The sequence below is a fragment of the Notechis scutatus genome, unplaced genomic scaffold (assembly GCF_049901735.1).
Source record: "Notechis scutatus isolate UNSWTSFEM ecotype Mainland unplaced genomic scaffold, rNotScu1.2 NSCUCTG29, whole genome shotgun sequence".
NCBI classification, from domain to species: Eukaryota; Metazoa; Chordata; class Lepidosauria; order Squamata; family Elapidae; genus Notechis; species Notechis scutatus.
This window is the reverse complement of record NW_028263112.1, coordinates 15,001-272,500: the sequence shown is the minus strand read 5'-3', so window position 1 is coordinate 272,500 and position 257,500 is coordinate 15,001. Positions and strand designations below refer to the sequence as shown.

The 257,500-nt window shown below is 59.5% G+C and overlaps 28 protein-coding genes across 29 annotated transcripts; 14 read left to right on the top strand and 14 right to left on the bottom strand.

The window, feature by feature from the left end:
* The first annotated feature begins 326 nt into the window (after positions 1-326).
* Positions 327-5,489, top strand: NAT16 (N-acetyltransferase 16 (putative)). Of its 2 annotated transcripts, none has more exons than XM_026690787.2 (4): positions 327-465; positions 1,839-2,045; positions 3,021-3,245; positions 3,985-5,489. In XM_026690787.2, exons 2-4 carry the CDS (start codon positions 1,860-1,862, stop codon positions 4,531-4,533), a joined length of 960 nt encoding a protein of 319 aa, XP_026546572.1. In that variant the 5' UTR covers positions 327-465; positions 1,839-1,859; the 3' UTR covers positions 4,534-5,489. The 2 variants fall into 2 exon arrangements, with proteins under 2 accessions (XP_026546572.1, XP_087804738.1); XM_087948612.1 differs by lacking the exon at positions 327-465 and adding an exon at positions 856-1,101.
* A 12,425-nt stretch (positions 5,490-17,914) lies between these two features.
* On the top strand, positions 17,915-21,191 carry VGF (VGF nerve growth factor inducible). Its single transcript, XM_026690784.2, is given in 4 exon segments — positions 17,915-17,994; positions 19,547-20,912; positions 20,915-20,962; positions 20,965-21,191. Coding segments are annotated over 3 exon segments (1,494 nt in total). The 5' UTR covers positions 17,915-17,994; positions 19,547-19,567; the 3' UTR covers positions 21,066-21,191.
* Positions 21,192-23,977: 2,786 nt separating this feature from the next.
* On the bottom strand, positions 23,978-26,658 carry AP1S1 (adaptor related protein complex 1 subunit sigma 1). Its single transcript, XM_087948626.1, has 5 exons — positions 26,526-26,658; positions 25,943-26,121; positions 25,125-25,233; positions 24,800-24,937; positions 23,978-24,497 (listed from the first exon to the last, which is right to left on the bottom strand). The coding sequence occupies exons 1-5, from the start codon at positions 26,526-26,528 to the stop codon at positions 24,450-24,452; spliced, it is 477 nt and encodes a 158-aa protein (XP_087804752.1). The 5' UTR covers positions 26,529-26,658; the 3' UTR covers positions 23,978-24,449.
* Positions 26,659-26,869: 211 nt separating this feature from the next.
* Positions 26,870-31,207, bottom strand: SERPINE1 (serpin family E member 1). Its single transcript, XM_087948620.1, is given in 11 exon segments — positions 26,870-27,265; positions 27,577-27,645; positions 27,648-27,659; positions 27,923-28,009; positions 28,992-29,092; positions 29,174-29,372; positions 29,530-29,622; positions 29,625-29,723; positions 29,906-30,139; positions 30,481-30,768; positions 31,002-31,207. Coding segments are annotated over 10 exon segments (1,002 nt in total). The 5' UTR covers positions 30,551-30,768; positions 31,002-31,207; the 3' UTR covers positions 26,870-27,227.
* Positions 31,208-38,659: 7,452 nt separating this feature from the next.
* On the bottom strand, positions 38,660-40,967 carry TRIM56 (tripartite motif containing 56). The gene is given in 3 exon segments (XM_026693460.2): positions 38,660-39,801; positions 39,804-40,037; positions 40,040-40,967. Coding segments are annotated over 3 exon segments (2,019 nt in total). The 5' UTR covers positions 40,881-40,967; the 3' UTR covers positions 38,660-38,857.
* Positions 40,968-52,450: 11,483 nt separating this feature from the next.
* On the bottom strand, positions 52,451-59,123 carry LOC113429449 (mucin-3A-like). Its single transcript, XM_087948632.1, has 10 exons — positions 58,991-59,123; positions 57,170-57,285; positions 56,557-56,615; positions 56,263-56,396; positions 55,739-55,798; positions 55,260-55,437; positions 54,064-54,234; positions 53,465-53,577; positions 53,248-53,342; positions 52,451-52,901 (listed from the first exon to the last, which is right to left on the bottom strand). The coding sequence occupies exons 2-10, from the start codon at positions 57,281-57,283 to the stop codon at positions 52,866-52,868; spliced, it is 960 nt and encodes a 319-aa protein (XP_087804758.1). The 5' UTR covers positions 57,284-57,285; positions 58,991-59,123; the 3' UTR covers positions 52,451-52,865.
* Positions 59,124-65,675: 6,552 nt separating this feature from the next.
* Positions 65,676-74,146, bottom strand: LOC148128665 (uncharacterized). The gene is made up of 3 exons (XM_087948648.1): positions 73,792-74,146; positions 68,469-69,016; positions 65,676-66,541 (listed from the first exon to the last, which is right to left on the bottom strand). The coding sequence occupies exons 1-3, from the start codon at positions 74,034-74,036 to the stop codon at positions 65,799-65,801; spliced, it is 1,536 nt and encodes a 511-aa protein (XP_087804774.1). The 5' UTR covers positions 74,037-74,146; the 3' UTR covers positions 65,676-65,798.
* A 22,285-nt stretch (positions 74,147-96,431) lies between these two features.
* On the top strand, positions 96,432-103,838 carry ACHE (acetylcholinesterase (Yt blood group)). The gene is made up of 5 exons (XM_087948619.1): positions 96,432-96,450; positions 97,884-97,987; positions 99,353-100,883; positions 101,519-101,685; positions 103,197-103,838. The coding sequence occupies exons 3-5, from the start codon at positions 99,946-99,948 to the stop codon at positions 103,316-103,318; spliced, it is 1,227 nt and encodes a 408-aa protein (XP_087804745.1). The 5' UTR covers positions 96,432-96,450; positions 97,884-97,987; positions 99,353-99,945; the 3' UTR covers positions 103,319-103,838.
* A 6,098-nt stretch (positions 103,839-109,936) lies between these two features.
* BACC1 (BPTF associated chromatin complex component 1) lies at positions 109,937-111,095 on the bottom strand. Its single transcript, XM_087948625.1, is given in 6 exon segments — positions 109,937-110,143; positions 110,251-110,387; positions 110,389-110,517; positions 110,601-110,702; positions 110,779-110,873; positions 110,957-111,095. Coding segments are annotated over 6 exon segments (555 nt in total). The 5' UTR covers positions 110,978-111,095; the 3' UTR covers positions 109,937-110,072.
* A 223-nt stretch (positions 111,096-111,318) lies between these two features.
* RNASEK (ribonuclease K) lies at positions 111,319-113,030 on the bottom strand. The gene is given in 4 exon segments (XM_087948628.1): positions 111,319-112,308; positions 112,469-112,545; positions 112,721-112,731; positions 112,734-113,030. Coding segments are annotated over 4 exon segments (294 nt in total). The 5' UTR covers positions 112,798-113,030; the 3' UTR covers positions 111,319-112,166.
* A 656-nt stretch (positions 113,031-113,686) lies between these two features.
* PELP1 (proline, glutamate and leucine rich protein 1) lies at positions 113,687-122,007 on the bottom strand. Its single transcript, XM_087948629.1, is given in 32 exon segments — positions 113,687-113,721; positions 113,724-113,775; positions 114,239-114,286; positions 114,289-114,392; positions 114,395-114,905; positions 115,043-115,106; positions 115,108-115,246; positions 115,249-115,530; positions 115,533-115,740; positions 115,742-115,852; positions 116,107-116,180; positions 116,183-116,222; positions 116,224-116,300; positions 116,453-116,521; positions 116,664-116,802; positions 116,887-116,909; positions 116,912-117,036; positions 117,118-117,145; positions 117,148-117,207; positions 117,210-117,231; positions 117,339-117,402; positions 117,404-117,429; positions 117,765-117,841; positions 117,943-118,080; positions 118,309-118,459; positions 119,604-119,663; positions 119,763-119,782; positions 119,785-119,833; positions 119,939-120,088; positions 120,191-120,296; positions 121,490-121,557; positions 121,694-122,007. Coding segments are annotated over 31 exon segments (3,072 nt in total). The 5' UTR covers positions 121,510-121,557; positions 121,694-122,007.
* Positions 122,008-122,521: 514 nt separating this feature from the next.
* Positions 122,522-130,244, top strand: ARRB2 (arrestin beta 2). The gene is given in 16 exon segments (XM_087948647.1): positions 122,522-122,884; positions 122,981-123,010; positions 123,923-123,983; positions 124,412-124,456; positions 124,871-125,064; positions 125,187-125,246; positions 125,368-125,435; positions 125,666-125,801; positions 126,244-126,328; positions 126,611-126,683; positions 128,383-128,520; positions 128,662-128,745; positions 128,831-128,910; positions 128,997-129,051; positions 129,620-129,639; positions 129,642-130,244. Coding segments are annotated over 16 exon segments (1,563 nt in total). The 3' UTR covers positions 129,713-130,244.
* LOC148128662 (uncharacterized) lies at positions 130,238-134,085 on the bottom strand (the record flags this gene model as incomplete). Its single annotated transcript, XM_087948627.1, has 6 exons — positions 130,238-130,571; positions 131,501-131,601; positions 132,019-132,084; positions 133,241-133,471; positions 133,652-133,801; positions 133,928-134,085. Coding segments are annotated over 6 exons (1,026 nt in total), but the record flags the coding sequence as incomplete, so codon positions are not given.
* Positions 134,086-134,125: 40 nt separating this feature from the next.
* On the top strand, positions 134,126-135,427 carry MED11 (mediator complex subunit 11). Its single transcript, XM_087948646.1, is given in 5 exon segments — positions 134,126-134,150; positions 134,313-134,438; positions 134,549-134,679; positions 135,200-135,244; positions 135,246-135,427. Coding segments are annotated over 5 exon segments (420 nt in total). The 3' UTR covers positions 135,339-135,427.
* A 3,782-nt stretch (positions 135,428-139,209) lies between these two features.
* LOC113432565 (serine protease 55-like) lies at positions 139,210-142,154 on the top strand. Its single transcript, XM_087948645.1, is given in 6 exon segments — positions 139,210-139,276; positions 139,625-139,850; positions 140,085-140,338; positions 141,235-141,508; positions 141,743-141,843; positions 141,846-142,154. Coding segments are annotated over 6 exon segments (1,197 nt in total). The 3' UTR covers positions 142,121-142,154.
* A 1,210-nt stretch (positions 142,155-143,364) lies between these two features.
* Positions 143,365-149,724, top strand: ZMYND15 (zinc finger MYND-type containing 15). Its single transcript, XM_087948631.1, is given in 17 exon segments — positions 143,365-143,661; positions 143,700-143,739; positions 144,281-144,367; positions 144,370-144,444; positions 144,447-144,498; positions 144,590-144,748; positions 145,559-145,719; positions 145,811-145,969; positions 146,848-146,908; positions 146,910-146,932; positions 147,035-147,148; positions 147,399-147,487; positions 148,387-148,488; positions 148,722-148,851; positions 148,952-149,010; positions 149,120-149,280; positions 149,507-149,724. Coding segments are annotated over 17 exon segments (1,950 nt in total). The 3' UTR covers positions 149,688-149,724.
* Positions 149,725-151,315: 1,591 nt separating this feature from the next.
* Positions 151,316-153,834, top strand: TM4SF5 (transmembrane 4 L six family member 5). Its single transcript, XM_087948624.1, is given in 7 exon segments — positions 151,316-151,619; positions 151,622-151,650; positions 152,142-152,222; positions 152,984-153,123; positions 153,279-153,316; positions 153,319-153,470; positions 153,637-153,834. Coding segments are annotated over 7 exon segments (597 nt in total). The 5' UTR covers positions 151,316-151,477; the 3' UTR covers positions 153,652-153,834.
* Positions 153,835-154,282: 448 nt separating this feature from the next.
* VMO1 (vitelline membrane outer layer 1 homolog) lies at positions 154,283-155,471 on the bottom strand. Its single transcript, XM_087948622.1, is given in 4 exon segments — positions 154,283-154,627; positions 154,840-154,961; positions 155,235-155,308; positions 155,311-155,471. Coding segments are annotated over 4 exon segments (603 nt in total). The 5' UTR covers positions 155,414-155,471; the 3' UTR covers positions 154,283-154,323.
* Positions 155,472-155,844: 373 nt separating this feature from the next.
* GLTPD2 (glycolipid transfer protein domain containing 2) lies at positions 155,845-162,117 on the top strand. Its single transcript, XM_087948644.1, is given in 5 exon segments — positions 155,845-155,859; positions 158,418-158,705; positions 159,035-159,204; positions 160,434-160,519; positions 160,522-162,117. Coding segments are annotated over 5 exon segments (996 nt in total). The 3' UTR covers positions 160,959-162,117.
* A 6,546-nt stretch (positions 162,118-168,663) lies between these two features.
* On the top strand, positions 168,664-171,087 carry PSMB6 (proteasome 20S subunit beta 6). Its single transcript, XM_087948621.1, is given in 9 exon segments — positions 168,664-168,778; positions 168,892-168,934; positions 168,937-168,958; positions 169,834-169,965; positions 170,181-170,310; positions 170,563-170,575; positions 170,578-170,706; positions 170,830-170,862; positions 170,865-171,087. Coding segments are annotated over 9 exon segments (714 nt in total). The 5' UTR covers positions 168,664-168,691; the 3' UTR covers positions 170,990-171,087.
* A 697-nt stretch (positions 171,088-171,784) lies between these two features.
* CUNH17orf114 (chromosome unknown C17orf114 homolog) lies at positions 171,785-172,268 on the bottom strand. The gene is given in 3 exon segments (XM_087948633.1): positions 171,785-171,932; positions 171,935-172,034; positions 172,112-172,268. Coding segments are annotated over 3 exon segments (270 nt in total). The 5' UTR covers positions 172,193-172,268; the 3' UTR covers positions 171,785-171,843.
* Positions 172,269-172,779: 511 nt separating this feature from the next.
* Positions 172,780-192,299, top strand: PLD2 (phospholipase D2). Its single transcript, XM_087948630.1, is given in 34 exon segments — positions 172,780-173,120; positions 174,139-174,212; positions 174,305-174,435; positions 177,794-177,936; positions 180,565-180,581; positions 180,584-180,657; positions 181,865-181,930; positions 182,017-182,075; positions 182,174-182,266; positions 182,350-182,502; positions 182,703-182,852; positions 182,980-183,016; positions 183,019-183,065; positions 183,301-183,320; positions 183,323-183,378; positions 183,469-183,579; positions 183,777-183,868; positions 183,870-183,901; positions 183,904-183,953; positions 185,245-185,371; positions 185,818-185,864; positions 185,866-185,937; positions 187,489-187,602; positions 187,784-187,888; positions 188,006-188,094; positions 189,618-189,731; positions 189,845-189,897; positions 190,012-190,146; positions 190,223-190,243; positions 190,246-190,339; positions 190,341-190,373; positions 190,561-190,637; positions 190,640-190,677; positions 191,989-192,299. Coding segments are annotated over 33 exon segments (2,730 nt in total). The 5' UTR covers positions 172,780-173,120; positions 174,139-174,157; the 3' UTR covers positions 192,214-192,299.
* Positions 192,300-193,396: 1,097 nt separating this feature from the next.
* MINK1 (misshapen like kinase 1) lies at positions 193,397-217,407 on the top strand. Its single transcript, XM_087948618.1, is given in 41 exon segments — positions 193,397-193,534; positions 198,585-198,650; positions 199,791-199,847; positions 200,021-200,146; positions 200,250-200,360; positions 200,473-200,563; positions 200,887-200,982; positions 200,985-201,016; positions 201,199-201,253; positions 201,364-201,442; positions 202,624-202,799; positions 202,916-202,985; positions 203,094-203,301; positions 206,081-206,197; positions 206,370-206,456; positions 206,551-206,719; positions 206,722-206,735; positions 206,824-206,994; positions 207,286-207,444; positions 207,447-207,569; positions 207,854-207,910; positions 207,913-207,956; positions 209,450-209,581; positions 209,764-209,876; positions 210,612-210,700; positions 211,064-211,087; positions 211,348-211,532; positions 211,674-211,788; positions 212,183-212,326; positions 212,934-213,045; positions 213,281-213,439; positions 213,545-213,688; positions 213,792-213,926; positions 214,060-214,160; positions 214,292-214,441; positions 214,551-214,689; positions 214,692-214,709; positions 215,976-216,019; positions 216,021-216,099; positions 216,102-216,115; positions 216,260-217,407. Coding segments are annotated over 41 exon segments (4,146 nt in total). The 5' UTR covers positions 193,397-193,477; the 3' UTR covers positions 216,344-217,407.
* A 1,490-nt stretch (positions 217,408-218,897) lies between these two features.
* On the bottom strand, positions 218,898-228,551 carry GP1BA (glycoprotein Ib platelet subunit alpha). Its single transcript, XM_087948616.1, has 2 exons — positions 228,309-228,551; positions 218,898-221,830 (listed from the first exon to the last, which is right to left on the bottom strand). Exon 2 carries the CDS (start codon positions 221,828-221,830, stop codon positions 220,157-220,159), a length of 1,674 nt encoding a protein of 557 aa, XP_087804742.1. The 5' UTR covers positions 228,309-228,551; the 3' UTR covers positions 218,898-220,156.
* A 3,080-nt stretch (positions 228,552-231,631) lies between these two features.
* CHRNE (cholinergic receptor nicotinic epsilon subunit) lies at positions 231,632-236,785 on the top strand. The gene is given in 13 exon segments (XM_087948617.1): positions 231,632-231,709; positions 231,795-231,934; positions 232,754-232,798; positions 233,143-233,246; positions 233,344-233,499; positions 233,658-233,761; positions 233,872-234,072; positions 234,174-234,288; positions 234,395-234,509; positions 235,719-235,917; positions 236,395-236,525; positions 236,615-236,696; positions 236,699-236,785. Coding segments are annotated over 13 exon segments (1,524 nt in total). The 5' UTR covers positions 231,632-231,639; the 3' UTR covers positions 236,761-236,785.
* Positions 236,786-237,748: 963 nt separating this feature from the next.
* Positions 237,749-245,316, bottom strand: SLC25A11 (solute carrier family 25 member 11). The gene is given in 11 exon segments (XM_087948615.1): positions 237,749-237,787; positions 237,789-237,908; positions 237,910-237,927; positions 240,865-240,916; positions 241,061-241,160; positions 241,727-241,814; positions 242,009-242,083; positions 242,128-242,135; positions 242,181-242,389; positions 244,782-244,934; positions 245,023-245,316. Coding segments are annotated over 11 exon segments (954 nt in total). The 5' UTR covers positions 245,130-245,316; the 3' UTR covers positions 237,749-237,763.
* A 4,136-nt stretch (positions 245,317-249,452) lies between these two features.
* Positions 249,453-253,238, top strand: RNF167 (ring finger protein 167). The gene is given in 10 exon segments (XM_087948613.1): positions 249,453-249,574; positions 249,838-249,917; positions 250,012-250,128; positions 250,757-250,844; positions 250,937-251,027; positions 251,294-251,399; positions 251,681-251,774; positions 252,617-252,697; positions 252,855-253,097; positions 253,100-253,238. Coding segments are annotated over 10 exon segments (1,095 nt in total). The 5' UTR covers positions 249,453-249,480; the 3' UTR covers positions 253,201-253,238.
* A 1,336-nt stretch (positions 253,239-254,574) lies between these two features.
* Positions 254,575-257,084, bottom strand: PFN1 (profilin 1). The gene is made up of 3 exons (XM_087948614.1): positions 256,740-257,084; positions 255,218-255,410; positions 254,575-254,782 (listed from the first exon to the last, which is right to left on the bottom strand). Exons 1-3 carry the CDS (start codon positions 256,869-256,871, stop codon positions 254,685-254,687), a joined length of 423 nt encoding a protein of 140 aa, XP_087804740.1. The 5' UTR covers positions 256,872-257,084; the 3' UTR covers positions 254,575-254,684.
* Between the last annotated feature and the right edge of the window lie 416 nt (positions 257,085-257,500).

Below are 257,500 nucleotides of genomic sequence, written 5' to 3'. Positions count from 1 at the left end.
AGAGCCCCTTCTCCTCGCTTCCTCCAGCCTTGGACACCCCTTAAAGTGACTTCCGGCTCCTCCAGGGCCGGGAAGGGGGGAGGCTCCCTAGAGCCGGGCGGGTGTCATCGGGCTCTGCCAGAGTGGGAGCTGCTGCCTGCGGCGGCCGCCCTGGCGCTTTGAACGCAGCCGGTGCCCGGCACCTGCCGGCGGGGAGGGAAGCATCTGCCTGGCCGGGCCTCCCACGCTCTCCTCGGGTGCCCTCTCCTGCCCCCAACACTGACGTAAAAGCGCGTGAGAGTGTGGGGGGAGCAGGCGCCCCCGGCCGTTCGTGGGCGGGGCCAAGGGAGGGGTGGGGGGAGCTTATCTCCATCCTTCCTGGGAGGCGAGAAGGACCGGCCGGCCACCCGAGACCGCAACGGCCAGAGGTTCCTGGCAGGTGCGCCATCGGCTCACGACTCTCCCGGCCCTTCTGCGCTTCCGCAGGTATGGCGACGCTTCCTGCATCGGCCTGTCGGCATCCGCGGGTGGCGAGGGGGGGGAGGGAGAGGGGCTGCTCGGGGATTCGCGGCTCGCGTCCCGCTCCCTCCTTTCTGCCGCCGAGGCCGGAGGGGAAGTTGGCTGCGGCCGGCAGCTCCTCCAACCGAGAAAGCCTCGGCGGCGGCGAGAGGGCGCGAGTTGGCTCTCTCCTGGCCTCCCGTTCGCTCCCCGGGAGCTTTCCGTGGAAAGGGAAGGTCTCCTCCGGCCCCGATCCCGCGGGGCTCTTCTTTCCCCTGAGAAGGGCGGAGCAGAAGATTTGGCCAGGGGAGGATGGCTGGCTGGAGGGGGTCTGGTCGGGGGAGCTCCTCGACTCCCAGCTCCGCCCTGCAGGTTTTCCCAAGGAAGGGGGACTGCTGCGCTCCCGCTTCGTGCCTTTTCTGTTTCTAGGGCTCATCACCTGACCAGCAAGAACGAGGTGCCCCCTCTCTCTCTCCCCCTCCCTCCCTCCCTCCCCCTCTCTCAGAGAAAATGCAGGGCAATGGGAGAGGGGGAAGCAATGTATGCCCCTCCCCAGGGCGATTTTGTCAGGCAAGCTTTGTGGGCCGGTTCAGGTGCCAGGGAACCGAACCTGCACTGAGGGAGGTGAGGCTGAACTTCCATTCCGCTCTTCAGACTGTTTGGCCTGAGGGGGCTCCCGCCACCAGGGGGAGAAAATGGAGGGGAAACAAAAGGGCAGAGGTCGCATCAAGGGCATTGGGCTGACAGCCTCTGCCCGACCCTGGGATGGGAAGAGGGGACTTTGGTCGCGTCCATCTTTGGCCAAGCAGTTCCTTCCGGGCCACCAGGTGGGTCTCTGTGTTCCCCACTGGCATTTGGCTCAGCCTGCCCTTGGTCCTTGCCCTCCCTCACTCCGAGGTGGTGGCTGCACGGTTAACCAAAAAGGGCTTTGGGCTGAAGCTTTGACTGCCACCCATTGCCTGGACTTGGACTCGATGCGAGAGGGCGGATATACTTGCTCCATCCAGATCCCGAGGCTGCATTTTCCCCAAAGGCACAACCTGTCCTGGGACAACGTGCCCCCCTCCCCCCCCGCCCCCCCGGTTGTAGGGTGCCAAGGGGGGCTTCTGCTGAAATCTACGGGAAGCAGGAAGGACCAGCTAGGCAGAGATGACCAAATGGCTCGCACGGATCATGGGGCCACCTTCTCTTGCTGGGCTTAGCTCCTCCTCTTCTCCTTGCCCACCCTCATCCTCCGTCCCTCCCAAGGGGGGCCTGTCACAAGCCCATGCGCCCTGCGCCCTACTGGAGGCCAGCTGGGCTGCTTGGGGAGGGCTGGGGGGGGCTTCCCGGGGTCTTTATGGATGTCTGTGTCCCTGCAGCCGCAGCTGCTTGTGCGAGCCATGAAACTGGAAAGTGCAGCCGACTCGCAGCTGGAGTTCACCATTGCCACGGAAAGAGACTTCGAGGAGATCCTGGCCATCTCCAAGGGGATCTACGGAGGCCTCGACTACCTCCCAAGCCGCTACCATGCCTGGATCCATGAGCCGAACCGCACCGTTGTGCTGGCCAAGAAGAATGGCCTAGTGGTAGGAGCCTGGGCAGAGCTGCCTCTCTTCCCCAACCCTTCAGCTTCAATGGAAGCCGGGCAGCGAGACCCTCCGTCATGGGCGGGGGAGGGGGAGGAGGAGGACACGGGGCCTTTGGCTGCCCAGTGACCGCCTCCCCAAGGGGACGACCCCAGGAGCCTGGCCTCCCAATGTCCAGGGGGCACCGCTGCATCCTTCTGTTTTCAAGAGAGGCTGAGTTATGGCAGCATTCTGGGTTTGCCCATGGCTCTCAAGAGGGGCGCCTCCCTCCCCATAGTGGAGGGTCCAGCCAAGCTTACCGTCCAGACTCCAGACAAACCACTTGGCCCTACATTGGCAACAGGCAACATGGGGAGAAGCCCCCCAAGGAAGAGGGGGGACCCGGCCTCGCCTGTTCTTAGGCACACGGATTGCGCCCCAATGACTTCTCTTGTCAGGTTGTGAAGGGAACAGCCGGAATTTGACAAATAGTTTCTAAACATGCATTGCCCCGCCAAAGCCCTTGGCTGGGGGCCAGGTTGGGTTAGCCGTGCGGTCCCTTTTGTGGTCTTCAAAGCGGAAGAAGAGACACCCCTGAACCAGAAATCCAGAATTCTTCCAAAGGGTCTTTCACTTTGCTGAACAGGCCACACTTGGGACATCTCCCCCCCCCCCACCCAGAACCTTTGGGAAGGAATCCTCAGGCCAAGCACTGCTTGGATGCTCCCCCCCCCCCGCAAGTTTCATCAATTGGAGAAGAAGGGCCCCCAAGGAAAACCCCCACCCCTCCCCTTCAGAGCAAGCCGTAGTTTCCTGGTCCCTGGGTTGTTCCTCTGGGCGTCAGGTGGGGCTCTGGTCCCCATCAAGGAACCTGGGGGGCTTCCTTGGTGGGGTGCGGTGGGGCTGATGGAGTTTGCCAGGACCCCTCCCGTGCTTGCTCCATCCATCGGACCCCTTGAGAGTTAACTCTCGGCTCCCGCCGCCATCTGCCCCCAGATAGGGCTCCAGTCGGTCTACATCATTGACGCGGGAGAGACGGCCCTGGTGGAGGGGCTGCGCGTTGCACCCTGGGAGCGTGGCAAAGGCGTGGCTGGGGACTTGCAGCGATTCTGCTCTGCCATGGTGAAGGAGAAGCATCCAGAAGTGAAAGTGTCCCGCCTGACCCGGGACGACAAGCTGGGGGCCAAAGACTTGAGGAAGTATCGCGTCATTGCAAAACAGGTGAATGGACCCCGCTCTGGAGCCACCTGTCCCTTCTGGGGGGAGGCAGAGGAGGCGGGCGGGACCAAGTGGACCAAGGGGCTGGGTGAGAGGTGGACGCAGGGCCAACTGCCGCCTCCGGTTGGGAGTGCAAACCAGGGCTCAAGGTTGTGGGCAGCCCGGCAAGCTGAGGCTGAGGACTCAGTCCTTCAGCCAGGCTGGGGGCACTGCCAGAAGGCACAGTCCCCAGCCCTTGGGATTGCATGCCCGGGCCTGCCTCCCGATGCTGCGGTCCCCTCGGCTCTTTGGGGAGGAGGCTGAGGTCCCCGTTGGGCCCGGACGAGGAGGAGACCCCTAGAGCAGAAGGGCCTCTGACCACGGAGATTACAGCGGATTGTTCCCAGCCTGGCTCCTTCTGGACCCCAGAGTCCGAGGGAGGGGAGGTGGCCAGCTGCTCAGCCCAAGGCCCCTCCCAGGCACAGGAGGGGATGGCACAGCTGCTGGCCAAGCCCAGCCTCTCAGTCCCCCCTCCTGCCAGGGAGTCTCGTGGCTGGGCCCACTTCCCTTCGCCCCCTTCTTTCCACTCCTCTTGGGAAAGGCCCCCAGGGTCCACTTGGGGCCCATCTACCGTGGCCAGAGGAAGCGGGGCCGGCCCCAAGAGGCCAGCAGGCAGAGGGAGTCAGCCCCGCAGCAGTCCATGGCTCGGTTGCTGCCCCGCCAGGCTCTTCTCCCCCCTTGACAAAGACCCCTCCCCTCCCAGGGGATCCTTCTGCTGCGCTTCCAGGCCCAGGAGCTGCTCTCCCGCTTGGACGCTGTGGTGCTGGCTCGGGGGGGCTTCCGCCTGGAGCCTTCGGAGCTGCTCCTGGAGAGAGAGGTGCCGGAGGTCGTGCTGAGGGAGGCTTTCCGGAGCGAAGTCCTGCCGAACCAGACCATCATCCAGGACTGGCAGCCCTTCAAGGCCACCCGGAGCAACCTGGGCCTCCTGCAGAAGAAGAGCCTGCGCTGGGTGGTTGACCGGAAGGCCCGACCGACCGTGGCTACCCTGAGCACCCAGCCCTTCGCCATCCCGCTGGGCAAGGACTGGCAGTACCTGAACATCGACGCCTTTGGCCGCAACCTGGCCCAGCTCAAGAGCCAGCTGGTCCACCACCTGCGCCTCCAGGTGCCCGGCCTGCAGGGCGGCGTCATGTGCCAGCTGTTCCTGGAGCCCCAGCTGTGGCTGGAGATGGCCGCCTTCTGCCAGGAGGCCCTGGGCCTGGAGCTGGCGAAGGACTACACCGAGCAGTACCTGCTGGAGGCTGACATCTGAAGGGGCCCCGAGAAAGCCTCCTCCCTCCCCGAGCCCCCTTGCCCACCAGGGGTCTCCCTGCCTCTCCGACAAGCCCAGCCTGCCCTCTTGGGGGTGGGGACGCCCAGGCCATCCCGGTGCAGAAGAGGCGAGCCCCACCCCACCCCTTGTTGGCTCCTGCACCAGGGCCTGCAGCCCCAGCCCTTCCCGAGGGAGCAGCCCACGGGAAGGGGAGGACGGGTGGCCTCTCCAGAGGGCTGGGCCCCAACCTGTGTCCCGGGCACGAAAGCCCCCTCAGCCTAGATGCTCTCGCTCTCGGCCTCCCTCCCTCTGCTCAGTGCTTTGGCTGTTGGCCGTCTCTCCCTCACAGTCATCCTGCTTATGCCCCACTGCTGCCCCACAGGAGCCTTGGCATCCAGCATTCAGACATGGTGGAAATCTCAGTCCAGTGAAAAGCCTTCGACCTCTGAGTGAACCTCAGTCCTCCACGCTCCAGGGGGCGCTGAAGCCGGAGCTCCCCATCCAGCGGGAGGCCCTTCCGCAGGGCCAGGGCAGAAAAGCAGCGACTCTGCCCCCCAGCGCACATCCACACCCTGGTCTTCCAAGTGGGGAAGGCCAACCGCTGCTCTTCCAGCCAGGCTGAGCGAGGGAAGGGCCGATTCTAGGGGACAAAGGCCCTCCAGACAGGAGCCTCCGGAAGGACGGAGGGAGCTGCCCCTGGGAGGCCACGGGCGCAAGGTGGCCCCGTGGGCAGCCCTTAGCCTGTGGGGCCAGCTGAGGTCCTCTGTGGCGGCAGACCCTTCAGCGGCGCTGGGTGCCTTCGTGCCCAGAGTCCCCGCGGCCAGGCCCCTTGCCCCACAGAGGCCCACAGCTGGGCATTGGTCAAGCGTTCCAGCCATGGTCCCCACTGTGGGGCCTCCGCCAAGAGCTGCTCCTGGGGGACGAGGCGTAGCTCCTCTCTGCTCCAGGTCTCCCCCGCCCAGACCCTGGAATGGGCCCCTCCAGGGCAGACCGAGGCAGAGCTGGGGATACCCTCAGCACACCGACGGGGCCGAGCCCCAAATTGCCCTATGACTGTCTCACCCAGTGGCTTCACACAGAGGTCAAGCTGGTTTTAGGCTGCCCTGCCCCTCCTCCTCCTCTCACCCTGGCCAGACCAGCCTCCAAGTCCCTCTGGATGCCCTCTGGATGGCCCTGGAAGCTGCCGAGAGGCCGGAAAGGAGCCGGACCGGGGTGCTCTCTACCCCCCTCCCCAGATTCCAAGAAGGGATCTTGCCCAACAGGGCAACCAAAGCTGATTCCATCCCGTGTCCAAGTCCGAATCCTGACAAGGTTCACCTGAAGACGGGGCTTTGCCCCCAACTCAACCCCCCAGTCAGAAAGGACAACCGAGGCACAGCTGTGCAGCACCACTGGAGGCAGGGAGGGGGGGAGCCTCCCCCGCCCCAGGTTCCTTCAGGCCACCGGAAATGGCCGTCTTTCTGCCAGGAGGCAAGAGGGAGCGGAAGCCACAAGGGCCCCAGCGGCAGGCAGAGAGCGCCCTGCCCCCTTCCTGAGGGGGAGCCAGCCCAGAGGAGCCCCGATTGCTGGCAAGTCAAGGGGAGTCGAGAGGTGGCTGAGAGGGAGGGGCCCCCCAAGAAGCCCTTGCAATAGGATTAGCCACCCCAGGAAAGGCCACGGGAGAGGAGAGTGGCCCACGGAGGAGGCAGCGGGCGAGGACGACAAGCGCTCGGCCAGTGTGGGGGCTGCCACCCAGCAGGGCTCAACTGCCAGGTTCGTCCCCAGGTACAGGGCAGACGGGAGGCATCCAGGTGGTGCCAGGGCCCAATCTAACACAAAGTCACGCACTCACACACTCCGTTCCTCTGGCCCGGGTTACCCAGATACCCCGACCCTCCCTCTCCCTCCCAGGCGGCACCCCAAGGCCAGCTCCTGGTCCACCCCAGCAGGCAGCAGAGCTGGGTCCAAGGCTCCATCCAGGCTGAGGGGGCAGCCCCAAGGGACGCAGCTGCTTCTGCTGCCCTCCCTGGCAACAGCCACCCGGCTGCAGCGAGGGAGCCTGGCAACGGGGCTGCTCTGACGTAGGCGCTGCTCCTGGCAACAGTCAATGTGGCCATGTGGGGAGGGAGGGTGGCACAAGGTCGCCAAGTCCTGTTGCTGGGCCCTCGGCCAAGTTTCCCCAAGGCTCACGTTCCAAGTGAGCTGGAGCATTAGAGGGAGAAGCCCCTCAATGCAAATTCTTTCGCTCCTCCCCCTGACCCACAACAGCCTTTTCTTCCTATCCTCGCCCCTCCTTTTGACCCCGGGGGTGTGTGTGTGCAAGCCACCCTTGCAACTCCGTCCTCCTGGGAGGTGGGGAGGGCACACCCTCCCTCCCTCCCTCCCTCGTAACTGACGAGCCCCCCTCCATTCTCTGGAGAGAATGGCCATTTAGAAAGGGGAGGGGCCGCATGCAAACCCAGTTTCCCTTCCAGCACAGCTGCAGCGCCTCTGTCTAGTTCCCTGGGGTGGCCTTTTCGGGGCCATAGGGCGAGTTCTCTTCCAGAGGTGGGGCAGGGCAGCCAGGGGGCAAAAAGGAAGCAGCACCTGTGGAGCTAGAATGGCAGACCGTTGGCTTGTCCTTCCGCTTTCCCTGGGACGGACACTGGGAGGAAAGTGGCCGGAAGCTCCTCCCTCAAAGGCCTCACCAGGACGAAAGGGTTGCGGGCCCCTTTGATCGACAGCCCGTCACTTTTGAGGGATGGGGCAGAAAAGGCCGGAGAAGAAACAGCTGGGCGAATGAAAGGCCCAGGAACACGGGGAGCCCCCATAGCCCAGCCTGGTTGAGCCGGTTCTTCCCTCAAGGACCCTGCTGGTTTCGGGCAGATCCACAATTCCCAGTTCCTCTCCTGTCCTTTAAATGCCCCTCTCCTCCTCCTCCTCCTCCTCTCTGGCTGGTTGCCTTGGGACCCTCCTGGCCAGAGAGGCCCGGTCTCACAGGAGGGCCCCCTCCCCCACGGCGCTTGTCCTGGTGCCCCAAAATAATAGTGGGCAGAAGCAGCCTTGGAGCCCCCTGGACTTTCTTAGTGTCCTGCCTGTATGGTCTTTGATGAATAGCCCAGAGTAGAGAGTGCACACAGCGCTCCTTCCTTCCTCCTCCATTCCCCCACAGCAACCACCACCCTGGGAGGTGGTTTGGACTGAAAGAAAGGGATGGCCCCAAAGTCAGGCAGCCGGCTTCTGTCTTTCATTTCAGGTCTAGAAACCAGGAGCACCTGAAGTTATACACTTGTTCCTTGCAATCAGCCCCCAACTACTTGGCTATCAGCATTTGCTACCCTTATTTTTTTTCCCCTTGGACATCTTGAGTGAGCATTCTGCCAAAGTCAACTATCTTTGTGCTAGGTTTTCATTGAAGTAGGAGCCACGATTATTTGTTCAGCTTGAATGCAACTGCCTCGGTCTTTGGTAGGCTGGCATTTTTCAATACAACCAGGACAGCAGATCATTCAGGTTCTCTGCCCACCGCACATTAACATCTGGAGCAGAACATCTGCCTCAGAATTAATGGATGTCCTTTCTGGGGGAGTTTTAAGGGAGGCTGGGGCGGCCTCTGTTCCTGCCTGGCATGGAGCCAGGCTAGGTGACCCCCAACCCGCCAGTTCCAACCTTCTGTGGCTCCGTGCCCCGCATGCAAAGCTTCCAGCACACCTGCATCCCCCCCACGCAGCCCAAACCTCCCCACAGCGGCTCCTTCTACAGAGATCATCAACGTATTATGTTAAGAAGAAAAATAATCTCTCCTGGCCTTTTATTGTTGGCCCTTTCTCAAAACATTCCCTTAGTGAACTGTTTATTCTCAGGCACGTTCCATCAGTTCCAAAAATGCGGTTTTGTTTGCGTTCACTGTTGTTACCTTTTGCTTTTGGTAAAAGAACAAGGAATGTCCTTTATAGTGGCAGCCTTTGCAGAGTCGTGTTGACCGAGTCATGCAGCCACATGCAATCCACCTCCTGATTTTAACATTTCTCCAGTTACACTGCAGGCCTAACCATTCTCAGTATTTTCGCAGTATTTAGGTTTTCGTTTTCATTATTCCTTTTCTGGAAACTAACATTAATAATATTAAAAATACTGAATGCCAGCTCTTTGTTTGTTTGTTTGTGTAACATTAATCCAAGTCCACTCTTCCTTTGCTAACCTCTGAAATAGTCCTGCCCTTACTTTCATTTGAATCCAACTTTCATCAGCTTGATGTTCATTCAGTTTAGTAGGTTCCTTGTTCAGTCCCCTGCACTCACTTCCAAACAGGTGCAGCTTTTATTTCTGACCGCCTCCACTTCTTCTGCCTTTCAGGTTCCTTGCCATTTTCGGGGGCCTCCTCTGCTCCCCTTAACTGCCTCTTGGCTGCATTGAGTCTCGTGGATGTTCTCACCTAGTTCTGTACGGAAGGCTGAATCCCATAGGTGCTCGGATGGCTTTTGCTGCCTCTGGCACCGTCACAATAAACGCTTCAAAGGAATTGGGTGCCGATCCCCATTTCAAAAAAACTCTTGAGGAAATTGTGGAGAGTAATGCCAAGGGCAACCTTCTGTCTCCCAAGCAGGCAGCCCCCAGCTTTGCTGCATAAAGGCTGCCTGGCATCACGGACGCTCCCAGCTCTCCGTGTCTGCTCCTCCGGGGGCTCAGAGGATAGGCTGGGTTTTGTCCAAACCAGCTAAACTTTCTCATCTGGCTACCTTGGCTGAGCCCCCTTTTGGGGTTGTCTGACTGAAAACAGAGATTGCAGGCGGAACCCCTTCATCCCTGCACCCCAAATTCTCCCAGGCTTATATGAGAAGCGGCACAGCCTGAAACCTGAACCTTTGCTCAAGATGCCTTCGCTTGGGGGGCTTCAGCAGACAAGGCCCCGCTGCAGGCCCTGGGACCTCCACCCACCCCCACCCCCTCTGTGCTTCGTGGGCCAAGGCAGTTGGTCCTAGGCATGGGAGCCATGGGAGAAGGACCCGCCTCCCTTGCTCAGAGTGGGAGGAGGGGGTCTCCCCTGCTGTTCCGGGAGGAAGCCCCCTCTCCCAGCTTCTCTTTGGAAAGGAGGCAGGGTGGACAGCTCAGGCGATGATCTGGTGAGACAATTGGGACCAACCCCTTGATTGGCTGCCAGAACTCGGGCCTCCCTCCTCCTGGCCCCATTTGAGGCTGCGGGAGGGGCTCAGCGCAGTTATTCCACACTGGAGTCAAAACTAAGAGCACCCACTGCCCCCTTCTCCCTGCCCCCTCCTCAGAAGGAAGGATGAAAAGACGTGGGGGTCAGGGGGACGCAGCAGAGCTCCAGAACCTTCCAGAAGGAACTTTGGAGAAGTTGGAGGGAGAGTCTCACCAGAGCAGGGCAGGAGACCAAACTCTGGGGGAGGAGTGGCCTCAGACGTTTGTTCTTGGACCTTCCCTTGCATTAGCTCCCCCACCACAAAGTTCTCTCCAGACTTGGAGAGCGTTGGAGAGTGCAAACCTCCCTCCTTAGTGCTCAGCCTTGGAAGAGGAGGAGGAGGAGGAGGAGGAGGAGGAGGAGGCCCCTGCAGAAGCTCCTGGCTTAACCTCGACCACCCCCCCAAGCTTCCCCCCCATAAACGCCTCCTGGAACCTCTGCCAAGATTACCCCCAGGGTGAGGAAGGGGCGGGAGAAAGGCTGTTTGGGGCAAGAAGGGCTGGGATGGACTCCACCCCTCCCCCATCTTTGAAGGAATCGTGAGGGATGCAATTGGGAGGGGCTTCTGCCCAGTCAGGGTGGAAGGGCTTACTTACCAAGGCGGGGGAGAGATAGACATACAGCGCTTTCCATAAGGGGAAATTCAAGGCAAACAAGGAGAAGCTCTCCCTTACCCGGCGGCACCACCTGTAAACATGGAGCTGGTTGCCTGGACGGCCTTTAAGGCAACGTGCTCAGAACCACAGCGCTCTCCTTCCCTCGCTCGCTCGCTCCACCTGTTTCCCGAGCTGGGAAATTGTGTTAAGAACGAGCTGATTTCCCCGGGCTAAGGCGGTTGTAAAACAGGCTGCTACTTAAGTGTGGCAGCGATGGCTGAAGATGTTGGGGAATTGGGGAAATTGGGGATGGGTGTGGAGGCGGAGTAAGCCCGTCTGCCTAACGCCTCAAAAGACAGAGGGGACAAAACTGGATTCCCACTGCCAAGTCAGGCCAAGGACCTTCAAGAACTAGGATCGAAACTGGTCCAGCTTAACCACTGTACAAGTAGATCCCTTCACTGACTTGGCTGTGCGTGTCTTGGGAACTTCAAAGGACCGTGTTCAGACGGGAAACGGATGGACGCCCCCCCCCCCTCAGTGATCTCCTCATCTGACGATCCATAGAAGCCCTGGCAGAATCTTTCGGATCCACCCACTCAGTGGTCGCTTTTGAAGAAGCGTTGCTGACCTGTCCTTCTGCCCACCGCCCCACAGTGGCTTGGCTGTATCTCTATGCTGGACGCTCCTTTAAAGCCCCTCTCCGCCGGTCTGTTGCACTAAATTTAGCACGGCGGGTCTTCGCCGCGCTCTGCGAGCTCCGTGACTCATTCTCTGCAGCCGTTTACTGCGTCAGCGGATCCAGGAGGAGGAGGAGGAGGAGGAGGAGGAGGCGACCACGAATGTGATGACCGGAGGCAGAGAGTGGGCGGCCACCAGCTACCACGCAGCCACACACTGCGATGGGTGGGGTGGAAGAAGGCCAGACCCACCCTGTGGCCTCCAGAGCAAAAAAATCGGGGGGGGGGAGCTGTATGCACGGGGAGGACCGTGAGCAGCGGAGTGGGGTAGAGAAGCTCTGGCACCTGCTTCTGGTGGCCTTTTGAGCGGCCTTCCAAACTTTGGGTCCTCTTAGCCTCTTAGCTCAGAGACGGTTCCCTTCCTGGCACGCGCTCTAGGGGTGGGGGGCGGGGGGCAGACGCCCAAGACTGTGCCGGAAAAAACATCATCTTCTCCTTTGCGAACCTTCATTATCCGTGACTCATCCCGTTTCCTCTTCCAGCCGCCGCCCCCACCCAGGACCGGCAGTGAGCTGGGAACGCGTGGCGGGGGAGGGCGCCCCATACCTGATTTGGGGATTGGAGCTGCTCGCCCCTTGCAGTGGGATTTGTCCCCCCGCCCGCCCGCCCCGAGTGGCGGGAGGATGGGCGGCTGATCACAGCTGAGGCGCGCAAGGCGGGGTGGGTGGGTTATGATTCACCGCTTCCTAGAGGAGGAAAACATGAGGAGCTGCCTGGTGCAATGGCGAGGGGGGGGATACTGAGCCAACTTTTCCCTCTCACTTCATCCGGTCTAAATTTCCACCCTTATATACCGCTATTGCCTCTCGCCGGTGTCTTTCCTCTCTCATCTCCGTACCGTTCCGGCCTCGCAGCATTTGGCCGCTCTTGGCCGACCGCGGGAAGCTACATAGGAGCGGCTTAGTCCGCGTTAAGCGGGGAGGCAACGAAGAGCCCCGGGAAGAGCAGAGCAGGGCACCCGGGCGATGGCAGAGAAAACGCGCGGCTCTTTCCACGAAGCCGGCGGAACCCTGGGCCCCTCCTGCTCTGGAGGAATCCCCCAGGGCTCTCTTTGCGCAGGTTGGCGGCCGTGGCTCCTCGGGGTACTGGAGCCCTGGCCCAAAGCGGAGCCAAAGCTGGGCTGGAGCTAAGGGAGGCGGCTCCTCCCCAAGGAAAGGCCAGGGCAGGCGGGGAGGGCTGGCCGAGAGCAAAGCCGGAGGGAGGGGAGCTCTCCGAGGTGCTGAAAGGAGGGGCCGCCGGTCCCAGCGGCCAAGCCGGCCGCCCTTCTGCAGGCTCGGATTGCAGGTTTCCGGAAGTTCCCCAAACGCGGGAATGACCCCAGACCGAGGCTTGGTCCAAGAGCAAACAGCCAGAGGACCGAGATGGCCCGCAGCTCCTGACCGCGCTAAGGGAGTGTGTGTGGGGGGGGGGGGCGTTTCCTGCCAGCTGGGCCCTGGATCCGAATCAGACCGGCCTTTTCGTGCCGAAAGAACCATTTAACCAAGGGTGGCATTGAAACGGCTGCGTGGCTGCGTGGTAGCTGGTGGCCGCCCAGGAGACGTGGCTCTCCTAGCCCTTGAAAACACACCAGGGGCACCTTGATGAGATCCAGCGCCTCCCCCCCCCCAATATGACTCCCTAGGACCAGCGCTGTTGTAAAGCCCCCCACTCTGAGGGTGCACCAGCCCTGCCTCAGACATGCAAGCTGGCCCAGGGGCCCCGTTGTGAGATCCTGAGCAACACCAGATCCCGGGGTGGAGGGGTGTCAAACTGTTAGCCGGCCTGGCTGTGAGCTGTGCGTGAGATAGAGCCCCGATGGAGGACACTGTCCACAGCCGCCAAACTCACCAGGGCTTCTGCGGTCACCTTCACACACACACACACACACACACACACAACCTTCAGTCTCACCATCCTGTCAGCCCAGATGGCAGAATAAGTGGCAGGTGCACAAAGGACTGACCAATCCTGGAGCCCAGCTGGCGGTTAGCCACTCCGGGGGTCATTGCTTATTGATTCAGTTTCTATAGCCACCCATCTTAATCAGTAACTCTGGGCAGCTGACAGTTCAAGAAATATATGAAAACACTAAAACGTTTTTAAAACAATAAAAAAAAAAAACAATGGGAAATCCCCCCAAATGATAACTAAGCAACCAATGTTCTTGGCCAGTTAGCACTAAAGGAACGGGACCCTTGACGCATCCAGCAGGGAAGGGTCAGGAACATAGGCTGGTCTTCAGGGCCTTAGGAAAGGCTGACAGGGTTGGGGCAGAGTAGCCGAATTGGAAAGGAACTTGGAGGTCTTCTAGTCCAGCCCCCTCTCCCATTTCTAATCTCCGAAGGGAGGGTGGGGCCACTGCAGAGAAGAGCCAGCCTACAGCTAACAGGGTGACCTCAGAGTCAACCCGCCCCTCCCTCTCCTTTATTGCCAGTGGTTCTCAGGGCCTTCCCTTTCTCCCTTGCCCACCTTCCGGTGGTGTTAGTGGCCATTCGTCCACCCCAACAGGCTGCCTCATGACAGACTCCCCCTTGGCCCGAAGTAAGCCTGGGGGAAGAGGCTGTTCGCCTGCTTGCCTGACCCCTCCAGGCAGACGTGCCCCGAGGAGCCCTGGAAAGGCAGCCCCTGGAGACCAGAGCCCCTGTTCTCGGCCCGCTTTCCCTTACGGCCTGAGCCTGGACACACCTGCCCTGGCTTCCTTGCCCCCACCCACTGCCCCCCCCATGCTACCCAGCCCCTCCTGAGGAGGAACACTGAAGGCTACTTTGTCATCTCCTCAGTTGCTTGGCTCCTCCACAGCCTACTTGTGAGTCACACCACCCCCGTACAGTAGCACTGCTCAGGCCCACCAGCAGCAACAGTCATTTGGTGGCGAGGCTGGAAGGGGGTGGGGTGAACATCCTCCTCTCTTGGAACAGAGGAGCCCAATGAGGCTCCAGCTGCTGAAGGACGGGGGGCTATCAGCACCCATTTCTCCCTACTTCTCCAGCCATTAGGAAGGCTCCTATCAAAGGGGTCATTAGTCAGAGGCCTCCAACTATCCTCCAGGGGCATTAGATGACTTCCCTCGGCCAGAGATAGGCCAGGAATCTGGAGGAGCCGAGGAACTGTGGCCCTTCCTTGCCACATCCCAGCAGCTCCAGGATTTGGGGCACAAGAACTGCTTGGTCCACCTGGATGCAGGTCTCACCAGGTGATCCCTTCAGAAGGGCCCCGCAGGCCAAGCCCTGCTCTGGGCAGGCTTGGACGGATGCTGAGGGTGGGCTTCTCCCCCCCCATCTTCCTTCAGGGACACCCAATGCAAGCGGCCCCTCAGGCGGCCCCGTTTAGCCCCTGGGGGTGGTGGAAAGAAGGTCTCCACCAATCCTTCCCAGTCCCAGATACTGAGAGGAGTTACTGGCTGGAAGTGAGGCTGGACCCCTTCTCGTCTGGCCTTGGGGACCACACCACAGCCAGGCCCAGGAAGTGGAGTCTACCCAACACCCAAGCCAGATGGGCATGGAGGAAGAGAGGTGGAAGGAAGGGGGCCAAAGGGATGTGAAAAGTGCAGCGGGGGGGGGGGCAGATGAAAGCAGGGAGCAGGGAAGGAGTCTTTGGCGCAGGAAGGAAAGGAGGCTTCAAGCTGGCAGGTTGGCCCTGGAAGCAGGAGTGGTGCCGTTCTGGCCACAGCAGTAGGGGGAACGGGACCCACGTCGAATGGAAGTGGCAAGCCCTGGGGGCTGGAGGGGGCTCATCGGCCCTGGGGAAGACCCACCTGTGACCGGGGTGAGTCCAGGCCCTGCATCTTCCCAACAACGCCCTGCTGCCCGGTCTCTTTCTTGGGCCTGTTTGAAAAGAGCAGGGGTTGGTGGAGAATTGCACACTGCTTCATGCCCGTTGCTGTACAATCCCAGCCCCTCCTGCTTAAGGTGACAGGGGAGGGGCACAAAAGCCACTCTTGTTCCACACCTGGGAAAATGTCCTGTTTGCAGCTGCAGGTCCACCGTGGCCAGCAACACCAGGGCCTCCCTGGTGGTCTCCTCCTATCCCTGGTGGCGACTGAGGGCCATTAGGCAAGATTTAGGCGAGCAGGAAGCCACAAGTCATCCACGACCCTCCACCCCGCCATCTATACCCACTCCAGCGCACCCCCAGCTTTCTGCCTGCCTTCTCCCACCCTCCTTCCTTAGTCAGGGCTGGGGTCTCACTCCCCACTGGAGTTGGTGGGTTTCTGGAGTGCAGCAGTTGATGCCAGACAGGAGGAGTCCAGCCCTTTTGATTCATTCACACAATCAGTGCCTTCTGCTGCAGGAGTGACTCACTCTCCAGGCATCAATCTAAACTCTGACAGGCCGGAAATCCGGCATCAGCCCTGGGAGGCAGCAGCTCATTCACTCGGGGAAGGACGGACGGGAAATGGCCCCCAGGAGGAATTCCAGCCCCCCCCCCCCACCCGTGGCAGGTCCCCGTCCTTCCAGTCTGCAAGTCTCCCATGCATGCTGACTGCGGGCAGGGGGTGGGTGGGGGGGTGGGTGGGGAAGGAGAGGGAGGATTAATGCCCCCACAGAGCTGCTACCACGGAGGGTGTGGCCGGACACGTGAAAGACCCGAGCTGGCCAAAAGAGCTACCTGGAGGGAGAAGCCTCCCCCCCTCCCGCCACCCCCCCACCACCTGCTTCCTTGGCTTCCCACAGCTCCACCTGGCCGAGCAGACCTTCCTTCCTGTTGCTGTTCCTTCTTGGCTGGGAACTTTTTCTTGCCGCTGGATGCTCTTTCGACATCCAGATGCAGTGGAAGAAGTGCTTCCCCCCTACAAGGGCGGCAGAAGAGTCCTCTGGGGGGCCCTGCACTCAGTTCAGGACCCCCGGGATGCCTCCCTTTCACGGGGAGGGTGGGGGGAGCAGAACTGTGGGGCGTCTGAGGGACTGAAGGGGCTCTGCAACTGAAAGACTTCACTTCAGCCTCTCCTTCTTTGCAGCTACTATCAGTTTTCTCGTTCCGTTGGGAAGTTTTCTCCAGAATTGATCCAGTGGATCCACCTTCCCGTCACCTAGATCGTGGCTCTGTTCTTCATTCTGGAGTTACAAGAATTAGTCTTCTTTTTTCTCTAGGCGTCATTCTTTCAAGGCTTGAAGATGGTTTATCGTATCTCTTCTTAGCCGTTTTCCCTCAAGGCTAAAACTTTTTCCTTCCTTCCATCTTCCTTCCCAAGATCCCCTGAACAACCACTTCCTCCCCCTCCCCCTCCCTTAAGCTGTTTTATAGATGGTCAGAATTCCTCTTAAATTTGGGGGTCTCCTTGGTGCCTGGACTTGTTGGCTGGGGATGTGCAGTGCTGGGTGGGCAAAGGAAGCGGGAGAGCCATGACTGAATTGCTCTCCTCCAGCTGGGTGGGGCTTCAGTCTTCATAACCTTCAGCCAGCTTGTCCTCTGCCTGCAGCCCCCCCAGTTGGGAAGACTGGGCTAGATGGGCAGCACCTTTTCCTGTTGTATCTGACAATGTTTGGAAACCCTGGTTTCCTAATCCCAACTGGCCATACTTGGCGTTTCCTTTTCAGACCCTAGAAGAAGACCACCCTTGGGAGGACGCTTCCATCCCCAGGGCCGCAGAGAGACCCCCCCCTCCCTCCTTCCCTCCCTCCCTCGAAAGGAGCACCCAACAAGCCTTTGGTGTTCCGTGCCCGGGTCCAGATCCTGGCATGTGAACAGATGGCTGCAGGAGTTGACGTTGCCCCAAGTGGAAGAAGCCAGGACACAAGCCACCATGGGTCCCCCCTGTTCCCGCAAGCACACTCTTATACTGGTAACTCACTAAGGGGGAGACGTGGGAAAGAGGAGGGAGCCCGCGTGCTTTGATTCGAGCACCGTAGACCCCGGTTTGCTCATCCCCTCCATCGTAGTTCCCAGGTGAGGGGTGGTCAATGCAGAAGGCAGCGCAGCTTTCTGCACCCCCAAGGACACGGAAGGGGGAAGGGAGAGCCGCCGGGACTGCAGGGGAGGGGAGGTGACTCACCCTCTCCTGAAACCTCGCACGGATCCAAAAGGAGTCGCGCCTGAGAGGACAGGGCAGAGAGGAGGGAGAGGGAGAAGAACGGAGCGAGGCGCGGAGCTGGAGGTAAGCACGGGTGGGCCGGAGGGAGGGTTCTGCGGCGGCCGGTAGGCGCGGCAGGGCACGGCGGCCAAGGCTCTGCTCGGGGCGCTGGCAGAAGGACCGCTGCGCCGATCTGGGGTCCCCGTGTTTATCCCCTGCGCGCTCCGGAGAGACCTCCCGATCCCGCGCTTGGCACGCGGAACACGGAGTGCACGCAGAGGCGTCTCAGCGCGCGTGCCCCCAGTTCCGCCCCGCCCGCGCATGGCCGCCGAAGATGCTCCCCCGGGCCGCCGCCAGCTTTCTGGGAAGGCACCGCCGACGCGATTCGGGAAGAAACCGCGGCTCCGTTTCTTGGCTCGGGCAACGGGGAAGCCCCTGCGAAGCTGTGGAGCGATTCCTCGGGGGCTCCCTGGACCTGGGCCCCTCCCACCCTTCCCTCCGAGTGTCTCATTCATTCACCAAATCCACGCCTCTCCTCCTCCTCCTCCTCCTCTCCTGCGGCTTTCTCCTCCTCGGCTGCTCCCGTTCTCGTGCTTCATTCATCCCCTCCGCTCTCATTCATTCAGCCACAGGCAGCCATTCACTCGTTCACTCGACGGGCTGGGTGGCCATTTCGCGCAGGCGCGGAACTCCCCTCCAATCCTGCTCGAATTTTATGAATGAACATTGACGTCAATCGAGGCCCCCACGTGGGCCTGGCTGGAAGTACAAAAGCAGCAGCCGCCCAGCCCCGCCGCTGTTCAAGGTGCTGAAAGGCGACCCGGCAGAGAGCGACGCCCGAGAAAAGGCAGGCGGCGGCGGCGGCGGCGGCGGCGGCGAACGGGCGGACCGGGGAAAGGGTGGAGTCCCCGGCGGCGCAGCTACACCCGAGCCGATAACGCGCTCCTCCTCCCTCCCGGGCCGAGAGAAACGTCGGTGAGCGCTGGCGGGGTGGGCGGGAGCGCCTCCCTCTCCCGAGAAGAAGGGGAGGAGGACACCCCCCCGACCTCGCCCATCCACGGAGGGGGGATTTGCTGGGAACGAGAGGCGAGCGAGCCACGCGATCCGGTGCCAGGAGAAAGCCGGTCGGCGAGGGATCCCCGTCGTAGGGGCCTTGGTGGGAGAGCCCGGGCTGCGGGCGACGAAGCCAGATCGCCGAGCCTCCGGGAGGTGGACACGGCCGGGGCAAGGGGAAAAACTTGCGTCACTCCGGCATCCAAGCGGGAGGGACCCAAATGCCTCAACCTGGCTGAGTCGGGCTCGCGGGAGAAGCGGGAGGGAGACCTGGCTCCCGTCGTTGTTTTCTGGAGGAGGAGTGGCGAGGCTCCCGGAGGGTCTCCAAGGAGAACGGGGAGGCGTCGTAAACACTGCGGAAATCGCCCAGGCTCTTTCGAAGAGATTCCGGAGAGGCGGAATCGATCGGCAGGAAAGGATCTGGGGCGCGGCTGAGGGGTCGAGAGGCCGAAGGAGACCCTAGAGGCGGACGGGCGAAAGGAAGCAGGGTCTCCGGAGGGAATCTGGAGGGGAGGGGGCCGGGGTTGCGCTTCCTCAGCACTCCCTGCCGGCAGGGGCGGCGGGTGTGGGGGACTGCAGAGCGGTCTGCTGCTGCTGCTGCTCTGCCGGGGAAGGAACGGAAGGCTGCTCCTTTCCCTCCTCCACAGGACCATCTGCACCAGTGACTGGGGCGCGGGGGGAGCTGGTTGGCTGGCTGAGGGGGGCGGCGATAATTGAGCCAAGGGAAGCAGGAGCCGCTCCTTCCAAAATCGGAAGGGAGCAGAGACAGAAGCATCACATGCCATCACCGCCCCACCCCCACCCGAACCAGGTGAGGCACACGAGAAGCCCATTCTATGAAAAGAGGGTTTCGTTATGGGGGAGGGGGGGACAAGTCCACTCCCAGAGGATTGGGCTGAACAAGTGAGCGATTGGGGTGAGTTGGCAAGGAGCATCAATGGTAGTAATTCGTTTCAAAGGAGGACCCACCCCCGTCCCCGAAGATGCTCTGTGGAGAAGGCAGGAGGTGTGAGTGCAGACTCGCAGGGGGTGGGGGTGGGGGGGGTGATGGTGGAGGCAATGTCCCTCCGTGGCGCAGGGAGGGTGAAGACTGTGGCTCTCTCCAGAGGCAGCTGCTCTGGGATCGTTCTTGAGGGTCCCCTTGGAGCCCTCCTGCCCCAGCCAGGGGGCCCACCAGGACGCCTTCAGGCCAAAGGAGCCCAGGGAGAGTGCTGGTCAGCGGGCCCATCTGCAAGGAGCAGATCCACCCACCCCGAGTCACTTTGCGACCCATGTGCTGGGCAGTTGGCCAAGAATTCCCCCTCCCAAAACAGTCCAGCAGCTAACGGGGGATTTCGCCTCCCCCCCAGCCAGCTCCTTCTGCCAAACGGTTCTGGAGGTCGTACGTGTTTCCATTGCTCCTGGGACGCTCAAGCTCTGACCTTGACCCTTTGTCTCTCTCTCTCTCTCTCTCTCTCTCTCTCTCTCCCCCCAGATCGTTCAGGGGTGCATCATAATGCTTTGGGCCCAGCCTCTCCACAGAGGGATGTGGATCCTTCTTCTCTGCCTCTTGGTGCAGTGCCATCTCCACCTGGCTGCCCCTCTTCCTCCCGGGTTGGAGGGCCAGTGGGATGAAGCTCCAGAAGAGTCCAACCAAGAATGGCCGGGCGCTGGGAAGCAGAAGGGCAGCAGGGAGGAACTCTTCCAAGACGTGGACCCCAAGGCCCTGGCCGCTGTCCTCCTGCAAGCACTGCAGATTGCACCCCAGGACTCCAAGGAGTCACCCCTAAGCCCCGAGCCCGGTGCCAACGAGGAACGAGTCCAGAGTGAGGCCAGGAGCTCCGATGTAGAGCCAGAGAGCATGCCGGGTTGGCCACCCAAGAAGGACGGAGACCAACCGCCACAAGAGGAGTTGGCACAGGAAAGGATGGTTGACCAGCCGGAGATGGACAACCTGAAGTCCATGCTGAAGGAGCTGCAACACTACAGCCCCACCAACAAGCGAGAGGAACCTTCCTACAGGTACCAAATGCCCCCTACCGAACCTCCCCAAGGCCCCCACCCCGATGACGTGCTCAAGGAACTGGAAGAGTACCAGCAACTCAAGTTCAACATTAAGCGCAAGGCGCCTCCCGCCCAGGAGTCCTGGGACGGAGCCCGGAAGCTGAGGCAGCAGCAGCATCTGGAACACCAGCTCTTGCAGCGCCGCTACGAGGAGCTGGCCGAGAGCCGGAGGCAGGCAGAGGAGGCCCGCCGGGCTGCCGCCGAGGAAGAGCGCCTGGCAGACATGGCCTCCGATCTGCTCCTTCAGTACTTGCTGAAGGATGGCGAAGAAGACGCCGACGCGGACCAGGGGCAGCGAGGGGCGGCTGCCCAGGAGGAGTCCGAAGGAGGAGCGGGCAAGGCGGCCTCCCTCCTCTTTGGAGACGGGGAGGACAATGTGGCCGAAGACAAGCGGTCCAACGAGACCCCGGAGGAGGAGGAGGAAGAGGAGGAGGAGGAAGACATCGACCCGAACACCATTGACCGCCTGATCGAGCTGTCCAGCAAGCTGCACCTGCCTGCCGATGACGTCATTGATATCATTAACCACGTGGAGAAGAAGAAGGAGCCGGAGCCCAGCCCAGGGAGGGGCAAGCTGCCCGTGGCCCCGCCCCACAGCAAACCCTCCAAGAAGGCCCCCTCACCCCAGCGCTCGCCAAGAGGCCCGCCCCATGCCCAGGGCCTTCCCGCCGTACCGCCACCTGCCCCCAAGCAGGAGGAGGCCGCCTGGAACGAAGTGTGGGACGGGAAGGCGTTCCCGCTGCCCAAGCGGTACCAGGCCAAGGACAGAAGCGCCAAGCTCTCCAACCACATCGACCCCGGACTTTCCAAACCCCCGTCTACCACCACTACCACCACCTGCCGGGCCCCTGGGGCCACGGGATGGCTACTACGACCTCCGAGCCCGCGACGAGGACCTGGAGAATTACCTGGAGAACCTGCTGATCATGAAGCACCCCAAAGTTTTCTAGTGAAGGCGGCGGCAACCGCTTCCCCCCCCCCCCCCAAAAGAAACTTGGCCACTCGGTGTTTCTGACATAAATCTGGGTTCTTGCATGATTCAGGAGCAGTCAATCTCCCCCACCTGGTGAACGGTCCCACGGTTCGGTGCTTGGGGGCAGCCAGCCCCCTTCCTTTTCAGACCGCTGCCCCCACTGGGGGAAAGGGAACTCCCTTTCCCGACCCCCAGTCTGAAGGAGCCCCTCTGAGCAACGCGTGACCCCATTCCCCCCCAGGCCCTTTAGGAGTCCCGAAGGAAGTGAGGCAAGAGGCCTTCGCAAGAGCAGGGCAGGGCAGAGCCACGAGCCCTCCGGTCCCAGGGCGGCAGCTTCCGGTGAAAGTGCCGGTTGCATCGCGACTCCTTGGGAGCTCTGGGTCCCCCTCCCACCCTGTTTGGCAGGACTCTTGAGAAGAAGCCCCCGTGTTTCATAGCACTGGCAGAAAGAAGCTGCCAAAAAGAATTAGGGGAGAGACCAGAAGTTGGGTGTGGCAACCAAGACCCACCCCCTCAATAATCCCTATTCCCTCGCCCTCCCACGTCTCTCGTGTCAGGCTTCCCGGCGGGGCGGAGAGGGTGCCTCCAGTTCTGCCCTTGAATCAGGCCGGCCCCATAGGAGAGGGAATCTGCCTCCCATTGTGGTGGTGGTGGGAAAAACCCGCTTCCTAACTGGGAGGGCAGCCCAGGGAAGGTGGGGTGGACCGTGGGAAGCCAGGGGAAGGGAGAGGTGGGCAGACACATCCCCACATCCCCTGGCCTCTCGCCAGCTCCCGAGACCCTTTTTCCTCCTGGCTACCCTGACCCCCGTTGCTCAAAGGGGACCACCTGGGACAGAGAGGACGCACGCTCGCCCTCCACTTCTGGGCAGGTGGTTGGCCCCAGGGAGTCCCGTGAACATCACCCGCACCCAGAGCCCAGGGACCCTCCAAGGGGTGGGTGGGGGGTTGGCCTTCAGCATGTTTCAGTAGACCTGCTTGTGACCATTCATGACCATCCAGAGCTGCCTGCCAGAGGGGTCGACCTGGGGGAGCACCAGAGGCTGACGGGGCAGTTTGCACGCGTGAGAATTTTCCACTGACATCAGTTCTAGAGTGTGCAAGTTTCTTCAATTTGTGATGTCCAGTCCTGTACAAACAAGCAGCAGAAGTTGTTTTTTTGATGTCTGGTCCATTTTGTTGCACTTGAAATAAAAACACATTTGCCCTGTTGTAAATAGCATGTCGAATTACTAGTTTTGCTAAGAAATAAAAGCAACTATTTTATTATGAGTTACTCTCATTATTTGCACATTGGTGGGCTACAGGCCAGGCGGGCCTCTGCCCCCAATACAAGAACTGGAAAACCTTCAATCCTCCCCAGAACTAGCCCAGGGAAGGGCTGCAGCGGAGGAGTTTCCCAAAGGAGCTTCCGAGCACACGTGCAGAGTGGCAAGGGCCAGCCCCCCCTCACCTGGCTGACAGACCCTCCACGCCAAGCAGAGCAGAGAAGCCGGCCTTGGGCCCCTCCACAGCTCCCCACGGAGGTCCCTGGAAGCGGCACCAGCCGGGGAAGCCTCGCTTGCCACATCCGTGAAGGCGAGGCAGGCCAGCAGCTGACCTGGGGAGGGCTTCCAGTTCGCCTCGTTGCCCAGGATCTCCCCTGAGGAGTGGAGGCGCCTCTGCCAGGAGAAAGCAACGGGGAAGGCAGCCAGGCAGGAACCGTGGGGATGGGCTCCATGGGGGAGAGCCCAGCCTAGGGGCCAGTGCTGGCAGGGGGGAAGGCTCAGGAGGGGCCTTCCTGGGAGGGCCGTGAAAGAGGGATGCGCAGAGCCCTGTGGCTGCTCCTGGGCTCAGCCTCAGCAGCCCCCAAACGGCCGGAGGAAGGTTGGCAGACAAGAGGCCGGTTCAGCTGCCTGGGCCAGCTCAGTAGCAACCCCTGGAGACCGGCTTTTGGACCTCTGGGTGGCTCTTGCACAGTGCTTCTAGTGCCCCCCGGCCTAATACCAGAGGCTGCATTCTGTCCCCTGGCTGAAGCTGGGAGCCCCCCCTTCTGGGGAGCAGCGCCTGCCGGCCAAGCAGCCTTCCTGGACGTCCGGACGGCTCCGGCCCTTCCACCTTCCTTAAGGAAGCCTCTTTAACAGGCTGGAGGTGGAGGGGAGTTAGTGCTTTTTTTTCCCCTCCCCGCCTCCATATGCCGCCAAATCCGTTGTGAGCACCAGGTGCCAGGTGAGTCGTGGGGGGGGAGGGGACGCTCCACCCAGGACGTCCGAATGACTCCAGCGCTCAGGGCCTCTCTCAGGTGTGTCTCTCAGGCCCTCTGGGAGGAAACCATCCTGCCAAGCGGGAAGACGCTGGCCTTCCAGCACTGAGCGCCCCCCGTTAAGGCCAGGGAGGGCAAGGGGCCTGATTGAAGGGGACTCCTCAGGCCAACCCAGCCCTTGTGCCCCCCCACCCCCCAAGGCTGGAAGCAGGAGGCCACTAGGCCAGGCCCTGCCTGCCTCTCGGCTAAGCGGGAGGAGAACCCCATTGGGCCCCCTGGGGAGAGAGGGGAAGGGGCCCAAACGGCCACTCTCCCTGCACCCCCAGCCTCGCCAGACACCTCCAGCCCCCCACGTGCCCTGAGGCCAGGCAAGAAGTTGGGGTGGCAGGAGGGATCTAGCGGCAGCCAGCCAGCCCTTCCCCTTCCCTCCCCCTCCCGAGGCTACCTTGGCCCCCCGTCCTTCCCGCCCTGCTTTGAAGGTCTCCAGGGCCAGCAGCAGGTGCGCCCGGGCTCCCTCCCCTCCCCAGGGGCAAAGCAATAGCTGGGACCCTCCCCCAAGGACACAAGAGGGTTGGCAGCGCCTGCCGCTTCCAGGTTGGCTGTTCGTGAGGGGACCCTGCTGGGCATAAAAACACCACCAGGCCAGACTCTTCCAGACACCTTTTATTCCAGGGAACCCGGGGGAGGCCTCCCCCTCCCCTTCCTTGTGCCGGCAGGGTCCGAGGGCAGGCAACCCCCTCCCCCAAACATCCAGGGAGCAGCCTTCGGGTGCCAGGAGGTGGCTCTTCTACGGTGGCCGTGGAGCCCCCGAGGTGGCTACCCCTGGGGGGAGGGAGAGAGAAGGCAGGCGCCCTGGGCCCGCTCAGAGGTCACTCGGAGGCAGCAGGTGGACGCTGTGGGGGTGGAAGGGGGTGGGAACGGGCCCTTCACCACCAGCGGCAGCACCCGGGACCACGACAGAAACTGCCCCGGATCCTGTGCAAGTCGGGGCCCGCAGAGCCCAGCTGCCCCCCTGCCGGAGTCTCACGAGGAGCCCTGGGTCTCCGCAGCGCTTGTGGGGCGTGGGGGGAGGAGGAGGGGCGGGGAAGGGAGGCGGCCTGAGATCCTGAAGGGGGCCAAGCTACGCCAGTCCCATCTCCTCCAACACGCTCCGAGGGGACTCGTCCTCCTGCAGGATGGAAGGGGGGGGTGTCAAGCGAGAGAACCAGCTCCCAGAAGGCGCTCTGCACATGCTCCGCCAGCCGGGGAAATCCCCCCCAGCAAGGCAGCCGTTCCAGGTGGCTCCATTCCAGGCCTGGGTCCTCCCTCCCTGCTGTTGGCATTACGGCTGCCCCCTTGCGGTGACTCAGGGCAGGCAGCAGCAGCAGCGGCGAAGGAGCTGGGGGGCTCTTTCTCCTCCTCGCCCCCAGCCATTGGCAGTGGGTGCAGCAGAGCGGCCTGCCCTCCCCCACGCCCCCCGGCAGCCCCCACCTCCTGCAAGAGATCGGCCTGCTCGATGGCTTTCAAGACACTCTTCTTGGAGGTGTCCTGCACTTCGCCCCCCATGAGGAACTCGTCCAGGATGAAGTAGGCCTTCTCGAAGTTGAAGATGATGTCCAGTTCACACACCTGGGGAGGAGCAGGGGCACAAGGCAGCTAGCGGTCTGTGGGGAAAGAGAAGTGCCCCCCGCCCAATTCCGGGCTTGGAGGCAATGCAGGCCCAGCAACGGCCACGGGTCCAGAGGCTACAAAGGGGAGGGGCACCAGGGGGCTGGGAGCAAGAAGGGGGCTGCCACAACCCCAGCTGTGGACTCACGCTGCCAAAATATTTGTCCAGCAGCTCCACGTATCGGTGGATGAGTTCCAGCGTGATCAGCTCGTTGTCCTGCCCCTCGATGGCACAGCAGAAGTACAAGCTGGCATACCTGGGCCAGAGAGAGAGGAAGGAGGGGCCCTGAGTCCCTTGCCCCACGGCAGGCACTCCCCCTCCTGGGGAAACATCAAACCCCTTAGGGAGGGGGGAGGGATGGAGGACCACCAAGAAAGCCCTGCGCTCTCATTAGCCGGAGCTGCTTAGGCACTTCAACGTCTTCTCCTCTCCAGACCGGTTGACCTTTGGGGGTGCAGCCCACCCCCAACGGAGCGGAGCAGAGAAACTGGCCCGTCCAGAGCAGCCCGGAAAGACCAGGAGGAGACTGGGCTGGGGAAGCCGGGCCGCCCCTTGCCCCTTCAGCCCAGCCGCTGTGGGGGGACACGGGAGGCCCAAGGCAAGAGCCCTGGCTGCCCCGAGACCCCCAATGGGAGGGGAGCAGGTAGGGCTCGGCCCTCGGGGAGGGAAGGAGCAAGGAGGCACGGGATGTGGCAAGGTGTCCCTTGGCTCCCTCCGGCAAGGGGGCCTGCTGGCCCGGGAGGGGGGAGAGGCCTTCCGGGGGAACGCCCCTGTTCCCCCAAGAACCAGGCTGCTTCTGGCTCAAGGCCCAGGCGAGGAGCAGGAGGAGGCCCCCTTGGGAGCTCTTCCTGCCCCCTCCTCCTCCCCGGAAAGGAGGCCAGGGGTGCAGAGGCAGCCAAGGAGCGGCCGGCCGTCCCCCCAGAGGAGGGGGCGCAGGGGAGGGGCGCAGGGGGAGGCGGTCACACCTCTTGTAGACCACCTTCAGGTCCCGCCACTCCAGGAAGCTGCACATCTTGGGCTTGCGGCCCAGCACCACCTGCATCAGCTCCCGGACCGTCTTCTTCTTGTCCTTGTCCGAGGTGGCCAGGTACCACTTCTGCAGGCGGAGCTTCCCTTGCCGGCTGAAGAGCAGCATGAAGCGCATCTGCGGGGCACACCGGGGAGGGGCGGCGGCTGAGCGGGGACGGAGCCAGGGCGCCCCTCTCCGTGCCCGGCAACGGCCCAGGGAGGCCGGGCAGCGGGGGACGGGGCGCGGGGAGGAACCGGGCCGGGCGGCCGCGGGAGACGAGCAGAAACGCCGCCACCGAGGCCCCCGCCGGCCCCCCGCGCTGCTGCTGCTGCTGCTGCGCCGCCTCCACGCCGGGCGCGGTTCTCGGGGGGTTGGGGGCGGGGATCCTGCCCGCCAGAGCCCGCGCTGCCTCGGCCTTCCCCGGGGCCGCCTCGCCTCGCCCTGCCGCCCAGAGTCCCCGCCCGCCCGGAGAAGCCACGCGGGCCTCCCCGGGCCGCTCCTGCCCCGGCGGCGCGCCCGATCCCCGGGGCCCTGCTCACCATGGCGGCGGCGGCGGCGGCGGCGGGGCGTCCCAGGCGGGCCCGGCAGCCGCTTCCTCTCCGCCCTTAACCTGCCCAGGTGCCTCCGGCCGCGCATGCTCGCGGCGGGCACTTCCGGGACCCGGGCGGTTGCCAGGAGACGCGGAGACGCCCTGCCGTGACGTCAACGGGATCCCCCTTCCTGGCCGCCCCGCCCCAGAGCCCGGGAGAGGCGGGGCCCGGCCTGGCCCCTCCCCCGCCTCCCGCCCGCCCCCCGTCGCTCCCAAGGGCCGCAAAGAAGCAGGCGAGTCGGTCGGGTGGCCGTCGCAGCGCCTTTTATGTGCAAAAATAAGACCAAAGATCTGTTTTTATGTGCAAAAATGCATTTTATGTGCAAAAATAAGACCAAATCTCTGCATATATTAAGTTTCTCTCCTTAGTCCCAAAGTGCTTAGTTCAGACTCCTCTTCCGGGAGGGGCAGAGGGGCAGGACTGGCCCCCCGCTCTCCTCCTGGGTCCAGGCCTTCCTTGGGAGACCCCCCTGCTGCCTGGAGCTCCTTTGGCCCAGGTGTGGCGACTCGCCGGGTGCCCTCGGTGCCAGGGGTGACGTGGGGTGGCAGGCAAGGGACCAGGCCCAGCAGCAGCTTCCACGAAGGGACCGGTGGGCGTTGATCCCGCTGGCACACGGAGGCTCCCTGGGCCCCCTTGGCTCCAGAGGGGCCCTCAGGGCTCCATCACCTGCCCCATGAAGAGGATGGTACCTGTGGGGAGGAAGGAAGTGGCTACAGGAGGGTGGGGCAAAGCCGAGCCGCCCCCGTCCCTTCCTCGGTCGCCTCCAGCTCGTGGGGCACTTGGACCGAACCAAGAACGGAGTTTCCTCCTCGGCATTGGGAACTCTGGCTGGCACACTGGCAGCCAAGCCAGGCCTGGCACTGGGGAGGGGGGCAGTCCTGCTCCAAGTGAAGGCCCCTTTATTTGCAGGGGGAGTGGATTTTTCCCTGGGCTCCTGCACCCCCTTTGGGGCAGCCTGCCGAGCCTTTGGCGGGAGGAAGGGTTCCTTGGTGGGCCTTACCGGTTGGGTTGTGCCGCACAACAAACAGGAAAGGCCGGTCCAGCACGATCTCCAAGGGCGCCATGCGGAATAGACGATGGCAGCTGGAAGGGGGGAGGGGGGAGGGAGGGGGGCTCATTCAGCAGCCGATTTGACTGGCTCAGTGAGCAGCAGCCCCCCACAGCCTGCCGTCCCCGGCCCTCACCTCCTCCTGAGGGGGTGACCCACTTCGGAGCAAAACCAACCCCGGTGCATGTTAGGAAGCTGCAAAGTGTGTGTGTGTGTGTGTGTGTGTGTGTGTAGGTGTGTGTTTGCTGGCAAGACCTGCAGAGAGAGAAGGGCCGCTGCAGTGACCCAGGGCACCCACCTGTGGCAGAAGAGGCCTCGGTGCCACTCTCACTCACGTCAATCTTCACTTTCTGCAGCGCCCGAGACACAAAGAGGGCATCCCGCACTGCAAAGAGAGGGCGGATGGGTGAGCGGGATGGCCGTCCCCCCACAACAAGCCCCTCGCATGGGCAGCCCCTCTCCCTTGCGCAGCTCCGCTCTGCCGGAAGGTGCCAGCTGAGCCACAGCAGCGTACAGAGTGCCTGCCTGCTTCGGCCTCTCTCCCGCCAGAGCTGATGGGCTCCAGGAAAAGCACTCTGCACACTCCCAGAGACCTCCTCCTCCTCCTCTCCTAAACCCCGCTCCTTCCAGCACTGATAACTCCGTCTGGGAAACCAACCAAGCTCAGAGGGCACCTCCCCAGCTCCTCCTCCTCCACCCTCCTCTTCCTCCTCCCTCCTCCTCCTCTTCCTCCTCCTCCTCTTCCTCCTCCTCCCCTCCTCCTCCTCCTCCTCTCCCTAAACCCCTCCCTTCCAGCACTGATAACGTTCCCTAGTTGGGTGATAAAACGTCTGCCAGGAAACCAACCAAGCTCAGAGGGCACCTAAGACCCCACAGTCTTTCTCCTCCTCCTCCTCCTCCTCCTCTTCCTCCTCTCCTCCTCCTCCTCCTCCTCTCCCTAAACCCCCTCCCTTCCAGCACTGATAACGTTCCCTAGTTGGGTGACAAAACGTCTGCCAGGAAACCAACCAAGCTCAGAGGGCACCTAAGACCCCACATTCTTCCTCTTCCTCCTCCTCCTCCTCCTATTCCTCCTCCTCTTCCTCCTCCTCCTCTCCCTAAACTCCCTCCCTCCAGCACTGATAACGCCCTAGTTGGGTGATAAAACGTCTGCCAGGAAACCAACCAAGCTCAGAGGGCACCTAAGACCCCACAGTCTTTCTCCTCCTCCTCCTCCTCCTCCTCCTCCTCCTCCTCCTCCTCCTCCTCCTCCCTCCTCCTGGGCTTGGGCCTCAGCCTCGCCAGGCTTCCCGCAGCCAGCCAGCACGCAGCCGGTGCCCAGCCTGGGGGATGACAAGCCAAGGGTGGCATAGAGGGGAGACGCCAACCTGAGAGGCGGCTGAAGTTGGCCTTGTGGCAGTCAAACATGTCCGTCATGCCCAGGGCCTCCAGTGGCCCACGGAGGTCGACTTCGCTCTCCAGGGAAAACCTGCAGGGAAGGAAGGGTCAGCAACGGGCCGAAGGGCCTCCGTGGGCTTGGTGCCTCGAGCCAGTCCCGAGCGACGCCTACTTGGGCAAGACGAGGAGCCGGGTCACGGCGGACATGTTGCCCTTCCACTCTGCGATGAGATGGGGACCGATAGCCGCTGCCAGGGCCGAGAGGGGGGTGTCCAGCTGGAAGGGGCTGGCAATGAGCATGCTCAGTGTCGCCCCCTGGTAGGGCAGTTCGATGACGTCGTATTCCCCCAGCTCCGGGGTGGAGAATTCGCCTGGAAGAGAAGGGGGGGGCTTGAGACCCTGTGCGCCCGGACCCCAGATGCGACCAGAGGCGCGCTCTGCACATGCTCAGAGAAGCTCCCTCGGCCTGGCTCAGGCCCAAGAGCCCAAACTGCCCCACCCCCACCCCTCCACAGAGGGGCTTCTCACCGTAGTGGAATTCGGCCGTCTGCTCCATCATGGGGACGGCGACGGTGCTGCCACCCAGCTTGTGGAAGATCCGCTGGCGAGTGGCGGCCTCCGAAAGGGAAGTTGCCAGAGGCCTTTGAAGTGGATGGCGTTAACCAGCACCAGGCGCGTCATGGCATCCAGTGCGCCCTCCGGCAGGAAGCCCTGGATCATCCCTGCGGAAGCAGAGCCGGTCAGTGGGGAGACCGGGGGGGGGGGGGCAACTTCTGCTTCCAGGGTTCGAGACCCGTCAGCGGAAGTCCAGGCCTGAACCCCGCACCCCGCCTGCCTTTGCCAGCCTGGGGACCCAGGGCAGAGCCTGCCTCCTTTCGCGAGGCTCCTCCCGGCTGCCCCTCACCGTTGGTGTGCTGCTCCACCCAGGCGTTGACGATGCCGCGTGCCCGGCTGCTCTCGGTGAAGTCCACCTGCTTGACCGTCTGGTGAAACAGGCGTCGGAAGCGCCGCAGAAAGGTGGGCACCAGGGGCAGGTCCCGCTGCACAAAAAGGGCCTCCGCCACCCGCACCACGTCCTTGCCCTGGGGGTCGCTCAGGGTCTTCTGCAGCAGCCGCAGGGCTCCAGGGATGCCCCGTTCTGGAGGGGGGGAGGGGAGAGCATGCTCAGCTCTGCTGCAGCCCACAGCCAGGCCCTCCCCTCCCCCACCAGGGACCCTCCAGGAGGGCAGAGCTGGCCTGCAGGAGGGCGAGGCGGGGCCTTTCCTGCCCAGAGTCTGCCCTGGCCCTTCCCTTCCAACAGCCCCGCAGCCTTCCTGGGCTCTTCACGGTTGGACCCACCTGGGCCTGCCCAGGCTAAGGGGTCAGGCGCCCAACTAGGCTGCCCTCCCCCCCCCTTTCCCCAAAGAGCAGAGCCAGAAGAGAGTGAAGGGCCAGCCCCTCCCCTCCCCCAAGCAGGGGGTCTCCACGCCCCTCCCTCACCTTTCAGGCTGAAGCCCAGGGCCTCCTGGATCTGCCGCCGGGTGCTTCCCTCCGAGGCCACCTGCAGCATGGCCACCACCGACGCCGCGCCGTGCGGGGAGAAGGCCAGGTTCTGCTCTTTGGACGCCTTGGACACTTCCCGGAACAGCCGGAGCCCGAAGTCCGCGGTGAGCTGGGCCACCCGGGCCACTGGGCGGCCAGAAGGGGCCGCCGGCGGCGGCGGCGGCTTGCGAAAGCGCCAGGAGGCACAGGTGGGACCACACGCACAGGTGAGACCACAGCTCCATCCTGCCGAGAGAGGAAGAAGGTGAAGCGGCTCCATCGGTCCCGGCCGGGCAAGCTGTTCGCGGGGCGCCTCTTCTCCCCAGCCCGCCTGCCGAGACCCCCCCCCCACCCAGCCCCGTCCTCTGAGCAGGAGGAGCGGCCCCTCCGCCGCCTGGTCTGACCGACCGACCGGCCGGCCGGCCGTTGGGCTGGCAAAGGCGGGGAGCCCCTCCGCTGGCGCGCCCCCAGTTGCTTACTCGGCTCCCTTGGCGGCTCCTGGGCTCGGGGCCGGTGCGGTCCCGGCCGCCCCGCGCTTGGCTTTATAGGCGCTGCGCCCGCCTGCCAGGAAGCCGGGATGAAGTCAGCGGCGGGCACCGCCCCTCCTGCCGCCCCCGCCGGGCTAAGCGCCGGCCGAGCGAGGCCGCCCCCTCCGCGAGGCCGCCACCCCGAGCATCCCAGCCTCCGCCGCCCTCGGGGGCCTTCTTAGCGGAAGGTGGTGGGGGGCTTCCGTGGGGCCCCTGCAGCCTTCTCCCGGGGAAGGAAGTTCCCGGGGCTTGCGCGGCCGAAATGGCTTGGCACGCAGCCTGGTCGGGCGCAGCGGGACGGGCAGGGAGGGCCCGGGAGGGATCTGGCCGCTGCAGCTACCGGAACGGCCGAGGCGATCCTGGGCTGCCTCTTCACGGGGCGCTAAGGCTGGCCCGGTCCCCTCTGGGCTGCGCCCACCGGGAGGCAGCTGGAGCGCCCGCTTCGAGTCGCTCCAAGCCGAGAAGGACGGGAGGAGGGCAACGGGGGGGGGGGGGAGATTTGCAGGAGCTTGGAACGAAATCTCGGAAGACAAGAACCGGAGGTGGGGGGCCTGAAGAAGAAGACAGCCTCTTGAGGGGAGGCGGGAAAACGGCCTCCTGGGGTGGGGGGCAGCCCAGAGAAGGCCCAAGCTCGAAATAAGGGCGGTCTTCCTGACCCCGGGAGCTGTTAGGCGGCAGGACAGCCTGTCAAGTGGGGGAGCTCTATTGCAGGCGGTGGGGCAGCCTTGCCTGGCGCCTGGCCCGAAGTGGACTCTTGTCCGGGTGGGTGTCAGAGGACCCGGTCCGAGGCTTCTTCCCCGGGCTGCAAGGAATTTAGAATTTGGAAGAACTTTATTGTCATTGGACAAGTACAACGAAACTCTGGATGCACCCCAGCAACTGTTCGCAATACAGTAAAACCAAAATCACTTCAAAATGAAGATTAAAAAAAAATAGAGTACCCACATCTCCATTTGCAATTTGAGAGGACAATATCTACGAATATACACAAAATATACCTCCAACACTGACTGTGATGCTTGGCCGAGTGTCGTACACAAGGGATGGATTGTACTGTAATATGTTATTACACATCTGAATGGGCTATGGAGATTTCACATCTTTTCACATCTTCATAAAGGAGGGACTTTGTGCTTGTTTGCGGTTCGGATGGCCCAGGGAAAGGATCTATTTGTTAGTCTAGTGGTGGGGGGTTTTATTGACCTAAAGCGCCCGTCCAGACGGCAGCAGGTCAAAAAGATCATTGCCAGGGTGGGAGGGGGCTTCTAGGATGGCCTTGATTCTGCTTTGGCAGCGAGACCTGGCGAGGGCAGAGGGCAACCAGTGAGCTTTTGGGCTGTGTTTATCACCCTCTGTACAGGTTTCCTGTCCTCAGCTGTGGGGCCCGCATACCACACACCCAGACAGTATGTCAGAGTCCTCTCCACGGAGGCTTTAGAGGGCAGGAAGACCCCCAAGCCTGCGGGTTTCCTCCTGGGCCCGAGGATTCAGGGAAGGTCCCCCCCCCCCCGCCTGTTTTGCAATCTCCTTTGGGCACCATTTCAAGCCCTGCTGCCAATCAGCCGACTTGGGATGATGCAGCCTGAAGTGGCGGCTGCTGCTGCTGCGGGGGCGGATTTCCCCCTGCTGGGCTGGGATGAACCCAGTCTCCTCTTGGCCGCGGTCGTCGTCATCGTTCCTGAACGCTTGGAATCTCCCAAACCCGGGGCGGGAAGGGGAACGCGGGCCAGTAAGCGGGGAAGCCCCCCGCTGGCCCAGGCAAGGCAGGGTCAGGAACAGGGCACTACCGGGAGCCCTCCGTGTGCGCTGCTCTGCGTTGCTGGCACCGTGCCCGCCCCAGAGAGGAGTCCGGGCATCTGGGCACCCTGGGGCGATGGCAGGCGGGAGCGGAAGGGGGCAGCCTGGAGGCACCGTTTCCACCCAGAGCCCCCGCGTGGTCAGCACGTAGCTCCTTTGAGCGAGGGGGGGGGGCAGGGGCGAGTGGCCAGCGAGAGGACATTCCAAGCTAAGTGGTCACCAGTCCCAGCCGACAGTGAGCCATCCAGCGACCGCCGGGTTCCCAGGCCCATCTGGGAACAGGAGGACAGGAGGAAATGTGGGGGAGAAGGCAAATTCCCAGCAGAACAGGGTCCAGCTGCTGCTGCTTCTCCCCCTCCCCGCCCTCCCTGGAGGGGGAGGAAACTGCAGTTTGGGGCACCAGCCCTGGGAGACCCCCTTGGCCTTGGCCTGGCCTCCTGAGCTCCTCTCTTCATAGCCCCCCCCCAACCCACCTCGGCCTCCTTTCCGCCAGCTCTAGCGGAGTCCCTTTGAGGTTCTTCATATTGCACACACACCCAGGGTCACGGGTGGGCCTTTATTGTCTAATAAATAAAAGAAGAGAGGACTCCGTGGGCTGAGCCAATCCAGGAAAAGGTGGCTGTGCCTGGGCTTGAATGGAGTTTCCACCAGGCCGCCCCAGCGGATCCCGTCTGGGGGGCGGGAGCACCATGACTCACTCGGGGCCGTCTGGGAATGGCCTCCAGCTGCCCCCTGCCTGGCTCCGTCCTCTGCCGTTCTTCCTGTGGGCTCCCTTCTCCTGCCGAGGCCCTGGGTGCCAGGGGCTTCCTCTCCTGGGGCTCTTGGCCGGAGGGCTCCAGGGGAAGGGGGGCGCATGTCAACCCTGAATGCTCTTCGGCTGCTTCTCGCTGGCTGTCTCTGTGGATCTTTTGGGAGACCTTCTGGGCTCCCTGGCATTGCGCCCTGCAGACATCTGCCAGGGTGCCCTGGCCAGCAGGGAGCAGCCCCGGGCAGAGGGAGGGGCCAGCCGACAACCCCCGCATCACCCACAAAGGCTGGGCCCTGTCTGTCCTGGGGGTGAGGCTCTGTCACTCACAAGCCCCCTGCTTTGCCTCCCCCCACCTGACCTCTCCCCCTCCCCGTCCTCAGCCCAGCCATCTCAGTAGGAGGGAGGTCATTCCACCCCCCCCCCGCATTTGTAACCGTAGGGCTGGGCCCAGACAGGTGGGCCCCCTTCCCCCAAGGCAGCCCCGTGGAGCCAGACCGCCCCTCCCTCCCAGCAGACTCACAGGGCCGCAGGGGCTGCTCCTGACACCAGGAGTTCAACGGGAGGGGAGGGGAGGGGGGAGGCAGGGGAGGGCACTCCTGAGTCATGCCTGCGGAGGGAGAGGCTGCGGCCCAGAAAGGCAACACGGAAGCAGCCTGGAGTCCCGCGCAGACCAGCCTCCGCTCCTGCCCACCGGAGGCCCTGTTCCCTGGGAGCGCCGGCTTCAGAGATCCCACCAGAGGGTGGTGGTGGGGCCCTCGTGGGGGCCTCTCTGCTGCTGCAACCGGGAGGCTGGCTGGATTGGCACAGGGTGGCCCTCTCGGCCTGTCTCCCCATCAGGCATGAACCCCCAGCACCCTTCTGGGCTGGCCACTTCCTGGCAAAAGGGGAGCAGAGCCTCCAACCTGGCAGGGTCTGAGCATAAAAAGGACCACCCTAATGGATTTTGGGTGGGGGTACAAACACCCCCCCACCCCAAGTGCGTTAATAACCCCCCACCCAAATACTTCCAACTCTCCCCTTCAGACAAGGCCCACCGAATGGAGAGCTGTGGTGGCGCCGTGCTTAGAAGGCCGAATTGCACAGGCTAATTCTGCTGGTTGTCGGCTACCGGCAGTTCGAACGTCACCTGGCTCAAGGTTGACTCAGCCTTCCGTCCTTCCGAGATGGGTCAAATGAGGACCCAGATGGTTGGGGGCAAGAGGCTGACTCTGTCAACTGCTTGGGAGGGCTGCGAAGCACTGGGAGGCGGTCCCCAAGCCTAGGGGCTGTGGCTATGGCCAAACTGCAGGAGAGGCCTGTGTTCAGAAGGCCAGGGAGGAGACAGAGCACCCACAACCACTGGGGGGTCACCAGAGTCTAAGGGCTGCCAAAAGGCAGGGGGGGCCTTGGGGGGCTCACAGCCTGCAGGCTTTGCAGCTCCCACCTGCCCCGGTCCACACCTGCCCCAGAGCCCCTGTGTGATTTGGGGTCTCAGGAGTGGGCGGCCGTTTGCCTTCACCCCTCAGGGCCGGTGGCCCTGCCAGCTCTGCCTCCAGATGGGGTGTCCATGCAATGGGCAGAAGGGACATCAATTGCCCCCCACCCCCACCCCCGTTGGCTCCCCAAGAGCCTGGGAGGCTGCTCGCCCGGCTGCAACGGCACGTAGGAATTCAAAGGTTATGCAACAGGTTGGGTAACTTGCGGCTGGCTTGATGTGCGCACACGCCACCGTGTGTCACCCAACGCAGGGCGTGGTTCCTGTTTCGGATTCAGGAGAATTTGCTGATGAAAAGCCTCCCGAGGAAGATTGTGAATCGTGTTTCCAACGCCAGCTCAGCACTTCAAAGAGATCGTGGGGGAGGGGGGGCTGGATCTTCCCCTGCCGGGGGCTGCCCCTTCCCTGGGTGGCGGGAAACCCCAGCGGGTCCCCTGGCTAAAAGCAGCAGGGCAGGGAGCAGGTGGGACGAACCAAACCGGGCTGTAAGTCAGCAGTGCTGCTGCTGCGGGGGAGGGAGGGAGGGAGGGAGGGAGGGGTTCCCCTGGTTGGTGCCCAACTTCCCCTCCCCTCCTTTGAGCACCCTGGCAATGTCCCTCCTTGCTCCTCTTGGGCCACTCTGCCTGTGCTGACCCTCGTTCGGGGGCAGTGGGATCCCGGGTGAGGGGCAAGTCCTTTGTGGAAGAGCTCAGGCCCTGGGCACCTGCAGGGCCACCACCACCCCGGTCAGCCCCACAAGGCAGAGCTGGAAACCCCCAGGGAGGCAGGGGAGGCATCTTGCCCGCCTGCCTCTAATCCAGTGGCCCCCAACCTTTTTTGTACCACGGCCCGGTACAAAATGTACAAAATGATCCACGGACCGGTACTGGCACCAGCACGCACCACCAAGGCAAGGCGAGCCGAGCGACCAGCCAACCGGCCGTCCCCCGCTTCTCCCCGCCACCTTCAACATCCTCCTTTGTACCTTCTTCGCGGTCGATGGGCTTTTCGGGCTCTTTCTTAATCTCCTCCTGAGTCACGCGAGACTCCACCGCCATCAGGACGGCTCTTCGTTCGAAGCCGTTTCCCCCACTTTGACGAAACTACGGCGCGAGGAGGATTCCTTCAGCACCCAAACGCCGCTTTCAACCGACGACCGACAAGCTCACCCGGAAGCACTTTCTCAAGCGCCACAAAACAAGATGGCGGCGCCCAAGCAAAATAGGCGGCCCGGTACAAAATGATCCATGGACCGGTCCCGGTCCGGGGCCCGGTGGTTGGGGACCCCTGCTCTAATCCCCCCACCTGACCTGCTTTGTCGCTTGGAGAGTTCGATCCCTTTTCCCCGGAGGAGCCCCTCTGCCTGACTCCCTAGGTAGGGCGGGGGAGGAAGGGCCTGCGGTGGTCCCGGCCCCTCCCCAGAGCCCTTTGGGGCATGTCCCAGATAGGGGGAGAGGGCGTGAGGAGGAGGAGGCGCCGGCCTGGGCAAGGAGGGCTTGGCTGGCTCCAGGCCAGGCGCAGGAAGGGCCCCCGGACTGGACTGGCGGATCATTCAGCGCCGGAGTGAATGAAGGAAGCAGCCGGAACGACGTCTTGCAAATTGCCTTGGTAAACAATTTCTTCTAGCGTAGCCGTGATTCTAGCAAAGGACGGATGGATGATTTTAAAGTAGCTCAAACAACCATCCAATTCCCACACGGGCCACTCCAGCCAGCTTACAACATTCAACACCCACAACCTAAACTTGGGCCCTTGTTGGCTTGCTGGGATGACCTTTGGCTACCCCTCCCCCTTCTTCCCTGCAACATGTCAGCAACCTAGGGTCCCCTGCTTGGGCGAGGGAGGGAGGGAGCGGGGTTGGCCTAGATGACCTACAAGGTCCCTTCCAACTCTGTTCATCTCTCACCAGATCTGTATGTCGGCGACATGACTTGTCCCAAACTGGTGGGGCCAAAGTGACTCTCCTTTGCTGCTGGGACCCCCCTGCCTGTCCCCTGAAAAGTCGGCTCGGAAACAGAAGCCCAGCCTGACCTTCGACCCAGAGCTTCAGGGGATCCCAAAGTGAAGAGGAGGAGGAGGAGGAGGAGGAGGAAGACTGTGGGGGCTTAGGTGTCAGTCGGTGCTCCATTCAAAATCCAAGAAAGAAATACTTAGACTCCATAGATTAGAGAAAAGAATTCTTTTACTGAAAAATGAAGTGGTAGCATCAAATAGGATTCCGAATCTGAGAAATTAGGCGCGCAGATCACATATACAAAGTGATGAAATTGTTCCCACCCCCCATAGTTCAAAAGATTCTTCCCATGAAAAGTTCGGAATATGATCCTGTGGGCATCTTCAGGTGGTGAGGAGGCCTCTGTCCGTTGACCTTGGCATATTTTGAGAAAAGTTTGCAGCTGCGCAGAGAAAGGAAAGCTAAGCGAGAAATAGAAACCTAAAAGCAGGAATCTATACTCCCCCCCACTCCTCATTTACACAACACAAGAATGTAACACCTCCAGCTCAATTCCCAGACAACATCCCCCTCCTCCCCGTTACTTATGGCAGCCAAAAGATGCAAAGCAGTAATAGAAGATCTTGAAGGCTGACATTAGGTGCTGTCTGAGCTTGGTTGGTTTCTTGGCAGAAGTTTTATCACCCAACTGGGGAATGTTATCAGTGCTGGAAGGGAGGGGAGTTTAGGGAGAGGAGGAGGAGGAGAGGAGGAGGAGGAGGAGGAGGAGGAGGAGGAGGAAGAAGACTTTGGGATCTTAGGTGCCCTTTGAGCTTGGTTGGTTTCCTGGCAGAAGTTTTATCACCCAACTAGGGAACGTTATCAGTGCTGGAAGGGAGGAGGGTTGAGGGAGAGGAGGAGGAGGAGGAGGAGGAGAAGGAGGAGGAGGGTGCCCTCTGGTGGCTACTGGAGGAGCTGCTCACGCAGCCAAGCCACAGCCACTGCCAAGACCCTTCTTGCCCTTTGCCCGCATCTCTCTGCTGCCAGCTCCCGCGTTGCAGCGTTGCCAACCAATCATTTCACGTGACAATATTTGCTCTCGGAAACTTCCCAGCCCGTGTTTCCACAGCCTTTCTGCGCTGAGTAAGGGCTGAGTAAAGGCTAACAGAAGTGACAGTTCAAAGGCAAATCAAGTCTATTTCCCCAAACGTTTGGAAGAGGAACCTGCCCAGATTTTTCCAAACACACCAGGCGGCACAACCTGAAATCCCTTCAGAGCCAGGTGGGGTTGCCATTGTTTACCATATTGGGCTGTTGGCCGCGTCCCTCACCGGGCGCGGCGGAGGCCGGGATTGCTTTGCGTGTGTACAAAGGGGGGAGGGGAGCACCGGGCAAGCAGCCCTGGCTATTTCTGCATCCTATGCTGGTCAGTTAGTGCCAAGTTGACTACGATGGAGAGAAACAAGTTTGGGGAAGGTCTTTGCCTTTATTGTTCTGACGGCGGTAGCGGAACCTAACCAACCGGAGAAGGAGGCGAAGGTGCCTTTGCCGGGAGCGCCCAGCCTTCTTCCAACCAGGCAGCCTTGTGGTTGCTGCGGCATCTCGCCACCTCCTGCCCATAGAAGACACCGCCCCCCTCGCCCCCTCCCTCCCTCCCTCCTCCCTCCCTCCCTCCCTCGGGCCAGCTGGCCTCTGCAAGAGCAGAATTCTCGGCCCCCTTTTCTGTCCTAGGCAGGACTGAGGCGGTGGGGGGAGGCCCAGGCCTTCTGGAGAAACAGCCCTTCGCACAATGAGGGGCTCCATGGGGGCCTGAACCCCACCCACCCACATCTCACCGCCCGAGAGTTTCTGCTCCCACCGGAGGCCGAGCTCCCCGCTCACTTGCCCTGGTACTTGACCTTAAAGACGTGGACGGTGCCGTTGCTGAGAGCGACCACAAAATGCCCCTCCCCGGCAACGGCGGCCACGCGTGGCTGGAAGATGCTGTTCTTTGCGGTGAGGAAAGGTCCCAGCTCCTCCCCGGCCTCCGAAAAGGCCACCACCTGGTTCAGCTCCTGAAGCACCACGTAGACGATGCCGGGGGCATCAACGCAGACGCTGCCCGGCGGAGAGTCCCTCAGCTGCCCTTCCTGGTATTCGGCCACCAGCTCCCCGCCCCGGGAGAGCAGCACCACACTGCGCTGGTACCCGTCGGAGGCCACGAAGCCCTCTTTCCACCTGCCCAGGAAGGCCAGGGAGCGGTCATGGGAGCCCTCCGGCACGATCCTCTCCAGGAACTGCCCTTTCAGGTTGAAGACCTCCAGGTGTCCTGCCACAGACACCGCCACGCAGTCCCTGTCACAGGTGGTCAGGGCGTGGCTGGCCTGGCCCTCCTTGAGGGCCTTTTGCCACACCACTCCCCCAGTTTCGTTTAAGGCGTAGAGCTGAGCTCCAGCGGTGAAGACCACCTTGTTGCCCACGGCAGCCACGCTGAAGGGGGCCACGTTTTTGGGCACCGGGACCGTGCCCTTGAACTCGCCCTGCAGGGAGAAGCGCTTCAGTTTCTTGTTCTGCTCGTCGGCCAGGAGGATTTCGCTGGAGCCAAGCGGGCACAAGCCCGTGACTTGCGGCTGCTTCTTGTCCGCTGGGACTTTTGCGCAGAAGCTGCAGAAAAAGGTCGGCTTTGGGACCAAGCGGGGGGGCACCTCTGGCCCATTTGGGGCCCTTCCCTGCCTGGAGGCCTCCCCCCCTTCCCCTCCCACGGGCTTCGGCCTTGCTTTCTTCTTCTTCGCCAGTTTGGCGGCGGTCCCCATGTTGCCCTCTGGGGGTGCCGCCTCGGGTGGAACTCCAGGTGGAAGAGGTTGGAGCCGCAAAGGAGCTCTGGCTGGATGCGGAGCTTGGGGACCGGCAGCGCGAGGGTCTCCCAGGAGGAGCCCTGGAGCTGCCTCAGCCTCTCCGAGATCATCTGCTCCAAGGAGACGATCTCCTCCTCTTGGCCCAGGCTCAGCACCTTCTGGACGAAGGCCACCGTGCCGCAGGCCACCTGCTCCTGGGAGCCCAGCTCCGAAAGCAGCCGCCCGAGGCCTCCTTCCGCTCCTCCAGGTAGCCGGAGAGCTGGTCCAGGACCGTTGCCTTGTGGCTGAGCAGCTGCTCCACAGCCTTGGCACACATCTGCTCCGCCACGCGCCGGATGTTCCTGTTGTACACCTCCATCTCCTTCACCTCCTCCGCTAGCTCGACTTTTCCCTTGGCGATGAGCTGCAGCTTCTCCTCCACCCCAGCCAAGAGGCCGGTGATGACGGGACGGCGGGCTTGGGCGGCCTCCGACAGGGGCAGGCACAGGTGCTCTAGGTGAGGGCCCAGGCGGCACTCCCGGCAGAGGGCAGCGGCGCAGGGGAGGCAGAAATACTGCAGGGCCTCGTCCCGGTGCTCTCTGCAGCGGGAAGCCTGGCGCTTCCGGACCTCCTCATTGTACCTCCCAGAGCAGTACGCCTCCAGGTCTACCACCAGGTGGCCGTGGGTAAGCCGGGAGCAACGGTGCCCACGGGCACAGGCCTGGCACAGGTGGTCGGCACAATCGATGCAGTGAGACACAGCGACGGAGCTGGCATCTTGGCCAATGAGCGGGCAGAGGCTGCAGGTGGCCCTGGACTTCTCCCCCGGAGGCACCAAGTCCAGGAGGCCGTTGAGGAAGAAGTTGGTCTTCAAACCTTCCACGCCGGCTGGGAGAGGCACCAGCTCGCGGCATTCCGGGCACCGCAACTCCCGCTTGGAGCCCCTGAGCAGCTTCTTCAGACAGGCCTGGCAGTAGCTGTGGAGGCAGGGCAAGATCTTGGGCTGGCAATAGTGCTCCAGGCAAAGGGTGCAAGTGAGGAAGCTGCTGGAAAGGGCGTCCCGGAGGGCGGATTCTTTGGCAGCCATCTGGCCACCTTCTGTCCAGAGAAGCAGGGAAGAAGGCCGAGCCCACCTCTGGCCTGCACCTGGAAGGGAAGGAGAGAGTGGTGGAACCAGGTCCCAACAGACACACACACACACACACACACAGAGAGACAGCCTGCTCAAGCGGTGGCTGCGGGAGGGACCCATGGGGGCCATGGCTGACTCAGGCGAGGAGTCCACGCTTCCCTGCCCCCACAGAATACCAGCCTTGGAAGGGACCTTCTGACCCACAGGAGACCCTAAACCAAGAGGGCCCCGGTGCACTGGCAGGGCAGGGAGAAGGCGTCTCTGCCAGGCCCCTGGCCAGCCGGTCTCTGAGGCCCCAAAGCCGCCTCCCCTGTGGCAGAAGACAAAGAGCCGGCCAGGGCTGCCAAGTCCCCACCTGGGCTGGAGGGCTTTTCTTCTTCCTCCTCCTCCTCCTCCCCCTCCTCCTCTTCTCCTCCTCCCTCCTCCCTCCTCTTCTCCTCCTCCTCCTCTTCCTCCCCTCCCTCCTCCTCTTCCTCTCTCCTCTTCTTCTCCTCCTCCTCCTCTTCTTCTCCTCCTCCTCCTCCTCTTCCTCCTCTTCTCCTTCTCCTCCTTCTCCTCTTCCTCTTCTTCCTCCTCCTCCTCCTCCTCCCCTCCTCCTCTTCTCCTCCTCCCCTCCTCTTCCTCCTCTTCTCCTTCTCCTCCTCCTCCTCTTCCTCCTCTTCCTCTCTCTCCTTCTCCTCCTCCTCCTCCCTCTTCTTCCTCCTCCTTCTTCTCCTCCTCCTCTTCTTCTTCCTCCTCCTCCTCCTCCTCCTCTTCTCCTCCTCCCCCTCCTCTTCCTCCTCCTCCTCCTCCTCTCCTTCTCCTCCTCCTCCCCCTCCTCTTCCTCCTCCTCCTCCTCCTCTCCTTCTCCTCCTCCTTCTTCTTTTCCTCCTCCTCCTCCTCTTCTTCTTCTTCTTCCTCCTCCTCCTCCCCTCCCCTCCTCCTCTTCTCCTCCTCCCCTCCTCTTCCTCCTCTTCTCCTTCTCCTCCTCCTCCTCTTTCTCCTCTTCTCCTTCTCCTCCTTCTCCTCTTCCTCTTCCTCCTCTTCCTCCTCCTCCTCCTCTTCTCCTCCTCCTCCTCTCTCCTCTTCTTCTCCTCCTCCTCCTCTTCTTCTTCTCCTCCTCTTCCTCCTCTTCTCCTTCTCCTCCTTCTCCTCCTTCTCCTCTTTCTCCTCTTCTCCTTCTCCTCTTCCTCCTCCTCCTCCCCTCCCCTCCTCCTCTTCTCCTCCTCCCCTCCTCTTCCTCCTCTTCTCCTTCTCCTCCTCTTCCTCCTCTTCCTTCTCTTCTCCTTCTCCTCCTCCCTCCCCTCCTCCTCTTCCTCTCTCTTCTTCTCCTCCTCTTCTTCTTCTTCTCCTCCTCCTCTTCCTCCTCTTCTCCTTCTCCTCCTTCTCCTCTTCCTCTTCCTCCTCCTCCTCCTCCCCCTCCTCCTCTTCTCCTCCTCCCCTCCTCTTCCTCCTCTTCTCCTTCTCCTCCTCCTCCTCTTCCTCCTCTTCCTCTCTTCTCTTCTCCTCCTCCTCCTCTTCCTCTTCTTCCTCCTCCTCTTCTTCTCCTCCTCCTCTTCTTCTTCTCCTCCTCCTCCTCCTCCCCTCCTCCTCCTCTTCTCCTCCTCCCCCTCCTCCTCCTCCTCCTCTCCTTCTCCTCCTCCTTCTTCTTTTCCTCCTCCTCCTCCTCCTCTTCTTCCTCCTCCTCCTCTCCTCCTCCTCCTCCTCCTCTTCTTCTTCTTCCTCCTCCTCCTCCCCCTCCCCTCTTCTCCTCCTCCCCCTCTTCCTCCTCTTCTCCTTCTCCTCCTCCTCCTCTTCCTCCTCTTCCTTCTCTTCTCCTTCTCCTCCTCCTCCTCCCCCTCCCCTCCCCTCCTCCTCTTCTCTTCCTCTTCTTCTCCTCCTCTCCTCTTCCTCCTCTTCTCCTCCTCCTCCTCTTCCTCTTCCTCCTCTTCTCCTTCTCCTCCTCCTCCTTCCTCCTCCTCTTCTCCTCCTCCTCCTCTCTCCTCTTCTTCTCCTCCTCCTCTTCTTCTTCTCCTCCTCCTCCTCCTCCTCTTCTCCTTCTCCTCTTCTCCTCTTCCTCTTCCTCCTCCTCTCTTCTCCTCCTCCTCTCCTCCTCCTCCTCCTCCTTTTCCTCCTCTCCTTCTCCTCCTCCTCCTCCTCTTCTTCTTTTCCTCCTCCTCCTCTCCTCCTCCTCGTCCTCTTCTTCTTCTTCCTCCTCTCATCCTCCTCCTCTTCCTCCTCCTCCTCTCCTCCTCCTCCTCCTCCTCCTTCTCTTCCTCCTCTTCTCCTCCTCCTCCTCCTTCTCTTCCTCCTCTTCTCCTCCTCCTCTTCTCCTCCTGTTCTCTTTCTCCTCTTCCTCCTCTCTCCTCCTCCTCCTCCTCTTCTTTTCTCCTCCTCTTCCTCCTCTTCTTCTTCTTCTTCTTCCTCCTCCTCCTCTTCTCCTCCTCCTCCTTCTCTTCCTCCTCTTCTCCTCCTCCTCCTCCTCTCACCTTGTGGAAACCAGTGGGTTAACCGGGAGAGCTGCCACCGCGCTGCCACTGTCACCACCACGGACTTTGTGGTCAGGCGCTGGCTGGAAGCAGAAACGAAAGCGAAGGAAGGTGCCCTGGGGCTCTGGGAGACACGCAAAAGCCGGAAGGGAACAGGGCCCACGGCTGCGGTTCTCCCCTCTCCGCCCCCCCTCAGTGGCCCAGAGTTTTCCCCAAGCCATCCGGGTCCCAGCTCCCCCCCCCCCGCAGCCTTTCCCCAGAGCCAAGCCAGGTCGAGGGTCTTGGGGGTTGCGGAGGCCCTTCCTGCCCGGGCTGCTGATTGGGGACAGGGCAGAGGAGGGAGCCAAGGGCTGTTTCCAGGGAGGGGGGTCTTTGAGGCTCAAGTCCCAAAATCTTTGAGGAGGTGGGGGGGCACTTTGGGGCCATGAGAAAAGACTCAGCGTGGACTCCTTCCGTCTCATCCACTCCGGCTTTTACCACCAATCCAGGCTCTCTTCGGTGCCAGAGCCTGGCCCTTTGGGGAGGCAGCCTTGAGAATCAGAGCAGCTGCGGCCCCCCAAAACGACCAGTGGACTTGGCCCTCCAGAGAGAAGGGACGACTGAGTCAAAAGTCCACCCATGGCCCCTGCCAGGAAGGGAGGACTCTGGTTCCCCCCCACAGATTAACTGTTCCCCGTGCAGCTGGGGAGGCCGTGCAATCTCCCCCGGGGAGTCTGGGGGCCCCTTTTTCCCCACCAGCCCCTTTTATCCCAGGGCAGCCATGGCTCGCCAGCAGCACTCGGTCCACATGGAAAAGCAAAAGGAGAAACGGAGGTTAGGGAAGGGGGACCTTGGTCAGGATACCCCCCACAAGAATTAACCCAGCCCTTCTAGGCCTGCATCTCTGCCCCCCCCCCCACCCAAAGGGCCAGGCTCTGGCACGGAAGAGAGCCTGGGCTGGTGTAAAAGCCGGAGTGGGTGAGATGGAAGGAGGCCCCGGTTGAGTTTCAAGAGTGGGCTGTTTTTTTTCCTCATGGCCCCAAAGCAAGCAGACCCTGTTAGAGTTAGCAGCAGGAATTCAGGTCCAGAAAACACACAGAGGACTGAGTCAGCAGGATGCATTCAACTTCCTTTTCTATAAAATAAGGAAACGTGCAATACCAGCACCGTAGTTTCTTCCAAGGTAGAAAGTTCAGAGCAGAATTCTAGTTTCAGTTTCCATTCTCAGCAAAGCTCACAGAGCCAAACCCCCACCAGGCTGTCAGCTCCCATTGGCTGGTCGGCTGCCATGCTTACTCACTTGCTGACTTTGTTAACCATGTCCCTGCCAGTTAATGACTATACCCGGACACTCCTCTCTTCGTAACTGGAAGAGACATAAATCTATCTATCTATCTATCTATCTATCTATCTATCTATCTATCTATCTATCTATCTATCTATCATCTATCTATCTATCTATCTATCTATCTATCTATCTATCTATCCTATCCATCTATCATCTATCTATCCATCATTCATCCATCCTCTATCTATCTATCTATCTATCTATCTATCTATCTATCTATCTATCTATCTATCTATCTATCTATCTATCTATCTATCTGCATCTATGCATCTATTTATCTATCTATCTATCTATCTATCTATCTATCTATCTATCTATCTATCTATCCATCTATCTATCTATCTATCTATCCATCTATCTATCTATCTATCTATCTATCTATCTATCTATCTATCCATCTATCTATCTATCTATCTATCTATCTATCTATCAAATAGATAGATAGATAGATAGATCTATCAAATCAGTACCTGTCAATAGTGGTGTCCCCCAAGGCAGTGTTCTAGGACCAACTCTCTTCATAATCTACATAAACGACCTTTGTGATCATATCAAGAGCAATTGCGTTCTCTTCGCTGATGATGTAAAGCTGTTCAATACCACAGACAATACTACTACCCTACAAAAAGATCTAGACTATGTATCTGAATGGTCTAACATATGGCAACTCCAAATCTCAACAAATAAATTGGCAAAAAAATCAGAAAATAAAATACAAGCTGAATAGTCAAGATCTTGTTGATGACCCAAGCTCTGTAAAGGACCTGGGAATACTCACCTCTAATGATCTAAGTGCTAGAGCTCACTGCAACTACATAGCCAAAAAGGCATTAAGAGTTGTTAACCTAATCCTACGTTGCTTTTTCTCTGGTAATATCTCACTACTAACCAGAGCATACAAAACATTGCTAGACCAATACTCGAATACAGTTCATCAGTCTGGAATCCTTATCACGTATGTGATATTAACACAATTGAAAAGTCCAGAAGTATTTCACAAGAAGAGTTCTCCACTCTTCTACCCGTTGTAGAATACCTTATGCCACCAGACTCAAATTCTAAAACTAGAAAACCTCGAATTACGCCGTCTTCGGTCCGACTTAAGCATGGTATATAAAATCATACATTGCAATGTCCTACCTGTCAATGAATACTTCAGCTTTAACCATAACAACACAGAGCACACAACAGATACAAACTCAAAGTAAACCGCACCAAACTTGATTGCAGGAAATACGACTTCAGCAATAGAGTGGTCAATGTCTGGAATACTCTACCCGACTCTGTAGTCTCTTCCCCAAACCCCAAAAACTTTAACCTTAGACTGTCTACTATTGACCTCACCCCTTTCCTAAGAGGTCTGTAGGGGCGTGCATAAGAGCACCAACGTGCCTACCGTCCCTGTCCTATTGTTTCTCTTATTCTTTTATTTTTCTTATATGTACCCATTTCATATATTCACAACTATGTATACACTTGTACTTATTATCTTGTAAACAATTGACAAATCAAATAAATAAATAAATAAATAAAATAAATATCTATCTATCTATCTATCTATCTATCTATCTATCTATCTATCTATCTATCTATCTATCCATCCATCCATCCATCTATCTATCTATCTATCTATCTATCTATCTATCTATCTATCTATCTATCTATCTATCATTTATCTATCTATTTATTTATTTAGTCAAGCCATTATAAGATAACAGGTATAAGTATAAAATCCAATTAACTTTACATTCTTCCCATGGTGTACTCTACCCAATGGCTTGGTCATTATGTCAGCCAAATTGTCTTCTGACGTAGAGTGAAGCAAGCTAATCCGTTTATCTTTGATGGCTTCTCTTATATTACAATATTTAATGTCCACATGCTTGCTTCTATTTTTGATTCTGCCACCGGTTGCCATTTTAATGCAGGCAGCGTTGCCCTCATAGACTAATACTGGTTCAGTTACCTTTACATTGAAATCCTGTGACGGTTCTGCATATCAGGTTACCTCTGAACGGAGTTCAGACAAAGCAATAAATTCTGCCTCCCCAGTAGAAATGGCTACAGTGGTTTGCTTTCTGGACTTCCAATCAAGTAAAGCCCCTCCAAACAATATCACAATCCCAGAATTGGACTTTCTGGTTGTTACATCATTTGCATCATCACTATCAACATAGCATTTCCATTTAAATTCTTCAGAGACCTCTGTTTGAAGACGCAAATTCACACTTCCCTTCAAATACCCGAGAATCCTTTTGACACCCGTCCAATGCAGTTGTGTTGCTGCAGCAGTAAAGCGACTCCAAATGCTTCCTGCACAAACTATGTCTGGTCTGGACCACTGTGACCGATACAACAGGCTCCCTATCGCTGACTGATATGTCTCCTGATCGCAGGCTTCACTTTCGTCCTCACCCAAACTGTTATGAAAATCTGTACTCGTAGGCGTTAGAGCAATATGACTATCTTTCATATTATATCTCTCCAACCGTTTTTCTTTTTTGACTGAGAATATAGCCACCTTTCTCAGCTCTTTGTATCTCCACACCGAGATAATTCTTTATTTCTCCCAAATTCTTCAGTTCAAATTTCTTCTCCAATTTATTCATTTACCTGTGATTCATCCTTTGCAATGAAGCAAAGATCATCCACAAAAGGCTAATAGTTGACAATCCCCACCTTGTAACTTTCCAGTGTATATGCAACCGTCAGCCTTGCAACTTTTGAACCCAAGACCTTTCAATGCCTTATCGAGACATCTATTCCAATTCCTGGCTGATTGCTTCAGCCCATAAATGGCCTTGTTCAATGTATACAAACCATGTAAATTTCTTCCTCCAATTCTGCACTGAGGAATGTCAAAAGTTTATGGCCATGTGCTGCTGCCAACGCCAGGGCCAGCCTGATGCTCTCAACCTTTTACAGTTGGCGCGAATACCTCATCATAGTGCACAGTTTTCATCTGTGAAAACCCCTATGCCACTAACCTTGCTTTATATTGTACTTCCTTATTGAGTAGTACCTTTTTCTTTTCTTTTTCTTTTTGTAAATTTTATTTGAGTTTTCACAAAAAGAAGAAACACAATGAAAACATCTTTTTTGAAAGCAGCACAATCCTGGGTTACATTTCTTCGTGCAGACACAATTTCAGGTTCATGCTCATTTTTATATTCTATTCCATATCTTATTATGATTTTACATTTTCTACATAGCCTCTCCCCTCTTTTCATTTCCTCCGTTTTATTATATTTATTTCATCTCATCTTTTGTTTAATGAGAAAAGATAAATAGACAATTGAAACAGGACGGACAAAAAATAGAAATATAATGATTTGGTAGTACCTTTTTCTTGTATACCCACTTGCATCCTACAGCTTTGCTACCCTGTGGCAAAGACAGATGGGAACACTTCGTGGTCTCCCATGGATTTCATTTCCTTGTCCATGGCTTCTTTCCATTTTACTTGTTCAATTTTAGGTCAGGCCAAAACTTCCTTAGAGTTCCTTGGCTCACACCATACATTACCTACTTGAACTTTACTAGCAGAATACCTGTCAGGTGGAATCCCCTTGTTCCATCGCTCTGACCCGCGTGGCATTGACTGCTCCCGTAGTTCAACTTTCCAACTTGTCTGGAACACTATTGCCAGCCCAAAATCTTACTCCACAGCTACTGCCAGGACTGTCTGAAGAAGCTGCTGGGTGGGTCAAAGCAGGAGCTGTGGTGGCCGGAACGCCACAAGCCTCTCCCAGCTGGCGTTGAAGGTGTGAAGACGTTTTGAAAAAGCAGCTTTGAGACAACCATGGCCTGGAGGACGGAGACCCTCCCTAGACATCCATTGTATGCCTTATCCAGCCCCCTAATCTTCTTTGTTGCTCTTCTCTGCACTCTTCCCAGAGTCTCAGCGTCCTTTATGGATCAGGATGACCCAAAAATGTGTCAGCAGGTGCAGACTTGGCTTGGCCGAAGGGAAGGGGATCCCCTGGGCATCCTCCTCGCCCGGAGTGGAGGCTGCTGAGTCCACAAGCCCAGAGACTGAACGGTCCCGTGATGCTGTCCGGTGCTTCTGTCCGTGATGCTGTCCGGTGCTGTCCACTGGCAGCTCTGGGTTCCCTTCCTTTACCCTGAAAGTATCCGCTATTGACCTCACCCCTTTCCTAAGAGGTCTGGAAGGGCACCATCGTGCCTCCCGTCCCTGTCCTATTGTCCCCATTCATCCGTCCCCATTTCCTGTATACTTACTCGTGTTTATTCTTATACCTATGATCTTGTAAGCGATTGACAAATCAAAGAAATAAAATAAAAGTTAAAAGAAGGAAGGAAGGAAGGAAGGAGAGAGAAGAATGGAGGAGGGAAGGAGCAGGAAGAAGGAAGGAAGGAGGGACAGAAAGGGAGAGAATACCCTTTCCTAAGAGTTGTGTAAGGGGCTGGCATAAGTGCTCAATTGTGCCTCCGTCCTATTGTCCCCATTTATCCGTACCCATTTCTTACTCATGTTTATACTGTTACCTATTATCTTGTAAGCGATTGACCAATCAAAGAAATAAAATAAAAGTTAAAAAGAAGGAAGGAAGGAAGGAAGGAAGAAGGAAGGAAGAAGGAAGGAAGGGAGGAGAGAAGGAAGGAGGAGAGAAAGAGGAGGGAGAAGGAAGGAAGAAGGAAGGAAGGAGGACAGAAAGGGAGAGAATACCCTTTCCTAAGAGTTGTGTAAGGGGCTGGCATAAGTGCCCAATTGTGCCTCCCGTCCTATTGTCCCCATTTATCCGTACCCATTTCTTACTCATGTTTATACTGTTACCTATTATCTTGTAAGCGATTGACCAATCAAATCCAATAAATAAAAAACAAAATAAAAATAATGGGGGCAAGGGCTGGCGGGAGGCCATATTGAGACAGGAAAGGCTAGAAACGTGTCCTGCAAATGGGGGCAGCAAAGCAGCAATTGGGGGGGTAGGAGGGCCGCCTTCCGGTATCTTGATGGAGAATCTCGGCCTCCTCTCCGTTCGTGGCCCTTATGGGGGCTTCAGCGTCTGAAGAGCTGCCTCGGATTTCAGCCCTTGAGGATTTTAACCACAGGCAGACAATCACCGGACGGGGGTCTCCGCAGGTGGAGCAACTCCTCCTGCCCTCGCCGGTCATTTCAAGGGGCGAGATGAGGGAGAAGGAGACCCGAAGGGGGTTTGCGCCATGCCGTTCGCCGGGTTTCAGTCCTGCCCACGGCTGCCCAATTCCCTTCCCTCTGACCCAACGGCACCAGCAACTGCCCTTGTTGGCACGCTGCCTTGCACCCTCCCTTCGCTTGACCGCCCTCTTCCTCCCAACCAGCAGCATTGAACACACCCTCTTCCTCTTCCTCTTCCTCTCCTCCTCCTCTTCCTCTTCCTCTTCCTCCTCCTCTTCCTCTTCTCCTCCTCTTCCTCTACTTCTCTCTCCCTTCTCCTCTTCTTCTCCTCCTCTCCTCCTCTTCCTCCTCCTCCTCCTCTTTCTTCTTCCTTCCTCCCTCCTCCTCCTTCCCCCTCCTCCTCCTCCTCCTCCTCCAGTCTTCTCCTTCTCCTCCTCCTCCTCCTCCTCCTCCCCCCTCCTCCTCCTCCTCCAAGTGCTGCTTCTCCTTCTCCCCCTCCTCCTCCTCCTCCTTCCCCCTCCTCCTCCTCCTCCTCCTCCTCAGTGCTGCTTCTCCTTCTCCTTCCCTTCTCCTCCTCCTCCTCCTCCTCCTCCTCGTGCTGCTTCTAAGGGCCCCCTGGAAGAGCCAAAGCTTATCAGACCCCTGGCAAAAAGCTGCATTTCGCTCGCCCAGTTTTGCTGAGGGCCGCCAGCAGGGGGCGCTGAGCTCCCTCCTTCGACTGGAGGCCTATGTAGAGCGGCCAGCCAAGGGCAGCTTTCTCCAAGGGGCCCTGGGAGCTGAGAGTGGCTGAAGGCCTACTCGGCCAAGACATACGTCTGTGTGTGTGTGTGTGTGTGTGTGTGTGTGTTGTGTGTTTGTGTGTGTGCGCGCTCCACTGCCCCGTTCCCCTTGCAACACATACATAGATCCTTTAGCGCGTCCAACTGTGGCCATTTTCAGACCTGCAGACTTCAAACCCCGCCCCCCCCCGGATCAGTGGTGAGATTCTTCCGGTTCGGCCCAGTTTTGCCGGTCGCAGCCATGAGCAGCGGAGACGGGACCATCTCTCTCTGCCGCTCTGCTGTCGGGCCCACCCTCCTCCCGGGGCTCCTATACTCACTTTCCCCGAACCAACCGGCAGAGGGCAGGCTGGCAGGAGGTGAATTGGAACGCCTCGACGCCTGCGCAAAGGGTGTCCTTGGCGTGCGAGTGCACGCAAAGCGTATGCATGCACACAAAGCGTTCCCGCCAAGCCACGCCCACCAAACCAGTGGTAAAAGTTGTTAGGAGTGATAGTCACCTAACAGTTGGGTCGGCAATATATAAACCAGGATAGTTATTTCATACTGTTGTATCTTTAAGAGAATGCTGTAATTGTGGTTGGCTGAGGTTCCTCCGACGGCCATAAAATGGAGCCTGAAACCTGGTTTGTTCTGCTTGCATTTCCCTTGTTGCCTTTTGCCTGATCGTCGTTCTGCTGGAATTGCTGTGAGTCTTGCAACTGCTCGCAAACTCCATTTACTTAACTTTGCTTTATGATACTGGTAAAGAAAAGAACTTCGTTTTTTGGATTATCCCAGGACTGATTGTTTTGAATACTAACTGCTTTAACCGCGTATGATTTGGACTGTTTGTTGGACTTTGTTTACCCATTTACAGGAAGTAAAACCTACATTTTACTATTCAGTGTATCTGTGTGCTGGTTGTGTGTTATTCCTCACCACTCTCGCTACGTTTCCCTGAGTGCGCTCATTCTCCTAATGGGGGATACCTCAACAAAAGTTTTTGAATCCCACCACTGCCCCGGAGACTCCCGCCAGCCAGCCGTGCATGAAATCGGGGAGTCGAAGCACTCAGGTCTGAAAGTGACCATGGTTGGACGCCGCTGCTTAGAGTCTCCTCTCTTCAGGACGCTGATTGATCGACGTAGCTTGTGCTGTCCAGACAGTTTAGAGTTCATGGGATTTGAGATAGTTTGTAAGGAATTGGGAGCTGTCCCCTTAAGGGAATGCATCATGGGAAATGTAGTTAAGGTGTCCTGGGAAATGTAGTCCATGTCATGTGGCCACATCTGTAACCCTGATTGGTCCTTGGTGGGTTGGGGGAGGTTTCTTCCCTTTTGCCTGAACACACAGCCTCATGGTAGCATCTGCACCCCCTGATTCTACTACTATGGGATGAAATAGGGGATAGAAAGATTACTATCATTTTACACTACGATTTCAACTGTGCAAAGAATGGGACATTCGATGCATCTCGACATAACGGTGAGTTACCTTGAGGATACCTAATATAATCCAATAAAAGAAACTTTGTTCTTCTATCTGTCTTTATAGGCAGCAAGCGAATCGTAAGACAGAATAGAGCTCTCCACTCAGTTCCTCCTGAGCGCATAAGACCCTCCCCCCCACACACCCCGATCAGCCCAAGCGCCCGGAGACTCCGCCCTGAGAGCAGTGACCCGCCTGGGGAATCCCCCAGCTCCGCAAGGGCAGCCGCCTCCCCTCTCTCCCAGCCGCCCCCTCCCCCCACACAGGCCGGGAGGACACCCCACAGATACGGGGAGGGGAAGAGAACAGGCTGCAGAGGGACCCCCCACTTTGGAGGGGCCAAAGAAGAGCTGCTGCCCCCCAAGAGACCGAGACCAGGCTGTTGGGTTCAGTGCTTTTATTACCCAAAGCGGCCCTGCCCCCATCATCAGCCCCCTTGGCACCTTTGCCAACTTGTAAGGCCTCGGGGTCACTGTCCCTGCCTGCAGCGACAGCGGGCGAGTCACGGGTGAGTGGGCAGCGCTGGCAGCGGCCTCTGGCCCCTGTGGCCCCACATCTGTGCAAACTCCAACTAGGAGGAGGGCAAGGGGGGGGGGCTGCCAGCCCAAGCGCCCCAAGTACACTTCGTCATCCAGGCGTAGCAGACGTCCCACGAGTGCCACCGAGGCTCCTTGTCCTCCCACGGCCTCAGGAGCCGCTCCAAGGCGCCCAGCTCAGGGCTGGCAGGGCCCAGGGAGCCCCACCGCAGATCGGGACAGCTGCTCCGGTCCAACCTGGGCTCCTGAGGCGGCTTCTTCAGAGACGGGTTATCCTGGGCCGAGTGATCTGTGCCTGCAGGAGGAGGAGGAGGAGGAGGGTCAAAGGCAAGGGGGGAAGGGGGCTGGCTTCGGAGCATCAGGAGGGCAAGCCAGCTCTCCCCCCACAGGGAAGGGGAGAGGGCAGGGAAACCCTGTAGGAGGAGCCCTGCCTAACGGTCCTGGTGCCTGCAGCCCCATCCCTCCCCCTCCAATCATGCCCCTGTCCTTACTGGTGTTCACTGCCACCCCCTTTGCAACCCCCCAGCCACTTTGCTCTGGGTTCCCTGGGAAGGTGGCTGCTCCTCCCGCCTCCCTCCCTGTCCTGGGTTGTGTCTCCCAGGGAGGGTCACCACCCACACGCCCCTCCCCCTTTTCTGGACCTGGAGGGAAGTGTCCACTTGGTCGAGCCGAGGCTGGAATCTGCCCTGGGTGGGCGTGGGGCTGGTGTCCTCCTGGCTGGTGCTGGCAGAGGGGCCTGCAGGGAGAGAGCGGGGGGGGAGGGGGCGCAATGAGCCGTCCAGCCGTGGGGCGCATCCTCGCCCCTCCTCAGATAGGAAGCTGGCTCCCTCTTCCAGAGGGGCTTCTGGCAGGACCTACCTGGCTGCTGTTGCTGGGCTGGGGGGCTCTGTGGGGGGAGGCCCTGAGGCCTGGCCCCCCAGTCCGGCTCATTCTCGTACCACTTCTCCTCGCTGGGGTTCAAATCCAAGCGCCTGCGGGAAGCAGGAAAGGCGGTCAGGGAGACCCAAGCTCTGTCCCTGACTGGCCGGCAGGAGGACTCCCGACTGAGCCCGCCCCTCCAGCGGATGTCCCCCCAGGAAAGACGGGCTCCCCCACCCCTACATTCGAACCCGGAACCTCAAACTCAGCACAGCCTGAGGAAGAGGTCCCTGTTCTACAGGGGGGGGGGGAAACCTTTGGGCTAGTTTCATGCCTGTGCTTTGACCTTCCCATTGTTTGCTGTTTCTGTTTGGACTGCAAGTTTGAAGCGCTTGGCAAATTGCCCCGTGGAAACGGTCGACTCCGGGAACCTGCCCAGAGCAAACACGCCACTCGCAAGCCAGGCAGGCACGGGGCGGAAGGCTCGCCAGGCGGCTGGGAGAGGCCCCAGGAGGCCTTCCCGAGCTCGGGCCAGGAATTGCCCCTCCAGGCCTGGCTGGGGGGCAGCAGCCGCTGCCCAGGAGGTCCTGCCAACGTACCTGGGGTCCTTCCTTGAGCGTCGGCGCTGCCAGCAGAGGAGGGCGGCCAGGAGCAGGATGACCAGCAGCAGGAACGCCAGGCCCAGGGCCACCCCCACGGCCACCCCCACCTTGCTGATGCTCTGGTCACAGTGGCGGCCGGTGTACCAGTAGGCGTCCGACTGCTGGCAGCTGGAAGAGAAGGGCAGAGTGGGAGGGCTGGGGGAGGATGCCCGGGGTGGGGACAGCCTTTCTCCAACTGGGAGGGGGGCCCCACAGATGCCCTGCAGCCCTCAAGGCCATGAGACCGAGGGTCCTGCCTCACTCCTGGGGCACCCTGGAACCCACATTACGTATCGGATATAAACACAGTGGAGAAAGTCCAGAAATATTTCACGAGAAGAGTTCTCCACTCCTCTACTCGTTGCAGAAGACCTTATGCCACCAGACTTGAAATTCTAGACCTAGAAAACCTAGAACTACGCTGCCTTCGGTCCGATCTAAGTATAGTACATAAAATCATACATTGCAATGTCCTCCCTGTCAATGAATATTTCAGCTTCAACCATAACAACACAAGAGCACACAATAGATACACACTCAAGGTTAATCGCACCAAACTTGATGGCAGGAAATACAACTTCAGCAACCGAGTGGTCAATGTCTGGAATCCTCTACCTGACTCTGTGGTTCCTTCCCCAAACCCCCAAAACTTTAGACTATCTACTATTGACCTCACCCCTTTCCTAAGAGGTCTGTAGGGGGCGTGCATAAGCGCACCAATGTGCCCACTGTCGCTGTCCTTTTGTTTCTTTTTATTTTTCTTATATATCCATTTCATGTATTCATGGTTATGTACTTATACCTGTTACCTTGTAAGCGATTGACAAATCAAATCAAATCAAATCAAATCAAATCAAATCAAATCAAATCAAATCAATAAACAAACAAACAAACAGGCTGGGGGCAGTTCTGCTTTGGCCCCAGATGCTCCAGAGCCTTCAAGGTCTCATGGGCGGCTCCATCTCCATCTCCCCCTGCCCCGACCAGCCCCCCTCCCAGGCCCTCCCCCTCCCAAGCCCAGGCAGGGTCCGAGGGCGAGGGATGGGCTTTCCAAAGGAAGCTCCATCGGTGGGGCTAGTGACTGAGCGGAGGGGCCCGGGCCCGCCTGCCTCCGGCCCACCCGCTCTTCCGCCCCCCCCTCCCGCCACACTCACTAGCAGTTCGGCCCGTTGGTCTGGATGTGGCAGTTTCCCTTGTCACAGCGGAAGGGATCCGGGTGGAAGAAGCTGCAGTTGGAGACGCACTGTAGCTGGTTGCTGATGTTTCGGGCCAGGTAGAACGGCTGCAGCTCTTGCTGGATCACCGAGTTATTCCTGCAGGTGTTGAACAGGTCTAGCCGGCAGGAAGAGAGGAGCCGAGTCAGGCACACCCACATCGCAGCCCCTGGGGACCCCAGGCTCTGCCGCTGCTTTGGGCCCAGAAAGGCCACGCGGCCCCTCCCCCACGGATCCAACGTGCCCACTGAGACCTCCAGCCGAGGGGCCTGCCTGCCTTCCCTTCGGCTGCTTCTCCCTCTGTGCCCAAGAAGGGTTACCTGTGCAGCAGGTGTTACCCCCCCCCACCCACCCCCACACACTCTCTCTCTCTCACACACACACACGCAGACACAAGCAACCCACGCTCCCGCTCTCACCTTCAGGGCTGAGAGGCACCTGCGTCACCCGAGAGTCGCTCGCGTTGAAGCACAGCTTCTCTGAAAGAGACCGGTTATCCCACCATGAAAAGCTCCGACGGGCGTTGGAAAACGGGCCCGATCCAGGCCGAGGGCCCGCAGGAGAACGGAAGAGAGGGAGGGGCTTTTCCCAGGCCTGGGGTATTGCACACCCCCACCGGCCCCCAGTAACCCCTCCCCTCCGCCCTCCCCTTCCTCCCCCAGGAAACTCGGCTGGGAAGGAGAGCAAAGGGGGAGCGGAGGCAGAAAGCCCCCCTCCTGCTCCCCACTCCCCTGGCAGCAGGGGGCAGCCAGAACCGCCCCCTTGGGCCCTGTTTTCCAGCCAACCTCCTCCCCTCCCAAGTCAGACTCCCCTCCCCCTCCCCAGAAGCCCAGACCTCTTGGCGAGGGACTGGCCGATGGCTGCCCAGCCGGCCCCGCGTAAGCCCCTCACGCCCAGGGCTGCTGCTGTGCTGGGGGGCTGAGCCAACCGAGGAGCCCCTAACCTGTGGACTTGGAAGTGCAGTCCTTGCTGTGCAGCTGGGCCTGGATCTCCTCCACGGCTGCCTCGTAGGAGGCCTGGTACTTGGAGAAGGGAACCCGCAGGACCACCTGGTGCTCCACGTTGATGCTGCCTTGGCTGGTGGGAAGAGAGGGGGAGGAAGAGGAAGAGCTTTACTGGGCCCCTGGGAGGAGGGGGGGGGGTGCCTGCTTCCCTGGGCGGGGCCTTTGCGTAAGGACAGGTGGAGGTGGGCGACCAGCAACAGCCTCCCCCCAAACAGGGTTCCCACATAGCTTACCTCAGACGTATCACGACGATTTTCTGGTACCCAGAGATGTTGGCATAGAAAATATCCATCTGGGGAGAGAAAGAGAGAGAGGGACTTACAAAAAGTGGGGAGGGGCCATTGCAATGGAAGCATCTTTGTTGCCCACCCCAAGTGCGCCGCCATTTCACCCCAGACTTGCGGGGGGCAAATGGAGGCTCAAGCAGGCACCAGTCCTTCCAACGTTGCCCCTAAGAGGCTGCAGGCAGAAGTCGAGGCCTCCCCCTCCCCCCCCCCAATGAAGAAGCCCCTTCAGCCTGACCAGCGTCAGGTCCCAATGAGAGCAAGTCTGCCAGCCTCCGGCCTCTACAGAGCTACAAAGGCGGACCTGGAAGAAGCCTGCCTGGTCAACAGCCAGAATAAGACCAAGGGGACTTCAGGGGAGAGCCGGCTGCCTCTCCCAGCCCACCATGGCCAGGGAGAGGGGAGCTGGGACACCCGGCGGCCAGCTCTTCTTTGGAAGCCCTGAGCCCATGGTCAACCCTCTCCCTCCCTCCCCAGCCAGCCACCCCTGGCTCTCAGCTCCTGGGACCCTGGGGGTGGACAGAAGGTCCCCTCCTCCCATCACCGCAGCCGCCCACTTCACCTGCTGCTTAAAACGGGCCACAAAAGACCGGAAAGCAGGGGAGCCAATGATAGCCATCCCCGACGTGAAATTCCCTTCCACCTTGACGAAGACGTTGACGGTTGCCGTAATCATCACTGCCAAAAAGCGAGAGGAAGAGAGTGAAAAACCTCCGGGGGTGTCTCTGAGCCAGGGACCTCCAGGCCTCCCCCACCACCACTCAGGCGGCAGCCGAGTGGGCTTATTCACTTCTCCGGCTACGACTCGCCCAAAGCCTGCATTAAGAAGCCCAAGGATTGCTATAAGTCATCGAAGGAGGAATCCAGCTAACGCACTGGGGCCTTGGCTACCCGTGCAACCACCTGGAGAACAAGCCCATAAACACAAGGTGCCCTTGGGCCTTCGGTGCCCACACGCCCTTGAACAGCAGCACTTTCACGGCCAAGGCTGGGAGCGGTCCCTTCCCTGAAAAGGCGGGGCCAAGCTGCCCTCCTTCCCTTCTTAGCTCGCTTGGGGTGGCGGCTCCCGCTTCCAATGGCTCCTGGAAACCTGCAGAATTGGGTGCCAGCCCTGAGCTCCCAGACCCTCCCTTCTGGGCCAGGTGGGCTTCCAACGCAGGCCCTTCTACCGGGCACCGAAGACGTCCAGGCAAGCGGGGCCGAAGGCCTCTCTACCCAGGCAGCACCATAGGTGTGTTGCGCCAGCCAAAGCTGGCAAGGAACCCTCCACAGTGGTAGTAGTGGAAGACCCCTGAACTCCTCCCTGGGCAGTGCCACCTCCTGAAGAGACAGCGTGGGCCTGCCTGACCGAGAACTGAGATGGACAAGCCACTCCACCTGGGCCGGGTCCACCTTCGGCTCCCACCCAGATCCTTAAGGCCACGGGGGAGGGCGCAAACTCATCCCCTCACGTTGCCATCCCATGACGTTTCGTGATGTTTCCCCCCTTGCAAGAGCTGGGGTGGGCGAGTTCCCCTCGCGGCGGCACAGGCCAACGGGCTGGGTGGTTTTCTTCCAGACCTTTCTATGGCCCAACTAAGTAATATCAGGAATGCAACCGTCATCGGTGAATGCCATTTGGCACTGATGCCATTTCCAGGGGTGGGATTCAAAATTTTGAACAACCAGTTCTGTGGCGCGTGGCTTAGTTGGTGGGCATGGCTTGGCGGTCATGTGACTGGCCGGGTGTGGCCAACTCAACATCCCTCACATCGAGGCACACATCTCCTCGCCTGGCCTCTTGTGACTGTGGGGATGCTGCAACCATCGTAAGTGTGAAAAACGGTCATAAGTCACTTTTTTCAATGGTCGCTCCACACAAGCAAAGTACCAGCAAAGGAGGGGGGAAGAAACCTCCAGAGAAATTTCAGGGACAGGAAGTCTAGTCTTGCCGAGAATGTAATAAAGGTTAACGGAGAGGCAGTTTCTGTAAGCAACACCAGAATGTTTCCTTCCTGCCTTCCTTACAGGATTAGCCCTGTAATTTCTTCTAACCACCGGTTCTCCGGACTGCTTAGAAAGTTTACAACTGGTTCTAGCCAATAGGTACGAACTGGTAGAATCCCACCCCTGGCAGTTTCCCAGTTGGGTCATAAAACGCCTGCAAGAAAACCAGCCAGCTCAGAGAGCACCCAAGACAACCACCAGTGGATGGGGTTCAAATATTTTTACCACTGGTTTGGTGGACATGGCTTGGTGGGCGCGCTAAAGGCAGCCGCTGTCCATGGCATCAGGAAAGAGGAGCCCCAGCTGGGCCTGCAGAGGCTGCCATGAATTCCACATGAAAACTCAACACTCGTCCTCACCTTTGTGGGGACCGGGAGGCACGCAGAAGAGGACTCACCCACAGTGACTTCATTCCTTGCCTCCTTGCAAAATGGCTCCACGTAAGGCGATAGACATTCACAGCGATCCCTGACAGGAAACCCCCCATTCCAACATTTGGGGGGCAGAAGGTCCGTTGCGGAGGCTTCACAGAACCAGGCGACAGAATTAGTCAAAACAAAGCAGACAAATGTCTAGAAATCATTTAAAGCGTCACCGATGAAGGGTTTCCAAAACAAAAGACATAAAACGGGGGTCTTGGGATTGTTTCCTTGCAGGCATTCCGTTACAAAAGCAGATAACGCCTTCCGTGCTAGTAGGGACACAGAGAGCCTCCCCCATCTAAGAACCAATGGATTCGTCGGAAAGTCCTGAATTACATCACTTTCCAAACTGAGCAAATGCTCACATACACAGGATGACAATGGGACAATCCTGACCTCTTCTAAAAACCAGAGGGATCACCTGGCTTCAACGGTGAGCAACGGGGGCCTCCTGGTACTGGGGTAATAATACTACAGATGTCGCGGGATGCGATGTCTCCTGGCTCAGCGTTGGGATATGACTGGGAGACAAACTTGAGGAGAAGACACCACTGTACTTTGGGACGTTTCCAAGGTCGGAGCTGGAGAAAGAGATGAGACTTGTGAGTGAGTGGAAGTCGCCTCTGTTGTGCTGGGAGTGGATGAAGGTACGCCAGTTGTCCTTCTGGTCGTGTGGCTTTCAGAGGTGGATAAGGTGGAGGGCAAGCTGGTCTCAGGCCTTGCTGTGCTGGAAGGAGGCTACTCTGCACGACTCTTGCTGTCTCCACGGTGTGACGCAGAGTGGTGGAATGCAACGTTTGCTCCTGCGATGTGCTCGTTTTCAAAGATAGGGGAGCAGATGAAACGTGGGTGGTGCTCTGGTGCTCACTAGTCGGAGAAGGAGGACTAGTTGACATGGGTGTGCCAGAAGAGACCCCTTGAGGACTAGGAGCTGCTGAGGAAGCGATGGACACCGTAGTTGTCTTCAGAGTGTGTGGTGCAGAAGAACTAGAGATAGCAGATGTCGCGGGATGCGATGTCTCCTGGCTCAGCGTTGGGATATGACTGGGAGACAAACTTGAGGAGAAGACACCACTGTACTTTGGGACGTTTCCAAGGTCGGAGCTGGAGAAAGAGATGAGACTTGTGAGTGAGTGGAAGTCGCCTCTGTTGTGCTGGGAGTGGATGAAGGTACGCCAGTTGTCCTTCTGGTCGTGTGGCTTTCAGAGGTGGATAAGGTGGAGGGCAAGCTGGTCTCAGGCCTTGCTGTGCTGGAAGGAGGCTACTCTGCACGACTCTTGCTGTCTCCACGGTGTGACGCAGAGTGGTGGAATGCAACGTTTGCTCCTGCGATGTGCTCGTTTTCAAAGATAGGGGAGCAGATGAAACGTGGGTGGTGCTCTGGTGCTCACTAGTCGGAGAAGGAGGACTAGTTGACATGGGTGTGCCAGAAGAGACCCCTTGAGGACTAGGAGCTGCTGAGGAAGCGATGGACACCGTAGTTGTCTTCAGAGTGTGTGGTGCAGAAGAACTAGAGATAGCAGATGTCGCGGGATGCGATGTCTCCTGGCTCAGCGTTGGGATATGACTGGGAGACAAACTTGAGGGAGAAGACACCACTGTACTTTGGGACGTTTCCAAGGTCGGAGCTGGAGAAAGAGATGAGACTTGTGAGTGAGTGGAAGTCGCCTCTGTTGTGCTGGGAGTGGATGAAGGTACGCCAGTTGTCCTTCTGGTCGTGTGGCTTTCAGAGGTGGATAAGGTGGAGGGCAAGCTGGTCTCAGGCCTTGCTGTGCTGGAAGGGAGGCTACTCTGCACGACTCTTGCTGTCTCACGGTGTGACGCAGAGTGGTGGAATGCAACGTTTGCTCCTGCGATGTGCTCGTTTTCAAAGATAGGGGAGCAGATGAAACGTGGGTGGTGCTCTGGTGCTCACTAGTCGGAGAAGGAGGACTAGTTGACATGGGTGTGCCAGAAGAGACCCCTTGAGGACTAGGAGCTGCTGAGGAAGCGATGGACACCGTAGTTGTCTTCAGAGTGTGTGGTGCAGAAGAACTAGAGATAGCAGATGTCGCGGGATGCGATGTCTCCTGGCTCAGCGTTGGGATATGACTGGGAGACAAACTTGAGGGAGAAGACACCACTGTACTTTGGGACGTTTCCAAGGTCGGAGCTGGAGAAAGAGATGAGACTTGTGAGTGAGTGGAAGTCGCCTCTGTTGTGCTGGGAGTGGATGAAGGTACGCCAGTTGTCCTTCTGGTCGTGTGGCTTTCAGAGGTGGATAAGGTGGAGGGCAAGCTGGTCTCAGGCCTTGCTGTGCTGGAAGGGAGGCTACTCTGCACGACTCTTGCTGTCTCCACGGTGTGACGCAGAGTGGTGGAATGCAACGTTTGCTCCTGCGATGTGCTCGTTTTCAAAGATAGGGGAGCAGATGAAACGTGGGTGGTGCTCTGGTGCTCACTAGTCGGAGAAGGAGGACTAGTTGACATGGGTGTGCCAGAAGAGACCCCTTGAGGACTAGGAGCTGCTGAGGAAGCGATGGACACCGTAGTTGTCTTCAGAGTGTGTGGTGCAGAAGAACTAGAGATAGCAGATGTCGCGGGATGCGATGTCTCCTGGCTCAGCGTTGGGATATGACTGGGAGACAAACTTGAGGGAGAAGACACCACTGTACTTTGGGACGTTTCCAAGGTCGGAGCTGGAGAAAGAGATGAGACTTGTGAGTGAGTGGAAGTCGCCTCTGTTGTGCTGGGAGTGGATGAAGGTACGCCAGTTGTCCTTCTGGTCGTGTGGCTTTCAGAGGTGGATAAGGTGGAGGGCAAGCTGGTCTCAGGCCTTGCTGTGCTGGAAGGAGGCTACTCTGCACGACTCTTGCTGTCTCCACGGTGTGACGCAGAGTGGTGGAATGCAACGTTTGCTCCTGCGATGTGCTCGTTTTCAAAGATAGGGAGCAGATGAAACGTGGGTGGTGCTCTGGTGCTCACTAGTCGGAGAAGGAGGACTAGTTGACATGGGTGTGCCAGAAGAGACCCCTTGAGGACTAGGAGCTGCTGAGGAAGCGATGGACACCGTAGTTGTCTTCAGAGTGTGTGGTGCAGAAGAACTAGAGATAGCAGATGTCGCGGGATGCGATGTCTCCTGGCTCAGCGTTGGGATATGACTGGGAGACAAACTTGAGGGAGAAGACACCACTGTACTTTGGGACGTTTCCAAGGTCGGAGCTGGAGAAAGAGATGAGACTTGTGAGTGAGTGGAAGTCGCCTCTGTTGTGCTGGGAGTGGATGAAGGTACGCCAGTTGTCCTTCTGGTCGTGTGGCTTTCAGAGGTGGATAAGGTGGAGGGCAAGCTGGTCTCAGGCCTTGCTGTGCTGGAAGGAGGCTACTCTGCACGACTCTTGCTGTCTCACGGTGTGACGCAGAGTGGTGGAATGCAACGTTTGCTCCTGCGATGTGCTCGTTTTCAAAGATAGGGAGCAGATGAAACGTGGGTGGTGCTCTGGTGCTCACTAGTCGGAGAAGGAGGACTAGTTGACATGGGTGTGCCAGAAGAGACCCCTTGAGGACTAGGAGCTGCTGAGGAAGCGATGGACACCGTAGTTGTCTTCAGAGTGTGTGGTGCAGAAGAACTAGAGATAGCAGATGTCGCGGGATGCGATGTCTCCTGGCTCAGCGTTGGGATATGACTGGGAGACAAACTTGAGGAGAGAAGACACCACTGTACTTTGGGACGTTTCCAAGGTCGGAGCTGGAGAAAGAGATGAGACTTGTGAGTGAGTGGAAGTCGCCTCTGTTGTGCTGGGAGTGGATGAAGGTACGCCAGTTGTCCTTCTGGTCGTGTGGCTTTCAGAGGTGGATAAGGTGGAGGGCAAGCTGGTCTCAGGCCTTGCTGTGCTGGAAGGAGGCTACTCTGCACGACTCTTGCTGTCTCCACGGTGTGACGCAGAGTGGTGGAATGCAACGTTTGCTCCTGCGATGTGCTCGTTTTCAAAGATAGGGGAGCAGATGAAACGTGGGTGGTGCTCTGGTGCTCACTAGTCGGAGAAGGAGGACTAGTTGACATGGGTGTGCCAGAAGAGACCCCTTGAGGACTAGGAGCTGCTGAGGAAGCGATGGACACCGTAGTTGTCTTCAGAGTGTGTGGTGCAGAAGAACTAGAGATAGCAGATGTCGCGGGATGCGATGTCTCCTGGCTCAGCGTTGGGATATGACTGGGAGACAAACTTGAGGAGAAGACACCACTGTACTTTGGGACGTTTCCAAGGTCGGAGCTGGAGAAAGAGATGAGACTTGTGAGTGAGTGGAAGTCGCCTCTGTTGTGCTGGGAGTGGATGAAGGTACGCCAGTTGTCCTTCTGGTCGTGTGGCTTTCAGAGGTGGATAAGGTGGAGGGCAAGCTGGTCTCAGGCCTTGCTGTGCTGGAAGGAGGCTACTCTGCACGACTCTTGCTGTCTCCACGGTGTGACGCAGAGTGGTGGAATGCAACGTTTGCTCCTGCGATGTGCTCGTTTTCAAAGATAGGGGAGCAGATGAAACGTGGGTGGTGCTCTGGTGCTCACTAGTCGGAGAAGGAGGACTAGTTGACATGGGTGTGCCAGAAGAGACCCCTTGAGGACTAGGAGCTGCTGAGGAAGCGATGGACACCGTAGTTGTCTTCAGAGTGTGTGGTGCAGAAGAACTAGAGATAGCAGATGTCGCGGGATGCGATGTCTCCTGGCTCAGCGTTGGGATATGACTGGGAGACAAACTTGAGGGAGAAGACACCACTGTACTTTGGGACGTTTCCAAGGTCGGAGCTGGAGAAAGAGATGAGACTTGTGAGTGAGTGGAAGTCGCCTCTGTTGTGCTGGGAGTGGATGAAGGTACGCCAGTTGTCCTTCTGGTCGTGTGGCTTTCAGAGGTGGATAAGGTGGAGGGCAAGCTGGTCTCAGGCCTTGCTGTGCTGGAAGGAGGCTACTCTGCACGACTCTTGCTGTCTCCACGGTGTGACGCAGAGTGGTGGAATGCAACGTTTGCTCCTGCGATGTGCTCGTTTTCAAAGATAGGGAGCAGATGAAACGTGGGTGGTGCTCTGGTGCTCACTAGTCGGAGAAGGAGGACTAGTTGACATGGGTGTGCCAGAAGAGACCCCTTGAGGACTAGGAGCTGCTGAGGAAGCGATGGACACCGTAGTTGTCTTCAGAGTGTGTGGTGCAGAAGAACTAGAGATAGCAGATGTCGCGGGATGCGATGTCTCCTGGCTCAGCGTTGGGATATGACTGGGAGACAAACTTGAGGAGAAGACACCACTGTACTTTGGGACGTTTCCAAGGTCGGAGCTGGAGAAAGAGATGAGACTTGTGAGTGAGTGGAAGTCGCCTCTGTTGTGCTGGGAGTGGATGAAGGTACGCCAGTTGTCCTTCTGGTCGTGTGGCTTTCAGAGGTGGATAAGGTGGAGGGCAAGCTGGTCTCAGGCCTTGCTGTGCTGGAAGGAGGCTACTCTGCACGACTCTTGCTGTCTCCACGGTGTGACGCAGAGTGGTGGAATGCAACGTTTGCTCCTGCGATGTGCTCGTTTTCAAAGATAGGGAGCAGATGAAACGTGGGTGGTGCTCTGGTGCTCACTAGTCGGAGAAGGAGGACTAGTTGACATGGGTGTGCCAGAAGAGACCCCTTGAGGACTAGGAGCTGCTGAGGAAGCGATGGACACCGTAGTTGTCTTCAGAGTGTGTGGTGCAGAAGAACTAGAGATAGCAGATGTCGCGGGATGCGATGTCTCCTGGCTCAGCGTTGGGATATGACTGGGAGACAAACTTGAGGGAGAAGACACCACTGTACTTTGGGACGTTTCCAAGGTCGGAGCTGGAGAAAGAGATGAGACTTGTGAGTGAGTGGAAGTCGCCTCTGTTGTGCTGGGAGTGGATGAAGGTACGCCAGTTGTCCTTCTGGTCGTGTGGCTTTCAGAGGTGGATAAGGTGGAGGGCAAGCTGGTCTCAGGCCTTGCTGTGCTGGAAGGGAGGCTACTCTGCACGACTCTTGCTGTCTCCACGGTGTGACGCAGAGTGGTGGAATGCAACGTTTGCTCCTGCGATGTGCTCGTTTTCAAAGATAGGGAGCAGATGAAACGTGGGTGGTGCTCTGGTGCTCACTAGTCGGAGAAGGAGGACTAGTTGACATGGGTGTGCCAGAAGAGACCCCTTGAGGACTAGGAGCTGCTGAGGAAGCGATGGACACCGTAGTTGTCTTCAGAGTGTGTGGTGCAGAAGAACTAGAGATAGCAGATGTCGCGGGATGCGATGTCTCCTGGCTCAGCGTTGGGATATGACTGGGAGACAAACTTGAGGAGAAGACACCACTGTACTTTGGGACGTTTCCAAGGTCGGAGCTGGAGAAAGAGATGAGACTTGTGAGTGAGTGGAAGTCGCCTTGTTGTGCTGGGAGTGGATGAAGGTACGCCAGTTGTCCTTCTGGTCGTGTGGCTTTCAGAGGTGGATAAGGTGGAGGGCAAGCTGGTCTCAGGCCTTGCTGTGCTGGAAGGAGGCTACTCTGCACGACTCTTGCTGTCTCCACGGTGTGGCGCAGAGTGGTGGAATGCAACGTTTGCTCCTGCGGTGTGCTCGTTTTCACAGATAGGGGAGCAGATGAAACGTGGGTGGTGCTCTGGTGCTCACTAGTCGGAGAAGGAGGACTAGTTGACATGGGTGTGCCAGAAGAGACCCCTTGAGGACTAGGAGCTGCTGAGGAAGCGATGGACACCGTAGTTGTCTTCAGAGTGTGTGGTGCAGAAGAACTAGAGATAGCAGATGTCGCGGGATGCGATGTCTCCTGGCTCAGCGTTGGGATATGACTGGGAGACAAACTTGAGGGAGAAGACACCACTGTACTTTGGGACGTTTCCAAGGTCGGAGCTGGAGAAAGAGATGAGACTTGTGAGTGAGTGGAAGTCGCCTCTGTTGTGCTGGGAGTGGATGAAGGTACGCCAGTTGTCCTTCTGGTCGTGTGGCTTTCAGAGGTGGATAAGGTGGAGGGCAAGCTGGTCTCAGGCCTTGCTGTGCTGGAAGGGAGGCTACTCTGCACGACTCTTGCTGTCTCACGGTGTGACGCAGAGTGGTGGAATGCAACGTTTGCTCCTGCGATGTGCTCGTTTTCAAAGATAGGGGAGCAGATGAAACGTGGGTGGTGCTCTGGTGCTCACTAGTCGGAGAAGGAGGACTAGTTGACATGGGTGTGCCAGAAGAGACCCCTTGAGGACTAGGAGCTGCTGAGGAAGCGATGGACACCGTAGTTGTCTTCAGAGTGTGTGGTGCAGAAGAACTAGAGATAGCAGATGTCGCGGGATGCGATGTCTCCTGGCTCAGCGTTGGGATATGACTGGGAGACAAACTTGAGGGAGAAGACACCACTGTACTTTGGGACGTTTCCAAGGTCGGAGCTGGAGAAAGAGATGAGACTTGTGAGTGAGTGGAAGTCGCCTCTGTTGTGCTGGGAGTGGATGAAGGTACGCCAGTTGTCCTTCTGGTCGTGTGGCTTTCAGAGGTGGATAAGGTGGAGGGCAAGCTGGTCTCAGGCCTTGCTGTGCTGGAAGGAGGCTACTCTGCACGACTCTTGCTGTCTCCACGGTGTGACGCAGAGTGGTGGAATGCAACGTTTGCTCCTGCGATGTGCTCGTTTTCAAAGATAGGGGAGCAGATGAAACGTGGGTGGTGCTCTGGTGCTCACTAGTCGGAGAAGGAGGACTAGTTGACATGGGTGTGCCAGAAGAGACCCCTTGAGGACTAGGAGCTGCTGAGGAAGCGATGGACACCGTAGTTGTCTTCAGAGTGTGTGGTGCAGAAGAACTAGAGATAGCAGATGTCGCGGGATGCGATGTCTCCTGGCTCAGCGTTGGGATATGACTGGGAGACAAACTTGAGGAGAAGACACCACTGTACTTTGGGACGTTTCCAAGGTCGGAGCTGGAGAAAGAGATGAGACTTGTGAGTGAGTGGAAGTCGCCTCTGTTGTGCTGGGAGTGGATGAAGGTACGCCAGTTGTCCTTCTGGTCGTGTGGCTTTCAGAGGTGGATAAGGTGGAGGGCAAGCTGGTCTCAGGCCTTGCTGTGCTGGAAGGGAGGCTACTCTGCACGACTCTTGCTGTCTCACGGTGTGACGCAGAGTGGTGGAATGCAACGTTTGCTCCTGCGATGTGCTCGTTTTCAAAGATAGGGAGCAGATGAAACGTGGGTGGTGCTCTGGTGCTCACTAGTCGGAGAAGGAGGACTAGTTGACATGGGTGTGCCAGAAGAGACCCCTTGAGGACTAGGAGCTGCTGAGGAAGCGATGGACACCGTAGTTGTCTTCAGAGTGTGTGGTGCAGAAGAACTAGAGATAGCAGATGTCGCGGGATGCGATGTCTCCTGGCTCAGCGTTGGGATATGACTGGGAGACAAACTTGAGGGAGAAGACACCACTGTACTTTGGGACGTTTCCAAGGTCGGAGCTGGAGAAAGAGATGAGACTTGTGAGTGAGTGGAAGTCGCCTCTGTTGTGCTGGGAGTGGATGAAGGTACGCCAGTTGTCCTTCTGGTCGTGTGGCTTTCAGAGGTGGATAAGGTGGAGGGCAAGCTGGTCTCAGGCCTTGCTGTGCTGGAAGGAGGCTACTCTGCACGACTCTTGCTGTCTCCACGGTGTGACGCAGAGTGGTGGAATGCAACGTTTGCTCCTGCGATGTGCTCGTTTTCAAAGATAGGGGAGCAGATGAAACGTGGGTGGTGCTCTGGTGCTCACTAGTCGGAGAAGGAGGACTAGTTGACATGGGTGTGCCAGAAGAGACCCCTTGAGGACTAGGAGCTGCTGAGGAAGCGATGGACACCGTAGTTGTCTTCAGAGTGTGTGGTGCAGAAGAACTAGAGATAGCAGATGTCGCGGGATGCGATGTCTCCTGGCTCAGCGTTGGGATATGACTGGGAGACAAACTTGAGGAGAAGACACCACTGTACTTTGGGACGTTTCCAAGGTCGGAGCTGGAGAAAGAGATGAGACTTGTGAGTGAGTGGAAGTCGCCTCTGTTGTGCTGGGAGTGGATGAAGGTACGCCAGTTGTCCTTCTGGTCGTGTGGCTTTCAGAGGTGGATAAGGTGGAGGGCAAGCTGGTCTCAGGCCTTGCTGTGCTGGAAGGAGAGCTACTCTGCACGACTCTTGCTGTCTCCACGGTGTGACGCAGAGTGGTGGAATGCAACGTTTGCTCCTGCGATGTGCTCGTTTTCAAAGATAGGGAGCAGATGAAACGTGGGTGGTGCTCTGGTGCTCACTAGTCGGAGAAGGAGGACTAGTTGACATGGGTGTGCCAGAAGAGACCCCTTGAGGACTAGGAGCTGCTGAGGAAGCGATGGACACCGTAGTTGTCTTCAGAGTGTGTGGTGCAGAAGAACTAGAGATAGCAGATGTCGCGGGATGCGATGTCTCCTGGCTCAGCGTTGGGATATGACTGGGAGACAAACTTGAGGAGAAGACACCACTGTACTTTGGGACGTTTCCAAGGTCGGAGCTGGAGAAAGAGATGAGACTTGTGAGTGAGTGGAAGTCGCCTCTGTTGTGCTGGGAGTGGATGAAGGTACGCCAGTTGTCCTTCTGGTCGTGTGGCTTTCAGAGGTGGATAAGGTGGAGGGCAAGCTGGTCTCAGGCCTTGCTGTGCTGGAAGGGAGGCTACTCTGCACGACTCTTGCTGTCTCCACGGTGTGACGCAGAGTGGTGGAATGCAACGTTTGCTCCTGCGATGTGCTCGTTTTCAAAGATAGGGGAGCAGATGAAACGTGGGTGGTGCTCTGGTGCTCACTAGTCGGAGAAGGAGGACTAGTTGACATGGGTGTGCCAGAAGAGACCCCTTGAGGACTAGGAGCTGCTGAGGAAGCGATGGACACCGTAGTTGTCTTCAGAGTGTGTGGTGCAGAAGAACTAGAGATAGCAGATGTCGCGGGATGCGATGTCTCCTGGCTCAGCGTTGGGATATGACTGGGAGACAAACTTGAGGAGAAGACACCACTGTACTTTGGGACGTTTCCAAGGTCGGAGCTGGAGAAAGAGATGAGACTTGTGAGTGAGTGGAAGTCGCCTCTGTTGTGCTGGGAGTGGATGAAGGTACGCCAGTTGTCCTTCTGGTCGTGTGGCTTTCAGAGGTGGATAAGGTGGAGGGCAAGCTGGTCTCAGGCCTTGCTGTGCTGGAAGGAGGCTACTCTGCACGACTCTTGCTGTCTCCACGGTGTGACGCAGAGTGGTGGAATGCAACGTTTGCTCCTGCGATGTGCTCGTTTTCAAAGATAGGGGAGCAGATGAAACGTGGGTGGTGCTCTGGTGCTCACTAGTCGGAGAAGGAGGACTAGTTGACATGGGTGTGCCAGAAGAGACCCCTTGAGGACTAGGAGCTGCTGAGGAAGCGATGGACACCGTAGTTGTCTTCAGAGTGTGTGGTGCAGAAGAACTAGAGATAGCAGATGTCGCGGGATGCGATGTCTCCTGGCTCAGCGTTGGGATATGACTGGGAGACAAACTTGAGGAGAAGACACCACTGTACTTTGGGACGTTTCCAAGGTCGGAGCTGGAGAAAGAGATGAGACTTGTGAGTGAGTGGAAGTCGCCTCTGTTGTGCTGGGAGTGGATGAAGGTACGCCAGTTGTCCTTCTGGTCGTGTGGCTTTCAGAGGTGGATAAGGTGGAGGGCAAGCTGGTCTCAGGCCTTGCTGTGCTGGAAGGAGGCTACTCTGCACGACTCTTGCTGTCTCACGGTGTGACGCAGAGTGGTGGAATGCAACGTTTGCTCCTGCGATGTGCTCGTTTTCAAAGATAGGGAGCAGATGAAACGTGGGTGGTGCTCTGGTGCTCACTAGTCGGAGAAGGAGGACTAGTTGACATGGGTGTGCCAGAAGAGACCCCTTGAGGACTAGGAGCTGCTGAGGAAGCGATGGACACCGTAGTTGTCTTCAGAGTGTGTGGTGCAGAAGAACTAGAGATAGCAGATGTCGCGGGATGCGATGTCTCCTGGCTCAGCGTTGGGATATGACTGGGAGACAAACTTGAGGAGAAGACACCACTGTACTTTGGGACGTTTCCAAGGTCGGAGCTGGAGAAAGAGATGAGACTTGTGAGTGAGTGGAAGTCGCCTCTGTTGTGCTGGGAGTGGATGAAGGTACGCCAGTTGTCCTTCTGGTCGTGTGGCTTTCAGAGGTGGATAAGGTGGAGGGCAAGCTGGTCTCAGGCCTTGCTGTGCTGGAAGGAGGCTACTCTGCACGACTCTTGCTGTCTCACGGTGTGACGCAGAGTGGTGGAATGCAACGTTTGCTCCTGCGATGTGCTCGTTTTCAAAGATAGGGGAGCAGATGAAACGTGGGTGGTGCTCTGGTGCTCACTAGTCGGAGAAGGAGGACTAGTTGACATGGGTGTGCCAGAAGAGACCCCTTGAGGACTAGGAGCTGCTGAGGAAGCGATGGACACCGTAGTTGTCTTCAGAGTGTGTGGTGCAGAAGAACTAGAGATAGCAGATGTCGCGGGATGCGATGTCTCCTGGCTCAGCGTTGGGATATGACTGGGAGACAAACTTGAGGGAGAAGACACCACTGTACTTTGGGACGTTTCCAAGGTCGGAGCTGGAGAAAGAGATGAGACTTGTGAGTGAGTGGAAGTCGCCTCTGTTGTGCTGGGAGTGGATGAAGGTCGCCAGTTGTCCTTCTGGTCGTGTGTGGCTTTCAGAGGTGGATAAGGTGGAGGGCAAGCTGGTCTCAGGCCTTGCTGTGCTGGAAGGAGGCTACTCTGCACGACTCTTGCTGTCTCACGGTGTGACGCAGAGTGGTGGAATGCAACGTTTGCTCCTGCGATGTGCTCGTTTTCAAAGATAGGGGAGCAGATGAAACGTGGGTGGTGCTCTGGTGCTCACTAGTCGGAGAAGGAGGACTAGTTGACATGGGTGTGCCAGAAGAGACCCCTTGAGGACTAGGAGCTGCTGAGGAAGCGATGGACACCGTAGTTGTCTTCAGAGTGTGTGGTGCAGAAGAACTAGAGATAGCAGATGTCGCGGGATGCGATGTCTCCTGGCTCAGCGTTGGGATATGACTGGGAGACAAACTTGAGGAGAAGACACCACTGTACTTTGGGACGTTTCCAAGGTCGGAGCTGGAGAAAGAGATGAGACTTGTGAGTGAGTGGAAGTCGCCTCTGTTGTGCTGGGAGTGGATGAAGGTACGCCAGTTGTCCTTCTGGTCGTGTGGCTTTCAGAGGTGGATAAGGTGGAGGGCAAGCTGGTCTCAGGCCTTGCTGTGCTGGAAGGAGGCTACTCTGCACGACTCTTGCTGTCTCCACGGTGTGACGCAGAGTGGTGGAATGCAACGTTTGCTCCTGCGATGTGCTCGTTTTCAAAGATAGGGGAGCAGATGAAACGTGGGTGGTGCTCTGGTGCTCACTAGTCGGAGAAGGAGGACTAGTTGACATGGGTGTGCCAGAAGAGACCCCTTGAGGACTAGGAGCTGCTGAGGAAGCGATGGACACCGTAGTTGTCTTCAGAGTGTGTGGTGCAGAAGAACTAGAGATAGCAGATGTCGCGGGATGCGATGTCTCCTGGCTCAGCGTTGGGATATGACTGGGAGACAAACTTGAGGAGAAGACACCACTGTACTTTGGGACGTTTCCAAGGTCGGAGCTGGAGAAAGAGATGAGACTTGTGAGTGAGTGGAAGTCGCCTCTGTTGTGCTGGGAGTGGATGAAGGTACGCCAGTTGTCCTTCTGGTCGTGTGGCTTTCAGAGGTGGATAAGGTGGAGGGCAAGCTGGTCTCAGGCCTTGCTGTGCTGGAAGGAGGCTACTCTGCACGACTCTTGCTGTCTCCACGGTGTGACGCAGAGTGGTGGAATGCAACGTTTGCTCCTGCGATGTGCTCGTTTTCAAAGATAGGGAGCAGATGAAACGTGGGTGGTGCTCTGGTGCTCACTAGTCGGAGAAGGAGGACTAGTTGACATGGGTGTGCCAGAAGAGACCCCTTGAGGACTAGGAGCTGCTGAGGAAGCGATGGACACCGTAGTTGTCTTCAGAGTGTGTGGTGCAGAAGAACTAGAGATAGCAGATGTCGCGGGATGCGATGTCTCCTGGCTCAGCGTTGGGATATGACTGGGAGACAAACTTGAGGAGAAGACACCACTGTACTTTGGGACGTTTCCAAGGTCGGAGCTGGAGAAAGAGATGAGACTTGTGAGTGAGTGGAAGTCGCCTCTGTTGTGCTGGGAGTGGATGAAGGTACGCCAGTTGTCCTTCTGGTCGTGTGGCTTTCAGAGGTGGATAAGGTGGAGGGCAAGCTGGTCTCAGGCCTTGCTGTGCTGGAAGGGAGGCTACTCTGCACGACTCTTGCTGTCTCCACGGTGTGACGCAGAGTGGTGGAATGCAACGTTTGCTCCTGCGATGTGCTCGTTTTCAAAGATAGGGAGCAGATGAAACGTGGGTGGTGCTCTGGTGCTCACTAGTCGGAGAAGGAGGACTAGTTGACATGGGTGTGCCAGAAGAGACCCCTTGAGGACTAGGAGCTGCTGAGGAAGCGATGGACACCGTAGTTGTCTTCAGAGTGTGTGGTGCAGAAGAACTAGAGATAGCAGATGTCGCGGGATGCGATGTCTCCTGGCTCAGCGTTGGGATATGACTGGGAGACAAACTTGAGGAGAAGACACCACTGTACTTTGGGGCGTTTCCAAGGTCGGAGCTGGAGAAAGAGATGAGACTTGTGAGTGAGTGGAAGTCGCCTCTGTTGTGCTGGGAGTGGATGAAGGTCGCCAGTTGTCCTTCTGGTCGTGTGGCTTTCAGAGGTGGATAAGGTGGAGGGCAAGCTGGTCTCAGGCCTTGCTGTGCTGGAAGGAGGCTACTCTGCACGACTCTTGCTGTCTCCACGGTGTGACGCAGAGTGGTGGAATGCAACGTTTGCTCCTGCGATGTGCTCGTTTTCAAAGATAGGGGAGCAGATGAAACGTGGGTGGTGCTCTGGTGCTCACTAGTCGGAGAAGGAGGACTAGTTGACATGGGTGTGCCAGAAGAGACCCCTTGAGGACTAGGAGCTGCTGAGGAAGCGATGGACACCGTAGTTGTCTTCAGAGTGTGTGGTGCAGAAGAACTAGAGATAGCAGATGTCGCGGGATGCGATGTCTCCTGGCTCAGCGTTGGGATATGACTGGGAGACAAACTTGAGGAGAAGACACCACTGTACTTTGGGACGTTTCCAAGGTCGGAGCTGGAGAAAGAGATGAGACTTGTGAGTGAGTGGAAGTCGCCTCTGTTGTGCTGGGAGTGGATGAAGGTACGCCAGTTGTCCTTCTGGTCGTGTGGCTTTCAGAGGTGGATAAGGTGGAGGGCAAGCTGGTCTCAGGCCTTGCTGTGCTGGAAGGAGGCTACTCTGCACGACTCTTGCTGTCTCCACGGTGTGACGCAGAGTGGTGGAATGCAACGTTTGCTCCTGCGATGTGCTCGTTTTCAAAGATAGGGAGCAGATGAAACGTGGGTGGTGCTCTGGTGCTCACTAGTCGGAGAAGGAGGACTAGTTGACATGGGTGTGCCAGAAGAGACCCCTTGAGGACTAGGAGCTGCTGAGGAAGCGATGGACACCGTAGTTGTCTTCAGAGTGTGTGGTGCAGAAGAACTAGAGATAGCAGATGTCGCGGGATGCGATGTCTCTCCTGGCTCAGCGTTGGGATATGACTGGGAGACAAACTTGAGGGAGAAGACACCACTGTACTTTGGGACGTTTCCAAGGTCGGAGCTGGAGAAAGAGATGAGACTTGTGAGTGAGTGGAAGTCGCCTCTGTTGTGCTGGGAGTGGATGAAGGTACGCCAGTTGTCCTTCTGGTCGTGTGGCTTTCAGAGGTGGATAAGGTGGAGGGCAAGCTGGTCTCAGGCCTTGCTGTGCTGGAAGGAGGCTACTCTGCACGACTCTTGCTGTCTCCACGGTGTGACGCAGAGTGGTGGAATGCAACGTTTGCTCCTGCGATGTGCTCGTTTTCAAAGATAGGGGAGCAGATGAAACGTGGGTGGTGCTCTGGTGCTCACTAGTCGGAGAAGGAGGACTAGTTGACATGGGTGTGCCAGAAGAGACCCCTTGAGGACTAGGAGCTGCTGAGGAAGCGATGGACACCGTAGTTGTCTTCAGAGTGTGTGGTGCAGAAGAACTAGAGATAGCAGATGTCGCGGGATGCGATGTCTCCTGGCTCAGCGTTGGGATATGACTGGGAGACAAACTTGAGGAGAAGACACCACTGTACTTTGGGACGTTTCCAAGGTCGGAGCTGGAGAAAGAGATGAGACTTGTGAGTGAGTGGAAGTCGCCTCTGTTGTGCTGGGAGTGGATGAAGGTACGCCAGTTGTCCTTCTGGTCGTGTGGCTTTCAGAGGTGGATAAGGTGGAGGGCAAGCTGGTCTCAGGCCTTGCTGTGCTGGAAGGAGGCTACTCTGCACGACTCTTGCTGTCTCCACGGTGTGACGCAGAGTGGTGGAATGCAACGTTTGCTCCTGCGATGTGCTCGTTTTCAAAGATAGGGGAGCAGATGAAACGTGGGTGGTGCTCTGGTGCTCACTAGTCGGAGAAGGAGGACTAGTTGACATGGGTGTGCCAGAAGAGACCCCTTGAGGACTAGGAGCTGCTGAGAAGCGATGGACACCGTAGTTGTCTTCAGAGTGTGTGGTGCAGAAGAACTAGAGATAGCAGATGTCGCGGGATGCGATGTCTCCTGGCTCAGCGTTGGGATATGACTGGGAGACAAACTTGAGGAGAAGACACCACTGTACTTTGGGGCGTTTCCAAGGTCGGAGCTGGAGAAAGAGATGAGACTTGTGAGTGAGTGGAAGTCGCCTCTGTTGTGCTGGGAGTGGATGAAGGTACGCCAGTTGTCCTTCTGGTCGTGTGGCTTTCAGAGGTGGATAAGGTGGAGGGCAAGCTGGTCTCAGGCCTTGCTGTGCTGGAAGGAGGCTACTCTGCACGACTCTTGCTGTCTCACGGTGTGACGCAGAGTGGTGGAATGCAACGTTTGCTCCTGCGATGTGCTCGTTTTCAAAGATAGGGAGCAGATGAAACGTGGGTGGTGCTCTGGTGCTCACTAGTCGGAGAAGGAGGACTAGTTGACATGGGTGTGCCAGAAGAGACCCCTTGAGGACTAGGAGCTGCTGAGGAAGCGATGGACACCGTAGTTGTCTTCAGAGTGTGTGGTGCAGAAGAACTAGAGATAGCAGATGTCGCGGGATGCGATGTCTCCTGGCTCAGCGTTGGGATATGACTGGGAGACAAACTTGAGGGAGAAGACACCACTGTACTTTGGGACGTTTCCAAGGTCGGAGCTGGAGAAAGAGATGAGACTTGTGAGTGAGTGGAAGTCGCCTCTGTTGTGCTGGGAGTGGATGAAGGTACGCCAGTTGTCCTTCTGGTCGTGTGGCTTTCAGAGGTGGATAAGGTGGAGGGCAAGCTGGTCTCAGGCCTTGCTGTGCTGGAAGGAGGCTACTCTGCACGACTCTTGCTGTCTCCACGGTGTGACGCAGAGTGGTGGAATGCAACGTTTGCTCCTGCGATGTGCTCGTTTTCAAAGATAGGGAGCAGATGAAACGTGGGTGGTGCTCTGGTGCTCACTAGTCGGAGAAGGAGGACTAGTTGACATGGGTGTGCCAGAAGAGACCCCTTGAGGACTAGGAGCTGCTGAGGAAGCGATGGACACCGTAGTTGTCTTCAGAGTGTGTGGTGCAGAAGAACTAGAGATAGCAGATGTCGCGGGATGCGATGTCTCCTGGCTCAGCGTTGGGATATGACTGGGAGACAAACTTGAGGGAGAAGACACCACTGTACTTTGGGACGTTTCCAAGGTCGGAGCTGGAGAAAGAGATGAGACTTGTGAGTGAGTGGAAGTCGCCTCTGTTGTGCTGGGAGTGGATGAAGGTACGCCAGTTGTCCTTCTGGTCGTGTGGCTTTCAGAGGTGGATAAGGTGGAGGGCAAGCTGGTCTCAGGCCTTGCTGTGCTGGAAGGAGGCTACTCTGCACGACTCTTGCTGTCTCCACGGTGTGACGCAGAGTGGTGGAATGCAACGTTTGCTCCTGCGATGTGCTCATTGTCAAAGCAACAGGAGGAGATGAAACGTGGGTGGTTCTTTGGTGCTCAGTAGTCGGAGAAGGAGGACTAGTTGACCTTGGTGTGCCAGGTGACACCCCTTGAGGGCCATGGTCTGCTGAGGAAGTGATGGACACTGTAGTTGTCTTCAGAGGTTGTGGTGCAGAAGAACTAGAGACGCTCGATGTCACAGGACGCGATGTCTCCTGGCTCTGGCTTTGGATGCGAGTGGAAGATATAGACAATGTTGAGGGAGAAGACACCACGGTGCTTTGGGACGTTTCCGAAGTCGGAGCTGGAGAACGAGGTGAGACTTGTGAGTGAGTCGAAGTCACCTCTAGTGTCGTTGGAGTGGATGCAGTTCTTCCAGTTGTCGTCCCGTTACTTTTGCTTTCGGAGGTGGCTAAAGTCTCAGGAGTTGTGCTTTCTGTAGTATCAATCTCTGTAATTAATGTAAGTCATGTGTATGTGTGAAAGATAGAGCAGCATCAGGACTTTAAATGCACAATAAAAGTTTTTTTAAAAAACTACCCTGTTAAATATTTTCTGTAATGCTACGAATATCCGATTTGTCAAGGCTTTTTTGCAATTTTGTGATATGGAGGTTTGCTGAACAGGGATTTTCTCTTTTTCCAGCCTGGAAACAGAGCAATCAAGACAAGTGTTTCGGGACAGGCAGAATGCCAGTTGAAACTCTTGCTCAGATACCTCTGGCATGGTGCCCACAGAAGCCCCTCAAGAGGGCCCTGCAATGCCCAGTTCACCCATCTTGGGCCTGAGACAGTCCTTAGCCCTGGTTCCTCGCTCCAGCCAGACTGGGAAATTGCACCATCGCTGGCTCTATGCTTTCCCACCTTTCATGAAGGACGGTGATGGTGGGAGCAGTTCTCAAGTGTTGTGGTAGTTAATACAGAAGAAAGCAGGGTAACAACCTTTTACATCCATACATTTTTGCTTTAAAAGGTGCGGGGGAGGGGGGGAATTAAATGCCAAGATACCCTGGCCTTGGGACTCTGACCTCCAATAACAGTCTTGAACTGTGCAGCCCTTTAGGCCTGGATCCCTGGGTCGATTAGGAGAGTAACTGAATGGTGAGATCAGCCCAGGACCCCCAGATGCTGAGACTCCTGCCGCAGATCCGTTAAAAGGGGGGAGGGGGACAGGACAGGGAGGTGTTTGGCTGGATTCCATGTCCCCGGGGCCCCTTTCCCTCTCAGTGAACCCCTCGACACAGGGCAAGATAGACGTGCTCCACGGGGTCCCATCTGCTGCTCCAGCCATGAGCCCAAAGGAGGAGCTGCCCTCTCTTGAAGCTGAGCCCCTCCCTCACGCTTTCCCGGAAGCCCATGGAACCCCCTCCCCGCTTCAGTGTGCCTTGGTCCACCCAGTGGTGGGCAGGGTTGCCATCTGGCTGTTTTTCCGGCCAAATTTGAGAAATCTGGCCGTATTTCTATCTGCTTGGCTGTGAAAAAAATGATGTCTCCGGCCAAATTTATTTGGCCGGAAATTTGGCTGTACGAAAGTTGCTTGGCCGTGAAATCAGCCAGATGGCAACCCAGCCGCTCTCCTTCCCTCGCGCGTGCACGTCACCGTGAGCAAAAGGAGGACAAGCACGTCCTCTCAGTTGTCCGACACGCCCGCTTCCTCTGAACTCCCGTCACACACCCCTTCGGGACCTTGGCGCCCGGCCACGCCCCCTTCCCGCCTGTGACCCGAGCAGGGCGGCTCCTCCTCCATCAACACCACACCCATTCCTGTGCGGCTCGTTCCAACGCCACGCCCCTCGGCTTCCCCACCCATCCCGAGCTCTCCTTCCCTCGCGCATGCGCGTCACCATGAGCAAAAAATAATTTGGCCGAATTTGGACGTATTTTGACTTGAGTTTGGCCGCAGAGCCAAACTGCGATCTGGCAACCCTGGTGGTGGGATTCAAAGAGTTTAACAACCGGTCCTCCGACCTCGTGATTTCTTCCACAACAAGTTCACCAAACTGCTCGGAAATGTTAACAACCGGTTCTCGCAAACCAGTGCAAACCGGATGAATCCCACCACTGCATCCACCTCAAGGGAGACCTGCATTTTTTGACTTTCTTCCTGGAGGAGTTTCACGGGCAATGCAGGGGTGTGTTACTGAACAGCATCAGTTTCACCTCAAAATTCACCGGCAAAAGGGCCCCTGGGCTCCTTCTTGGAAAGAAGCTGAAATAGCGGGGGGGGAACGGCAAGCTCCTGACTACTTTCTCTGCCAAACATAAGCCTTGAATGAACATTGGTGGTGGTGGGGTCTTTTTTGAAAAAAGTTTTTTTTTTGTTAACAACCAATAAAACCACCTTTCAATTTTACAGTGTGTCGGTTGGGTACACATATCTTGTGCGCTTAATCATATTATTGTACATTTCTGACTTCATTATATTTATAAACCGTTCCAATCATCATTTTATAGCATAGTGTTCAATTATTATATTATCATTAACATTCTCATTTGTATCTTTTAAAAACAGATCTCATTCTTGCTAAGTTATATCCATTCTTTTACTCATTTGAAATTAATTAATTATAATATATTATGACTGTTGGGGGGTATCTTGATGATGGGGAGCAATGCCAGAACATGTGGCATCGCCTCCCACAGGACCACCAGCATCCCCAAAGGTGGCAGTAGGCAGAGTTTTCCATATTGAGCCAAAATCAAGGAAAAAACTAGCAGGAAGGAAGTTCAAAACTCATGTCAGAACAGATGACTTCACAGAAGGGAGGTGTGGAGGCTTGGACCCAACTTCCAGCGGGAAGAGAGAGTGGGTCGATCATCCGTAACTGCGTTTGAAACCCATGCTTGGGACAAAGACATGTTCTATCGTCCCACAAAAATTGAAAAAAATAAAATAAAGAAATCCATAGAATCACAGAAAAATAATATACGAATACAAAAGAAAACAAAAACATACCCAAAAACTCAAAACGAATGAACTGGGCCCTTCCTAACAAAGGGATGCCAAGGGCTGGCAGACATGGCTGCTTTCCCGGAGGTGCCCGTTCCTTGCGCCAGGGGTGAGGGGCCCTTCTTGGGCAGTTTGGATGCCGGGGCAGGGAAGGGTCTTCCCAAGGCATGGGATCCCCTTCCGTCTCCTGCTCCTCGGGGCAGGAGAGCCAGGCTGGGGGCACATTTTCCAGGGAAAAGTTTGCGTTCCAAGGACAAAGTTCTCCAAGTCCGAGGGAGAGGCAGAAGGTGCTGATTGGGGCACCTGCCTTGAAAAACTTCTTCCTCCCAGGCACTTGGCTCCTTTTCCGGTCCTTTGCCAAAGATGCCCTTCCCTGGGACAGCCGGCGTGGAGCGCCCGGTTCAGGGCGGAGGCTTTTTCCCTGGACGTCAGTGGGAAGCAAGGCTGGCATGCTGCCCAGAAGTGCCACCAAGCTGGCCAGCCAGGTTTCCTATGGAACGCCAGGGAAAGGGCCTCCACGCTGACCGGCTGGTCTTGCCCTCCCAGGGATGTTTGGCAACGCACCGGAAGGGAACGGGAGCACCGAGAGAGAGGGAGGGAGAGAGAGACAGGGAGGGAGGGAGAGAGAAAAGGACCCGCTATTTCCATCCTTGCAAGCAGCAAGTAGCTGACCTCCCTGATGTGGCCTGTGCAAGAAACCCCTCAGCCGGACCCCAGAAGGGTTGCCTGGCAGGGGGGTCAGCAGGACCCCCCTGGGCTCCTCCCGAGAACCAGCAAACTAGTCCTCCCCCCCCTTCCCCCAAATCCTTACTCGCAGTGATGATCAGGAGTAGGGCCGCCCAGAAGCAGAAGACGGCAGGATGCGCCCCCATTCTCCTGGCATTGGTCCGTCCGGGCGGAGGGCCGCGGGGGAGAAGGCAGCGCCAGGCACTTGATGGCCGAGGAACGAGCGCGGCCTCTCGTGCTGCTCAGCACCTGGGCAGGATTGAAGCTTGGAAGGCCAAACAAAGATTGACGGAGGGAGTGGTGGCACTTGGCAAATGCCACCCCAGCCTCAGGGAGGATGCTGAAGGAGGTGAGGCTTGGCACGCCCGGAAGGCAGCCTCGATGCCAGCCCGGCCATACAGGGCGACCCTGGCGGACGGTGGGCAGGCCTGGGAAATAAAGTCACGGGGCAAAGGCGGAGGGTCAGTTCCTCCTTATAAGTAGGTGCCAAGAAGTAGCCCGCCCAGGGTAAATAATCTCAATAAAGACGCTGGGCAAATATTTGCAGGTAAACCTGTGAGCCCAGCTGGGCACTCCCAGAAACCTGGGAGAAGCAGAGAGGGGACAAGGAAGACGTGGGGACAGGGGTTACGGGAGAGCAAAAGGCGCAGAGAAGAGCAACCAGGAGGATGAGAGGACTGGGGGCTCAAACATACGACGAACGGTTGCAGGAACTGGCCTTGGCTAGTCTGGGGAAGAGAAGGACCAGGGGGGACAGGATAGTGGTCTTCCAATATTTGAGGGGCTGCCACAGAGAGGAGGAGGAAGGGGTCAAGCTATTTTCTAAAGCACCCGAAGGCCACACAAGGAATAATAATGGATGGAAACTGAACAAGGAGAGATTTAACCTAGAAATAAGGAGAAACTTTCTGACAGGGAGAACAATCAACCCCATGGAAGAGAAGTGGCCTTCAGAATTTGTGGCAGCTTCATCCCTGGAGGGTTTTTCAAGAAGAGATTGGACTCCCACCTGTCAGGAATGGTGTAGGGTCTCCCGCTTGGGCGGGGGTGGTGGTCTAGATGACCTCCAAGGTCCCTTCCCACTCTGACGATCTGTTTATCTGTTTTATCAAAGCAGGCCTCTTGGGCCATCCCCACCAGCCAAAGACCTGCGCCCAGCCCAACCCCCTTGGGAGGGCACCCCAGCCAGGGTCCTTCGCAGGGGCGGGTACCTTAGAGGTCTTCTAGTCCAACCCCTGCTGGAGCACCATGCCAGACAAGCCCTTCTTCCAGGGATGGAGCACCCACAGGTGCTGGAGGTTGCACTGGCCCGCTCTTTCTCACGGTTGGGCAAACGGGGCACCTCGGCCTCCCCTTGCTGGCCCTGGGGGAAAAGGCAGAGCAAGGCCAAGGAACTGCGGGCCCCTGGCAAGAGCAGCGGCCGGTTCAGCCCGCCGGCCCCGCAGCTCCCTTCGCGCCCCCCCAGCCCCCCAAATTCATCTCCAGTGCGCCACTGAGAAGGAGGAAGGGGAGCCGCGGGGATGCCGCGCTGCTCTCGGCCGCCTCGGGAGGCTCCGACCTGCCAGGCGAGGGGGGCTCATGGCCGGACCGGGCTGGGCCCCCAAGCGCTGCAAACTAGGGCAGCCCAGGTCGGGGTCGAAATACCCTGGCCCCCTCCCCAGCCCCTTCTTCCCCAGGGGGAGAGGCCCCGGGGAACCCCGCCGGATGGATCCTTCGCCCTCTCCTTGTCTTTGGGGGCCCCCACAAAATGGCTTCCCGCAAATGGGCTCCCAGAGGTTTTCATTTCAGCCTGATGTTTTTGCCCTGCCACCCCAAATCCACCAGATTCCCCCCCACCCCCCACCCCCGAAGCCATTTTTTGCACGTCTAAAGTTTGGATTTTTGACCATCGGAGACTCCTCATGCCCACTGCCTCCCTCCCGGCCATTTTGCAGGCATTAAAATCCTGGGCCTCCGTGGGCACCTTCAGATACTTCTCCCCATGACCCGGAGCAGCCATTTTTGGGCTCAGATCGGGGGGGGGTGGGGAGAATGTCCATTTTCTGTCTGCAGACCTGAGTCCTGGCAAGAGGAGCCCGGGTGGGCGCTGCCTTGGCTGAGGCCCCCTACCCAGAAGCCCACCACAGCAGAGAGGGGCAACCCAACCCCCACACCCTAACCCTAACCCTAACCCCAACCCCAACCCCAACCCTAACCCCTAACCCCTAACCCTAACCCTAACCCCTAACCCCTAACCCTAACCCTAACCCTAACCCCTAACCCTAACCCTAACCCTAACCCTAACCCCGCTTGGTGCACAGAGAGAGCCATCCAAACCCCAAATCAAAGCAGAAATGGGTGTGTGTGTGTGTGTGAAGGAATGTGGGCAAAGAAAAGAGAAGGTCCACCTATATACTCCAAAACACCCAAAGAATCAAGGTGAGAAGCAATCCAAAACTAAGGAGACATTTCCTGTTTTAAAAAAAGTTTTTTATTTTTTTTTAAAGACAAACACTAAGAAACACAAACATAAAACATCAACATAAAACCATCTTCCAAAATACAGCGTATCGGTTGGTACATTTCTTTTGTGCAATGTCTCAATTCTTCCCCTTCCAAACATACATTCATATTACATAAGTCAACTATACATATTGCGTTATATTGTTTTATTCTTGTATCGTTGTTAGACCCAACTCAAAATGTATATACTTCTTATCGAGCCAATCTCTATTTGGTCTTCCCCTTCCAAACATACATTCATATTACATAAGTCCACTATACATATTGTGTGATCTTGTGTTATTCTTGTATCGTTGTTAGACCCAACTCAAAATGTATATCTTTCTTATCGAGCCAATCTCTATTTTAACAAACCTGGGATCATACCATTCATTTCCTTATATTCAATTATATAACATCATTACATCCTATTATCTTACCTCTTATACTATTCCTTTCCATAACATAGTTTACTTCTCTATTTTCTGACCTAGCCATTGATAAAATAAATCCCAAATTTTATAATATTCTTTTATCTTCTGGCTCTCTGATTGCTAATGTCAATTAACTCATTTCTGCATTTTCTTAATCACCTCTTTCTCTATTGGAATTTTTTTCCGCTCTTTCAATTTCTAGCAAATACACTTCTAGCCGCCGTTAACACATTTATCATCAAATACGTCAATTCTCTACTGTATCCTTCAGCCAAGATACCCAATAAAAATAGCTCTGGGTTCAAGTCTATATGCTGTTTTATCATTTTTTCCGAGCCCCTGTGTGAATCTTCATCCAGTATCTCTTAGCTTCCACACATGTCCACCACATAGGATAATGTGATCCGGGTATCTGATGACACTTCCAACTTCTCTCTGCTTTGTTCTTAATCACCCTAGCTATTTGTGCTGGGGTAAATGCCACCTGTAAAACATCAAGGTTGACTCGGCCTTCCATCTTTCCGAGGTGGGTAAAATGAGGACCCAAATTGTTGGGGGGGCAAGAGGCTGACTCTGTAAACCACTTAGAGAAGGCTGGGAAGCACTATAAAGTGGTATATAAGTCTAAGTGCTATTGCTATCATATAAATTCTCTTTATACGCTACCGACTTTGTCAATTTATAATTTCGAGACCATAGTTTTTTGCCATTTCTCTAAATCTATCCCATGTCCAAAATTCCTCCCCCAGGCAATCATTGTTTCTTTAACTTGTTCTTCCTCCAAGTAAGTAACCGTACAATTTTGTAATCATTTTTCTCATCAGTACCTGTTAAAATTTCATCCACTTCTGTAAAGTTCATGATAAAATCCCTCCGTTTTACAATCTTTGTCATACCTAGAATGGATTTGCATATGCAAATCTTAATTGCTTCCTTAAGGAGACATTTCCTGATCGTGGGAACAATTCGCCAGGGGAACAGAAGTTGCCTCCAAAACACTGGAGATTGCAAAGAAGAGATTAGACAACCCTTGGTCTAAAATGGTCTAGGATTTCCTGTTTGAGCAAGGGGGTTGGACTAGAAGACCTCCAAGGACCCTCCCAACTCTGTTATTTGGTTGATGAGTGCCGCTGGGTACTCGTCAACTGTCCCACCCAACATAAAATTGCAAACAGGTTTGGCTGGATTCCACACGGCTGACCAACGGGCCCAGCTTGGAGATGAAGAGGCCACAACAAACACACCTGAACAAGGAAAGGAATCGAGGTGTGCTGGAGCCCTGGGTGCCAGGGCAGCCATGGGCATTGACATGTGTCGTGGTGGTACATGCCGTGACCGAAGTCCTGGCTCCCTTGCCAAGCCAAAGCACACAAAGAAAGGGCGTCGTTGTGAGTCTCCTTTGGGCGTCGTTGTGGTTTCTGCAGGTGGCCCAGATGGGATGGGTGGAAAATGAAAGTGAAAGGTGGCTGACCCGTCTCTCAAAGGTTACACCCAGGGGGGTGTTGGATCGAAGCTAGAGATCACAGCCCCCCCAGAAAGCCCCCCCGGGGCTTCGGGCTGCGGTGTGTCCCATGAAGTCCCCTGGGACCGAAGGAGGGGATTGGCACCTCACAGGCCGCCTCACAGGCCGCCTTCTGCTCGGGGGGCGCCTGTGCCAGGGCTGGGCCCCAGAAGGTGCCAGATTGAGGAGAACGCTGCTTACAAGGGAGTTGGGGAGGCTGCAAGGGGGCCAACCGGACTCCTGGCTCTGTTGCTGCTCTTGACCTCTGGAGTGAGTGTGTGTGTGTGTGTGTGTGAACGCTTTATTGGGTTTTTCTGTTTATACATAATACCATTACTAATTGAACAATACTGTGACACTATATAGATAGAATAGAACAGAAATTGGAATAGAATAGAATAGAACAGAACAGAACAGAACAGAACAGAAAGAGAATAGAATAGAATAGAATAGAATAGAATAGAACAGAATAGAACAGAATTGAATAGAATAGAATAGAACAGAACAGAATAGAATAGAACAGAATAGAACAGAACAGAACAGAAAGAGAATAGAATAGAAATAGAAATAGAATAGAATAGAACAGAACAGAACAGAACAGAAAGAGAATAGAATAGAAATAGAAATAGAATAGAATAGAATAGAATAGAATAGAGAAGAGAAGAGAAGAGAAGAGAGAATAGAATAGAAGAGAGAAATAGAATAGAATAGAATAGAATAGAGAATAGAATAGAGAATAGAATAGAATAGAGAATAGAATAGAATAGAGAATAGAATAGAATAGAGAATAGAATAGAGAATAGAATAGAGAATAGAATAGAGAATAGAATAGAATAGAATAGAATAGAATAGAACAGAATAGAACAGAATTGAATAGAATAGAATAGAATAGAATAGAATAGAATAGAATAGAACAGAACAGAACAGAATAGAATAGAATAGAATAGAACAGAACAGAACAGAACAGAATAGAACAGAATAGAACAGAAGAACAGAACAGAAAGAGAATAGAATAGAAATAGAAATAGAATAGAATAGAACAGAACAGAACAGAACAGAACAGAAAGAGAATAGAATAGAAATAGAAATAGAAATAGAAATAGAATAGAACAGAACAGAACAGAACAGAACAGAAAGAGAATAGAATAGAAATAGAAATAGAAATAGAATAGAATAGAATAGAACAGAACAGAACAGAACAGAAAGAGAATAGAATAGAAATAGAAATAGAAATAGAAATAGAAATAGAATAGAATAGAATAGAATAGAATAGAATAGAACAGAATAGAACAGAACAGAAAGAGAATAGAATAGAAATAGAAATAGAAATAATAGAAATAGAAATAGAAATAGAAATAGAAATAGAATTCTTTTATTGGCCAAGTGTGATTGGACACACAAGGAATTTGTCTTGGTGTAAATACTCTCAGTGTACATAAAAGAAAAGATACATTCGTCAAGAGTCAAGAATGATAAGGTACAAAGCAATAATAATAGTCATAGGGCAATCAAATAAGCAATCAAATCATACCAGGAAACAGTCAATATAAATTGTAAGGATACCAGCGACAAAGTTACAGTCGTACAGTCACAAGTGGGAGGGGAGGGGAGATAAGGAGTGATGACAAGATTTATCAGTAATAGTAGTGCAGAGTTTGTAAGAGTCGAACAGGGTTGAGGGAATTACTTGTTTAGCAGAGTATATGCATCCTCTCCAATCTTTCAAGACACACTACTTCCATACCCTCATAACTATTATATACATTATTTACATTTTCTCTTCTTTTATCGATTGTCAATCCAGACATACCACGTTTCCCATATTGTATTCCATGTCAGCTTTCCCTTTTCGTTCCCTAGTTAATTTATCCATTTCCACGCACTCAAAAGATTTTTTTAATGTTTAAACCTTCGGGAGGTATGACGTTTTTCTTCCAGAACTGGACGTAGGAAATTCTAGCTGCTGTTATTGCATGTTATATAAAATATCTTATCTTTTTGTTATATTCTTTTAATTATTTGGAATAGTTCCAGGATGAAATCAATTTTATTTTCAATGAACTCCTCTAACCACCTATGAATCACTTTCCAATATTGGCCTCTGGAAGAGGATTCTGCCTCCCCCACCTTCACAGAAGCCTGGCTAAAAACACAGGCCAGAGAGCAGCTGATCCTGCTTGGTGACCGATTGACCCAACACGATAGAGAGATTGACCCAACGCGCAATAGAGAGATTGACCCAACGCGATAGAGAGATTGACCCAACGCGATAGAGATTGACCCAACGATTGAGAGATTGACCCACGCCATTAGAGAGATTGACCTCAACGCGATAGAGATTGACCCAACGATGAGAGAGATTGACCCAACGCGATTAGAGATTGACCCAACGTGCAGCTAGAGATTGACCCAACACGATAGAGAGATTGACCCAACGTAGATAGAGAGATTGACCCAACGATAGAGAGATTGATCCAACGCGATAGAGATTGACCCAATGTGCAATAGAGAGATTGGCCCAACGCGATAGAGATTGACCCAACGCGATAGAGATTGACCCAACGCGATAGAGATTGGCCCAACGCGATAGAGAGATTGGCCCAACGCGACGACCCAACGTGCAATAGAGAGATTGACCCAACACGATAGAGAGATTGGCCCAGCGATAGAGAGATTGACCCAGCGATAGAGAGATTGACCCAACGCGATAGAGATTGACCCAACGCGATAGAGAGATTGACCCAACGCGATTAGAGAGATTGACCCAACGCGATTAGAGAGATTGACCCAACGCGATAGAGAGATTGGCCCAACGCGATAGAGAGATTGACCCAACGCGATTAGAGATTGACCCAACGTGCAATAGAGATTGACCCAACGATGCAGATTGACCCAGCGATAGAGAGATTGACCCAACGCGATAGAGAGATTGACCCAACGCGATAGAGATTGACCCAACGCGATAGAGAAGATTGACCCAACGCGATAGAGAGATTGACCCAACGCGATAGAGAGATTGACCCAACGCGATTAGAGAGATTGACCCAATGCAACAGAGAGATTGACCCAACGCGATTAGAGAGATTGACCCAACGCGCAATAGAGAGATTGACCCAACGCGATAGAGATTGACCCAACGCGATAGAGAGATTGACCCAACGCGATAGAGATTGACCCAACGCGATAGAGAGATTGACCCAACGCGATAGAGAGATTGACCCAACGCGATAGAGAGAGATTGACCCAACGCGATAGAGAGATTGACCCAACGCGATAGAGATTGACCCAACGATAGAGAGATTGACCCAACGCGATAGAGAGATTGACCCAGCGATAGAGATTGACCCAACGCGATAGAGAGATTGACCCAACGCGATAGAGAGATTGACCCAACGCGATAGAGAGATTGACCCAAGAGATTCGATAGAAGAGATTGACCCAACGCGATAGAGAATTGGCCCAACGCGATAGAGAGATTGACCCAACGCGATAGAGAGATTGACCCATAGAGATATTGCGATAGAGAGATTGACCCAACGCGATAGAGAGATTGGACCCAACGCGATAGAGATTGACCCAACGCGATAGAGGATTGCCCAACGGATAGAGAGATTGACCCAACGCGATAGAGAGATTGACCCAACGCGATAGAGAGATTGGCCCAACGCGATAGAGAGATTGGCCCAACGCGATAGAGAGATTGACCCAACGCGATAGAGAGATTGACCCAACGCGATAGAGAGATTGGCCCAACGCGATAGAGATTGACCCAACAATAGAGATTGCCCAACGCGATAGAGAGATTGACCCAACGCGATAGAGAGATTGACCCAATGCGATAGAGAGATTGACCCAATGCGATAGAGAGATTGACCCAACGCGATTAGAGAGATTGACCCAACGCGATAGAGAGATTGACCCAACGCGATAGAAGATTGACCCAACGCGAGAAGATTGACCCAATGCGCAATAGAGGGATTGACCCAATGCGATAGATTGACCCAACGCGATACAGAGATTGACCCAATGCGATAGAGAGATTGACCCAATGATAGAGAGATTGACCCAACGCGATAGAGAGATTGACCCAATTGATTAGAGATTGACCCAATGCAACAGAGAGATTGACCCAACGCGATAGAGAGATTGACCCAACGCAACAGAGGGATTGACCCAATGCGATGATTGACCCAACGATACAGAGATTGACCCAATGCGATAGAGAGATTGGCCTAATGTGATAGAGAGATTGACCCAACGCGCAATAGAGAGATTGACCCAATGCGATAGAGAGATTGACCCAACGCGTGATAGAGATTTTGCAATTGGTGAGACCTTGAGTTTGTATCTATTGTTTGCTCTTGTCTTGTTGTGGTTGAAGCGGAAGGATTCGTCTACAGGTAGGCTAGATGGGTAGTTCTGCTCTCGGCTGTTTTGGTCTTCCCTGTGAGCAGAGAGGGCATCCCAGCCCCTCCCCCCAGTCTTTGGGCCTCTCTGGCAGCCTTCACCCCCCCTCCTGTGCAGGCACCAGGGAACCGGGGCATGAGGGGGGCGATGCCATCTGTTGGGGTTCTCTTGCTTTGACCGGGTTCAAGTGGCATCTACGTCCTTCCCTCCCAGATTGTAAACTTTCCCCTCCCTCCCCTCCCCCGGGTTAGTTCTCCATCCTTCCTCTTCCCAGCAGCCCCCACAGGTGAAGCCAGCTCTGCAGGCCGTCCTGCCACAAGGGAGCCCCGACATTTCCGTTGCTAAGGGAAGCCGTTGTTAAGCGAGCTTTGGCTCCCTTTATCCTTGGCCAAAGGAGTCCCTGCGTCTGTTCGGTCCTTGAAGGGAAGCCGGCTCCCCTGGGGACTTTGGGAGTCGGTTGGCACGTTGATCACGGGGCCACGGAGAGCCTGCAAACGGTCCTAAAGTGGGGGAAAGGGGCCACAGGTCATTTTTTTCCCCTCCAGTCCCGCCCTAACGTCAGTTGCTAAGCTTAACTTTTGTAAGTCGAGGACCAGCTGCACTGCAGAGGGGCTCCCAAGAATTTCTTTTTTTAAAAAAAACAAATTTTATTGATTTTACAATTAAAAACAAATCAACAACACACCCACAAATAGAAAAGCAAAAAAGAAAAAAAAAGAAAGAGAGAAAAGAATGGAAAACGATTAAAAAAACATTCTCTTTTTCGACAGTTGATAAGATCTTTTCTTTCCTTAATTTATGCCATATGCGCACACCTTATCCGTATGAATATTTATATGTCACTCGTATGAATTTGTCCTATTCTTTTTTGCCTTATAATATAAAATCTGTCTTTGTTCTAACCATGTATACCAGCAATTCCAACTATTGTAATATATTGAAGTATCTTTATTTTTTAAGGCTAAAGTTAATTTGTCCATTTCTGCACAATCTGAGATTTTTTGGGTGATCATCTCCTCTGTAGGTATCTGAGGGAGCTTCCAACATTGGGCAAAAGCTAATCTGGCCTCTGTTAATATGTGTATTGTTATGTACGTCACTTTTTTGGATAGTTGTTTCTCGAAAATCCCGAACAGAAAGGACTCTGGTTTATACTCGATCGGTTCTTTGGTTATATCTTCCAACCAATTTCTAATTCTCTGCCAGTATTTTTGGGCCTCTGTACAGGACCGCCACATATGAAAAAAGGTTCCATCTTTTATTTTATTTTTGGTACATTTCCAGCATTTCGGACTCATATTGGGGCGCATCTTCGCTAATCTCGAAGGAGGAAGGCGCCATCTGTAAACCATTTTATAAGTGTTTTCTTTGTACGCTGCCAATTTTGTAATCTTATTCTTTCTACTCCAGACCTTTTCCCCATTCTATTAAAGTGATACTCCGTCTTACGTTCCTACTCCGGGCTATCATATTCCCCGGAACGGTCTCTTCTTCTAATTCTACTTCTGATAAATAGTTGTCAAATGTAGTGATATTTTTTCTTGTCTGATCCTAGTCAAATTTGGTCTAGTTGCTGGAGTTTATTGTTAATGCCAAGAATTTCAAGCTGCCTGGGGACTTTGGGAGTCTGAACGTTGATCACGGGGCCACGTCGAGAGCCTGCAAACGGTCCTAAAGTGGGGGGAAAGGGCCACAGGTCATGTTTCCCCCCCCCAGTCCCGTCGTAAGGTCAGTTGCTAAGCGAACTTGTGTAAGTCGAGGACCAGCTGCACTGCAGAGGTGCTCCCAAGAATTTCCAGCCTCTTGAGCGCCAGGAGCCCCCCCCCCCCTCCCTCCCTCCCTCTGGAGCTTAGCTTTCAGGCGAAGGAGGATGGTTGCGGGGGGCGGTTGGGCTACGCTCAGAGGAGGGTCTCTGCCAGGAGCGACCCCACACCCCCGACCCACCCCCCGTTCCCCGAAGCTGGAAAGAAGGCGCGGTCGCCTCCCAGTGGGCCGCGCGGCCCGAGCAAGGGAGGAGCGCGTTAGGCTGGCCGCGGCTGCTCGGGGGGGCTTTTCCTGCGGCCACCCACCCCCCTTCCTTCCTTCCTTCCGGGCGGCTTCTCGGGGGTGTCGTCTCCCGAAATACGCCTCCTTTCAGGGCCGGGCCTGGCTTTGGCTCCCCGCCGACCTTCCCTCGGCCAAGGCGGAGCTGCGCCTTCTAAGCCTTCAGCCGGGCTTGCAGAGCTGTCCACAGGCGGAGGTGCTGGAGCGAGCAGCCAAGGCGAGCGCGCCGGCCTCCCCGTCCGCCCTGGAAGCCCTCTGCACGCGCTCAGAGGCCGCGAGCCATGCCTTCCACGGGATGAGGGGAAAGGGGGGAAATCCAACCCCTTCTTTCCAAAAGCTTCAGATTTCTGGGGCAAAAGACTAGAAATGCGGGCTGGGGGTGGGGGGCCTGAAGCCCTCTGCACGCGCTCAGAGGCCGCCATGGGCCCTCGGGATGAGGGGGACGGGGGAGGGGGCGGGGGAGAATCCAACCCCCTTCTCTTCCAAGATCTTCAGATTTCTGGGGGCAAAAGACTTAGAAATGCGGGCTGGGGGTGGGGGGCTGGAAGCCCTCTGCACGCGCTCAGAGGCCGCGCGCCATGGGCCCTCGGGATGAGGGGGACGGGAGAATCCAACTCCTACTTTTCCAAGATCTTCAGATTTCTGGGGCAAAAGACTTAGAAATGCGGGCTGGGGGGTGGGTGGGGGCGTATCTTGTGGCCCCTTCTCCGGATCTGACCCCTTCTGGCCTCCCTTGTGAGGGGGGGAGGGGGGAGGGAAGCGACCTAGACACGTGAAGCGCCACTCCCACCTTACCATAAGCAATCAAATCATACTAGGAAAGAAATCAATAAAAATCGCTAGGATACAAGCTAGATGACCTCCGAGGTCCCTTCCAACTCTGACGATCCGTTCTCGGTTAAGCAACAAAGTTACAGTCACGGAGTCCATCAATGGGAGGAGATGAGTGAAAGGAAAGACGGGGGGAGATGAATAGTAATAGTAATGCAGACAGTAAATAGTTTGGGGACAGTCTTGACGAGGCATTATTTGTTTAGCAGAGTGACGGCGTTGGGGGGGAAAATATCTCTCCTCGTGTCTAGTTGTTCTGGTGTGCAATGCTCTATAGCGTCGTTTCGAGGGAAGGAGTTGAACCAGTTTATGTCCGGGATGTGAGAGGTGTGTAAATATTTTCACAGCCTTCTTTTGGACTCAGGGTGCAGGATATACAGGTCCTCCTCCGTGGAAGGCAGGTGAGTAGCCATTGTTTCTTTCTGCGGTCCTAATTCCTCTCTGGAGTCTTTGGTCTGTCTTGTTGGGTTGCAGAACCGAACCAGGCAGTGACAGAAATACAGATAACTCGAGTTCCAGTTTATTTTATTTGGACGGAGCTATCATACAACAGAAAGACCCTGGACTCTCTTCTTATTCACACGTGTTCCTCAGAAGAATTAAGTTGCCGTATGAACCCGGTGGAAAGTCTTAACATTTCTTACGCACGTATCAAGATAGATAGATAGAGAGAGAGAGATAGAGAGAGAGAGAGAGAGAGAGAGAGAGAGAGACCCCCGCCAAACGTGCCAGGTGGCACCCGGGGCCTCCCCAGCCGGAGGAGGGAGGAGGGGGACAGAAAGGGCATCCTGGGAGGTTGAGTAAGGCTCCCCCCCCCCGCCGCCCAGAATTCGCCTGCCTGGCCCCCCAGCTCCGCATTTGGCCGGTTTCAGCGGTCAGGGAGTCCCGCAGCTGAGCAGGCCGCTGTAAGACTTTCCGTGGGGACGGGGGAGAGCGCGCGGGGGGGAGGAGGCGGCAAAGGAAATGCGCTTTGTCCTGTGTTCCCCCCCAATTTGTGGGAAGTGAGAGGGAGCGAGGAGGAGGAGGAGGAGTGGGGGGTCTCTTCTTCCAGGAGCCCCAAATCTCCACACCCCCTTCCTCCCCGACCCCCTAGACTACTAGAGACCGTCGGGGATCCCAGGAGGAAGCAGCCAAGACCAGCCCCCTCCCCTGGCTAAAGGGGGCCGAGGCTGGCCGGCTTCTCCTCCCCTCCCCGCCCCGGCGGAGGAAGGGGGCAAGGCTCGCGAGACGTGGCCGCGGCCGCGCGGGGAGGCAGGGCTGGGCCGGCTGGGGGGCGCACCGCTGCCACCGCCCGCCCGGCGTCGCAGACGCAGCCCAGCCCGCGGCAGTGGCAGAAGCAGAGGCGCCCTCCTCCTCCTCCTCCTCTTCCTCCTCCTCCTCCTCCAAGGTAACGGGGTGGCGCCTGTGGGAGGGGGAACAGTTACCGGCCGGGTTCATGACGCCCCCCTCCCTCTCCCCGCTTGCCTGGGCGTTTGCTCGGGGCCTACAGCAAGACCCCCCCAAGTCCGGGAGCCGCCTCCCTCTCCCTCTCGCCAAGTGGCCACTTCTGCTTCTCTCCCAAAGTGATGGGGAAACCTGGGCTCTCCCCTCCTCCCCACCCTCCCAAAGACGCCCCACGGAGCCCGGCAGGGAGGCGCCTAGGTTCCCCCCGCCCGGCTCTGAGCCTCTAGGAATATGCAGAGCGCCCCTGAGTCCTCCTGGCGCAGGGCTGGGGGAGGCGAAAGCCAGGCGGAGGGAGGGGGTTGCAGGAAGATCCAGGGTTGGGGGTCTCCCGTGCGGGAGGGACCCCTTGGCCGGGACCCTGGGACTGGCAGCGCCCGAGCCACCGAAGCCGAGGAGGCCAGGAGTTCCTGCTTCTCCCTCCTCCTCCCCGCCGCCACGGCCGCTGCGAAGCCTGTCCCGCGGCCAACAGAGCAGCTGCGGAAGCGGAGAAGGGGGAATGGGGCCGGGGGCGGCAGGTCTATTAAAAACCTGGACCGCCTCCGGCCAGACAAGGCGAGGGAGAGCCTTCCAGAAGCACCGAGGCTAGCCCCCTCCTCCCCCCCACAGCCCTTCCACGCATGCTCCCGCTGGACACACGTGCGGCTGCTCGGCGCCTTGAAGGGGGGGTCTCCCGAGTGGCCGAGCATCCCCCTCCCTTCCCTTCCCTTCCAGGGCTCCCTCCCCCCGAGAGCAGGTGGGGCTGAGTTGGCGCCTCGGTTCCTCCAAGCGAAGGATGGGGGTGGGGGGGGGAGGGCAGGGGAGGGGTTGGCCTACTGCAAGGCAAGGGGGCCTTGGCCCAAAGGGAGCCCAGGTGGGGCTGGGGGCTGCAGGAGAGAAGGCCCTGTTGGAGCCCGATGGCCCAGCCATAGAGATGATAGGTGAATAGAGATAGGCAGGGATAGTTAGATGATGGATAGATGATAGAGAGATAGATAGAGAAACAGAGAAGCAGGCATAGATAGATAGATAGAGAGAGAGAGAGAGAGAGATGATAGGTAGATAGATAGATAGAGAGATAGATAGATAGACAGGCAGGCAGGCAGGCAGGCAGGCAGGCAGGCATAGTTAGATGATGGATAGATGATAGGTAGGTAGGTAGATAGATATAGATAGATAGATATAGATAGATATAGATAGATAGATATAGATGCATAGATATAAGATAGATAGATAGATAGATAGATAGATAGATAGATAGATAGATAGATAGATAGATAGATAGATAGATAGATAGATAGATAGATAGACAGACAGACAGACAGATACATAGATAGGCAGATAGATAGGCAGGCAGGCAGGCAGGCAGGCAGGCAGGCAGGCAGGCAGGATAGTTAGATGATGGATAGATGGTAGGTAGGTAGGTAGGTAGGTAGGTAGATAGATAGATAGATAGATAGATAGATAGATAGATAGATAGATAGATAGATAGATAGATAGATAGATAGATAGATGGCAGGCAGGCAGGCATAGTTAGATGATGGCTGGATGATAGGTAGGTAGGTAGGTATATTGCAGGCAGGCAGGCAGGCAGGGATAGTTAGATGATGGATAGATGGTAGGTAGGTAGGTAGGTAGATAGATAGATAGATAGATAGATAGATAGATAGATAGATAGATAGATAGATAGATAGGCAGGCAGGCAGGCAGGCAGGCAGGCAGGCAGGCAGGCATAGTTAGATGATGGATAGATGATAGGTAGATAGATAGATAGATAGATAGGCAGGCAGGCAGGCAGTGATGATAGATAATTAGATAGACATATAGATAGATAGATAGATAGATAGATAGATAGATAGATAGATAGATAGATAGATAGATAGGCAAGCAGGAAGACAGGCAGGCAGGGATAGTTAGATGATGGATAGATGATAGGTAGGTAGGTAGGTAGGTAGGTAGGTAGGTAGATAGATAGATAGATAGATAGATAGATAGATAGATAGATAGATAGATAGATAGATAGATAGATAGATAGATAGGCAGGCAGGCAGGCAGGCAGGCAGGCATAGTTAGATGATGGATAGATGATAGGTAGGTAGGTAGGTAGATAGATAGGCAGGCAGGCAGGCATAGTTAGATGATGGATAGATGGTAGGTAGGTAGGTAGGTAGGTAGGTAGATAGATAGATAGATAGATAGATAGATAGATAGATAGATAGATAGATAGATAGGCAGGCAGGCAGGCAGGCAGGCAGGCAGGCAGGCAGGCATAGTTAGATGATGGATAGATGATAGGTAGGTAGGTAGGTAGATAGATAGGCAGGCAGGCAGGCATAGTTAGATGATGGATAGATGGTAGGTAGGTAGGTAGGTAGGTAGGTAGGTAGATAGATAGATAGATAGATAGATAGATAGATAGATAGATAGATAGGCAAGCAGGAAGGCAGGCAGGCAGGGATAGTTAGATGATGGATAGATGATAGGTAGGTAGATAGATAGATAGATAGATAGATAGATAGATAGATAGATAGATATAGAGATAGGCAGGCAGCAGGCAGGCAGGGAGGGTTGGTAGATAGATAGATAGATAGATGTTATAGGTAGATAGATAGATAGATAGATAGATAGATAGATAGATAGATAGATAGATAGATAGATAGATAGATTGATTCATAGAGAAGCTGGACCAACCTGGCTCAGCTTTTCAGGCGCTTTTCTCGGCCAGAATTCCCTCAGCTCCCTTCGCAGCACCAGCTGGCCCACTTCTCAACAGGCTCCTGTTCCCAGGTCAAGCATCCTCACCCCCCCCTCTCTCTCTCACACTCACACACACACCCTGGGCCTCGAAGGAATTTATCCTTGGATCAAATTGCAAGAGGAAATCTCCTCCGCTCAACCCTTAAAGAAAAACATTCTTTGCCCCCAAAAGAATCCTTGGATGTCCCAGGGCACAAACTGAAGCCCCCCCCTCCTGCCCCCCCCCCACTCTCCTTCCTCAACTGCCCCCACCCCTCCCCTGGGTGCCTGGGCTGTTTCCTCCTCTGCAGGGTCCTGGCATTGGGGCCTCTCTCCATAGGAAACCTGAAAGGTGTATGTGTGGGGGACACACCCTCCCCCTCCTGCCCCAAGCACAGGTGGCCACGTCTTCAGCTTCTGCAAAGGAGGGATGGGCTGCGTGCGCTCGACACGCCCTCTCTGCCCCAAAGACTGCAGGGGCGGCGGGGGGGGGAGCAAGTCAGACCTGTGGCTTGTGACCGCCCCTGAGTGGCGGGGGGGTGGGTGGGGGGGGCTGGGACTCTCAGCAGCCACCCAAGAGAAGGGAGAGGCGCACCTTTGAGCCCACGGGTGTCCTCCCTAGCTGGGTGGGTGGGGCCTCCTTTGCTGATGTGGCTCAAACGGCAGCTGCCACCCAAGGGCCACGTGTCACAAGCCCTGGCCTGCCCCCACATTGGAGGGCTTCGCTCCGGAGTCACGCTCTTCAGTCGCGCTCCGTCCTTTCCCTCGGCGACCTGCGGCTCCCATCCTGACGGGTTGGCCTGAGCGAGGAGGGGTGCCCACAAAGACTGGCACAGGCGGCAGGACCCGTGGGCACGTCACCTGCGGAGCGCAGGCACCTGTCGTGGTAATCCCCCGGGAGGCTAACGGAGGGTCCCCGTGGAGATTCCCACCCGGGCAAGCAGGAAGGAGGCCGAAAGGCGTCCTCAGGTCACCCACGGGGCAGGGCTGCCCCTTTGCAGCCAGGCCAGCCTCCGCGGAGGACTTTGGGCACCCAAAATCAAGGTGGGCAGGCTGGGGGGGCCCTGTGGGGCAGGAGGGTGCCAAGCTGCCAAGGGTCAAAGCCAGCAGTGGGCAAGGCAGCCCCTTCCTGGTGGTGTTGCCAGCCCAGGAGACAAACACGCTCAGGTGTCCGGCTCAGTTTTCAGCGGCTAATCCATGGGGAGGGGAGTTCCGGATGGAGCCTCTCCTGACAGATCCGTGATGACAGCAAGGACGCGGCTGCTGCTGCTGGAGCCCTTTCCCTGCCTAGCCTCGCTGGGGGAGGCAACAGCTGCTGCCCCCGCCCCTCCCCTGCCTGAGAAGCGGCTATTTTGACCCCCATCCTGGGCGGACGGCCGAGGCCTCAAGGGGGACCCCGGCTCTCTCCCTTGAAAGACGGTGCCAGGCCAAGAGGGGGCGCTTCCCTTGGCACCTGCTGGGAGCCCACTTCCAAAGCTCCAGCGCACACACACACACACCACGCGCGCAAACACACACACCCTCCTTTTGTCTCACTTACCGGCCCCCTCACACAGGCCTAGGAAGCTCTGCTGGTTTATTTCTGACCCGAGTTCTTTAAATAGCCCAACAGCTGCCGGGCAAGGGGCCTGGAGAGGAAGTGGGGAGGGGAGGGGGTCCAAATCCCCCCCGCTGGGAGGTCTCCTGTCCTCCCTCGGCCCTCCTACAGTCCACGCCTTCCGTCGTTGTGGGCAACTGCCCCAAACCAGCAGAAGAGGAGCCGAGCCAAGCGAAGCCTCCGGGATGAGGGGTGGGGGGAGTTGGCGCTAACGGTGCCTCGACTCCCGCAGGCCCTTCCAGCTACCTAGTGCAACCCTGCTCCCTGCCCGGAATCCAACCCCCTCGCCCCCACCCCCAGCAGAGCCCCTTGACCCCAGGCAGTGCAAAGATGGTTTGGCCCCCAACCCCTGGCTGCATCCGCCCTTCCTGGTATCCTACGGCAGGCAGGAATTCTCTCCCCGTCACCCCAGCGGTCCCAGCTAGAAACGCATCTTTGGACCGATCCTTCGGGGGCTGATCCTGTTCGCTCTGAATCCTATCCAGCAGCAGCCAGAAAAGCCCCCCTCCCCCACTCTCCTGCCTCACCTGGCTGCACCGTGATGCAGCCGGGCCCTCCGCAGAGAAGCCCCTCCCCACTGCTTCCTGGCCTCCTCCTCGCCTCGTCCGGGACTCCCGGACAGGCCAAAAGAGGCCGAAGCTCAACCGGTGTGGAGCATTCTTTGCAAGCAACCCTTGGGGAGCGGGGGGCTCTCTCCACTGGTTTCCATGCCCCTTTTCCAGGGCTCCGGCAACCGAGGACGTCTAGAGAGAGGCCTGCGGAGGAAGACGCAGAAGGGACCCCCGGCAGCAGCCGCCTGTCTACGGAAACGCTCTCCGCCATTTGGGTAGGCTGACTCCACAAGGCCTGCAGGAACTCTGCTTTGATTCTCGGGGGGGAGGCAAAACACGCCTCTCCCCCCCCTCCGTTCTGAGACCCACGAAAAACTCCCCTGCGGAGCCGGAGGGCCTGAGCCCAGGGGGATCCCTGGCGGTGGTGCAGGGGGACTTTCCGAAGCCATTTCCCCGCCCCTCCCCGGTCTCTGCGGAGGCCCCCAGGCCCCACCCAGCCCTTCCACCAACCCAAGGGGGGGCTCCCACCACAGCACCCCAAAGCCAGGCCCTCCACAGCCTGCCTGCTGGTAGAGGGAAAGGGTTCAAGTGTCCCAGGAAAGCAGAGGCTCATGGGACAGAAGGGGGAGGAAGCCCCCCCCCCACCCAAATGGGGGCCCCCGATCCAGTCCTTGTGGGGTCTGTGCCCCAAGAGCCAGCGAGGGACACCATTGACCAGGTTGGAGACGGGCCGGATGACGTGAGAGAAAGCTATAGGTATGCAGAGATACAGGTAGGCCTGTTTTAGCATACGACAACACACACACACACCACCCATTGCCCCAAAAGGCACGCCAGAGAGGTGGAAAGGTAAAACTTTCCCTGGTAAAGAGACGGATTCCTTCCAAACAGGCATCCCTCAACAGCCCCCCCCCCGCAAGCTTGGAGGGGGAAGCCCCTTCTAGACGCTTCTGGGTAGCCCTCCTCCCCAGGAGGCATCAACCCTGGGAACGCACAAAGAGCCACACACACCCCACACACCTTCCGTGGACGGGTAGTGACACGGTTCGGCTAAAGACTACGCCGTGGGCCGAGACACACACACCACACGCACACCACACACACCCCGTCCGATCACCGGCCTTCCCTCTTCCTGAGCTCCTCCGTCCATCCCCTCCGTGGCCAGGCCCTTCCGGAGCCTAGCTCCGCTCCACGCTCCACGCACCATGGGACCAGGGCCCTTTCCCTACCTGCTAGGTAACAGGACAATATAGGAAGAACCAATCGTCGATCAGCACACAACGGGGGACGGGGCTCCATAAACTGGGGTTGCCTTATCACCCCTTCCTGCTTCAAAGACAAAGGCTGAGGATGGGTGGGCCAATGAACCGGCCCCTGTTGGGAAGGGGGGTGTTCAATACTCCTTTTAGGAAAGCAGCTTTGTGATGCTCTCGGCAGCCTGGCTCAGCTCCCCCTCCCCCCGTTTAACAGTCAGGCCCTCTTGGGGGAGGCAGCTCCTGGCTCCTCCCACAGCCGCTGCTATCTGCCTGGGTCTGATGGGCTCCGTCGCAGGCTTGGGCCGAGCTGATAGGCGACGGAAGGGTCTTTATCAGGTGGCCCAGAGCTGCATTTCTCACTCCGCCCCCTACCCCCCCGCACAGATGCCCTCCTGCCAGCCTGGCAAGATGCCTGCGCCGTGGCCTTGGTGGCTCCAGCTTGTCCTTTGCATCCTGTCCTCCGTAGCGGTCTTGCCTGGGCGGGCAAGCGAGCTGAAAGTGTCCACGCAGACGGGCTGGGTGCGTGGCTTCAGCCTGCCGGTTCTCGACGGCCACGTCTCGGCCTTCCTGGGCATCCCCTTTGCGGAGCCTCCCGTGGGCAGGCTGCGCTTCCTGCGCCCTGAGCCCGTCAAGCCCTGGCAGCACGTCCTGGACGCCACTTCCTACCAGCGCGCCTGTTACCAGCTGGTGGACAACAGCTACCCAGGCTTCCAGGGCACGGAGATGTGGAACCCCAACCGGGGCATGAGCGAGGACTGCCTCTACCTCAACATCTGGGTGCCCTCCCCGCGACCCAGAGACGTCCCCGTCCTGGTCTGGATCTACGGAGGGGGCTTCTACAGCGGCTCTGCCTCCCTGGACGTCTACGATGGCCGCTTCCTGACCTACACACAGAACGTCATCCTGGTCTCCCTCAGCTACCGCGTGGGGACCTTTGGCTTTTTGGGCCTCCCGGGCAGTCCGGAGGCGCCGGGAACATGGGGCTGCTGGACCAGCGCTTGGCCCTGCAGTGGATCCAGAACAACATCCATCATTTTGGGGGCAATCCCAGCGCGGTCACCATCTTTGGGGAGAGTGCCGGGGCCGCCTCGGTGGGCATGCACCTGCTTTCCACCCAGAGCCGCGCCCTCTTCCAGCGGGCCATTCTGCAGAGCGGCGGCCCCAACGCACCGTGGGCCACCGTCACGCCTGCCGAAAGCCGGCGCCGGGCGGCCCTTCTGGGAAAGCAGCTGGGCTGCCAGTTCAACAACGATTCCGAGCTGGTCAGTTGCTTGCGCTCGAAAACCCCGCAGGAGCTGATCGACGAGGAGTGGTCCGTCCTGCCCTACAAGAGCATTTTCCGCTTCCCCTTCGTCCCGGTCATTGACGGGGACTTCTTTCCGGACACCCCGGAGGCCATGCTGAGTTCGGGCAACTTCAAGGAGACCCAGGTGTTGCTGGGCGTGGTGAAGGACGAGGGCTCCTACTTTCTGATCTACGGGCTGCCCGGCTTCAGCAAGGACAACGAGAGCCTCATCAACCAGGCCGACTTCTTGGAAGGGGTGCGGATGAGCGTGCCTCACGCCAACGACATCGCCACCGAGGCCGTGGTGATGCAGTACACTGAGTGGCAGGACCAGGACAACGGGGAGAAGAACAGGGAGGCCCTGGACGACATCGTGGGGGACCACAACATCATCTGCCCGGTCGTGCAGTTTGCCAACGACTACGCCAAGCGCAACAACAAGGTGTACGCCTACCTCTTTGACCACCGGGCCTCCAACCTGCTCTGGCCTCCCTGGATGGGGGTCCCCCACGGCTACGAGATCGAGTTTGTCTTTGGATTGCCCCTCAACGACAGCCTGAACTACACGCCCCAAGAGAAGGAGCTGAGCCGCAGGATGATGCGCTACTGGGTCAACTTCGCCCGGACAGGGTAACCGGAGGGGGCTGGTCAAGGAAGGGGGGAGGGTAACCGGAGGGGGAGCAGCCAGGGGGCGCTGATCAAGGAAGGGGGAGGGGCGAGATGGAAACTTGGAGGACACGGAGGGAAGCGGGAGACCCGGCAGGCAGGGAACGGCGGCTTGTAAAAGGAGAACTTGACCGTTGGATGGCAAGAAAACAAGAGTCCGGATCTTCAGGCCTCCAACACAAACGAGAGATGGGGCGAGAGGCCAACTTGGGTGCCTCTCTAGCAGCTGCACCAGGAAAGGGGACTTCTAAATGGGGAGACCTCATTGGAAGGCTTGTCCCTGCATCGCTGCGTAATGACACCAGTCCGAAGGGACCCTGAAGGTCTTCTAGCCCAACCCCTGCTTAGGCAGGAGGCCTCCTTCTACCGGACCTCTGGTTCTAAATTGGAGACAGAAATGGGCGGGGGGCAGGGCCAGAGGGATGTTCTGGGATGCGCTGGATTTGGGGGATCTTTGGATTTGGGGAAAGCAGGACAGGCCAAGCACGAGCGGGCGTCCCACACGTGGCGAAGGGCAACCGGGAGGCCTGCCTTGTCAATCGCCGGTCCCCTTTCTCTCTCTCTCTCTCTCTCTCTCTCTCTCTCTCTCTCGTCACAAGGAACCCCACCGACCCTGCCGAGAAGAACGGGGCCTGGCCCACCTACACCGCCTCCCGGCCCCAGTATGTCCAGCTCAACACCCAGCCGCTGGCCACCCAACCCAGCCTGCGGGCCCAGATCTGCGCCTTCTGGAACCAATTCCTCCCCAAACTGCTGAACGCCACAGGTGAGCCCGGGGTGGGGGTGGGGGTGTGGCTGTGGAGGGAGGGGTACAGGGACGGGGAGGAGGAGGGCCGCATCCAGCCTGGGGAGAGAGGCTCCTCCCGCCTTCCTCTGCCCGGCCGTGGTCCTCCACTGACCAGCCCCGGCACTCCCCTTCTCCAGGCCAGGAGGCCTCTTCTGCCCCCTCCCTCCTCAAACTGCAGCCCGCGTTGGGTGAAGACGCCGCCGTTGTTGCCTTCCTCCGCTTAGCGTCCCTTGGGCTGCTCAGGCCAGCAAGTGGCCTCACCAACTCCACACCCCGGGGGCTGGCTTGCACCCTTCATTCTCTTCTCCCTTGTAGGTTGTGCAGCGTTTACACCGGTGCCTCCTCTCTCTGCTCATGTCCTGAATGCCACCCCCCCCCCCCAGGTCTGGGGTGGGTGGCAGGAAGCGGCGCTGCCAGGAAAGGGAGCCCGGGGGGGGGAAAACTCACCGCAGCTGCTCAGGGCACCTGTGCCAGGCAGAGTCCTGGAGGGGCTCTGCGTAGAGCAGGAAGGGGGGCAACTGGGAAAAAAAAACTCTGGCATTTCCACCTACCTCCCAGAGCCTGGGAAAGATCCAGTCTTCCTCTGGGAAAACTTTTGGGAGTCTCTTTTAGGGAGTTTTCCCTGCGGCGGCTTTGCAAGCATCGGAGCACTGCCTTTAGCCAGGGCCTTTGCGGTAGCCAAGATGGTGGGGAGGGGGTGTCTGCAAGGACATTGGGCAGCGAGGGAGGTGGGAGAGGGCAAAGGGGGTGTGGAGTCAGCCCCCCAGCCCACCCGATGAGGTTCCTTCAAGCTCCGGAGGGTGGCAACGTTCCAGGGCCCCCTCCCTTCCCGGGAAGGGGGAGGGGGCTGAGGGGAGATTCCAGTCTGGTGGGTGGGTGGGTGGGGAGAGTGGGGAGGGGCTGGACTCCCAGCTCCGGGAACAGGAGAAGAAGAGGGGAGGCTGCCGCCCCCTGCCGGCTGCCTTGCTCCCAGCAGGGAGCAGCTTCCGCTCCCCTGGCATTTCCGAGGGCGTCTCCTGGCCCCTCCGGCAAGCCGGCTGCCCGTTCAGCTGACGGTTGTGGGCCCCATGGCGGTTCGGGCTGGGTGCCTGCTGAACGGGTGTGTGGCCCATTGTTCTCAGCTGGGAAATGACCCATAAGCCCCTTCCTAGCTGGGTTGGAGGAACCAGGCAGCCAGTGGGCCCGGGGGGGGGGGGGGGGGGGGAGGGAGGGGACGGGGACTGATCCAGGCCTGCTGTGCGTCTCCCAGCCAGAAGGGAAAACACGGGTGATGCCTTTTAGCTTCCCCTCCCCCCATTTCCTCCTCCAAAAGCAGAATGCCCCCCTCCCACTCCGGTAAGGGGTTCTTCCACCGGGCCCTTCCGCCTGCCCTCCCCCTCCTCACTCGATGGCCTCCCCTTAACCCCTCTCTCCCTGCTCCCCATGTCCCTGGATGTCCGTGTCTCCCCTCCCCCTTTTTTTTCTCTCTCTCTGCTGCCTCCCCTCCCCAGACAACATTGAGGAGGCCGAGCGGCAGTGGAAGCTCGAGTTCCACCTCTGGAGCGCCTACATGATGCATTGGAAGAGCCAGTTCGACCACTACAACAAGCAGGACCGGTGCTCGGAGCTGTGATGGGAGGAGCTGGTATCGCCCCCCCTCCCACGACGCCCCCACCCACCCCCAACTTCGCTGACAAGGAGCCGGTTTGTCTCTTGGCCCAAAGCACCGGGAGGAGCCCAGCGCCAGTCCGTCCCCCCCCACAGCAGCAAGTTGATCTACTGCTCCTTGGGGAGGCCAAACCCCCCCACTGCCCCTCCCACCGGCCCACGAGCCCTGCCCCCCAGCAGGGCTTTTGTAAATAATATTTATTTAAAAGAAGAAATATATCATCTATATCTATATTTGAACTGTATATAGAACCGGAGCTGCAGCTGCCGCTGCTGCTGCCACAGGCGAAACCCCCTCCTTTGCTTTCTTCCAGTCGACCCCCCGCGCCGATCGCAGACGCCGTTCCGCCCGGGGCTAAGCGCAGCTCTCCCTCCCTCCCTCCCGCCGACTCGGGGACCCGCCCGGCCCCCCGCATGCCTGGCCGACGCTCGCGGACCTCTCCGCTGTGTTTCCCCCCACCCCCAATAAAGTTCTGGATCCCGAGCGCTGGTCTCTCTCTCTCTCTCTCTCTGCCTGGCTGCGCCGGGGGGGGAGGAGGGGAAGGGCCTGCGGGGCCAACCCAGGGGCCCTTGCGGGGCCTTGCAGGTGCCGGAGGGCGGCGGCGGCGGCGGGCTCCTTCCTGGGCTTGGGGGCAAGGGGGGGAACGCATCCTTCGCCACGTGTACTGACCGATGCAGGGCTGGCGGAGGGCGGGGAGCGGGTGACTGACTCCCCCCACCCGGGTTTGCAAGGAATCCTGCTTTTTTGGCGGGGTGTGTGTGTGTGTGTGTGAACCGGCTGCAGGTGAAGCGCAACGTCCTCGGGGCTCCGACGGCGCCTGCTTTCCTCCCCCGCACCCCGGAGCCTTTGGTGCAAATCCCCCGTCCTTCTCCTGCGGCTCTCCGGACCCTCTGCCGCGCCCAAGACCCCTTTTGGCGCTCCGGGATCCTGAGGCAGGAGCGCCGGCCGGGACCCTCCGTGGGGTCGAGCTCCGAGAAGGGGCCGGCCAACGGGCGGGGCTTCTTTCGCCTCCCTGCCCGAAGTCTTGGCGTCCGCAAAGCTGGACTGGCCGAGGTTGGGGAGGAGGGGGCGCGGGGGGCTTAGTGTGGTTCCCCGCCTATAAACACTTGCAAAAGAGGGGGGGCTGAAGAAGCCCCCTCCCCCCAGTATGTTAAGAAAATGCGAGCCAAGCTTCCTGGCCGGGGGAGCCCCTCCCCACTTCCTTTCCTCCCCCTGCGGGAAAGGAACTTCCTTCTCCCGGAAAGGGCCCCCCCCCACTTCCTTCCCCCCGCGGGAAGGGCCCCCTCCCCACTCCTCCCACAGGAAAGGAGCCCCCCCCACTTCCCTCCCTCCCCCTGTGGGAAAGGAGCCCCCCCACTTCCCTCCTCCCCTCCCCCTCCCCCCCCCCTGCGGAAAGGAGCCCCTCCCCTTCCTTCCCTCCCCGCGGGAAAGGAGCCCCTCCCACTTCCTCCCCTGCGGGAAAGGAGCCCCCTCCCCACTTCCCTCCTCCTCCCCTGCGGGAAAGGAGCCCTCCCCACTTCCCTCCCGCCCTGCGGAAAGGAGCCCTCCCCACTTCCCTCCCTCCTCCCTGCGGGAAAGGAGCCCCTCCCCACTCCCCCTGCGGAAAGGGCCCTCCCCACTTCCCCTCCTCCCCTGTGGAAAGGAGCCCCCTCCCCACTTCCCTCCCTCCCCCCCCTGCCCCTTCCACTTCCCTCCCTCCACAGGAAAGGAGCCCCCCCCCCTTCCCCCTCCCCCGTGGGAAAGGAGCCCCCTCCCCACTTCCCTCCCTCCCCCGTGGGAAAGAAGCCCCCTCCCCACTTCCCTCCCTCCCCTGCCGGAAAGGAGCCCCCCCCACTCCCCCCTCCTGCGGGAAGGAGCCCCTCCCCACTTCCCTCCCTCCCACAGGAAAGGAGCCCCCCCCACTTCCCCCTCCCCCGTGGAAAGGAGCCCTCCTCCTTCCTCCCGCGGAAAGGGCCCTCCCCCTTCCTCCTCCCCTGGGAAAGGAGCCCCTTCCCACTTCCCTCCCTCCCACAGGAAAGGAGCCTCCCACTTCCCTCCCTCCCCGCAGGAAAGGAGCCCCCTCCCCACTTCCCTCCCTCCCCTGCCCCCTCCCACTTCCCCCCCCCTGCGGGAAAGGAGCCCCTTCCCACTTCCCCTCCCCCCCTTCCCACTTCCCCTCCCCCCTGTGGAAAGGAGCCCCTCCCACTTCCCTCCCTCCCCTGCGGGAGCCCCTTCCCACTTCCCTCCCTCCCAGGAAAGGAGCCCCTCCCCACTTCCCTCCCTGAGGGCCCCCCCCACTTCCTCCTCCCCCGGGAAAGGAGCCCCCTCCCCACTTACCTCCCTCCCCCTGCGGGAAAGGAGCCCCCTCCCCACTTACCTCCCTCCTCCCCCCTGCAGGAAAGGAGCCCCCTCCCCACTTCCAGAGGAAAAAAGGGGCTATTGGGGAGCCCTTGGCCCACCTCACGGGGGGTGGGGTTGAACTGAACCTGGCCCATTGCAAAGGCACCGGTGAACTGTACCTGGGGGAGCGGGGGGCAATTGGCAGGATTATTTCGCTTTGATCTGAATTGTCCCTGTTCAAAGATCTGCTTTTGTGTCTTGGGATAGTCAGTGGGCCCCACTGCCGCCCCTCCCTCAGTGACAGACCAGTAGCAGCTCCCTTCTGGTCACCCATAGTGGGGGGTGGGGGGACTAGATGAGGGGAGACCATGGACACGCCCTCCCAAGGTGGGGGTTTCCGGGGCGTTGTGCAGACAGGGGTTACCAACCCACCCCCCCATTTCCTCCCTGCCGCCATATTGGTCTTTCCTGCCTTCTCCTCCCCCAAAAAAATCCTTCCCACAGAGACCCTGAATCTATGAGTCTGGGGGAGGAGAGAGGCCCTCTTGGCCAGGGGCCTCTGCGCTGCCCTCCTCGGGGGGGCAGCCTGGCCCAGCCCCCCGGGTGGAGGGGCCCTCCGTGGCTGTTGCAATTGGGGCTTGCAGCCTGACCCCCGGGGGGCAAGCCCCATTGGCTGCCCTCTGACCCTTGCCTGCTACTGGGAGAGGCCGGGGCAGGAATGGGGCTTCTATGGGGAGGGGTTGAGTGGGGCCGGGAGGGGGGATTCCCTTCCATGGGGAGGCCTCTCCCAGTTGGCTGCCTTGGCCAGGCATGTCCAGAGCTGGGAGCTGTGGTTGCTGTGCAGGGCGGCTGGTAAAGCAGGCTCCGATTCCGGCATTGGCAGATTCGTGAGGGAAGCAGCACACGGGTGCATGCACACACACACACACACACACACACACACACACAAACACATGTTTCAACACCGCCACGGCCTTGTACGTTAAGAGCCAGCCAGTGCTTTCTCCAGATGGGGACCGGGGTGGGTGGGCGGGCGAGGGGTGGTGGTGGTCCAGGGCCACGGCAGGGGGAGGATGAGCCCTGCACAGGCCGGGGGGCTTCTGGGCGCTGCTCGCCGAGACCAAGTGACCGTTGGAAACGCTGGGGCTGCCAAGCCAGTCGCACAAAGTTGGCACTGCGACAAAGTCAGCTGGGGACGTTAAGGCTGGCGGGAGAGCGAGAGCTGAGAGCTGTTCGAAAGCTCGATTTTTGGCTGGGGAACGGCGGTCTGGATCGGCACCAAATTTCACACACATCCAGGGGGGCCTGGCCTCCCCTCTGAATTTTTTGCAGATTTTTTCCAGCACCCCAAAGGGGTTTATTCGAGTGTAGAAAGTTGCGCCGGGGGAAAAAGAGCCAGCCTTTTCTCACTTGCCCTGTTTTTTTTTTTTCTTTCTCTCTCTCTCTCTCTCTCTCTCTTTTTCTCGTTGCCTTCCCCAAACGCAGCACGGAAGGGCTGGCGGCTCTGGGGGGACACACGGGGGCACCCTCTGATTTTCCTTATTTTTCCCCCCAATTCTAGATTTCCTGAAAAACGGGGGCGAATCTTTGGGGCGAAGTGCAAGGAGCTCCCCCAAGTAGTTGGAGCAAGAAGAGGGGCAGATGATCCTTTTTGGGGGCGGTGGGGGCCTCCCCCGTGGATCCAGAGAGAACCAATGCCAAGATCGGGGGCGGTAGGGCACACCCCAGGCTTGGCTTGCCGTGGCTGCAAAATATTTTTTTAAGGGCTAAACTTAAGCCTTCTGGAAACCAGGATCCCTGGTCCCCTGGAGGGGGCCGGGGTCTGCAGAGCAGGTAAGCTGGGGGTGGTGTACAGGGGTGGGGGTGTCGGGGCTCTGGCTCAAAAGGGGGTGCTAGGCCAGAGGCAGGCAGGGCTCTCGGCTCGGTGCCCAGAACGACACCCTGGCTGCTAGCAGGGAAAGGCTAGCAGGCCCTAGTCCAGCGTTTGCCAGTCCGAAAATGGGGGGTGGGTGGGCGGGCTGGCCCCTCGGAGGCGCCCCCAAATGGCCATAATGTTCCCCCCAGAGGGAGTCCACCGGGGTGGAAAAGACGTGGGTGGAAGCAGCCTTGCAACAACAGCCGAATCGTGCCCTGAGCGAGAAGGGGGCCAAAGGAAAGCCAGGCTGGATTTCGGGAGGAAGCTGGCACGCGAGACCCTCCTCAGTTCCCCATGCCACCCCACAACCCCAGGGAAGGCATGTCCCCCCTCTGTGCAGGAGCGGTGGGCGTTTCCGAGGACCCCACCACCCTTCTTCCAGGGACCAGGCCCCGGGGGAGGGGGGTGTCACACAGGGCCAGGCTGCCGAATGACGGGGCTCCCACCCTGCCAAGGAGCCCCCAGATTAGAAATGGGGGCTGCAAGGGGACCAGAGAGGTCAGGCCCCAGAACGGTGGAGACCTCGGCCTTCCTTCCCCTCCTATATCCCACACTGGGCTCGGAAAACAAGTGAACCATTAGGGCCCCTCCAGCCCCTCCCATCTGTATGCAGGGTGTCTCCCCCCCCACCCAAATCGGTCTCCCTCCCCAGAACTCCTCTCTTGCTTTGGGGGGGCCCTTTGTTCCACCGCCTGGGAAAACAGGGCCCCCTCCACCCCACCCACCCAGGTTTCCAGCTTTTTTTAAGAGCCACCCCAAGATCTCCCCAAACTTGCCATCACCCCACTTCAAGGCGGCGGGAGGGGCCAGCAAGGTTCCCACAGACGATGGCAGAAGTGGGACCACCGAGGGGGACTTGGGAGGCAGAATGCAAGATGGCGGAGGCAGCCCAGATTTTTTTCCCCTGGCCGATTGACACCCCCCCACCCTGGCTGATTGACACCCCCACCCGGTTTTGGGGGCTGAACGCTACCTGCCCCAACGGAGGTGTGTTCAAGAGCCTCCCTCCCAAATCTTCTGACTGAGCAGATTGTGGGCTGACTATCTGCTATCTTCCTCCCCCGCTTTCCTCCCCAAATGAGAACCCCTCCCCTCCCCCGCTGCTCTTCCTTCCCTGGGACAGGAGAGGACCCAAGTGAGGCCCATTGCTGCAAATCTCACCTGGGGAGGCCCATGGGGCGGTGGGGAGGGGAGCGGGGGAGAAAGGCAAAGTGCTTCCCTACGGGCCTATGTACGTGGCGATAGTGCAGGCAGGCCGGCCCCACCCATCAGGAGCAGCCAAGTCCTGGACCATTGTAGGCCTGGGGGGACGAGGGGGGGGAAAGGCAGGTCTTGGGTGCTGACTTGACCTGCAGAATGCCTGATGCTTCCTCGCCCCCCACACCCCGGTGCATTTGGGGGCGAAGCCCTGGGCGAGGGGGCACCAGGCCGTAGCATGTCTGCTCCATGGACTCTGCATGCTGCAGGCTGGCCAGGCAAGGAGGACCTTAAGCGTCTGGTGTGTGTGTGGGTGTGTGTGTGTGCTGCAGTTTCCAGTCCAAACCAGCTTCAGGCGTTGTGCCTCGTCTTCGTTTTCCACTCAGCAAAAAGTAGGCCGCGTCATTTATTTCTTTTGGGGGTGGTGGTGGTTCTTCTGGCCCACTTGGACACCCCCTCCCCTGTTTGGACCAGCTGGTGCTGCTATCCAACCCCGCCTGCCCTCCCTCCCATCCCGCTCCCCATCCCTCAAGTTCAGGGGTTGGCGGGGTGGAAGCTGGGGTCTCCCCCCACCCTGGCTGACCGATCCTGGGAAATTGGGGGTAAGGGGTTCCCCCTCCCCCTGTGCCTGCGGGGGCACCCCGCTTGTCTCCGCCCTGAGGGCTGCTGGGAAGTTCAACAGACGCAGGGGGGCTGGGTGGGTGGGGGCTTGCTTCTTCCTGTGTCACCCCCCGCAAAATCCTTTCCAAGCCACCGACGCTGGCCGTCCGCAGCAGCAGCACAACATGGTTTGTTGCCAATCCGGAACCCACAACCCATTTTGTGGTGCTAACGCGAGCGGCCAGGACGCCTTCTTCTTCGACCGGCAGCCCCGGGGCAGAGGCCAGCCACCCCGTTTCCCCCCACAGGAACCAGGACTCGCCTTGGGGGAGGGCACCCCCACCCACCCCCATTCCCCTCCCCCCGACCCCCACCCACTCTGCCAGCCCAGCTCTAGCAGCACCTCAACACTGGCACGGCGGCTGCTGGCGGCCAGTGTTCCTTGTGCTGCTGCAGTGAGGGGGCCCTGTCGCCACTCTGGAGGGGGCCACACCCTCCCCTACCCCCCCACCCCTCCCTCACCCCAACAAACACACCCAGCGGAGCCAAGCCAGAGCACAGCAGCCTTTATTGGCCTTCGGGACGAGGAGAGGCACAGACCGCCTGGTGGGCAGGGGGAGGGCGCCCCGCATGCCAGGCCCTGCACGGGGACGGGGGGGACGGTGAAGAGGGGGAGGGGTGTCCGGTTCAACGGGAGAGCAGCGGCAGGTCGGCTCCGCCGGGCGTCAGGAGGAATCCGGGCTCCAGGTTCAGGCTGTCTGCAAGAAAAAGAGAGAGAAGCGGGGAGAGAGAGAGAGAAACGGGGGGGGCCCCGGGCCGCAGCAACCGGGTCCGAGGAGCAACCGGAACCCCCGCTGGTCCTTACCCTGGTCGAAGCTGAGCTTCTTGGCCGGCGGGGGCGCCTCGCCCTCCTCGCCCAGCTCCCGGGACGCGTCGGCCTCGTTCAGGGCGCTCAGGGTCAAGTCCGACCGGGGCTTCTTGGCGGGGAGGCTCGGGACCGGCGGGCGGCGGCGGCGGGGCACCGGCGGGCGGGGGCGGCTTGCGGCCGGCGGGCTTCTTCGGGGAGTCGGCGGGCGGCGGCAGCCCGGAGTCCTCGTAGGCTTTGCGCTTGGCGGCCGCCTTCAGCTGCGCCCTGCAAGGGGAGGAGAGGGAGGGGCTCCGGTCACCGGGAGGAGGAGGAGGGGGAACCGGGGAACGGAGGCGGGGCGCGCTTACACGGTCCGGTCCTTGATGAGGGCGCTGATGCGGTGCAGGTCGTCGCCGAAGCGCTGCACGGAGGCCCGCAGGAGGCTGATCTCGGCGTCCGTCCACTTGGCCCTGCCGGGACGCGGACAGTCAGCACCCCCGGCCGCCCCGGGGACACCCAACCCGCCCCCGCAACCCCGCAACTCACCCGGCCGGGGAGGAATCGGCCACCGGGTGCAGCTGCATCGTCAGTTCGCCCAGCTTGGTGAAGGCGGCGCCGGCCGCGGAGAAGATCTCGCCCACCTGCGGGTCGGGAAAAGGCGGCTCAGCCGGGGACGCGCTCTCTGCACGCTCTCAGAGGCGCCCTCGCCCCGGCCGCCCGGTACCTTGGTGGAGGCGGAGGTCATGGCGACAGCGGATCCCGCTTATGGTGCGCCCGGGCGCATGCGCCCTTCCGCCAAGCAGGGCGCTCCTTCCTTCGGAAGCTCTATGATGCGAGGTGTCCCACACGGGAAGGGTCCGGGCTCCTGCGCCGGCCGTTGGGACGATGGGTCCGGGGGGTCTCTTCGGCCCTTCGAGCCGGGCAGGACTGGCTGCTGGCTGCACCGCCTGGCTATCGAGGCCCAAATCTTGGAGCCCACCGACCCGCTGACTTCCCCCGGGACCGACCTACTTCAGGAGAAGGCAACCCTGCTTGGAAGGCCCTGGCTCCGACATCCCCCCCACGGAAAGAAGACGAGCCAAGAAGCCGGATCCAAAGTGGTTTATTGCACACACGACTCTCGCGGGCACCAGCAGCAGCAGAAGGGAGCTGGCACCCCCACGCCCCCTTTCCTTTCCCTGGAGGAGGCATGAAGCGGGGAGCCCCTGCCAGGACCCCCCCTCCCCCTGTTCCCTCTGCACGCCCGTTCTTCCCTCCGGCCCCTGGGCAGCAAAGCGGCATCACGAGCAAAGACGAAAAACAAAGGACACGGGCACGAACACGGCTCGAACCGGGCAGGACTGGCTGCTGGCTGCACCGCCTGGCTTAGCGAGGCCCAAACCTTTGGGAGCCAGGAAGGTGGCAAAGGGTGCGGGGAGAGGAAAAGAGAGGAGAGGGCAGGGAAACCCCCGCTGCTTATTTACACACCACGGGCCTGTTCTTCTTTCGAAAGAGGAAGGGCGGTGCCCACTGACCTCTTTGGCCTAGGCTTGAAAGAAAAGGGGACCAAGGAGAGAGTGTGGGGGAAACACGCACACATGCAGAGCCCCCTCCAAGCGCCTTTCTCTTGCCCGGGCCAGAAAGGGACACTTTCCTGCATGGGGGAGGGGTGTGTGTGTGAAACAGGGGGAGGGTGGGAGGGGCTGCAGTGGCAGAGGAGGAGGAGGGTGTCTGTGAAACGGAGGGAGGGAGGGGCTGCAGCCCAGGAGGAGGAGGGGGGTCTGTGAAACGGAGGGAGGGAGGAGAGGGGCTGCAGCCGCGGAGGAGGGTGTCTGTGAAACCGAGGGAGGGGAGGGGGTCTGTGAAACCGAGGGAGGGAGGGGGGTCTGTGAAACGGGGGGAGGGAGGGGAAGGGCTGCAGCCCAGGAGGAGGAGGAGGAGGAGGGGAGGCTCCATCAGCGGACCAGGTACTCCTTCCGTTTGTTGAGCCGCACTTGGCAAAAGCAGAAGCCGCCCAGGATGAAGTAGAGGCCGGCGGCTATGAAGCAGTTGTAGCTGACTTGGTCGTAGAGCCCGTGGATGGCGCTGACCCCGGTCCTGTGGGGGGGAGAGACAGAGGACGGCGGCTCATGGCGGGGAAAAGGGGGTACGCACACACAGACCCTCCCCCAGGCCTCGCCCGGCTCTCCTCCAGCCCCGGGAGGAGCCCCGTTCCCAGGCGGGGAAGCTTCTTTGCAGGGGACGGGACGGGACTCACGTGAAGTCCTTCTCGGTGGCCGGCACGTCTTCGATCAGGACGGCGGAGTGGACGTTGAAAAAGAGACCCAGCAGCAACTGCAAAAAAAAAAAAAAGGTGGGGGGAAAGCCGGGCAGGGTCGGCGGGGAGCCGGGCAGGAGCCTCCTCCCTCCTTCTTCTTCCCGGTCCCCCGAAGGAGGAGGGCTCGGCCGGGGCAAGCGGACGGCACCCACCCACCCCGACCCGGCAGGCAAGGCAGGCAGGGCTCCTTACCAGCATGATGACCCCCAGACGCTGAGCACGATCCCGCAGGCGGCCATCTTCGGCCCGCAGCACAGCAGCGAAGCCATGGCCCGAAGCGGGGAAACCCGGAGCTGCCCCCGAAACACCGACCGTCCCGCGGAGGAGGAGGATGCTCCTGCCGCTGATGCCGCCGCTACAGCCGCCGCCGCCGCCGCCGGCTGCCCTTGGCAGGTCACCAGAGCAGCGCCAACCACTCGCGCAACAGGGAGCAGGGGGAGGAGGAGCGCCGACGCCGCTTCGCTTGGCCTCCCCTGCGCCGGGAAGACGATGGACGAGGCCGAAGGGGCGGGGCAGCGCATGGGCTGGTGGCGCGCGGACCGGCCCATTCCGACGGGCGAGAGGGGGGCGCGCGGGGCCGACCGCCAGAGGGCGCTTTTGGGGGAGCCTGGATTCCCTCCAACCCACCCTCGGGCTGGCGGTGTCACATGGAACAGTCCTCTTAGGGTCCAGATCCGCATAAAAGCCCCGAGGCGTCTCCCGGCCCCAACGGGGCAGAGCGCAGCCGGCAGAGCCCCCTCCCCGCGCTGGCGGTGTCACATGGAACAGTCCTCTTAGGGTCCAGATCCGTATAAAAGCCCCGAGCCGTCTCAACGGGGCAGGCGCAGGCGGCAGACCCTCCACCCCGCGGGGGGGCGTCACATGGAACAGTCCTCTTAGGGTTCAACTCCGCATAAAAGCCCCGAGGCGTCTCCTGTCCCCAACGGGGCAGAGCGCAGGAGGCAGCAGAAACCGCCCCGCACTGGCGGTGTCACATGGAACAGTCCTCTTAGGGTCCAATTCCGCATAAAAGCCCGTGCCCACCCGTCCCACCCAGAGGCGGTTCACACACAGCCAGGGAAAAAACTTTTATTGAACTTGGAAAGTTTAAAAAAATAATAATAAATCCAATCCAAAGGCCAAAAAGCTCTTTGGGGCAGCACCCCCTCCCCGATCTTCTCAGGAGCAGGGCTGGGAGGGCTCCTTCTCGTCCGGGGGCAGTCCACGAAGTCCGCCAGCATGGCCTCCGTCTCATCCAGGGGTCCGGCCTGAGGAGTGGGGGGAGAGGAAAGAGGCGCACCGTCAGCTGGACCCCACGGCTCAAAGCCTGCCGGGGCTTGGAACAGGAGCGGCCAGTCGGGGGTGGGTGGGTGGGGGCCTTCGAGGGTTTCTTCTTCAGGGAGCGGTCAAGACTGACCAGAAGCCGCAGCTTCCCCCCCCTGCTGACCAAGAGGAACTGAATCAGACACCCCCCTCCCCCAATGCTTGGACCCCGGAACAACCCCGGCAGGAAGGGCCGAGTGAGGAAACCCAGAAGCCCCACGGAGAAAGGCCGCTTCCCCTCCCCAAGGCGAGGGTGGCCGAGGAGGCAACATCGGGCCGGCCTTGGTGGGGGCAGGCGAGCCGATCTCGCCTGAAAGGGTGTGTGTGGGGGAGGTGCCCCTTTGCTCTCGAACCCAGAGCCCAGCTCCAGCCCCGCCAGCAGAGCCTGGGCCTCATGCCCCCTCTCACCTCTTCCTCCTTCACTTCCACCACCTCTTCCTCCGGCGGCGCTGCGGCGGCTTCTCCGGCTCCCCCTGCCCGGCGGCAGCGTCTGGCCCGCCCTGCGCCTGGTCCCCGCTGGAGCCCGCCTGGGCGGCCTGTTCCGGCGGCAGAGACCCCGCGGGGCTGCCTCCTTTGGCTGAGGGGGCCCCTCTGGCTCCGTGGGGGCCCCCGGCAGACCGGGCCCCTCCGGCAGGGGAGGCAGAGGGAGAGGCTGGGCCCCGGGGAGCAGAGGCAAGGCCGGGTCCTCCTCCGCCTTCAGCAGCAGCAGAGGCCCCGCCGTCCGCTCTCCCTCCTCCTCCTCCTCCTCCTGCTGCTCCTCCTCCTCCTCGGGGGGCTGGAAGGCTTCCTCCTCCACCTCCATCAGCAGCCCGGCTCCTCCGTCCTCCTCCTCCTCCTCCTCCGGCAGCTTCAGGGGCCCGTCTTTCACCGGAGGCAGGAGCGCCGGAGGAGGCTGGTCTTCGTTCCTTCGGGCCAGAGGGGGAGGCAGCCCCATCTCCTCTTCCTCCTCCGTCAGGCCTTCCTCCTCTTCCTCCTCCTCTGTCAGGCCCTCCTCCTCCTCCTCCTCCTCGTCAAAGTCATCCTCCTCCTCGTCCATCTCCTCAAAGTCCCCCTCCTCTTCATCAAATTCTTCCTCCTGGGGGGGGAGAGAGAAGCTACTGAAACACACACACACACACACACACAAGCAGCTGCCCTGCCAAGGGACCATCCACGCTCCAGCCGGGACGCCACCATCGCTGCGCTCCCCCTCCCCCTTTGGGGAGTCCTCACCTCCTCCTCTTCCTCATCCAGGAACTCTTCGTCCTCTGGGAAGTCTTCCTCTTCCTCCTCCTCCTTCTTCCTCGCTGCTGTTGATGTTGATGACCGTGGGGTCCTCCTCCAGCAGAGCAGGAGGCAAGGGGGCTTCGGCGGCTACGGCCACCGGGGAAGACGGCAGGACCGGCGCTGCCGGGGCAGGCGGTGGGATCCCCAGAGAAAGGGGGCTGGGGGCTCGGGGGGCTCTCCTCACAGGCCACCAAAGGGGGCGTGGGGAGGAGGAGGGGGGCGGGCGGGCGGGCGGGGGGCGGGAGGAGCGGGGACCGGGGCCGAGTTCGGGGCACTGGCGGCCTTCCCCAGCTGCCCCTTGGGCACGATGACCACGCTGTCGTCCGAGTCGCTCTCCAGCGAGATCTCCACGTCCTCCTCTTCCTCCTTGTCGTAATGGACGAAGACGGAGCGACGCAGCTTGGCTCCGGTGGCCAGAGCAGCCGCCGGCGGTGCCCGGGAGGGAGGGGGAAGGGGCTCCTCGGGAGAAGGCGGGGGGCAGAGGGGGCGGCCAGCCCAGACAGGGGGAGGCCCAGCAAGCCGGCAGGGAGAGGCCCAGGGGCCGGAGGGAGCGGCCGGAGGGCAGGGAAGGGCCCTGGGACGGCCGGGCAGAAGGGAGACAGGGTGGCAGCCGCCGCCGCCGCCGCCGCCGGGGAGACCTGCGCAGGAGCCCGGCAGGTGGGCGGGAGGGGCAGGGAGGGGCAGCTGCAGGGAGGGCACCCGAGGGTGAAGGAGGGCGCTGCAGATGACGGAGGCCTCCGTGCAGAAGGAGGAGACCTGCAGGGGCGAGAGAGGCGGGATGCCGGGCAGGGGGAGAATCCGCAGCCCTCTCGGCAGCCCCGGAGGAGGAGGAGAGCCGTTCGTTCAGACTCCCCTCCCCTCCATTCCCGCAGGGAAAAGCACGGACACCAACGCCCAGGCTGGGCCCCGCGGCAGAGCGGGAAGGTCCTGGGCTCTTCAGCCCAGTCCCGCCAGGGCTTCCTCCATCTCCCCCACCCCCCCCCCGGGGGGAGAGGAAATCGGCTGCTCACCAGGAGGTTGGGATCCGTCCGGCCCTGGCTCAGCAGCCGGAGGGCGCAGTGCAGAGGCGGCGGGCAGGAGGGGCGGGCGCCAGGCTGAGGGCCAGCAGGAGCCGGTAGAGTTCGCGTCCGGCAGCCGGCGCTGGCGTAGGGGGAGCCCAGGGGCAGGTCGGCCTGGCCCAGCCGGATCAGCAGGGGATGGCCAGCTCCTGCAGCCTCTGGGGATGGAGGGTCTCCTCTCAGCAGGAGCAGCAGAGCGCTCCCCTCCCTCGGCCACAGGGCGCTCCCCTCCCTGTCCCGGCCGCCTGGGCTGCTGCCGCTGCCTGCCATCGCCCCCCCGCCCCCAGGGGATGGGAACCGGCCTGGCTCACCGTGTGCAGCTGCTCCCTCATCAGGCTGCCCGAGAGGAGGACGGCCCGGCTGAGGCCTGGAGAAGAGAGGAGGTTTGCCTCAGGGGGGGGCCTGGCCCAGATGGGGGGCTCCCCTTCCAGGCGGGACAGAAGAGGGAGCCCGGTCTGCGCCCCTCCCTCCCGCTCCAAAAGCCGAGCCGCCTGGCGGAAAAACGTCACCTTGCAGGGCTGCCAGGCACACGTCGCTGTTGGCCTGAGGGTCGTGTTTGCGGAACGGGCACCCCAGTCCGCCCACTGGAGACAGTTTGGCTTTCTTGGCGGCGCTGGGCTTCCCCTCCAGGGCGGGGCTTGGCTGGATCTGGGGGGGGGAGGCAAAGCACGTGAGGGAGGGCAGCCCCGCCCTCTGGCCACCCCCAGGGGAGAAGAAGGGGAGGGGGCTCACCTTCAGGGCGTCGCTTGGGGGCTGATGTCGTGGATCAAGTGTCCCAGCAGGGCGTCGCTTTGGCTGCTGTGCCCCAGAAGGACCCCAGAAGCTGCTCCGGCCACTTGAACCCACAGATCCAGCACCTGGTACAGCCGGGCCCGAACCGCACTGAGGAGACAGGGATTGGGGGGGTGGGTGGGTGGCACCCGTGTGAGGTGGCCCAAGGCCCAGAGACCCTCCCCCACCAACCTGTATGGCCGCTGCAGCCCAGGGAGGGGAGATCCTGGCCGGCTCGCCACGTGTTCAGCACCTGGGGAAAGAGGCGGACGAGGGCTCCCGAAACCGCACCAAGCGAGGCCGCAGCTGCGGGAGAGAGAGAGAGAGAGAGAGAGAGAGGCCGCCTGCTTTGAAGATCCGGCACGAGCCTTCAGCCCCCCGTCAACCCCCTTCTCCCCTCCCTCATCCCCGACTTACGCCAAGATGAGGGCAGCCAAGAGATCCAGGGCCTCCAGGTGGATCGAGGGAGCAGCAACATCCGGAGGGTCCGTCCCCAAACCAGCTCTGAAAGCAGGGAGGGAAGGGTCAGCCAAACCCCCTGTCCTGTCCTGGGGTGGGGGGCTCAGTGCTTCCAGGGGGCCTGTTTTGCGCAGAACCGGCCCGGCCAGCTCTAATCTCAAAAGCCCTTCAAAAGCTATTCGAATCCCCTCCCCCCATTACGACGTGCTCCCTCCTCCTAAGACCGCTGGGCGGCCCTCGCCATCAAGACCCAGAGGGCCGGTGGGGGGAGGGGGTGTCCATAAAGGCCTGCTCCTGCGGCCCAGAGGCGGAGGAACCTTCCTGGGCTGCTCTCGTCCCCAAGGCCCCCTTCTCCTTTTCCCTTTGGGCCCCCTCCTCACCATGCTCTTCACCGAGACGTCGAGGGCTCGGCAAACGAGGTCCAGGATAGCCTGGGCAGGGACCGCCACGGGCGCCCAAAATCGTTCCTGAAAGAGAGGAGAGACGGGCAGGTCGAGACGGGGGGCCCCCAGTGTGGCAGAACAGCCGGAGGGGGGGGAAGGGGAGGGGCAGCGGGTTCAAGGCCCGACCTTAGCATCCGGCAGAGGCATTTGGCCAAGCCCGCAAAGCGGCGTTTGGCCAGGAGGAGCGGGTTGGCCTCGTCCTCCCACGGCGGCAGCGGCACCTCTTCTCCAGGGCCGTCGTAGTGCAGCGGTTCTGAAGGGAAGAGCGGGAGTAAGCGCTGGGCCGTCGGCGGCTCTCCCCACCCGCCCCCCGCCGATGGGAACGCAACTGGGCTCAAAGGAGGCACCTTGCCCCGAGACAGGCGGGTCCCGCAGAGGCCCTGCTGAAAGCAGAGGCCGCTAAGCTCCCGCCGGGACCAAACGGCTCGGCCTTGCGAGGCGGAAACAGCCGGAAGGCCTCGATCACTGACGTCCCACTCACCCGTCTCGGCCCCCTCGTACAGCCTGCCCAGGAGGCGGTGCAGGGTGGCCACCAGAGAATGCGCTTGCTGCTCCCACGACTCCCGGTACTTGAGCCCCTGTGCGAATCCTGCGCCCAGGGAAGGCAGGAGCGCGTAGCACTCGCAGGCCAACTTGGGGGGAAACGGCAGGGTTGGCGTGAGAAGCCGAGGGGCAGAGAATGGTCTCTTCCCACCACCGCTGCCCAAAAATCCCAGCACAGCACCAGGCGCCGTGCTGAGGACTAGCGCCGTTTGGCCTCACAAGCTGAAGGTGGCCAACAGCTGACTACAATTGAAGGGGGAGGAAAAGCAAGTGCAACGCTAAAACTTTGCACTGACTTCAAAAAAAAAACACATTGTTTTATAAGTGTTCCCATAGAAGCATGATACCTATTGGAAAAAGAATGTGTCAAATGTTTAAGACTGAAATGAATATTAATTTTAATGATAGAGTTTGATTGCTATGGATTATTGTTTTAATGACATTATAAACTTATATTTTTTTTTTTAAAATATAATACGCAGCTTTAGAACGTACTAAGCAGAATCCGAATGAAAATGATGTATTGTTTTAAGTGTTCAATTTAAGGGAAAGACATAAAGGCGTCATACTCCTAATTATAGTTATCTCGCAAAGTATGAATGAAAAAAATTATAGTCAAATAATTAATAGTGATACTAGGGTACTCAATTTTTGATTGACAATATGAGTTATTATGCAACGTAACTGTAATTGAGACTATGAAACGGATGCGCAAAAAACTTGTAAGCCAACCGACACACTGCTTGTACATTTATGAAAGAAAGCTGGATGTTTTTATGTTTTGTCTTTAAAAATCAATAAAATTGTTTTTTAAAAAATAAAATAAAGGCGTCATACTCCAATCAGCAATTACAGGAGAAAATTTTGTGTTAATGAGAAAAGAGAATAGACCACTGGAACAGAACAGAACAAAGGACAGAAGGATAATGATTTAAACGGAGAGGAAATAAATAAAACAGAATTAAGAGAGTGAAAAGAGAGGAGAAGCTATATAGAAAATGTAGAATGGTAGATAAAGATATTAAATAGTATATCAAAGGGAGCGTGAATTTGATTTCACGTCTGTACAAAAAGATGTCACCTGGGACTAAGCTGCTTTCCAAAAAGAGGTTTTATGGTTTCATGTTTTGTTGGTGCATGTTTATTGAAAATTAATAAAATTCTTAAAATAAATAAATAAAACCATTGCCACCCCACAGAACCAAACCGGTCCCCACCGGGCCGAGCGTTTACCTGCTGCAGGTGAGGCGTTTCGACATCCATGCAAGACAGGAAATAGGTGGCCAATTTGCCCTGGGGGGTGAAAAAAAGGCGGCCAGTGAGCAAGCGAAGGTCGGAGCAGCAGCGGCTGTGCCCCCACGTCCGTCCTACTCCGCGCCCCGGGCAACTTACTCGCAAGGAGCCACAGGCTCGGGATAAAAGCTCATGCACGCCTGGCATCCTTCCAGGACGGGCAGCTGGCACTGGGGGGCAAAAAGGGGGGGAGAGGAAAGGAAGAGGTCAGCCTGGAGGGGAGAGGGGGCCACCACCACCCCCGGGTTTGGGAAGGGGTGGGGTGGGGGTCTCACCTCCGGTTTGAGGGCCAGCAAGGAGGTGAGGAGTCCGGGAATGTGGTTGGTGCCGATGTCCCGGGCCACTTCGGGCAGCTGGGCGGAATAGCGCAAGAGATCCCGGAGAACCGGGACAGCCAGCTCCATGGTGGCAGGCGGATCCTGGGACTTGGGGGTGGGGGGGGGGGGGGGTGGGGAGAAAAGGCAGCGGGGTGAGGCAGGGCTCCCGTCTCGGAGGGGGGGACAGGGGAGGAGGCTCCCCAAACTCACCTGGAGCAGGTGCTGGAGGCTGCGCAGCCACCCCAGGCAGTTCTGGGCGAAGGTCTCCGCGCCGCTCTCCGTCACCAGCAGCGACAGCAGGCAGAGGCCCTCAAACCTGACCGGGAGAGCAGAAAAGTCAGCCGGCCAGGTGGACCCGGGGAGGGGGGGGGAAATCATAGAGTTGGAAGGGCCCTTGGAGGTCATCTAGTCCAACCCCCTGCTTGAAACAGGAGAGCCCATTCCAAAGATTATAGCCTCGGATCGAACTCACAGCCTCTCGAAGTGGGAGGCGAGAGCTCCACCTCTAGGCCGGGCGGGGGGGGGGTGCGGGAGGGGGAAATCATAGAAGAACAAGAATCGGAAGGGGCCTTGGAGGTCATCTAGTCCAACCCCCCGCCCTCAAATGCTGGAAGGCTGCTCTCCTGTCTCCCTGGTCCTTTTGTTCCTTCAAATCAGATGAAAGTCAGATGAACAGAGATGGAAGGGACCTTGGAGGTCATCTAGTCCAACCCCCTTCCGCCTTCAAATATTGGAAGGCTGCTCTCCTGCCTCCCCTGGTCCTTTTGTTCCTTAAAATCAGATTATGAGTTGGAAAGGATCTTGAGGTCATCTACTCCAACCCCTTCCGCCCTCAAATATTGGAAGGCTGCTCTCCTGCCTCCCTGGTCCTTTTGTTCCTTCAAATCAGATGAAAGTCAGATGAACAGAGATGGAAGGGACCTTGGAGGTCATCTAGTCCAACCCCCTTCCGCCCTCAAATATTGGAAGGCTGCTCTCCTGCCTCCCCTGGTCCTTTTGTTCCTTAAAATCAGATTATGAGTTGGAAAGGATCTTGGAGGTCATCTACTCCAACCCCTTCCGCCCTCAAATATTGGAAGGCTGCCTCCTGCCCCCTGGTCCTTTTGTTCCTTAAAATCAGAGTATGAGTTGGAAGGACCTTGGAGGTCATCTACTCCAACCCCTTCCGCCTCAAATATTGGAAGGCTGCTCTCCTGCCTCCCTGGTCCTTTTGTTCCTTAAAATCAGATTATGAGTTGGAAGGACCTTGGTCATCTAGTCCAACCCCTTGCCATCAAATATTGAAGGCTGCTCCCTGTCTCCCCTGGTCCTTTTGTTCCTTCAAATCAGATGAAAGTCAGATGAACAGAGTCGGAAGGGGGCCTTGGAGGTCATCTAGTCCAACCCCCTGCTTGACCAGGAGTCTCTCATTCCAAAGATTATAGCCGAGGATCCAACTCCCAGCCTCTCGATCGGGAGGCCAGAGCTCCACCTCTAGTCCACCGGGGGACGGGACGGGACGGGACTCACCGGGTCTTCACGGAGCCCATCCGGGCGCTGCTCAGGACCAGCAGGCTGCTCAGCGACGAGGGCGACGCCTGCAAGGGAGGGACGGGGAGGCGGGAGAGACTTTCAGGTCGGGCCGGCCGGCGGAGTAGGGGGTGGGGGGAGGGAAGGAGATCGGCGCTCTGCACGCGCGCAGGGGCTAACCCGCCCGAGCCAGCGAGCGCTCACCTGCGCCTGCGCCCCGCAGTCCCGCGCGCAGCGCACCAGCCCGGCCAGCCCCGGCGGCGGCGGCGGCGGCGGGGACGAGGCTCCCGGGTGAGGCGGCGGCGGCAGCAGCAGCCCCACCAGAGCCTCCAGCGCCAGGCCCGACGAGGGCGCCAAGGGCGGCGAGGGGGAGGCGGCGCTGCCGCCGCCGCCGGCGGACGAGGAAGAGCGCCGCCGCCGCCGCCGCCGCCGCCGCCGGGAGACGAGCAGGAAGAGGAGCCGCGACGCCCCCGACCGCCGCCACCGCCGCCGCCGCCGCCATCGCGTCTTCCGACTGCGCCTGCGCGCCGCCCGGGGAAAGGGGGCGGGGGCCGCCTTGCAGCGCGGGGCGTGCCGGGAAGAAGGCCCCGAACGCCGCCGCCATCGCGTGTGTCCGCCAGCCTCGGGGCCGACTGCGCCTGCGCGCCGGCCGGGGAGAGGAGGGGGCGGGGCCGCTTTGCAACGCGGGGCATGCCGGGAAGAGGGCCCCGAAGGCCGCCCGGCCCGCCCAGCGAGGAGAGGCCTCCGCCACGCCCCGAGCCCTCCCTCCCGTCCGCCCACCGCGGGGACGCTCCCCCTCCCCGCCGAGTCCCGGGAGGGTTTTGGGAGGCGGCGAGGAGGGAGGCCCGGGACCGGGGGCGGCGTGGGCGGGGCGTCGCCGGCGATTGGCTGCTTGGGCGGCCACGTGACGCTGGCCGGCCCGGGCATGGCTTCCCTCCGGTCCGCGCCGCCCTCCCGCCGCGCCGCGCTCTCCAGAGCGGCCCCGCCAGTAGCAGCCGCGGCAGCAGCAGCAGCCGAAGCCCCGGCGCCGGCATGGGGGAGAAAGCGGGCACCAGGTGGGGCAACGGCGGGCTGCGCAGCCCCGAAGCGGCCCCGGCCCGAGCAGCGCGGCGCCCCTCCCGCTCCCAAGCCTCGCCTCTGCCCGGTCCGGATGATGCCCGCCGGATGCCCGGAGAGACCGGCGGCTTGCAGACGAGGGCTGGGCGGGGGGACGACGGGCGTCCAGGGCCCGAGGGGAGCCCCCTGCCCTCCCGCCGCCCCTGGACGGCTCTCCTGGTCCCGCGGGCGTCGCACCTGCTGCCCGGCGCCCCCGTCCTCCCCTCCGTCCTCCCCTCCCGGCCGGGCCAGCTGTGCTTGGGGGACGGGACTCCGGGCATCGGGGCGACGTGCGTGTATGTGTGTGTGTGGGGGGAGTTGTGTGTGTGTTGGGGGCTTACTTCTGCCTGCCTACATCCTCTTTTTTTTCCTTCCTTTTTTTTTTTCCTGCCGCAGAGTTTTCAAAAGTCCAGCCCCAACTGCAAAGTAAGTGTCCCCGGCTCCGGTTTGGAGGAAGGGAGGAGCGGGAGGTCCACGCCAGCTGCTTTGCAACCCCCTCCCTCCCCAATTTCGCCTTTGCAGGGGGAGGGCAGGCGGAGCGAAGGGGGCCGGGGGGTCTAGGCTGCTCTTCCACCCACCCTGTCCCTGGCTCCCCGACTCCTGAAGGGGCTCCTGAGGGCCCAGGGTGAGGCTCCCCCTCCATCTCCTCCTCCTCGTCCTCCTCGGTGGTGGCTTCCTGTCCTCTTCCTCCCCGCCTGGCCAGCTTCCTTCCTCCCTGCCTGCCTGAGAGCTGCTGGCTGGGGGCCCCTGCAAGGGACAGGAAGAAAGCGGAGCAAGCAGGGTGGTGGGGCCCCTCTATGGGGCAAGGGGGGGTCTTTTAGCCCTAGGGCTGTGCTGCAAGGGCTGGGGGCAGGCCCCCTCCCCTGAGGAGGGGCCCTTGGGCAGAGGAGAGAAGGGAGGCGGGTGGGGGGAGCAGGGCGGGGCCGGGGTGGCAGCTGCGGTGCTGCTGGAGGCTTGTTGACACCCAGCATCTCTCCCTGGCGAGGCTCCTGGGCCAGGTGGGTGGCTGCTGCCGTGCCGTCCCCGGAGAGGCGAAGCCACAGGTGCAGGCAAACCTCAGCGGGATGGGGAGGGGAGCTGCCCTGGTGACTGGAGGGGGGAACAGGATGGAGTCCCCGGAGCTGGGCCAGGTGTATCGGAAGCATCTGGGCAGCCGCAGGTGTTGGACACGGGGGGAGGGAGGGGCTTATGAGCCAGAGGAAAGGTAGCTGCAAATCCCCGTGTGCAGCCCCAAAGGGCACCGGCCCGAGCAGCGCTCCTGCTCCGACCCGGGCCGCGGGAGGGGAGGGGTCCCTCAGGAATGCGGGGTCACCATCCCCTCCCCTTTGTCTCCGCCAGCTCACTGTTTACCTGGGGAAGAGGGACTTTGTGGATCACCTGGACAGAGTTGACCCCGTTGGTAAGCGAGAGCAAGGCACACGTAAGGAAGGGCCCCCAGGGAGGTTTCCTTTGCAAAAACAGGAGGGCAGCTGGGGACAGAGAGAGGCCGATCTAGGTTGTGTTCCCCAAGGAGGGTGCTGCGTTCAGGTGTTGTTGGTGGTGCATCATCCTGGGAGGGTCCTGGGAGGGTGTGTGTGGAGGGGTGGAGACGCAGAATTTGGTCTAAGGGTTCGGCCCAGAAATGGTTACGCTGAAACTGTCAGTGGGGGGGAGGGGCTGCCATTTCTGGGGGGGGGATTCATTGCCACAGGGCTGTGTGGTTGTGAAAGGCAGGGCCCGGTGGGTCACCCGGGGGTGGGGCCCATGAGGTGGTGGAGCCAAGAGTTTGCTCTGTGCTTCTTGTCTCTTGACACCCCCTCCTTCCCTTTCCTCCTTTCTCCGTGTCAGACGGCGTCGTCCTGGTTGACCCAGAATATCTCAAGGACCGGAAAGGTGAGTCCAGCGTCCACTCGGATCCTCCCCGGTGGGGAGGGGTGGCTGCGCTTGGTCTGGAAGAGGCAAGGAAGGGGGAGGCCGCCAGCCTGGCCTACACAACTTTCCTTCCGTCCGTCCATCCAAGATGGCTGCCTTTGGCCCTTGTGGGAAACAGCCCGGGGCCCACGGCCGGCCTCAGGGAACGGACGCTGGACCATGAGGCAGATTTAAAAGTGGGGGGAGAGGAAAGGGGACCTCGCGGCCGCCGTCAGGGACACGGAACCGTCTCCGGCTGCCCTTTGAGGCTCTGAGCTCAACGGGCCCCTGAAGTCTTCCTCACTCGGCACTTCGGAGTGGCCACGAGCCCGCTGGCCTCCAGGGAGCAGGGCCTTTGCTCTCCCGCCCTCTTAACGCAGCCTCCTTCCGGGCCAGTTTTCGTGACGCTGACCTGTGCCTTCCGCTATGGCCGCGAGGATCTGGACGTCCTGGGCCTCTCCTTCCGCAAGGACCTCTTCCTGGCCTCCTGGCAGGCCTTCCCCTCTGGAGGGCACCCCGAGCCCCTCACCCGCCTGCAGGAGAGGCTGCTGCGCAAACTCGGGGCCAACGCCCACCCCTTCAGTTTCATGGTAAGCTGGCCGACCCCTCCCCCTCCCCGCAGGCCCTTCCGCCCCCCTCCCGAGGGGGCTGCTGTTTGTCCCAGACGGAGCGAAGACCCTCCAACGCCCCCGCCATCCCCTCTCCTCCACAGATCCCCCAGAACCTGCCGTGTTCGGTGACGCTGCAGCCGGGCCCCGAGGACACGGGAAAGGTGGGTCTCGGGGTGTGTGTGGTGGCAAAGGAGGGGGGGGGTTCAGGCGGGAGGAAGGAAGCCCCTCCCCCTCCAAAGTGATAGGACTGGCCCAGCCCTGAGACCGTCCCTTTCTCGGCAGGCTTGTGGCGTGGACTTTGAGATTCGGGCCTTTTGTGCCAAAAACCTGGAGGAGAAGATTCACAAAAGGTGGGTGAACGGCCATTCCCCCCCGAGCCAGCAGGGCGGTTGTAAAGCAACGCTGCCACCCCTGCCTGGCATCGGCCTCTCGGCTGCCCGCCTCTCCTGGCATCTCCTTACCAACCCTCTGCCTGGGCAGCTGCCCCCAGCCCACTGCCACCACCAGGGATGGTGGAGCTGGCTGACGGCGGCCTCTGGGCTTTGCCCCCTGCTGACCTCCCCTGCCGGCCACCCCCCAGGAACTCCGTCCGCCTGGTTATCCGGAAGGTCCAGTACGCCCCCGAGAAGGCCGGCCCGCAGCCCATGGCGGAGAACAGCCGCCACTTCCTGATGTCCGACCGTTCCTTGCACCTGGAGGCTTCGCTCGACAAGGAGGTGAGATAGGCCCTGGCAGAGCCGGGAGGGGAAGCCCGCGAGCCGGGAGGGGAAGCTCCTCTGCGCCTGACCGAAAAAGGAAGCGCCGCAGGAAACTGACGCGGGCTTCGACCGCTCTCTGCCAACTTCCCCAAGTGTTGCAATCCGCTTCCTCGCTTGGGATCGGCGGCCTCTGGGCTGCTAGAAACGAGCCTCTTAGAAAACAAACGCCATGGAAGAGAAATCAATCAAGGGGTGGAATAAAGGAGGCTGAAGGCAGCCGGAGTTTGCACAGGGAACCGGAAAGCCCGTTGTGAGGAATTGCCAGCCGTGAGCTGCCACGGTCCCCAGCAAACTCAGCCCGAGGACCGGTCGTCCTGGCTGGGGAGGGGCGGGGAGGGGTGGGTGGGTGTCCGTCATGCAGGGGGCCCGACACGTCGGTCTCGTTTTCCTCCCGACTTAGCTTTATTACCACGGCGAGCCAATCAGCGTCAACGTTCACGTGACCAACAACTCCAGTAAAAGCGTCAAGAAAGTGAAAGTGGCCGGTAGGGGAAGGGCGGCCCTGCTGGCTGGAACCCTGACTTTTTGCCGGGTGGGGGGGAGGAAGGGTTGCTCAGCGGGGGGAGGGGTGTCCTCTTATAGGGACCTGGAGCAGAACTTGGGGGGTGGGGGGCCCTCAAGGAGGCCGAGGATCCTGCAGGGCACGTGCTGCCTCCCCCCCCATCCCCTGTTGGGGAGCGTGGGGGGGATTCCTCGGCCCTTCCCTGGGTTGAGCGGGGGAGGGGGGAGGGTCTCCCCGACTGACCAAGTGCCTTCCCTTCCGGCAGTGCGGCAGTACGCAGACATCTGCCTCTTCAGCACCGCCCAGTACAAGTGCCCCGTGGCCCAGATAGAGCAGGAGTGAGTATCCCCCCTCCACAGCGAGCAAATGTTTATTTATTTACATTTTGGGGGGGGGGTCAAGTGATTATAAGATAACAGGTATAAGTAAAAACAGTTTTTAGAAAAACACATAGAAACATAGAAAAATAAAAGAAACAATGGGACAGGGACGGTATAAGTACAAACATGGTTATGAATACATGAAATACATTGAAGAAATATATATAAGATACATAGAGGATACATATAAGAAAAATAAATAAAAGAAACAATAGGACAGGGACGCTATAAGGATAAACATAGTTATGAATACATGGATACATATAAGAAAAATAAAAGAAACAATAGGACAGGGACGGTATAAGTAGAAACATAGTTATGAATACATGAAATACATTTAAGAAATATGTATAAGATACATATAGGATACATATAAGAAAAATAAATAAAAGAAACAATAGGACAGGGACGCTATAAGGATAAACATAGCTATGAATACATGGATACATATAAGAAAATAAAAAGAAACAATAGGACAGGGACATAAGTAGAAACATAGTTATGAATACATGAAATACATCAAAGAAATATATATAAGATACATAGAGGATACATATAAGAAAAATAAATAAAAGAAACAATAGGACAGGGACAGTATAAGGATAAACATAGTTATGAATACATGGATACATATAAGAAAAATAAAAGAAACAATGGGACAGGGACGGTATAAGTAGAAACATAGTTATGAATACATGAAATACATTTAAGAAATATGTATAAGATACATATAGGATACATATAAGAAAAATAAAAGAAACAATAGGACAGAGACGGTGGGCACGTTGGTGCGCTTATTCACGCCCCCTACAGACCTCTTAGGAAAGAGGTGAGGTCAATAGTAGACAGTCTGAAGTTATTTATTTTTATTCAATATTTTGTTAAATATTTATTTGATTTGTCAATCGCTTACAAGATAACAGGTATAAGTATGGGCATAGTTATGAATACATGAAATGGATACGAATAAGAAAAATAAAAGAAACAATAGGACAGGGACGGTAGGCACGATTGGTGCGCTTATGCACGCCCCCTACGGACCTCTTAGGAAAAAGGGGTGAGGTCCATAGTAGACAGTCTAAGGTTAAAGTTTTTGGGGTTTGGGGAAGAAACAACAGAGTCAGGGAGAGGATTCCAGACGTTGACCACTCTGTTATTGCTCAAGCCTATTGCTGAAGTCACCAACGTGCCCACCGTCCCTGTCCTATTGTTTTATTTTTCTTATATGTACCCATTTCATGTATTCAGAACTATGTTTTTACTTATACCTGTTATTTCCTGCAATCGAGTTTGGTGTGGTTTCCCTTGAGTTTGTATCTATCGTTTGCTCTTGTGTTGTTGTGGTTGAAGCTGAAGTATTGATTGACAGGGAGGACATTGCAATGTATGATTTTATGTACTAAGGGGGAGTAGTTGTAGGTTTTCTAGGTCTAGGATTTCGAGTCTGGGGGCATAAGGTGTTATTATTCATAATATTCCCTTTCAGAGCCCTGTGTGGGCCCTTCTCCTTCCTCTTCCTCTTGTTAGACCTGGGTGGGTGGGTAGGAAGAGGCCTGCATTTTCCCAGCTCTGTCCAGGAAGGACAAGGGATGTGTGTCTGCTTGTGTGTGTGTGCGTGTGTGTGTGACCCGCCTCACCTGTCTCCCCCCCCTGCCAGAGACCAGGTGGCCCCCAGCTCCACCTTCTGCAAGGTTTACACCCTCACCCCGCTGCTGACCAACAACCAGGAAAAGCGAGGCCTGGCGCTGGACGGGAAGCTGAAGCACGAGGACACCAACCTGGCCTCCTCCACCATGTGAGCCATCTTGGCCCCGGGGGAGGGGAGGGAGAGGGAAGGGGGGCGGCAGGCCGGAGCCCTGCAGGCTCTGGGTTTGTGGGGGTGCTGCTCCTCAAGAGCCTGGGACCTCTGTCTCTCTCTCTCTCCTCTGCCTGCCAGCGTGACGGAGGGCATCAACAAGGAAGTCCTGGGCATCCTGGTCTCCTATCGGGTCAAAGTGAAGCTGGTGGTTTCCCGGGCAGGGTAAGTCCTCGGGGTGGAGCCGGGGGTCGGTCGCCTGGTCTTGGGGCCCCAGGGACGACCCACGGCTGCTTCTCTCCCCGGCCAGGGACGTGGCGGTAGAGCTGCCTTTCGTTTTGATGCACCCGAAGCCGCCCGAGCAGCCCTCCCCGACGCAGCTCCCAGCAGGTGAGGCCCCTCCCCTGCCCCAACCCCTCCCACGGGGCCCATTCTCTCCAACCGCTTCATCCCTCCCCCCTCTCGTCCTTCCCCAGATATGCCAGAATCGGACGCGCCGGTGGACGCCAACCTGATCGAGTTTGAGCCCAAGTAAGAGGGGTGGGCGGGGGTCTCTTGCGGGGGCACACTGGGGGAGGGGGCAGCTGCAAAAGCCCCCTTCGCATCAGAGGCTCTCCCTGCCTGAGCCGCACCACCATTCAGCCATGGGGGGTGGAGAGTAGATGCTGGTGCTCCCCACATTCTGGCTAATGGGCCCTTCGGCAGGCCATGCCTCCCCCTCCCCTGCCAGCAGTCGCTCTCTTCCTGCTTCAACGCCCCCCCCCTCTCCTTCCGTGGAAACCGATCTGCCCCAGACAGGACATGAAGCCACTGGAGCCGCTGCCTCGGCCCTCCAGGCAGCCAAGGGGGCTTTGGGGGTCCCAACCCAAGTTTTTTTGTGGTTTTGCCCCTCTGCGTTTCCTCCCTTCCGCCAGCAGATGTGGGGCCTCTGAAGACACCCCTCCCTCCGGCAGACGGGCCCCTCCTCCTGGTGCTCTGAGGCCGGGCTGTCTAATTTTGGGGGAGACCCTCCCCCACCCCGTCAGCAGCTGCAGTGGGGGGTGGGAGGACCACCGTCAAACACTGAATCTGCCCCCTTTCCCTTCTTCCCCCCCACCAGCTACGGGCAGGATGACGACATCGCTTCGAGGACTTCGCCCGACTGCGCCTGAAAGGCATGAAGGAGGATGAGGAGGCCGACTACTTCTGCTAAAGGGGGCCTTTGGGGCAGCCCCCCATCGCCCCCCCACCGAAAGCATCCCAGCCAGTGACCTTCCCCCCGTCCTATCGCTGTAGTGGGGTTGGGGTTTTCATGTGACTCAAATTGGGGCGGCTTCTCCCCTTCTCCCCTGCTTCCACCGCCTCCTTTTCCAAGAGGGATTTTGATGTATATAACGAGCCCCCCTCCGCCCCCCACCCTCTGTCTCGCGCACTGGAGTCATTTATTGGGCATTAACTGTCAGATGGTCCCACTTTGCTGTTGTCTCCCCCATCCACCCTCTTTTATAGCCATTTTAAACGCTTTGGAAGATCCCCAGAGTAGAATTGGGGGGCCTCCCCCCACCCGAAAAAGCGAGGATGAAGGCGGCCTTGGGTGGGTTTGGCTCCGCTGCTCCAGCCCCAGGTGAAGGAGGGGGAGGGGCACCCTTGGCCAAACCCCGCCCCCCCCACCCCGCCCCAGACGGAGCAGCCCATTGGCTGTGCTGCCCGAGCAAAGAGCAACTGAATAAAACCGTGAACTTCAACTGATTTTTATTCATTTCCGGGGCATAAAAAAGGGGGGAGGGGGGGTGCACGACGCGGCTTTTCTGCTCCGCAACATCCCTCCGGTTGGCTCATTTCCACCTGTTTGCGGCGGCGGAGGCCGGCATTTGGGGCGCAGCCTCCAAAGGGCAGAGCAGGGGAAAGAAAATCCCATCTTGGTGGTAGCACCTTGCAGAAAACTCCCCCCCACCCCACCCCGGTGGTCTTCCCGGCGCTTCGATCCCAAATCCGGAGGACTCCCATTTGCAGCCGTTTCTGGGTGCGGCTGCCTCTCCTGCCCCCCCCACAGACGGCTCCCGATAGCTGCCCTTCTTCAAGGGGAAGAAGCAGCCGCGCCCTGCAGCGGAAGAGGCAAGCAGTGGCGGTCCCTGAGACTCACACACACCACACGCACACAGACACACACCCATCAGCCACCTACCTGTCAGAGAGAGACAAGCAGTGGCGGTCCCTGAGACTCACACACCACACGCACACACATAGACACCCACAGCCACCTACCTGTCGGAGAGAGACAAGCAGTGGCGGTCCCTGAGACTCACACACCACACGCACACACATAGACACCCCATCAGCCGCCTACCTGTCGGAGAGAGACAAGCAGTGGCGGTCCCTGAGACTCACACACACCACACGCACACACATAGACACCCCATCAGCCACCTACCTGTCGGAGAGACAAGCAGTGGCGGTCCCTGAGACTCACACACACCACACGCACACACATAGACACCCCATCAGCCACCTACCTGTCGGAGAGAGACAAGCAGTGGTGGTCCCTGAGACTCACACACACAACACGCACACAGACACACACCCCATCAGCCACCTACCTGTCGGAGAGAGACAAGCAGTGGTGGTCCCTGAGACACACACACAACACGCACACAGACACACACCCCATCAGCCACCTACCTGTCGGAGAGAGACAAGCAGTGGTGGTCCCTGAGACACACACACCACACGCACACAGACACACACCCCATCAGCCACCTACCTGTCAGAGAGAGAGGCAGTGTGGTCTGAGACTTCACACACACACACACACACATCAGCCACTTCTGTGAGAGCAAGCGTGGCGGTCCCTGAGACTCACACGCACACCACGCCACCTACCTGCACACAGACACACCACACATCAGCCGCCTACCTGTCAGCCACCTACTGGGAGAGAGACAAGCAGTGGTGGTCCTGAGACTCCCACACAACACGAGACTCACACACACAACACGCACACAGACACACACACCCATCAGCCGCCTACCTGTCTCCCCAGGGAAGGGGGTCCGGATTGGGGCCGGGCTCCTCCTCCGCTGACTCGCTTCCCCTTCCAGCCACCTAGCAGAGAAACCGCCTGAGTCCTTCTTCAGGCACCCCTCACCTTCTTCCCCCGACCCCCCCAGGCAGGTGAGCTCCAAAGCCGCCCAGGGGACCCTGCCCAGCTGGGCTCCTCTGCCTACCGCCGCCTCTTCTTCCTGGGAGGAGGTGCTGAGGCTGCCGCCCCCTTCCGTCCGGCTCCACATCAGGCCTGAGGGCAAAAAGGGGGAGGGGAGAGGAGAGGTTCAAAAGGTGCAGCTCCCCACAGCTGCCCCCCCAACAAACACACAAACACACACACAGAGGCTGTGCAAAGGCTTCTGGCAGGGTTTCTCCCCCCAGCAGCATTTTAGGGGGCAGAGTGGGGCAGGTTTGGGGGGGAGGGGAGGTTAGACTGCCCGGGAGGGGGAGGGGGTCTTGCCACGAAGGGAAACTCACTGTCCAGCCTGGCCCCTCATCGCCTTGGCCAGCTTCTCCTGCAGACGGGACACCTTCCTCCGGTACCTGAAGGGGGGGGGGAGAGAAGAGAGACGGGGGAGGGGAGCAAACCCAGATTGCAGAGTCGCGTGGGGAGGGAGGGGAGAGAAGAGAGACGGGGAGGGGGGAGCAAACCCAGATTGCAGAGTGGGGAGGGGGAGAGAAGAGACAGGAGGGGAGCGTGGGGAGGGAGGGGGGAGAGAAGAGAGAACGAGGGGGGGAGGGAGGGGAGCAAGCAAACCCAGATTGCAGAGGGAGGGGGAGAGGGGAGAGGGAGAGAAGGGGAGGAGAGCAAGATGCAGAGTCGGGGGAGGGGGGGGAGAGGGGAGAGCAAACCCAGATTGCAGAGTCGCGTGGGGGGAGGAGAGAAGAGAGGGGAGGAGAAACAGATGCAGAGTCGCGTGGGAGGGGAGAGAAGAGGGGAGCAAACCCAGATTGCAGAGTCGCGTGGGGAGGGAGGAGAGAAGAGAGACGGGGAGGGGGGAGCAAACCCAGATTGCAGAGTCGCGTGGGGAGGGAGGGGGAGAAGAGAGAGAGAGAGAGAGGAGGGAGGGGAGCAAACCCAGATTGCAGAGTCGCGTGGGAGGAGGGAGAAGAGGTGGGGGAGGGGGAGCAAACCCAGATTGCAGAGTCGCGTGGGGAGGGAGGGGGAGAGAAGAGAGACGGGGGAGGGGCAGAGCAAACCCAGATTGCAGAGTTGCAGAGTCGGGGAGGAGGGGGGAGAGGAGAGAGACGGGGAGGGGGGGAGCAAACCCAGATTGCAGAGTCGCGTGGGGAGGGAGGGGGAGAGAGGGAGAGAGCAAACAGAGCAGGGGAGGGGGAGCAAGCCCAGATTGCAGAGTCGCGTGGGGAGGGAGGGGGAGAGGAGAGAGACGGGGGAGGGGGAGCAAACCCAGATTGCAGAGTCGCGTGGGGAAGAAGGGGGAAGAGAAGAGAGACGGGGGAGGGGGGAGCAAACCCAGATTGCAGACTCGCGTGGGGAGGGGAGGGGGAGAGGAGAGAGACGGGGAGGGGGGGGAGGGGGAGGAGCAAACCCAGATTGCAGAGTCGCGTGGGGAGGGAGGGGGGGAGAGAGAAGAGAGACGGGGGAGGGGGGAAGCAAGCCCAGATGGCAGAGTCGCGTGGGGAGGGAGGGGGAGCGGCCTGCCCGCTCCGCCCTCCCCCCTCCCCCCCCTCTACTCACTTCTCCTCCTGCTCCATGGCCCGGTTGACCCGGGTGGCCTCCAGCGCCTTCTCCCGCAACCAGCGGGCTTCCAGGGCCAGCCTTCCCGCCTGGGCTTCCCGCAGCATCGCCCGGGCTTGGCTCAGCTCCGCCCGCAGCTCTTCGTTCTCCCGGCCGAGCGTCCAGGCGCGGGACTCGGCCTCCTGGTGCTGCCGCTTGAGCGCCGCCGAGTCCCGGGCCAAGCAGCCCAACCTGGGCAAAAGGGGGCGGGGCAAAAGGGGCGGGGCAAAGGAGACTCAGCGCGACGCGGGAGAGCGTGCTGCAAAAAAGGGGGTGGGGGGTTCCCGCGGGGACCGGACCTGTGCAGCCGCCGGGAGGGGGAGCTCTGCGGGAGCCGGGTCCACGCCTCCCCCCTCCCCGGGGAAGGGCTACCTGGCTCGCTGCTGCCGGCTCTCCGCCTCGGCGCTCCGCAGAAGCTCCGCCAGGAGGGCGACCTGCTGCTGCTGCTCCTGCTCCGACTGCGGCGGGGAAGAGGGGAGCGCGTCGCCGGGGGAGGGGAAGGGGGAGAGACCCCCTGCTCGTCTGCGGAGCGAAGGGGGAAAAGAAAGTCGGCTCCGGTGGCGGGGCGTTCCGCGGACCCCGTCCTGTCAAACTCCCCCTCCCCTCCCGCCCGCTCGCTCGCTCCTCTCCTCTCCTCGCCCCGCTCACGTCGCTCCAGCAGGCGGCGCAGTCCGCGCAGGCGCCCTTCCCGCGCCTGCAGCTCCGCCCTCACGTGCTCCCGCCAGCCCCCGCGCCGCATGGCTTTTCCCGTCCCTCCCCCCGCCGCCGCCGCAAGGCCCGCCGGGATTTGTAGTCCCGTGGCTTTTTTTCTTAAGCCCCGCCCCCGAGGGCGCAGGCGCAGAGAAGATGGCGGCGGCGGGGGCAGTCCCGTGTTTTTCTTAAGCCGCCGGGCCTGAGGGCGCACGCGCAGAGAAGATGGCGGCGGCGGCGGCAGTCCCGTGCTTTTCTTAAGCCGCCGGGGCCTGAGGGCGCAGGCGCAGAGAAGATGGCGGCGGGGGCAGTCCGTGCTTTTCTTAAGCCGCCGGGGCCTGAGGGCGCAGGCGCAGACAACATGGCGGCGGCGGGGGACCCGCGGCCTACGGCGTGGGCCTGGCCAACGAGCGGCTGCGGCTGCTGGAGGAGCTGGAGCGCGAGATCGGGGCGGCGCTGCAGAGCGCAGGTGGGGCCCGGCTGGGCGGAGAGGCGGAGGGGGGGACGGGGACCCACGGGGGCGCCCCCTCCCGCTGACCTGCTCCCCGCCCTCCTCCGCCCCCCTTCCCCTCCCCGCAGGCACGGTGATCCTGGAGCTGTCCAAAGAGAAGCCGAGCGAGCGGCTGCTGGACCGGCAGGCGGCGCAGTTCGGGGCCTCGGTGCAGAAGGTGGAGGCGGAGCTCTCGGCCCAGATCCGCTACCTGACGCAGGTGAGCAGGGGAGGGGGGAGGGGAGGGGGTGGGCGATGATCGGGACCGGCTGACCTCCCCCTCCCTCCTCTTCCCCCGCAGGTGAGCAGGGGAGAGCAGGGGAGGGTGGGCGATGATGGGGACTGGCTGACCTCCCTCCTCTCCCCCCAGGTGAGCAGGGGAGGGGAGGGGGGGCGATGATGGGGCCCCCCTCCCCTCCTCTTCCCCCCGCAGGTGGGGAGGGGAGGGGTGGGCGATGATGGGGACCGGCTGACCTCCCCTCCTCCCTCCTCTCCCCCCTTGCAGGTGAGCAGGGGAGGGGAGGGGTGGGCGATGATGGGGACCGGCTGACCTCCCCCTCCCTCCCTCCTCTCCCCCCTTGCAGGTGAGCAGGGGAGGGGAGGGGTGGGCGATGATGGGGACCGGCTGACCTTCCCCTCCCTCCCTCCTCTCCCCCCTTGCAGGTGAGCAGGGAGGGAGGGGGTGGGCGATGATGGGGACCGGCTGACCTCCCCCTCCCTCCCTCCTCTCCCCCCCGCAGGTGGCCACCCGGCAGCCCCACGAGGGCTCGAGCTACGCGGCACGCGAAGGACTGCCAGATGGCCCTGAAGCGGGTCGACTTCGCCCGCCTGAAGTTGGCCGAGCTGGCCCGGGGCTGCGAGCAGATGCTGGAGCAGTAGAGAGCCCCGAGGAGGAGAAGAGGAAGAGAAAAAGAAGAGGAGGAGAAGGAGAAGAGGAGGAGGAGGAGGAGGAGAGGAGGAAGAGAAAAGAAGAAGAGAGAAGAAGAGGAGAAGAAAGAAAAGAAGAAGAGGAGAAGAAGAGGACAAGGGAGAAGAAGAGGAGCAGGAGGAAGAGGAGAAGGAGGAGAAGGAGGAAGGAGAAGAGAAAAGAAGAGGAGGAGAAGGAGAAGAAGAGGAGGAGGGAGGAGGAGGAAGAGGAGAAGGAGAAGAAGAGGAGGAAAAAAAGAAGAGAAGAAGAAAAAGAAGAAGAGGAAGAGGGGAGGAGGAGGAAAGCAGGCGCCCGTTGGCTCCCTGCACCTGCCTCCATCCACCGGGCCTCCTTCCCCGGACACCGGGTTATGAGGAAGCCCCCCAAATCAAGTGGGTTGCTTCGGAAAGAAAGTCCAGTGGATGAGCTGAGGTGGCGGGGGGGGTGAGGGTGTTTTATACACACACACACACACGCACACTGATTGTGAGCTGCCTCTGGTGGAGGCCTCTGTATCTGGAGCCAACCCTGCACTGAACCCTCAAGACAGGACGGAAGGACTGTGCTGTCCAGGCCTAGTTTAGAGTCCATGGGATATGGGATAGTTAGTTAGGAATTGGGAGCTGTCCCCTTAAGGGAATGCACCCTGGGGAATGTAGTGAAGGGTATCCTGGGAAATGTAGTTCCTGTCATGCGGTCACGTCTGTCATCCGGATTGGTCACTGAATGGACCCTCGGTGGGTCGGGGGAGGTTTCTTCGCTCTTGCCTGAACACCCAGCCTCATGGTAGCATCTCTACCCTCTGCCTCTACGACTGTGGGATGAAATAGGGGATAGGAAGGTGACTATCCTTTTACACGACGGTTTCAACTGGGCAGAGAATGGGACATTCGATGCATCTCGACATAACGGTGACTGACCTTGAGGATGCCTGACAGAATCCAATAAAAGAATCTTTGTTCTTCCATCTGTCTTTATAGGCGGCAAGCGAACCAAGCGACCTTTGAAAGCCCACCCTCCCTTCTCTCTTGCCCTTTCCCACAGTGGGGGGCATGGGGCAGCCGGCCGGCCCAGGGGAAGAAAGTGTCCCTTGCCGGCTCCCGTAGCCCTTGGCGGCTAGGCCCTGGCCTCCCTCTGGCTGGGGAGTTCTGGGAGTTGAAGTCCACCCCGTTCCGGAGGAGGAGGAGGAGGAGAAATGCTGGTTGAGGGGGCAGGAGGGGGCATGAAGGGCTGGGCTGATGGGTGTCGTCCCGCGGCTTCCTCCTTCCCAGCCGGAGCCTCCTGGCGCTCCAGTCTGTTCCCGGGAAGGCCGACCGCTCCTTGGTTGGGGCGCCCTCCTCTGCCGGCAGCTCTTTTGTTTCTCAAGGGAGGGGCACGCGCCCCGTGGAGACGAAGAGGGGAGGGGCGCAACTCTGCAATGGACCCCCAATTTCCTCCCTTGTTTTCCACCGAGTCCTGAAATGCTGGACGGCCCCCCCACCCCCACCCCGAAACCGTCTCTACTTCCTCCTCCTCCAAAAGCTTTTCTGACAACCTCCTGATCCTGAGGACATCCAGGGGACAGGTGAACGGGTGGGTGGGTGGAGCCCTCGAAAGTTACCTCCCCCTTTGACAGACAGGTCAGGGGGCGAATGATAGGCTGCCTCCCTATCTATCATCTCTCCCTATCTCTCTCTCTCTCTATATCTATTTATCTTTCTATCTATCATCTCACTGTCTATCATCTCACTATATCCATCCATCCTACCTACCCACCTACCTTCCTATCTATCTACCTACCTGCCTTCCTATCTATCATCTCACTATATCTATCTATCTTTTTATCTATCTGTCATCTCTATCTATCTACCTGTCTATCATCTATCTATCTATCTATAGTATCTGTCTCTCTACTGTATCAATCATCTATCTATCTCTATCTATCATCTATCTTTCTATATCTACCTATCATCTATCTATACATCTACCTACCTATCTACCTATCTATCTATCTATCTATCTATCTATCTATCTACCTATTATCTATCTATCTATCTATCTATCTATCATCTATCTATCTATCTATCTATCTATCTATCTATTTATCTACCTACCTACCTATCTATCATCTATCTATCTATCATCTATCTACCTATCTCATTTATCTATCTACCTATCTATCATCTATCTATCATCTACCTACCTATCTATCATCTATCTATCTACCCATCTACTCACTACAAGTATCTTTATCTATCTATCTATCATCTCACTATGTCTCCGTCTATCTGTCTGTCTGTCTTCTTCCCTCCCTCCCGCTCACCTTGGGCAGGATCTTCCCTCTCTCTGGGACCCCTCCAGAACAGGAGGAGGCGCTCAGGATCCCCCCCCCCAGAAGTTCCAGACAAAGGCTGGGCAGGCCCCCCCAGGGGCAGGGAAGGGAAGGAGACAAGGGGGGGGCTCATCCTCAGGCGCCCAGAGCTTCCGTTCACAGGGCCCCCATTTACACAAAGGTGTGCTGGCTCTCTCTCTCTCTCGCACACACACACACAAACACACACCCCTCGGTCTCTTGCACACCTCTCGTCTCTCCTGGCCTCCCGCAGGGGGGGGGGGAAGCAGAAGGTGCCCAGTTGGGCCCTTGTCCCGGAAGGGCTGGATGCCTCTTGGGGGCCAGGGGCTTTCAAGGCCCAAAGGACTCGGTGGGGGGGAGGGAGCCACAGCTTCTCCAGTCGTTCCCCCCCGGCAGCACCACCACTCCATGCAAAGGCGAACCTGCCAAAGCGGAGGGCAAAAGGGGGCCGCCTGCCAGCCAGGCTTCACTCCCGGGAGGGAGAAGGGGGGGGCTCACCTGACCAGGCCCCGCGCTCCCAGGACACCGGCCGGTCGGGAACAGCTTGACCAGCGGTGGCTCGGTGCGGCGCCTCTCCTGCTGGCAACTGGCGGCGGCTCCCCCCGTTCCCCAGGGCTGCGGAAGGCCGAGCGGCGGTCAGGAGGCCACGGGGACGCCTCTTCCCGCCGCTCCCCAGGTCCAACCCGAGAGGCGCCGGGCGCCTCACGTGGCCAGGCGGGCAGCAGCACCAGCAGGATTGACAGAGTTGGAAGGACCTTGGAGGTCATCTAGTCCAGATTGACAGAGTTGGAAGGACCTTGTAGGTCAGTAGTCCAACACACACACACACAGACAGATTGACAGTTGGAAGGGACCTTGTAGGTCATGTAGTCCAACCCGCCATCACCAGACCTCCTCCTTCTGCGCTCCCCCGGGCCGAAAGCGAAGGCGCCCAGGCGGGAGAGCCACGTGGGGCTTTCCAGCGCCTTTAACGGGCCAGTCGGCTCTTCCGCGCGGCCTCCACGCCCCTCAAGGAGAAGGTCCAGCTGAGGTTTCTGGCCGCTGCCCACCCGGCATTCCTGCTTTGTCCCAGCCACTTCCTGGGAGGGTGGAATGGGTCCGGAGAGCTCTGGGTCCCAAGCGAGCCGCCCAGAGCTCTGCCTGCCCTTCCCATCTCGGGGGTGGGAGGGAGGGCCGGCCGGCTGCTGCTGCTTAACTAGAGGTGCCCCGAATCGGGCTGTAGCGCTTTGGCCGAAATCCACTTTGCCACCTTGCCAGTTGCCCCTCGAGGGGGTCCGTGGTGGAGGGTCTCCTTGGCCGCCTCCGCTTGGCCCGCTGGGACCGATGCCCTCGAGGGAGCCCATCCTGCAAGCTCCACCTTCTGGGCTTGGAGCCCCGCCCTTCTCCCCCCCACTCGTGGAAGGTTCCGCGCCGGTGAGGTCAATACCTGGAGCTCTGTGATGCTCCTGCGGGGTGTGGCCGGAGCCCCGCCCACACCCAAGGGCCACGCCCCATTGCCTCGGGAGTGCCGCATGGACTCCGTGGCGCTGCTGGTGGTGGGCCTGCTCCTGTTGCAAGGGAGCGGGGCTCGCGCACAAGGTGGGGGAGGGGAGGCATATCGGAGAGGGTCCCCACAGGCAGAAGCAGCTGGGGAAGCACACACCCCTTCCCTCCGTTGGTCACAGCAGGACGAGGGTTGGCCCACCTGAGGCTGCCCGGTGGCCCTCAGGGAAGACCGGGCCCAGCAGGTGGAGATGCCCACCTGTTCCACAGGAGACCCCTGAGCTCCTGGACTGGGCTGCCCAGTCCAACCCGCCTTCGAGGGTCTCCAGGGGACCCCGACAATTCCCCCTCCCCCAAAGAGCGGGGTCTCTTTGAGACAGACTGCGGGGGAGGGGTCCCGGACCACCTCCCTGGAGTGGGGAGAGAGAAAGCAGGGGCCGCCCTAACACGCAGCCCGTTTGTCTCTCTTAGGCTGCGGCTACCGGCCGGATTTCGACACGCCCCACGCCTCCGTCTTGGGCAATGCCCGCATCGTGGGGGGCGCGAGGGCGCGTGCTGGGAAATGGCCCTGGGTGGTCAGCATTCAGACCAGCTCCTACCACTTCTGCGGGGGCAGCATCGTCCACCCCTGGTGGGTGCTGTCCGCCGCTCACTGCTTCACCGACAGGAGGTGAGCGGGGAGACTGGACAGCGGGGAGGAGGCCTGGCACACGGGGGGGAGTGCGCAGCCCTCATTCCCTGGCATTCGCCCTCTGCGGAGAGGCCGCAGAGACCCCTCCCTCGGTGGCCAGAGCGGCTCCCGGTGTTCCTTGCCCCCCCATTTGCCAGCCTTCCATGCCCAGCAGGTCGGTCTGGCTGGCACGCTCCGTCTCCTGCTCTGACCCCGCCCCCCGCGCCCGTACAGGGAAGGCATCCGGGTGGCGGCCGGAAGCCCCAACCTGGGCCGGAACAACGTCACCCGCTGGGTCCGGAAAATCCACCTGCACCCGCTCTACAACCCCCGGACCTACGACAACGACCTGGCGCTGCTGCTGCTGGAGAAGGCCATCCCGCACAGCTGGTTCCACACCGCCCTCTGCCTGCCGGACCACACCATCGCCCCCGACGACAACATGTGGGAGAGCTGCTTTGTGGCCGGCTGGGGCCTTACCAAAGCCGGTGAGCCCGGCCCTCCCCCCACTCCCCTCCCCCAGCAGGAACCCCAGACCCCCGCCCCTTTGCCCAGGCACAGCCCCCCAGGAGTGAAGCAGGGGCCCTTCCCCGTCCGCAGCTAAGGGGGAGTGGGGGGCTTCTGAGTAGGACGGCTCACACCTGGAGCTCTGCTACCTGTGGGCCCCAGAGAGGAAGGGAGGGAGGCCCTCCCACGGAACCACGGGGGAGGTGGGGCGCCCAGGGTCATCTAGCCCAACCCGCCGCTCCCCAGAGCACCCCAGACGGGTGGGTGTGCCTGAGGACCACCAGGGAGGGGGAGAGCCTCCATTTTGACGGCCCCTTTGGTGTCCTGCCCCCCTCCAGCAGGCGAGGAGGCCGCTTTCCACCCGCTGCCCTGGGTTCAGGCTCCCTCCGTCTGGTTCTGCTCCGGCGCCATCGGTAGACGGGAGCCCCCAGGAAGGGGCTCATCCTTTGCCCGTCCTTTGGCCCTGCCGCCCCGGCCCTCGTAAACCCTCCCGCTGGCCTGGGGGAAGGGCCCACGGTCAGCCCAGCCTGCCAGTGGGCCGAGAGCCACGCCTGGCCACGCTTTTCCTTGTGCCTTTGGGGGTTCAGCTGCACTCTGAGTTGTTTTTTTCCTCTCCTCCTCCTTCCCCGAAAGGGAAACGGGGTCCCCTAAACCTGCTCCGCTCTGCTCAGCCCAAATGCAGGTCCGTTATTAGTAAACGCCCCCCCGTGCCTTTAAGCCAGCCAAGAGCTGGTGGTGCCCAGAAAGGGATCCAGAAGGGAGGGGCAAAACCCATTGGCCTGCCTCTTCCCTCCCTTGGGGTGGGGTGGGGAGACTCTCGGGGGTGGGGGGACTGAGAGCTAAGCCACTTCCCCTCCCCCTTGCCCGCCCCCTCCAGGCTCAGACACCGGCTCCCTTGAGATGCTGGACATCCAGGTGGGGCTGGTAGACTGGAATCTGTGCCTGCGGTGGCTGCATTCCCTCACCAGGAACATGGTGTGTGCTGGATACGAGGAGGGCGGCCGGGATGCCTGCCAGGTAGGAGCCCCCTTGGCTGCCCCCCCACCCCACCCCCCACCCCCATGCCATGGGCCCGGCCTCGGGGGAAGCAGCAGCCGCAGCAGCAGCTCAGAGGGGTCTGTGGGGGGAGAGCTGGACTGGCTCCTTCCCAGGTGGATCCACAGGACACCCAACCAGCACCTGGACCAGGTGAGGCCTGGGACAGCCCCACCAGGTTCCTCCTTGCTTCCCCCCCACGAGGGTTGCGGGGCTTCATAGAGGAGGCAAAGGGACCCCTCCGCAATATGTGTGTGTCGGAGAGAGAGAGATTCCTGCTCCCCTCCCCCCCCCGTTACGTCCCGGCCCCTCCTCCTCGACTCCCTCCTCCTCATTCTCGCCCCTTGCAGGGGGACAGCGGGGCCCCTGATGTGCCTCCCCCAGCCACAGCGGGCACGGCACTCCCGGCGCTGGTACCAAGTGGGCATCGTCAGTTGGGGCCGCAGCTGCGCTGCCCCCGCAGCCCCGGCGTCTACACCCAGGTCTCCAACTTCCACTCCTGGCTGGAGCAGACCTCGGCCCACGACGGGCGGCCCTTCCGGGTGCCCCAGATCCCCGCCAGCCTCCCCTCCAGCACCCGAAGCAGGACGACCTCTGGGCTGATCTGGAGAGAGCGGAGGGGGGCCCGGGGCCCCCCCAGCCGGGCTCTGCTCGGCCACCCTGGCGGTGGTGCTGTCGGTCCTGGGCTGAGCCGAAGGATGCCCAGCGGTGGCTTGGCGGTTCAATAAAATATTCTTGGAGGAGCCCAGCCTCTCTGCTCGTGTGGGGGAAGGGGGGGAGGGGGAGCAGAGGGAGGGGAAGGTCCAGCTGGGCCAGGTGGAGAAGAGCCAGCCCAGGTGGGGAAGGGGGAAGTGGCAGAAGAGACCCACAGCCTCACCTGTGCCCACTTTACCTGCCAGGTGTGTGTGGTGGAGCGTCTTCAGATTCGCTGCCCCCCACCGCCCGGGGGTCTCCGCCTCCAAAAGGGGCCCCTCCCATCTTCCCCACAAGTAGCTGAGGCCATGGGGGCAGGGAGAGCAACGGGGGGGAGGGGAACTGGGCGATGCCCTCCCCCTCCCTGGTCTGGAGGGAACCCCAGCTGAGCCCCCTCAAATCCCTCCCCCACCCCGAGAAAGGTGGGTCAGAAAGTTTGGCTGGATGCAGGTGAGTGGGGGGGGGAGGGAAGGACATGGAGGTCCAAGGGAGGAGGGACGGCTGGATGGCCTTCAGGGGCCCCTTCCCCTCTTGAGGAGGCCGTAACAGAGGAGAGGACGGTCTCGGCCGGGATCCTATGTGGGGAGGGGGTGGTAGGGAAGAGAAGCTACCTGGGGAAAGAAGGGGAGGTCAAGGGGGGGCTAAAAACCCGAACTGACCAGGCTGTAAAAGGGGGTTTGTCCTTTCAGATGTGCGCAGTTAGCGTCGGTCGGGTGGGATTTGCTCATCTGGCCGGGTTTCCTGCCTCTCGTGGGCCCCGCCCTTTGCCTCTGGGGGCCCCCTCCAAGACCCCAGAGCAGCCTCCGGGACCGAGATGCCTCGGCCGGGAGGAGCCGCAGGGTGGGGGAGGGAGATGGCTGCTAGGGCAGGAGGAGGCAGGTGTGTTCCGGAACCCCTGATGTCGCGCCGCAACCGGGGAAACCCCTGGCTGTTTACCTTTGACTGGAGAGGTGGCCGTACTCGCTTCAGGTAGACAGGAGGCAGGCTGGGCCGGGGAGGGGGCAGGCAGGGGCCGGGGGAGGGGGTTAGGCAGGGGCAGGAGGGGAGGGGAACCGGCCTGGGCCCTGATGGGGAATGGGCTGAAGCTGGCTGCCCCTCCCGGGGGGCAAGGACACCCCCCTAACTCATCCCCTCCCCAGATAAGGGGCGGCCTGGGCCCCTCCGGGACTAGCGGTGCTCCTTCCCCCGGCCTGGCTGATCCAGCCCCCCCGGAGCAGTTTTGGGGGACGGAGGGGAGACCACTCAACGGTGCGGTGGGGGGTCCCTCCCTTCCGCAGGCATGGAGTTTGTGACCGGCTACCGGGCCGAGATCTTGGACTTTGCCGAGCTTCTCTTTGGCTGGTACCAGCGCTTCCTGCTGGACGCCGTCTGCCGGCGGGGCAGCGAACGGCGCAAGCGGCAAGAGAGCTCCATCCGCCGCCTGCCGCCCGACCCGGCTCTCTGGATCCTCCACCTGCTGCCCAACCGCAAGCTGGCTTTCTCGGTGGCCGATCCCGGGCAGCAGCTGGGCGGGCGCTTCTACAGCGAGGAGGCCCTGGCCCTGCAGGACCTGGAGCGCTTCATCACCTTCGTGGGGGCCGGGCGGGGGAGGAGGAGGAGGAGGAGGAGGAGGAGGAAGAAGAGGAGGAGGAAGAGGCCGCTGCCACGGAGGCAGGTAGGCGCCCAGGGAGGACTTTAGGGGCTGCGGCAGGGTTTGACCTTTGACCTTCACTTAGCCGCCCCTGGGGACTTGTAAGCTGGGAGAAGCCCCCTCCACCTCGGGGGACAATCTTGGCCTGCCCTCCCCCTCTTCCCCCTCCCGCTCCCCAGCCCAACCCACGGCTGCCTATCCTCCCCGCTAACCCATCGGTCCTCCGGTGGTGCCAGGGAGGGGCTTCGTGGGTTCATTGGATTTCTTGGCTGCCTATCTATCGCTTGGGGAGGGGAGGGGAGGGCTGTGGGAGGGGGCGGGCAAGATCCCGAGTCCTGCCCTGAGCCCCAAACTGCCCCCCCCCGTCTGCCCCTCCCTCTCCCAAGGAGGTTGATGCTCCCCACCGCAACCCACGGCTGCCTATCCTCCCCGCTAACCCATCGGTCCTCCGGTGGTGCCAGGGAGGTGGAGGGCTGTGGAGGGGGCAAGATCCTGAGTCCTGCCCTGAGCCCCAAACTGCCCCCCTCCGTCTGCCCCCCCTCCCCTCCCGCTTTGTGCTCCACAGGGCAGCCGCTCTGGCGCGTGGAGCACCTCCTGCTGGTGACGGACGAATACGGCACCATTCTGGGCTTCGATTTCCTGCTGGGGGCTTCCTGGAGACAGCTGGGCCGGAGCCCCTGGAGCCCCGGGCCCTCGCCCTTCTCTGCTACACCATGTTCTGCCCCCTGGGCTCGGGGAGCCCCGCCGGCCGAAGCTGCTGACGGTGGGGACCCCGCTTGCACAAGTGAGTGGGCGGAGGGGGAGAGGCTTGGCGGGAGGGGTCCTCCTCTTCCTCCCCGTCTCTGACTCTTTCCTCCCCCCCCCCCCACTCTGCCAGGTCCCTGGAGCCCCTGCTGGCTCGCCTGGGCGTGCGCATGAGCAAGGGCCCGATGCGGGGCTGGGGCCCCAAGCCCACCTTCTCCTTCCCCACCACGAGGGTGAGGGCCTGTCACGTGTGCAAGCGGCACAGTTTTGAGGGCCAGATCACAGCCTGGTGAGTGGAGAGCGGACGGAATCGCACACGCACACACACACGTATGCACCCTCTGGCTGCAACCTTTGGCCTGAGTTGTGGGGGGTTGGGGGTCCCCTTTCCAGACCCCCAAGGTTTGGGGATACCGGAGGCTTTTAAGGAGAGACTGGACAGCCATGGGGGTCTGACCAGGGATGGCATTCAAATGGTTCAACAACCGGTTCTGTGGGCGTGGCTTCGTTGGTGGGCGTGGCTTGGTGGTCATGGGACTGGGTGGACATGGCTTGGGGGGGTCATGCGATGGGTTGGGCGTGGCCAACTCAACACCCCTCACAGCGAGGCACGCCTCTCCTCGCCTGGCCTCTTGTGACTGTGGGGATGCTGCAACCGTCGTAAGTGTGAAAAGGGGTCATAAGTCACTTTTTCCCGTGCCATTGTAACTTGGAATGGTCCACTCCACACAAGCCAAGGACCAGCAAAGGAGAGGGAAAAAAACTCCGGAGACGTTCCTGAGACAGGAAGTCTAGTCCTGCCAAGAATGTAATAAGGGTTAACGGAGAGGCAGTTTCTGTAAGCAACCCCAGAATGTTTCCTTCCTGCCTTCCTTACAGGATTAGCCCTGTAAATTTCTTCTAACAAGCGCTTCTCCCAACTGCTTCGAAGGTTAACAACCGGTTCTAGCGAATCGATGTGAACTGGTAGAATCCCACCCCTGGGTCTGACGTGGGACCCCCTTCCGAGCCTTGCCCTGCCCCTCCCAGGCCACTGGGCCAGCCTTGTGCCCTCCCCCTCCCTTCCCCTCCCTCGTGCCCACCTCTTTCTTCCCCGCAGCCAGTACTGCCGTGCCGTCTTCTATTGCTCGGAGAAGTGCCGGAAGCTGGACTGGAGCCGCAGCCCCGAGGACATTGGGCACCAGTTTTGGTGCCAGCGCATGGCCGGGTACATGAGCCACGCCCGAGAGCTCGCCAACCTCCCCTTCACCTTCGCTGCCGGTAGGAACCCCCTCCCCGCTCCAAATCCCAGAGGGGGGACTGCGGGGGAGGGGGTTCAGCTGTGTTTGCCAGCCTGCCCTTCCCTCCCCAGAGGTGACCAGCGACACCTTCAACAAGGAGGGCTTCCTGCTTGCGCGAGGGCTGACCCGCGGCTACTGGGTGGCCGAGAGCATGCTGGTGAGGGCCCCCGACTACGGTCTGGGGCTGCAGAAGGGCTCCGCCAGGACCCCCGTGCCCTTCCTCCAGAGCGGTGAGTGGGGGGCTGCAAGGGGCAGCCGTCGGGGGTGCCAGGCGTCAAAAAACCCGGGCCCAGACACGACGGAGTTCAAGCCGGCAACTTTATCGCTTCGTGCCTGTTGCCCGTTGCGCAGGAATCTTCCTCGCCGTGAGAAAGGAGAAAGGGAGCGTCCGTGGCATCCCACGGGAGCCGGGCCCTGCACCTCCGTGTCGACGTGTCCCTTCCAGACTAATAGCCTGCTTGACTCCCCTCCCCTCGTCCTCCCCACTGGGACAGTCTCACCCCCCCAGGCTCTTCCTTCACAAGCTGCGGTTCAAGGTGCTGGCCGCGGCTGCTGTCCGTCCATCCGGTCCGGCCGGGCAGAGTGGGCAGCCCTCACGCACACCTCAGTCAGATGGAGCTGCCCCTCTGGGCCCGCTTTCTCCCTCCGGCCTTTGGGCCAGAGTGGGTGGTGGCCGGTCTCTTGCACACTCTCTTGGGCTACGTCTCACCTGGGGCGTCTCCTGGCCTCTCTGGGTGGGGCACCTGGAACACCTGTGGAAAGGAGGGTGCTGGCTCTTGCACACTCTCTTGGGCTACGTCTCACCTGGGGCGTCTCCTGGCCTCTCTGCGTGGGGCACCTGGAACACCTGTGGCTGAGGGATTCTGGGAGTTGAAGTCCCGAGTTTTAAAAGTCGGAAGGAGGGGATGAAGTGGCTGGAGGGGGCCGCGCGCAACCCCCTCCCCACTGTGAATAAGGAGGAAGGGGCCCAGCCTGGCCCACCAAGAGTGGCAAAAAACCTCTCGCCCCTCCCCCCAGGAACCCCTCTCCCCATGGGTGGGGGGGGGGGGCGAGGCAGGGGGTCTCCTCACCTGGCCCAATTGGGGCTGGGGGCTTTCTCTCCCTGCAGGGAACCCCTTCGAGGCGCTCAGGCCGGAAGGAGGGACGGCGTTGCCCCCAGCGCCCCCGAGCCCCGATGCCCCGGACGTTCTTCGGTGAGGGGAGGGGAGGGAGCATGGCCCCGTTTCCCCGCTCTGCTTCCCCGGACCCTCCCCTCTGACCGCTCTCCCTCTCTCCCCCTTTGCCCCCCTCCCCAGCTTCCTGGAAAGAGTACTACCAGTGGCGGGGCTGCCTCTCGGGCCCCCTGGCCGTGCTGCTCACCTACCCCCTCACCACCTACTACATCATCACTCAGCTGGCCCCCCAACACTGTGAGTGGGGGGTCCCTCGGCAGCAGAGGGGAGGGGGGCAAACCCCGGGGCCCCCTTCAGGAGCCTCGGAGGGGGGAGGGGGGACCCACGGGTGCAAGATCCAGCCCAGGGCTCGGCCGAAGGGAGGCAGCCTTGGGGGAGGGGCTGAGGACAGTGCCCCCCCGAGGGTGGGGGAGGGGTCCTGCCTCCGAGGCTTCTGCGGGGAGGGCCCTGATTCCACCCCCCACCCTCTTTTTTTTTTTTTTCCCAGTCCCGGAACTGAACATTTTGAACAAACAGTCCCTCAAGATCCACCTGGTGGAGGCTGCGAAGGAGTTTGCCGTGCTGATGGTCTTCTGGGTAGGGGAGGGTCTCTGGGGAGGGGGCAAGGCTGGGGGAGGGCGCTGGAGCCCATCTGGCTTGGCAGCCGGGGAGAGATGGGAGCTGTAGTCCAGGACGGGGGGGGGGAGGGAAGCCCAGGTCAGGAGGGGGGCTCCCTCCATTGGACTCGCCTGCCTCTTGCCCCTCCCGAGGGACGCTGGGGGAGACGGCGGGGGGGGGGGGAGGGGGAAGGACGGCGGCTGGGGTGACCCGGCTTAAAAGGGGGGCCCAACCTGACGGCCTGTTGCAATCTTCCTCCCTTCCTCCTTCTCTGCTTCCCTCCCTCCCTTCCTTCCTTCCTTCCTTCCTCTTCCCTCCCTCCCTCCCTCCCTTCCTTCCTTCCTTCCGTCCTCCCCCTTTCCCTTCCTTCCTTCTCTCCCTCCCTCCCTCCTTCCTTTCTTCCTTCTCTCCCTCCCTCCCCTCCCTCCCTCCCCCTCCCTCCCTCCCTTCCTTCCTTCCTTCCCTCCCTCCCTTCCCTCCCTCCTTTCCTTCCCTCCCTCCCTCCCTCCTTCCTTCCTTCTCTCCCTTCCTTCCTTCTCTCCCCCTCCCTCCCTCCCTTCCCCTCCCTCCTTCCTTCCTCCCTCCCTCCCTTCCCTCCCTCCCTTCCCTCCCCTCCCTCCTTCCTTCCTCCCCTCCCGCTCCCCCTTCTTCCTCCCTTCCCTCCCTCCCTTCCCTCCCTTCCCTCCCTCCCTCCTTCCTTCCTCCCTTCCCTCCCTCCCTCCCTCCTGTCCTTCCTTCCTTCCTTCTCTCCTTCCCTCCCTTCCCTCCCTCCCTCCCTCCCTCCCTTCCCTCCTCCCTTCCCTCCCTCCCCTTCCCTCCCTCCCTCCTTCCCTCCTTCCCTTCCCCCTCCCTCCCTCCCTCCCCTCCCTCCCTCGCAGGAGCTCTCCGTCTTGCTCCCTCACGTTTCTCTGGAGCTGCTCTTGGTGGGGGACACGCTGCCCCCCGAGCTGGACGGCCAGCAGTTCCTTTTGCACAGAGACGTGAGAGTCAGCCTCCCCACCCCCTTTCGGCTGATCCCCGCGGGGGGAGGAGGAGGAGGAGGGGGCGGGAGCAGGGGGGGAGGGAGGGAGGGGGCTCCTTTCTTCCTCTCCCCGGAGAAAGGGGGCCCATCCGGCCCCGTGCTGGATCCGGGACAGGCCCATCTGGCTGGGGATGATGGGCGTCCTCCCTCCCCACTGGGTGATCACCTCCTCCTCCTCCCCCCCTCTTTCAGGAGGAGCAGGGGGTCTCCGTCCTGCCCGGCTTGGCCCCCAGGGCCAAAGGAGGCCGCCGGGAGCTGCAGCTGGGCTTCAGTGCCCGGCCCTACCACCTCCTGCAGGCTCCCAAACCGGACCTGGTGATAGGTGAGGGGACTGGGGGGAGGGGGTGGCGGAAGAGGGCGGGAGGGGTCCCGACTCTGCGCCTGAGGCATCCCCTCCCCCAACTGCGCCCTCTCCTGCCCAGGGTTCAACTCCGGCTTCGCCCTGAAGGAGACCTGGCTGAGCGCTCTGCCGCGGTTGCAGGTGAGCTGCCGTCCGAGAGAGAAGGAAGCGGGGGGCCATCCCAGTGGGGGGCTGCACCGGCCTCTCCCCCCACCTTGACGCCGCTTCTCTTGTCCACCACCCCCCGCAGTCCCTCCGCGTGCCTGCCTACTTCACCGAATGCAGCGCCTACAGCTGTGCCGTGGACGAGGCCGCCGTCTCCATGGCCACGGGGGGCAGTGCCAGCCCCGCCCAGATCAACCCTTTCCGGTCACCCTTCCGACAACCCGGCATTGACAACGCCATGCCCTGGTGGGTAGGAGGCAGCCCTCGGCCCCCTCCTCCGCGGCTGGCAGCTGCGTAAATTGCCACTCCGCCTCCTCCTCCTCCTCCCGGCACGCAGTGGCCCTTGGGGCAGAGCCCCCACCACCACTTGGGGCCTCGTGCGGGCGGAGTCCTCCTGGCCCCTGTGGCCACCGTACATCTATCCCCCACCCCCATCCCGGTCTGACATGACCCCCTCCCTCTTCCCGGGCAGGTACTGCAACGCCTTCATTTTCCACCTGATCTACAAGGCCTCGGCCAACAACCACCGGCAGAGCTCAGGGCCGCCTCCGCAGCCGCTCTTGGCCAGCGGCAACCCGGAGCCGCCCGAGCCAGCCAGGAGCCGGCGGAAGGACAAGAGGCAGATCCGTGCGGCAGGGCGACGGCGCAAGTGACGGGGGGAGGGGCGCGCAGGAAATAAAAAAGCACTGATGGACACGCTGAGAGTCTCTGCTGGTTCACACCTGGGGGGGTTGGACTAGATGGCCTCTGAGGATTCCAGGCTCTCTTCAGTTGGCTGGCAGCCCCGCGGATTGCAGGCCCTTCGGCCTCTGGGAATGCCCACCCTCTGCCCACAGGACCCGCAGGGCCAGGCAGGGGCACAGAGCAGCCAGGACTGTCCAGGGGCGGGGGGCAGCATTGACGCCCGTCCCTTTTGCTGACCCTGCCCACTCCCCCTCCTCCTCGGCTGGCCCCCTCCCCACGTCTCACTCCTGTCACTCCCAGGAGTCCCCAGTGCCCCCAGAATCAGGGCCAGAGTGCCAAGGCAAGCGAGCCCACCACCCTTGTGTGGGAACCGAGAGGGCCCCCTCCCTGCCATTCCTCTGGGCCCAAGGAGGGGGGGTCTCACTTCCCTCCCCCAATATCAGGTCCCTTGGCAGGGATCGTCCCTGGCCCGCCTTGGGGGTGGGGGGTGGAAAGCATGGGTGGCCTCCCGGTTCGCCCCTATTCGCTAGAACCGGTTGTTAACCTTCGAAGCAGTTGGGAGAACCGGTGGTTAGAAGAAATTTACAGGGCTAATCCTGTAAGGAAGGCAGGAAGGAAACATTCTGGTGTTGCTAACGGAAACTGCCTCTCCGTTCCCCCTTATTACATTCTTGGCAGGACTAGACTTCCTGTCTCCAGGAACGTCTCCGGAGTTTTCTTTCCCCCTCCTTTGCTGGTCCTTGGCTTGTGTGGAGTGGACCCTTCCAAGTCACAATGGCACGGGGAAAAAGCGACTTATGACCCTTTTTTCACCCTTACGACGGTTGCAGCAATCCCCACAGTCGCGAGAATCCAGGCGAGGAGAGGCGTGCCTCGATGGGAGGGATGTCGAGTTGGCCACGCCCAGCCCATCGCATGACCCCCCCAAGCCATGTCCACCCCGTCCCATGACCACCCAAGCCACGCCCACCCCCTAAGCCACGCCCACAGAACCATTTGAATGCCACCACCCCCTGCTGGAAAGGGTTGGGCGGAATGGGTCGTCTCCCCCTGGGGCTCCATCTTGACGTCTCCCCGCCCCGACAGAATGGGACACCCCTCCCTCCCCGTGTAAAAACGAGGCCCTCCGCGGACTGCGAATGGCAGCAGAGAGCGGCCGGCTCATGAAGAGGGGGCCAGGAGTCTTCTCCCCTCCCCCTCCTTGGACACACACACCCCGCCCACAGCCACGGCCCTTGAGGTCAAGCAACCGCTGCCCGCAACCCACCCGCAAACCGTGGGGCGGGGGGAAGTCAGCCTCAGGAACAGTGGGGGATCTTGGGAAACTGAGAGGCTCTCGGGGGCATCGGAGGGGCCCGTGGTCAGCACCAGGGGCCGGAGATGGGCAGAGGGGGCCTGGGGGCAACGGGAGACCCAGACCAACCAACGGGAGACCCAGACCGATACACACCCCTCCCTCCTGCTCCGAGCAGGGCTCCACGTTCTCCAGAGCTGCTCCCCTTGGAGCTTCTGGCCTCCGGCTGGCACGGATCCTGGACTGCACCCTCTGCCCTGCCCTCTTGCCCTCTGCCCCGTGTCTGGAAGGGGTGCCCTGTGGACCTCAGGCCCCTCCCAGTCCTCTGGGGCCACCTGGCCCTGGAAGAGGAAGAAGCGGCCGGGCTCCGGTGGGTGGAGTGCCAGACCGAGAGAGAGAGAGAGAGAGAGAGAGAAGAGAGAGGGAGGGGAGCCCGAGAGATCTGCGCCAACCGCCTCGCTCACCATGTGCACCGGCAAGTGTTCCCGCCTGGTGGGCCTCGTCCTGGTGGCCGCGGCCCTGGCCTGCATCACCGCCAACATCCTCCTCTTCTTCCCCAACGGCGAGGGGAAATGGACGCCGGGTCACATCACCACGCAGGCCTGGCTCATGGGGGCGTCATCGGCGGAGGGCTGATGGTGAGGTGGCCCGGGTGGGGCGGGTGGGCCTTTCCCTCCCCTCCCCCTGGGGGTGGTGGTCCCTGGGGGCAGGATGGGGACCACCAAAGGGTGGCTCGCTTACTGGAGCTTGGAAAGCCAAGAGGCCAGAGGGGGAGCGAAACGCTCCGGGCTGATGGTGGGGCAACACCTCCACGGGAGGATCTCTTCTTGGGGCAGGGGAGGGGGTCTTGGGGGAGGGAGAGAGACCCCTGCCTCAGCGGCCTCCAGGCCCTTTGCAAGCAGAGAGCCCGAGGGTGTGTGACTCTGCCCCCCTCGGCAAGAAGGGCTGCGGGACCGGTTCCTGCCAAGCTCAGCTTTGCTCCTGGACTTTGACCCGGGCGCTGCCCTCAGTGCCAGCTGGTGACACTCGCGGGACGAGGGGAGGAAGGGGGTGTTGGGCTCCCAGGCTTCTGCCTTCCCGAGGGGGCGTCCTGGGGCATCTCCGGGCTGGGTCCCTTTCTCCTCCACAGGTCCTCTGCAGCGGCTCCTCCACCGTGAAGGCCGGCGGGAAGGGGTGTTGCGGCTACGGATGCTGTGGGAACCGCTGCCGGGTAGGTGGGAGGCGGGAGAGAGGCTCCTGGGGGCTCCCGGGATGCTTGAGCCCAAGGTGGACAGCCCCCCCGGCGGGGTCTGCGAAGCCAGGTGGGCTACCCCGGGGTAGGAGTGGCGTCTTCCTCCTGCAACCTGTTGGCTCCACCTCCTGGGCTCACCTGGCCGGCGGGGATGCCAGAGTTGATGGGGACCCTGCCCTTTCTGTATTGGGGGGGCGTGGCTTCAAACTCCCCTCGGTTCACACAACACACAGCTCAGCCATCCCGGGCAGCCAGGCAAGCCGGCTAAACCGACAGCTAGGTACCCCCGAGAGAGATGGGGGTGACAGGCTGGGCAAAGGGAGGTGGGAAGTATCTTCAAGGGGGGGGTGAAAAGATGCTCCCTCGGGGCTGCCCGCGTAGCCATGGAGGAGGCAGCCCAGAAGGGGGACACACACACCACACACACCACACAGACACACACTCCTAGGGGCCCAGAAGGGACACACACACACACACACACACACACACACACACTGTCTCCTAGGGGCTCAGGTGGTGAAGCCAATGAGGTTTCTACTGTCCGCCGTGCAGCCTTCTGTTCACGCACCTTTTCCCTAAGGTAGAATTAGCCCACCTGGGCCGGTTTCCCCCCCTGCTCTACCTGGCAAAAGCTGGCCGGTTGGGTGCTCGGAGCCCTGGGTTGCTGGGGGTGGGGTGGGAGAGAGAGGAGCCTGAGAGGTGAGCCCTCCCCCCCCAATCTTCCTCTCCTCCCCCCGCAGATGCTGCGCTCGGTCTTCTGCTCCATCTGGGGGGGTCTGGGCGCCTTCTACTGCCTGGTGGTCTCCTCCACCGCCCTGGCCGACGGGCCCTGGTGCGAAACCAAGCCGGGGAAGTGGGAATCCCCCTTCAAGGGTCTCAGGTGAGCCGGAAGCCCCCTCCTGGCTGTGGCGGGCGAGGCCTCTGCTGTGCCAGGGCGGCTGGGCGGTGGGCCGGGAGCGAGTGGGGAGGGGGAGGTTTCTGGGTGCCCCCCTTCCGGAGCTGAGCTCTCCCCGCCTCTCTCCCCCCTCCCAACAGCGGCAGCTACCTCCAGAACAAGACGCTGTGGGACCTGTGCGCGAACCCCCGTCCATCGTCCTCTGGCACATCGTGCTGTTCTCCATCCTGCTGGGGCTGAGCCTGGTGGAGATGGCGCTGTGCGCCATCCAGGTGGTCAACGGCCTCCTGGGCACCGCCTGTGGCGACTGCCGGAAGGACAGCGACCGAGCCGTGAGTGGGCAGCAGAGGAGGCCCCTCTGGGATGGGTGGGGCAGAGGGAGGGGGGTCAGGGGGCCTGGGGGAGGTCCCTCCTGGGGAGCGGGGAGGCGGACACGAGACTCTCCACCCTCTTGGCCTCCCTGGGACTGACCGGCACTGCCCGTTTGGCTCCCTGCAGGGGGAAGGCCTGTGAGACCGACCGACCGACTGACCGGCCGAAGCTCCTACACCGACACATCCACTCCTCCGCCCAATAGCCCCCTCCCCAAACGTCTTGGCCAGCAGGGGTGCAATCTGGAAGGTTTATTGGAAGACACACACACACACACACACCCAAATAAACTGTAGCCTCCGTCCGCTTGAAGCTTCTTGGCAGGAGACCGGAGGGTGGGGGAGAGGCAGGGGGGGCGTCCTCGCGAAGCCAAGTGGTGGGACCTGCGGAGAAAAGGCCGGGGATGAGAAAAGCGGCCCTTTCGCTCTACCTGGACCAGCAGCTGGGAGGGGGCAGGGGCCTCCGGGGGCCGGCCTGTGGCTCAGCTGGGGGCATCTGGCCTGGGGTGGGTGGGACGGGGGGCTCTGGAGGGGAGGGCTCCAAAGAGGTTACTCCCACTCTTACTCCCAGAGAAGGGGAGGGTGTGGGGGCCGTGAGGGCGGAGGGGGTGGAACTGCTGTGCCACGTGAGGATGGCTGGAAACGGGCAGCAGAGGGCATCTTCCTGCAGCCCCCTCCCGTGAGACGCTGTAGCCCCCGGGTAGGGAGGGGCCGGCACAAAGCGGGGCCAGTTCTGGGGCTCTCCTCCCCCGAGGGATCGGGTGGCAGTGCCCGCGGGTGCCGGGGAGGACTCACTCCCTGCTGGGGCCTCCGTTCACTGGGCGCAGCAAAGGAAGCGGACGTCGTTGAGGGCCGAGTCGTCCACCAGGGCCCCCCGGATGGGCTCCTGCTTGGTCTGGAGGCCACACAGGCCCTTGAGGCAGGAGGGGCTCCAGGCTCCGTACTCTCCCCAGGGCAGGCCTGGGCCCTCCAGGACAGCCCCGCCGGAGCAGGCGAAGCGGACGTTGGTGGCGCCCATGTAGTCCCTGAGGCCGCGCCGGATACGCTCCACCCGGAGGGAGAAGCCAGTCAGGTAGCTGCCGGAGGGGCACCAGAGGGGCTCGGCCCAATGGCCCCACCTGAGCAGAAAGGCAGAGGCCAGGAGGCTCAGATGCCGGCAGCCTGGCACTCCTTGGCACATGGAAGCCCCCTTGCCCCCCACCCCTTGAGGGCCTGGCCTGGGCATCGCAGGCCCCTTCTCCAGCCGCAGGAAGGGCCCGTGGGCATCCGCGCACCCTGAGGCGATGCCAGGGTGGGTGGAGCGGGAAGGCGGGGGGCTGCCCCTACTCACACGTTGCTCTGGGACTCCACCGTTTGGGCCTCCGGCTTCCCGCGCGGTCTGCCAGGCGTGCAATGCAGGCGGATGCCGTTCAGGGCCGTGTCGTCTTTCGCCCGCCCTTGGTAGGGCTCCACCTGGGAGAGCCAGAAAGAGGGATGGAGGGAAGGATGGAGGGAGGGAGGGGAGGCCGAGGGCCGGGGGGGGGGGAGCCGGGGGTGTCATAAAGGCAGGAAGCCGCTTCTTGAAGGCCATTCAGGAACCGGGCTCGGCAGGTGCTCCGGCGCATCCCGCTCCCCCTCTTCCTCCCCTGGCCGATCTGCCTTCCCTGCAGTGGGACCCCTGGCAGCCCCTCCACGCTGGGCTCAGCCCTCCCCCCACCAGGGACGAGGCAGAAGAGGGGCGCTTACCTTGAGGCTGAACCCTGTGGCGAGGGTCCCTGGGGGGCACATCTCCTGCCAGGCCCAGGGACCCCACGGACCCCGTTGGGCACCCCAATGACAGGCCAGCTTTCCACGGCGGTGCCCGTTCCTGCCAGGGCCGCTCCCAAGAGCCACAGCCCCAACGCCACCATGGTGCCCAGCGCCATCTGCCCTGGGGAGTGGGAGGGCACCCTTGCCCCCTCCGCTTTTATAGCCTCTCGTGCCAACCCCCGGGTGGGCGGAGAGGGTCAGGATCGAATGGCTTCCCAGATCCCACCGGGGGTCCCCGAAAGGACGGGTTCAACCGGTTGGGATTAGGCAGAGAACAAAAAGGAGAACGTCCTTTTTCCAGGAAGGAGACAAAAGGCCGGGTTGGCAGGTGCCAAGAGGGATCTGGGCTCACCTTTCCTGGCTCAGCTCACCTGGCCAGCCTGCATGGGTTGGGCCCCAGAGGGGCAGCCAAGGGGGCTGGGGACTCCGGGGGGGTCCCAGGGTGCAAAACCAGCCCTGAGCCAAGCAGCGGAAGGAGCTCTTGTCCCAAGGAGGCCAACGGAGGGGGTGGGAACCCCCTCCCTCTCTGCCAACGCCCCCTACCCCAATGATGGGAACACAGGTGAGCCCCCAAACAGCTGCAGGAAGATGCAGACCCCGGAATCAGGAGGACAACGGCAGCTTTGGGTGCTGTTAGAGGGAAGAGGGGGAGCGAAGGAAGGGGCCGCACCTGGGGGGGAGGGGTGGGTGGCTTAACAGATGGCAGATCATCAGAGTTGGAAGGGACCTTACAGGTCATCTAGTCCAACCCCCTCACCCAACTGCCCCTCCCGCTTTATCCTGCGCCCTGTGATGAGCCGAAACCGCTTCAAATACTAGAATGGGTCTCTATAAGGCGGGGATCCTGTTTACGGTGAGCAGGAGGCAACGTCGACAGAAAATAACCAATATTTGATGCTCCGTATCAGAACGGCGGCCAGAATTTCTTTCACCCAAAATTGGAAGCAGACTACAACTCACACACACCCTCCCCGCCAGAAGCCACAATGATTAATAAGATCTATCCATGCGCAGAGGTGGATCGATCAGCAAAGTTATCGAAGGACAAAAGAGGAGAATATTACGAAAGACGGGGAGGTTTGGTACGCGTGGCTAAGAACGAGGCGCCAAGGCGTCAAATGGTCTATAAAACTGTAAAACAACAGGGTTTTGGGTGTAAAGAAACGTAAATAAATATATATATAGGTCTAAAAGGCCTAAGAAGGACGGAGAATCACGCGGGGAGACGGATAACAACGTTGAACAGAAGAGATTTACAATGTAAACGCTGCTAGAGTAACGTTGGAAAGCAGTGGAAATTTGTTTTTCAATGTTACAACGTTGAAGAAATCCATTTATTTGATAAAAAAAATAAACAATAAGCAACTGCCCAAGAGCCAGGCTTTGGCCGGAGACCCTCCCCACCCCCGCCCGTCGCCTCCAAAGGGGGCCATGTTTTGCAGACTGTAAAGGCTGCCCCTCCCCTCAAGGAGCTCCTTCCGGCTCCTTCCGGTTCCTTCTGGGTCCTTCTGGGTCCTTCTGGGTCCTTCTGGGTCCTTCCTGGCTCCTTCTGGGTTCTTCTGGCTCCTTCTGGGTTCTTCTGGCTCCTGCCTGGCTCCTTCTGGGTTCTTCTGGCTCCTGCCTGGCTCCTTCCGGCTCCTTCTGGGTCCTTCTGGCTCCTTCCTGGCTCCTTCTGGGTTCTTCTGGCTCCTTCTGGGTTCTTCTGGCTCCTTCTGGGTTCTTCCGGCTCCTTCCGGCTCCTTCTGGCTCCTTCTGGCTCCTTCCTGGCTCCTTCCGGCTCCTTCTGGGTTCTTCTGGCTCCTTCCTGGCTCCTTCCGGCTCCTTCCGGCTCCTTCTGGGTTCTTCCGGCTCCTTCTGGCTCCTTCTGGGTTCTTCTGGCTCCTTCCTGGCTCCTTCTGGGTTCTTCTGGCTCCTTCTGGGTTCTTCCGGCTTCTTCTGGCTCCTTCTGGGTTCTCCTGGCTCCTTCCTGGCTCCTTCCTGGCTCCTTCTGGCTCCTGGCTCCTTCTGGCTCCTTCTGGCTCCTTCTGGCTCCTTCCAGCTCCTTCTGGTTCCTTCTGGCTCCTTCCTGGCTCCTTCCGGCTCCTCCTGGCTTCTTCTGGCTTCTTCTGGGTTCTTCCGGCTCCTTCTGGCTCCTTCTGGCTCCTTCTGGGTTCTTCTGGCTCCTTCCTGGCTCCTTCTGGGTTCTTCTGGCTCCTTCTGGGTTCTTCCGGCTCCTTCTGGCTCCTTCTGGGTTCTCCTGGCTCCTTCCTGGCTTCTTCCTGGCTCCTTCTGGCTCCTTCCTGGCTCCTTCCGGCTCCTCCTGGGTTCTTCTGGCTCCTTCTGGGTTCTTCCGGCTTCTTCTGGGTCCTTCTGGCTCCTTCCTGGCTCCCCTCCCCCGCTGCCACTCTCCTGACTGGTCTCCTCTGCCAGCCCCTTGCCCGGCCGGTCCTGTTGACGATTCCTACCCTTTGGCGTGGCCATCGCTCCCTCGGCCCGATCTTAGACCTGGCCCAATCTTCCCCTCCCTCGGCTCCACCTCTCGGCTCTTGGCCCAAGCCAGGCCCCACCTTAAAGCCCCCTCCCCCGGGGCAGGGAGACCCCTCCACCCCCACCCCACCCCCGGCCTGGTGGGGCTGGCATCATCCCCATCATCCTGCCTGCGTCTCCCGGCGGGTGTGCCAGAGCCACGGGGAGCCACTGTGTCTTCTATGCCAGCCCCTCCCAAACATTCTGGGCAGCTAAACGTGTTCGAAGCATGGCCCCCCCCACCCCCCCCCCAAAAAGATGGCCAGGCCAGGGAGGGGCGGGGGCATCAGAGTGCTATTCCTGAGGTGTGCTGGGCACCTTCTCTGATGCATATATCTAGTGCCCTCCTCCCCCAGGCCCCTGGCAGGTGGGGAGGGGGTTGGTAGCACGGGGAGATTGGCCCTTGCCCTGCAAAGCCCCCCTCTGTCCAGGGCCGGGTCCAGCCCTGAAGTCCCGGGCAGCCCCCCACCAATTTGGATTCCCTGCTCAACCCCCTACCAGCCCCTCCCTTCCCGGGAGGTCTGCCCCCAGGAGCCTCTCCGACAGCCCCGCCCAGCTGAGCCCTCCTCGCCCTCCCGCTCTTCTTGTCAACCTCCTTATCTGGCCCCCCGGAAGGGATGGGCGGAGGGCAGGGTGCAAAGGCCCCGGCTGGTCCCTGCCTGGAGGAGGCCAAAAGGTTCGACATGGGGTCTCCCTCGCACCCCTCCCAGCTGCTGCTCCTCCTGGGGTCTTCCTCCTCGTCCTCCTCCTCCACCTCTCCAGCTGGAGCCTCCGTCAGCCGGGCGTTGGGCGGGGAGGGAGTTGCCCGAGGTCCAAAGTGCCCAGCCTGCAGCTCGCCTTCCCTGCACCCTGGCACCCTGTGCCTGGGAGGGGCACCGGCCCAAGGAGGGAGAGGGAGAGGAGGTGAGTGCCGGATGGGGGGTGGGGGGTGGGGGGGGGGGCAGAGGGAGGCGGTATCTCCTTCCTCCTTAGGCTGGGAGGAGCTGGAGATTTTGCCTGCTAGCTGAGGGACAACCAGGTCCAATAATTGGGGTGGGGGCGAGCGAGAGGGGAGGGCAGGGAAGCCCCTCCCCATTGAAATCCCAGCACGGTTGGGAGTCAAGGCCGAAGGGCCCTCGATACGGTGAAACGGGGCCGGACCGTATTTGGGGGACCGTATTTTGAGGCGGGGGGAGGGAGGGGATAATCCTTTCCTTCCCCCACGCTGCCAGCTCTTCCTTGCCCTCTTGCAGCAGCCCAGCCCTGCGCCTGCCCCCGCTGGGACCCCGACAGCCCCCCTTCCTCTCTGGGGCGAAGAAGACTTCGACATCCGGCAGCTGCAGAGGGCCTTCTCGGCCAGCCTCTCCCCCCAGGGGGAAATCCTCCTGGGAGAATACCTCCACGGCTGGAGGCAGCTGCTCAAGTGAGGACGGCAAACGGGGAGGGGATTCCGGGGAGACCTGGGCCCAAAAGACGGTCCCTCTGCCCACTGCCCACCCCGGGGGCGGCTTTTTCCCTCCAAGGGCCCCTGCAGGAGCCACGCTGGGCGTGAGGGCGCCTCCTTCCAGCAAGAGGGGGAGGAGGGGGGGTGTCCTGCTTCTTAATATTGGGGTGGCATAAAGCAGACCGAGCACCTCCACAAAGCATCGATACGAAGTCCTTTTTGAATTGGTTCATCGGGCATCCTTATCAACTCACATTGATGAGGAGGTTCTTCTTAACGTCCAAGGCTTTGCGGATCTGAATGGTGGTGGAGGGGGCCGGGGGGGGGAGAAAGTTTGGCTGAAGCCACAGGGGCGAGGGCCCATCGACGCTGTCCAGCCTTCAAGACTGGCGGGCTTCCACACCCCCCACAAAGCCACCTCTGGGGATCCCTGGCCCAGGTTGGCTGCCTCTCCGCCGGCTCATCCCAAAATCCAGGGCTGAAGAAGGGCGGCGGGGGGGGGGAGGGGAACTCTGCCAGCACCCCCAGACATTTCTCGCCCCCCCAAAAAAAATAAAATCACAGGGTTCAATCATGGGGATGAGACTTTTATTCTTTCTCCTGTTCTGCTTCAAGCAGACAGAATAACTCCACAAAGCATCCAGGCAAAACCTTTTTGAATTGGTTCATCGGGCATCCTCACCAACTCACATTGATGAGGAGGTTCTTCTTAAAGTCCAATGCTTTGCGGATCTGAATGGTGGCGTAGAAAGAGAATAAACTCTCATCCCCGTGATGATGATTGAAGCGACCTCACGGTAAAGGATTCAGGCTAGAGCGAGGGAGCCTCCCCCAACCCCACCAAGGGTCCATTCAGTGGCCAATTCCGGATTACAGATGTCACCACATGATGTGGACTACATTTCCCAGGATGCCTTAACTACACTTACCATGAGGGGACAGCTCACTTAAAGGGGACAGCTCCCAATTCCTAACTAACTATCCCAAATCCCATTCACTCTAAAGTGTCTGGACAGCACAGGGGGGGGGCTGGGCCTGACTCCCTCTCACTGTGGGCCTCAGCAATGGCCTGTGGGTTCGAGTCCCATGCAGCCCCCTCTGCCTTTGCAGGAATGGGAGGGGGAGGCCCTCTGGGCATCGGGGAGCACGGGGGAGAATATGTGGCTGCAGCCTTCGCAGGATGATGGGCTGCTGTCCTCCTCTTGCAGGTTGACGGACGCGCTGGGCCCGGCCTTTGGGCTGATCTCCCGGGAGGCCCAGTCCAAGATCAGCATCATGCAGTGGCACCAGCAGGGACCCAGGGACCCCACTACCACACCGTGCAGTCCATGGTGGACTTCGAGCTGGCCTCGGGCTTGGTGGGCTTCCGGTCCTTGCCGGCCCGCCTGCCTCCCTCGGGCTGCCGGACGCTGCTGCGCCTCCACCGCACCCTGAAGTGGCTGGAGCTTTTTCTGCGGAGGCTGGGCGCCAGCCGGGAAGACGAGAGCCCCTCCCGGATGTGTGCGGAGGCCTACCGGCTGGCCCTGGCCCCCTACCACAGCTGGTGGGTACGGCAGGGGGCTGCCCTGGCCTTCCTGGCTCTGCCCTCCCGCCGGGAGCTGTACCACACCATCCTGCGGGTGGAGCAGCTGGCGGCCGGGGCCCTCGTCCTGACCACGGTGGAGAGCCTGGGACGGGTGTACAACGTCACCCAGGAGGTCTACTCCGCCCATGGGATGCTGGACCTGCCCTAAGGATGCCCGGCCGGGGCTTCGGGCCGGTCACTTGAAGGACATCCGTACAGCAAGCGGCGCCGCATCGCGCCTCCTGCCCCCCAAGGGCGGGTTACAGCGCCCCCTCTGGGCTGGGTTGCACCTGGACAGCGCCTGCCCCTCTACCCCCTGGGCCAAAGCAGGATGCAGGGGTTGGGCTCCCTGTGCAGGGAGGCGGGCAGTGCCCTCCGACCCAGAGCGAGCCCTCCTCGTCTGGTTGCTGGGTTCTTGCAATGGGTACTTCCAATGGGCCCCCTTCGATGCCGGCCTAGAGGGATGGGGCGGGTGGTTGGGGTTCCACGCCATATTCAGGCTTCGGCTGGGTGGCGGGGAGGGGAGATCAGTCCCCGGCAAGACTTTGCCGCAATCGGAGGTCGAGAGAGCTGACTTCCACCAGCTAAAACGGGGGTGGGGTGTGTATGTGTGTGTGTCAGACTTGATTTCATTGAGAAATGGTGTAGGGGGGGTTGGACTCGATGACCTGTAAGGTCCCTTCCAACTTGGATTATCTGTTACCTGTTACCTGTATCTGAAGGCCGTATCAAGGTTGTGTTTGAACTCGGGAGCCAAGATGGGCGTGGCCAGCTCGACATCACTCGTATGTGGGTGTATGTGGGGGGGGGGTCCCTGTGGCAGCCTGAGGAGGAGGACTCGGCCAGCAAAAATGGGCTCCCGGGCTCCGTTTTCGGCTCCGGCGGCCTCCTGCATCCCTCTGCCAGCAACAATGGGCTCCCGAGCTCCGTTTTCGGCTCCGATGGCCTCCTGCATCCCCCTGCCAGCAACAATGCGCTCCTGAGCTCCGTTTTTGGCTCCAACGGCCTCCTGCATCCCTCTGCCAGCAAAAATGGGCTCCCGAGCTCCGTTTTCACCTCCGACAGCCTCCTGCATCCCTCTGCCAGCAAAAATGGGCTCCCGAGCTCCGTTTTGGCTCCGACGGCCTCCTGCATCCCTCTGCCAGCAAAAATGGGCTCCCAAGCTCCGTTTTCGCCTCCGACGGCCTCCTGCATCCCTCTGCCAGCAAAAATGGGCTCCCGGGCTCCGTTTTCGCTCTGACGGCCTCCTGCATCCCTCTGCCAGCAAAAATGGGCTCCCGGGCTCCCTTTTCAGCTCCGACGGCCTCCTGCATCCGTCTGCCAGCAAAAATGGGCTCCCGGCTCTGTTTTCTGCTCCGGCGACCTCCTGCATCCCTCTGCCAGCAACAATGCGCTCCCGAGCTCCGTTTTCACCTCCGACGGTCTCCTGCATCCCTCTGCCAGCAACAATGGGCTCCTGAGCTCCGCCTCCGAGGCCTCCTGCATCTCTCTGCCAAAAAATGGGCTCCCGAGCTCTGTTTTCTGCTCCGACGACCTCCTGCATCCCTCTGCCAGCAACAATGCGCTCCCGAGCTCGTTTTCACCTCCAACGCTCCTGCATCCTCCTGCAGTCAAAATGGGCTCCCGAGCTCCGTGGCTCCGACGGCCTCCTGCATCTCTCTGCCAGCAAAAATGGGCTCCCAAGCTCCGTTTCGCCTCCGATGGCCTCCTGCATCCCTCTGCCAGCAAAAATGGGCTCCCGAGCTCCGTTTTCGCTCCGGCGGCCTCCTGCATCCCTCTGCCAGCAAAAATGGGCTCCCGGCTCCCTTTTCAGCTCCGACGGCCTCCTGCATCCCTCTGCCAGCAAAAATGGGCTCCCGGGCTCTGTTTTCGGCTCCGACGGCCTCCTGCATCCGTCTGCCAGCAAAAATGGGCTCCCGAGCTCTGTTTTCTGCTCGACGACCTCCTGCATCCCTCTGCCAGCAACAATGCGCTCCCGAGCTCCGTTTTCACCTCCGACGGTCTCCTGCATCCCTCTGCCAGCAACAATGGGCTCCTGAGCTCCGTTTTCGGCTCCGACGGCCTCCTGCATCCCTCTGCCAGCAAAAATGGGCTCCCGGGCTCTGTTTTCAGCTCCGACGGCCTCCTGCATCCGTCTGCCAGCAAAAATGGGCTCCCGAGCTCTGTTTTCTGCTCCGACGACCTCCTGCATCCCTCTGCCAGCAACAATGCGCTCCCGAGCTCCGTTTTCACCTCCGACGGTCTCCTGCATCCCTCTGCCAGCAAAAATGGGCTCCCGAGCTCCGTTTCGGCTCCGACGGCCTCCTGCATCTCTCTGCCAGCAAAAATGGGCTCCCAGCTCCGTTTTCGCCTCCGACGGCCTCCTGCATCCCTCTGCCAGCAAAAATGGGCTCCCGAGCTCCGTTTTCGGCTCCGGCGGCCTCCTGCATCCCTCTGCCAGCAAAAATGGGCTCCCGGGCTCCCTTTTCAGCCCGGCGGCCTCCTGCATCCCTCTGCCAGCAAAAATGGGCTCCCGGGCTCTGTTTCGGCTCCGACGGCCTCCTGCATCCGTCTGCCAGCAAAATGGGCTCCCGAGCTCTGTTTTCTGCTCCGGCGACCTCCTGCATCCCTCTGCCAGCAACAATGCGCTCCCGAGCTCCGTTTTCACCTCCGAGCGGTCTCCTGCATCCCTCTGCCAGCAACAATGGGCTCCTGAGCTCCGTTTTGGCTCCGACGGCCTCCTGCATCTCTCTGCCAGCAAAAATGGGCTCCCGAGCTCTGTTTTCTGCTCCGACGACCTCCTGCATCCCTCTGCCAGCAACAATGCGCTCCCGAGCTCCGTTTTCACCTCCGACGGTCTCCTGCATCCCTCTGCCAGCAACAATGGGCTCCCGAGCTCCGTTTTCGGCTCCGACGGCCTCCTGCATCCCCCTGCAAGCCAAAAACAGAGCTCCATTTCCACGGGCAGAGGCACCAACGGGCCTGTCCTTCCGCTGTCTCCAGGGTGGCCCCCATGGGCCCGATCTAAGCACCCCGCAGGCCTTGAGTGTCACAAGCCCTGAGCTAAAAGGAAAAAACCCAAAACCAAAAAACAGGAAAGAGGCTGCAATCCACGGCTGCAAATCCTCGAGAGAAAAACAGAAGAGTTGAGCAATTCAGCAAAAGGGGCCCCTCCAAACAGAATCATTTGTGAAAAGGGGTCATGAATTTGAAATTAGAGAACAAGAAGATAAACAATATTGCAAGATGCGGGATTTATTTGATCAGTGGTTAGACGAAATAAAATAAAATATTTTTGAGAATTTTACAATATAGGGATAATAGAAATATAGAGAATATAACATAAGGATGTCTTATGGATTTATGATGAGGGATAATGTAGGTCATGTAGTCCAACCCCTTCTGCCCTCAAATATTGGAAGTCTGCTCTCCTGTCTCCCCTGGTCCTTTTGTTCCTTAAAATCAGATTATGAGTTGGAAGGGACCTTGTAGGTCATCTAGTCCAACCCCCCCCCTCAAATATTGGAAGGCTGCTCTCCTGCAACCCCTGGTCCTTCCTTTCATTAAAATCAGATTATGAGTTGGAAGGGACCTTGGAGGTCATCTAGTCCAACCCCACCCTCAAATATTTGAAGGCTGCTCTCCTGTCTCCCCTGGTCCTTTTGTTCCTTAAAATCAGATGATGAGTTGGAAGGGACCTTGGAGGTCATCTAGTCCAACCCCCGCCCTCAAATATTGGAAGGCTGTTCTCCTGTCTGTCCTGGTCCTTTTGTTCCTTAAAATCAGATTATGAGTTGGAAGGACCTTCTAGGTCATCTAGTCCAACCCCTCGCCCTCAAATATTGGAAGGCTGTTCTCCTGTCTGTCCTGGTCCTTTTGTTCCTTAAAATCAGATTATGAGTTGGAAGGGACCTTCTAGGTCATCTAGTCCAACCCCCTCGCCCTCAAATATTGGAAGGCTGTTCTCCTGTCTGTCCTGGTCCTTTTGTTCCTTAAAATCAGATTATGAGTTGGAAGGGACCTTCTAGGTCATCTAGTCCAACCCCCTCGCCCTCAAATATTGGAAGGCTGTTCTCCTGTCTGTCCTGGTCCTTTTTGTTCCTTAAAATCAGATTATGAGTTGGAAGGGACCTTCTAGGTCATCTAGTCCAACCCCCACCCTCAAATATTGGAAGGCTGCTCTCCTGTCTCCCCTGGTCCTTTTGTTCCTTAAAATCAGATTATGAGTTGGAAGGGACCTTGGAGGTCATCTAGTCCAACCCCACCCTCAACTATTGGAAGGCTGCTCTCCTGTCTCCCCTGGTCCTTTTGTTCCTTAAAATCAGATTATGAGTTGGAAGGGACCTTCTAGGTCATCTAGTCCAACCCCTCTGCCCTCAAATATTGGAAGGCTGCTCTCCTGTCTCCCCTGGTCCTTTTGTTCCTTAAAATCAGATTATGAGTTGGAAGGGACCTTGGAGGTCATCTAGTCCAACCCCACCCTCAACTATTGGAAGGCTGCTCTCCTGTCTCCCTGGTCCTTTGTTCCTTAAAATCAGATTATGAGTTGGAAGGGACCTTGTAGGTCATCTAGTCCAACCCCACCCTCAAATGTTGGAAGGCTGCTCTCCTGTCTCCCTGGTCCTTTTGTTCCTTAAAATCAGATTATCAATTGGAAGGGACCTTGTAGGTCATCTAGTCCAACCCCTCGCCCTCAAATATTGGGAGGCTGCTCTCCTGTCTCCCCTGGTCCTTTTTCCTTAAAATCAGATTATGAGTTGGAAGGGACCTTCTAGGTCATCTAGTCCAACCCCACCCTCAAATATTGGAAGGCTGCTCTCCTGTCTCCCCTGGTCCTTTTGTTCCTTAAAATCAGATTATGAGCTGGAAGGGACCTTGTAGGTCATCTAGTCCAACCCCACCCTCAAATATTGGAAGGCTGCTCTCCTGTCTCCCCTGGTCCTTTTGTTCCTTAAAATCAGATTATGAGCTGGAAGGGACCTTCTAGGTCATCTAGTCCAACCCCCACCCTCAAATATTGGAAGGCTGCTCTCCCTGTCTCCCCTGGTCCTTTGTTCCTTAAAATCAGATTATGAGTTGGAAGGGACCTTCTAGGTCATCTAGTCCAACCCCCACCCTCAAATATTGGAAGGCTGCTCTCCTGTCTCCCTGGTCCTTTTGTTCCTTAAAATCAGATTATGAGCTGGAAGGGACCTTGGGTCATCTAGTCCAGGAAGGCTGCTCTCCTGTCTCCCCTGGTCCTTTTGTTCTTAAAATCAGATTATGAGCTGGAAGGGACCTTGTAGGTCATCTAGTCCAACCCCACCCTCAACTATTGGAAGGCTGCTCTCCTGTCTCCCCTGGTCCTTTTGTTCCTTAAAATCACATTAAAGTCAGATTAAGCAGAGTTGGAAGGGACCTTGTAGGTCATCTAGTCCAACCCCTGCCCTCAAATATCAGAAGGCTGCTCTCCTGCCTCCCCTGGTCCTTCTTCTCTTCCTTAGACTAGCCAGGCCCAGTTCCTGCACCCATCAGTTGTATGTTTTAGCCTCCAGTTCCCTAAATCATCCTGGTGACTCTTCTCTGCCACCTTCTTCTCTCCCCTCATCCTCCTGGTTGCTCTTTTCAGAGTCTCAACCTCTTTTTTATTACAGATTGTTTCCGGCGTTGGTCCCAATCCAGCAAAAGGTCACTCAGTGGGGAGATTCCACAATCCAGGGCAGGGGATGGGAGGGGTGAGGAGGGGGGAGATCCGGGCACCTTCTGCCCGTCGTGTGTCTCAACCGAGATCCGGGGGGGGGGGAAATGGGGGGTCAGGGACAGCAGGGCGCTCTAGGCTGCCTCGGTTAGACTGGACCTGCCACGACGGGCCCAGTTCCGGCCTCCTTGAGGACTGGGAGGCGATGGGAGAAATTGGGAGGAGGGCTAGGTGGGCCGTCCGAAGGAACAGGGGTGCATGTCCTCCCCATAGGCTCCCTAACCTGGCCCTGTCTTACACATTGGCAAAAAAAATATCAGAAAATAAAATACAAGCTGAATAGTCAAGGTCTTGTTGAGGATCCAAACTCCGTCAAGGACCTTGGAGGACTCATCTCTAATGATCTAAGTGCTAGAGCCCACTGTAACTACAGAGCCAACAAGGCATTAAGAGTTGTTAACCTCATCTTACGTAGCTTTTTCTCTGGTAATATCACAGTACTAACTAGAGCATACAAAACATTTGCCAGACCAATACTCGAATACCCGCTCATCGGTCTGGAACCCCATTACGCATCTGATATTAGCACAGTGGAGAAAAGTCCAGAAATATTTCACAAGAAGAGTTCTCCACTCCTCTACTCGTTGCAGAAGACCTTATACCACCAGACTTGAAATTCTAGACCTAGACAACCTAGAACTACGCCGCCTTCGGTCCGATCTAAGTATAGTACATAAAATCATACATTGCAACGTCCTACCTGTCAATGAATACTTCAGCTTCAACCACAACAACACAAGAGCACACAATAGATACAAACTCAAGGTTAACCACACCAAACTTGATGGCAGGAAATACAACTTCTGCAACCGAGTGGTCAATGTCTGGGATATTCCACCTGACTCTGTGGTTTCTTCCCCAAACCCCCAAAACTTTAACCTTAGACTATCTACTATTGACCTCACCCTTTCCTAAGAGGTCTGTAGGGGCGTGCATAAGCGCACCAACGTGCCTACCGCCCTGTCCTATTGTTTCTTTTTATTTATTTTTCTAATATGTATCCTATATGTATCTTATATATATTTCTTAAATGTATTTCATGTATCCATAACTATGTTTATACCTTATACCGCCCCTGTCCTATTGTTTCTTTTATTTATTTTTCTAATATGTATCCTATATGTATCTTATATATATTTCTTCAATGTATTTCATGTATCCATAACTATGTTTATACTTATACCGTCCCTGTCCCATTGTTTCTTTTATTTATTTTTCTAATATGTATCCTATATGTATCTTATATATATTTCTTAAATGTATTTCATGTATTCATAACTATGTTTATCCTTATACCTATTATCTTGGAAGCAATTGACAAAAATAAATAAATAAATAAATAAAAATAACTATGTTTATCATTATATCGTCCCTGTCCTATTATTTCTTTTATTTATTTTTATTTTTCTTATATGTATCCATGTATTCATAACTATGTTTATCCTTATACCTGTTATCTTGTAAGCGATTGACAAATCAAATAAATATTTAATAAAATAAATATTTAATAAAAATAAATAAATAACCTTAGACTGTCTACTATGGACCTCACCCCTTTCCTAAGAGGTCTGTAGGGGCCATGCATAAGTGCACCAACGTGCCTACCGTCCCTGTCCTATTGTTTCTTTTATTTATTTTTCTTATATGTATCCTCTATGTATCTTCAATGTATTTCATGTATTCATAACTATGTTTATCCTTATAGCGTCCGTGTCCTATTGTTTCTTTTTTATTTTTCTTATATGCATCTATCTCCTGTATTCAAAACTATATTTATTCTTATGCTTGTATCTTGTAAGCGATTGAGAAAATACAATACAATACAATAACACAGAATAGAATAGAATAGAATACAATAAAAATAAAATAAAATAAAATAAAATAAAATAAAATAAAATAAAATAAAATAACTTCGGGCAAAGCTTGCCGGAAGTCTTAGGAGCCGGCCCAAACGTCGCCGCTCTAGGACGTCTCCAGAGACTCAGTCGGTTAGAGAGAGAGATAGAAACGGCAGAGGCCAGAGCGGCCCAGCCCAACCGAAACGCCCCCACAGCGCCGCCAAGAGGGAGAGAGCCCGCCGGTTGGCTTGCGCGGGGCTCCCCTTCCAAGGCGGCGGGCCGTAAAGCGTCGTGCCGGTGCCGCGCGTGGCGGCGTGTTTTGCGTCAGTGTCGCGCTCGGGGGCAAAGATGGCGGCGGTGATGGCAATGACTGGACCGGCGGCGGGGCTGGCGGGCGGTTGCCCGGACTGGACCCACCAGGCGGAGAGCACCGGGGTGAGGGCGGGCGTGGGGGAAGCGGGAGGGCCGGCGGTCCTGCCCGGGTCTCCCGTGGGAGCCGGGGGCCCCTCCGGGCTGACTCTCCTTCTCTTCCTCCTTCCCCCGCGCAGACCACCATCATGGCCGTGGAGTTCGAGGGCGGCGTGGTCATCGGGCGGACTCCCGCACCACCACCGGGTAAGAGCGGCCGGCGGGCGGGCGGGGAGCGGGAAGGGAGCCGGGGGGATCCCGGGCGGGCGGGGGGAAGGGAGCCGGGGGTGGATCCTGGGAGGGCGGGGGGAAGAGAACGGGGGAGTCCGGGTGGGGGGGAAGGGAGCCGGGGGGAGTCCCGGGCGGGGGAAGGGAGCGGGGGGTTCCCGGGCAGGCGGGGGAAGGGAGCCGGGGGTGGATCCTGGGAGGGCGGGGGGAAGAGAACGGGGGAGTCCTGGGTGGGGTGGGAGGAAGGGACGGGGGAGTCCCGGGCGGGATGGAGGGGAAAGGAAGGGGGGGTTCCCGGGCAGGTGGGGGGAAAGGAGCCGGGGGTGGATCCCGGGAGGACGGCGGGGGGAAAGGGAGCGGGGGTGGATCCTGGGAGGGCGGGGGGAAGGGAGCCGGGGTGGATCCCAGTGGGGGGAAGGGAGCAGGGGGAGACCCGGGGGGGGGGTGGAAGGGAGCCGGGGGTCCCGGGCGGGCAGGGGTGGAAGGGAGCCGGGGGTCCCGGGCGGGATGGAGGGGAAAGGGAGGGGGTTCCCGGGCAGGTGGGGGGAAGGGAGCCGGGGTGGATCCCGGGAGGACGGCGGGGGGGGAAAGGGAGCGGGGGTGGATCCTGGGAGGGCGGGGGGAAGGGAGCCGGGGTGGATCCCAGTGGGGGGAAGGGAGCAGGGGAGACCCGGGGGGGGGTGGAAGGGAGCCGGGGGTCCCGGGCGGGCAGGGTGAAGGGAGCCGGGGGTCCCGGGCGGGCAGGGTGGAAGGGAGCCGGGGGTCCCGGGCGGGCAGGGGGGTGAAGGGAGCCGGGAGGGGGTCCCATGCTGGGCGGGGGAGGAATGACGTCTGTGTCCCCTCCCCTCCCGCAGCTCCTACATCGCCAACCGTGTCACGGACAAGCTGACCCAGATCCACGACCGCATTTTCTGCTGCCGCTCTGGCTCCGCCGCCGACACCCAGGCTGTCGCCGACGCTGTCGCCTACCAGCTGGGCTTCCACAGGTGGGTGCACGGGAGGGGGCTCCGCCATGGGGGAAGGGGAGGGGAGGGGGCGGCAGGACCACCACCACCACCACCACAAGGGCCCGGAGCCGCTGATCCGCCGTTGGAGACGCCGGGGTCTGCCTGGGTTGGGGGCTTGGAAAAGGGCTTGGAAAGGGGGCTTGGAAAAGGAGGGGGCTTTGGGCTGCCTGTGACCCTCGCCTCCCCCCCCGCAGCATCGAGCTGGACCAGCAGCCCCTGGTGCACACGGCGGCCAGCCTTTTCAAGGAGACGTGTTACCGCTACCGGGAGGAGCTGACGGCCGGGATCCTGGTGGCCGGCTGGGACAGGCTCAAGGGCGGACAGGTGAGGGGGCAGCGACACGCTCCCCAGATTCAGAGGGGAGGTGGGGGGTGAGCCTTGACTCTGCCTGTTGGATGCCCCCCTGCCTACCTGGGTGGAGGGATGTTCACCTGGATCCAGCTGCTCCCCTGGGTTGGCCTGGGGGTGGGGAGGGGGCTTTATATCCTGCCAACCTGCCCCTGGCAACCAGCCAGCCCTCCCCTTCCTGCTGCTCTGACCTCCCTCTTCCTTCCCTCCCCTCCCCAACCCTTCCAGGTGTATGCCGTCCCCATGGGGGCATGATGGTCCGCCAGCCCTTCTCCATCGGCGGCTCCGGCAGCTCCTACATCTACGGCTTCGTGGACCTTTCTTACAAGCCCGGGATGACCAAGGAGGAATGCCTGACCTTCACAGCCAACGGTAAGCAGCAGCCCCCCAACCCCAGGGCCAAAGGGGAGGGGACCCCCTCCTCCCTCCCCCAACCCGGTTCCCGAGGACGGGTTCGCTGACTTGGCTTTCCGCCCGGCCTTCATTTCCTTGCAGCGCTCGCCCTGGCCATGGATCGCGACGGCTCCAGCGGGGCGTGATCCGCCTGGCTGCCATCACCAAGGACGGGGTGGAGCGTAAGGTCATTCTGGGCAACGAACTGCCCGTTTTTCCTCCGTCTGAGGTTGGGGGGAAATGCTTGGAACGGCTTCCGTGAACGCTTGGAACGGCCTCCGTTGTTTCGTGGGGACGGGAATGTGGGTTTTGTCGTCTTCGGGCTTTGTTTTTGGTGGGTATTAAAGGCAGAAAAATCTTCCTCGACTGTGTGGTGGTTCCTGCTTTCTCTTCCGGTGGTGGTCGAACGTGGGGGGCACGGTTTTCCTTCTCTGGGACAAAGACTGGGGCCGGTTTCACCCAAAACGCATCCAGGCCCGTTCGAAGGGGTGACAGGTTCCAAAAAAGGGGGCTTAACAGGGTCTGCCCGGTTCCCATTGAGGATATTTAACAAAATCAGAAATCTAGGGGGAGGAAGAGGGGGGCCAAGTGGGCACTTCTTGCCTCCCTCCACAACCAGCAGAGTGTGGGGGCCCTTTCTGCCCCCTCCCCAGTTGGGCTCTTCCTCCTCCTCCTCCTCTTCCTCCTTGAGCTGTGATTGAGATAAGAGGGGGGCACCAGCCCCTTGGGGTTCACGCAGCTCCACCCCGTTCTGGCAGAGACTAGGAGGAGAGGCCCAACTGTTTTGGGGAGGGGCCCGAGTGTTTTCCCCGCTTTCCCCCTGCAGCCAGGGGTGGGGTGGGGTGGGGTGCTGGCTCTGGGCCAGCCAGCCTTTTCCTCGGCAGCTCCAACTAATTGCTGCTGCCCAAAGTCCCCCCCATCATTCACCCCAACTTGGTCCAGACAACCTCTTGAGCTTGGTTTTTTGGGGTGGGGGGTGGGGTGGGGTGGCTGGCTGGCCTTGCTTTCAGGAGGGCGTCAGTGCGGGTCGGTCGCAGTAGAGAGAAAGAGAGAGGGGTCGGGGTGGTGTGCCGTTTATTCCCGGACAGAGGGAGGGGGAGCCTCTCGGTCCGACAATCAGCTGGTGGAGTCCCTCTCGGAGTCGAGCTGGTGGCGGAAGGAGAGGCGCGCTTTGCCCGTGAAGTACGCCCGGCCGCTCTGCGGTCGCCCTCGCTGCTGGTGGACGGGGTGGACCGGGCTCGGCCTGCCGTCGCCCCGTCGGGGCCGTCGGTAGAGGGTGCTGGGAGGGGAAGGAGAGAAAAGGAAGGCTGGGCTACTTCCCCCCCACCGACCCCCCTCACCTCTGCCTGGCCGGCTCCAGGGAGGCGACGCCCGGTCACCTTACCTTCCGGGGCTCCGCCTGGCCGGTCCGCCGCTCCCGTCCGCGCCTGGCGCGGGGAAAGCAGCTGGGGAGCTTGCAGCCCATCCTGGAGGGTCGTTGGAGTCTCCCTTCCCGTTTGGGGCCAGGAGAGGAGCAGCCTGAGACCTTGCAATTACAGGGCGAGAGGAGGATTAGGAGAGAGCAGCCTGAGACCTTGCAGGGCGAGGGGAGGGGATTCTCCCTTCCCGTTTGGGGCCAGGAGAGGAGCAGCCTGAGACCTTGCAATTATAGGGCGAGAAGGGAGGGGAAGGGGGCGCGGCGCCAGGGAGGAGACGGGCCGCCCACCCGCCGCCCGCGAGCAGCCACCTGCGACCGTGGGGGGGGGGGTGGGAGGGGGTTCAGTCACCTTTCGCGCCCGCCTGGCACCAATCCGGGCGATTTTTTTTGGGGGCTGCTTTCTGGCGGGGCTGGAGCCGCCCGGCCTCGTCCCAGCGGTTTGGAAAGGGGGAGGAAACCGCAGCGCCCAGATCCTCCCCCCGCCCGGAATCCTAGGCGGCGGTGGGGAGGGGAGGGGACGGACCGCCGGCCCGAGCAAGGCTTGCAATCCCAGCTGGACGGACCCGCCCCAAGCAAGGCGAAGCCAACCGAGGAATCCCTCCCGGGCCGTCCCGAGAAAAGCGGAGGAGGGCTGGCGATCTCTACCCTTGGCCGTCGCCTCTCTCGGGAACTGGGAAAGCGGGCTCTCCTTCGAGACATAAGCTCCTCCGGGGGAGCGGTCGCGCCCGCGCCCTCCTCCGGCCAGCCCTTCCCGGGACTTGCTCCGCGGCCGGCTTTGGGCAGGCGAGAGCGAAGGGGCGGCGCTCTGCACATGCCCCGGGGGCTCCTGCGTCAGCTGGGCGGCGCTGCGCTGGCTTTCCCAAAAGGCGAATGGGACACGAGGCCAGCCCTTTCCTCTCCGGCCCTCCCTTCCCTTTTTTTTTGATTCTCCCGGCGGGGCAGCGCCGCTTCTTCCCGTCCTTCCCTCCGTCGGCAGGTAGACCTTCGCGCCCCCTTCCCCCTACCCCCACCCCCGGCCTCTGTGCCTGCGAGCCCCGACGCCCCTCGGCCTTCCCCTTCCCTCCTGACGGGGAGGGGGAGCGGATGACTCAACCCCCTCGGAGCCGCCCGCAGGACAGGCAGGCAGGGCGAGGGAGCGATGGTGGGTGGGGTGGAGGGGGGTGTCGCTAAGCCCTCGGGCAGCGGGTTGACCTCCCCGCCGGGTCTGCGCTGCTCGGAGCCATGCCAGCCACTTTGTGGGCACCGTGTGGCTGCACCCCAATTCCCCAATGGGTCTCAGCCCGCGCAGAAGTCGGGGGTGATGCAACTCCCCCCGGGAGACTCCCGGAAATCTCCGCTTAATCACTCCTGGGGATCACCGCTTGGTGCCCTTCCTGGCCACCAGCAAGAGCCTGCCAGGAACACCCCGCGGGCGGGCCGGGTGGCTCTTGCCCAACTTGCCGTCCTGGGAAGCTGGGCTGGGCCTGCTCTGACTTGCAGGCTGCCCGCTGGCTTCCTCGAATAAGCTCCCAAAGAGCCGGAGGAGTTTGCACCAAAGAGGCCAAATGATGGTTCCCAAGGGGTGGGGTGGGGGGTGCCCATAGCTCCCCCACCCCCAGCCAGTCCCTCCCCCACCCACCCCCAGCCAGTCCAGGGGGCTGTGCAACATTCCCCAGTTCCAGTCGGCTTTCCCTATTGGGGTCCAGGGAATGGAGCAGCTCCTGGGGTTCACTACCAACCTTGAAGCCTGGAGGACTTCAACTCCCGAATTCGGGCCTTCAAAGTTGCCAAGGTTGGACAGCCCCTCCACTACAGCTCCAAGGCTGCCCTGGGGTCAGAGGGGTGTGTGTGGTGTGCGCGTGGTGTGTGTGCAGCTGCCTTTCCCCCTTCAACGGAAGTGGCCGGCTTTGCCAAGGCCTCGGCACCTGCTGCCTGGGGGGTGGGGGGCTTCCAGGGAGAGGGAGGCGGTAGGGTGGGTGACTGGCCGACCCGGGACCCCTTTCTCCTTTCTCCAGGGCTGGCAGGTGGAGTTCAATGCAGGCCGGAGATCCAGAGGAGAACGACGGCCTCCAGGGCCGAGGGGCTGCAGGTCAGGCCGGGCCAAGCAGGCGGGCGGGTCTGGGGATTTGGGGGGGGGCCTCCTTTCGCGCCTCCGGTCTGAGCTCTTCCTCCGTTCCCCAGGCCAGTCCTGCTCTTTCCCCATGGCGGTCTACGAGCCCAGGCGGCTGCACTCCCAGGCCCCGCTTTTCCTGAAGGGGGTGCCCGTCGTGGCCCGGGTGGAAAGCACCGAGCGGTATACCTGTGGCACCAAGGTGAGTGAGGGGGCCGCCCCAAAGCCTCAGCCCCATCCGGGACCAGCCTTGGGCACAAAACCTGGCGGCTCTGCGGAATTCCTCCGTTTTAGGAAGTGGCTGGAGGGGCCTTTCCTCCTGGCCTCCAGGCAGAGAACCCCCGTTTCCTGCTTCAGGGGCCACAGGGAACTGGAAGGAGGTGACTGGGGGTGAGGGGTGGTGGTGGCCTTGGAGGGTCCTGGTGTCAGCCCAGCCTGGCTCTGGCCAGCCATGATGGGGCCCAGAAGGACTAGGAACGCGTCCTTGTCCCGGAGAGGTTAAGGGGGCTCTGGGGGGGAAAAAGTGCTTTTGAGTAGATCACCGGTAGGCAAAACAGCCATTTTCACAGGCACTTTAGTTGCTCTTTGGCAACACACAGAGATAGAAGGAGAGAGAGAGAGAAAGAGAGAGAGAACGAGAGGGAGAGAAAGGGAGAGAGAGAGAAAAAGAGAGAGAGAGAAAGAGAGAGAGGGAGAGGAGAGAGAGAGAGGGGAAAGAAAGAGAGAGAGGAAGAGCGGAGTAAGAGAGGAAAGAAAGAGAGGAAAAGAAAGAGAGGGGGAAGAGAGAGAAAGAGAGAGGAGAGGAGAGAAAGGGGAGAGAGAGGGAAAGAGAGAGGGAGAGGAGAGAAAGGGAGGAGAGGGAAGGGGGAGAGAGAGAGAGAGAGAGAAGGGGAAAGAAAGAGAGAGTGGAGAGAGAGAGGAAAGAAAGAGAGGAAAAGAAAGAGGGAGAAAGAGAGAGAAAGAGAGAAAGAGCGAGAGAGAAAGAGAGAGAGAGAACAAGAGGGAGAGAAAGAGAGAGAGAGAAAGAGAGAGGGGGAAAGAAAGAGAGAGGAGAGAGAGAGAGGGGGAAAGAGAGAGAGAGAGAGTGGAGAGAGAGGAGAGAGGGAGAGGAGAGAGAGAGAAGGGGGAGAGAGAGAAAGAGAAAGAGAGAGGAGAGAGGGAGAGAGAGAGAGAGAAGGGGAAAGAAAGAGAGAGAGGAGAGAGCGGAGTAAGAGAGGGAAAGAAAGAGAGGAAAAGAAAGAGAGGGGGAAAGAGAGAGGGAAAGAGAGAGAGAGGAGAGAAAGGGGAGAGAGAGGGAAAGAGAGAGGGAGAGGAGAGAAAGGGAGGAGAGAGGGAAGGGAGAGAGAGGAGAGAGAGAGAAGGGGGAAAGAAAGAGAGAGGAGAGAGTGGAGAGAGAGAGGGAAAGAAAGAGAGGAAAAGAAAGAGGGAGAAAGAGAGAGAAAGAGAGAAAGAGCGAGAGAGAAAGAGAGAGAGAGAACAAGAGGGAGAGAAAGAGAGAGAGAGAAAGAGAGAAGGGGAAAGAAAGAGAGAGGAGAGAGAGAGAAGGGGAAAGAGAGAGAGAGGAGAGAGTGGAGAGAGAGGAGAGAGAGGAGAGAGAGAGAGAGAGAAGGGGAAAGAAAGAGAGAAAGAGAAAGAGAGAGGAGAGAGGGAGAGGAGAGAGAGAGAAGGGGGAAAGAAAGAGAGAAAGAGAAAGAGAGAGGAGAGAGGGAGAGGAGAGAGAGAGAAGGGGGAAAGAAAGAGAGAGGAGAGAGGAGTAAGAGAGGGAAAGAAAGAGAGGAAAACAAAGAGGGGGAAAGAGAGAAAGAGAGAGAGAGAGAGGAGAGAGAGGGAGAACAAGAGGGAGAGAAAGAGAGAAAAGAGAGAGAAAGAGCGAGAGAAAGAGCGAGAGAGAAAGAGAGAGAAAGAGAGAGAGAAAGCGAGAGGGAAAGAAAGAGAGAGAGAGGGAAAGATAGATAGATAGATAGATAGTTTACGCTTAGTGCAAGGAAATTCCTCTTTACAGGGAGTCCTAGAATCATAGAATAACAGAGTGGGAAGGGACCTCGGAGGTCATCTAGTCCAACCCCCTCCCCGAGCAGGAGATCTGCCTAGGATCAAACTCACAGCCACAACGGAGGCCCAAATTTGCGGTTGCCAAGTGAGGCCTTTTCTTTCGCCCCACTTTGCCAGCGGCTGAGAAAACGGTCGGTGGGCGTTTTTTACATCCCGGATCCCGTCGGTCTTAAAGGAGGGGGGGGGCTGTTGCCAAGGTGGCTCTTGGGGACGACGACTCCCAGAATCCCCTGCCAGCGCAACCCATGGCCAGAGGGATTCTGGGAGGAGACCCCCGTCCTGGGGCAGCCGAAGGCCGGACGCGGCTTTGGTTGTTTCCCAGCTGCAGGAGAGAATGAATGCTCTAGGAACAGCTGCAAGGGAGGCATTGAGCCCCCAGGGGCAAGCTCAGGCCGGAAGAGCGCCAGGAGGGGACCTCTGGAGGTCTTCTAGTCCAACCCCCCGCCCAGGCAGGAAACCCTCTCCCATTTCAGAAAAAATGGCTGTCCAGGATCTTCTGGAAAGCCTCCAGGGATGGAGAAGGAAGGGAGGAAAGGGAGGGAGGGAGGGAGGATGGATGGATGGATGAAAGGAAGGAAAGGAAGAAGGAAGGGAAGGAAAGGAATGAAGGGAGGATGGATAGGAAGAAGGAAGGGAAGAGGAAGGAAGGAAGAAGGAAGGAAGGAAAGGAATGAAGGGAGGATGGATGGATAGAAGGAAGGAAGGAGGAAGGACGGGAGGGAGGATGGATGAAAGGAAGGGAAGAGGATGGATGAAAAGGAGGGAGGGAGGGAGGATGGATGGAAGGAAGGAAGGAGGAAAGAAGGGAGGGATGGATGGAAGGAAGGAAGGATGGGAGGAGGATGGATGGATGGAAGGAAGGGAAGAGGAAGGAAGGAAAGGAAGGAGGATGGATGGAAGGAAGGAAGGAAGGAGGAAGGACGGGAGGGAGGATGGATGGAAGAAGGAGGGAACAGGAAGGAAGGAAGGAAGGAAAGGAATAAAGGGAGAATGGATGGAAGGAAGGAAGAAGGAAGGAAGGAAGGAAGGATGTATGGAAGGAAGGAAAGAGGAAGGACGGGAGGGATGGATGGAAGGAAGGGAAGAGGAAGGAAGGAGGGAAGGAAAAAGGAAGGGAGGGAGGGAGGGAGGGAGGATGGAAGGAAGGAAGAAGGAAGGAAAGGAAGGGAGGGAGGAAGGAAGGGAGGGAGGATGGAGGGAAGGAAGGGAGGGATGGCTCCCCTCCGTCCCTCTCCCGGCCTCCTTCAGCCCAGCCCCCAAGCCAGAGGGCCCTCCCCCTTCAGCTCAACTCTGGCTCCCTCAAGAGCCCCCCTTCTGCCCCTCCCTCCAGAACAAAGTCACCAAACAGTCCCTGCCCGACTCTGCCCAGGGCACCAGGGCTGGGGATTCTCCCGGCTGACGGGCTGTGTGTGTGGTGTGTGTGGTGTGTGTGGGCCTGGCGGGCCCCCTCGTCCAGCTGTCCCTCCCTCCTCCCTCCCTCCCTCCCTCCCTCCCTCCCTCCCCGGCAGGTGCGGCCCAGCACGGTCTACGCCCTGCAGCTCAGCCACGGACCCTTCACCTGGAGCATGAAGAAGCTCTTCCGCCACTTCCAGGAGCTCCACCGGGACCTGATGAAGCACCGCCTGCTCCTCAGCCTCCTCCCGCTGCCCCGGTGAGACTCCCGGGGCCTCCCCTCCGGCCCCCCACCAGAGACCACGCTGAGCCCGGAGGGAGGGAGGGAGGGAGGGAGCCCCCACCTCGGCCGCTGGAAGGCCGGCGGTGGCTGGGGAATGCTGGGAGTTGGAGTCCACAGCTCTCAAGGTGGCCGAGGTTGGAGCAGGGCCAGCGGGGCCTCCTTCCCCTGACCGCCAGCCTCCCGTCCTCTGGCATCTTTCGAATGGGCCACCTGGGGGCCCCCTACGCCCGCTCCTCCCTCAGGACTCTCCTCCAGGTGGGGAGGACTTGGAGAGTTGGGAGGGGTGGGGTCTGAAGGGCCCCAGGGACTTGGTGCCAAATGTAAATCTCCCCCTCTCCCCTATTTCTCTCCCTCTTTCCCTCTCCTCCTCTCTCTCCCTTCTCTCCCTCTTCCTCTCTCCTTTCCCTCTTTCTCTGTCCGTCCCTCCTCTCTCCTCTCTGTCTCTATCTCTCCTTCTCTCTCCTCTCTCCCTCCCTCCCCCCACTCTCCTCCCTCCCCCTCTCCCTCTCTCTCCTCCCTCTCCCTTCTCTCCCTCCCTCTCTGTCTCTATCTCTCCTTCTCTCTCCCTCCCTTTCTCTCCCTCCCTCTTTCTCCCTCTCCTCCCTCCCTCCCTCTCTCTCTCCCTCTCTCTACCACTTTCTCTCCCTCACTCTCCCTCTCCCACTCTCCCTTTCTCTCCCTCCCTCTCTGTCTCTATCTCTCCTTCTCTCTCCTCCCTTTCTCTCCCTCTCTCCCTCTCCCTCCTCTCTCCCTCTCCCTCACCACTTTCTCTCCCTCCTCTCCCTCTCCCACCTCTCCCTCCCTTTCTCTCCCTCCCTCTCTGTCTCTATCTCTCCTTCTCTCTCCTCCCTTTCTCTCCCTCCCTCCCTCTCCTCCTCTCCCTCCCTCCACTTTCTCCTCTCCCTACCACTTTCTCTCCTCCCTCTCCCACACTCTCTCCTCTCCCACACTCTCTCCCTTTTCTTTCTCTCCCCTCCCTCTCTGTCTCTATCTCTCCTTCTCTCTCCTCCCTTTCTCTCCCTCCCTCTTTCTCCCTCTCCCTCCCTCCCTCCCTCTCTCTCTCTCCCTCCACTTTCTCTCCCTCACTCTCCCCTCTCCCACTCTCTCCTCCCTCTCCCTTTCTCTCCCTCCCTCTCTGTCTCTATCTCTCCTTCTCTCTCCTCCCTTTCTCTCCCTCCCTCTTTCTCCCTCTCCCTCCCTCTCTCCCTCTCCCACTCTCTCCCTCTCCCTACCACTTTCTCTCCCTCCCTCTCCCTCCCTCTCTTTCTCCCTCTCCTCCCTCTCTCCCTCCTCCCTCCCTCCCTCTCCCTTTCTCTCCCTCCCTCTCTGTCTCTATCTCTCCTTCTCCCTTTCTCTCCCTCCTCTCCCTCTCCCACACTCTCTCACTCTCTCCCTTTCTCTCCCCCTCTGTCTCTCCTTCTCTCCCTCTCTCCTCTCCCTCTTTCTCTGTCCCTCTCTCCCTCTCCTTTTATCTCCCTCCCTCTCTGTCTCTATCTCTCCTTCTCTCTCCCTCTCTCCCTTCCCTCTCCCTCCCTCTCTCCCTCCCTCTCTCCCTCTCCTTTCTCTCCCTCCTCTCTCCCTCCCTCTCCCATTCTCTCCCTCTCTCCCCCTCTCTTTCAGCTGCCTGCTTGACCGAACTCTCCCGCTGCTGTCTGCGCAATCCACGTTTCTTCCCCCTCTGCGGCGTCTTCTTCCCTCCTCTCTTGCACACAGTCGTTCTTACACGGTCTCTCTTGCACGCACGGCCGTTCTTGCAGTCTCTCTTGCAAACGCATCGGTCGTTCTTGCACGGTCTCTCTTGCAACACGGTCGTTCTTGCATCTCTTGCACTGCACGGTCGTTTCTTGACGGTCTCTCTTGCACACGCACGGTCGTTCTTGCACGGTCTCTCTTGCACACGCACGGTCGTTCTTGCACGGTCTCTCTTGCACCCGCACAGTCTCTCTTGCACATGCACGGTCGTTCTTGCACGGTCTCTCTTGCACATGCACGGTCGATCCTTCCTGGGATCCCCAGCCGATCCTCCATGCCACCCCCCCAGCCTGGTCCAGGAATCCGGCCCCTTGGCAGGAATTCTGCCTGAATCGCTTCCCGTGATTGTCACACAGAATTTTTGGCCAGCGGCTTTTAGAAGCCCCTGAACAGCCTTCCCACACCCCCAGCCGCCTCTTTTTCCGCGGTCGCTCTTTTGCACAACTTTTCACTCTTGGGGAGGCCGGAGGATGGGATGTGTTTGTGGGGGAAGCCCCCTTTTCCTGAGCAGGGAGTCCCACAGGCTAAGAGGCATCTTCCACACCTGGCTAACTTGCTTCCAGGAATTTGGGGGGGGGGGGGCTCCCGTTTCTCTTTGGGGGGGGCACTGACCCCACCAAGGCCTCTGCGGGGAGGATCTGGGCTGGCGCTTAAGCTCCTCCTCCTCCTGGAGCCCCTCCCACCCCTCTCCAACCCCCAGCCTGGCTCGGCTCTGCCTCCCCCCTGACCCACCTGGCGAGAAGAGCCCATCGGCAGCCCTGGGGGGGGGAGGCTTTGTCTGGGGTGGGGGGTCCCTTCCGGCCAGGCAAAGAGGTTGGGCTGCTGAGCCTTTGTCCCGCCCCCACCCCACAGGTTGGTCCTGCACGGCTCCTGGCCGGTTGGAAGCTCCTGGAGCTGCCCCCTTGCCCCACGGGCGACGTCTCCCGGCGCCCGTCCAGCAAGCAGGTGAGGCAGCTAGGGGTTAGGTGAGGTTAGGGGTTAGGGTTAGGGGTTGGGTTAGGGGTTGGGTTGGGTTAGGTTAGGGTTGGGTTAGGGTTGGGTTGGGTTAGGGTTAGGGTTAGGATTAGGGTTGGGTTAGGGTTAGGGTTGGGTTAGGATTAGGGTTAGGGGTTGGGTTGGGGTTGGGGTTGGGGTTGGGTTGGGTTGGGTTAGGGTTGGGTTAGGGTTGGGTTGGGTTAGGGTTAGGATTAGGGTTGGGTTGGGTTGGGTTGGGTTAGGGTTGGGTTAGGGTTAGGGGTTGGGTTAGGATTAGGGTTAGGGTTGGGTTAGGGTTAGGGTTGGGTTAGGGTTGGGTTAGGGTTGGGTTGGGTTGGGTTAGGGGTTGGGTTAGGGTTGGGTTGGGTTGGGATTAGGGTTGGGTTAGGGTTGAGTAGGGTTAGGGTTGGGTTGCGTTAGGGTTGGGTTAGGGGTTGGGTTGGGTTAGGGTTGGGTAGGGTTAGGGTTAGGGGTTGGGTTGGGTTAGGGTTAGGGTTGGGTTAGGGTTAGGGTTGGGTTAGGGTTGGGTTGGGTTAGGGTTGGGTTGGGTTAGGATTAGGGTTGGGTTGGGTTAGGAATTAGGGTTGGGTTGGGTTAGGGTTGAGTAGGGTTAGGGTTGGGTTGCGTTAGGGTTGGGTTAGGGTTGGGTTGGGTTAGGGTTGGGTTAGGGTTGTGTTGGGTTGTGTTGGGTTGGGTTAGGGTTGGGTTAGGGTTAGGGTTGTGTTGTGTTGGGTTAGGGTTGGGTTGTGTTGGGTTAGGGTTGGGTTGGGTTGGGTTAGGGTTGCGTTGGGTTGGGTTGGGTTAGGGTTGCGTTGGGTTGTGTTGGGTTGTGTTAGGATTGGGTTGGGTTAGGGTTGTGTTGTGTTGGGTTGGGTTAGGGTTGGGTTGGGTTGGTTTGGGTTGAGTTGGGTTGTGTTGGGTTAGGGTTGGGTTAGGGTTGTGTTGGGTTGTGTTGTGTTGGGTTAGGGTTGGGTTGTGTTGGGTTGGGTTAGGGTTGGGTTGGGTTAGGGTTAGGTGGGGAAAGACGCAGGGGAGGGCGGCAAGGGATGGGTGCGTCTGTCAGGTGCACCCAGGTATTGGGGAGGGGGGGCTGGCAGCTGCTGACAGTCAACTCGCCAGGGTGGGGGCAGCCAAGAGCCCCCTCCCCCCAGCCCCTCTACCTGGCTCCTTCCCCCAGAAACAGCTGGAGAGTTACCTGAACACCTTGCTGGAGATGAGTGCTTACCGGGACTACCACGCCATGGTACGGGCTCCCCTCCCCTCTCCCCAGTCTGGCCCAAGGGGCAGGGAGGGGGTCCCGTGGCTACCCTCTGCTCCTTACCCCCGCAGAGCGAGTTCCTGGACGTCAGCCGGCTCTCCTTCCTTCCGGACCTCGGCCCCAAAGGCTTGTGAGTGGCGACCTCGGCCCTTTGGCCTGGGGGAGGGGAGGGGTCTGTCAATTTCGGGCAGGGTCTGACCTCCTCCCCTCCCCTCCCCCCGCCTCCAGAGAAGGCCTGATCCTGAAGCGGTCCGGGGGCCACCGCATCCAGGGCCTGCACTGCGTGGGCCACCACCAGGTCTGCTACCGCTGGTCCAAGAGGTATGTCCCGGGGTGGCTGCATTGGGAGGGGGGGAGAGTTTGCCTTTTATTCCAGGCCCCTCCCTTCCCCCCTCCCTCCGCAGGTGGCTGGTGGTGAAGGACGCCTTCCTCCTCTACCTGAAGCCGGAGTCGGGCGTCATCTCCTGCGTGCTCCTCTTCGACCCGGCCTTCAGCGTCCAGGTGGGCAAGAAGCCCACGGAGGCCAAGTGCGGCGTCCGGGTGGACAACAGTTGCCGGTCAGTCCAGTGGGGGGGGGGGGCAAAGGGTGGGGGTCAGAGGAGAGCAGAACTGCTGGCCTGGGCCTTTCAGCCAGACGCTCTTTGCCCAGGTGGGGCAGCTTCCACTCCCGGGTGGGCAGAGGCGGCGGGGGGAGGACAGCCCGGGAGGGGAGCAGGGGGACCCAGTGTGTCCATGCACACCCCTCCCTCCTTTGCAGGTCCCTCGTCCTGAAGTGCGGCAGCTACCGGCAGGCCCGTTGGTGGGGGCAACAGATCAGGGAGCTGGCCGCCAGCAAAGGCCGTGAGCACCTGCAGCGCCATCGCCACGAGGGCTTTGCGCCTGTCCGCGAGGGGACCCCCGCCCGCTGGTGAGGAGAGGGGGACCCCCCCCCTGCCCGTTGCTGCCTTTGGTCTGGGGGCCTGGGGGAAGGGGGCAAGCACATCTGGGGCCGGGGGCCCTCTCCCACCCCTGCGTTCTGCCCCCGCCCCCGGCAGGTTTCTCAACGGCGCCGGGTACTTTGCGGCCGTGGCCGGCCAGCGCTGATGCAGGCCAGGGAAGAAATCTTCATCACGGACTGGTGGTAAGACTGGCGCCCCTTGTCCTCCCCCTTGGGCACCGCCGAGCCCAGTTCCTGCTGCTGGGGGAACTGGGGGAGGTCGAGGTCTCCAGCGCAGGCCGGAAGAGCTGCCAGAATGTGGGAAAAGGGGTTGCCCCTCCGGGATCAGGCCAATTCTGCTGCCCTCCCCCTGCCAAGCCTGCTTCCTGCCCCCTGTCCCCACCGGAGAGAAAGCATCCCCCCCCCCGGCTTCTCCCAGGCTCAGCCCCGAGGTCTACATGAGCGTCCAGCTCAGTCGGACGAGTGGAGGCTGGATCTCATCCTCAAGCACAAGGCGGTGAGTGGGACCACCACCACCACCCCGCCACGGGGGGCTGCGTGGGGAGGGCTCCCTGGCCAGCGGCTGACTCCCCTCCCCCGTTTGCAGGAGCAGGGGGTGCGTGTCTGTGTGCTGCTCTTCAAAGAGGTGGGCTTGGCCCTGGGCCTGAACAGCGACTACAGCAAGAGGGTTCTCACGCTGCTGCACCCCAACATCAAGGTCAGTGCGCCCCCAACCTCCCACGGGCAGCCCTGGAATTCGGGAGGGGGCTGCTGCCTTCTCTCCCTCCTCCCTGCCCCCGCCCAGAACCCCAGGGCCCCAACTAGCCCCCCTCCCACCCGGCCTCCGGAGCGAGCAGGGCGTGGGGGGGGGCGTTGTCCGAGCTGCGGGGGCTCCCTGGCTTCCTCTCCCCGCAGGTGATGCGCCACCCGGACCACGTCTCCTCCATCGTCTTCCTGTGGGCTCACCACGAGAAGCTGGTGGTGGTGGACCAGGCTGTGGCTTTCCTGGGGGCTGGACCTGGCCTACAGGCGCTGGGACACCCCGAGTACCGCCTGACGGACCTGGAGGGAGAGAAGGGCCAGGGGGCCAAGGTGAGCCTCCCCCTCCCTCTGCTGTTCAGGCCCTGCCTCCCTTCCCTTCCTCTTTCCTTCTTTCCTCCTTCCTTCCTTTTCTTCCCTCCCCTTCTTCCTTCTTTCCTTCCCTCCTCCCTTGCCTCCTCCCTTCCCTTCTTCCCTCCCTCCTTCTTTCCTCCCTCCTCCCTCCCTTCTTCCTTCCTTCCTCCTCCCTCCTCCTTCCTCCTCTTCCTCCTTCTTCCTCCCCTCCTCCTTCTTTCCCTCTTCCCTTCCTTCTTTCCTCCCTCCCTTGCCTCCTTCCTTCCTCCCTCCCTCCTTCTTTCCTCCCTCCTCCCTTCACTCCTTCCTCCCCTCTCTCCTTCTTTCCCTCCCTCCTTCTTTCCTCCCTCCTCCCTTCACTCCTTCCTTCCCTCTCTCCTTCTTTCCCTCCCTCCTTCTTTCCTCCCTCCTCCCTTCCTTCCTTCCTTCCCTTCCTTCCTCCCTCCCTCCTTCTTTCCTCCCTCCTCCCTTCACTCCTTCCTTCCCTCTCTCCTTCTTTCCCTCCCTCCTCCTTTCCTCCCTCCTCCCTTGCCTCCTCCCTTCCCTTCTTCCCTTCCTTCCTCCCTCCCTCCTTTTTTCCTCCCTCCTCCCTTCACTCCTTCCTCCCTCTCCCTTTCCCTCTTCCCTTCCTTCTTTCCTCCCTCCCTTGCCTCCTTCCTTCCTCCCTCCCTCCTTCTTTCCTCCCTCCTCCCTTCACTCCTTCCTCCCCTCTCTCCTTCTTTCCCTCCCTCCTTCTTTCCTCCTCCCTCCTCCCTTCCCCTCCTCCTTCCCTTCCTCCCTCCCTCCTTCTTTCCTCCCTCCTCCCTTCACTCCTTCCTTCCCTCTCTCCTTCTTTCCCTCTTCCCTTCCTTCTTTCCTCCCTCCCTTGCCTCCCCTTCCTTCCTCCCTCCCTCCCTCCTTTCCTCCCTCCTCCCTTCACTCCTTCCCCTCCCTCCTTCCCTTCCTTCTTCCCTCCCTCCTCCCTTGCCTCCTTCCTTCCCTTCTTCCCTTCCTTCCTTCCTTCCTTCCTTCCCTCTCTCCTTTCTTTCACCCCCTCCTTCCCTTCCCTTCCTTTCTTCCCTCCCTCCTCCCTTGCCTCCTTCCTTCCTTTCTTCCCTTCCTTCCTTCCTTTCCTCCCCGCCGCTCAGGCGGCTGATGCTGGGCTGACTGTCTCCCCCTCCCTCTTGTCTGCTCTGACCTGCTCTCTCTCTCCTCCCCTCTGCTGCTGGCCCCAGACCCCTCCCTCCCTCCCCCTCCTCCCTGCCTCTCCCTGACCCTCTCTTTTGCTCAGGGTGGGGCCGCAGGGTCCCGCGAGGAGGCCCCCGGGGACCTGGCCACCAACCAACTGCTCTGGCTCGGCAAGGACTACGGCAACCTCATTGCCAAGGATTGGGTGCACCTGGACAAACCCTTTGAAGGTACAGAGAGAGAGGGAGGGGGGAGGGGCAAGGGTGGGCAGGCAGAGACCCCCTTGGGGTGGGGGTGCAGGGGGGGCGGTGATATAGGCCTCCCAGCAAATGTACCCTGACTGGGTGCTGTCGCCCACAGGCTGCATGGGAAGGGTCGCTGCGCGTGGTGTCGTCTGTCCACCCAGCCACCCAGAGCAGTCCGGCTGAACCTCCCCAGCCAGTGGCAGTCCAGCTGCTCCAGCCAAGGGGGGACCCTCCCTCCCAGGTGGAGCCCAGCCCAGCCATGGCATAGGCCCCCCCTCTTGGAGAGAGGGATGGGGGGGAGCAGACCCTGAGGAAGGCCAGCCCCGCTCTGCCTCCCCCCCGTTTCCTTCCAGGGTGAGGCTGGCCTGTGCTGGGGGTCTGCCTCCCCCAGTGCTGCGCAGTGACCCCCCTCCCTCCCTCCCATGGCCCAGATTTCATCGACAGGTTCCAGACCCCTCGGATGCCGTGGCGGGACGTGGGGAGTGGCCGTTCATGGGGTGGCCGCGCGGGACGTGGCCAGGCACTTTATCCAGCGCTGGAACTTCACCAAGGTGGGCGGCCGGCAGGGCTGGGCTTGGGCCGGCCCAGAAGCTGCAAATCCAGCTCGGTGGTGGTGGTGGTGTTATAATACGTACAGAATAACCCTTGAGTAACAAGGATACGTACATGGAAACGTTTCTGAGAGTAGTTATGAATAATTATCCAGCCACACACAGCTAAATTGAGTTAAAAGTTTTACTTGAAGAACTAGCACAGTCCAATAAACGGTCCAGCTCATGTACGTTTTACAGTCCAAAGAATATCCAACTACAAAGTCTTCTTACCAGTTGCCTTTGTCCTTTCCAGTAAACAAAGATATCAAAGTAAACAAAGAATATCCAATTACAAAGTCTTCTTACCAGTTGCCTTTGTCCTTTCCAGTAAACAAAGATATCAAAGTAAACAAAGAATATCCAATTACAAAGTCTTCTTACCAGTTGCCTTTGTCCTTTCCAGTAAACAAAGATATTAAAGTAAACAAAGAATATCCAATTACAAAGTCTTCTTACCAGTTGTCTTTGTCCTTTCCAGTAAACAAAGATATCAAAGTAAACAAAGAATATCCAATTACAAAGTCTTCTTACCAGTTGCCTTTGTCCTTTCCAGTAAACCAAGATATCAAAGTAAACAAAGAATATCCAATGACAAAGTCTTCTTACCAGTTGCCTTTGTCCTTTCCAGTAAACAAAGATATCAAAGTAAACAAAGATATCCAATTACAAAGTCTTCTTACCAGTTGCCTTTGTCCTTTCCAGTAAACAAAGATATCAAAGTAAACAAAGAATATCCAATTACAAAGTCTTCTTACCAGTTGCCTTTGTCCTTTCCAGTAAACAAAGATATCAAAGTAAACAAAGAATATCCAATTACAAAGTCTTCTTACCAGTTGCCTTTGTCCTTTCCAGTAAACAAAGATATCAAAGTAAACAAAGATATCCAATTACAAAGTCTTCTTACCAGTTGCCTTTGTCCTTTCCAGTAAACCAAGATATCAAAGTAAACAAAGATATCCAATGACAAAGTCTTCTTACCAGTTGCCTTTGTCCTTTCCAGTAAACCAAGATATCAAAGTAAACAAAGAATATCCAATTACAAAGTCTTCTTACCAGTTGCCTTTGTCCTTTCCAGTAAACAAAGATATCAAAGTAAACAAAGATATCCAACTACAAAGTCTTCTTACCAGTTGCCTTTGTCCTTTCCAGTAAACCAAGCTATCAAAGTATAAGCACAGCATAAAGACAACAGATAGCAACAGAACGTCAGAGAGAGCAAGCCGTGATCTCTAGCTCCCTCTTGTGGTCATTCGCAATATAATCAACCGATCGGAATATAGTCTAAATCAATACAGTGATTTTTGTCTTAAAGCGACAAACATACATTGTTGGTTTATATATTGGCAACCCAACTCATTGGCGGACAGATTCCTAACGGGCGGCACCCGGCAAGCTGGGGTGCATCCGCACTTTGGGAGGAGGGGGGGCAGCGTTTGCGTGCTGAACAAGCAGCCCAGGAAAGCGGCTCTGGGACCACTGACTTCCCCTCCCCCCGTTTCCGCTCCCCAGACCATCAAGGCCAAGTACAAAGGCTCCGAGTACCCCTACCTGCTGCCCAAGTCCCCCCACGTCCCTCCGCAGTTCTCCTTCCTCGTTCCCGGCGCCCAGGTTGCCGATGTCCAGGTGAGAAGAGCCGGGCCAGGCCGGTGGTGGGAAAGGGACGGGGGCTGGGGGCTTTGGAGGGGAACGAGAGAGGGGCTTTGGCCTGCAGGGGGAGGCCCCCAGCCCTAGATTGGGATCCCAGTGGGGAGGGGGTGTCGGGGTCCAATCCCCCCCTCTCCTTTTGACCTGGACAACCTCTCAGGTGCTGCGCTCGGTGGACCGTTGGTCAGCCGGCCTGCACGAATGCTCCATTTACAACGCCTACCTGGACGTCATCAGGACCAGCCAGCATTACCTGTATATCGAGGTAGGAGAAAAAAAAAGGGGGACTGGCTCCTGGTGGGGGAAAGGACAGGAAGTGGGGATCCCCTCCACCCCCATTCGGCATTGCCAAGCGGCCCCCTCTGCCCTCTCTCCCCGGCAGAACCAGTTCTTCATCAGCTGCACCGACGGGCGCTCGGTGCTCAACGCCGTCGGCGATGCGGTGGTGCAGCGGATCCTGCTGGCCCACAGGTGGGCTCCGCAAGGGGGGTGGGGGAAGGAGGGGAGGTTGACGCGCCCAGGTCACAGGAGAGGCGCCATATTGGTGGAGGGAGGCCCTTTGTGGAAGTACTTCTTCACCCCCCCCCTTTACAGCCAAACGGGGGGAGGGGGTTTCCTCTTCTAAGCCCCTCCGCCGTGCCCACATTCCTGCTGCCTTCCCTGGTGGCATCCAGGTGCCCTCCCTGCCAAGGCCACTCCCTCGTGCCCCTCCAGGAGCCCCAGGGAGGCGGCTTGGCTGGGGGACGTGATTCTCTGGCCCCGTTCTGTCCAGAACCTGGGAGAAGTCAATCCGGTGAAGTTAACCCGGTGAGAAGTCAACAGTCCAGTCAACCCAAGAGAACCCCGTGTCAGTCGGCAGTGGCAGAAACCCCAGGAGTCCGGCGGCCCCTTTTTCGGCCGAGACTTTGGAGGGGAAGGCGGGGCGGTTTCGCCAGATGCGGACGCCCCCCAGTGAGGCCAACCGGGGTTCATTGGTGCTTGCAAGCGTCTCACGCAGAGCTGTACCCGCCTAACTAGCCTCTCTTTGCCCCCCCCGGCCCTTATTTCTTATTTATTTATTTATACCCCACCTTTGTTTTTTTGACAAGTAAGTCAAGGTACGGAACGCACCCAACACCTCTTCCTCTTCCTCCTTTCCCCTGTCAGGTGGGTTGGGCTGACAGCTGTTGAGGTAATTCCCCGTTAGGAGAACGAGCGCATACAGGGAGATGTATTTGAGAGGAGTGTTGGAATAGTACACAGATACACTGTAGAGTAAATGTCGGTTTTTACTTCCAGAAAGGTTTAAGCAAAGTCCAAAATAATCAGTCCAAAAGTCATTCGCAGATAAATCAGTCCGTTTTTCAATCCAGGGATAATCCAAATATCAAAGGTCCAGTGTCGAAAAACAGTTCAGTATCAGACTTACATTAAATCCAGGAATATCGGTCAGTTAGAAGAAATGGAGGAACGGCAATACTTTCCAACAGAAGGAAACAGATACTCACTGGGACACACACTCTCTTCTGAGACTAAGACTGAAACAACCCAAGGTTTCTGGCTCCATCTTATGGCCGTTGGAGGAACCACACCCCATTGCATACTCTTGCAGATAGATATAGTACTAAAATGTTGATCCTGGTTTATATATTTCTAACCCAAATACCTGTTAGGTGACTTACTAACAAGAGCAACTGGCCCAAGGTCACCTAGGCAGCTTCCCCTGCCTAAGGCGGGGTCTCTAGCCAGGTGCTTTAACCAGGAGGCCAACCTGGCTTCCGACCTCAACCTGCCAGCCCACCCCACCCCTCCGCCGCCCCCCCACCCCACAGCTTCCACCTCTGAAGGCCGGAGCCGAAAAGAGACGCTCCCAATGGTCTGTCGGTGCCCAGAATGCCACAGCAGCCACGAAGGGGACAGAGGGGACGGGGAGGGGAACACCACCTTCCTCCCTCTGTGGCCTAACATATCTGACCGCTGAGACCGGGGTGGGGTGGGGGTCTCCCTCACTGCAGTGAGAAGAAGCCCTTCCGGGTGTACGTGCTTCTCCCGCTCCTGCCCGGCTTCGAGGGGGACATCGCGCAGGGGGGCAGCAACTCCATCCAGGCCATTCTTCACTTCACCTACCGGTGAGTTTGGCTGCCCCCGGGGCTCGGGGGACCCCCCCCCAAGGCATGGCTTCCCCCCCCCCAAATAAAAATGGCGGCCAGGAGGGGTTCAGACTCCGCTTCCTGCTTTGCAGGACTCTGTGCCGCGGGAGTCGTCGATCGTCAGCCGCCTCCAGGCAGGCAGTGAGTACCAGGGCGAGGGGGCAGGGTTGACCCGTGAGGAGGAGCAGGGCCTGGGTCTCTGGTGGGAGGCGGGGGAGGGGGCCGAAGAGCTGATGCCCCCGACCTCTTCTCTCCAAAGTGGGGAGGCCTGGAGGAACTACATCTCGCTTTTGCGGCCTCCGCACCCACGGGGAGCTGCGGGCGTCCTTCTGACGGAGCTGGTCTCACGTCCACAGCAAGATGCTGATTGCGGACGACCGGCGGGTCATCATCGGTGAGTGGGGGTGGGGGTGGGGGTGGCGCTTGGGCCCAGCCCCGACTGCTTGGCGAGCCCCCTCCTGCCCCCAAAGGTTCCGCCAACATCAACGACCGAGCCTGCTGGGGAAGCGCGACAGCGAACTGGCTGTGCTGGTGGAAGACAGGGAGATGGTGCCCTCCGTGATGGGCGGGCTGGAGTTCGAGGCGGGAGGTTCGCCTCAGCCTGCGGCGGGAGTGCTTCAGGTGAGGAGGGAAGCCCTCCTCTTTGGAGGGGGAAGGGTGGGGCAGAAGAGAGCCCCGGGAGGAAGGGGGGTCACAGGAAGCTGACAGGAGGTCCTCCCCTCCAGCTGCCCCTCCCCAGGCAGCCCAGGGCCTGGACGGGATCGGGGGAGGGGAGTCCCACCCTTTCGCATCCCTGTTGCCCTGGCAGGAGCGTCTTGGGCGTCGCTCCGGAGGACGACGCGGACATTCAAGACCCCATCAGCGACCGCTTCTTCCACGACGTCTGGGGGCCCGAGCTTTAGCCAATACCAGCATTTACGAGGAGGTGGGTGCCCAAGATTTGGGGTAGGTAGAGAGAGGAGGGGCGGGGGCGGGGGAGGCAAGGATGCTGCTCCGGTCTGCACATCAGCCCTCCAGCCCTGTGGATTTCCCACCCTCCCTCTCCCTTTCTCACCCTCCCTCTCCCATTCTGTCCCTCCCTCTCCCTTTCTCACCCTCACTCTCCCATTCTCTCCCTCCTCTCTCCCATTCTCTCCCTCCCTCTCCCATTCTGTCCCTCCCTCTGTCCCTCCCTCTCCTTTCTCTCCCTCCCTCTCTCCCATTCTCTCCCTCCCACTCTCCCATTCTCTCCCTCCCTCTCCCACTCTCTCCCTCAGTCTCCCTTTCTCTCCCTCCCTCTCCCTCTCTCTCCCTCTCCCTCCCTCTCCATTTCTCTCCCTCCCTCTCCCTCTCTATCCCTCCCTCTCCCACTCTCCCTCTCCCTTTCTCACCCTCCCTCTCCCACTCCCTCCCTCTCCCACTCTCTCCCTCTCCCTCCCTCTCTGTTTCTCTCCCTCTCTCTCCCTCCCTCCCTCCCTCTCCCTTTCTCACCCTCCCTCTCCCACTCCCTCCCTCTCCCACTCTCTCCCCTCTCCCTCCCTCTCTGTTTCTCTCCCTCTCTCCCTCCCTCCCTCCCTCTCCCTTTCTCACCCTCCCTCTCTCTCCCTCCCTCTCCCTTTCTCTCCCTCCCTCTCCCTCCCTCTCCGTTTCTCTCCCTCCCTCTCCCTCTTTCCCTCCCTCTCTCCCTCCCTCTCCCTCTCTCTCCCTCCCTCTCCCCTTTCTCACCCTCCCTCTCCCTCTCTCTCCCTCCCTCTCTCCCTCCCTCTCCCTCTCTCTCTCCCTCTCTCCCTCCCTCTCCCTTTTTCACCCTCCCTCTCTCTCCCTCCCTCTCTCCCTCCCTCTCCCTTTCTTACCCACCCTCTCCCATTCTCCCTCCCTCTCCCACTCTCCCTCTCCCACTCTCCCTCCCGCTCCGTTTCTCTCTCTCCCTCACTCTCCCATTCTCTCCCTCCCTCTCCTTTTCTCACCCTCACTCTCCCACTCTCCCATTCTCTCCTCTCTCTCTCCCTCCCTCTCCCACACTCTCTCCTCTCCCACTCTCTCACTTTCCCGGGAGGCTCTGTCTGTGTCTGTGTGTGTATATGTGTGTGTGTGTGTGTTCTGGGGGGGCCGGATCTGGGTCCCTCCTTTCAGGGTCTTTTTTTTGGGGGGGGGGCTGCCAAGCAGAGCCCGCCCTGCCCCACCTGGATGCCCCTGCCGGCCGGCCGGGCGGGCCAAGCGCTAACCCTGCACCCCCCTCCATGCCTTCCCCGCGCAGGTCTTCCGCTGCCTTCCCAGCGACGCCGTCCGGTCGCACCGGGCCCTGCGCGACCACGTGGCGGTGGGATGCCTGGCCTGGCTCAACCCGGGCCGGGCACGGGAGCGGCTGCAGGCGCTGCGGGGTCTCCTGGTCGCCTTCCCGCTGGGCTTCCTGGCCGAGGAGAACCTCCTGCCACCCCTGAACTGCAAGGAGGGCATGATCCCCACCGAGGTCTGGACCTGAGCCTGAGCCGCCCACTCCGAAGACCCCAGGAAGAGCTGCCCCTTTTTAAACCGCCCGGTTCCACACGTTCAATAAACACGCATTCCGACCCTGTGTCTTTGTCCCGTGTCTGCTTTGAACGTGGGGGCTGTCTTTGTCCCGTGTCTGCTTTGAGCGTGGGGGGCGATCTTTGTCCCGTGTCTGCTTTGAATGTGGGGGCTGATCTTTATCCCGTGTCTGCTTTGAACGTGGGGCGCGTCTTTGTCCCGTGTCTGCTTTGAACGTGTGGGGGGGCGATCTTTATCCCGTGTCTGCTTTGAACGGGGGGCGATCTTTATCCCGTGTCTGCTTTGATCGGGGGGCGATCTTATCCGTGTCTGCTGAACGGGGGGCGGTCTGTCTTTGCTTTGAACGTGTTTGTCCGTGTCTGCTTTGAACGGGGGCGATCTTATCCCGTGTCTGCTTTGACGTCGATCTTTATCCCGTGTCTGCTTTGAACGTGGGGGGATCTTATCCCTGTCTCGCTTTGAACGTGGGGCGGTCGTCCCGTGTCTGCTTTGAACGTGGGGGCTGTCTTTGTCCCGTGTCTGCTTTGAACGTGGGGGCGGTCTTTGTCCGTGCTTTGAACGTGGGGGATGCGATGTTTGTCCCGTGTCTGCTTTGAACGTGGGGGTCGGTCTTTGTCCCGTGTCTGCTTTGAACGGAGGGGGGCTGCTCGGGCCGCCGAGCTTCGCGCGTCGAAAGCCACGTGCCGGCTTCTTCCGCGCCTCTTTTTCCTCCGACACGCTTCCGCCGGAAGTGGCCCGAGCGCCGCTTCCTTCCGCCATGCCGCTCCCCGGACCCAAACCCAGCGGCGGGGTTTACCGCGCATGCTCGCCTTGAGCGCGCTCTTCTTTCCCCGCCCCGAAAGAGCTCCGCCGAAGCCTTGAGTCCCCCGCCCTCTCTCCCGGGCGGCCCGCCGCCTGCGCAGTTGCGCGCCTCTCTCGCTCAGGGCGCCGCGAAGCCCAGTCCGGAGGCCCCCCCCTCTCCCGGGCGCCTCCACGCGCGCGCCTGCGCAGTTGCGGCGCCTCTCTCGCTCAGGGCGCCGCCGAAGCCCGAGTCCGGAGGCCCCGCCCCCTCTCCCGGGCGGCGCCTCCCACCTCCCCGCGCGCGCGCTGCGCAGTGCGGCGCTTCTCTCTCTCGTTCAGGGCGCCGCCGACCGAGACGGTCGCCTCGGCCGGGACGGCGCGATGGGCCCGTAGCCGAGATCGGGGAGGACGCCGCCGCCGCCGCCGCTGCTGCTGCTATGGCCGATCCGGCCCCCGCCCGGAGCCTGGACGACATCGACCTCTCCGCCCTCCGGGTGAGTGGGGCCGCCCGAGCGGGGGGATCCCGGGCAAAGCTTCCCCGGGAGGGGTGGAAGATCCTCGCCCGGAGCCCGATCGGGAGCACCGGAGGGGCGGGAGAAGGAGCCCAGGTTGCATTGGGGGCCCCCGATGCAAAAAGCCCCCCCAGCCAAGGCAACCCGGGAGAGAGAGAGAGAGAGACCCGTCTTGGTGACCTTAAGGGGCCCCCTCCCTCCCGCCCCAGGGGAAAAGAGGGGGAAGCCGGGCAGGAACTGAGCCCCCCCGGGGGAGAGGGAAGCGGCTGGGTCGCAAAGGGGGGAGGGGGGAAAGGCTTCAAGGCCTGGGGAGGGGAGGGAGCCCTCCAGGTGTGTCCCCCCCAAGGACTGGGGAGGGGGAGGGACCCTCAGGTGTGTCCCCCTTCAAGGCCTGGGGAGGGGGGGGGGAGGTGTGTCCCCCTCTCCCCAAGGCCTGGGAGGAGGCCCTCCAGGTGTGTCCCCCTGGGAGGGGGAGGGGCCCTCCAGGCAACCCCCCCCTCCCCCTCCTGGGAATGGGAGGGTGTTCCCCCTCCTCCCCAGGCAGGACCTGCCAGGCTGGGAGGGTCCCCCCTCCTCCTTTCACAGGGGTCCCGGAGAGGATCCAGGGGCCCAGAGGCCTGAGCCCCCTCCCCTCCCTCTTCAGAGTCGTTGCTCTCCCCCAGCAAGTGGCGTAGCCAAGGAGGTGAAAAGCAGCCATAACTGTTCACCTGGGGGCCTTCCTCTGGGTGTGTGTGTGTGTGTGTGTGTGTGTCCCACCTGGGAGTTCCCCCTTCAGGTGTGTGTGTGGGGAGGGGTCTCTCTTCTGCAGGCCAATCCTTGGGGGCCTCCGAAGGCAGGCCGGGACATCCCCTCCCCCTGGTTGTTCTGTCTCTCTCTGCCTGGAGCAGGGGAGGAGGGGCAGAGCCCCAGGCCTGGCCTCCCCCTCCCTCCCTCCTTCCCTCCCTCCCTCCCTCTGCCCTGCTTTCCTGTCCCAAGAGCCCCCACCCCCTCCACCTCCATTGGCCTGATTTGAAGGGACCGTGGATGGAAATTTCCCCTCCGATTCACCAAGGAGCCGCTTGGTGGTGGTGGTGGGGAGGGGGGAGGGCGGGGGGGGGAGAGGGAGGGGAGGCTAGCCTGATGTTGTGGTGGCCCCCTGGTCTCTGCTTGAAGCTGGGAGGGGAGGGGAGCTCCTGCCGCTTGGGGGAGGGGAGCGCTTGTGGCGGAAGGGGGGAGAGAGAGGAGGGGCCTGGCAGGCTGCTCCCCTCCCCTTCTCTGCTGTTTTCCCCTCCCCCCTGGAAGGAAGGGGCTCGGGTGCCGGGGGAGGGGGCTCGCTCCCGCCGCCCCCTGCCCCGCTGGTTGCTAGGGAAAACTTGTTGACTGCAGCACCGCCGGCCCGAAGCGCGAATCCCGATCCCCCCACCGCCACTTGCAAGCTCGATCACAGCGGCCTATATCCACCCCCCACCCCCACCCGATCCGGCAGGCCCCCTGCAGGCTCCTTTGGCCGGTGGGATGGGGGAGGTGTGTGGGGGTGGTCGGATGGACGGAGCTGCCCTCCGGCACGGCCCACCGCCGAGAGGCCCCCCTGCCGGTCATCTAGTCCGACCCACTCCCGTTCGACTTTCTCCCTCCTGACCGGTGGTCGCCCATCGAGTGAGGGTCCTCTTCCCGAAAGTGGACGCGGGTCTCCTCCCCCCACCCCACCCTTCCTCAGCCCACCCTGCCGTGGCCCTGGGGACTCCTGGCGCGTGGGGAGCCCTCGGCCGCAGGGGAGCCAGACCGGGCTGGGAGGGGAGGAGGGGTGTCGTCCCTGGGCCCTCCTGGAAGCCCAAGGATGCAACTCCCAGGCCGTTGCCACGCAGGTGAGGCCCCGTCACCTGGCTCCCTCCCTCCCTCCCTCCTGGCTGCTCTGCCACTGGGGCCGTTTGGCTGGTTTGGCCTCTCTCCCCCAAGGAGATGTGGAGGGTGGGGCCCCTTTGTCGACGTTGGACCTGCCCAGACCGGCTTTTCGGTCTCTCTCTGTCTCTCTCCAGGCCTGGGGAGGTGGGGGGTGGTTGAATAAACACCTGGTGGGGGGTAGGGACACTTGGGGTGGGGGGGGGTGGAAGCCCACCTGGGCCCAGCTAGGAAGAGGCCGAAATGGGGACGAGTGCAGGGCCAGGAAGAGGGAACCCCCTCCCTCCTCCCGTCCTCCCTCTGGTCTTTCCCTTCCTCCATCCCTTCTTTTTTTCCATCTCTCCTTCCTGCCTTCCGGGCCTGACTCCCAACCCCCTGTCCTCCTTTGGGGTGGCAGCATATACCCCCGCCGGGAAAGCCTCCCCTCCTCGCAGCCTCCCTGGGCCGGAGCGCCGCGTAAGGCCGTGGTTGGGGCCGTGGTGAATTCGTTCGGGGTGGGAGGAGGGAGAGAAACTGGGGGCTCCCTGATACAGGCTGGAAACCCCCCATCCCCCACCCTGCCTCTGGCCTGGGGGCCTCCGGGATGCGTCTTCCTCCCACCTCCGACCTTGGAGGACCCTGGCCTTGCCTGGGGGGCTGCCCGCTGCCCGCCACGGGCCCAAGAGGGTCTCCGTCCCGTCCCATGGTGGGCAGGCCTGGCGGAGGTTAAGGAGGCCGCCGCTTGGCCTGGCCTCCAGCCAGAGCGGGGGTGGGGTGGGGTGTGTGTGTGTGTGTGTCGAAGTGCGGCATCCTCTGGGTGGCTGGGGAGCGAGGGAGGGTGGCCGTCCGGTGGCCTTGGTGTCCCCTGCCCTTCCCCGAGGAGGAGCAGCCGCCGCAGCTGCCGCTGCAAAGGAAGGGGCCCTCCGGGGATCCAACGTTGGGTAGGACGATGACACGTGCCCCGAGACGCCCCCATTCCACCCACCTCCCGACATCGCTCGTTGCTCCCTGGCCTGCCTTGGGTGCAGCTGTGCTCCCTTGCCCCCCCTTTAAGAGCCCTCCTTGGGGATGGGGGAGGAGGAGGAGGAAGCTGGCACCCCCCAGGGCCCAAAAATTTCCCGGCCCGGGGCTGAGCTCAGCCAGAGCTTCCCCCTCCCCACTTCGAGAAGGCTGCCATGGAGATGAAGGCATCCTCCGTGGGGGCGGAGGCTGGCAGCTTCCTCCCCCTCCCGCCCCAACCCAGGCACGATTTCCAAGCCTGCGGGGGGGGCAGCTGGCCTGGGGCATGCAGAGAGCTCCCTGCTCTGCCCTCCCCCCACAGCCCGGAAGAGCCTTCCCAGGCCTGGCACGGCAGGCGTCATGCCATCTCCAGAACTGGGTGGGGACAGGGAGTCGGGCCTTGGCTCGCTTGGGGATCAAAGGTTGCCTTTGGCCACACGCGCGCACACACACACCCCTACCCCCCGAAGGCCTCTTCTCAGGGGGCTGGCTTGGAAGGGGGATTCCCCTCCCTCCTTTTCCTCCTTTGCTACCCGGCTCCCTCCCCTCCTTTGCTTACGGACCGCAGGCCGAGAGAGCCTTTTCGGAAAGCCTCCAGCGGCAGCCGTTTCCCCTCCCCTCCCCCTTGCACCTTCTCCCCACCCCCCCTCCCTCCTCCCACCATGCCTGGCGTGGGCCGGGGCTGGTGGAGGGGAGCCGTGGAGGTGGGCAGCTGTTAAGCACAGGTCCCGCTTGGTCTGACTCACCGCCTCCCCACCTTAGAAGGGGGGATGCCGCTGCAAGGGACTGACACCCCCTCCTCACCCCCCAGTAACCTCCTTTGAACCCCCTTCAGCCTCCCCACCCCATTCCCTCCCCCACCCCCCAGTAACCTCCTTTGAACCCCCTCCGGCCTCCCCCACTCCGTTGGCTTGAGCTGCCTTCCGCTTTCCCCTTTGGGGGTCTGTGGGGAGGGGAGTCAGGGAAGGAAGCTCTGGGCTTGGCCCTTGGAGGAGGAGGGGGCCCGCAGTAGAGGCCCGAACCCCGAAGGTGTCGTCGTCCTTGGGGCCTGGATCATTTCCCACCCACCCCCATGAGGAGGGGCTGGTGCCCCCAAGGACAGGAAGAGGTGCTGGTGCGGAGGGGGAAACTCCGCTGGCCTTGGGAGTTTGGGGTGCTTTGGGGGAGAGGCCACAGTGCCTCTTCTCCCCCCAGAATGGCTTCGGAAGAGCGGGGTGGCCCCCATCCTGCCTGTCGCCTCGGCTGTGTTCCCCTCAGGACGGGGGGAGAGGGAGGGAGGCGGGGAGGAAGGGGCCCAGGGGAGCTGCCCTTGGGGGTTCGAGCCTCGGGACCCCAGGCTGAGGGCCCATTGGGAGCCCAGAAACAGACTGGGGGGCAGTGGGGAGGTGAGGGAGCCTCCCCCCCCGTTCCATCCGTCCCCGCCGGCTTCTCCCCGCTTCTCTGGACAGTCCCACCTTTTCCGACCTGGATTCCCCCCCCCCCCGTCCCTTTTCTTCTAATGAGAAGCTATTAATTACCTGTCCTGGGGGAGGCGGCCCCATCCGCCTGTTACCCTACATTTGAGGCAAGGAGGCCAGCTCTGCCCCCGGGACCAAGGAAAGAGAGCGGAGGGGGACCCAGGCGAGCGAGCGAGAGGCGCATCCGGGCAGAGCTAAGCACCCCAGTTTTGGGGGCTGAGGGCGGGGCAGAGACCCCCCCCTGTCTTTTTGGCACCAGGGCTGCCCGGCCTCTCCTCTGCCCTCCCCCACCCTCCCACCCCACCAGACCGGCCTTCCTTGCGGTTGCTCAGGGAGCGTGGAAGGGATCTGCACTAGCGGAGGGAGGGGGTTCCCGTACTAACAGAGTCCTTTTAGGACAAGTGGCACAAGCCCCGTTTGTGTGTGTGTGTGTGTCTGTGTCTAGGGAGCTCCTAGCTGTGTTGCACCCCTCCTCCACGGGACAGCCACACACCGGGCCTCTTCTAGCCTCTTCTAGCGGGGGGAGCCTGCGTAGGCCCAAGCCATCCCCGGGGAAGGGGAGACGGGGGTCCTCAGCGCTAGTCCTTCCCCTTGGCTAGAGGGGGGGGGGTCACAGCCTCCCCACCCCCCACCCCCAGGCAGGTCCAGGCCCCGTGTTGCCCGTGGCCTCTCTGGGCGGTCTTGCCAGGGTCTCACCCAGCCCTTTTTTCCCTCCACAGGATCCCGCCGGGATCTTTGAGCTGGTGGAAGTGGTTGGCAATGGCACCTACGGGCAGGTCTACAAGGTGAGTGGCTGGGGAATTTGGGGGTGGGGGGAGGGGCAGCAGGAGCCCTGTTTGTCAGAACCCCTCCCTCCTTTGCTACCTTGGGCCTTTTGGGGAGCCTTGGGGTGGAGGGCCACACACCCGTCCCCCCTCAAAGGGTCTCCTCCTTGCAGGGTTCTGGCAAGGAAGGGGGCCGGGGTGGGGGGTCCTTGGACCTCCTTGAGGTCAGACATCCCACCCTGCGGTGGTCCTGGGAAAGGGAGGGAGCGTTAAGAAGGGAGTGGGGGTGTCTGTCCGGCTGGAGCTCTCCTTCCCCTCCCTTCCCTGCCCGGGGGAGGAAGCCCAGGGGGAAGTGCACCAGATCGCTCTCTTCACACTTAATGGGGGGCTTTTAGCGCCGGTCCCTTGAAAGGAAGCGCGAGGCGGTTGCCGAGCAACGGCTGCCCACGCCGGGCTGCCTGGCACGGAAGACAATGCCAGCACACGGCAGAGGGCAGGGGGGAAAATCGCCCGTGGCTCTCCTCCCCTCCTCCAACAGTGCTTGGGGGGAGGGTCCTGAGCAAGGCTGCTGCCCAGTGGTGCTGGGCTGGGAGGGGTCTCCCCCACCTTCTGCAGCCATGGCTGCCCTTCCTCTTCCTCGCCAGCCGCCTGGCTGGGAAGAGGGTGCCGAGGAGAAACACCCCCACCCTCCCCCACAAGCCAGCCTTCAGAGGGAGAGGCAGCCCTCGGTTCCTCCCTCCCTCCCACCCACCCACCCTGGGGCTGGTGGGGGCCAGCAGGAGCCCCCAGGATGATCGAAGACCCAGAAAGGGGAGGGGGCTTAAAAGCTACTGGGACCCCTCCCTCTAGCCTCGGCGCTTGGCAGGGCAGCTGGTCCCCTGGGGGCGCGCTGAGCCCAAGGGGGAATCGGGGTGTGCAGCCAGGGAGGGCAGGGCAATGGGGACGGACGGATGGACGTTGGTTCAAGACCTCGGAGTGGCAGCTGGAAGGAGGGCTCCGAACCAGCGGGCCGCGGCCACCTCCGACCCCCAGCAGGCGGATCAGGCTGAGCAGAGCCGGAGCCCACTTCCCCCAAGGCTTCTGGCCCCAGACCTCCGCTTGGGGGGGCTGGGAGGGGCCTCTGACTTGACTCCTCCTCCTCTTCCCGCCCCCCTCTGCCAGGGCCGCCATGTCAAGACGGGGCAGTTGGCCGCCATCAAAGTCATGGACGTCACGGAGGTAGGCGCTGGCTCCGTCCCGCTCCCTGGAAGGGGGAACTGGGGGTGGGAGTCAGGCAGGGGGCTCCAGGCCGGAGGCGGACGGAAGGGTGGGCTGTGCTCTTCTGCCGGGCGGGGGGTTCTCCCACCCCCACCCTTGACCTGGCCTTCCTCCCTCCCTCCCTACCCCGGAAGGACGAAGAGGAGGAGATCAAGCAGGAGATCAACATGCTCAAGAAATACTCCCACCACCGTAACATCGCCACCTACTACGGGGCCTTCGTGAAGAAGAGCCCGCCCGGGAATGACGACCAGCTCTGGGTGAGGACCGGGGTGGGGTAGGTCCCTGAGAGCCAGCCCCCCAGCTGCCCTGGCCTGGCAGCCCTGACCTCCCCTGCCCACCCCTCCTTTTCCTCCCCGCCAGCTGGTGATGGAGTTCTGCGGAGCCGGCTCCGTGACGGACTTGGTGAAGAACACCAAAGGCAACGCCTTGAAGGAGGACTGCATCGCCTACGTCTGCCGGGAGATCCTGCGGGTGAGGAGGAAGAGGAGGAGGAGGAGGGGCTCCTGGGCGGAAGGGGGAGGTGGCCCCCTCCGCTGCGCCAGGCTGATCTCCACCTTTCCCCCCACACACACACACACACCAGGGCCTGGCTCACCTCCACGCGCACAAAGTCATCCACCGGGACATCAAGGGTCAGAACGTGCTGCTGACGGAGAACGCCGAAGTGAAGCTGGGTAGGTGGGCTGCTGGCTCCCCTCTGGAACCAGGGCGAGGGAGGGAGGGAGGGCCCCCACCCCAGGGGGAGGGGTGGAATCTGCCCCTCTGAAGGACCAGCCTGCACTCGATTTCCCAGACACCCCAGGAAATGGGAGCTCCTCTAGCCGTGCTGGCAGAGGGAGCCAAGTTAGAACCAGCTTTTCCAAGCGGGCCAGGAAACCCTTCTGGCCTTTGCAGGGCACATTCCGTGTCGTTTTCCCCCCACCACCCACCCACCCACTTCAAGGGCCCCCTCAGACAATCACACCAGCCCTCCCTCCCCCTCCCCGGCTTTCTGCAGTTGACTTTGGAGTCAGCGCCCAGCTGGACCGCACGGTCGGGCGTCGGAACACATTCATCGGCACCCCTTACTGGATGGCCCCGGAGGTGATCGCCTGCGCGAAAACCCGGATGCCACGTACGACTACAGAGTAGGTCTCCGGGAAACCTACTGCGGGGGTGGGGGTGGTCTTGCATGTCAGAGAGGCCGGGGGTGGGGGGTGGGGATTGAGGAGACTAAGGAGGAGTTGGAGTCGAGGGTCTCTCTCCACTCCAGGAGCCAGTTGGAGCAGGCCTGACACCACCTCTCCCTCCTTTCCCTCTTCCTCTGCAGAGTGACATCTGGTCCCTGGGGATCACGGCCATCGAGATGGCCGAAGGAGCCCCCCGTGAGTGTCCGCCGCAGCGTCTCGGGGGCCCTCGCTTCTCTCTCGGGGAGGGATGGGGCCACCCGTCGACCCCCCCGGCTCGGCTCACCTCTTCCCCCCCCCTCTTGCAGCCCTGTGCGACATGCACCCCATGCGGGCGCTTTTCCTGATCCCGGGCAATCCGCCCCCCAAGCTGAAGTCCAAGAAATGGTACGTCCTCCCTGCGGGGGCTTTAAAGAGGCGACAAGGGATGGGGCGGGGGGGGGAGGAAGACTTGGTCCCAGGGTTGCCAGATCGCAGCTTGGCTCTGCGGCCAAACTCAAGTCAAAATACGGCCCAATTCGGCCCAATTATTTTCTCTCACGGCCAAATTTTTTTATGCAATATGACATGAGGATATATTGTTTTTTTGTTTTGTATTTTTAACTGTTTTTAAATAATCAAATCATTAAAAAATAGTCTTTATTCGACAACGTCATGGGAATTTCTGCGTTTCTTTACTCCCATCCAGGCTAGGCAGCTCACTTTAAATAACCGCTACTACCGTTTGGAAAGCTCAGGGCCCAAATGCAGCGATCCTGAGGAGGGCATGAGGGTCTTTAGGGGGATTCCCCTCCCCCCATTGAAAAAATATAATCACTAAACAAAATGACACCAAAAAAAAAAATAGCAATTATATATAGAATCCTTATGAAAACGGAATGCTCTTTTCAAAAAGAGAGGAATTATCCCCAATAATGACATGGAAATAATGACTCGGTCGCACATCCGGGATTTTCCGTGACGCCGCGCGCCGGCTGGCGAGAAAACAATCCCAATACTGAGATGTTTACATCCGGGTTAACATCCGCTTATACTACGCAGTGCTGTTCACAGTCAAAAGGCTTCGGCCTGTGTATCGCGTCGTTTTCCAGGGGTTTTCAGACCATCCGACAGTCGTTTTCATGCGAATATATTGTCTTGAAAACCGGCATTCGGCCAAAATGTCGATTTCACGACCAAGCAACTTTCATACGGCCAAAATATATTTGGCCGGAGACATGATTATTTTTTCACGGCCAAACGGATTTCTATACAGCCAGATTTCTCGAATTTGGCGGGAAAAAACGGCCAGATGGCAACCCTGCTTGGTCCTGTCTAAGATGGCAGTCCCTGCTTTCCTTCCTTCTGAAGGGGGTGAGGGAGGATACGTGGCGGGGGGAGGCTTCTCCCGTAACGGCTCCCATCTCGGGGTCTGGCCGAAGTCACCATGCCTGCTGGAGAGCTAGCTCTCAGGCAGTGAGAACGGCCGAGTTGGGCTTACGGGTGAGCGGCCTCCCTCGCTTGGGGCCTTCCCCTTGGGGTGGGGAGGAGCAGTGTAACCCCAGGCCCTCCCTCCCGCTCTGGCCCAGGTCCAAGAAATTCATCGACTTCATTGACAACTGCCTGATCAAAGCCTACCCCAACCGGCCGCCCACCGAGCAGCTGCTCAAGTTCCCCTTCATCCGTGACCAGCCCACCGAGCGGCAGGTCCGTATCCAGCTGAAGGACCACATCGACCGCACCCGCAAGAAGAGAGGGGAGAAGGGTAAGCGGGGAGGGGGGGGGGTGCGGCTCTGGGTCACGGGTCGGCCGGCCGGCCGGGCAGGGAATGCCTGGTTCTGCCCTGCACTGGCCCGCCCTCTTGGTCTTCCTTCCCGTCAGACGAGACCGAGTACGAGTACAGCGGCAGCGAGGAAGAGGACGACGGACGCGGCGAGGAAGGAGAGCCGAGGTACGGAGGGGCAGAGGGGCGGGTTCCGCTCTGCCTGACCCTTCCCCGGTGCCTCTTGGCAGCCAGCTGAGCCCCCCCACCACTCTGTGCCCTCCTCTCCCCCCCCAGCTCCATCATGAACGTCCCCGGGGAGTCCACCCTGCGGCGGGAATTCCTCCGCCTGCAGCAGGAGAACAAGAGCAACTCGGAGGCCCTGAAGCTGCAGCAGCAGCTGGCCGCCCAGCACCGCGACTCCGAGGCCCACATCAAGCACCTTCTGCACCAGCGCCAGCGCCGCATCGAGGAGCAGAAGGAGGAGCGCCGGCGAGTGGAAGAGGTGAGCAGACCGAGATCTAGCAGGATGGCGGGGGGGAAAAAAGTCTGGAATCCGAATTATACGTTAACAAGATCGTCGGCCTATACAGAAAACATCCGTACGATGTTCTACCGGTGGCACCCGTTATGTACAGAATAACCCTTGAGTAACAAGGATATGCACATAGAAATGTTTATGAGAGTAAACAGATACACACAGATACACTAAATTGAGTTAAAAGTTTTACTTTAAGAAAAAGCACAGTCCAATAAACGGTCCAGGTCATGTACGTTTTACAGTCCAAAGAATATCCAACTACAAAGTCTTCTTACCAGTTGCCTTTGTCATTTCCAGTAAACAAAAATATCAAACTATAAGCACAGCATAAATACAATAGAGAACCTTAGATAGCAACAGAATGTCAGAGAGATAGAGAGAAAATATCAGAACAAGCCATGATCTCTAGCTCCCTCTTATGGTAATTTGCAATATAATCCATCGGAATATAATATAAATCAATACAGTGATTTTGTCTGAAAGCTACAAACCTACATTGTTGGTTTATATATTTGCCGACCCAACTAATTGGTGGACAGGTTCCTAACAGCACCTGCCTCCAATGAGATTAGCTACAATGCATCCCAACATGAAGCCAGCATGCTGGAAGGGTTAAAAAAAAGGCACAAGGCACTTTCTACCCCATGTGGTGGTCCTGCCCCGTAGCCCAAAGATAACTGGATTAAAATTAGGCACTGGTTACAAGAAATAGTAAAAGAACCAATAGAATTTGAACCCGAGGTATTCATGTTGGGAACATTTAAAAAGAAATACAAGGAAAAGATGGAATCTATTTTATGACATTTATTGAAGAAGAACGTGCACAATGTTGGAAGCATAACAGCGTTCGGATGAATTGGTCATTCCAAATGGATAGAGTGACTCTAAAATTAAAAGAGAAAGAAGAGTCGGACTGTCACGAAATTTGGGGTATGTGGTATAATTGGCTGGAAAATAGGAAATAAAGATAAGACAAGACTAGATAAATGTATATAACTGTACAGTATTATATATTAAATGTTCATAAGAGATGGATATGTATAACGATTGTGCTGTTCAGACAGTATATGGTTAATTGGGAATTGAGATTGTTAAGGGAATGCCTCATGGGAAATGTAAATGCCTCATGGGAAATGTAGTTCATGTCATGTGCTCACATCTGTCATCCTGATTGGTCACTGAACTGACCCTTGGTTGGGTTGGAGTTTCCTTCGCTCTTGCTTGGACCCCAGCCTCGTGCTGGTATCTGCACCCTTTGCTCCATCGTTATGGGATGAAGATCATTATAATTTCACACTTATGAAGTCAGCTATGCAAAGAGTTGGACGTTAGATGAATCTCGACATCACTGTGAGTTATACCTTGAGGATGCCTAAGATCATCCAATCAGGAAACACTGTATTGGAAGCCTTGGTAGCGTTTTAACTGACCGTCTCTATATTCAGCCAGCCGTTGAGAGACAGAACGGTGAAAGTGTAGTGATCTCCATCCCATAACGATGGAGCAAAGGCCGTGATAACCAGCACAAGGTTGGGGTCCAAGCAGGTGTAAAGGAAACGGCCCCAACAATGATGCTCCAGTGCTGTTTTAAGGTTGTGATCGAGTTTTTTAAGGTGTAAAAGAACAAGATAGATACATAAATAGATAGATAGGTGATAGATGATTGATATATAGATATAGAGGAGACAGATAGATAGATAGATAGATAGATAGATAGATAGATAGATAGATAGATAGATAGGAGATAGATAGGAGATAGATAGGTGATGGATGATAGATTAATAGATGATTGATATAGATATATACGATAGATATAGATGGAAAGATATAGATGATAGACTAGATAGATAGATAGGTGATAGATGATACATTGATAGATGATATATAGATTAGATAGATAGATAGGATATAGATGGAAAGATATAGATGATAGATGATTAGATAGATAGATAGATAGATAGATAGATGATAGATAGGTGATAGATAGGTGATAGATTGATAGATAATTGATATATAGAGATAGATAGATAGATAGATAGATAGATAGATAGATAGATAGATAGATAGATAGATAGATGATAGATAGATAGATGATAGATAGATAGATAGGTGATAGATAGGTGATAGATGATAGATTGATAGATGATTGATATAGAGAATAGATATAGATTGAAAGATATAGATGATAGACAAGATAGATAGATAGACAGATAGATAGGATATAGATAGGTGATAGATGATTGATTGATATAGAGGATAGATAGATATAAATGATAGATGATAGACTAAATAAATGATAGATGATAGATAGATAGATAGTATATAGATAGGTGATAGATGATTGATAGATGATTGATATATAGATATAGAGGATAGAGATAGATAGATAGGTGATAGATATAGATTGAAAGATATAGATGATAGACAGATAGATAGGTGATAGATATAGATATAGATTGATATAGATATAGAGGATAGATAGATATAGATGATAGACTATAAATAAATGATGATAGATAGATAGGATATAGATAGGATATAGATAGGTGATAGATGATAAATTGATAGATGATTGATATAGATAGAAAGAAAGGTCAGAGCCTCCTGGCTGGGCCAGTCCACACACACACACACACACACACAGACCCCGGGCCGTCTCAGGTTTGGCCTTGGTGGTGCCCGGAGCCCACCTGGCCCTCCACACCCACTCACCCTGCCCTCTTCCCCGCTTGTCCGTCCGCAGCAGCAGCGCCGAGAGCGGGAGCAGCGGAAGCTGCAGGGCAAGGAGCACCAGCGGCGGCTGGAGGACCTGCAAGTGATGCGCCGGGAAGAGGAGCGCAGGCAGGCGGAGCGGGAGCAGGTGGGGCGTCCGCAGCGCGTGTAGGGGGAGGGATCCCGGTGGGTGACCCTTTCCTGCTTTCCTGCGTGAAGGCAGTTGGCAGGCTGGGGGTGGGGCATTTGAGGTGTTCTTGGGAGGGGGTTTCTACTGCTGCCCCTCCCTCACCGGGACCTCCTCCCTCCCTCCCCCCCAGGAATACATCAGGCACAAGCTGGAGGAGGAGCAGAGGCAGCTGGAGATCTTGCAGCAGCAGCTCCTGCAGGAACAGGCCCTGCTGCTGGTGAGGCAGGAGCGGGAGGCGGGGGGGAGGGGTTCCCGTTGGGAAACTACCAAACTCCCCTCCAAGTCCCAGCGGCTTCCCTCCTCCCCCGCAGGAGTACAAGCGGAAGCAGCTGGAGGAGCAGCGGCAGTCGGAGCGGCTGCAGCGGCAGCTCCAACAGGAGCACGCCTACCTCAAGTCCCTACAGCAGCAGCAGCAGCAGCCGCCGCCGCCGAAGCCCCTCTACCACCACGGCCGCGGCAGTGCAGCCGCCGCCGAGAAGCCCCCTGGGCCCGCGAGGTACCCCTCACCCCGGGGCCCTTTCCTGGCGGGGAGGGAAGGAGGGAGGGAGGGCGCCGAGGATCAGCTGAGTGTCGCCCTCCCCCAGGTGGAGGAGCGAGCCAACAAGGAGAGCTCCCCTCGCTGGCGGCCAAGGCCAAGCTGGGAGCCCCCGGCCAGACGCCGCTGCCCCCAGCCCTGCGCGGAGCCGGGCTCCTCGCCTCGTCCTCGCAGACGCCCCCATGCAACGCCCGTCGAGCCCCAGGAGGGGCAGCACAAGGTGGGCCCCTCCCTTGCCCTCCCTCCCCTCCCCTCCCCACCTGCTCTCCTTCCCCTTCCGCCCGCGCATCCCAGCTGCTTCCTCCCATCGGCTGCTTCTCCCATCGGCCTGCCCCTTGGAGGCTGCGGAGCCCCGTGTCCCGTGTCCCCCGAGGGGACCCCGAGAGAGGGAGTAGTGGGGCCCTTGGGCGGCGGGACCCCAGGGCTGGGGAGGCACACCCCTCCTCCCGCCCCGGGGAGCCGGATTTTCCCCTCCGTGACGCCCACGCACGGCCTCTGCCTCCCTCCACAGAGCCACCTGGCCCACCGCGTCCCGCTCAAACCCTACGCCGCCCCTGTCCCTCGCTCCCAGTCGCTGCAGGACCAGCCCGGCAAGAACATGGCTGCCTTCCCTGTCCATGACTCCGCCTCCTCCTCCTCCTCCTCCTCCTCCTCCTCTGCCCCACCCTCCTCAAGCGGGCCATGATCCGGCAGAACTCCGACCCCACCTCCGAGGGGCCGGTCCCACCGCCCTCCCGACCCAGTCCGGACCAGCGTGGACCTTGGGTCAAAATGGACCCCAATGGACCCCCCCAGGTAATCCACGGGAAGGGGGAGGAAAGGTGGGGCTCGGGAGGATGGGCAGCCGGGGTGAAGACTCCACCGTGAGGCCACCCAGCACACCCCCCCCACTTCCCCTGTTCTGCGGGCCCAGGGACCCCTTCCTGCCGCCTGGCCCAGGTTGGGTTCGAGACCCTGGTGGTTGCAGCGCGAAGGGGCATCCAGGCAGGATCCTTCCCCTAGGCGGAGACCCCTCTCCTCAAATCCTTTGCAAGGGGGGTGGTGGTCTTCAGCCTCACCCTCTCCTTCCCGCCCCCCAGGTTCCCCAGCGGACGTCCTCCATAGCAACTGCCCTCAACACCAGCGGAGTAACCGGTGGGGGAGCAGCAGCGGCACCCGGCCGGCCCACGCTGTCCGAGCCAGGTGGGTACCCTGCCCCTGAGAGCTGCCTACTTCGGGGAGTGGGAGAGGAGACCGCCAGACCCTCCTCCTTCTCCTCCTCCTCCTCCTCCTCCTCCCCTTGTCTGGGCAGTGGCCATGCCCTCGAATGCCCACCACGCCAGGGAGACGGGTGTCCCTGCCCTCCCCTGTCCAGGTGGTGGGAGAAAGTTGGGCTGGGTCAGAGAGCTCTGTTATGTACAGAATAACCCTTGAGTAACAAGGAAACGTTTATGAGAGTAGTTACGAATAACTATTCAGCCACACATAGAAACACTAAATTGAGTTAAAAGTTTACTTTAAGAACTAGCACAGTCCAATAAACGGTCCAGCTCATGTACGTTTAACAGTCCAAAGAATATCCAACTACAAAGTCTTCTTACCAGTTGCCTTTGTCCTTTCCAGTAAACCAAGATATCAAAGTAAACAAAGAATATCCAATTACAAAGTCTTCTTACCAGTTGCCTTTGTCCTTTCCAGTAAACCAAGATATCAAAGTAAACAAAGATATCCAATTACAAAGTCTTCTTACGGTTGCCTTTGTCCTTTCCAGTAAACCAAGATATCAAAGTAAACAAAGATATCCAATTACAAAGTCTTCTTACCAGTTGCCTTTGTCCTTTCCAGTAAACCAAGATATCAAAGTAAAACAAAGAATATCCAACTACAAAGTCTTCTTACCAGTTGCCTTTGTCCTTTCCAGTAAACCAAGATATCAAAGTAAACAAAGAATATCCAATTACAAAGTCTTCTTACCAGTTGCCTTTGTCCTTTCCAGTAAACCAAGATATCAAAGTAAACAAAGATATCCAATTACAAAGTCTTCTTACCAGTTGCCTTTGTCCTTTCCAGTAAACCAAGATATCAAAGTAAACAAAGATATCCAATGACAAAGTCTTCTTACCAGTTGCCTTTGTCCTTTCCAGTAAACCAAGATATCAAAGTAAACAAAGAATATCCAATTACAAAGTCTTCTTACCAGTTGCCTTTGTCGCTTTCCAGTAAACCAATATATCATAGTAAACAAAGATATCCAATTACAAAGTCTTCTTACCAGTTGCCTTTGTCCTTTCCAGTAAACCAAGCTACCAAAGTATAAATACAACAGATAGCGACAGAACGCCAGAGAGACAGAACGTCAGAGAGAGCAAGCCTAGATCTCTAGCTCCCTCTTGTGGTCATTCGCAATATAATCAACCCATCGGAATATAGTCTAGATCAATACAGTGATTTTTCTTAAAGCGACAAACATACATTGTTGGCTTAGATATTGCCGACCCAACTCATTGGCGGACAGATTCCTAACAAGGTCTAAAGGCCCGTTTGTGGGCCGGCAACTGGCATCGGGTGGCCGAGGAGGGGAAAAGGGCAGACTTGGCCCCAGGAAGAGCCAAGTCTTCAGCGCCAGGCGGCATCCTCTGCCGCTCCCCTTCCGGCCAGGCCCCCTGACGCCCCCGTCTGCTCCCTCCCCTCCACAGGCCCCGTAGCAAGTCTGCGTGGCACATCCACATGCAGAGCCGGCTGGAGAAGGGGCCCCAGGGGGGAAGCCCTTTGCCGGCCCCTCCTCTCCCCCGCCCACCGGCCGGACCCTCCGGCCCAAACACCAGTAGGTAATGGCTGCTCCGCTGCTCCCGCCAGGGCTGCTGGTTCGCTTGCTGGTGTGTCTCCTGCCCTGGGAAGGACCTTCAGGGCCGCTGCTGCTGCCGCTGTCCACCGCTGGTGGGGGGAGGGCAGGTGGGGGGACACACCGGGCAGACTAAGCACAGCCTCTCCCCTCCCTCCTTCCCGACAGCAACCCCGACCTTCGGAGGAGCGACCCCGGCTGGGAACGGGGAGACAGCCTGCTGCAGTCAGGGGCCGCCCACCTGCCCCAGGCCGGCTCCCTGGAGCGCAACCGCGTGGCAGGTAAGGCAAGATTTTGGGGCGGGGTCTATCTCGGAGCCCCCCCATACATACCCCGCAAGAGCGATGGGCCCTTCTCCGGGGGTGGGATTCTCCCGGTTCGCCCCCTATTCGCTAGAACCGGTTGTTAACCTTCGAAGCAGTTGGGAGAAGCGCTTGTTAGAAGAAATTTACAGGGCTAATCCTGTAAGGAAGGCAGGAAGGGAACATTCTGGTGTTGCTGACAGAAACTGCCTCTCCGTTCACCCTGATTACATTCTCGGCAGGATTAGACTTCCTGTCTCTGGAACGTCTCCGGAGTTTTTCCCCCCCCCCCCCTCCTTTGCTGGTAACTTTGCTTGTGTGGAGTGGACCCTTCCAAGTTACAACGGCACTCAAAAAAAAAGTGACTTATGACCCTTTTTCACCCTTACGACGGTTGCCAGCATCCCCACAGTCACGAGAGGCCAGGCGAGGAGAATGCGTGCCTCGATGGGAGGGATGTTGAGTTGGCCACGCCCCCGGGCCCATCACACGAGCCACGGCCACCCGGTCACATGACCACCTAAGCCACGCCCACCCCCTAAGCCACGCCCACAGAACCGGTTGTTTAAAAAATTGGAATCCCACCCCTGCCTTTCTCCCATCGACACCCTGGGGGCTCCTCACCCTCCGGCTGGGTTGGGAGGGCCAAAGCAAGGGGGGGAGGGTTTCTGCTTCCTACCCCCAACCTACCCCCACCCCCGGTCTCTCCTGCAGCACCCCTGAAGCTGGAGTCCTCCCCCGTCCTCTCCCAAGTCAGGAAGGCCAAGGCAGACGACCATCGCTCCCGGCCGGGACGGCCAGCAGTGAGTAGGCATAGGGGGCAGCGTCCAGCTTGGCTGAAGGGCCAGAGGGGTGGGGGTGGGGAATAAGGGCCTGCAAAGGAGTAGCCCTGCCAGGAAGCCCTCCCCCGGTGGGGAGGGGAGGGGGTGGAGCTGGGGGCAGCCAGAGAAACCGGCAAGATCAGCCGAGAAGAATTTTGGGGCTCGGACAAGTAGGGCTGGCAATGCAGCAGGAGGCTTTGTGGGGTGGGGGGAAGACGGAGGAAGCCCCCTCCCCTTGGTCTCCTGGGCCTGGTGTTGGGCAGGGGGAGGGCGGGGGGAGGGGCCGCGAGCAGCCTAATCTTTCCTCCTCCCCCTTCCCTTTCTGTTTCCTCCTGCATGACTCAGAGCTATAAGCGGGCAATTGGTGAGGTTAGTGCCGACTTCTCTCCCCGAATCTGCCTCTCTCCCCTACTTTCCCCCTCTGCCCCTCCCTCTGCTGAGCCCTTCGTCCTGCGGGGAAGGGGCCCGGGGCACGCTGGGCGCGAGAGGGGGAGAGCCAGTCATGTCCCTGTCTGCAACGTGGGGACGGGGGGAGAGGAATCGGATCCTCTGCCATACCCCTCCAATGGCTTGGAGCCTTTATGAACGTCCGGACCCCTCCCTCCCTCTTTCCCTGCCCTCCCCTCTAGAATTTCGTCCTGCTCAAGGAGCGCCCGGAGGAGGCGGCCCCCAAACCGCTCAAGAAGGCCCTGGACTACTCGTCCTCCAGCGAAGAGGTGGACTCCAGTGAGGACGAGGAGGAAGAGGAGGAGGAGGAAGAGGAGGCAGGCGACGGAGAGCGCTCCGAGGCCGGCACCAGCACCCCTGGGGCCAGGTGAGGATCTGCGGTGTGTGGTGTGTGTGTGTGGAGGCGCAGGGGGGTGCTCGGTCTCTCTTCTGGGCTCCCCCCTTTCACACACACCCCTCCCTCCCGGGGCTCTCACGGCATCTCCTCCGCCTTTCTCCCGGCCTGCAGGGACGGCGACACGGACTCGGTCAGCACCATGGTGGTGCACGACGTGGAGGACTTGACGGGCGGCAGCGGGGGCTCCGAGAGCTCCTACGGGGAGGGCACCATGCTGGTGCAGCGGGTGAGCAGTCCCCTCCACCCAGGGTGGCCTCCCCCCCTGCAGGAGGGGCCCCCGCCTGGAGGAAACCTCGCCGGTCTGAGACTGCAGAGCCCACCGACCCGCCAACCGGGAGTCTCTTTTCTCCCACCGGATCAGCTGGGGGCGACTCCCTCTCGGCCGTCTTTTCATCTGGTGTCCCTGGGCAGCCGCCCTTCCCTCCTTCCCCAAGGCCCCTCCTCTGCCCTCCCTTGGGTCCCTGAGGCCGCCGTAAGGGAGATCCGGCGGGAGCTTCCCTCCCTCTTGGCCAAACTGCCCCCGCTGGGCTGCGGCGTAATCGAGGGCGGGAACGGCCTACCTCGTCTTTGGCCCGACCCAGCCGTGAGCACCCCGCCCTCCCACTCTTTCCCCTCTCCAGACCCCCGAGGAGGAACGTGGCCTCCTGCACAGCGACAGCAACGGCTACACCAACTTGCCCGACGTGGTTCAGCCCAGCCACTCGCCCACGGAAGCCAAGAGCAGCAACGGCTCCTCCTCGCCTACCAAGGACATGGCCACCGACGTGAGTGGCTGGGGCGGCCTGGGGGCTGGAGGAGGGCGGCCCCCCGGTCACGGCCTCCCCCTGCCCAGCGACCTTGGCACTCTGGGTCGAGAGGGGGAGAGGGCTGCTCTGCCCTCTGGCAGGGGCCCTGGCCTGACCCCCTTGTTGAGGTATCCCCCATTAGGAGAATGAGCGCACTCAGGGAAACGTGACGAATAACACACAACCAGCACACAGATACCCTGAATAGTCAATTGTAGGTTTTACTTCCCGTAAACGGGTAGACAAAAGTCCAACAAACCGTCCAAATCATGCGCGGTTAAAGCAGTTAGTATTCAAAAGAATCCGTCCGGGGATAATCCAAAAACGAAGTTCTTTTCTTTAGTATCATCAACAAACTTCAGTAAAGTGGAGTTTGCAAACAGTTGCAAGACTCACAGCAATTCCAGCAGAATGACGATCAAAAGGCAAAAGGAAAGCGAAACCAAATCAAACCAGGTTTCTGGCTCCATCTTATGGCCGCTGGAGGAAGCTCAGCCAATGACCATCCTGGTTTAGAGATTGCCAACCCAAGTGTGAGGGGGACCATCATTTCTAACACCCCTTCCCCTCCCCCCCCCGCCTGCAGTACCAGTCGCGGGGGCTCGTCAAGGCCCCCGGCAAGAGCTCCTTCACCATGTTCGTGGACCTGGGCATCTATCAAAGCTCCCCTGGGGGAGGAGACACCATCCCCATCACAGGTGAGTTCGGCTGAGCCACGACGGTGGGGCCACTCGGGGCGCTGGACCTCCGGAGGACTCTGTCCAGATTTGCCACGGGGGCCGAAGGGGGCCATGGTTGTGTGGTTGAAAGGGGCCTTGGGGAGCAACTGGCCCCACCGGCGCTGGGCGGGTGGGTGGGTGGCCCTCGTTCTCCCTCCCTCTCTCTCTCTCTGACCCCCGAGCCTCTTTTCCTCTGGCCTTCCCGGGCGGGCAGCATTCGACGCCGGGCGGCTGGAGCAGCTGCAGCTGGAGGCCCGGAAAGGCTCGGTGGTCAACGTCAACCCCACCAACACGCGGCCCCACAGCGACACGCCGGAGATCCGCAAGTACAAGAAGCGCTTCAACTCGGAGATCCTCTGCGCGGCTCTTTGGGGTGAGAGACGGACGGTGCCCGGAGGAGGGTGTGTGTGTGTCTGTGTGTGGAACCAGGGAAGGGGGTGCCTTCTGGGATGGGACGCTCATCTTCTTCTCCCCCCAGGGGTCAACTTGCTGGTGGGCACGGAGAACGGGTTGATGCTGCTGGACCGCAGCGGGCAAGGCAAGGTGTACAGCCTCATCAACCGCCGGCGCTTCCAGCAGATGGATGTCCTGGAGGGCCTTAACCTCCTGACCACCATTTCAGGTGCGCGCGCGGGGGCGTGTCCGGGGACACAGCCCGGAGTCCCTTCCCCGCCTCGCTCGCGGTGACCCCCGGTATCCCCCGCCCCCTTTCCCTGCCTCTCTAGGCAAGAGGAACAAGCTGCGCGTCTATTACCTCTCCTGGCTACGCAACAAGATTTTGCACAACGACCCCGAAGTGGAGAAGAAACAGGGCTGGACCACCGTGGGGGACATGGAGGGATGCATTCACTACCGCGTGGGTGAGCAGAGCGGAGCCCCGGCGGAGATCGCCGGCCTCCCCTAAGCAACGGGGACTTCCTTGGGGCGGGGGGAGGGAGGGGAGGGTTGTCCCTCTTGAGGCCCAGGCCCTGACGGGGCTCCCGTCGCCTGCAGTGAAGTACGAGCGGATCAAGTTCCTGGTGATCGCGCTGAAGAGCTCGGTGGAGGTGTACGCCTGGGCGCCCAAGCCCTACCACAAGTTCATGGCCTTCAAGGTACCGCCGGGCGGAAGGGCTCGGGAAAGGGGAGGGAGGGGTGTCCTCTGTCCTCCCGCCTCCCTCGCAGCTCCGGTGAGTAACTTCGCTCCCGTTCCCTCCCCTCCCTCTTTCCCTCCCTCTCCCTACAGTCCTTCGCTGACCTGCCGCATCGGCCGCTGCTGGTGGAGCTGACGGTGGAGGAAGGCCAGCGGCTGAAGGTCATCTACGGTTCGTGCGCCGGCTTCCACGCCATCGACGTGGACTCGGGGAACAACTACGACATCTACATCCCGGTCCACGTGAGTTGAGGGGGAGCCCCTTTGGAGGAGCCCGTTTCCCCCCCCCAGGGCCAGGCGGGGATGACAGCCGTCCTCCTTCTGCCCTCCTCCCTCCCTCCCCACCCCCTAGATCCAGTCCCAGATCACCCCACATGCCATCGTCTTCCTGCCCAACACGGACGGGATGGAGATGCTCCTGTGCTACGAGGACGAGGGCGTCTACGTCAACACCTTCGGCCGCATCATCAAGGACGTGGTCCTGCAGTGGGGGAGATGCCCACCTCTGTCGGTGAGCCCCGGAGACGGGGGGGGGGGCTGCGGAAAAGCCCGCCCAAACGCTCTGCACGCCCTCGGACCGCAGGGACTTCCAGGCTGGGGTTTTTATGGAAGATTTCGCCTAACGCCATTCGCTCCGCGGTGGTGGTGCTCCCCACGCAGGCGAGCAGGAGTACAACCCTTAGCCCTCGATCTGCTCCTCCCTCATGCCTCACCACCCCCTTTCTGACCCTTATCCTCTCTTCCCCCCTCTCCCGGACCGGAGTCCTTCTGCCCGATTGACTCTCCGGATTCCTCCCCCAGATCACTGGCCCCCACCCTGCTGGCTGTCTCTGGCTGAGCCCCCGACGGAAGTTTCCTAAATTTAACTGGCCCGCGGCGGTTGCCGCCTCTCGACAGTTTCCTCCCGTCTCCGCTCTGTCGGCTTCTCTCCAGCAAGAAAACACGGAAGGGGAGGGTTCTTCCTTGCCAACCAGGATGCTTTTTGCCCAAACCCGGAGCCCCTCCCTTCCCTGGGCTGTGGGTGCCCACCCCCCCCCCCCCACAGCCTTGGGAGGAAGCCGCTCCCCTCCCTCGGTCAGGCCTGCCTCCTCCCTGCGAGCGGTTGAAGAGCTTCCCCCCCTTCTCTGGGCGTGTTCTGACCCAAGCCTCCTTCAAATCAAACCAAAAGTATGTCTCAAAGCAAACCTTTTTCAATGCGGCGCTGTGAATTCTGGGCATTCCCAGCCAAGACTCATTCCAAACTCATGCCCGGTTGCGAAAGGCCGCCAAGAACCAAAGACTATTTTGCCGATCAATATCCCAAAGCCAGAAGTTTCCCCCAAAAAAAAGAAACCAAACCGGAGTAAACAGGGCTTCAATCCATCGAAAGAACTTCCTTGCTTCCTGCAAAGAAGCCAACCCCAAAGGTTGGCTTTTATCCCTTCTGGGATAAAAGGCGATCCCCTTGCAGCCTTAGTCCTGATTCGCCCGTGCTGCTGCGGCTGCTCTTTCCTTCACGCACACGCGCATTAGCACAGGCTCCTCGGCCTCCTCTTCCTCACGGCTGCCAGCCTCCACAATCTCCGACGGCAGGCACCCCACTCTCCGATCGTCCTGCCCCCTCCTCCCTGCATCCCACGCGGGACGTCATGTCTCCAAGTCCTCGGTCATCCGTCCCTGCTGCCAGGGACCACAATGGGGGCGGGGGATTGTCAGGACCTCTTTTTTGGGGTGTGTGTCATGTCGAGTGCCAGACCCCACCCACCCACGTTCTTTCCTCTTCCCCCCTGCCCTCCAGCGTACATCTGCTCCAATCAGATCATGGGCTGGGGCGAGAAAGCTCATCGAAATCCGCTCGGTGGAGACGGGTCACCTGGACGGCGTCTTCATGCACAAGCGGGCGCAGCGGCTGAAGTTCCTGTGCGGCGGAACGACAAGGTGGGTCCCGCCCGGGAGGATCCCTCAGCGGGGTGGGGGTGGAAGGGGGCTCTCCATGGCCCTCCCTCTCTCTTCCTCCCACTCCTCCTCCCCACCCACCCACCCACCCCAACCTTCTGCAACCATTTCTCTCCCCCCCGGCAGGTGTTCTTCGCCTCGGTGCGCTCGGGAGGCAGCAGTCAAGTCTACTTCATGACCCTCAACCGGAACTGCATCATGAACTGGTGAAGCCGCCTCGTCCAGCTGCGGCCGGGAGGAAGAAGCCCCCTCCCTCCCTTGGCTCCAGATGTCTCCTTTTGGGAAGGGGATCCCTCGGGGGCTCCTAAGGGGCTACGGAGGAGACCCACCCTCCCATCCCAACCGCCTCTTTCCTCCCCTCCTCCCCCCCGGCAGCAGCATGTGGGGAGGAGGGGAGGGAGGGCTCTCTCGCTTGACCGACACCCCTCCCCGGTCTCTGTCACCCCTCATCCCAACTGCGAGTGAGGATGAGGATGAGGCAACAAACGAGGGACCTCACACTCACACCCTCAACCTTCTGGCTCTCTTCCCTTTCTTTCCCCCTCCCCCCCCTCGTGATCTGGGTCCCATGATCCCCACCCGTCTCCTTGGCGCTCCGGAGTCCTTGAGGGGACGATTGGTCGCTGTAAAAGAGGGTGGGGGGGGGTTCCCCTCTCCTCCCCGCCCACCAACCCGCCGGCCCTCCCCTCCCCCAGGTTTGGGCTCCCCCTGGATGTATATCTGGAATTTTCTCTCCCGCCTCCGGCCGCGAGGGGAGTTGTGTATATTTGGCTTTCCTTCTTCTTCTTCTTCTTCTTCTTTTTGTAATATGGCAAATTTAAGGAATGAACTAACGAAGCACTTTAATGGCCCAGCTCATCAGGTTGGGCAGGGGGCACCCCTCCCCCCTCCAGAAGCCTGGGCCGCCTTTCCACCCCAGCCCTCCTCCTCTTCCTCCTCCTCCTCCTCCTGCGTGGGGAGGGGAGGCCTTCCCTCCTCCTCCTCCCCCCCCCTCTCCATTTTGGCTAGGCTTGGGGTGCTTCCCCGGGGCTCCACCGGTGGCCGCTGGTGCCGACGCAGCGGGGCAGGGAAGGGCCTTCCTGCTTGCAACTTTTGAGTTTTTTCTTCTTGTGCAGTTTGCTTGCAATTTGTATATAATCCCCTCCCCTCTTCCCCTACCTCCCGGTGGAAAAGGGAGATGCCCCTCCCTCCCCTCCCCTCCCACCCCACCCCCCTCCAAGGGAATCAGTGGTGGCCTTGGCATTTCATCTCTTGATAAAAGAACCAAAATGCTTCCTCTGGCTCTCGGCTCTCTCTGTGTGCTGCGAGAAGGGGACGGTGTCTGTGTGGTGTGTGTGGTGTGTGTGTGTGCTCGGTCGGGATAAAAGAACCAAAATGCTTCCTCTGGCTCTCGGCTCTCTCTGTGTGCTGCGAGAAGGGGGATGGGGTGTCTGTGTGGTGTGTGTGGTGTGTGTGTGTGCTCGGTCGGGATAAAAGAACCAAAATGCTTCCTCTGGCTCTCAGCTTCTCTGTGGGCTGCTGAGAAGGGGGACGGGGTGTGTGTGGTGTGTGTGTGTGTGCTCGGTCGGGATAAAAGAACCAAAATGCTTCCTCTGGCTCTCGGCTCTCTCTGTGTGCTGCGAGAAGGGGACGGTGTGTGTGTGTGTGTGGTGGTGTGTGTCTGTGCTCTCCTCTGTGGGCTGCGAGAAGGGGATAAAGAGAACCAAAATGCTTCCTCTGGCTCTCGGCTCTCTCTGTGGGCTGCTGAGAAGGGGGACGGGTGTGTGTGTGGTGTGTGTGGTGTGTGTCTGTGCTCCATCGGGATAAAAGAACCAAAATGCTTCCTCTGGCTCTCGGCTCTCTCTGTGGGCTGCTGAGAAGGGGGACGGGGTGTATTTGTGGTGTGTGTGGTGTGTGTGTGCTCCATCGGGCACAGGGCGGGGGGTCTCGGGAGGGGAGGGCTGCTGCTGCGCTGACTGACCGTGAGAGGGAGGGTCTCTGTGTCCGCCCTGCCTGGACAGAACAGGGGAAGGCGGGATTGTGGGAGGAATGCATGGAAGAGGTTGGCCGGTGTCCGTGGGGTTCCTTTGCTTCATCCAAACGCCCCCAAGACTGTGTGGCCTGGAACGGACGCCTCTCACGCCCAGAGACCGAAAGGGGGAGGGGAGAGGGAGGGGGAGGAAGGCCAGAAGCAGATGGAGACACTTGTGAAGCGAACAGCTTTTATTCCAAACTGGATGCCGAGAAGAAGAGACCCCCCTGCCCGTTGCTTCCTCCCCCTCCTTCCCCCTCCCGAGATGCCCCTGGACTTCCTGCTCCCCCACCCCCCATCCCAGGGGAAGCACTGCCTGGTGGTCCGGCCACTGTGGGCCCCAGGCTTGGGGGGGGTGTTGGGGGCTTCCCCAGGGCCCTGGCTGCTCCAGGAGGCCCGGCGTGCTCCATGCAGCGGCTGCAGAGCTGGAGGTGTCCGCTGATCTCCTTCGGAGTTGCCCCACAACACACACACACAATCAGAGTCCCCTAAAAGGCCTGTCGATTTTGGGGTTCTCGGCTGGTGTGGATGGCTAGCGCCCTCTGGTGGCAGCCAAGTGGAGGGCTGCGTTTCTGAAAGGGGGGGTGGTTTCTGTGTGGAGACGCTTTACACCCTCCCGCCAAGGCCTTTCAGGCGAGGTGGAGCAGGGAGGGGCCGGGGGGTGCAGGCGTGAGGAAGGGAGGCTGTGGGCCTCCTTGGAAGGAAAGGGAGGGGAAGGGATGGGGGGGGCTTGCAGGTGGGGGGGGCCCAAAGGCCAGCCACAGCGGGGGAGCTTCCCTGGAGGGCAGTCCGTGTGGACCCTGGCCTACCCCCCCTCCACACACACATACACACCCCGGGGTCTCCCCCCACGTTTCTCTGGGATATCGCTCACCCCACCCACTTAGCAGGCCCCTGGCTTTGGGTGGTTTGGGGGGCAGTGAAGATTTTGCATGGGAGGAGGTTCTGGGGAGAGGGGCCCCTGAGCTCTGAAACCCCACCCCCAAGCTCCAGAGGGACCCCTACGCTCCCACCTCCTCCCTTGCCCGCACGCAGGCAACCCCCGTCCAGCAACCTGGCTCAAAAGTACAGGAATAGCGACAACAACAATGGAAGGAATCGACCTGGGAAACCGTTGCAGGATCGGTGGGACCAAGAACTGGCAGCCCTGGGGGTCATTGGGGGAGCCCCCTCCCCCCCTCTTCCCATTTAGAGGCAGAGCTTGCTCGGCCCTTACAAAGAGGCGGTGGCGTACTTCACCCTCACGGCCCCCAGCGTGTCCTTCCCCCTGTCCAGGCTGGAGGAGGACAGCCTAGCCTGCCTCTGAGGGGCCCGTCTTCCGGCAGAGCCGGGCAGGCTGACCAGCAGCCAGGTGACGTGGCGGGAAGGCCCCACCTGGAACCTCTTGCAGACGCGGTAGAGCCGGGGGCCTGGGGCCGGGCGTGGAGCTTCGGCTAACTGCATCCCCCACTCTTTGGGGGTGGCTTCCCGCCACTGCTGAGGGACCCTGGCCAGGCGGGACCCCGGGGCCCCCCGCAGAGCCGGGCGGTACCAGCCAAGGCAGAGCCAGCCCAGCCGGCAGAGCAGGACCAGGGTCGGCAGGGCCAGGAACGCCAGGCAGGCGAGGTACAGCCCCAGGCGGAGGAGGCAGCAGGAGCCGGCCAGCCAGCCCATGCGGGACCCCTTACGAGGAGCTACTCCAACGACCCGGACAGGCAGAGCGGGGCAGAGGCAGTGGACAGTGGGCTGGGGGGCGGGTGGGGGCCCAGAAATCCTGGCCTGGCTGGGGCTGGAGGGGACCAGGGCTGCAGGACTCAGAAGAGGCCCAGCTGTGGCTGTCGCTGGCGGAGGGGGCTCGGGCCAAGAGGGCTGGTCAGCATGGAGGCCCCGGGCTGGGAGCAAGCGGGGTGGAAGGGGTTGTCGTGGCGGTAGGGACGTGGCGGGGTGGGGTGGACGGGACGTGGGAGGTTGAGGGGCCTGCCGTCATCGTGGGGACATTCGACCTTGGAGTTGGCCTCCCTGCAGCGGTACCGCTACTGGAAAGGCCGAAAGCTACAACCGGCGCGGTTGTGGTGAGAACATGAAGAGCGGTTGTTGCAACAGGGCTGGTGGTTGTGGGGGAAGTTGTTGCAACAGGGCTGGTGGTTGTGGGGAGCTTGTTGCAACAGGGCTGGTGGTTGTGGGGAGCTTGTTGCAACAGGGCTGGTTGTTGGGGAGGTTGTTGCAACAGGGCTGGTGGTTGTGGGGGAGGTTGTTGCAACAGGGCTGGTGGTTGTGGGGGAGCTTGTTGCAACAGGGCTGGTTGTTGGGGAGGTTGTTGCAACAGGGCTGGTGGTTGTGGGGGAGCTTGTTGCAACAGGGCTGGTTGTTGGGGAGGTTGTTGCAACAGGGCTGGTGGTTGTGGGGGAGGTTGTTGCAACAGGGCTGGTGGTTGTGGGGAAGGTTGTTGCAACAGGGCTGGTGGTTGTGGGGGAACTTGTTGCAACAGGGCTGGTGGTTGTGGGGAAGGTTGTTGCAACAGGGCTGGTGGTTGTGGGGAAGGTTGTTGCAACAGGGCTGGTGGTTGTGGGGAAGGTTGTTGCAACAGGGCTGGTGGTTGTGGGGGAGTGTGTCATGGAAGAACTAAGTGCTGAAGTTCTCGTTGTGGTTGTGCGAGCAGCAGCAGTTGGGCTGATGACTGTGCTCGGCCTGTGCGAGGAGGCCCATGGAGTCATGCCGGCAGCGGCTGGCGTCGAAGGGGAAGGAGTCGGAGCGGGAGTCCAGCTATCCCCTGCCGCCTCGCCATCCTCTTCCACCTCCGGGTCTTCGTCTCCGAGTCTCCTGCAGGCCGCTTTGAAGTGCATGACGGGCCGGCCCTTCTCCCCGGGGGGCGCCTGGCAGACGACTCGCAGGGGTTCGTTCTCCGTCACCTCCTTGTCCGAGCCGTTCTCCTGCACGGTCGTGCGCGTGTACACCGCGTGCTCGTTCTCCACGATCCAGTCCCTCAGGTACATCAGCTGGCAGTCGCACCGCCAGGGGTTCCCCACCAGGTAGACGAAGACGTACACGGCCTCCTCGGAGAAGAAGCCATCCGGCAAGCGCTCCAACCGATTCCTCTCCAGGCGTAGAATCTCCAGGTTGGACAGTTGGGACAGCAGCTCCGGGGGCACCGACGCCAGGCGGTTGTCCGACAGGTCCAGGTCCTTCAGCTCCGGCAGCCCTTCAAAGGCTCCGACAGGCAAGCTCTCCAGCTGGTTTCCCTGCAACTGCAGCTCGTCCAGTTTCTCCAGGCCACGGAAGCCTCCCTCGGGCAGCTGGGAGAGCTGGTTGTGCCCCAACGCCAGGACCTTCAGGCCGGGCAGCCCTGGGAAAGCTGGCAAGCTCTCCAGGCCGTTATGGGACAGGAGCAGGTTCTTCAGTTGGGGCAGGGGGGCGCCGATCTCCAGGGCTTTCAGGCTGTTGTTGGACAGGTCCAGTTCGCTCAGCTCGGGCAGGTGCTGGAAGGAGGCCAGGTCAACCTTGGCCAGCTGGTTGGAGGCGAGGAGCAGGATGCCCGTGGTCTTGGGCAGCCCGGTGGGGAGGCTGGACAGCCCCCTTTCCACGCAGCTCACCTGCAGCTGCTCCTTGATCATCTCCGTCTCGCACTCTTCCTCCTCGGGAGGAGGCAGGGCTCCCACCGCAGCCACCGAGGCAGCCAGGAGAAGAGGGGCCAACAGACCCCGCAGCATCTGTGGGGAGGAGGCGACACAGAAGATCTAGAGTCAACATTCAAGCATACAGGCTACTCGGACGCAACGGGCTGGGAATTGCTCTAAACGCTGCTGCAGCGACCAGCCTAGCAGCTTTCTCCTACTTCCCCTCTGACCTCCACTGTGGGGGGGGACACAAGGAGAAGGGCCAGGCAGAATGACTCCCCCCCCCCCACGGCTGGGGAAGATCCTTGACAGCCGCGGTGCCCATTCCCCCAGGCCGTGGACCAGTACTGGGCCTAGTTAGCAAAGTTTCACCTGCGCATGGGATGAGGGATCTGGGCTGCGCACGAAACCGTCCCCCACAGTAGTCAAACCTGTCCCCCCGGTGCCAGAAAAGTCGGGGATCCCTGCAAAACTTTTCAGGAAGTTGCTAAAATTATGGACTGTGCGTAAAATGGACATTGGAAATTGGTAGAAGAAGAAGAAGACAGGAAGTTTTGCCGTAGAAGATGAATAGATGGATGTAGGATAGAAGACAAAAGAGATCACCGTTGGATGAATGGATAATATAAATTGATAATCAAATCTTAGGCTTATCTGGTATAAAATGATGGAATCATAGTTTGGTCAAAGGAAGGATAACTGATCAATATATACTGACACCTGTTATCTTGTAAGCGATTGACCAATCAAAATAGATAGATAGATAGATAGATAGATAGATAGATAGATAGATAGATAGATAGATAGAGATAGATAGATAGATAGATAGATAGATAGAGATAGATAGATAGATAGATAGATAGATAGATAGATAGATAGATGATAGATAGATAGATAGATAGATAGATAGATAGATAGATAGATAGATAGATAGATAGATAGATAGATAGATAGATAGATAGATAGATAGATAGATAGATAGATAGATAGATAGATAGATAGATAGATAGATAGATAGATAGATAGATAGATAGATAGATAGATAGATAGATAGATAGATAGATAGATAGATAGATAGATAGATAAGGATAGATAGATAGATAGATAGATAGATAGATAGATAGATTATAGATAGAGGATAGATAGATAGATAGGTAGATAGATAGATAGATGATAGATAGATAGATAGATAAACAGATAGATAGATATAGAGAGATAGATAGATAGATAGATAGATAGATAGATAGATAGATAGATAGATAGATAGATAGATAGATAGACAGACAAACAGACAGACAGATAGATAGACAGATAGATAGAGATATAGAGATAGATAGAGATAGATAGATAGAGAGAGATAGATAGATAGAGATAGATAGATAGATAAACAGATAGAGAGAGAGATATATAGAGATAGATAGATAGACAGATAGATAGATAGATAGACAGAGAGAGAGAGAGAGATAGAGAGAGAGATAGATAGAGAGATAGACAGACAGACAGACAGATAGATAGATAGATAGATAGATAGATAGATAGATAGATAGATAGATAGATAGATAGATAGATAGATAGAAAGAAAAATAAAATAAATATATAAGCATATGTTAGATTGACCCTTTGAGAACCTTTACAACTTGGGAGTAAGGACTATGAAAGGACCACACAAAAAGATTGCTAACCAACGGACACCATTGCATGTAGATAACCGGAAGGTGGTTTTTATGTGTTTATGTTTTTGTCCATGTTTGTCTTAAAAAATAAAGAAAAATTATATTACAAAAAAAAGGAAAGAGAGAATTGCTGAGACCCAGCGCTCCCTTCTCAGCTGGTTGCAGATATTATTGTTTTTTGGGGGGGTGGACGACTGCCCAGGTAAGCCCACAACACTCTCGTCGTCCTTCCGAATGGAGACTTGGAGTAGGAAGCAAGCAGAAAAGCAGGCAGCATCTCCTGCCTTGTGTGTGTGGTGGGGTGTCTCTGGGTGTTTGGGGGCAGCCCTTCCCTTCCTCATCCCTCATGGAGACCCCCCCCTCTTTCTCACTGACCCTCCAAGGGGTCCCTCTGGCTACTCTCCAGGCCGAACATCTCAGCCGCGACGGACGGATTAGGCAAGGCGTCGAAGGACCCCCGGAGAGATGGGCTCCCTTCAGAACCGAACCTTCCTCTCGACCGTTCGGTCTTAGCCAACGTCGCAGGGGCGATTTGGGGGCAACCGAAACAGATTCTATTATGGGGGGGGCCACCGACTCAAAAGAGATCCAGGCCAGAGATCGAGGCCTCCGGGTTGGGCCGGGAATTGAATGGACGACGCTCTCCCTTTGCGGAGCTCAGCGGCTTCGACTCCGCGTTTTCCCAAGAGGTCGTGTGGCTTTTAAACGCAGGAAACCCAGCAAAGCGGTGGCTAAAAATAGGGCCGAGGCCACTGGGATATCAGAAAAAACGGTGGCTCAATAGCCCTTATCAATTTGGATCACCTGCATTCAGTATCTATCCAGATGACACAGGGCTTCTCAAACCTTGGGGCAGTTGGAGGCTGGGAGGATTTCCAACTCCCAGAATTCCCCAGGCGGCACAGCTGAGAGTTGAAGGGTGTCCCCCCCAGCTTCCAGCCGTGAGGAGGCCAAAGAGAATAGAATAGAAAATAGAATGGGGTAAAATAGAAGAGAAAATAGAATAGAATTAGGAAAGAATAGAATCGAATCAGAAAATAACAGAATAGAATAGATATTGGAATGAAGAATAGAATAGAAAAGAAAAGAAAAGAAAAAATAGAATTGTGTACAATAGAATAGAATAGAATAGAATAGAATAGAATAGAACAGAATAGAATAGAATTGTGTACAATGGAATAGATTAGAATAGAACAGAATAGATTAGAATAGAATAGAAAATAGAATAGAATAGAATAGAATCAGGAAAGAATAGAATAGAATCAGAAAAGAAAAGAATAGAATAGATATTGGAATGAAGAATAGAATAGAAAAGAAAAAATAGAATTGTGTACAATAGAATAGAATAGAATAGAAAATAGAATAGAGTAAAATAGAATAGATTAGAATAGAATGGAAAGAATAGAATCAGGAAAGAATAGAATAGATATTGGAATGAAGAATAGAAAAGAAAAGAAAAAATAGAATTGTGTACAATAGAATAGAATAGAATAAAAAATAGAATAGAATAGAATCAGGAAAGAATAGAATAGAATAGATATTGAAATGAAGAATAGAATAGAATAAAAAAGAAAAGAAAAAATAGAATTGTGTACAATAGAATAGAATAGACAATAGAATAGAGTAAAATAGAATAGAATAGAATAGAAAATAGAATAGAATCAGAATAGAATAGAATAGAATAGAATAGAATAGATATTGGAATGAAGAATAGAATAGAATCAGAAAAGAATAGAATAGAATAGAATAGAATAGAATAGAATAGAATAGAATAGAAAATAGAATAGAGTAAAATAGAATAGATTAGAATAGAATAGAAAGTAGAATAGAATAGAATCAGGAAAGAATAGAATAGATATTGGAGTGAAGAATAGAATAGAATAAAAAAGAAAAGAAAAAATAGAATTGTGTACAATAGAATATATTAGAATGGAATAGAAAATAGAGTAGAATAGAAAATAGAATAGAATAGAACAGAACAGAACAGAACAGAATAAGAATAGAATAGAATAGAATAGAGTAGAGTAGAAAATAGAATAGAATAGAATCAGGAAAGAATAGAATAGAATAGATATTGGAATGAAGAATAAAATAGAATCAGGAAAGAATAGAATAGAATAGATATTGGAATGAAGAATAGAATAGAATAAAAAAGAAAAGAAAAAATAGAATTGTGTACAATAGAATAGAAAATAGAGTAGAATAGAATCAATAGAATAGAATAGAATAGAATAGAATAGAATAGAATAGAATAGAATAGAATAGAAAATAAAATAAAATTCTTTTATTGGCCAAGTGTGACGGGACACACAAGGAATTTGTCATGGAGAGGCCTGGCCGAGAATTACAGCCTCCTGATCGGTTGGGTGACCCTTTTCTGGGAGCCATTTAGCCCCAGGAGGTGCAAAGGTCCCCAGGGGGAGCCAAACCCCAGTTTCTGTAGAGAGTTGGACATCTGAACACCCCAGGAGCCATCGTGGCGCAGCGATTGGGAGGCAGAATTGCCCAGGCTTCATAATTCTGCCGACCGCTGGCAGTTCGATCCTGACTGGCTCAAGGTGGACTCCGCCTCCCACCCTCCCGAGGTCGCTAAAATGAGGAGCCAGATTTTTGTTTGGGTGGTGGGTGGGTGGGGGGGAAGCCTATAGGGGCTGACTATGTCAACCGCTCTGAGAGGGGCTGTGAAGCGGGGGTCTCAGTCTATTATGGGCTGTGGCTGCGGTTGCTCTGAGGGGTCCCAAAGAGGATGGAGCTGGCTGTGTCCTGCCCTGTCCTCCTGGAGCTCAAATGGAGCAGCGTTGCAAAAGGAGGCTGGGGTCCTTCGTTAGACCAGGATTGTCATTTCAAGAAAGAAATACGCGTAGGTTTATATTTTTTTTTTAATCTTTTGCAAATAAAGTTCGTTTTAAAACTCAAGAAAGAAAGAAAAAGAAAGAAAGAAAGAAAGAAAGAAAGAAAGAAAGAAAGAAAGAAAAGAAAGAAAGAAAGAAAGAAAGAAAGAAAGAAAGAAACAAAGAAAGAAAGAAAAAGGAAGGAAGAAAGAGAAAGAAAGAGAAAGAAACAAAGAAAGAAAGAACAAAGAAAGAAAGAAAGAAAGAAAGAAAGAAAAAAGAAAGAAAGAAGAAAGAAAGAAAGAAAGAAAGAAAAGAAAGAAAGAAAGAAAGAAAGAAAGAAAGAAAGAAAGAAAGAAAGAAAGAAAGAAAGAAAGAAAAGAAAGAAAGAAAGAAAAGAAGATAACAGAGTTGGAGGGGACCTTGTAGGTCATCTAGTCCAACCCCGCACCGAAGCAGGAGATCCTACATAAAGAAAGAAAGAAAGAAAGAAAGAAGGAAAGGAAGGAAGGAAGGAAGGAAGGAAGGAAGGAAGGAAGGAAGGAAGGAAGGAAGGAAGGAAGGAAGGAAGGAAGATGAACAGAGTTGGAGGGGACCTTGTAGGTCATCTAGTCCAACCCCGCACCGAAGCAGGAGATCCTACATAAGAGAAAGAAAGAAAGAGAAAGAAAGAAAGAAAGAAAGAAAGAAAGAAAGAAAGAAAGAAAGAAAGAAAGAAAGAAAGAAAGAAAGAAAGAAAGAAAGAAAGAAAGAAAGAAAAATTCTCATGGAGGGGGGTTTGTCCTCACCCTTTAAAAACAATTCTGAATAGATTAGCAACCTGCTTGAACGGGTTGGATGTGGTTTCATATGTCAGCGGAGTAGCTGTAACGTAAACCCCCCCCTGGGGGGGCAAAACAATCCCGATTTTTATCTTTCCTGGGTCAGCAAAGTGGAAGCTCTTTATCCCAAAGGTGCTTTTTTCTTTTCTCCCCCCAGGAGGCAACTGGAGTTTCCGGTTTTTCTGTTTTTTTTTGTCCTTTGAAGAGCTTTCGCTTCTCATCCCAGACGCTTCTTCCGCTCTGACTGGATGATTATCGCTTCGGAGCTGCTCGGTTGGTCCACGCCAAGCCCGTCCCGTCAACCCATTCCTGGCCAGTCCAAGAACCGGGAGAGTCAAACTGGACCCCGGGGGGAAGACCCGGGGTGTTTCCTGGGACGCGGCTTCCCTTTTCCACCCGCATCCCAACACCCGAAGCGGCGAAAAAAAGGGAGTGGGGAAAAACGGCGGCTGGAAGAAGGAAGCCCTTGGAGTGGCCAGAGCACTTAGGCCACCGCTTGACCGCTGCCGACCTCCAGTCCACCAGACGGCTCCTTCCACCAGTTCCGCACCCATTTGCACCACGGAGGAAAGGGATAAACCTCCCGGCGGCCTCAAGGACGCAAAGGACCGGCTGTCTCCCATTCCCCCCCTGCACCATCCCGGTCAGAGCTGAAGAAGCTGCTGGGATGAGAAGCGACGCGTCTTCAGAGGAAAACCAGGGAGTCCAACTGCCCCTTTGGAGAGAAACAACACAAAAAACCAAAAAAAAAAGGCGCCACCTCTGGGACAACCCAGGGACGATCGGCAGCGACGCTAAAACCGACCTTTGGGGCCGAGGGAAGACGGCGCCAAGGCCCAGAAGACGGAGGCCCGCCTGGCAGGAGGGCTGGGAAGCTAGAGGCTGCCCCGGGACCCTCCCTGCTTATTTAAGCAAAGGGGGGGGGGAGGACGGAGCGCCCTCCTGCCCTTCGATCTGGCCCTTCCGCCCGAGGGAAGGTTGGAGGAGAAAAAAGGATTCGCCCCTCCAAAGTTGCACAAAGGTTCCGGATCAGCACCAGAACCTGCCTAGTTGCCCCAAGCGGCAAAGTTGCCGCCGGACCCTCCTCCTCCTCCCCCATCCCACACCCCTCCCCCACCCCAGGCCCAAGCTTTCCAGCCGGCCTGAGGCATCCACCGGAGTTTGGGAGTCCGATTCTCCTTCGGGGGCTTTTCCACGGCTGATTACGGCCTTCGCCAACCCACCCCGCTGTTCTAAGGCAGCCTACCTTGCAAGACAGTTGTTCTCCGTTGGCTGCCCTCCTCCTCTTCCTCCTCTTCCTCCTCCCTTCCCACCGGATCCGACTGTCTGTCCACCTCAAAGGGCTGGCTGGCTTGGTGGTGCTGATGTTCTAGGCGGTAAATGCAGCGGTGCTGCGGTGCCCTCGACGCCGCCTCTCCCTTCCGGGGGTCCCTTGAAGGCCTCCCCCGTCCCCCCAAGATGAGCGAAGGCCGGAGTGGGGCAGCTTGGCTGGCAGGCAAAGACAGCCGTGGCCCCAACAGCCCCTCCTTGCTTAGTGACAAGGCTGGCACAAGCGCCACGTCCTGCTTCCTCCCCCACCCCTCCACCCTCCCCGGGAGCCCGATAAGGCCAGCGGCTTTGGGGGGGAAGGATGGGGCCTTATCTGTCTGCCCAGATGCAGCCCTTCCTTCCTTCCCCCCCACCTCCATCTCTGGCCGAGACCAACCCTTCCCTCCTAGCTCCATCCTGGACCCCTGGACAGGACCGGGGTCATCCAAAAAACGCACAGCCAAGTGGCTCAAGGCTCATCCTGCCCCTTGGAGACCACAAAATGGCTGCCAAGAGAGGGGAGGGTTGGCCTGTCCCATCGTTGGACCTCCCTTGGCCTGATAAACGGTATTGTAGACCACCGGACAAGGCCTCCAACCTCCAAATCCTCTTGCGGTTCTATTTCATTTTATTTATTTTATTTGGCTTGTCCATGGCTGACAAGATCATAGGCAGAAGTATAAACATGGTTAGGAATACATGGATAAAATAAAAGAAACAATGGGACAGGGACGGTATAAGGATAAACATAGTTATTGATTTTATTGATTTATTTATTTTGGTCAATTGCTTCCAAGATAATAGGTATAAGGATAAACATAGTTATTTATTTTATTGATTTATTGATTTTTGTCAATTGCTTCCAAGATAATAGGTATAAGGATAAACAAAGTTATGAATACATGAAATACATTTAAGAAATATATATAAGATACATAGAGGATACATATAAGAAAAATAAATAAAAGAAACAATGTGACAGGGAAGGTATAAGTATAAACATAGTTATGAATACATGAAATACACTGAAGAAATATATATATATAAGATACATAGAGGATACATATAAGAAAAATAAATAAAAGAAACAATGGGACAGGGGCGGTATAAGTATAAACATAGTTATGAATACATGAAATACATTGAAGAAATATATATAAGATACATATAGGATACATATAAGAAAAATAAATAAAAGAAACAATGGGACAGGGGCGGTATAAGTATAAACATAGTTATGAATACATGAAATACATTGAAGAAATATATATAAGATACATATAGGATACATATAAGAAAAATAAATAAAAGAAACAATGGGACAGGGACGGTATAAGTATAAACATAGTTATGAATACATGAAATACATTGAAGAAATATATATAAGATACATATAGGATGCATATAAGAAAAATAAATAAAAGAAACAATAGGACAGGGACGGTATAAGTATAAACATAGTTATGAATACATGAAATACAATTAAGAAATATATATAAGATACATATAGGATATATATAAGAAAAATAAAGAAACAATAGGACAGGGACGCTATAAGTATAAACATAGTTATGAATAGATGAAATACATTGAAGAAATATATATAAGATACATAGAGGATACATATAAGATAAATAAAAGAAACAGTAGGACAGGGCCGGTGGGCACATTGGTGTGCTTATGTGCGCCCCCTACAAACCTCTTAGGAAAGAGGTGAGGTCCATAGTAGACAGTCCAAGGTTAAAGTTTTGGGGGTTTGGGGAAGAAACCACAGAGTCAGTTGGAGGATTCCAGACATTGACCCCTCTGTTATTGCTGAAGTCGTATTTCCTGCCATCAAGTTTGGTGCGGTTAACCTTGAGGGTGTATCTATTGTTTGCTCTTGTGTTGTTATGGTTGAAGCTGAAGGATTCATTGACAGGAAGGACATTGCAATGTATGATTTTATATACTATAGTTAGATCGGACCGAAGGCAGCGTAGTTGTAGGTTGTCTAGGTCTAGAAGTTCGAGTCTGGTGGTGGCATAAGGTCTTCTGCAACGAGTAGAAGAGTGAAATATTGCTGGACTTTCTCCACTGTGTTAATATCAGATACGTAATCTGGGTTCCAGAGCGACGCGCTGTATTCAAGCATTGGTCCGGCAAACGTTTTGTAGGCTATCTAGTGAGTCGTGTGATATTCCCGTAGACAAAGCTGGTTTGGGATTCTGCTCCAAGGGCCTTGCGTCGTGGGAGGGGCGGGCCACGGACGGTGGCCCTTCCCCTGCCTTCCTCCCCACCCACCCACCCCTTGCCAGAACCGAGGGCGGCTGAGCCTTTCCCAAGCTGTGGGGCTGGGGCCAGACACACCCCTCCCCCTTCTGCAACGGTCCTGCAACAGACCCTCCCCACCAACCCTCCGGGATTTCCTGTTTTCCTTCCTTCCTTCCTTCCTTTCCTGCTTTTTCCTTCCTTCCTTCCTTTCCTGCTTTTTCCCTTCCTTCCTTCCTTCCTTTCCTGCTTCTTTCCTTCCTTCCTTCCTTCCTCTTTCCTGCTTTCCTCCCCACCTCTGCAACGGACCCTCCCCACCAACCCTCCGGGATTTCCTGTTTTCCTTCCTTCCTTCCTCTTTCCTGCTTTTTCCTTCCTTCCTGCTTTTTCCCTTCCTTCCTTCCTTCCTTTCCTGCTTCTTTCCTTCCTTCCTTCCTTCCTTCCTTCCTTCCTTCCTCTTTCCTGCTTTCCTCCCCCCTCTGCAACGGACCCTCCCCACCAACCCTCCGGGATTTCCTGTTTTCCTTCCTTCCTTCCTCTTTCCTGCTTTTTCCCTTCCTTCCTGCTTTTTCCCTTCCTTCCTGCTTTTTCCTTCCTTCCTTCCTTTTTCCTTTTTTCCTTCCTTCCTTCCTTCCTTCCTCTTTCCTTTTTTCCTTCCTTCCTTTCCTTTTTCCTTCCTTCCTCTTTCTGGCTTTTTCCTTCCTTCCTTCCTTCCTTCCTTCCTTCCTTCCTTCCTTCCTTCCTTCCTTCCTCTTTCCTGCTTTCCTCCCCCTCTGCAACGGACCCTCCCCACCAACCCTCCGGGATTTCAGCCGCCCTTTGTCCCCAGCTGCTCTGCCACGGCGGTTGCCAAGCACGATGCCAACAGGTGCTCCGCAGAGCCTTGGGAAGCGAATGCCTCCGATGCTTGGCGTGCCAGCGGGGGAGGATATCCGGTGCCCCCCACCACCCCTAGCCAGGAACAGCCTCAAAATAACTTCTCCATCCCCCTCCGGCAAAGTGACTCGCTCTTTCTCGGGATGGCCGTGCAGGCGGTGGGCATCCTGGCCTGGGCCTTTGGCCTGGGGCTGCTGCTCGGCGGGGCTCTTGGTAAGGAGCGGGCAACGCTTGGCAGGGGTGGGGGGTGGGGGCTGCTCCCTGGGGCCTCATCCTGCCCCCCCACCCACCCAAACAGGGTCCCCAGAGGGCAACGACGAGGTGAAGGTCTACAACCGCCTTTTTGCCAACTACGACAAGTCCCAGTGGCCGGTCCAGAGGCCGGGCGAGGTGCTCAAGGTCCTCTTGAAGTTGACCCTCACCAACCTCATCTCAATGGTAGGGGGGGGCCTTTCCCCACCCCTGGGAGGAAGGGGGGAGCCGGGGTGGGGGGCTGCCAGGAAGTGGAGGAGGAGCAGTCAAAGGCCTGTTCTTTCCCCTTCCTTCCTTCCTTTCCTGCTTTTTTCTTTCCTTCCTTCCTTCCTTCCTTCCTTCCTTCCTTCCTTCCTTCCTTCCTTCCTTCCTTCCTTCCTTCCTTTCCTGCTTTTTCCTTCCTTCCTTCCTCTTTCCTGTTTTCCTTCCTTTCCTGCTTTTTCCTTCCTCCTTCCTCTTTCCTGCTTTTTCTTCCTTCCTTCCTTCGTTTGTTCGTTCATTCCTTCCTTCCTCTTTCCTTCCTTCCTTCCTTCCTTCCTTCCTCTTTCCTGCTTTTTCCTTCCTCCCTTCCTCTTTCCTGCTTTTTCCCTTCCTTCCTCCCTCTTTTCCTGCTTTTCCTTCCTTCCTTCCTCTTTCCTGCTTTTTCCTTCCTTCCTTCCTCTTTCCTTCCTTCCTTCCTTCCTTCCTTCCTTCCTTCCTTCCCTTCCTCTTTCCTGCTTTTTTCCTTCCTTCCTTCCTTCCTCTTTCCTTTTTCCCTTCCTTTCCTTCTTTCCTTTCCTGCTTTTTTCCTTCTTTCCTTCCTTCCTTTTCCTTCCTTCCTTTCTGTTTTCCTTCCTTCCTTCCTTCCTTCCTTCCTTCCTTCCTTCCTTCCTTCCTTCCTTCCTTCCTCCCTCTTTCCTGCTTTTTCCTTCCTTCCTCTTTCCTGCTTTTTCCCTCCCTCCCTCCCTTCCTTCCTTTCCTGCTTTTTTTCCTTCCTTCCTTCCTTCCTTCCTTCCTTCCCTCCAGAATGCCAAAGAGGAGACGCTGACCACCAACGTCTGGATCACTCAGGCAAGGACCCCCCGGGATGGGGGTGGGGGAAAGGAATCCTTTATTTGTCTTCTTCGCATCCATTTCATGTCTTCCTAACTCCGTTTCTCCTTCTCCCTGTTCTCTGAGAATCACTTGACCAAAGAAATAAATACAAATACATCAATAAATCTCTCATCTGCCCCATCGTGGACCGCCACTGGCCGACCACCGCTCGGCACTCCCTGTGGCGCAGGGGGGGGGGAGGGTTTCAACTCCCAGCAGGGCACACTTGGTGGGGGGGGCAGGGGGCCTCCGCCCTGCCCTGCCCAGAGAGTTGGGGTGGTGGTGGTGTCACCTCCACCTCTTTCCCCTCCCGGCCTCAGGAATGGGTGGACTATCGGTTGAACTTCAGCGACATGGAGTACAACAATTATCTGCGGGTCCCCGCGGAGCAGGTGTGGCTGCCGGACATCGTCCTGGAGAACAAGTTGAGTGCGGTGATCGTGGGGCGGCTGGAAGGGGGCTAACCCTCACCCTAGGCCTCACGTAACCCTCATATGCCCCCCACTTTCTCCCCTTCTCAGCATCGACGGCAACTTCAAGGAGGCCTATTCTTGCAACGTCCTCATCGGCCCCAGGGGCTCCGTGACCTGGCTGCCGCCAGCCATCTTCCGCAGCTTCTGCCCCATGGAGGTCACCTTTTTCCCTTTCGACTGGCAGAACTGCTCCCTCGTCTTCCGGTGGGTCGGGGGAGTGGAGGGGTGGGTGGGAGGGCAGCATCCTGGGCCTCCTTGCTGTGGCTGGTGTGTGTGGGGGGATGCTGAAAGAGATGGGGGAGGGGGAGAGGGAGGCCTGGCCTTCCCCCTCCCCCGAGCCTCCTGGTCTTCTGCCCCTCCAGGTCCCAAACCCACAACATCCGGGAGATGGAACTCTACTACGGCATCGACGACAACACCAAAAAGCTGGCAGACTACATCATCATCGACAAGGAGGCCTTCACAGGTAGCGGGAGGGGGGCGTCGGCGCTGAGGTGGGAAGCCGCAGGGCCTGGGGGCTAAGCCGCCAGCTGCAATGCCCGGGCCCTGCGTGTGTGTTTGTGTCCCTGTTTTCAGAGAACGGGGAGTGGGCCATCCAACGGCCCCCGGCCCGCATTGTCCTGGCCGCCACGGACGGGCTGGAGGCGCCGGGCTTCTCCGAGATCCACTACTTCCTCATCATCCAGCGTAAGCCCCTCTTCTACGTCATCAACATCATCGTGCCCTGCGTGCTCATTTCCTCCTTGGTCGTCCTGGTCTACTTCCTGCCTGCCCAGGGTGAGCGGGTGTGTGTGTGTGACTGGAAAGAGAGGAGGGGAGGAGGGGGGCTTCTGGGTCGGGGGCATCCTCACCGCTCTCCCCCCCACCTGCCCCGGCAGCCGGTGGCCAGAAGTGTACGGTCAGCATCTCGGTCCTCCTGGCCCAGACCGTCTTCCTCTTCCTGATTGCCCAGAAGGTGCCCGCTACGTCCCTCGCCGTCCCGCTCATCGGCAAGTGAGTGGCTGCCAGCCTGCGGGGCGGAGGTTGGAGGGCCCAGGAAGCGGGCCCCGGGGCCCACCCTCTGCCTCTCTCTCTCTTTTCTCTGCCTCCCGCTGCCCAGGTACCTGCTCTTCGTCATGACAGTGGCCACCCTGATCGTCACCAACTGCGTCGTGGTGCTCAACGTCTCCCTGCGCAGCCCCAGCACCCACCGCCTCTCCCCCAGTCTCAAGCATGTGAGGAGGCATCCTTAACAACTCACATTTAGGAGGAGGTTCTTCTAACGCGTCCAAGGCTTTGCAGATCCGAATGGTGGTGGAGTGGGGCCGGGGGGTGGGAGAAAGGGAGGCCAGGCTGGTTTGGCTGAAGCCACAGGTGTGACGGCCCATCGACGCTGTCCAGCCTTTGAGACTGGCGGGCTTCCACCCCCCCCGCTCTGGGGATCTCTGGCCTCTCCACCCGGCTCATCCCAAAATCCAGGGCTGAAGAAGGGGGGGGGGACTCTGCCAGCACCCCCGAGACATTTCTCCCCCCAAAAAAAAATCACAGGCTTCAATCATGGGGATGAGACTTTTATTTTTTTCTCCTGTTCTGCTTCAAGCAGACCGAGTAACTCCACAAAGCATCCAAGCAAAATCTCTTTGAATTGGTTCATCGGGCATCCTCACCAACTCACATTGATGAGGAGGTTCTTCTTAACGTCCAAAGCTTTGCGGATCTGAATGGTGGCGCAGAAAGAGAATAAACTCTCATCCCCCATGATGATGATGGAAGCGACCGCATGGTAAAGGATTCGGGCTAGAGCGAGGGAGCCTCCCCCAACCCCACCAAGAGTCAATTCAGTGGCCAATTCCGGATTTTCAGATGTGACGTGACGTGGACTACATTTCCCAGCTCCCAATTCTTAACTACATTTCCCAGGATGCATTCCCTTAAAGGGGACAGCTCCCAATTCTTCACTAACTATCCCAAATCCCATGAACTCTCTAAACTGTCAGGACAGGACACTCCCCCGAGGGCAGGAAGGAAGGAACGTGGCAAAGAGGAAGGAGGGAGGGAAGAAGATTCGACCCAGGCGGGCAAATTCAAATCACTTCGTTTTGAGGCAACCGCTCCCATCTCCATTGTCCCCACCTGCCGGGATCCCCCTCCCTTTGGCCCTCAAACAATTCACCTGCCGATGCAGCCCCTTTCGGCCACCTGACACCCCCCCCCTACAAGCCTTTTGGGTCTGCACCCTCTGCAGACCCAGTTCTCCCCGCAGCTGTTCACCGCAACCGGGGCGGTCCACGAACGCACTAAGCAGTTTTCCCCTCCGGTTCCAGCCACTTCTTCCTTCAGGCGGAGGGGCCAGCCCGCTGGCATGAGGGGCCGTCCGCTTGGAGGGCAGAGGGCCGGGGCCACGCTTGAGACCCCCTTTTCCTGCTCTTCCCCACCCCCCACAGCTCTTCCTCAAGATCCTCCCGCACTACCTGGGCTCCACCATCCGCCCTGCCGACGAGGGAGCCCCAGGAGCCCCCTCCCCTCGCCGTTCCTTCTCCCTCTTGGTCAAGGCCGAGGAGTACATCCTGAAGAAGGCCCGGAGCGAGGTCCTCTTTGAACACCAGGGACGGCGGCACGGCCTGCGGAGGGCGCCTACTTACGGTGCGGGACCAGGGGACGTGGGGAGGGGAGTCAGGCATCGGGGCAAAAGGGGTTGGACGGCTGCTCCGGATGCCTTGCTCCCCGCCTGCCTGGGTGCCAGTTGACGGAGACAGGGGGAGGAGGCTGCCCTCCCCAAGGATTCCGCACCCATGCCCCGCCAAGCCCGAGAGGACACCCGATGCCCCGCCAAGCCCTTGAAACCGTACACTGGACAAGGGGAAGCGGGCACAGGGCTCCGTTTAAGGCCAGAGGGGCCTTTGGACCGGGGCCAGGATCTGCCAGCTTTGCTGCCTTGGCTCCTCACCCACAGCCGCTGCCCAACAGGTGGTGGTGGGGCAGCAATGGCCCCCTTGGAAGGGCAGACGCCGGCAGCCCACGAGCCCCGACACGCTCCGGGAGAGCTTTGGCGCTGCCTTCAAGATGGAGGCGCTCTGCACTGCCTTCACTCTTACTTACACCCTCCACCACCCCCCACAGACGGGCTGGACGTGCAGATGACCACGGCCCTGTACAAGACCCTGTCCAGCCTGGCCCCGGCGGTCAAGGAGTGCGTGGACGCCTGCAACTTCATCAGCAGGAGCACCAAGGAGCGGAACGACACCGGGGCGGTGAGCTCGGCCGGGGAGCAACCGGGGAGGGGGATGCCTCACCCTTGCACCCTACTGACCCCTTGGCTCCCCTCCCTCCCTCCCGGCAGGAGACGGAGAACTGGGTGCTGATCGGGCAGATGATCGACAAGCTCTGCTTCTGGCTGGCCATCCTCCTCTTCGCCATCGGCACCTGGCCATCTTCTTCATGGGCCACCTCAACACGGTGCCCGAGGCCCCCGTCCCGGGCCAGTAGGGCCAAGGGGATCCTCTGCAGCCGACCCGGGAAGGAGGGCCCCCTCTCCTGTGGTGGTGGGGCGCGCGATTCTCAGCCCCGGCGAACATCTGGGGAGAGGGGGGGCCTGAAGCAGCAGCAGCAGCCCCCCCCTCCTGCTCGGCCACGGAAGGCTCCAGGCGGCCCCCAAAACTTGCACACACGCGTGTTGGACGCCGACCGGCGGCTTTCCAATAAAGGCGTTGAGCCCGGGTCTCCCCCCTCACACCCCATCTGTGTGTTGGGTTTCTAGCGAGGGCTGAGTCTGAACAGGGGGCCGGATGTCCGTGCCTCCGTCTTCCTCTGCGGAGCTAAGTCCCCTCCCCCCTCCCCAAATCCTCCCCGGCTGGAGACCCGACGGACGTCACGGAGAGCGTTGAAAGACCCATCATGCCCTTCCAGGCTGCCTGCAGAGCCCGGATGTGGTGGGGTGGGGGCCCGCCGGGAGGAGGCGGAGGGCACCCCCTAACATCGCCTGGTCTTCCGTTAAGACCCCGCTGCCTTCTCCAACGAAGCTGGGACCAGCCCCTTTGAACACATGCAGAGAGGGAGGGGCAAAGGGGATCTGCTCCCTCACCCCTTGGCCCCCAGGAGAGAGGCAGCACCGCCTGCTCTGGGAATTCAGGGGTCCCCCCCAGGACACTTGGGGGCCCTCCACCTTTCTGGCCCCACACAACACACAGGAGGGCTCAGGGGGGCAGTCAATTCGGAGCATGATTGCTTTTACTCAGTACAAAGCGAAAAGAGAGAAAGTGGGGGCCGCCTCTGCAGCCCCACGTGCGCCTCCCCTCAGAGCGGGCCCCGGGGTGGGGGGAGGGCAGACCCTCCTCAATAAATAGCGTCCACTGCCGTCCCGGAGGCGTTAGAGTCGGTGCTTGGGATGGGTGAGAGCAGGCCGCCGCACCCCTTTCTTCGCCCAGGGTGGGTGGGCGGGAGGGAGCGCAACGCTGGGCCAAAGGGAGGGAGGGAGGAGGGGATCCTCTTCTCAGGTCCCGAGGAAAAACTTCCCAGTAGAACTTGTTCATCTGCTCGAGGAAGATGAAGGTGAGGAGTGTGCCCAGACGGGGGGCCCAGGCGGGCGAGTAGGTGGTGAAGCCCTTCCAGAGGCTGAAGAAGCCCTCGTAGCGCACCCACCTTCGCCAGCACGTCCTGGAAAGGGGAGAGGAGGGAGGGAGAGAGGGAGGGAGGGAGAGGGAGGAAGAGAGGAAGAAGAGAGGGAAGAAGAGAGAGGAGGAAGAGGAGGAAGAGAGAGGAAGAGAGGGAGGAGAGAGGAGAGGAAGAGAGGGAGGAAGAGAGGGAAAAAGAGGAGAAGAAGAGAGGAGAGAAGAGAGAGAGGAAGAGAAGGAGAGAGGAGGAGAGAGGGAGGAAGAGAGGGAGAGAGGAGAGAGGGAAGAGAGAGGAGAGGAAGAGAGGGAGGAAGAGAGGGAGGATGGAGAGAGGAGAGGGAGGGAAGAGAGGGAGGAGAGAGGGAGGAGAGAGAGGAGGAGAAGAAGAGGAGAGGGAGAGAGGGAGGAGAGAGGGGAAGAAGAGAGGGGAGGAAGAGAGGAGGAAGAGAGGAGGAGAGAGGAGAGGAGGAAGAAGAGGAGAGGGAGAGAGGGGAAAGAGAGGGAGGAAGAGAGGGGAAGAGAGAGGAGGGAGGGAGAGGAAGAAGAGGGAGGAAGAGAGAGGAGAAGAGAGGGAAGAGAGGAGGAGAGAGGAGAGGAAGAGAGGGAGGGAGAGAGGAGGAAGAGAGGGAGGAAGAGAGGGAGAGAGAGGAGTAAGGAGCAAGAGAGGAAGGAAGGGAAGAGGAGGAGGAAGGAGAGGGAGGAAGAGAGAGGAGAGGGGAGAGAGGGAGGAAGAGAGGGGGAGAGAGAGGAAGAGAGGGAGGAAGAGAGGGAGGAAGAGAGGGAGAGGAAGAGAGGGAGGGAAGAGAGGGAGGAAGAGAGGGAGGAAGAGAGGGAGGAAGAGAGAGAGGAGGAAGAGAGGGAGGAGAGAGGGAAGAAGAGGGGAGGAAGAGAGGGAGGAAGAGAGAGAGGGAGAGAGGGAGGAAGAGGAGGAAGAGAGGGAGGAAGAGAGGGAGGGAGAGAGGGAGGAAGAGAGGGAGGAAGAGAGGGAGGAAGAGAGGGAAGAAGAGAGGGAAGGAAGAGAGGGAGGGAGAGAGGGAGGAAGAGAGAGAGGAGGGGAGAGAGGAGAGGAGGAGAGAGAGGGAGGAGAGAGGGAGGAAGAGGAGGGAGAGAGAGAAGAGGAAGAGAGAGGAGAGAGGGAGAGAGAGGAGGAAGAGAGGGAGGAAGAGAGGGAGGAAGAGAGGGAGGGAGAGAGGGAGGAAGAGAGGAAGGAGGAGAGAGGGAGGAGAGGGAAGAGAGAGGGAGGGAGAGAGAGAGAGGAAGAGAGGGAGGAAGAGAGGGAGGGAGAGAGGAAAGAGAGAGAGAGGAGGAAGAGAGGAAGAGAGGAGGAAGAGAGGGAAGAAGAGAGGAAGAGAGGGAGGAAGAGAGAGAGGAAGAGAGGAGGAGAGAGGAGAGGAGAGAGAGGAGGAAGAGAGGGAAGAAGAGAGGAAGAAGAGAAGGAGGAAGAGAGAGGGAGGAAGAGAGGGAGGGAGAGAGAGGAGAAGCCCCTCCCCAAAGTCACGAGCAAGAAGGAGGAAGTCGCCGCCGCCGCAGCCACCCTCTTCCGGCCTGCTGGGGATCCCCTCCCCAAAATAGGGGGAAGCTGCCCCACCCAGCCCCGATGGGCAGCCCCCTCTCCCGGCTGAGCCGGGAGGGAAAGCGGGTGGGCGCAGGAGCCGGGCGGGATCGCTCCCAGCTCGCCTGGAGCCTCACGGCCACCCCCACCCCCACCCCCGACTTGGCTCCTCTTCCAAGGCCGCTAAAGTCCAGTCACCCCTCGGCCTGCCCTGGGGCCTGTTTGCACAGCCTGACTCCCGCCCCGCAACCCTACAGGGGAAAGCGCGCGCACACACACACACAGAGGGCAGCTGCATCACCCCCTTCCTCCCAAGCAGCCCCCCACCCCAACCCCAAAACAAGGTGATGTAGATTTTGGCTCCTGCAGGCTCATTCCTGCTTGCCGAGAAGGGCCTGGCATCGGGATCCCTTGGGGCCAAAGGCAAGCCAGCCCTGACCAGACGGGGTCGGGGGTGGGTGGGATGTCCTCAGGGGACCCTCTCCAGGGCTCCGGCCTGAAGGGGAAGGCCATTGGGACCCTGGGGGGAGGGAGGGAGGAGAAGCAGAAAGGGGTCGGCCCTCCGCTTCAGTTCCTCCATGTTTGCCTTCGCTCAAAAGAGGGGAACGAACTCGCGGGCATTTTTGCAAATTCCTAGAGGGGCCGCAGAAAAAACACCCACACACACACAAAAAAAAGAAGCGAAAAGGCGGAAAAGTACCTCAAAAAAAAGGGGGAGATCCAATGGGGCTGGGGGCTCGTGGGGGAGGAAGGGCGGCGGGGAGGGGCTTAGCGGCAGGACCTCCCAAAAACAACGTCAAAAACGGGCCCAGCAAGTTTTTTTTTAGACCGAAGCACGCAAGTTCCAAATCACGAAGTGGAGCATAAAGAGCGGCAGGGCCGGAAGGGACCTGGGAGGTCTTCTAGGGTGGCCACTCCCATTTTTTGGGGGAGGGGGCTGGATGGAGGTACGTGATCATAGAGAGAGCAGAACAGCCGCCTCCCCCACAAGGACCCCAGGGATTGTGGGGGGGAGGAGGCTCTTCCTGGAAGAGGCTGGGCGGCCATCTTGTCCGAAACGGTGTAGGGTTTGGGCAGGGGGGTTGGACTAGATGACCTCCGAAGCCCCTTCCCACCGGGATTCTCTGTGATCTGAAGCCAAGGTGGGCTTAGTTGGGGAAGGGGGGAGAGAGAATGGAGAACAGCTGGCAAGCAACCAGCATCTCCAGACGCTCCTTTGCAATGGCGGAGGGAGGGGTATCCCCTCCGGCTCCCATGGGCCTTGCAGAGACTCACCCGATGGGTGAGGGGCTTCCGTCGGAGCTGGTTCCCGCCCCCAGGCCCCCTAAGGGACCCAGACATTGGAGGGGTATCATGGAGGGGGGGGGATGCAGCCTCTTATAGATTGTTACGGGGAGGTTGGGGGGGGTGAGGACTGACCGCACTCACCAGTCCATTCCGGTACTCGGGCTTCCCGTCAATCATCCGCATGTTCTGGATCCTGCAGGGAGGGAGGGTTGGGGGCGGTCAGAAGGGGATCAGGCGGTGGGGGGAGGGGAACCCTCCGTCTCCCACTCCCCACTTCATAAGACCTCCTTCTCCTCCCCCTCCCCGCCGCAGGCAAGATGCCCCCCAAGAGGCCGACCTGGTCTTGGCGATGTCCACGGGCATGGAGGCCGCGGTGGTCACCAAGCCGCTAATCATGCTGGCACAGAAGTGGCACAGGATGTTGTCTTGGAAGTAGCCTGGAGGGGGAGGGGAGGGGCAAAGGGGGAGGGGTGTAGCTGCTGAGAGAGTGAGGAGTCACTCCTCCCCCAGGCCCTTCCCGGGAGTTGCTGCTGCGGGACTGGTGGCCGCCCTCCCAACCCTCCTCCAGCCCGGAAGGGAAGGCTCCCCAACCCTCACCCGCCTGGAATGGAAGGTTCCCCAACCCTCGTCCGCCTGAGGCTCCCCAACCTTCGCCTGTCTGGAAGGGGAGGCACCCCAACCCTCGTCCAGCTGGAAGAGAAGGCTCCCCAACCCTCGCCCAGCTGGAAGGGAAGGCTCCCCCAACCCTTGCCCGCCCGGAAGGGGAGGCTCCCCAACCCTTGCCCGCCCGGAAGGAAGGTTCCCCAACCCTCACCCGCCTCCGGAAGGGAAGGCTCCCCAACCTCGCCCGCCCCGGAAGGGAAGGCTCCCCAACCCTCACCCGCCCGGAAGGGAAGGCTCCCCAACCCTCGTCCACCCGGAAGGGGAGGCTCCCCAACCCTCGTCCACCCGGAAGGGGAGGCTCCCCAACCCTCGCCCAGCCTGGAAGGGCAGGCCCACCCACCCGAGTCCAGGAGGAACTGCTTCGACTGGGAGTAGGAGGCCAGCTGGGCGGCGTTGACGACCACTGCCCGGGCCATGGTGGGCACGCACTCTCACGGGCAGAGGAGGGAGGAGGCAGCGAAGGCAGGGCTGGGCCCCGGTTGCCCACCTTGCGGGGGCGGGGGAGAGGAGGGAGGTGCTTTTGCTGCAGGAGGATTGGGGGTGGGAAGAACCAGGCAGGGGCCCTAAGAGGCCATCGGGCAGGGCTCCCTCCCTCTCTCGGCCCCCAGCCCGGCCTACCTACCCTCCAGAGCGTGGGGACGCCTCCGCGGGTGATCCGCAGCAGCGCGTTGAAGACGTTGCTGTAGCCGCGGCGCTGCTCGGGGCAGCCTGCAAAGAGGCAGAGGAGCCGCTGGCACCCACCCCCACTGCTCCCCCCCCCGCCCGGATGCTCCCCCCTGCCCCTCCCCCGGGACGCACCTGCCGTCGGGCGGTCATGCGGATGAGGGCCACCTCGGGGGTGCCCACGAAGGCCCCGGTGGCGCCGGCCGTCATGCCGATGAGGGCCTTGAGGAGGAAGCCCGGCGGCGTCCCGTCGGGAGCCGTCAGCCGCTCAAAGAGGACGGTGTAGATGCCCAGCCGGGTGGTGGTGTAGGTGGCCTGGCGGAGCAGCCCGGCCGAGAGCCTGCGGGGGGAGGGGACAGCCCAGCTGTGAGACCCCGCCCTCCCCTGCTCCTCCCCCTGCCCCTCCTCCTCTTTCCCCTGCCCTCCCCTGCTTCTCCTCCTCCTCTGCTGCTCCTCCTGTCTGCTCCTCCTCCTCCTCCTGTTCCTCCTCCCCTGTCCTCCCCTGCTCCTCCTCCTCTGCTCCTGCTGCTGCTCCTCCTCTCCCGCACCTTCCCCCTGCTCCTCCTCCTCCCCTGCTCCTCCTCCCTTCTTTCCCCCGTCCTCCCCTCTGCTCCCCCTCCCCGTCCTCCCCTCTGCTGCTCCTCCCCTGCCTTCCCCTCTGCTCCTCCTCCCTGCTCCTGCCCCTGCCCTCCCCTCTGCTCCTCCCTGTCCTCCCCTCTGCTCCTCCTCCCCCTGTCCTCCCCTCTGGTCTCCTCCTCACCCTGTTCCTCCTCCTCCCCCACGCTACTCCTCCTTCCTCTTTCCCCGACCCTCCCCTCTCCTCCTCCTCCCTGCTCCTGCTCCTTCTGCTCCTCCTCTCCCCCACCCTCCCCTGTTCCTCCTCCCCTCTGCTCCTGCTCCTCCTCCCTCTGCTCCTCCTCCTCCCCTGCTCCTCCTCCTCTCCCTCGCCCCCTGCTCCTCCTTTCCCCTGCCCTCCCCTGCTCCTCCTCCTCCCTGCTGCTCCCCCCTCTGCTCCTCCTCCTCCCCCTGCTCCTCCCCCGCCCTCCCCTCCCCCTGCTCCTCCTCCTCCTCTGCTCCTCCCCCTCTGCTCCTCCTCCTCCTCCTCCCCTGCTCCTCCTTCCCCTCCCCTCAGCTCCTCCTCCTCCCCTGCTCCTCCCCCCACTCCCCTCCCCCTCCTCTCCCCTGCTCCTCCTCCTCCTCTGCTCCCCCCCCCTCTGCTCCTCCTCCTCCTCCCCTGCTCCTCCTTCCCCCTTCCCCTCAGCTCCTCCTCCTCCCTGCTCCTCCCCCGCACTCCCCCTCCCCCTCCTCTCCCCTGCTCCTCCTCCTCCTCTGCTCCTCCCCCTCTGCTCCTCCTCCTCCTCCTCCCCTGCTCCTCCTTCCCCCCTCCCCTCAGCTCCTCCTCCTCCCCTGCTCCTCCCCCGCCCTCCCCTCCTCCTCCTCCCCCTGCTCCTCCTCCTCCTCTGCTCCTCCCCCGCCCTCCCCTCCTCCTCCTCCCCCCCTCTGCTCCTCCTCCTCCTCCCCTATTCCTTCTCCCCTCTGCTCCTCCTCCTCCTCCCCTATTCCTTCTCCCCTCTGCTCCTCCTCCTCCCCTGCTCCTCCTTTCCCTGCCCTCCCCTGCTGCTCCTCCTCCTCCCCTGCTGCTCCCCCTCTGCTCCTCCTCCTCCCCTGCTCCTCCCCCCCGCCCTCCCCCTCCCCTCCTCTCCCCTGCTCCTCCTCCTCCTCTGCTCCTCCCCCCTCTGCTCCTCCTCCTCCTCCCCCCTGCTCCTCCTTCCCCCCTCCCCTCAGCTCCTCCTCCTCCCCTGCTCCTCCCCCGCACTCCCCTCCCCTCCTCTCCCCTGCTCCTCCTCCTCCTCTGCTCCTCCCCCTCTGCTCCTCCTCCTCCTCCTCCCCTGCTCCTCCTTCCCCTCCCCTCAGCTCCTCCTCCTCCCCTGCTCCTCCCCCGCCCTCCTCCTCCCTCCCCCCTGCTCCTCCTCCTCCTCTGCTCCTCCCCCGCCCTCCCCCCTCCTCCCCCTCTGCTCCTCCTCCTCCCTATTCCTTCTCCCCTCTGCTCCTCCTCCTCCTCCCCTATTCCTTCTCCCCTCTGCTCCTCCTCCTCCCCTACTCCTCCCCCTCTGCTCCTCCTCCTCTCCCCCACCCTCCCCTGCTGCTCCTCCTCTGCTCCTCCTCCTCCTCCCCTGCTCCTCCTTCCCCCCTCCCCCTCAGCTCCTCCTCCTCCCCTGCTCCTCCCCCGCACTCCCCTCCCCTCCTCTCCCCTGCTCCTCCTCCTCTGCTCCTCCCCCTCTGCTCCTCCTCCTCCTCCTCCCTGCTCCTCCTTCCCCCTCCCCTCAGCTCCTCCTCCTCCCTGCTCCTCCCCCCCGCCCTCCCCTCCTCCTCCTCCCCCTGCTCCTCCTCCTCCTCTGCTCCTCCCCCCGCCCTCCCCCTCCCCTCTGCTCCTCCTCCTCCTCCCCTATTCCTTCTCCCTCTGCTCCTCCTCCTCCTCCCCCTATTCCTTCTCCCCTCTGCTCCTCCTCCTCCCCTGCTCCTCCCCCTCTGCTCCTCCTCCTCTCCCCCACCCTCCCCCTGCTGCTCCTCCTCTGCTCCTCCTCCTCCTCCCCTGCTCCTCCTTCCCCCCTCCCCCTCAGCTCCTCCTCCTCCTGCTCTTCCCCCCTCGCCCTCCCCTCCTCCTCCTCCCTGCTCCTCCTCCTCCTCTGCTCCTCCCCCCTCCCTCCCTCCCCCGGGCCCCGCCTACCCACCCGGTGTAGATGCCGCGGAGCCCCTCCTGCCGGAGGATGCTGCCCACCGCGTGCAGGCTGGTCTTGTACTCGCGGGTCTTGGCGCCCTCGCCGCTCAGCTGCATCCGGTTCTTCACCAGGTCCAGCGGCTGCACGAAGACCGTGGCCCCCATCCTGCAGGGGGGGGCGGGAAGGGACCGGGTCGCACCGGGAGGCGGCGGGGGGAGGGAACGACTCCTCCCGCCCATCCCGGGGGACTCACCCGGCCAGGCCCCCGAAGAGGAACTTGACGGACTTGGGCGAAGTCTTGGGCTTCCCCGGAGCCGGAGCCCCCGCCGCCGCCTCCACCGCCGCCGCCGCCGCCGCCATCCCGGCTGCACTGGCGCCGGGGATCAAGGTGACTCCGGCCGGGGTGCGCGCGCAGCCGGGGCGGGAGGGAAAAAAAAGAGCCCGGAGGATTGTGGGCGTCGTAGTCCTGGTGGGGGCCACCGCGACGGCTGTGGGGCGGAGTCACGTGGGGAACGGACTCTGGCCGGGGTGCGCGCGCAGCGGAGGCCTTGGGAAGGGCGGGGCGTGGGGCGTGGGGAGAAGCCCGGAGGATTGTGGGCGTCGTAGTCCTGACGGGGGGGGGGCACAGCGACGGCTTGTGCGGCGGAGTGACGTGGGGACGGGGTGCGCGCGCAGCGGAGGCCTTGGGAAGGGCCGGGCGGGGGGGAAGGAAAAGAGAGCCCGGAGGATTGTGGGTGTCGTAGTCCTGGGGGGGCCACCGCGACGGCTGTGGGGCGGAGTCACGTGGGGAACGGACTCTGGCCGGGGTGCGCGCGCAGCGGAGGCCTTGGGAAGGGCGGGGCGTGGGGAGAAGCCCGAAGGATTGTGGGCGTCGTAGTCCTGACGGGGAGGGCACAGCGACGGCTTGTGCGGCGGAGTGACGTGGGGACGGGGTGCGCGCGCAGCGGAGGCCTTGGGAAGGGCCGGGCGGGGGGAAAGGAGGGAAAGAGAGCCCGGAGGATTGTGGGTGTCGTAGTCCTGGGGGGGCACCGCGACTACGCTGTGCGGCGGAGTCACGTGGGGCCGGGGTGCGCGCAGCGGAGGCTTTGGGAAGGGCGGGGCGGGGGAAGAAGGGGAAAGAGAGGAGCCCGGAGGATTGTGGGCGTCGTAGTCCTGAGGGGTGGCCACCGCGACGGCTTGTGCGCCGGAGTCACGTGGGGAGGTGGAGTGCGGAAGAAGGAGAGGTCGGGACTACAAGGCCCGGCATCCCTCGCTGGCGCGGGAGGAGGAGGAGGAGGAGGAGGAGGAGATGGCCGCCCTCCCTCCTCTCGCGAGAACTTCCCGCACTTCCCGCACCGCGCAGGGCTGGTAAACAGAGCGGTGGGCGGCGGACGCCCCTACGGAAGGTGAGCGGGGGGCGAGGGGGACAATCTGGGCCAAGGAAGCCCCTCCCCCACTTGACAGCCCCCTCCCCATTGACTCAACCTATTCAGGAGGGGAGGGGAGGGGGACACGCTGGGCATAGAAAGCCCTCTCCCCACTTGAGAGCCCCCTCCCCATTGACTCAGCCTATTCAGGGGGGAGGGGAGGGGAAGGGGGACAAGCTGGGCATAGGGAGCCCCTCCCCCACTTGAGAGCCCCCTCCCCATTGACCAGCCTATTCAGGGGAGGGGGAGGGGCGAGGGGGACAAGCTGGGCATAGGGAGCCCCTCCCCACTCGAGAGCCCCCCTCCCCATTGACCAGCCTATTCAGAGGGGAGGGGGGAGGGGGACAAGCTGGGCATAGGGAGCCCCTCCCCCACTTGAGAGCCCCCCTCCCCATGGACCAGCCTATTCAGGGGGGGGGGAGGGGGGAGGGGGGACAATCTGGGCCAAGGAAGCCCCTCCCCACTTGACAGCCCCCCTCCCCATTGACCAGCCTATTCAGGGGGGAGGGGAGGGGAGGGGGACAAGCTGGGCCAAGGAAGCCCCTCCCCCACTTGAGAGCCCCCTCCCCATGGACCAGCCTATTCAGGGGGAGGGGAGGGGAGGGGGACACGCTGGGCATAGGAAGCCCCTCCCCACATTGAGAGCCCCCTCCCCCATTGACTCAACCTATTCAGGAGGGGAGGGGAGGGGGACACGCTGGGCATAGAAAGCCCCTCCCCCACTTGAGAGCCCCCTCCCCCATTGACTCAGCCTATTCAGGGGGGAGGGGAGGGGAAGGGGGACAAGCTGGGCATAGGAGCCCCTCCCCCACTTGAGAGCCCCCTCCCCATTGACCAGCCTATTCAGGGGAGGGGAGGGGCGAGGGGGACAAGCTGGGCATAGGGAGCCCCTCCCCCACTCGAGAGCCCCTCCCCATTGACCAGCCTATTCAGAGGGGAGGGAGGGGAGGGGGACAAGGTGGGCATAGGGAGCCCCTCCCCCACTTGAGAGCCCCCTCCCCATTGACCAGCCTATTCAGGGAGGGGGAGGGGAGGGAGGGGGGACAAGCTGGGCATAGGGAGCCCCTCCCCACTTGACAGCCCCCTCCCATTGACCAGCCTATTCAGGGGGGAGGGGAGGGGAGGGGACAAGCTGGGCATAGGAAGCCCCTCCCCCACTTGAGAGCCCCCTCCCCATTGACCAGCCTATTCAGGGAGGGGGAGGGGAGGGGAGGGGGACAAGCTGGGCATAGGGAGCCCCTCCCCCACTTGAGAGCCCCCTCCCCATTGACCAGCCTATTCAGAGGGGGGAGGGGGAGGGGAGGGGGACAAGGTGGGCATAGGGAGCCCCTCCCCACTCGAGAGCCCCCTCCCCATGGACCAGCCTATTCAGGGGGAGGGGGAGGGGGAGGGGGACAAGCTGGGCATAGGGAGCCCCTCCCCACTTGAGAGCCCCCTCCCCATGGACCAGCCTATTCAGGGGGAGGGGAGGGGAGGGGGACAAGCTGGGCATAGGGAGCCCCTCCCCCCCTTAGAGCCCCCTCCCCCATGGACCAGCCTATTCAGAGGGGAGGGGAGGGGAGGGGGACAAGGTGGGCATAGGGAGCCCCTCCCCCACTTGAGAGCCCCCTCCCCCATGGACCAGCCTATTCAGGGGGGGGGAGGGGAGGGGGACAAGCTGGGCATAGGGAGCCCTCTCCCCACTCGAGAGCCCCCTCCCCATTGAACAGCCTATTCAGGGGGGGGGAGGGGAGGGGGACAAGCTGGGCATAGGGAGCCCCTCCCCCCACTTAAGAGCCCCCCTCCCCATGGACCAGCCTATTCAGGGGGGAGGGGAGGGGAGGGGGGACAAGCTGGGCATAGGAAGCCCCTCCCCACTCGAGAGCCCCCTCCCCATTGACTCAGCCTATTCAGGGGGGAGGGGGAGGGGGACAAGCTGGGCCAAGGAAGCCCTCCCCCACTTGAGAGCCCCCCTCCCCATTGACCAGCCTATTCAGGGGGAGGGGAGGGGGAGGGGGGACACGCTGGGCATAGGAAGCCCCTCCCCACTTGAGCCCCCCCCCCATTGACCAGCCTATTCAGGGGAGGGGAGGGGAGGGGGACACGCTGGGCATAGGAAGCCCCTCCCCCACTTGAGAGCCCCCTCCCCATTGACCAGCCTATTCAGGGGGAGGGGGAGGCCTTCTTGGGGAGGGGTCTTCTCCCTTGGGGGGTTGGGGGCCCTCATCCTGCCGGGCTATGGAAGTGGGGCCTCTGAATGGGGGAGAGGGGGAGAAGCCCCCGGTTCTCCCCTCCGAGCGCTCGTCTCAAAGGTGGGGTGGGGGGCCGTCTTGTACCCCGGCACCCCGGCGACGGAGAGGGGGCTCGTGGTCGAGGCTCCCGGTTGGGCGTCCAACGCGAAGGGGTGGGTTGCCGAGTCCCCTCCTTTTCATTGCCGCCCTATGAGTGCAAACGGTCGTTGGGCGAGGCGGTTGCTAAATGAGGACTGTTCCTCTCAGCCCCTCCCCCGCCCCCCACCCCTCCATTCCCGGGGGCCTGAGAGAAACCTGGCTTGGGCCGCCTGGCGCTGCGATGGGAGGTGCCCAGAAGGCCTGCCCCGACTCAGGGAGGACGTCCTTTGGAGGGGTCTGGGTGCGAATCCCGCCGGCCGTAGGGCTTCCTCCAACCCTACTGAAGCAGACTCGTTAGGTGGAACCCCCCACTTCCCTTTCCCTGCCCGCTGTCCTTGGCGCCTCCTGCCCGGGGCCGCGGGGTCCGAAGAGCCGGTTCGGGGAGGGCCAAACCGCTGAAAGAGGGGAGGGGAGCCCACTGGGCCCTTTGGCTCGCGGGTGGAAGGGGGGGAGGATCAGGGGGAGGGGATACCGGTGGGGACCCCGAGGAACCTCAGCTGAACGGAGGGCCTTCGACATCGGGTGCGGAAAGGGGCTGGATTGGCGGAGGAGGAGGCCGATTGGCCCCCCCTTATCTGCAGACCCCCCACCCACCCAGGATCAGCGACCAAGGGGAGCTGACGGGCGGTCCGTCCTGTGGGCGCCCCCCACTCCCTCGACCGCGTTGGCGCCGGGAGGCCTCCTTGCCCGTCGAGAGGTCGTGTGCCCCGGCATGCCAGAGCTGAATGCCGGTCTCTGTTGTGCGCCCGTGGGCAGCGGGAGGCAGGATGCTGGGCCAAAGGGGAGGGGAGCCCTGCCGGGCCGGTGATCTTCGGGACTTCCTTGGGGCGAGGAGGGAAGAGCGCTGCTAGTCCCTGGTGGGGAAGACGCAGCAGCCTGACGGTCCCTGCCCCGTTTCTCCTAGGAGCTGCGGTTGCAACCCGACGACGCTTCAGGATGCAACCCGGCACCTCCTGCCAGCCGCCGCGCCCTCGTCCTGCCCGTCTGCCTCTTGTGGGAGCTGCCGGCCGCCAAGGGCTACATCCACGCGGTGAGCCCCTTTACCCCCCCACCCCACCCCCCACTCAGCTCAGCCCTGGGTCCCCCTCCTGAAGTGCTGGCTCTCGCCACTAGACGGGGCTTGGACCGTGGCTACTGTTTGCGTCCCGCACAGCTGGGCCGGAGACGGGTTGAAACCAGGGTGGAGAGGGGGCGTCTGTGAACAGATCCCGTTTGTGACTACTAAGTGTGTGGGGGGAAGGGACCCACGGCTGCGCCCCCACCTGCTCACTGCCCCCTCCCTCCCTCCCTCAGGTGTCGGACCACAATACCAGCATGGAGTTCTCGGACCTGCCCGCCATTTTTGGTTACCCGCTGCCCGGGAAGGACTCCTGGTGGGTATCTAGGCGAGTGGGAGCTTCCTCCCCTCCCTCCCTCCCTCTGTGACCCCCCTCCCTCCCCCTGAGCTGCCTGCCTGCCTCCCCGCAGGGTCTGCTGGTGGAAGCCAGGCCGGCCAACGCCTGCCTGCCTCTCCAAGCGCCTCCGTCCAACAGCAGCGTCTTCATCGCCCTCGTCCGGCGGTACAACTGCAGTTTTGACGTCAAGGTGAGGAGGGGGCCGGGGAGAAAGGGATGACCACCGTCGTCGTGTGAGGACAGAGCCGGGGCGGGAGGGAGGAGTCCCTTCGGGGAGGAAGCGGGCCTGAGCTCCTCCGGCGGGAGGGAGAGTCTCTTCGGGAGGAAGCGGGCCTGAGCTCCTCCGGCGGGAGGAGGGGAGTCCCTTCGGGAGGGGAAGCGGGCCTGAGCTCCTCCGGCGGGGAGGGAGGGAGTCCCTTCGGGAGAGAAGCGGGCCTGAGCTCCTCCGGCGGGAGGGAGGAGTCCCTTCGGGAGGAAGCGGGCCTGAGCTCCTCCGGCGGGAGGGAGGGAGTCCCTTCGGGAGGAAGCGGGCCTGAGCTCCTCCGGCGGGAAGGAGGGAGACCCTTCGGGAGGAGAAGCGGGCCTGAGCTCCTCCGGCGGGAGGGAGGGCAGTCCCTTCGGGAGAAGCGGGCCTGAGCTCCTCCGGCGGGAGGAGGGCAGTCACCCGGGAGGGGAAGCGGGCCTGAGCTCCTCCGGCGGGAGGGAGGGGAGTCCCTTCGGGAGGGAAGCGGGCCTGAGCTCCTCCGGCGGGAGGGAGGGCAGTCCCTTCGGGAGGGGAAGCGGGCCTGAGCTCCTCCGGTGTCTGTGTCTCCCGGCAGGTGTTCCACGCGCAGCAGGCCGGCTTCCTGGGCGTCATTGTCCACAACGTTGGCTCGGATGACCTGTTGAACATGGTCTGGGAGGACGGTGAGTGGAGGGCAGGAGGCTTCGCCCTGGGCCTTGGCCCCCGTGTCCGTCCCCGTCCCGTCCCGGGCTGACCGCGCCTTTTCCTCCTCCAGACCAGCTGCGCAGGCACATCACCGTCCCCTCCGTCTTCACGGGCGAAACGGCCGCCACCTACCTGCGGAGCCTCTTCACCTACGAGCGGGGGTAGGCCCCCGGCACAGCGGGCGGGAGGCGCTGTGCCCCTTACCTGCCACCATCCTGACTCGGGCATCCCAGCCCGTCTTCTCGCCGCCGTCATGTCGGCTGCGACGCATAGAAGTTAGGAAGTTGGGCCGATGCGCAGGGAGGGATGTGCGATCGGGACTTCCGGCCGGGGAGTGGGTGGGTGGGTGGGAGGGAATCTCTGCCCTCTGGTCCTCCCCTCCCCACTCCTTAGGGGGCTAATTCTCTCTCCCCCCCTTCCTCCACAGGGGCCACGTCGTCCTGATCCCCGAGTACGTTTTCCCGCTGGGCTACTACCTCATCCCCTTCACGGGCGTGGTGGGCGTGGTGATCGCCGTGATGTGCACCATCCTGGTGAGGGCCCCGCCAAGGGTCCGGCGGGGGAGGGAGGGAGGGAGGGGACGCGCTGAGGGTGTGTGGCCATGGGGGCTCAGCTTCTGGCTCTTCGCTCAACCTGCCCGTTGTGGGGAGGGAGCCTTGGTGGCTGGAGCTGCCTTTTTTTTGGCAGCCGGGGAGGGAGAACCACTCTGTGTGTGTGTGTGTGTGTGTGTGTGTGTGTGTGTATTCAAACCCCCCACCCCTCAATAAGATCTGACCCTGGGCAAACCCCCTCCCCTCCGTCCCCTCTGTGCCAGATCGTCCGGTGTGTCCAACATCGGAAGCGGATACGAAAGGACCGGCTGTCCAAGGAGCAGCTGAAAAAAATCCCCACGCACAAGTACAAAAAAGGTCAGGGGAGGGGCCTTGGGGGCTGGGGGTGGGAGGGAAATAGGGGGACCCCCTCCCCTCCCTCTCCTCGCCCACCCACCCACAACAGCCTGGCGGGTGTGGGCGGCCAAAAGGGGGAAGCCAGCCGAGCCAGCCCAGCTGGTTCCTCTCTGGCCACTGCACTGCAGACCGCCGGCCCTCCCCACCCTCCCTTTTTCAGGGGCCTGGGCGCTTCTGCCCAATAAGGGGAAGGGGCGGCTCTCGTCCTGGGTTGGGGTGGGGAGGGGAGCCAGTATCGCCAACCCCCCCTCTCCCCAAACTCTCCACCTTTGCGAGAGCCCGGCCCAGGCGGCTTTTGGATGCGGGGAGAGGAGCGATGCCTGGAAGGGGAGGGAGGGCTTTGCCCTTTGCACTCCCTCCTGGCCCCCCTCCTCCCCCCGCTGCCTTTGCAGGCGGAGCCAGGCGGCAGGAAGGAAGCGGCGGCCGCCCAGGCGCAGCAGCCTGGCTCTTGCCTTATAAGGCCGGGCGCGCCGCGCTTTGGAGCTCCGCCGAGCTGCCCGTTGACCACTTCCCTCCACGGCGCGCTGCAAGCCGCGGCTTCCTGTTTTCGCGTGCCGGGGGAGGGGAGGGGGTGAAGCCTGCCCCTCCCCGAGGCCGGCATGTTTCCCCAGATCCCCCTCCCCCAGCCTGGCTGCCCTTCCCTGGCCCTGGACGGGGAGGGGCAGCCAGCCACCCTGGGCTACTCTGTCCTCCCCCAAGGTCCAGCCCTGGGGAAGAGCCCCTAAAGGCCCCTTGGGTAGGTGGGGTGCCCTGATGCGCCCCGTCCTCTCTTCCTCCTCCTCCTCTTCTTCCTCCCCCCTCAGGGGACGAGTATGACGTCTGCGCCATCTGCCTGGAAGAGTACGAAGACGGGGACCGGCTGCGAATCCTGCCGTGCTCCCACGGTGAGCCAAGCCCACTCCGCCCAGGCATACGCTTTTCCCCAAAAAACGGCCTGGGAGGGTTGGTGGGCGCCCAGGGGGGGGTGGAGGTGGGGGGGGGGTGAGAGCCTGGACGTTCTCACCCACCACCCACACACTCACCCCGCTTCTTCCCCTGCAGCCTACCACTGCAAGTGCGTGGACCCCTGGCTGACCCAGACCAAGAAGACCTGCCCCGTTTGCAAACAACGGGTGGTCCGCTCCCCGGACGACTCGGACTCGGAAGGGGAGGACGGGGGCAGGAGCGACCCGGCCACGCCCGCCCCGAGCGAGGGGGGCCCGTTGGACTTGGGGCACGAGGAGGAGGAGGAGGAAGAGGAGGAAGAAGATTCGGAGCGCACCCCTTTGCTGCGTTCCTCGCCCGCGCAGCCTGCGGGCTTCCCTGCTTCGGCAGCATGGCCCGGTCAGTTGCCTCCAGCCCCCGGGAGCTCCCGGAGGAAGGCGCGGAAAGCTCAAGGAGGGTCTAGCCCACTGCCCCACCTTGGCACACACTCCTTCCTTCCTTCCTTCCAGGACTTGTAACTTAATCGCAGGTGCAAAGTCCTACTTCTTGCACACACACCCTCCTCCCCGCCTCGGCGTGGAGTAGAAGATGGAGGAGCCGGCGGAGTGGGGGCCGGCTCCTCTCTTCCAGCCACACACACACACACACACACCCAGGACGCTTGGCAAGGTGGAGCAGCCCCCGTTTCCCCAGCCCTCCTGCAGCCAGGTGTCTTGGGGAGGGGGCGCTGGGGCAGACCCTGCCACTTCGGGGTGCACTGCCAAGCCGGAGGACCTGGAGCAGCTCCGGAGAGAGGCCTGGGGGGGGATGGACCCCCTCTTACTGCGCAGGCCCTGCCAACCCAACCCCTTTTTCTCGCCAAGGGAGGAACCGCAGTAAGAAGGCCGCCCCCTTGTCCCCGGACCCAACGTCCCCCAAAAACGTGGAGGATGGGGGGGATTTTGGACTTTAGCGACTTCCAAGCTGCTTGGGCAGGTTCTGCTAATGGGTTGGTGGTGGTGGGGGTGGCACAGCCTCCGCAAGGGGGTCAAGGGAAGGTGGAAGGCGCAGGCAACCGCCGTCCGGTCGCTCAATAAACATACAATTTACATTCTATTGCGTCCCCCCCTTTTTCTCTTCAGCAAAGTGGTGCGATGGAACCGGGAGGTAGAGAAAGCCCTCCCTCTCGAGGGCGTGCGCGGGGTGCGTGTGTGTGAAGGATGCTAGTGAACAGGGGAGGGCGGGGGGGGACGCGCACACCTGGCTCGGCTGTGCCGGGGGGGGGCTCAATCCCAGGCTGTACAACACCTCCGACTACGGCCGGCTTCTCGTCCTCCACCATCCGGCCTCTTTGAACCGGCCACAGAGAGCGACCTGTTTTGCGGCGCAGAGGCTGGACGGCAGCTCCCCCATTGTCTGCACGGAACAAGCGGGCTTCTGTCCCGCCCCCCCGACGGCTTCTCCATTGTTTTTCCCCGCCCCCGGCATAGAAACCGGGCCTCGGGAGGTGGGTAGGCCCAAGGGTGGCGGTGGGAGGAAAGGAGACGAGTGCGAAACACTCCGGGAGTTAGAATTCAATTCCTTTTTTTATTTATTTTTTCTTGTTCCAATATAGTTTTCTTCATCAAAAAAGCTACACCTTGTAACAACCAGAAAAAATTTTGGCAGCAATTAAGGAATTTGTGGTAGAAAAAAAAAACAAAATGGCGGAAAAAAGAAATGGGAGGGCGGGACGTGGTGGTGGTGGGGCATTAGAAAAAAAAAAAACAGGAGAAGAAAAGGAAGAGGAAGAGGAGGCCGTGAGAGCAGGGAAAAAGTCGGAATACGCGGCGATCGTGGGCCGGGGGAGGGGGTCGTCTTGGTCCCGCAGTTGGCAATGCCGGGCTGCCCTGGGCGGTCACCGCCACCTTGGACATCCTCACCCCGTGTTCCATCAGTAGTACCACAGGTGGGAACCCCGCCGGCGCCTCAGTACTGCGACCGTCGCAAGTGGTTGGCCATCTCGAAGCACTTCTTGTTGATGCAGCCGCCGTGAACCCCTTCCTTGCCCATCACGATCACAATCGCTGGAAGCGGGGAGGGGGAGGAAAGAAGGGAGGTCAGCGGCCAGGTTGAGGGGTGAGCGGATTCCTCCCACGCTCACCCAAGGGAGCCAGGCGGGAAGGGGTGAGGAGGTCGACGAGAAGATTAAGGGCAGATGCCGGCGGTTAGTGGGGTGGATAGGCAGCTGTTCCGGCGGCTTGAAGGAAAGGAGCTCGGACGGGTGGGGAGGGGGTTTCCGACCCCCGAAAGCCCATGGATGCCCCCCCCAGCCCCTCCCCCAAGGGAACATCCAGGGTCTGGAAGGTGAGCCAGATTTATCCGGGAGGGGAGGCCGCGAGGCCTACAGCTGTCTTGCTTCCCCCTCCAACAGCTGCCCGGCAGGCGAGGAATGCGGCCGCCCCCAGGCAGGGCAGCTGCTCTTCCCCTCCCTCCCTCCCCCCCTCCCCACTCCGACTCACTCTTGTTGGTCATGGCGGCGGTGATGTTGTAGGTGGGGGCCCCTCCGGTGCTCTTGGTCCTCAGGTCCATGGTGCTCTCCCCGTCCAGGTGAAGGCTGTCCCGGATGACGGAGCACTTCTGCCCGCCCAGCGTCAGCCCGTTGACGAAGAGGTTGTCGCGGTCCTTCCCCACCAGGACGTTCACTTCCGCCGGCTGCAAAGGGCGGGAAGGGTGGGGGAGGGGGGAGGTGGAAAGCAGGGGTTCAATCCCCGGCGAACCCCCTTCCAGCCAAGAAGGCCGGGCTTCCTTACCACCCACCCCACCACCCAGGAAGAGGGTGGTTTTTTTTTTTTTTGAAAGCAGGGGTTCAATCCCGGGGACCCCCTTCCAGCCAAGGAGGCCGGGCTTCCTTACGACCCATCCCCCCCCACACACACACACCTCCCCCACCCCCAGGAGCCAGTAAGGAGCCCCCTTGAGAATGGATTCAGGGCCTTTCCCGGAAGCGCCAGGCCAAGCCCCCCACCCCACCTCTCCCCACCCCGGGGAGCCAGTAAGGAGACACCCCTCCCTCCGCTCCCTCGGGGCATTTCCCGGAAGTGCCAGGCCAAGTCTCCCCTCCCCACCCCCGGGGATCCAGTAAGGAGATCCCCCTCCCCTTGAGAGTGGATTCAGGGCCTTTCCAGGAAGCGCCAGGCCAAAGCCCCCCACCCCACCCTCCCCACCCCTGGGATCCAGTAAGAGATCCCCCCCCCTTGGAGAGTGGAGATGCGGGCCTTTCCCCCGAAGCGCCAGGCCAAAGCCCCCCACCCCACCCTCCCCCACCCCGGGATCCAGTAAGGAGATCCCCTCCCTTGGAGAGTGGAGATGCGGGGCCTTTCCCGGAAGCGCCAAGGCCTTCGAGGCCCGCGTGGGGAGCCCGGCGCCGGGAGAGGGGAGGGGAAGGCGGGGGAGAGCTTAGCGCCTCCGGAAGGCCGCAAAGACCCCCTACACCCCCTCCCCACCCCCCCACACCCACCCCCACCCCTCGGCCCGACTTCCGGAGAGGAAGCCCTTCCGCCCGCGTTTTCCCTCCCACCCCCTCATTTGGCGCCCTGGGAAGAGGGCGCCAGGCCGCCTCCTCCCCCGCAGGCCCGCTCCGTCCCTCCGGAGAACGGCCGAAGCGGGAGGGGAAGGAGGAGGAGGAGGAGAGACGCGGTGCTTTCCCGGGCCTCCTTCCTCTTCCCCCCCCACCACTCGGCCCGGCCGCTCTTTTCCTCGCGGCCGTTTGAGGACGTGGCACCGGGACTCCCCTCCCTCCGTCCCCGGGCAGCAGCAGCGAGGAGCGAGCGGAAGCGGGCCGGGGTAAGGGAGGGAGGGAAAGCCGGGGCGGAGAAGCGGGGCCGGGCCAAATCCCCAGCTCCGGGCCCCCGTTTTTTTCCCCTCCCCTCGCCCGGCCCGTCGGTCGCTCGGTGGGTCCCGGTGCCTGGAGCACAAAAGGGGTCGTAGTGGGAGCGGAAGCGGCCCGGGCCGCCGCCTCCTCCTCCTCCTCTTCGTCCTCACCGTGATGTTGGCGAAGTTCTTGCCCGGGGCGGCGGCCCAGACGGAGGGCGCCTCCTTGTAGCCCACGATGGCCGCGTCCTGGCAGGTGTTGTCGGCCATCAGGCTGTCGATGTAGCAGCTCCAGCCGCTCATGGCCGCAGCAGCACAAGAAGCGGAAGCAGCAGAAGGAGCAGCGGCGGCGGCGGCGGCGGGGCTCGATCGGGCGGCGGAGGAGGAGGAAGAGGACGGGGGGTTTCTTTTTTTTCTTTCCAGGCGAGGAAGGAGGGGAAGAAAAAAAAAGGCAGCTTCCAGGAGCGGACTGCGCCGAGGACTGGGAGCGCCCGGGCAGCCGAGGAGGAAGGGGAGGAGGAGGAGGGAGGAGGGAGGAGGGAGGGGAGGGAAGCGGAGGGGAGGGGACGCGCAGGCGCTCCTCCTCCCCTCTCCATGCCTGGCGCGGCTCCCCACTTCCTGCTCTCCCCTCCCCCTCAGGGGGAGGGGAGGGGGCGTCGGGGACATCAAGCCGACCCCGCAAGACACCCCCTCCCCTCCCCGCCGGGGATCCGAGGGGGGCTGCGGTGCAGGGGGAGGCCTTGCAAACGCTCCTCTGTCGGGAGGGGAGGGGAGGGGGCCTCGAGGTCACAAAGCCGGACCCCAAGACTCCTCCCCGGGGGCTCCGTGGGTGGGGGTCCCAGCGGCAAAGAGGGGGGCGAAGGGGGGCAGGGGGAGGCCTTGCAAACTCTCCTGTCTCTCCTCTTCTGTCTTGGGAGGGGGAGGGGAAGGGA

Bases quoted from the DNA above. Each gene is read 5' to 3' on its own strand.
- NAT16 (XM_087948612.1), top strand. From the start codon at position 988: ATGCAGGGCAATGGGAGAGGGGGAAGCAATGTATGCCCCTCCCCAGGG. The intron at 1,102-1,838 runs GTGAGGCTGAAC...GTGTCCCTGCAG, and splicing joins CCGAACCTGCACTGAGGGAG to CCGCAGCTGCTTGTGCGAGC. The intron at 3,246-3,984 runs GTGAATGGACCC...CTCCCCTCCCAG, and splicing joins ATCGCGTCATTGCAAAACAG to GGGATCCTTCTGCTGCGCTT.
- AP1S1 (XM_087948626.1), bottom strand. The intron at 25,234-25,942 runs GTGTGACCGCCT...TCTCTGGCCCAG, and splicing joins CTGAAGGTGGTCTACAAGAG to GTATGCCAGCTTGTACTTCT. The intron at 24,498-24,799 runs GTGGGGGCTGCC...TCCATCCTGCAG, and splicing joins AGGCCGATCTCTTGCAGGAG to GAGGACGAGTCCCCTCGGAG.
- LOC113429449 (XM_087948632.1), bottom strand. From the start codon at position 57,283: ATGATTACGGCAACCGTCAACGTCTTCGTCAAGGTGGAAGGGAATTTC. The intron at 55,799-56,262 runs GTTAGGGGCTCC...GGTCTCTTTCAG, and splicing joins CTGCACTTCCAAGTCCACAG to AGAAGCTGTGCTTCAACGCG. The intron at 52,902-53,247 runs GTCCAGAAAAGG...CTCCTCCTGCAG, and splicing joins AAGTGGACACTTCCCTCCAG to GCACAGATCACTCGGCCCAG.
- LOC148128665 (XM_087948648.1), bottom strand. From the start codon at position 74,036: ATGTCAACTAGTCCTCCTTCTCCGACTAGTGAGCACCAGAGCACCACC. The intron at 69,017-73,791 runs GTACCTTCATCC...CTCTTTCTCCAG, and splicing joins CGACCAGAAGGACAACTGGC to CTCCGACCTTGGAAACGTCC. The intron at 66,542-68,468 runs GTACAGTGGTGT...CTTCCAGCACAG, and splicing joins GACCTTGGAAACGTCCCAAA to CAAGGCCTGAGACCAGCTTG.
- ACHE (XM_087948619.1), top strand. From the start codon at position 99,946: ATGGGGCTGCTGGACCAGCGCTTGGCCCTGCAGTGGATCCAGAACAAC. The intron at 100,884-101,518 runs GTAACCGGAGGG...TCTCGTCACAAG, and splicing joins GTCAACTTCGCCCGGACAGG to GAACCCCACCGACCCTGCCG. The intron at 101,686-103,196 runs GTGAGCCCGGGG...TCCCCTCCCCAG, and splicing joins CAAACTGCTGAACGCCACAG to ACAACATTGAGGAGGCCGAG.
- GP1BA (XM_087948616.1), bottom strand. From the start codon at position 221,830: ATGCTGCGGGGTCTGTTGGCCCCTCTTCTCCTGGCTGCCTCGGTGGCT.
- PFN1 (XM_087948614.1), bottom strand. From the start codon at position 256,871: ATGAGCGGCTGGAGCTGCTACATCGACAGCCTGATGGCCGACAACACC. The intron at 255,411-256,739 runs GTGAGGACGAAG...CGCCCTTTGCAG, and splicing joins AGAACTTCGCCAACATCACG to CCGGCGGAAGTGAACGTCCT. The intron at 254,783-255,217 runs GTGAGTCGGAGT...CCCCGCTTCCAG, and splicing joins CGCCGCCATGACCAACAAGA to CGATTGTGATCGTGATGGGC.